This window comes from Cervus elaphus, chromosome 5, assembly GCF_910594005.1.
Source record: "Cervus elaphus chromosome 5, mCerEla1.1, whole genome shotgun sequence".
Classification (NCBI taxonomy): Eukaryota; Metazoa; Chordata; class Mammalia; order Artiodactyla; family Cervidae; genus Cervus; species Cervus elaphus.
Genome location: NC_057819.1, coordinates 128604832 through 128882539, shown reverse-complemented (window position 1 = coordinate 128882539; position 277708 = coordinate 128604832). Strand labels below are relative to the sequence as shown.

The window sequence follows — 277708 nt, the reverse complement described above, 5'->3', positions numbered from 1 at the left end:
TCGTAGCTCAGAGGATTCCAAGATAGCTCGCAGAATGAAAGGAAAGACTGCAGGAGCCGGGAGGTCTCCTGCAATATGACCGTCTACACCTGTATCTCCATCTTTGCCTGCATCTCTCTCTTCTCCCACCAACCTCCACTGGATTTCCATCTTTGCTATCTCAGCGGCAGGTGGGCTCTCTCCAACAAGGCACTGAAGACAGCCACCATACAGGGCACATTTATGACTTCTCACCAGAGTGTCCTGAGCAAGAAACGTTGCCTTTGCTCTGGATCCCTGGACCAGTTCCAAAGAAGGATTTTGATTGGTCGTGGCTTGGACCAATCACATTTGCCCAGGGGTGGCAGTCTCTGATTGGTCAGACATGGGTCATGTGACTGTCCACAGGGGTTCAAGAGCAGTGAGGTGCATTAATAGAAAGACTGTAGCAGGTCTGAGTTTATCTCTGGGAGGGTGGGGGAAGGTATGAAGAATTGGGGGTTGGGAGGGAGATAGAGGAGAAAGTGAAAGTCGCTCAGTCATGTCCGACTCTTTGCGACCCCAAGGTCTATACAGTCCATGGGATTCTCCAGGCCAGAACACTGGAGTGGGGTAGCCTTTCCCTTCTCCAGGGGATCTTCCTTACCCAGGGATCCAACCCAGGTCTCCTGCATTGCAGACGGATTCTTTACCAGCTGAGCCACAAAGGAAGCCCAGGAATACTGGAGTGGGTAGCCTACCCCTTCTCCAGGGTGTCTTCCCAATCCAGAAATCAAACCAGGGTCTCCTGCGTTACAGGCAGATTCTTTACCAGCTGAGCCACAAGGGAAGCCGGATAGAGGAAAAGCTTGAAGCAAAGAGGAGGGAAAGTCCCCGGAGGCTGATGGTCAGGGTGGTCTTCCCACCAGAAGGCCTAGTGGACGCACTGGCTGGTGGTTCTGCCTTAAACATACGGAAGGGTCAGTCCAGGGGGTACCGTCAGGGGTTGGGACCCAGGGAGATTCTCAGGGCTAGAGAAAGGCGGCTCAAGGTCTTCCCCGTACACGTACAGACACATACCCACACGTACTCTCACACACAGACACTTTCGCACTCACCCACTCTCGGGCTCCCTGAGAGTGTCCCCAGCCTCCGCAAGGGGCACAGGAGCACCCGGCTGGGGCCTGATCCTGTCTGGGAAGGGCTCATAGAGTGTTCTCGCCCCGTCCTGCAGGCAGGATCACCTTAGCCTGCCTGTCTCTCCCCGTGGCTAAGATTCTGTCCTGTTTCCAAGCTTCTGGGGGAAATTGCGATTTCCAGGGTCGCAACGGGGGAGAGAGAGGAGCAGGTGATCTCTGCGTTGTGCCGGCCGGCAGGAGCGGCACCCCTGATGAGCAAGAACGGGCTGAGGTGTCTGTGTTGCAGTGTCAGACCTGAGCCATGGGTCTTCACACCCACCCTGACGTCCCTTACCCGGGTGGGGGAGGCCTGGGAAACCCAGTCACCAAGCCCGTCTGCATCGTGGCGTTTTCTCCCTCCGCTCAGCTCTTCATCCAGCCCGAGCCCCCTGCAGGGTCCTCGCCACCCTCACTCTGAGGCAGACCCCCATGCCTTTGCCCACACTGACCCTTCACACCCTTCCTCTCTGTTCACTCAACAAAACCGTCTCTCCAGTTGCCGCTTAAGGAGGTCTCCTGCAAACTCCAGTCCTTAACCACATCCCCTGTGCACACCCTCATCTGCCCCGTGGTACCCTGTCTGCTCAGCCAGACCCGCATCCTCAAGGGCACCAGCTGTGTGCACCACACCCCTGCACACAGTAGGGGGTCACAACACTGGCCAATTATGTGACCTGTTCCCATGTCTCCGCCGGGACTGTCAGCTCTTGGTCTCCCTCCAAAATACCCACTTCTCCTCCCAGGAGGCCACCCCTCTTCTGTTAGTTGATATTTATGGATAATAAGCCAAGCACATCAAAACCCAAGGTGAAATGCCTCTTAAAATAAATACGCTCCTCAAGAAGTCCAGCCAGCCAGCCAGCCAGCACGGGCTTTGCTGGCACCCAGGGAAGTGCAGGGGCCCTGGTGGGAGAGGGAGGAGAGGGTGCCCCCCTCCCTGGGGCCCTGAGGGAGGGGCGTGGAGTGCATCACTCCATCTGGGGGGCCGTCAGGGAGAGGAGAAGTGGAGCCCATCACTTCTGGGCCTCGCGGACGCCGACTGCAGCCGGGAAGAAGCAGGTCATGTTGAAGGCTGGCTCTCAGTGGCAGAGACGACAGAGCAGAGCGGACGTTCCTCCAAAGTGGGGAGGGTGAGGAATCAAGGCCACGGAAGTCAGCAAAGCTTCCTTCTTCGTGGCTCCGGCTGGGATGCCCCTGGGAAATGAGAGAGGCCAGTGCTGGAACACAGGAGGCCCCAGGACACGGACGGGGCCCTCTCTGTGAGCGAGGGCTCAACAGGTCATAAGGTCCAGCCCCCTGTCTCTTCACTGACCCGTCACTCAACCCATCCTCGGGGTACAGCAACCTCTCCAGGTCTGTTCTGGGGGTGGGGTGAGGAGGCAGTGTGGTGTCACCGGATCCCAAACCTGAGGAATGGAAAATAACCCTGGTTCCAACATCCACTCCCTCCTGTGAGGATTTCAGCCAATGTCTACATCCACAGTTGAGTCCTCCTCTTGTTGGGGGATTCACATGGGCCAGGCCACGCAGATCACGTCCCCTGCACACGCTCTCAGGCCTGGAGGAGGTACAGGTACCCTTGAACTCACAACACACGTGCACACACACTCGAACCGCTCCTTTGGACCCAAAGTTTTCCACGCTCATGGCCGCTCAGAGGCACAAAACTCCCCCATGCTCATTCATACCTGTAGCTTTCAGGGAAAGCTGGGAGTATGTTTCAGATGCTGCAACAGGACTGAGAAGAGAGGGCGGGGCCTGGGCATCTTGTTTTGTAAAAGTTCCCCAGGTGATTCCAGGGTGCAGCCCCATCTGAGAACCCTGATGGGCACCCATGGGCCTAGGACCCAGGGAATCTGGGACTGCCAAGGCCTTCCCCAAAATCCATCTCAGGATACAGAAGGAAGCCTTTAGCCAAAGAGGTCAGAGCAGCGTCTCCCTTTGACCTCCCTGCTTCAAAGGGTCAGAGAGGAGCCCCCTGGGCCAGCCCAGCAGGGGAGGTGATGGCTGGGGAAAGGGATGGACAGGGGAGAAGAAGTAGCCAGGCTAGAGGACAGGTGGCCTCTAAATCAGGAGCACCAGGCCACAAAATACAGTCAGGGCCACTTATGCCCTATCTCCAGCCACTCCACCGCTGGGGATTGAGAGACTCTCAGAAGGATGCTCAAGCTGCATCAGCATCAGCTCCTTGCACGTCTGCTACCTGAACACACGTTCCCGTTAGGCTGCATCCCAGCTGGGCTGGGGCAGCCAGGTGCCAGGATCTGGGTTTTCATCTCTTTTCTGAAGATGAGGTTCTTGGCTCAGCCAGCAGCCCGCAGGCCCCCGTCTCATCTCCTGTGGTCACCTAGCCAGTGAGGCAGAAACGAGAGAGGGGAGGCAAGGCTGCGGTCCATGGGAGGCATGCCGGGAAGATGGACAACCTTAGAGCAACCAAAGCTGAGCTCTCTCCAGACTGGAAAAAAATAAAGCCGATATGGGTGAGTGACCACGGAGGGAAGAACAAATGTCTCCTTCTCCATTCAAGGTCAAGGCTGCATGAGACATTTTGCTGATTTCATCCTTCCAGCTGGAACAGTGGTTCTCAAATGGGGCTGCACCCTTGGATCACTTGGGGAGCTTTTACAAAACACAGATGCCCAGGCCCCACCCCCAGAGATGCTATTTTAATTGGTCTGGGGCACAGCCTGGGCTTACGATGGTTTAAAAGCTCCCCGGGTAAATGTAATGTACAGCCAAGATAGAGGCCGCTGAGCTGCAAAGAGCCTTGAGAAATCATCTAGGCCAGTGCTTCTCAAACTGCAATATACATTCCAATCATCCTGTTAAAAGGCACATTTTGATTAGACCCGAGGTGAGGCCCAAGAGTCCGAATCTCTAACAAACTCCCAGGCGATGCTGATACTACTGGTCCCAGGCCCACACTTTGAGGAGCAAGGATTTAGGCCAGTGGTTCTCAAAGTGTGGAACCCAAGACCACAACATCAGTGTCACCTGGGAACTTGTTAGAGATGCTTGGGTCTCATCCCAGATCTACTAAATCAGAAACTCTGGGGGTGGGGCCCAAAGGCATGCTTTTTCTTTTTTAAAATTTATCTATTTGTTTTTATTTCTGGTTGTGCTGGATCTTCGTTGTTGTGAACAGGCTTTTTCTAGTTGCGGTGAGTGGGGGTCTACACTCTTGTTGAAGAGCATGGGCTCTAGGGCGCCCAGGTTTCAATATTTGTGGCCCAGGGGCTCAGTTGCCCCTTGGTATGCGAGATCTTCCTGGACCAGGGATCAAACCAGCGTCCCCTGCATTGCAAGGCGAATTCTTAACCACTGGACCACCAGGGAAGCCCTGAAGGCATGTTTAAGTGTAGAAACCATCAGTCACTGATAGGGGCCAGTCCCCTGTCTCCAGGACACTCCTGTTCCCGGGTCTACATAATTCCTTCAGAAGAGCCATCTTGGACACAGCTCCCCTCCTGGTTCAGCCAAGTGAGTGTTTAGGGTTGAGAACGAGTGTGGAGGAATTAATGAGTCCATATGTCAATTTCTGGCAGCGAATAAATGCACTGGGTAAACGCACAAATGTCTAGTTTTTAGACCCCAGGGGAGAAGGAAAAAAAAAAAACCACCTGAAAACACACCAGAGATGGAGAGATGAAATTCAATTCCAAACTAAAAATACACATTATTTATCATTATCTAGAAGGAGATTGGGAGGAGGCCATTAGCAAGTATTTTTCTGGCAGGTGCTGCTCTCAGCAGCAGGAGCAGTGAGCCAGAAGGGCTGTTGTCCTACATTCCCTTTTGTTGCAGTTATGAGGCAACAACTCCGGTGCACAGAAGGCCCCTCGCTGCTTCCTCCCACCAGAAATGATTTCCCATTATCTGATGCCTAGTGGGGAGGGCATCAGGACTCAAGGAGTGCCAGCTTCCTAAGGGGCAAGGGCATCTCTGTCTCCCGAGAGAACTGAAAACCCGTTGTAAAAACAAACACAAAATCAAAGACAGGCATCCCCCAGGGTGGGTGTCTGGGATTAGGGACAGAGTGCCCTGTTGGTACTTTTCTAAATAAGCCTGGCATCGTGCATGTGCCCAGGCAGCTCCAGGGGCTTGGCCTTGGCAGGAAGGAGGCAGGGTCTCTGGGAGTAACTGGGCCGTGAATGCCCACGCCCGTCCCCTTCCTGGGATTCAGGGAAGCCTTGCAGAAGAATGTGGGCAAGTTGCCCTGGAGCCCACGGGGCCAGGAAGATGTGAATCTGATTAACCCTGAAAAGCAGGGGAAGGACCCAGAAGGGAGGCAGCCAGTTTTATGCACAGAAGAATAAAGTTGAACTGTGGGACTTCCCTGGTGGTCCAGTGGTTAAGACTTTGCCTTCCAATGCAGGGGGTGTGGGTTTGATCCCCAGTCAGGGAGCTAAGCTCCCACATGCCTCACAGCCAAAAAACAGAAAGTAGAAGCAATATTGTAACTAATTCAACAAAGACCTTTTAAAAATGGTCCACATCAAAAAAAAAAAAACTTTAAAAAGTAATAAAGGAAGTCAACCCTGAATATTCATTGGAAAGACTGATGCTGAAGCTGAAGCTCCAATACTTTGGCCACCTGATGCGAAGAGCCAGCTCACTGGAAAAGGCCCTGATGCTGGGAAAGATTGAGGGCAGGAGAACGGGACGACAGAGGACAAGATGGTTGGAGGGCATCACTGACTCAATGGACATGAGTTTGAGCAAACTCTGGGAGATTGTGAAGGACAGAGAAGCCTGGCGTGCTGTGGTCCATGGGGTCACAAAGAGTTGAACAGAACTTAGCAACTGAACAACAGCAATAATATTTTTTTTTAAATGCTGAACAGTAATAGGGCAAGACTGAGTGATAAAAGGAAGGGACGACAAGGGGCCAAATGACATGGGTGCCCAGCAGTCAACAAAGGCTGCTTCTGCTCCTAGAAAAATCAATATTGAAAAGCAAATGCTGTCTGACTCTTTGCGACCCTGTGAAGTGCAGCCCACCAGGCTCCTCTGTCCCTGGGGATTCTCCAGGCAAGAAAGAGTGGGTTGCCATGCCCTCTTCCAGGGGATCCTACCAACCCGGGGATCGAACCCAGGGCTCCTGCCTTGCAGGCGGATTCTTTACCGACTGAGCCATCAGGGAAGCCGGTAAAGCAAATATCCTCCAAATGAAAAAAAAAAAAAAAATCCGTAAAAAAAAAAGTATTGACACTAAAAAATATTAAAAAAAAAAAAATCAAACCATATCTGCCATCAGGGAAACAGTCCATCTGGGAAAAGAAAGAGCACAAATTCTCTACAGAACCTGAGTAGGAGGCCAGCGATCCAAGTTCCCCGTCCCTGGGCCCACCACTGAGAAGGTCAGAGGCAACCGCTTGGCTCCCCAGCAAAGAATAAGAGGGGGTTGCAAGTGGGAACATTTGGTCAAACAGGAGCTTGAGTCTGACTGCTCACTCACCACCCCGTGCCTCATTTTCCTACCAGGGAAATGGGGGAGATAACAGGACTTCCACACGGGGTGTGTCAGGCCCTGCGGAGGGAGCATCTCACCCGGGAGGCGGGGCTGAGCCTGCGCGAGCCCCTCCCACCCCCACGGCCCCGCCCTCTCCGGAGCCTCAGGGCTGCCTGTGGCGGGGCCTCCTCTGGCCCTCTGTCCTTGCAGAGGGGGAGAGACATGGTCAAGAGACGGGAGAAGCAGGGCAGGAGGAAGGCGAGGGTGCAGGCAGGAGGGCCGGCCGCAGACAGAGGCCCCGGGAAGGCTGGGCACAGCCCCCAAAGGCCATGACCCCCGCCCGCCTCGGGCTTGGCCCCAGGTCACTGCGTGCATCCCCCCTCCTGCCTTTCCTCCCTGCGGAAGTGTCTGTGCTAGAACTCTCTCCCAGGTCCCGGCAGCAAAACCCTTGGGCAATGAGGAAGTCCAGCCCCGGCTGGGCTGATGCAGATTCGCTGGGCAGGGAACTACCTGAAGTGAGAGGACGCTAAGCCTTAAATTCCAGTTCAAGGACTTCCCTGGTGATGCAGAGGTTAAGACTCCACACTTCCAATGCAGGGGTTGCCTTGGTCCCTGATCAGGGAACTAAGATCCCACATGCCTTGAGGCATGGACAAAAAAAATGGAAATAAACAAAATAACCATAAGTATAATAGCATAACTTTTTAAAATAAATTGTAGCATCTTTTTTAAAATTTCCTGTCCAGCTGTGCAAACCACTTCCTTGCTTATCCTCGCCTTCACCCAGCATCCTTAAGCACCCACCGTGTGCCGGGCGCTGGGGACACACTCTGAGAAGGAGAGAGGATTTCTGTCCCTGCGTGCAGCCTGCTGATCTGCTGTGGATGGGCAGGTTCACTCTTTAGTAGGGACCAGGAGCATCCCAGCCGTTGAGAGGTGAGGACACCCGGCTCCCGGAGCTGCCACAACCTGGAAGGACCCCCCTCCGAGCCCCCACCACGCAGGATCTGTTTCTCCTCCACTTCTTTCTGTGACGTCTGACAGTCTGGCTGTTCCTGGGCCCTGCGGGGTCTCTGCTTTCCTATTGCTGTGTCCATCCATAAACACCATTACGTGAAATAGCCCAAGTGAGTCTCTGGGCCTGACATCCTCAAGAACCTCTTATGGGCTGCAGGTCAATTCCTTAAAACGCCGTTATAAAGACAAAATGAAAACCAGTCAAGAAAAACTGAAGAGTTGAAGGCAGCAAGTAAATCCAGCAAATGGACCGTTTGGCATCCTGGCTGGAGAGTGAATTGGATTTCAGGCAATTGGGCTGCCCTCTCCCCTCCGGCCCCACCTGAGCCCCCGGGTTGCCCCTGGGATGCCCTGGGCAAAGTCGGGAGCTGGTGCCAGCCCTCTGGAGGCCATGGGTGTCCTCCTGTCCCAGCATGACCCTGCAGCCCAGTGGCTCCTACCGGGTTCCTAACTGGTTCCCCAGCAACTTCTTCATCCCGGCTGTAGATTACACCCAACGTTAAGGTCACCGGAGTGGCTCAGAAGAGAGGCTGGTGCTTCCCAGAGGGGAGAGGAGGAGGAGCTCCCTGAGAGGGAGCCTGCTGTACTGTCCCCTGGCGGGGGTAGCACCACCTCTGCCCAGCAACGCCCCTGGGAAAACGCCAGCCCATCACCAGCTCTCCCTTACTGCTGGCGCACACAGGGCTGCCAGGGGTGCTGGCCGGAGCTAACAAGCTAAGATGCACGTCTGGTCCAACCTCAGGTCCAGAGCTCTTTCTACGTGATGACAGTCACTGTTCTGTGAATTATGTTGTTCTTTTAAAAGGACACTTGGAAGACTTCCCTGGTGATCCAGTGGTGAGGAAGCTGCCTGCTGGTGCATGGGACATGGTTCTATATCTGGCCCAGGAAGATTCCACGAGCTGCGGGGCAACTAAGCCGGAGTACCGCAACTGAAGAGTCCAAGCACTGCATTGGAAGATTCCGCTTGATGCAACAAGGATCCCACATGCCGCAACTAAGACCCAAGGCAGCCGAATAAGTCAACCGACAAATAAATCAATATTTAAAATAGCACATTGATACCTACTATTCTTCCTCACTATTAATCCTGGGGCTCCCTAGATGCCAGCCAGCTGGTGTCACCAATAATTGGCAAATATTGTTCAGTTGCTAAGTCATGTCTGAGTCTTTGCGACCCCATGGACGGCAGCACACCAGGCTTCCCTGTCCATCAGCGTCTCCTGGAGCTTGCTCAAACTCATGTCCATTGAGTCGGTGATGCTATCTAACCATCTCATCCTCTGTCATCCCCTTCTCCTGCCTTCAATCTTTCCCAGGCTCGGGGTCTTTTCCAATGAGTCGGCTCTTTGCATCAGATGGCCAAAGTATTGGAGCTTCAGCTTTAGCATCAGTCCTTCCAATGAATATTCAGGGTTGATTTCCTTGGACACCAGTAATTCATTTCTGCCTTCCTGAGCTCCAACTCTGAAGGGCAGGAGGGACACAGAGCCCTAGGACGGCCCAGACCGCTGAGAACCAGAAGGTTGACCCCCACCTACCAGTGTCCCACTTCCACCTCGCCATTAGACCTCCTTTTACTGAGGGTGAAGCTAGCTGCCTTGCTGCTGAGCGTAATGGAAATTTTCAGCTCTTCAGATCTTGTTCAGCTTCTCTTAAGGGAGGTGGATGCTGTCAGCTCTCTTGACAGTCTCTCTGTGATGGTTCATTTCATGTGCCAGCTTGATGGGGTGAAGGGGTACCCCAGTAGCTGGTGAAACATTATTTCTGGGTGTGTCTGTGTGGATATTTCTCGAAGAGATTAACATTTGGTTCAGCAGACTGAGTAAAGCGATCTGCCTTTCCCAGTATGGACAGGTATCATCGAGGCTTTGGGGACCCAAATGGACCAAAGTGAAGGAAGGGTGGGTTCCCTCTCTCTGTTCCGGAGCTGGGCTATCCTTCTTCCCTCCCTCCCCTCCCACCCTGCCCCCTGGCCCCAGCAACCCTGGACATGACAGCTTTCAATTCTTAGACTTTTGATCTGGGACTGACTGAATTATACCAGCCTGCAGATGGCATATCAGGTCATGAAACTTCTCATCTTCCATAACCTCAGAAGCCAATGCCTACAAATCTCTTCTCTTTTTTTGGCCACACCACTGAACTTGCAGGTTTCTCTGAAAAGGAATCAAACCTGTGCCCCCTGTAGTGGAAACTCAGAGTCTTAACCACTGGGCCACCAGAGAAGCCCTTAAGTCTCCTGTCACATATATCTGTGTGTGTCCTATTCTGTTTTTCCAGAGAGTCCTGAGTAATACATCTAATACCGTCTCCTTTCCTTCATCGTATCTTCCACGTACTCCTGTTTTATTACCCTTGTGACTTTTCCTTCCTAGCTGCCTTTAAAAAAAATAAAACTTTATTGAGCTATGATTTAAATATCACAAAATTCCCCAAGTGACTTGCTTGATCCAGACCTCCCGCCTGAGTTCCAGGGACCTCACTCATCAAACTGGCTCCTCCTCTGCATTGCCTCCCACAGTGAATAGCATCGTCACTCACCCAGTGCCCCAGCCAGGGTCCTCCAAGGGGTGACAGGCCTGAAATCCAGACCCAGCTCTCGGGCTCCACGTGGTAAGGCCACCACCATCACTCTGAGCTGGTTCCTGCATCATCTCCTCCTGGTCTTCCTTCCTGCCGTCCTGGCCACCCCGTACCCCATGTGGCCATCGACAGCGTCTAGAACACACGTCTGATCACACCACCCCCTGCTGAAAATCCTTCAGTGTCCGCACTCATCAGAGGTAAAGCCTGTCCCCTTCTTGGGCTTTCATGAGGCACTGACATCAGCTGCTTTGCTGAGCTTCCTTCAGTTCAGTTCAGTCGCTCAGTCGTGTCCGACTCTGCAGTCCCAGGGACTGCAGCACGCCAGGCCTCCCTGTGCCATCCAATGATCTCATCCTCCATCGTCCCCTTCTCCTCCTGCCTTCAATCTTTCCCAGCATCAGGGTCTTTTCCAATGACCCTGAGGTCCTTGAAATGCAATGAATATGGGTGGTTCCGGCCCCTGTCCCAAGCATACCAGCCCAGACCCTTAGTTAGAAAGGGGAAAACTCAGAAAGGATTCAGAGCAGCCATCAGTTCTCTTTCGTATTATCCCAGTTGTCCCCTGGGGTCTATTTCTGAACTGAATGGGCGGATGAGTAGTTTGGGCCTTGACTCATCCCAGGCTTCAAAGACAAACGGAACAAGCCTCTGGGACCATCATCTCCTGCATCACTTACTGCATCCACACGTTTGGACAGACGGGTATCTCACCATCGCCTCTCCAATGGGTTAAAAACGAAAAAGATGATTCTGTCTATTTACAAAATAGGATTGTGGTTTTGCAGAATCCTCCTGGGGATTTCCCCTCCTGGGGAAACGTTCATTTTGTTTCATCCTTCTCAGAGCCTTCTGCTCTCCCTGCCTCCGTCCCAGCTAACCTTGTGCAAGCAGGAGCTCTCCTTTCCCAGATCCTGGGGAAGTGACATCCATGGTCCTCGCTCACTCAGACTCCTGGCTAGGAGGCCCTTATCGTTGGTCCAAAAAGTGTCCCTCCCCCCATCCTCACCCTCATCCCCCCTACCCCGAGACCTACAACTTAGGAAGTCTTGATCTCTCTGTTTGTCAGTAGGAGAAGGAAGCAAACAGAAGAAAAGCAAGGGCAAGGGACTCAGTGGTGCTTGGGCTCCCATAATAATAAACTCTCTGGGCCTATTACAGTGTCACTGCGGAATATCTCATCCTGATGCAAAGCCTTTCTTCCCCGCACCAGAGAGGGGGGGACAGCCGTGCTGAACAGGAGGGGGTAGAAATCAATTCCTAATGCACTTTGTTCATTGAATGAGAGAATCTCAGTCCAAGTCCGTCCTTTGCTGTCTCCCATTAACTTTGTCAATTCCTCCCTCCAGCCCCCTCCTGTGAGTGGCTGGCTTTGGCTGGTGAGCTGGGGTCAAGGTCTGGGAGGTGAGCGGAGGAGGCAGACAGCCCTGGGGCTGGGTCGTGACTTTCTAACCCTGTTATGCTGGTGTGGGCAGCTGGAACTGTTTTTGAAACTTCCCTGGGCATCCTGTGTTTTCATTTGCTTAATCTGGCTGTTCTAGGGGTTTGGTGACTTCCCTGAGTGGGGCTGTCACAGCTGGGAGTGGGGCACGGGACGCTTCAGACCCTCCCAGCTCCCCCGCACAGCGCCAGGGACCAGCCTCGGAGCTCAGGAGCCAGGGAGACGCCAAGCGCCTGAGCCATGGCCTGGGTGAGCCCCCAAACTGACGGCAAAGGAACTGTCCCTGGTCATGGAGAGATTTGCCATCGGAAGAGCATTCCTCCCCCACCCCATGGTAGATGTGATTAGCTCCCAGCACATCTCTCTGGATTTGTTTCAGGGACAACGAGGCCCCCCATTCCGTCCGTCTCCCCCCTTCTCCCCGCCAGTGGTCCCCCAGAGATTTAGATGCAGGAGGTGATCTTGCCTCTCACTTCCATTACTTTAGCGCCTGCATTACGAAGCCATTATCCCTTGACGAGTTCTTCATTCGACCTCAGGCAGCAAAACCCAAGTTGTTTCAGAATCGGTTTCTGTCTGCGGCAACTGTGTCTCGGCAGTTCCGACCCTGGACCTGGGAGGTGCGGGTGGGGGCAAGTGGTCTCCCATTCACTGAGCTCTTTATGGCCCGACTCTGCAGAGAATGGCTAAACGACCTTGGACGAGACCTCGACCTCTCTGAAATTTCTTTTCCTAATCTCTAAAATAAGGTGGTTCAAATAGAGGCTCTCTAAAGCCCCTTACAGGTTTCCCAGGTGGTGCAGTGGTTAAAAAAAAAAAAAAAATCCAGCTGCCAATGCAGGAGGCATAAGAGATGTGGGCTCAATCCCTGGGTTGGGAAGATCCCCTGGAGGAGGAAATGGCAACCCACTCTAGTATTCTTGCCTGGGAAATTCCATGGACAGAGGAGCCTGGTGGGCTACAGTCCATGGTTGCAAAGAGTCAGACACAGTTGAGTGACTGCGGACACCCAGACACAGACAGAGTCCCTTACATTCTGCAGTTTCTTTCAGTCAACCCAGACACCTGGCCACGCTTCTAATTGGAGTTCCAAGCAGGCACCTGGGCACGTAACTGGCCCCTAAGACAGTTCTACTTCTTCCAGGGGAAGTTCCATCTCAGCGTCAATCTGGCTGGCTCAGTGTGTTTCCTCAGTCTCCCCAAGTCCCTCCTGACTGCAGAAGGAGGCCACCAGAAGAGGGGCTCTCAAGAGTGGGTTGACAGCTTCACCCCAGGAGGGCTTCCTGACGGAAGCAGGCTTTGAGGAAGGGAGAAGAGGGCGGATTTTCATAACACCACAGAGCTCTAGCATGCTCTCTGTTTAAAAGCTGGGGAACAGGGTTTTCCTGGTGGCTCAGTGGTAAAGAAATCACCTGCCAACGCAGGAGACACGGGTTCAACGTCAGATCTGGAGATATCCTACATGCCGCATTCCTCCGAGCGACTAAGCCCACGTGCCACAACTATTGAGCGTGTGCTCTGGAGTCCAGGAGCCACAGCCGGTGAAGCCCGCTCGCCCCAGAGAGTGTGCTCTGCAACAAGAGACGCCATCACAATGAGAAGTCCACGATCCACAGCTAGAGCGGCCCCTGCTCGCTGCAACTGGAGGGAGGATCAAACAACTAGCACTGACATTAGAGTGACAAATGGCCTATTAAACAGGGCATAAGGTTTGGGCTCTGCGGCCAACTTCCTAGTCAAGCTCAGACAAGACACCTGAATTTTCTGAGACTCAATTTTATACATTTTTTTCAAACTTTAAACTTTTTATTTTGTATTGGGGTATAGCTGATTAACAATGTTGTGGTAATTTCAGGTGAAAAGTGAAGGGACTCAGCCACATGTATACAAATATCCATGGAGACTTGGCTTTCTTATTCCTGAAACAGGAGCTGGTAGCAGGCCTGCCCAGGCCACAGGTTGTTTAGAGAATCACATGGGATGGTGGAAATAAAAAACATCTTTAAACAGTAAACTACTACTCACTGAACCATTGGGCGAGTATTTCCTGTGTTTGGGTGAATGTGGGGAATCAAAGTTGTAGCCAAATTATCATTTCCAGAGCATTTCCTATGAGCCAGGCACAGGATCAGGTGCTTTGCATGATATAGGAACTAATGTTCCTATTTTGCCAATGAGGAGACTGTGACTCAGAGAGGTTAAGTGGCAAACCCAAAGTCACACAGCCAATAAATATATGGTTGCTGTTGTGTCCAGCTCTTGGCAACCCCATGGACCACAACACACCAGGCTTCCCTGTCCTTCACCATCTCCCGGAATTTGCTCAGACTCATGTCCATTGAGTCAGTGATGTCATCCAACCATCTCATCCTCTGCCATCTCCTTCTCCTCCTGCCTTCAATCTTTCCTAGCAGCAGCATCTTTTCCAGGCAAGAATACTGAAGTGGGTAGCCATTATCTTCTCCAAGGGATCTTCCCAACCCAGGGACCAAACCCAGGTCCCCTGCATTGCAGGCAGATTCTTTCCTGTCTGAGCCACCAGGTAGCTCTTCAAATACATGGTGAAGTTTGAATGTGAACCCAGGTCGTTCGACCTTGCAGGCCTTGCTCTTCATCACTGTTGTACTATACAAACAAAAAGCTTTCATTAATAGTAATAATAATAATATTACTATCATCATTATCAAAAAAGTCGCCTGGGGACTTCTCTTGGTGGTCCAGTGGTTAAGATGCCATTTGTCCAATGCAGGGGGCACAGGTTCAATCCCTAGTCAGGGAACTAGATCCCACATGCTTGCAGCATGGCTAAAAAATTTTTTAATTAAAAATTTTTTTAAAGCCATCTAAACTCTAATGATAGGGGTATAGTAAATGACTATGTCAAGCTTTAGCATCAAGTTTGTGAAGTTTAGAGAGAAGATCTGAAAATGCTTTTCAAGAAGAATGGACCATTTTCATTCCAGAAGGAGCATAGACGTGCAGATCTGAGGCTGTGGCTCCAAGACAAAGAGGGAGAGACACGGGGCTTAGCATTCTGATCTGCAGTTTCCATGTGGGCACTGCTGTGTCTCATTTCCCCATGTCCTCTCGGAAGAATTAGCTTTCTCCGTTAGAGGGCTCGTCACACCATCCATTAGCTGGACCCACGGAGCTCTGGGCTCAGAGCGCTCCGAGTCCAGGAGAGGAGGGCAGCCCCCCATCCACCCAAACACATACCCACCCCCACTGCCACTTCACCAGGGGGAGGAAAAATGGCTCGTAATGCCTGTACATTAAGGAGAGTGCGATTATGCATAATAAAAAGACGCCGGCCCTTGTGTCTATAAACACAGCTTTGACTGAGTACAGTTTCACAAACAGCCCTCCGGCTCACAACACAGCCATCAAGCACTCTGAGCAGGCGGCTGCGATCCAGGCCTCCGGGCAGGTCTGGGATGCAGGGGAGCGGGGGAGGCGGGGCAGAATGCGGGCAACGGCGGGATGCCAGGGAAGGGGGCTGAGCCAAGAGCCGCGAGCTGGGGAAGGACTTCAACAGTCAGGACGTAATCTGGAAGGCTGATCAAAGCCCACCACTCCGAGGCTGGCTTGCCTTGTAAGTGTCCTGCTGAAAGGTCATGGAGTAGCTTACTCCCTCCCCCCGGCAGGGGGCTTGACCTGGGCGTTAATGCCTCTCCTTCTCTGTCTGCACCTGCCAGGGTGCTCCTCCTTCCCCGGTCAGAGATGGGGACCCAGAGCACAGATGGTGATGGAGATGCTAACAATGAACTGCAGGGAGAACGAGTAACTTTAAGAAACTTCCAGAGTGTAGGCCCCGAGGGTGGGACGAGCCACTCCCTTCTCTGCCTCAGCTTAACCTCCCTGTGAATCTCAGCTCTTCCTCTGGATGTGGGGTCATGCTGGGTGATGGCAGAATGTTCAGACCCCCCTTGTGATGCAGGAATGATTCCCTAGAGCTCAATCCACAAGTAGGATCTGTCAGGCAGAGACACCAGCAGAGCAGGGCAGCCCCAAGGGCTCGGCCGGGGAGAGCAGAGTCAAGGGCTGGGGCAGGAGCTGCAACTCTGCCATAGAGGTGCCGGGCTAAGGAGTCAGTACTTTATTTTCTGGCGATCACAGGTGGGCGGGGACACCACACAGGTGAGGCCAGGAGGCTGACAGTCTGTGGCTCGGGGGAGGAAGACTGTAGGTCACAGGTGGGTAACCCTTATGAAGGAGGGGTACCTCGTTCATCACCCCATGGAGCCCTATGCCAAGGCCAGAGGTGTGGAGCCCTGTACCGAGGTAACAGGACAAAAATCTCCAGAACTGACCAAGCCCCATAGCAACAGTTGCCATGAGCCCCCGAACCTAAACCAGCCCCATCCCCTGACTCCATGCTAGATAAAATATCCACCCGTAGCACCCTAACCAATGCCAGACTTCCAGCAGGAATTCTCTTTGTCTTGAGGCTATAAAAATTGCCTACTAGCCCACGAAAGGCATCGACTCTCCCTTGAGATGGCCCACTGTTCTAACAGCGTCTCCCACTCCAATAAACTCTATTCTGAAATACTCTGTGTCTGGAAATTCTTTTCCAACCCACCACAGACCCCGACACCCCCTCCCCTCTTCCCACCCCCACCAGTGCAGACACACCCTCTGTGCAGTGACCGTAAGAGAGAATTACAACTGTGGGAGTCAGTGAATGTTTCTAAGGGCTGAAATGATCAGCTTCTGTTTTAGAAAAGTCGGAATTAAGGCAAGAGTAGCTGGGGGAGAGAGAGAGGGTGTCAGTGGTTCTCGATCAGGGCGGCAGCACCCCCACCCCTCTTGCAGGGTGCTTGAGACCCAGGAGGCATTTTCCTTTCTTTTTTAAATATAACTTTATGTGTTTACTTATTTTGGCTGTGCTGGGTCTTCGTTGCTGCCCGCAGGCTTTTCTCTGTTGCGGTGCTCGGGCTTCTCATCGTGGTGTCTTCTCTTGTTGCAGAGCATGCGCCCTAGAGCTCAGGCGTCCTCAGGAGTTGCAGCTCCGGGTTCTAGAGCACACACTCACTAGTTGTGGTGCACAGGGCTGAGTCGCTCCATGACACGTGGGATCTTTCTGGACCAGGAATCAAACCAGTGTCTCCTGCACTGGCAGGCGAACACCCAGGGAAGCCCAGCGTTTTCCCTTCTTGCGCTGAGTGGGCAGGAGCCAAGCATCCCACGGTGCCCAGGACCGTTTCCCCACCCAGATGCTGCAGCACCCCAGCCAAGAGGCCCCCAAAGAGACCCTGGGAGCAGCCAAGTGGTACCGAGGGGTGGAGGGACCTATCCAGCCTTTAGGGAAAGAGGACACTGTCCCCCCTCCGCCGAGTTTCCGGGTTGCGTGCCCAGCCCACTGAGCCTTCAGGGATGTGAGTGGAGATATCAGGTTAGAGGTACCCAGGTGGCAGGGCGATGCAGTGAGTGAGGGGTTAGGATGGAGACAGTCTTGCTGTGCCTTTGTCAGGAGACCCGTGATGGCGCTAGCCCGAGGGAATACCGCCAGGCTGCCCTGAGTCTACACAGATCCTGAAAACGAAAACGAAAGAACAGAACACTTTGCTCCTTGCAGGCCCCTCTGGCTTCCCTGGTGACTCAGTGGTAAAGAATCCGCCTGCCAATGCAGGAGACCTGGGTTTGACCCCTGGGTTGGGAAGATCCCCTGGAGAAGGACATGGCAACCCACTCCAGTATTCCTGCCTGGAGAATTCCACGGACATAGGCGCCTGGCGGGCTACAGTCCAGGGAATCACAAAAGAGTCAGACACAATCAAAGCTACTAGACACCAACTGGTCCACTGCGTCCCCAGCCATGCAGGGACTCTGGAAGGAAGGGCAGACAGGTGGGCAGCACAGAAAGAGGGGCTGGGAGAGAAGGGGACCCCCCGCTTGTGTTTCTGTCTTCTGCCTTCAGCTCCCCGTTGTAAAGACACCACATTTTCAAGTACCCGATAGCCAGAGGGAGACTGGAGATGCTAATTTCATTTCATTAGATCCCAGCAGCCTTCGATTACAGCAGGCAGGAGGGAGGAAGCTGAGCTGATGCGTTTTAAAAAGCCGCAGTTTTGCGCTGTTTTTAATTTAATGCTGCCGGTAAAAGATGCTGCCTAATGATTCTCGCGAATTATTTTGGTTGATTTATACACCCCTCCGACTTTAAATAACGAGGGAGGAAGGAGAGCGGGTCCGCCGTGGAGCTGCAAACGGGCAGCTGGAAGATGAGGCTGAGAGGCAGGCACCGGGGTGCTTTCCTTTGAATTGTGCTTCCGGGGCACCGGGCATCTCCAGCTTCCCACCTCCCCACGCCCAGTCTCTGCGTGTTTATAAACTGAGTGCAAACTTGGGACACATTTCCCCTCCCTGAGCCATTTCCCAGCCCAAAGAACTATTGCAGTTCTTGTATATTTGGAGTCTTGTGTATTTGGAGTCTTGTGTATTTGGAGCCAGATCTGGGGCGAGGCACTTTATCTATACAGACTCTGAGGCTCACATCTATGCTGAGGACTGGATTGACTTTCCCTGTGCCCCCGAGAAGCTCTGGGAACTGGTGCAAGTTCATCCAGCTGGGAGGCGGTAGAGTCCGTGTACAAGTGTTCAAGCAGGACCCGTCTTACTGGACTCAGCATCACAGTTGCAAGAAATGGATGAGCAAATAAACTTGCCTCCTCGGATTCCAGACTCAGTGTCCCTCCTCTTTACCTCCATGGTCCAGGTGGGCTCCAAGGCACCGAGGCTGGATGAAATGGCCTGGACCAAAGACAGAATGTGAAATTCCCCCTTGCCCCGACGCCAGCATCTAAGGGGTATCTGATTAGCAGCAGAACCAAGGGGCCTGCCTCTGCAACTTGCCCCAGGCCCCCCAGGCAGGGATTCACCTGCCAAGAAAACGGAGTTTGGTGGTCTGATGAGGACCTGAAAGCAGCCTCCATTTATCTTGACTCGCTGCTTGTCTCCATCAGAGGAAATGTCTCCGGTCTACCAGTACTCCCATTTCTCCTTCATCCCTTCGAAATAAAATTAGAGAGAAAAAAAAAAAAAATTAGAGGCAGCCGGCAAGAGCATTCAGCCCCTTCCAAATTTCTACTGCTCATCTGTCATGTCAGGGCCAGAGCTCCCGGCCAGAGCTCCCGGCCACAGCCCAGGAGTGAGGGTCTCTGTGCTTGGAGCAGTGGGGGGTGGGCAGGGGCTGGGAGTGAGCCCGGCTCAGAGCACAGGGGAGCTGGTCTGTCCATCACCGGGAGGTCAGGGCAGCTGCATTAGAGATTCAGCTCAGCTGGGCGGCTTTGAACCTGGCTGGGCCACGACAATCAGAAAAACAGCCCAAATTATGAGCAGAGAGATAGAGACCCCGGGAAGCCTCATGACTTTCCCATCAAAGGAGGAACAATCAGTGTATATGCAAAATACGGCAGATTTCCACGGCAGGCAAGTCTTCTGGGCTCCTGGAGCTGGAAAGAGCATGGGCTTCGGAGGCAGAGGTCCTGGGTTCAAATCCCAGCTCGGCCACTTAGTAGCCGTGTGGCCTCAGGCAAGTTATTGAACTTCCTTCCCACTGTGTTTGCTTGATGTAGAGTGGACCTGGTGCTCCCCAGCTGACCGGGAGAGCGTAATGGAGAGGCCAGAAGCGTCCATTTGCGGACAAGGCGTGAAAGGAAAGTGAGAGCCCCTTGTTCAAAAAGAATGAAGAATTTCAAGGTGATGACAGTGGAACATCCAACCAAGGGTGGGGCCCTTCTCAGCCCATGGAGACTGCACAGAGCATCTGTCCGTGAAGATGGAAGGGACGTTTTACCCAGATGGGGGCAAGGTTACAGAAACCCCAAGGGCAGGGACGGTTCTGGAGCCGCAGCAGGCATGTGCAGCCTGCCACCCCGCCGGGGGAGAGGACCTGCGCACAGGGGCGGGGTCTTGGAGAGAGGACCCACCTGTGACGGGGAGAGGGCGGGGGCCACCCCTCCGCTCTCTCCCCGTCACAGCCCCAGACTTCCGCAACACCTGTCCAGCGGCCTGAGTCAAGTGAGCTGATGCAATTGTCTCCCGGGCTCAGAGCAGATGGAGGGAGATGGAGAGTGGATCCAGAGAGCGAGTATCTTTCAGCATCTTTGAGCATCACTGAGCTTCCCAGGTGGCTCAGTGGTAAAGAATCTGCCTACCGACGCAGGAGACACAGGTTCAATTCCTGGGTGGGAAGATCCCCTGGAGAAGGAAATGGCAACCCGCTACGGTATCCTCGACTGGAAGATCCCATGGACAGAGGAGCCTGGCGGGCTACAGTCCACAGGGTCGCAGAGAGTCCGACACGACTTAGCACACACGCACAGCGTTGTGGGACAGTTGGATGTTAGCAGCCACATAGCCCAGAGGAGGCCCTTGGAAGAGTTATTCCGCTTCCACGAGAGGCACCCCTATCCCGGGGCTCATTCTAGATGCTCTTACTTTCTCTCTCGACGGTAGGTTCCCTGTGGAATCTCCCCGCCTGGCACACAGCAGGCGCTCAGAATTGCCAGTTGTTGAATAAATCTGGTTGCAAGCAGGAGTCACTCATTTACAGTAAATCCCGCTGTTGCCTCTGAAATATGCCTTCAATTGGGGAGACAGGGTGGGGATGGGAGGGAAACCTCAAGCAGGCCGGTCCCCAAGAGGCTCTGGGCTGCCCAGGCCCGGCCAGGCAGAGGCTGCAGCCCTCAGGAAGCAGCGAGAAGACACAGGGAGGTGAGAGAGACCGGGGTCAAAGCGGGGAAAATAAAGGCTCAGAGCTGAAGAGGCTCTGGGCGGAAATCAGGGGACCTGGGCTCCAGGACCCAGGAACCAGCCAGCACCTGGAGGCCGTTGCTGTCTGGCCCCGTCCGGCCAGCCTCAGGGAAGGCTGCCTCAAAGGGAGCAGATGCTCTCAGCTCTAGGCAATCCTGCGTTCACACCCGCCAACCCGTTAGCAAAGTGTCAGCCTGCCTGGGAAAAGCATCCTTGTGAGCAGAAAGCTTTCTGCGCCTCCCGGCGGAACCAGCTGCAGGCCGAGTGCCCTGCCGGGATGGCCAGCATCGCCCAGGACCCTGTCCCCTTTCAAGAATGAAAGAGACCTTGCTGAGGTCAGAGCTGCAGAGCCCCCTTCAGAGGCCACCCCTCCGTGTGGCTCAGCAGTCCTCCAAAACTAGACCAGCGTGTTGTTATTTAGTTGCTAAATTGTGTCCGACTCTTTCACAACCCCAGGCTCCTCTGTCCATGGGATTCTCCAGGCAAGAATACTGGAATGGGTTGCCATGCCCTCCTCCAGGGATCTTCCCAGCCCAGGATCAAACCGAGTCTCCTTGATCAGCAGGTGGATTCTTTACACTGAGCCACCTGGGAAGCCCTGGGGCCACTTTGGAAGGCCCCTGTCTCCTCTGCTGGTGGGTCAAGTTCATGCTCTAGAGTCTCAGCTCCCAGGGGTCACCTGTGTGCACTGCGGAGTCCTGCCTCGGGCCGTTTCCTGGGCTGGGGACCACTTTACCTCACCATCTCCCCAAATTCTGCTCCTTGAGAGCTGGTCTGTTCCCCCGAGCAGCAGGCCCCAAGAGGGTTTGCAAAGTACTAGGGACCCCAGTCGGGGAATGGAGAAGTGAGCCAGGGAAGGGAAGGCAGCCACAAAGGACTGTTACTAACCAGCTACTGAAGAAGGCAACTGGGCTTCATCTCCCAGGAAAACTCTAAGAAACAATGTAAAATGCAGAATTTGGAATGATCCACCCCCAGGCCCCCCGAAAGGCATGAGCTGATTCACCTTAATTGTTGCAATGGCCTCCTAAGTAGGCTCCCTAACTCCATGTTTGAACTCCCAGAGTTATGGTGATCCTGTTAAAATGTGTTACTCCTCTGCTCAGAACAGCATATAAAGGACTTCCTTGGTGGTCTGTTGGTCAAGACTCTACACTCCCAGTGCAGGGGGCTCTGGGTTCAATCCCGGGTCAGGGAACTAGATCCCACATGCCGCAACTAAGTTTGCATGCTGCAACTAAAAATCCAAAGGGCTGCAACTAAGACCCAGTGCAGGCAAAAAAATAAATAAATATTAAAAAAAAAAAAAACCACCCATGAGAGAATTTGCTGTATGCCTCAGGGAACTCAGACTGGGGCTCTGGGACAGCCTAGAAGAGCGGGATGGGGTGGGAGGTGGGAGGGAGGCTCATGAGGGAGGGGACACATGTGTACTTATGACTGATTCACGTCGACGTGTGGCAGACACCAACACAATATTGTAAAGCAAGCACCTTCCAATTAAAAATAAATATATCAATAAGATTAATGAACTGATTAAAATTATTCAATAATAAATTATTAATTAACTAAAACCACCCGCGAGGGTTAGCATCCTACACCACGCAGCCCATTACCACCCGGACCTCATATCCTGCTACTTACTCCACCGCCCACCCTGGATATTCCTTCCCCCTCCCCAGGGCCTTTGCACGTCCTCTGCCTGGAAAGCTCTCTCACCAGGCCAGCTCCCCCATGTCCTTCGAGGCTTTAAACAATGCCACCTGCTCAGCGAGGCCTTCCGCCCCGCTACCCCGACGTATAAAACCGTACCCTCAGCCCGATTTCAAAGCCTTCTCTGTTTTACCCCACCACCATTCCGTAGGTTTGATTTTATTTTTCTTGCTTGTCTGTCTCCCTCATTGGAACATAAGCCCCACGAGGGTGAAATTCTTGTTCATTTTCCTCCGTGCTCTATCCGTAGCATCTGGAGTTGTGGCTGACTCATGACAGGTGCTAGAAAACGCTTGTTGAATGGCTAGATGCAGGAAAGAGGAAGGACGCTGTTTCCGTTATCTATTGCTTTGTAACGAGCTACCCTAAACGCAGAGGCTTGCAACAACAGCGATCATTCATTCGGCAGTTGGGGCGGGGCTTGGGAAGACAGCTCATTTCTGCTCCGTGTGGCTCAAAGACGGGGCTGACTCAGCAGCAAAGGGCTGGAATTGCCTGAAATCTCACACGTTTAGAGTATTAGCTACTGTCTGCATCCTGGGCTGCAACCTAGACTGTGGGCCGGAACGTCTCACCAGCCACCCCGTGTGGCTGTCTCTTCCCTCCCCGACAACACAGAGGCTGGAGAGTGAGAGGGACGGTCCCAAGAGGCAGGAAGTTGGAGCGGCCCATTTCATTTTTTCTTTTATCCTTTCTGAGAAAGGGGTGACAGAGAATGAGATGGTTAGAGAGCATTGCCGACTCAATGGACACGAGTTTGAGCAAACTCCGGAGATGGTGAAGGACAAGGAAGCCTGGCCTGCTGCGATCCATGGGGTCACAGAGAGTTGGACACAACTTAGCAACTGAACAACCACGACATAGTCAATTTACAATGTTGTGTTCGTTTCAGGTGTACAACAAGGCGATTCAGTTATACACACACACATACCCATTATTTTTCATATTCTTTTCCCATATAGGTTATTATAGAATCTCAAGTAGAGTTCTCTGTAGTCTACAGTAGGCCCTTGAGGATCATCTGTTTTATATGTAGTAGTGTGGATCTGCTAATCCCAAACTCCTAATTTATCCCTCCTCCCCTTCCCCCTTTGGTAACTAGGTTTGTTCTTAAAGTCTGTGAGCCTGTTTCTGTTTTGTAAATAAGTTCCCTTGTATGATTTGTTTTAGATTCCACATATAAGTGATATCATATGATATTTGTCTTTGTCTGACTTACTTCACTTAATGTGATAACCTCGAAGTCCAGCCATGTGGCTGTAAACAGCAGTATTTCACTCTATTTTGTGGCTGAGTAATCTGCCATTGTATACAGGTAATACATTTATCCATCTCTCTATTGAAGGACATCTAGGTTGCGTCCCTGTCTCGTCTGCAGTAAACAGTGCTTCAGTGAACATTGGGGTGCATGTGCCTTTTCAAATTATGGTTTTCCCCAGATACATGTCCAGGAGTGGGATTGCTGGATTATATGGTAATTCTGTTTTTAGCTTTTCAAGGAACCTCCATACTGTTTTCCATGGTGGCTGTACTAATTTACATTTCCCACCCACAATGTAGAAGCAGTTATTGTTTGTAAATGCTTATCATTATGACAGTGGCCCTTCTGACCAAGGTGAGGTGATACCTCATCGTAGTTTTCTCTTGGAGCTGTCTGTTTCTTAAGACCAGAGTCCAGACTCTGGTGGAGCATCGTTCTACCATATTCTATGCGCCAAGCAGACACAGAGCCCAGACACAAGGTGGGGGGACACGCACCCCACCTTCTGACGCAAGAAGCAGCAAAGATCTCAGGGCCGTGTTTTAAGAAAGAAAGAGGGGGGGTACCTGTGACCTGGTAAACTCATTCCAGCCTCAGCGTAGGGCCTTCCCATTCCTCCATGCGTGGGGAAGAACTTGCCACCACGCTGCACTGCAGGAAAGGGACTCACGTCTGGTACGTGTCCACCCCAGAACATGGCCTCTGCAGAGAAGAGAGAGAAAGACCTTCCTGGGTGGAGAGGAAGAAACCTAAATCTTGAGGCCAGGAGAGAGCATAGGAAATGCCCTCCCTCTGCAAAGACTGCCCCAGTCTGTCAGAGTCTTGGTCGCCTGCCTCTGCCCTGAGTTCCTGGTTCCTCCAGAGCAGGTTCGAGATTGTGCAGAAGATCCAGGCCGCCCTGGAGAGAGGTCTCTGCTGGTGGGGTGGGAGCCCATTACAGGCAGGGCACGTGAGCTGAGCTACTTCTGAATTCTCTGTAGGTTCTGGCCAAGGACTGGACGCCTGCCAGGGGCCGCATAAGCGTGGTGATCGATGGATGCACTGGCCTCGATGATCTAGCTTTCCCATTCTCAGATTCGAGGAATCCGAAAGCATTATTTCCCCAGAGGAGGGGATTCAGTCTCAGGCCAGGGTGTTTTTGAATCTTTTCCAAGAAGGCTTAGTTACACATGGACCAAAATGACTTGCTTTTAAATCAGTGCTGTGTCTCCAGGCCGGAGAAACAGTTGGACCGGTGTTTCCCAACGGGGCAGCATTAACACTGCGGGTCATGCTGCTAGCTGGTTTGGGGACTCTCCTGCACATTGTAGGATGCTAGGCAGCCCCCCGGCTCCTACCGTCTACATGCCTGCAGCAAACCCTTCCCCATCCCAGCTTGCTTGCTAAGTCGCTTCAGTCATGTCTGACTCTTTGCAACCCCATGAACTGTAGCTCACCAGGCTCTTCTGTCCATGGGATACTCCAGGCAAGAGTACTGGGGTGGGTTGCCATGCCGTCCTCCAGGGGATCTTTCTGTCCCCGGGATCAAACCCGAGTCTCTTGCATCTCCTGTATTGGCAGGCGGGTTCTTTACCACTAGCACCACCTGGGAGGGCCCCCTCCCCCGGCTATGACACCCTTCATGTCCCCAGACATTGCCAACCTTCCCCTTGGGGACAAAATTGCCCCCAGGTGAGACTCACTGGATTCGAGTGATGTTGAAGCAGGCTATTTGCAGTGTTTTCTCGGCTCAGAATCTGTTTGATGTTTTTTCCTCCAGTTCAGTTACAGCTGTGAGTGCTTTTCATCTTCTGGACACCGTGAACATGCATTTGCCTTTCGCTCTGGTTATTGCAAAACTTAGAACCAAACCCACTTCAGCGTATATTCCCCCAGGACGTGCCTCTGTAAGCTTACTTCTGTACCATTCTGCATCCTTTCTTTTTCCATCCAAACTTTTAATTGACATTGGTCTTTTTATATTTTATCCCTGGAGAAAGAAATGGCTACCCACTCGACTTTTCTTGCCTGAAGAATCCCACGGACAGAGAAGCCTGGCAGGTTACATTCCATGGGGTCACAAAGAGTCAGACAGGACTGAGCAACTAACACTTTTATATTTTATGCTTTTTTTTTTTTTTGGTCTGCTTTAAATCTTTTCTAGAGGAATGGAGGATTCAGAGAGCAAAAGAAATAACTGCTGTTCGGGTACCTATCCACAGGGATGATGTCATAGAGAAAACAGGCATTCATCTGGAAGGAAATAGGACAACCCACCACAAAGGGTCCAAGCCAGTCACAGGGCAAGACAGTGTGGAGTGGGGGGTCACCCAGATGACCTTCTCAGAGGGACGAATTGGCAGAGGCTGGGGTGGTCAAAATCTCTCCCTTGGAAAAGGGTCTGGGAGCCAGACAGAGGACATGGTATGTCAAAAGAATGAGAGGGACTCCCCTGGTGGTCCAGCGGCTAAGGCTCCATGCTCCCAAAGCAGGGGGCCTGGGTTCGATTCCTGGTCAGGGAACTGGACCCCTCCTGCCACAACTGAAAGATCCTGCATGCAGCAACTAAGACCTGGCTCAGCCAAGTAAATTTTTTTTTAAAGGGGGGAAAATAAAGAATGACTGAGAGATTTTGGAGCAGAGCTATGATTCCAGGAAAAGAGGAAGCAAAGTCTCAGAGCAGAGGGAGGGGTCAGTGGGGTGGGGATGACTGAGAGGCCAGCCAGGAGGCTGATCCGGACCTCTGCTGAGGACACGGGTGGTGAGGAGACTGGTCATGGACAGGTCAAGGTGCATAAAGAGGCGACCGGAAGAAAGTCACCACCAGCCTGGTGACCACTGTCTGCAGAGGACCCCCACAGGGGAAGGGTCCTCCTCCAGCCTGAAGGGTAAGGAGCCAGCCCACCAGCCGGCAGGCAGAGCCCTAGCAGAGGGCACGGTGTGAATTCCAGGCTCTGTCCCCACGTGCTCTGAGCTCTGCTGTGTCCCTGTCCGACCAAGCAGATCAATAGCAGCCATCAGGACCGGTGTACAAGACAGGGGACAAGGTTAGCTGTCCGCACAGAACGCCCTGAAAACCCAGCAGGGTGGGGCTACCGGGGTGACTTATTGTTTATTAATCATATGAGTATGTAAATCTTGCGAGGGCCATATTGATCCCAACACGCGAACCATCCATCATAAAGATGAGGGATGGAGTGTTGCAAATATCAGACAAGTCTGCAGCCTCTGAGACTTATCAATACAAGTGAGCTGAGGCTGGGATGCGCCCTGGGGTGGTTTCACTAATGAGAGCAACTCTCAGAGCCCACCCAGTATGTGTGGGTGGAGGTGGGGAGACGAGGGTGTCCCCGAGAGGGAAGGGAGGAGTATCAGTACACACACAGGGACCCTGGGGTGAAGTCCTCCCCTTTCCTCCTTCTCTGTGGCTGGGAAGAGCAGTCCTCAGAGCTTCTGAAACCACTCGCTGGGGTCTGTGTGTGTGTGTTGGGGGGGGGGGGGGTTGCTTAGTCGCTCAGTCGTGTCTGACTCTTTGCAGCCCAAGGACTGTAGCCTGCCAGGCTCCTCTGTCCATGGGGATTCTCCAGGCAAGAGTACTGGAGTGGGTTGCCATGCCCTCCTCCAGGGGATCTTCCCAACCCAGGGATCAAACCCAGGTCTCCCGCATTGCAGGGAGATTGTTTACCATCTGAGCCACCAGGGAAGACCAAGAATATTGGAGTGGGGAGCCTATCCTTTCTCCAGCAGATCTTCCCCACCCAGGAACTGAACCGGGGTCCATTGCATTGCAGGTGGATTCTTTACCAGCTGAGCTATCAGGGAAGCCCCACTCAAGGTCTACCAGCCTGGAAAAGCGCCCACCCAAGTGTGAGGCAGTCCCCACTTCCACTTATCCTGAGGCAACAAGAGCTCAGAGGGTAAGCATGTGGGCTTGGAATCAGGCCAACCTGGAGTCCAATCCTGCCCCTGCTGTTGACTAGCTTTGCAAACTTCCTAAGTGTACCTACTCTAAGCCCCAGTTGCATGCACGCCTACTCAGTCATGTCTGACTCTTGAGACCCTGTGGACTGTAGCCCATCAGGCTCCTCTGTCCCTGGGATGCTCCAGGCAAGAATACTGGAGCGGGTTGCCATTTCCCCCTCCAGGGGAACCCAGGACTCCCGTGTCTCCTGCATTAACAGGTGGATTCTTTACCACTGAGCTACCTGGAAAACCCAAGCCTCAGTTTACTCACCTGTAAAATGGGAATATTGACATCAACGTGCAAGGCTGCTGGGGGGACTAAAAAGGACAATGTCTACAAAGTAGACCTGTCTGTGGTTGTCGTCTCCATGGCAGTCACCAGGGGCTCCCAGGCCTATCAGAGCCCTCCCAGCATGAGGGACGTGAAAGTGCAAGTCACTCGGTCATGTCCGACTCTTTGCGACCCCATGGACTATACCATCCATGGGATTCTCCAGGCCGGAATACTGGAGTGGGCCATTCCCTTCTCCAGGGGATCTTCCCAACCCAGGGATTGAACCCAGGTCTCCCGCATTGCAGGCAGATTCTTTACCTGTATCTCTCCAGTCCTGGGCATCCCATCACCCCCAGAATGTTGCCCAGTGACGTGGGCAGGAGCGCGTCCAGCACGGAGGAGGGCCCGTCCTCCTGGCTGGTTCTGTCTGAATGCCCACTCGTGTCAAGGACACACAGGACGGGGGCTGGGGAGGTGGGCGATGCCGATGTGGCGTCTGCCTTTGGGGATTTCAAGCTGGAAATGGGGAGAAGGATGAGCACTTGACAAGTGCCTAAGAGGGGCTCAGCGCCCCGGGAGCCTAAAGGAGAGTGAGGTCACATCCAGTTGAGGGGGAGCCATGAGCGGCTCCCTGGAGATGAGCTAAGAACGGGCGCCCAGAAGGGAGGGAGGGCATGAGCTGGTCAGCCTGGGGCCCACGCGGAGCCAGAGTGGGCACAGAGGTGCCCGTTCCCTGGTGACCTCGTGGAAGGCCAGGCCCGTGGCTATAAGGAAGCTCATCCCCCCAGCCCGCACCCACCATGGGGGGAGCCAGGAGTGACCCCGCAGGAAAGGCCCAGCCTGACCCCCGAGTCCACGTCTGTCCATGAAGCACTTGCTGAGGTGTGAGGGTCCCTGAAGGCAGGGGCTGGGGGGGCCCTGACCCTGCTCAGCTCAGAGTCGGTCCCCAGATCCAGCCCCTCGGGGGACACGCTGGCAGAGACAGAAAAGGTTCAGCTCTCAGGGCTGGGATTCGGGTGCAGGCCAGTGAGATGAAGGTCAGATTCTGTCTTTATTTAAATTTTGGTATTTTGTTCATTGTGATTTTTTTTCATTCACTTAGCTCTTTCCAAAAAAACAATTGCACTAAAATATTGTTTTTCTTGATTACAGAGTCTGGGGCACACCTTTAAATTTTGTGATGCTTTACCCACCTCACCCTAATCCCTGCCTTGCTAGTAACTGCATTTTCACAGAATATCTGCCCTCCTCAGAGCCTTGCATTCATCTCATTTCCAGCCGATTCCAGCACAGCCCAGCTGTCTTCCTAGTCTTCCGTCTTTGATTTCATTTTCTAGAGCCTGACTCCATCTCTCCTCCCCACTCCTAGCCCCTGGGGTCTCCCCAGGACCCACCTGGCTCATGAACAACCTTTGTATCTGGTGGTGTAAGAATGGGGAGTGGACACACCCCCCGGTCTGGGCACCACCACGAGAGAAGGCCCACCATCGGCCCCAGGCCATGTGCTTCCACAGCATCATCCGACTTCTCCTTACCAGTTCCTGAGAGCTCGGCGTCATCTGTCTCATCTGACAAGTGGGGAGTCTGAGGCCCAGAGAGGTTATGAGAGGTACCCTAGGCCACACAGCTGATCAGTCAGTGACGGGTCTGGGATGTGATCACAGCTCAAGGACCCAAGCAAAGTGCCCTTTTCACCTGAACCCAGCTTTTCTCAAGGGCTTCCCTGGTGGCTCAGACGGTAAAGAATCTGTCTGCAATCCAGGAGACCAGGGTTCAATCTCTGGATCGAGAAGATCCCCTAGAGAAGGGAATGGTTGTCCACTCCAGTATTGTTGCCTGGAGAATTCCATTGACAGAGGAGCCTGTAGGGCTGTAATCCATGGGATTTCAAAGAGTCGGACATGACTTAGTAGCTAACACTTTCAACATTTCCCAAAGTGTCGTACCCAGAACCCACTTGCCATGGGCCACGAATCTATGAGACTTGAAAGAATGGTCTTCCAGGTCCCCAAAGTTTACCCTGCTGGGGTGCAAGGAGACAGGGACCTCAGCATATTCAGGGTTCGGGGAAGTCCTGTAGTCAGAATGACAAGTGCCTAAGAGGGGCTCAGCACCCTCTTTAGCTCAGCACCTTTTGTTTAGCTCAGAGTTTTCCAAGCTTACTGGCCAAAAAGCTTTTTTTTTAATTTTTTTCACGGAGCATCTCCCTGGGCCAGTGTTCCACCTTGCACCCTTCAGGAAACGCTGACCAACTTTGAGCTGGAGAGTTTCCAAGCCAGATCCAAACAAGTCCTGCCAGGATGGATGCCTGAGCCTGCATCCCCGTCCTTCACTCCCACTTCCAACTTCGTCTGTCTGCGGGCAGAGGAAGAAGAGGAGAAGGCAAGAGTGGGCTTTCCTGTTTCCCGCTAAACGTTTCTGGGTTGTCTGAAACAATCACACTGGGCGTGAACTTTGGTGAGAAGGAAGCAAGGGAGGGAAGAAAGGTTCCTAGCTCCTCCTGCCCACCGTCCTCAACGAAAGCAAACTGCGAACCCCCGGAAGAAGGCGAGATCCTGAAGACACGCACATGCCTTCTTCCCTCTTCCCCACTCACTCTTCGCCTCCCCCATCCCAGAGCCCCAACCCCCAGCCACCCAGGAGGTACACACAAAGCCACCTCCCACCTTCAGTCCAAGGCCTCAGGGACTTTCAGATCCAGCCATCTCTTTTTTTCACTTCCCCTGTTTCCCCAGAAAGAGAAGGGGCAGGGTCCTGTGAGCCCCGCCCCCCTCCCAGGCCCCCACTTCACATTCAGCATCTTCCTGGTAATGGGCCCTCTTCATGCCGGTTTGATTTTATTATTATGCCAACACACTTGCTTAATTCTCTGCTGTCTTTCTTCTGCACTGTTGATTTACACCGTTAGTGTTTTAATTATACAATTCAGCACTCCTTAAAACATGAAAAACTGCTCAACTTTTCAAGCAATTAAAAGGCAGCAGAGTACATCAGCAGATCCGAGACGAGATAAGTAAATCAAGCAATTAAAAAACTCATCTGGTGAAAATGTAGCAACCCACCGAAAATGAGCGAGGCTTCCTGGGCCCTTGAGACGAGAACTTCAAAGACCCCTCGGTCTCATCTCCCTTCTCTGGGCTCCCAAGGCCCTCCTGCTCACTCTTGGATCTCCTCTCCATCTCCCAGTGTTACACGAGCTGCTTTTGGGGCTTCAACCCATCCAAGGAGCCCGGCACTGAGCAGAGGGGAGTGGAAGGAGCCCAGAAATAAGGCCACGAGCCAAAGAGAGGAGGCCAGCCTGGCTACTGAGCGGCTCTTAAACCTGGCCGTGTCAGCCCGAGTTTTCCCATCTGCATTCCTGAGCTGGTGTTTTGTTTCTGTTTTGACTTTGGCCAAATGCACGCGGGATGAAATTTACCACCCTGACCATTTTTAAGCACGCAGTTCAGCGGTATTAAGCATACGCACATTGTCATCGCCACCATCGTCATCCATCTCCGGAACTCTTAACTTGCAAACTGGAACCTCTATACCTGTGAAACAGTAAGTCCCCTTTCCCCGCTTCCTGCATCGCTGGTTTCTAAACTGGCCTCTGAGGACACCCAGGAGTTCATTACAACTCCTCCAGGCTGCCTGGGAAGGAGCAGGCAGAGGGAAGGATGAGCAAGCAGGAGGCTCTAATGTGATATATTGCAGCTACTGGGTTGGGTTTCTTTTGAGTGGAAGACTCTGCAGATTTTTTTGAAATTTATTTTTATTTATTATTTATTTTGGGGGCACGCCCCATGACATGCAGGATCTTCATTCCCCAACCAGAGATCAAACCCACGCCCCCTGCAGCAGAAGCTCAGACTCTTAACCACTGGACCGCCAGGGAAGTCCGTACAGATTATTTTTTGAAGTCTCAAAACAACTGCACAAGGTGACCTTTTTTCAAATTCTTATTTAAGTATTTATGTATCTCGGGCTGTGCTCCATCTTCGTCGCTGTGTGAGCTTTCTCTAGTTTCAGAGAGCGGGGACTACTGTCGAGTTGCGGAATTCGGGCTTCTCCTTGCAGTGGCTTCTCTTGCTGTGGGGCACAGTCTCCAGGGTGCATGGGCTTCCATAGTTGCAGCAAATGGCCTCAACAGTGGCGGTTCCCGGGCTCTAGGGCACAGGCTCAATAGCCGTGGCGCAGGGGCTTAATTGCTCCACAGCATGTGGGATCTTCCTGGACCAGGGATTGAACCTGTGTTTCCTGCATCAGCAAGCAGATTCTTCACCACGGAGTTACCAGTGCAGCCGTGGGCAAGGTGACCGTAAAGCCTTCTTGGATTGGAAGAAACTAGCCTAAGGGGTGTGAGTTTCTCTAAAGGAAAGCTCTGTCCGCCAGCAAAAAGGATAAGGGACCGGCTTCTCTGGGTCCAGAGCAGGGCAGAATGAGCTCCCCGGAACGGACGTGGGTACCCTGAGAATCCAGCCACGCCCACGGCCTCGACCTCTTTCCTTCACCATGCACACTTGGCATCAGAACTCCAGGCTCTGTGAGACCCATGGAACCCGTGACTTTCCACTGCACTCTGAAAGTGAGGGTGGGGTGATGTGGGGGGAGGACAGGAGGTACGCAGTCCAGCATCCATCCCTCCAGGACCCAGGAGGTTGGAGGTGGCGCCTGTTCACCAGCCAGGCTGTCTGCGGTGAGGATATTGACCTGACCGAGGAGGGTTGAGAAGGTGATGGGTGCCCCGGGGCCGGCGCTGAAGGAGATGGAGAGGCGGGGAAGGCAGCCTCCATCAGCAGCATCTGTTCAAGGCAGGACCTCCCTGGGTGGACGTGGCTCCCCATCCTTCATCCGCCAGCTGACAGGATTATAAATGCCAAGAGGCAGTGCCCGGCATCTCAGCCGTGTTGGTCTCGGCAGGAAGAGGCAAGGCCAGCGATCTGAGCATTTGGCTCTGTGACCGGGGCTCTGGTCTCCTACCAGAAAGCAGGCCCGTCCCAGACATGCGTCTGGATGCAGCTCTCCCCCAGATCCTCCTGTTAGAGGGGGACGTATGGGACACCCCAGCCTTCCCTCCTATAAGGAAACAGAGGGCTTCGCCACCATTTTCTTTTCAACCTGAGCCACTTCCCCTGAAGGACGCCCACAGGGGTCAGGGCTCTGAAAACGGTACCCTTTCAGCAGCAGCTCTCTGTTGGAGATGCGTCTCCTCTCTGGGTCTCGTCCAGGACAGCTGGGTCCCCAGCTGCTGAATCAGGCTTTGCGGACTACAGCAGGCTGAAGGCATGGGGCAACCATCATACTCGGGGGGAGTGGGGACAGGTGCACACAGGTCCAGCTTTTAGGATCAGCTCCAGCCCCCCAGCTCTGGTGGCACAGTGGTAAAGAATCCACCCACCAATGCAGGAGATGCAGGAGACTCGGATTGAACCCTCGGGTCAGGAAGGTCTCCTAGAGATGCTAACAGCAACCCACTGCAGTATTCTTGCCTGGGAAATTCCATGGACAGGAGAGCCTGGCGGGCTTCAGTCCATGGGGTCTCAAAGTGTCAGACACGACTGAGTGACTGGGCACACACCAGCCCCTCTGGCTCCAGCCCTGTCCAGGCACGGAGCCAGAACACCCTGGGTCACCTTCCTCCGGGTCAAAGCCCGCTCCTGTTCCGGACAGCATCTCCGCTCACCAGCTCTCAAGCCCCCACTCCTTCCTTGGGTCCCGTCCACAAAATGTCCCCGACCCGGACCCACGCTCTCCACAAGGTTATTCCCCCTGAGCAAGTCCTGTTCCAAACAGTTTCTACTGGTTGCTCTTTGTAATTCCAGAACCTCCATTAATCATTCTTAAGCTCTTTGAATGCAGTATTTTCTCTAAGAACCGAAATTCCTTCCCCACTCGGCACCCTCCTGCCATCTCCAATTACCCACTCTCATCAGTCATTAACATAAAGCATTAGCATATCTATAACTTTCCTATACCTTGATTAATCTGACTTGGAGTTTTCTCCCAATTGCCCCTCATTGGCTGTGGAGTGACTGGGATGGCAAGGTGGAAGAGCGGGAGGTACACCTCACCCAGTCTCAGGCTTAAAAGGTTAGAGCAGAAATAGAGTCCTGATGTGATTAAATCCAACTCTCTTTATGCAGATGAGGAAACTGAAGCTGGAAGAGATGAAGTTTGTCTCCTCCTACAACCACCCCAGGAAGCACTCTAGTTTCCGGAAATGCTCTGCAAAAAGTAAAGGCAATAAAGAGGTCAGAAGGTGCATAGAGCCCAGCGGACCTGCAGTCAAATCAGTTTTGGGAAAGCCAAAATATCACGTCACCCTCTTGGATATTTGGGCTTCCCAGGTCTCTCAGCGGTGAAGAATCTACCTGCCAGCACAGGGGACACAGGAGATGCAGGTTCGATCCCTGGGCCTGGAAGATCCCCTGGAGGAGGAAATGGCAACCCACTCCAGTACCCTTGCCTGGGAAATCCCCTGGACAGAGGAGCCTGGGGGGGCTGCTTGACTTCTGGGATCTTAGTCTCCAGACCAGGAGTAGAACCTGTGCCCCCTGCAGTGGGAGCGCGGGATCGTAACCACTGGACCGCAGTTTCAGGTTTGCAGAAAAATTGATCGAAAAGTACAGAGCGTTTCCAGACACCGGTTCTGTCCACCCCCACGGTCTCCCTTATTATTTCTATTTTGTGCTAGTGTTGTACATTTGTTTCGAGTGATGAACCAATATCGATACGTTATTATCGACTGACATCCATAGTTTACACTAGGGTTCACTCTTTGCAATGAATGCATAATGACATGCATCTCTCATGACTGCATAACACAGAACAGCTTCACTGCCCTAGAAATCCTCTACGCTTCACCTACTCATCCTTCTCTCTCTCTCTCTCTCCCACACCCCTGGCTATCAGAGATCTTTTTACTGTCTCCATTGTTTTGTCTCTTCCAGAATGTCACATAGTTGAAATCATACAGTACTGCCATTGTTTTGATCGCTGTGGCCTGGCACTTCAGATGTGCCGCCAACATGTGCCAAATACACAAACGGATGGATGAAAGGACTAAGTGATTCCCACATTCCATGGGGCTTTGAATCAAGGAGGAGGGAGCCTTTTCCTTATTTGGGATGAGAAACCTTCACTTCATTCCCTTTTTTGCCCTCCCCTCCCCCAGCCTGACTCGGGTTCCCTATTCTCTTTAAATTATACAGGAATTTCCTCCTATGAAAGCTAATTTAGGCACCATAACAGGGACTATATTTAATGTAAATGGAAGAAGTAGTAGCAGAAGGATTTATGGTAATAATAACCTGCTTGTAATAACACAGAGTGGGTCACCTGCCTTAGAAACAGTGGATTAAAGAGAAAGGAAATTCACCTCCCCAAAGAACGTGGTGTCACCAGAAATCTGCCATCGCGCCAAGGCTTGGATGATCTTATTAAATCCCATAGATCTTGTGCTTTCCTATGGGAAGAGGGCCACTGCATTCTCTGGCTTGTAAGAATGGCCTCAGTGAGACCCGAAGCGGAAATGAGGCAGGAGGGCAGAGGGCAGTGCTCCAGAGGTCAGCGCTGTTGGGCTGGGGACCCCTGTCTGTACAGAGTCCTCCTCGGGGCCACATGCTGCTGGGGAGTCCTGAGGGAGGGAGGGGGATTCTTGGCACAAGGAGTAGAGCGGGAAGCAGGAAGCTGTCTGCTTGGGATGGGAGGCTCCCACGCCACTGATCTGACCCTTGTCTGGCATGGGTACCAAGGGAAGCCGCCAGCAATCTTTCAGAAGGCTGGGATGCAACAAAAGCAACAGTCAGCGGTGGCAGGAGGCTCTGATGAACTGGGGGGCTTTGCACATTTAGAGAGTTGTTGCCTGTTCTTTTTTAGTCACTATGTCATGTCCGACCCTTTGTGAACTCATGAACTGTAGCCCGCCAGGCTCCTCCGTCCATGCAATTTTCCAGGCAAGAATACTAGAGTGGGTTGCCATTTCCTTCTCCAGGGGATCTGCTCAGCCCAGGGATCCAAACTGCAGGGCCTGCATTGCAGACGGATTCTTCCCCACTGGGCCACCTGGGGAACCCGTATTTAGAGACTTGGGTTCAAATCCCAGCCCCACTCCTCACAACCCACATGATATCAAGCAAATTGTAAAAGCTGACTTCATGCATGGAGAAGCACTGGGTTGATTCTCAGTCTGAGTTGATTCCCTTTAGGAGACTGGGCCCAGGATCCAAGTCACCCTAGCGGAGAGGAGGAAAGCTTTCAAGCGGTTGGCCAGATTCAGAGCCTGCATGTTCTCCTGTGATGGAAGGGCCGGTAAACCCCCTCCTTGCCTTTTCCAGAGAGGCCCGCCCCCCAGCCGCTGCCTCCATGCCACCTGGGGGAAGCGGGGAGGATGCAGAACCCTGCCTGCAGTTAGCTTGAGCTCTGCAGTGGCTGGCCCCATCCTCAACCCCGCTCCCTCCTCTTTCCTTCTTCACCGCCCCACCTCCTCTCTGTGTTAATGGTTTGTTAGGAAATGGGTAATCTGGAGAGGATCATTAATGCAGTGAACAGAGATATTGCACGAAAGGATTCCGGCAGCTTCTTTAGTGCACTGCGGCTTTTTTTTAATGTGTTTGCTTGAAATCACCCCATTATGAAAATGTCCTCATGGAGGGAGACAGGAGGAAGGGGCACCATGCCAGGGGATGAAGGCAAAGCCAGGTGTGCTGAGGGAAAGGGGTGTCTTCCAAGAGTCCCCAAGAGTCCAGCCTGGAACCCCTTAAATGACCGTGTCTGCTTGGAGGTCTCGAACCAAGGTGGATGCTGTGACATCCTGGACGAGAGACTAGTCATGTCACTGCAGGAGACGAATCGGGCCTTGAGTTCCTTTCCCAGGGCCTGGGCTTGGGACTGTAAGGTTTCATTTGCCAGGAGAAAAACAGAGAAAGGACAGGCCAGCCCCAGACCTTCACAGCAAGTCATGACTCATCTCTACCAAATCTTGGCTCATTTCTCATCTTCCAGTCGGTCCTCCCCTGACGACCTTATTTAATCTGCAAGCTACTTACCCCCCATCCCACCCAACCATCCTGTCCCTCTTAAGTTTCCACTCTTTCTTTTTCTTAATAGCACTTACGGCCTTCTGACATACCACAAAACTCACTAAGTTATTAGAATCCTCACTAAGTTCAGGTCCCCGCTGGAATGTAACCCCACCGGGGCAATGACAGCTGTCTGTTCTGTTCATTGATGTATCCCAATGACTAGAGTGGTTTCAGATAGTAGATGCTCAATACATGCTTCTTGAATGAAGGCACAAATTTTGGCCTCAAAGGAAAGAGCTGGGCTTTGTCCCCCCACCCCGAGGGTGACTGTGAGCCCCCCCGAACTCAGAGGCCCTCTCAGGATCTCTGCGGTTCTGGGGTGACCCTGCAGACAACCCCGCCCTGGCTCCATCGTTCCGCTGACTGAGGCCCAGTTCCTCTGCCTGCGGTTTTCTCATCATCCCTGATATCTTTGCACTTCTTAATTAACATTAGCCTTGGAAGATCTCCTTTTCATTAGGGCCTCCTAATGAAGCCATTGTTCTCAGCAACGCGCACTCCCACCCCCACCCCATCCCGCTCTCACGCCGCCCGCCCTGCGCTGTGGGAATTGATTTCTATCTGGGCTCCGGGGCTGTGATGGGGTTCTCACTGGAGCCGGAGAAAATGATACAGAGCTCCAACATTGAAGTCATGTGGACAGGACTTCATGCATCCCCACGCTTGTTCAAGCCGGAGCCCAGCCCTCCTCCAAAGCCTTGCCTTGTCCAGCCTCAGGTTATCAGGGCACGGGTCACCCTCTGTCACCCCTGAGCCCAGAGGTCCGGAGGCTCAGGTCACCACCACATCCTCTCTGCCTCCTCCCAACCCAAAGTAGAAAGGGCAGGCAAGGTCACCCTGCAGGCCTTTCATCTCCCGCTTGCCCCGTTGCCCTCTGGGAGTATCCCAGTCAGGACTGAGACCTGACCCGGGACCTCAAAACCTTATTTTGATGTTCCTCTTGGAGGCTCCTCTGAAACATGGGCGTCTTAGCCTGGAGCCTTCCCAAAGTAGAGCCGGAGAGGAAGACATGTATGTGGGGGTTTTATTTGATAGGTGACCCCAAGGGAATAGGAATGAAAGAAGGGGAAGGATAGCCAGGGAACAGAAGAAAGCCAACACAAGGCAGGCTCTTGAGAAGGCCACTGCGAACCTGTTGCCATAAAAAGGAAAAAATGAGGAATGAGGTTTTTTTCTTTCCCTTTCCAGAGAACAAAGAAGATAAAGAGGACAGTGAGCAGGCCTGAACATTCCTAGATTTTTTTAACTTTACGTGCCCCAGACTCTGCATGTCTGTAACTAAGTTTGCTTTTCTGCCCTCTAACTCTGCAAGAGCTGTGCTCCACACCTATTTTCCTTTGATTCTATGCTAAACACAGCCCTTCTCTGGTGTTTACCCTTACAACACCCTTCCCCTTGTAGTTACATATCAGAAAGCAGGCCACAGAGCCTCAGAACCGCCAGACTCAATTACTGGGTTACTGACGCTGGTCTGTGACTGTCTTTGAAACAACTAAAGGGGAAGAAGTCAAGAGCCTAACACCTTTGCTCCTCATGACCGACTCCTGACCGTGAGCTCTCATCTTCTGTACGCCCCTAGACTCCTCGTGAAGGCAGGGCTCAGCTCTTGAGTCATGAGCCTACTCTCACCGGCTGAGAATTAGGCACCTTTCCATTTCTTCCAAACTCTGTCTCCGTAGCTTTTATTTGGCTTCTGTGCTTGATCCCTGAGTCGGGAAGATCCCCTGGAAGAGGAAATGGCAACCCACTCCAGTATTCATGCCTGGAAAAGTCCACGGGCAGAGGAGCCTGGCAGGGGGAGAGCAGCTACGGTCCATGGGGTCGCAGAGCCAGACACGACTGAGCAGCACAGGCTGGCTGGGCAGAAAAAGCCAAGGTTTTTGGCCAGCAGCAAACCTGGGGACCCCTTTCCTCCAGAACCTTCTGGGAATTGTGAAGAACTGCTTCCTGGGATGGCACCCTGGCAGGACGGGGACCCCAAGCCTGACCACCACCCCAGCATCCCCCCTGAAGCTGGCAGCCGGAACCCGGCACCTGCAGAGCCCTGGTGGTACCCACCACGGCGGAGAGGAGCAGCGGTGGAGGAGTGAGGATGCTTCATGCCCTTGCTTGAGGCACCACCGCGTGAAACACGGCGGAAGCCTGCAGCGAACTGTCTCAGGCCGGCCCGGATCAAAGGTGGAAGAGTCAATGTGGGTCAGGGACCAGACTGGCTGCTCAGCAGATAAATCTTCCTGCCGACCTTTGAGGAATGACTCATCACTCATGCCCAGGTGGGGAGTTTGTCTTCTCCGTCCAAGCCTAAGTAAAGAAAGAAAGACAGGGTGGTTCGAGTCTGAGGCTTTTTATACCGTTTCCCCGGGTTACCAGTCCGGCGGCCAGTGGGCCTGCGTAGGGACAAAGCAGGAGAGCAATCAGGAGACCATGGGCAGCTTCAGAGCGGGCTGGAGCAGAGAGCTCAGCCGCAGGGGTGGCGGGGAGGAGACAGCCAGTGCCGAAGTCCCCCCACGCCTCTGCCTGTCTTCCTGACCCTAAAAACCCGTACAGGCTGTCTGTCCCCAGCCTGGAATTAGCCTGGGCTCCAGAAGTGCTTTGAAAAAGTCTACTGTTTGTACCGGAGAGCGAGCGGGAAGCTGTCATATAGCACAGGGGCCTCAGCTCGGGGCTCTGTGATGGCCTGGAGGAGTGGGATGGGGGGAGAGGAGGGAGGCTCCAGACGGAGGGGCTGTGTGTACACATAGCTGATTCACATTGATGTACAGCAGGACCGAACACAACACTGAAAAGCAATTACACTCCAGTTTTTTAAAAAAAGAAATTTCTACAAGTCTGCTGTTTGGAGTTGGAGCGCTGGGGGCACATCTTCTTATTGAAGCAATACTGTGCATGCCTCCGCCGGTCCCAGCTCAGCCCACGGGGAAGCTCAAGGAGGGCGTCGAGGGGTCAGTGCGACAGTGTTCCTGAGAAAGCACAGTGGAGGCAGGAAGCCGCCTCCTCCCACCCCGTCACCCACTGGGCGGCGGAAGCAGGTGACTCCTAGAGCCAGAGCAACGGCTTTAGCAAAGGGGAGCATGGGGGTGGGACAAGGGCGAGGGCAACAGTGAGGCTGTGGGGACTTCCCTGGTGGTCCAGCGGTTGAGAGTCTGCCTCCCAATGCAGGGGACAGGGGTTCGATCCCTGGCTGGGGAACTAAGATCCCACATGCCTCAGGGCAGCTAAGCTCATGTGCCACAAGGAAAGAAAGCCCGTGCATCACAGCAAAGACCTAACACAGTCGAAAGGAAACAACGCTGTGGCTGTGGGCTGGGTTGATGGAAGAAGCCCTGCCCCGAGGATCGGAGGTCATCACAGAACGAGACGGCGCTAGTGGTAAAGAGCCCGCCTGCCGGTGCAGGAGACAGAAAAGACTCGAGTTTGATCCCTGGGTCGGGAAGATCCCTGGAGGAGGGCATGGCAACCCACTCCAGTATTCTTGCCTGGAGAATCCCATGGACAGAGGAGCCTGGTGGGCTACAGTCCGTGGGGTCACAGAGTCAGACACAGTTGAAGCGACTGAGCACAGCAGAGTCAGTAGCTCCTTGAGGCCAGTGCTGATTCCCGAACCTTCTGGATTCTCCATCTTGTTTGCTCAGCTCTTGGTTCCTAAATGCTCCTCTTTTGAGGACCTTGTGCCCCACTGGGATTCCATCCCTGCCCCCCTTACCTGCCCAAGTCCCCAGCACAGCCTCTATTTATCAGATGTGCGCCCTGAGGGTCAGAATCCGCCAGCAAGTCAATGGCAAAATCTAAACCGGGACACAGAGCTCTGAACTCCCAGCCCACCCACCTACTCGCCAAGGAGCCGGGAAGGGAACCCCGCAGTTAGGGGTAATGAAGGCTGCTGAGCCCGGGGGCCTCGGGAGGGGAGGCTGCAGCGCGACTTGGGGGAAATTACAGGTATCACTTTATTTTCCAGGGGCAAAAATAACCGTGGAGAACGTCTGCAATTACAGCTCATCACCGCTGACTGTGTAACTGCAGTCTAAATACCTGGTAATCAGAAGACCGGAGACAATGAGATCTGAGCTTTATTTAGCACCTTTCCACTCCCCTGCCTCAAGCCTTGCTGGGCGAAGTGATGGTGGGAGCCGGGTTCGCAGACACTCAAGGCAGCCTCTTCCCAGTCGTTCTGCACAAAGATCAGGCCACTGACCCTTGGCAGTCCACAGACATATCGACTTCTTTATTTTTTTTTTCCCCTCAGAGTGTCATTGGGCCAGCTTCTCAGCCCCTTGATCTTTTTTTTTTTTTTTTCAGACACTCTGCTAAGCACTTTATTTTTTAACTTTTTATTTTATATTGGAGTACATCTGATTAACAATGTTGGGACTCAGCCATACACATACCTGTATCCACTCTCCCCCGACTGCCCTCCCATCCAGGCTGCCACATAACATGGAGCAGAGTTCCCCGTGCTGTCCAGCGCGTCCTTGCTGGTTCTCGTTTTAAATATAGCAGTGTGTACATGTCCATCCCCAACTCCCTAACTATCCTTTCCCCCATTCTTCCCCCCGGCAACCATAAATTGTTTCTCTAAATCTGTAAGTCTGATTCTGTTTTATAAATAAGTTCATTCATATCATTTCTTTTTTTCAATTTATTTTTATTTATTTATCTGGCAGAGCCAGATTTTAGTTATGCCATGTGGGATCTAGTTCCCTGACCAGGGATCAAACCCAGGCCCCCTGCACTGGGAACACATAGTCTTGGCCACTGGGCCACCAGAGACATCCTTGTATCATTTCCTTTTAGATTCTTCATATAAAGGGTGCCATACCTTTATACATTCTCCTTCTCTATCTGACTTACTTCACTCAGTATGATAATCTCTAGGTGCACTCATGTTGCTGCACATGGCATTATTTCATTCTCTTTTAATGACTGAGTAATATTCTATTGTATATATGCACCATATCTTCTTTATCCATTCTTCTGTCCGTGGACATCCCTCTGTCTTTTCCATTAATCTTTTACTAAACATCTATTGAGTGTCCCCCATGTGTTAGTCATGGAGAGAGGAGCAGGGTACCCAGCAGTGGGCAAGCCAGCCAAGGCCCTGTCTTCATAAAGATTATCTTCAAGTCTGGGAGACAGACAACAAATAAAGCAACATATGAATGAAAGAACAATGGCATGATGCAAGAGTAAGAAGTGAGAAGGCAGAAGCCCTGCGAGGACACTTTAGGGTGGTCCATGAAGGCAGCTCTGAAGAGGCGAAAGATTATGATTTAATACATAGACTGTGACTACGAAGGATACAAAGAAGCTGATTATGATTTAAAACTGAGGGAGCAGCAGGTGCAAAGGCCCTGGGGTGAGAAAGATTCTGCCTGCTGGCTCTAAGGAGTGTGGAAAGGCCAGTAAGTACCTGAAACTCAGTGAGAAATAAAAAAGAAAAGGGTAAAAATAGGCTTGAAAAGGTAGCTGAGAACAGACCATGTTGGGCAAAGGAGCTTGGATTCGAAGACCTGGATGGGTTTTTACCAAAGGAATGACAAGATCTGATTTACATTTGCAAAATATCACTGTGGCCACCGGGTGGGGAACAGATGGGGAAAGGACGAGCATGGAGGCAGGGGGACCAGCTGGGCGCTGCTGCAGTGACCCTGTGGTGACCAAGGAAAGGCCAAATGACAAGAAGGGTGTTTGTGCAAATATAATCTGAGGTAGAGCTCTTGGGAACCACTGATGAAGTAGACTTGGGGGTGGAAAAGATGTCTCCCAGGTTTCTGGCCGAGCAGCTGGGTGGCTGAGAAGGCAGTTTACTGAGACAGGCACACTGGCCAAAGGCACACATGGATAGGCAGGACTGGTCTGCAGTCGCGGAACCATCGCTCATCCTTCCCTTGACCTTCTCTGCATCACAGGACATCTGACCCCAGGAGACCCCAGAGTCTGGGTCAGCTGGGTTCAGCCAATGGGAGACACGCTGGGAGGAGGCTGGAGGGTGGGAAGAAGCAAGGAGCTAGGACAGGTCTCTCCCTCTCTCTGGGCCTTGGGCAGAGTCTCAAGGAAGTTGAGGAGGCCGCTACATCTTCTCTGAGGCTCCAGTTCCCACCGGGCAGCCCTCCAAGGCTGCAGCTTTCACTAGGTCATCCCGGCCCTGGGTTAACCCCGCCTCTCCCCCTGGGCCCTCCATCCCACCAACAGTCACAGCTTCCTGCTTAGCTGATCCCCGGGTTGCCTTGCCATCCCTTATGCAACTTCTCAGTTCCTCCATGGCCTGGGTAACCAAAGTCCTGTCAAATATTCCCTTTGTATTAAAGATTTAGAGTGGTTTCTGTGCTCTACTCAAAGCTATGGTTTTTCCAGTGGTCCTGTATGGATGTGAGAGTTGGACTATAAAGAAAGCTGAGCACCAAAGAATTGATGCTTTTGAACTATGGTGTTGGAGAAGACTCTTGAGAGTCCCTTGGACTGCAAGGAGATCCAACCAGTCCATCCTAAAGGAAATCAGCCCTGAATATTCATTGGAAGGACTGATGCTAAAGCTGAAAGTCTAATACTTTGGCCACCTGATGCAAAGAACTAACTCATTTGAAAAGACCCCAATGCTGGGAAGGATTGAAGGTGAGAGGAGAAGGGGATGACAGAGGATGAGATGGTTGGATGGCATCACCGACTCAATGGACATGAGTTTGAGCAAACTATGGGAGTTGGTGATAGACAGGGAGGCCTGGCGTGCTGCAGCCCATGGGGTCGCAAAGAGTTGGACACAACTAGCAACTGAACTGAACTGTGCTCTTGATTGGACCCTGACTGGTACATGAAATGTCTGGCTGAGGTGGGAGGTGCAGCACTGGTCTGTGTCAAGTTTAAATTTTTGTTCTTGTATGGATTCTGTTCCCTATGGTTTCAGCCTCAAATAAGCAGAGTTAACCACAACTCCCTTTGGAACATAAAACCACAGAATCTAAAGGCTCAAAGACACCTTAGAGATATCCTAGCCCTAACAGCTGCTTAATGCTGGAATCGCCTTTATAATGTGCAACCAAATGGTCTTAAGCCCAGGCTGATTGCCTTCAGTGATGATGTATGAGTTAGCTATTAGAGCAATAATGCTGTGTAACAAACCATCCCCAGACCTCAGTGGCTCAAAAATAACAGGCTTTTATTTTTGGATTGTTCTGCTTCAGGCTAAGGGTTGGCTAAACTTGGCTCCAATTGGATTCAAGTCTGCTGATTATGTCTATAGTCTCCTCGGGCCAGAATCTACCCTGAGCATTCTTCTAAGAGCAGACCAAGGGAGCTCGGGAGGGCCAACCAGACCAAACAAGCATACAGGAGGCCTCAGTTTAGATCACGTCTGCCAAAGTTCCATTGGCCAAAGCAAGTCAGATGGCTAACAGCAGCAGCGATAGGGCAGGAAAATGTACTCCGTGAGATCACTCAACAACAGGAGGGCATGAAGACCTGAAAGCAGGGAGGTCCAGGGGTCCAGTGCTAAGACTACCATGTCCGGTGGTCTTCCGTGGCGGTCCAGTGGAAAGAATCTGCCTCGCAATGCAAAGGACGCAAGTTCGATCCCTGGTCAGGGAACTAAGATGCCAGCTGCTGCAGAGAAACTAAGCCTATGTGCCACAACTAGGAGTGTGCCTTGCAACAAAGATCCCATGGGACGCAACCGGTATCCTGCATGCTGCAACTCAGATCTAAGTGAGAGCAATAATCCAGTCCACTATACACAGGAAGCTTACTCTTGACTCTTTTGAGCTGAAATCTGCCTGTGTAGGCTGGGCCGAGGTTTCTAGTTAGAGACACAAGAAATATATCTCCTTTCCTCCACATGATAGATAACCTTCCAAGTGTCTACAGCTAACTAGCCCCTTTGGGTTCTTCCTTCACATGAGCCTGATTCCTCCAAAGACTTGATTTTCACTCCCTTCATCATGGTTACTTCCCTCTGAACATGGTCCAGTTGCATCTTTATTACACCTCGTGGCTAATGTCTATAACCGCCCGTAGGACTTCCCTGGCCATTCAGGGGTTAAGACGTTGCCTTCCAACAGCAGGGGTGCAGCTTTGATCCCTGGTAGGGGAGCTAAGATCCCCTCAGGGCCACAAATGCAAAACACAAAACAGAAGCAACATTGTAACAAATTCAATAAAGATTTTTTTAAATGGTCCACGATCTTACAAAATAATAACATAACAGCCCTTGATGTTTTCTCAACACAGCTAAGTGGATTCCTCCCCACTGTGACAGGAAATCACACCAGTGGACACTCAGCCCACGTAAGCGAGAGAAAACCAGTCTCCTCCAACTCAGAAGGTTTTTCCAGGTTCATGTGCATGCATGCTCAGTCGTGCCTGACTCTGCAACCCCACGGACTGTAGCCTGCCATGCTCCTCTGTCCATGGGATTTCCATGGACATTCTTGGCAAGAATACTGGAGTGGGTTGCCATGCCCTCCTCCAGGGGGTCTTCCCAACCCAGGGATCGAACCCACATCTGCTGCTTGGCAGGTGGATTCTTCACTACTGAGCCACCAGGGAAGCTCTTTTCTAGGTTTATATCACCCACACAAATGGTTCCCCTCTTACCCTGAACCCCTCAGTCCTCATGTACCCTCCAGGCCTGTGTTTGCTGACAAATTGATTCTGGTCCCCAGCTTTTGGTCCCCAGATGGAGGTCACATCTCTATCTGGACCAGGAGAACCCAGAAAACCATGAGGAGTGTCTGCCATCTCTGCGTTTGGAATCTTTCCAGGGATCACAGGACCGGGGCCAGGTTCTGGGGGCCCCTCCACCCACAGCAGGGTGTAGCTCAGGGGTTCAGGCAGCTATGGCCACAGACACTCAGTCAATTTTAAGGGGATGAAGGCTGAGCTTTCCCTAAAACAGCCCCCACCTGCTCACAAACCTGGGCGAGGGACACCAGCACCAGCGTGAGACTGCAGAATATGTTAGCAGGGGCTGTCCGCACTCACTGTCCGCACTCATGTGGGCTGTCCAGGGAGAGGGCATTGCACGCACACACACACACACACACACACACACACACACACACGTTGGCAGGGACAGTACACACACACACACACACACACACACACACACACACACACACACACACACACACACACACACACACACACACACACACACACAGATAAGAACACTCCAGGATTTCCAGAGTCTTAAGGATAGCAGACAGCTGATCTGCAGTCTCCTGCCTCTGAGCTGCGGATCCTCACATCCAGGCAGGAACGAGGCAGCGGTGGCTGGGAACAGCATGAGGAGGGTTTAATCAAGAGAAGGGTGGCACAAGGACTTCCCTGGTGTCCAGTGGGTGGACAGGTCTGAGACACACACCCTGCTGCCCGTGACGGAGCCCCAGCGTCCTGCGGCTGTGACCACCTGCTCCTATTGGTCCCCCTACTTCCCTGTTTGACTCCTTCTCCATTGTTCCTGCTCCCAAGGGTAGCTTCCCCAAGTAAATAACCTGCTTGCAAGCCCTGGTCTTGGGACCTGCTGGGAGGAGGATGAAAGAAGAGGGAAGAATATCCAGACAGAAGGAACAGAGACCCAAGGATGGGCGGGGCTTGGTGTCTCTGAAGACTCACAGAAGGACTGGAATCTTAAAGAAGGTGGAGAAGTGGCGGGACCGGCAGGACCTTCTGGGCAAGGCCTGAGAGTTGGGGCTTCAGCCCAAGGAAGGCAGGACACCATCCAAGGGAGGAGTCAGGCGAATTCACATCACCAGATTTGCCTTTGGGTTGAGATCAAAGGGAAGACCGTGGCCTGCGTTCCTTCAGTTGAGTCTCTGCATCATTCCCTTCTTGTCTTCTTTCCTCCTTTTTTTTTTTAAGGCATCATTTTTTCTGTTTCCGGAGTCAGAATCCATTGTGTTTCTTTTTATCGTTTTATTTTTTAATAAATGTATTAATTCATGTTTGGCTGCACTGGGTCTTTGTTGCAGCACATGGGCTTCTCGTGGGACGGCTTCTCTTGTTGCAGGCAGGGGCTCCAGGACGCAGGCGCAGTAGTCATGGCTCCCGGGCTCCAGGGCGCAGGCGCAGTAGTCATGGCTCCCGGGCTCCAGGGCGCAGGCGCAGTAGTCATGGCTCCCGGGCTCCAGGGCGCAGGCGCAGTAGTCATGGCTCCCGGGCTCCAGGGCGCAGGCGCAGTAGCTGTGGAGCGCAGGCTTAGCTGCTCCATGGCACGTGGAATCTTCTCAGACCCGGGATCGGACCCGTGTCCCCTCCATTGGCAGGCAGATTCCTAACCACTGTGTCACCAGGGAAGCCCTCTTCCTTCTTTCTTTCTTAACTTGGCTCCCCCCTCTCCCGCCTTCTTTTCTCTTCCCTCCCATGAAGCTCCCACCTCTCAGTCTGCCTCCCCTGCTTCCCCCTTAGTCAACGAGACAGTGAGGAGTGGAGCAAAAATTCGAGACGGTGGAGCGATAGCGTCTGGAGCTTCTGAGCTCCTTCAGGGCAAAGGTCTGAGAAATTCAAGTGTGCTGGCGGGGTGATGGGGCAACATTTGAAACTGGGGCTGTGGGGAGAGTTCTGAGATGAATGTTGGCCGTGATTGCGCCATGAATCCAGATTGCAAAAGTCCAGCAAAGAAGAAATCCCTATCTCTGGATGTGGGGAGAAGGATTCGGGGAGAAGCAACGGGGAGAGGCTGAGCTTTGCCGCCAGCACACCTGGCTTCTCTCTGACCTCCCCTCCAAGTGACCACAGGCAAGTTACTCAGCGTCTCTCAAACTCAGACCCCTCGTTTAGAAAAATGGGACAATGATACAAAACTCACGTGACCGAGGACTCTTGGCTGCAAGTAACAGAAACGCACACAAACTAGTTGACAACACAGAGGGAAATCGACTCTCCTAGAACCCAAGGAGGGAGGTTTGGTAGTTTCCAGAAAGAATAGACTAGGGGCCTTTGCACCAACTGTTTCCCGTGCCTGGACCACTCCCCTCCCACCCCGCCCTGCACCATACCCTCCAAACTTGACTCAAGTGACTGGCTCCTCCTGTCTTTCAACTCATAGCTGAAAAGTCACCTTCTCTAGGACAATCCACCCACTGCTCTATCTAAAGAAGCTCTTCAGTTGCTTCGTACCCATCACTTACTTATTTTTCTGCAGAGAACTTATTAGAATTAGTACTTTTTAAATTTGGTTACTTGTTTATAGTCTGGTGCTCACCAAAATTTAACCAACTCTACGCCCAACCAAACTACCCATGGAGGAAAAATAACACTCGGGGCATCCGAAAATTCAGAAAATCTACCTCCCTTTCTAAAGAAATGTCTACAGGAGGTCCTCTAACACAACGAACAGGATACTGAGGAAGAGAGAAAAAGCGAAACTCCTAGTAAAGGAAACCCCCAAATTCTGGCGGTGGACGTCACACACAAGATCTTTAAGAAGAGCTCAATGTTGTCTAAGCAATTGAGAGACTCAATAAGAAACCAAAAGATACCTGTGAAATGATGAGGAAGGTAACTTTTCTCCCCGAAAGAACTTATAATGTATACTTAAATACTCCAAAAACTAAATTGTGTTAATACCAAACAATCATGACCTCAATCTAAGCATGATTTTGAAGAATTGATGGAGAATACAAAAAAGATACCCTATTTGATTTCTTGCATTTGCTTTATTTGTTATTTATTTATTTGGGCTGCGCTGGGTCTTAGCCGTGGTTCTCGGGATCTTCACTGCAGCATACGGTCTTCTTAGTTGTGGCTCTAGTCCCCTCCCCAGGGCTCAAACCCAGGCCCCTTGCATTGAGAGCTTGGAGTCAGCTACTGGACCACCAGGGAAGTCCCCAATCTATTTGATTTCAACGTGCGCTTCCTTTAAGTTTTTGTACATGAGTTATGATATACGAGGGAGAGAAAAGAAAACATAACCCCTCTGTATTTCCTAGTTCACTGGGGAGAACAATATTTACATCATCACCAACACATAAAGGCTGTTGATTGGATTCCAACTTTGAAGACGAATCTATAGCTAAAACCAGGCTGACAGATGTGGTTAAAGAACAGAATGTAAATGTCATCAGTTTTGACAACATAAAAGTAAAGATAAAGCTGGCAGAAGTTGGGACGTTAAAAGGAGTGGGGAGGAAAGGAGATAGGAAGGATAGGAAACAAAATAATATCCTCACCTGGGGCTTCCCCGGTAGTCCAGCGGTCAAGACTCTGAGCTTCCAGTGCAGGGGGCACAGGTTCGATCCCTAGTCCGGGAACTAAGATCCCACATGCTGCACGTGACCAAAAAGTAAAATATGAAATAAATAAATAATATGTTCATCTTACAGAGTAAGCACTCAAGAATTACTGTCTCATATTAGGGGAATAAGAACTGGGTATTTTAAGTGTATAATTTAAAATTGTGAAGGTAAATAGTATAAGAAATAAATATAATTACCAAAAATAAGAGGAAATGGATAGAAGGAGAAAACTACTATATCTTTCACAGTAGGGAATCAGTACAGGTTTGAAATTAAAAAAAAAAAAAGAAATATTACAATATTAGAGATTGATGAAGACAACAAAAAACAAAACAAAAATATAGTGGTTGTCTTTGAAGGATAAAACTACGCATGTGGATTCCTAGGAAGTTCTTTATGACCAGTTGACTGAAAAGAAAAGAAATCAGATCTGCTTACAGCTGGTTCTGCGTGATACACGGGCACCAACCAGAAGTGGGCACGGCAGCCCCGACTGACAGTGACCCTGCAAGGGGCTTCCCTGGTGGCCCAGCGGCTGAGACGCCAAGCTCTCAATGCAGGCCTTCCAGGTTCAACCCCCGGTCAGGGAACTGGACCCCACACACTGCAACTGAGGGTTCACATGACCCAGCTAAAGATCCCGCGTGCCACAAGATCAAAGGTCTCGTCCCAGTGGGCGTGCAGCATCTAGTTCCCTGAAGCGTGAAGTGAAAGTCGCTTAGTCGTGTCTGACTCTTTGCGACCCTAGGACCATTCAGTCCATGGAATTCTCCAGGCCAGAATACTGGAGTGGATAGCTGTTCTCTGCTCCAGGGGATCTTCCCGACCCAGGGATCAAACCGAGGTCTCTCTCATTGCAGGCAGACTCTTTACCAGCTGAGCCGCCAGGGAAGCCCAAGAATACTGGAGTGGGCAGCCTATCCCTTCTCCAGGGGATCTTCCCGACCCAGGAACTGAACCGGGGACTACTGCATTGCAGGCAGATCCTTCACCAGCTGAGACGCCAAGGAAGTTCCCTGACCGGGGATGAAACCCGGGCCGCAAGCCTTGGGAGCGCAGAGTCTCAGCCACTGGACCACAGGGCAAGTGAGGGGAAGTCCCTCCCCTCACTATTAGAGCTCACAACTCTCATGGAACTTTTACCTCCTGTCCGCTCAACTTCAGACTCCACAGATTCCAAGGCCTTTGGATCCACGAAAGAAATGTTCCCATGAGAACGGAATAAAGATTCCTGTGAATTAGAAGTTGAGACTGACACAAAATCATTCTCTTCTGAATAAACAAAAAAAGAAGAGTCTCTCTCTCTCTCTCCCTCCCTCCCTCCCTCCCTCCCTCTCTCTCTCTCTCTCTCTCTTCATTCTTTTTCAACTCTCTCTCTCTCTGTCTCTCTCTCTCTCCGTTCTTTTTCAAGCAGGGTGGCTCAGCTGGTAAACAATCTACCTTGTACTTCCATGTCCAAGAGAAGTACCATGAATACGGAACAGGCAGTGGGAAACAGAGGTTACAAATGTCAACTACGGCCTCACAAAAACAAGAACTGTAGAAACCAGGAATCTCTTCTGCCTTGATTGTTATCTATGTACCTGTTACATATTTGTGAATATTAACTAATTGCTTTTCTCTCTCCTTCCTCTTTGATTTTCTAAGAAAGATGGTGATTCACTTTTCATGCGGTCTTTTTTAAAATTATATTTTCTTGAAGTATAGTTGTATTACAAGGTTGTGTTAATTACTGTTATACAGCAAAGTGACTCAGGCATACATACATATTCATTCTTTTTCATATTCTTTTCCATTATGGTTCATCACAGGATATTGAATATAGTTCCCTGTGCTATTCAGTAGGACCTTGTTGTTTATCCACGCTATATATGATTTCTGTATCTGAAAATCCCAAGCTCCCAATCCAGCCTTCTCCCATCTCCCTCCCCCTTGCCAATTATCGGTCTCTATGTCCCTGATTCTGTTCCTGTTTCATAGGCTCATTTCTGTCTTATTTGGTCTTTAAGGTACAGAATATTTAGGCAGGGTTTCGACCATATTTGAAGGGTAATCAACCTCACTCAGAAATGATACCATGACTGTCACCCAAAGATGGATATAATGGCTGTTAGGATTTTGTGTCTCCTCTTTTTGAGAACAGGCTTCCCAGGTGGTTCAGTGGTAAAGAATCTGCCTGCCAATGCCGGAGACACAGGAGATGCAGGTTTGATCCCCGGGTCAGAAAGATCCCCTGGAGTAGGAAATGGCAACCCACTCCAGCATTTTCTCCTGAAAAATCCCAAGGACAGAGGAGCCTGGTGGGCGACAGTCCATGGGGTCACAGAGTTGCACCCAAATGAGCAACTGAGCAGGTTTTTGAGAACAAGTTGAGGGTCTTTGTAGAAAGATAGCTGCACCTGGCAAGGAAAAAGCACAAATCTCGTGTTGTTATTGTTCAGTGGAGTTCAGATGTGTGTGGAAGGATGTCTATGGATGCTATGTAGCCAAAGGGATGGACTGCATAGGCCATTAAGCTATTGTCTCTCAACTCCAAGTTCACCCTTCTAGACTCGGTTTTGTGATGGGACTCAGGCTGGGACTTCGCATAGGCTCCGCCAGCTGACTCCCTGTGAGTTTCCACCAATAACAGAACCAGAGAGAAGGTGGAAGGCTGGCACGGGGAGAATGGACTCACTCTGCCTATCTGCTCGCTCTTCTTGTCCGCATCCCTCCATCAACAGATCTCCACCCCAGCAGGAGCATTTCACGCCAATTATCCAGTTTTTTATGCCATGAGCCTCATCAAAGGGCCCCTCAAACACATCAGTACCAGTCAGCCAGCGCCCCTCAGCAGAAGTCTGAGCCCAGCTCCATGCAACATCTTCTTCAAGCTTCTGGGGTCAGATAAGCCCAGCCTCCCGCCTATGTTCTGCCAGCTGTAGGACCGACGGCTTCTTTCTGCAATTACTATATCCATGTTTTCCTTTTATCTTTTCAGTCTTACAATTCATGTGGAGTTAATTCTCTGTATTAAATTATCTCTGTTAAAATAACTAAGGAGGTTTCCATTTTCCTGATCAGACCTTGACTGGTAGGGGCAGACATCTGGAACTTTTGATTATAAGCCTCCTCCACAACCAGAATTTTTTTCTAACTCCGAACAGGCACTACTTCTGACTAATCTGTTAAATTCAGGGCTATAACTGTTACGAGAATGTAGCAGCCGAGAGCCGAGAGCCGCAAGATCATCTGAAAGGAAAACCACCTCAGCCTCAGGTGGGTTATGGAGGACTCCCTGGAGGAAGTGACATCCAAGCTGAATTTAAATAATGAATTGGGATTAACCAGATAGAGTGTGGGATAGTGAATCAGGCGTAGAGAACAAAAGGCAAGTTCAAAGGGAGGATGCAATAAAGTCCTCATTTTACCTTCATGGAAGAATTTGGCTGAAGTTTCTAGGATGACAAGACCACAGAAAGGCAAATATCATTTATATGTGAAATCTAAAAAAGTTATACAACTGAACTTTACAAAAGAGAAACAGACTCACATATATAGAAGACAAACTTATGGCTTTTCCTTATGGAAAAGCGGGTAGGAAGGGATAAATTAGGAGTTTGGGATTAACATATACACACAACTATATATAAAAATAGATAACCCACGAGGTCTCACTGTATAGCACAGGGAACTATCTTCAATATCTTGTAATAAACTATAGTGGAAAATAATCTGAAAAAGAATAGATGTGTGTGTGTGTGTGTGTGTGTGTGTGAGATCACTGTGCTATACACCTGAAGTTAACACAATGTGGCAAATTAATGATACGTCAATTTTAAATAAATAAATAAAGGTTCTAAGAAAATAGAATGTCAAGACCTGGGGCTGGAAGGGTGAGAGGGGGCCCAATCAGGAGGGTCTCTATCCCCCTGGTGATGAATTGGGACATTTTCCTGAGGACCAGGGAGAGCACTAAGGAGCTGTCAGCAGAGGAGGGGCACGATCACATCTGTGGGCCACAGGCACCCCCAGCGTCCTTGTGCTGACCTTGAGCCACTGGCCCTTGCTCTCAGCCAAGTCACAGCCGGGCTCAGGGCTGAGCTCCTGACCTCCCTGTCTCCTCAGGCAGGACCTCAGAACACATCTGCGCTGGGCCTCTGCTCCTGATAAACCTTGTAAGGGCACTAGTTAGCGCAATAAACTAATTCACAGTGAAGTGTTAGCAAACGCAACTGGTTTATCCCTCCTCGGGGATATTTCCATTTTAATGGAGGCTCAGTTGACAAATATTTACTGAATGGTCTATTACAAGCAAGAAACCATGGGAAGCTCCTAGGGGGAGTCAGGGCTTGACCTAAATAAATCAGTCTCTAATGATAAAACTTGAGTTCATAGGAAACACACTGGAGGCAGCAGATAACCTTCCTTATCTCCAGTTGAACCACAGCGGCACCCATCTTGGTCTGCCCCAAAATGCCCCAGTCACCCTAACCCCAACCCCTTCTTCCACTGGAGAGGGGGCAGAGGTTGTTTAACTATCACCACCCTAAGTGGGGCTCATAATCCAAACCCTGCTTTATATTCTGGGATCCCCAGGTCTCCCGGAGTACTAGGATCCAGCCCCCTCCTCTACTGCTCAGTCTCTGCAAACCTCTCCCAGCCCCACCCCGCCCCTCCTTGGGCACTCAGATGGAGGGCATCCTGGGTTCCCAGTGCTACACCAGGGCTGCAGGACAGGGAACCAGGGGGTGTGGAAGGATGAACCCCAAAGAGGGCTGACACGCAGTCTGCGCTTCAGTTCAGGGTCAGAAGGGCCTCCTTTGAGAAGTGGAGCCTCTCTGCCTGCCCCTCCTCCGCTGACTTCTCGGACAGCAGAAATCAGAAAGGAGGATGAGAAACCGGCTGAGAGGAGGCATGCCAGGAAGGGTGAACGGGCCTGTCCCAGCTGCGGCCCCTCCTCGTCCTCTCTCTCACCCCCGCTCATGGTCCGGCCGCCCTCATGCCTTCCAGGGTTGATTCTCCTGTACCTGCCCCGCTCCCCAACCCCACACCTTCACGCTCACCTGTCTGCAGCTCTTGTCCTGGGGACACCAGGGAATTGGGAGTCAGGACCCCGGGGGTCTTTCAACCAGTTCACTGCGTCTCCCCCAGTGGAATCCCTGCCTAAGCCTTGGCTCTGTTCTCTGGCGTCTTCGGCCCTGTCTCTAAAACAGGCACAATCCAGGCACCTTAATCCTGGCTCCATCACCCCAGCTCGAGACCCCTGTTTCCATCCATTAAGAAACACTGACATCTAGTGGTCATAGAAGGAACCTGCAGCACAGACTCACCCTCCGAGGAGAGGGATGGTAGAAGTATCTAGAAGCAGAAAGACCACCACCCCCACCCCACTCCATCCCACGTTTCCCGCTGCAGTTTCCCTCCCTCTCCCCCGGACATGCTCAGGTTGCCAAGACAGCCTGAGAATCAAGAACCTGCGCTGAAATGACCCCGGGGTGCGAGGTTCTTGCTAGAGATGACCCGGAAGCATCCTGGGTGGCAAGGGGAGAGAGACCTTGGATAAAACACACCGTGGATCATCCACACAGTGAGTCAGAGGAGCTGGGTACAAGCCAGATTCCAGGAGCCAGTCATGCACCACCCCCCACTGCCACATCGGGGAGGGCCCCGACAGCAAGGTGGATGGAGGCAGCTTTCTGCCAATCATTCACCTGCCAGCCACTCCACCCTGTGGACCACAGATGCTTACTCAGCTCTCCCAGGTGCCCGGCGTCATACCTGGCAACTGACTCTGTGTGTGCGTGTTTGTGTGTGTGTGTGTGTGTGCACGCGTGGGCTGGAGGGCAGGTATGCAAACGAAGGAGAGGATGTACACAGCATGAATCACCGACAGACACAAACAGGTGAACCACCAAATGATCCAAACCCCTTTATTCAACAGACGCTTCCTGAATACCTGCAGTGCATAAACCCCCAGGACCGCAGGGGGCGCCCCCGCCGACCACCCAGCAGCTACGGAGCCTCGCTGTCCCCTCACTCCCAACCTCTAACTGAGGCAGCCCCTCCGCTTGGTCAATGCAAGACAACTTCACCACTGTCCTTCACCTCTGTGCCCGCAGTGGCACACAGGAGGTGCCTAATACGTGCTTAACACTCACCCAGTCCAAGCCCCTGCCCGAAGCCGGTTGTTGTTTAGTCGCTAAGGTTAAGACTCTTTTGCAACCCCATGGACTGTAGCCCGCCAGACTCCTCTGTCCATGGGGTTTCCCAGGCAAGAATACTGGAGTGGACTGCCATTTCCTCCTCCAGGGGATCTTCCCGACCCAGGGATCGAATCAGCGTCTCCTGCGTTGGCCGGCAGTTTCTGTACCACTGAGCCACGTGGGAAGCCGCCCAGAACAGAACTCCGTCCTAACAGTGCCACTGATGGTTGCTCGCTCAGCCCTCCTCAGCACCTCTGCTGATGGTTATTCACCCTTTCATGGGCTGTTGCGTTAGGGCTCCGTGGCAGGTGGCAGAAACGCAGCTCAGACTCACTTGAGCAGAGATGGGGTGGGGGTGGGGCCTGGCCCTGTCCTTCTGCAGCTAAGCTTGCTCCACGCAGCAGGGGGGAGATGGCCAAGGCCCTTCCACACACGTGTGTTCCTAGCTCAGGGACTCCATCTCCCTCTCCCTCTCCTGCTGATGCTGAGGAACATCTGAATCTCTGGGATGACTGGCAGCTCAGATCCTCTTGTCCCTGGATCCATTCCCAGAGCCCGAGAGACAGGAGTGATTTCCCCGGGGGTTCAGGTCTGCCTCTGGGGCCAGGCAGACGGGAAGGACACTATCACTGAACCGTGAGCAGGGGGAGGGGATGACAGGAGAGTTTCCCAAACAGAGGAGGGTGTGTTACCAGGGAAAGGAGGCGGGAGGGGCTGCAGGGGTGCGGTTTATTGAACAGTGTCTCCCAAAACCTTTGGTTCCACCCAGAATCTCAGAATGTGACCTCGTTTGGAAATAGAATCTTTGCAGATGTAGCGATAGTGAGGACTTGAGATGGTCCTGGCTTAGGGTGGGGCCTGAGTCCCACGAGACCGTCCTGTAAGAGACAGAAAAGGACCCCCACGGACACAGAGAGACGAGGCCACAGGAAGACAGAGGCAGAGACTGGAGTCACGCGGCCACAAGCCAAGGAACGCCAGAGCCCCCAGAAGCCAGAAGAGGTAGCGGAAGATTCTGCCCCAGGGTCTTCAGTGGGAGCTGGACTCTGGCCTCTGCAGGAGAAGCTACTTCTGTTGTTCTAAGCTGCCCCGTTTGTGGTCATTTGTTAGTGCAGCTCTAGGAAATAATACGGGCTTCCCCGGTGGCACTGGTGGTAAAGAACCTGCTGGCCAAGGCAGGAAGAAACACAGGTTTGATCCCTGAGTCGGGAAGAGCCCCTGGAGGAGGGCATGGCAACCCACTCCAGTGTTCTTGCCTGGAGAATCCCATGGACAGAGGAGCCTGGCGGGCTACAGTCCAAGGGGTCACAAAGAGTCAAATATGACTGAAGTGACTTAGCATGCAGGAAATAATACAGGAAGAGAGGCCAAGAGGTGCCCATCGCCAGCCACTGGGGAGGGGGTGGAGCAGAGCCCAGATCCCTTCCCAAATCCACAGCCGCTGATTACGGTTCTGCTGCGGGAGCCGCAGGTCATGTGACCCCATCCTCAGGGGTGTGTCCAGGGTGAGGACACACGTGGCCACACAGAGGCTCCTCGAGGTAATGCCCCCATCACCACCCCTCCTGGACGTGTAAACAGACCCAAGATGCTGAGCAAGCCTGCCCGTTTGGATTGCTTAAAGCAGGGGTCCCCAACCTTCTGCATATAATGCCTGATGATCCAAAGTGGAGCTGATGTACTAATAACAGAAATAGGGACTTCACTGGAAGGACTGGTGCTGAAGCTGAACCTCCAATACTTTGGCCATCTGATTCGAAGGGCCTATTCATTGGAAAAGAAAGATTGAGGGCAATAGGAGACAGAGGCAACAGAAGATGAGATGGTTGGATGGTATCACTGACTCAATGGACATGAGTTTCAGCAAACTCTGGGAAATAGTGAAGGACAAGGAAGCCTAGCATGCTGTAGTCCATGGGGTCACAAAGAGTCGGACACGACCTAGTGACTGAATAACACCAATGACTTCCCTGGCGGCCAGTGGTTGGGACTTCGCCTTCCGATGCAGGTGAAGGTTCAGTTCCTGATGGGAGAGCTAGATCCCGCCTGCCTCGTGGCGAAAAAAACAGAACACAAAACAGAAGCAATATTGGAATGCATAAGACTTTAAAAATGGTCCACATTAAAAATACTTTTTAAAAAATAACAGAAATAAGCTGCACAATAAAAGTAATGAGCTTGAATCATCCTAAAACCACCCCCCGCCACCCCATTCCTAGTCTGTGGAAAAACTGTCTTCAGTGAAACCAATCAGTTATTTCAGTTCAGTCGATGAGTTGTGTCCGACTCTTTGCGACCCCATGGACTGCAGCACGCCAGGCCTCCCTGTCTATCACCAACTCCCATAGTTTGTTCAAACTCATGTCCATTGAGTCGGTGATGCCATCCAACCATCTCATCCTCTGTCATCCCCTTCTCCTCTCGCCTTCAATCTTTCCCAGAATTGGGGTCTTTTCAAATGAGTTAGTTCTTTGCATCAGGTGGCCAAAGTATTAGACTTTCAGCTTTAGCATCAGTCCTTCCAATGAATATTCAGGGCTGATTTCCTTTAGGATGGACTGGTTGGATCTCCTTGCAGTCCAAGGGACTCTCAAGAGTCTTCTCCAACACCATAGTTCAAAAGCATCAATTCTTCAGCCCTCAGCATTCATTATAGTCCAACTCTCACATCCATACATGACTACTGGAAAAACCATTGCTGTGACTAGATGGACCTTTGTTGGCAAAGTAATGTCTCTGCTTTTTAACATGCTGTCTAGGTTGGTCATAACTTTTCTTTCAAGGAGCAAGCATCTTTTAATTTCATGGCTGCAGTTACCATCTGCAGTGATTTTGGAGCCCGAAAATTAAAGCCTCTCACTGTTTCCGTTGTTTCCCCATATATTTGCCATGAGGTGATGGGTCCAGATGCCATGATCTTAGTTTCTGAATGCTGAGTTTTAAGCCAACTTTTTCACTCTCCTCTTTCATTTTCATCAAGAAGTTTAGTTCTTCTTTGCTTTCTGCTGTAAGGGTGGTGTCATCTGCATATCTGAAGTTATTGATATTTCTCCTGGCAATCTTGATTCCAGCTTATGCTTCATCCAGCCCAGCATTTCACATAATTTACTCTGCATATAAGTTAAATAAGCAGGGTGACAACATACAGCCTTGACGTACTCCTTTCCCGATTTGGAACCAGTCTGTTGTTCCATGTCCAGTTTAACTGTTGCTTCCTGACCTGCATACAGATTTCTCAAGAGGCAGGTCAGGTGGTCTGGTATTCCCATCTCTTTCAGAATTTTCCACAGTTTATTGTGATCCACACAGTCGAAGGCTTTGGCATAGTCAATAAAGCAGAAATAGATGTTTTTCTGAACTCTCTTGCTTTTTCAAAGATCCAGCAGATGTTGACAATTCGATATCTGGTTCCTCTGCCTTTTCTAAAACCAGCTTCAACATCTGGAAGTTCACGGTTCATGTACTGTTGAAGCCTGGCTTGGAGAATTTTGAGCATTACTTTACTAGCTTGTGAGATGAGTGCAATTGGGCGGTAATTTGAGCATTCTTTGGCATTGCCTTTCTTTGGGACTGGAATGAAACCAATCCTTGGCGCCAAGCAGTTTGGGGACTCCTGGTTTACAGGATTTCCGAATAAGGGGAGGATCCTTCAGTACAACTGATACATGATCTACCTCTTTTTTTTTTAATAAACAATCTGATTAGGAAAACCTGGACCTTCAGTAGTTATCGCCGAGAACACTGGAATTATCTGGAAATTGAATGATTCCAGGTACATGCAAAGCCGTGGAGACAGAGCTGTCAGGGTTTCAGCCTAAAATTCTGACAGGGTGGAGAGGATGTAAAACCCCTACAAGGCCCGTTCACCCTCCTCCTTGGTTAATTGTCTGGAAGTTAGAAAACTCAGTCACCCTCCGGCTTTTCCTTCTCCAGCCTGAAATGTCCATTCCTTGAAACATCTTTCTTTCCCTGCTAAGATTTCCGGAACCTCCAAAGGCTAGTTGGCAATCTGCTCACCCACCCTGTGGGCGGCAGGGCAGGGGAAGGGGTGTGCTGGGTCAGACCCTTCCTCCACCTTCTCCAGCAGCCCCCAGCCGCGGGAGCTGGCGCGACGGTTGCTCAGGCAAGCCCAGCCTCAGCTCTCAAGACTCTACAGCCTCCTCCCAGCCCTCCCAGCGTCCTGCTGGATAGAAATTCAAAACCACCGGTGGGAGCGGTTTGATGCAGGACCTGTGATCCGCGCCAAGGTCCTCCTTCCTGGGACTTTGATGTGCGGACTCCTGGCCCCCACCTGGGAAGCTGGGAGGAGGGGGGCCCCGCGGAGCCGTCCCCTGTCCTTGTTCTCAGCCTTGGCAGAGTCCAGTCTGCTTCTCAGATGATTCGGGGGCCTCCCCGGCAAACACTTTGAAGCCTCTTCAAAGGCGGCGGCATTGTGTCCAGTCACCGAGCGGCAGAAAGGCCTTGCACCCGGGGCCATGTCCAATTACCGAGCCCCACGAAGGAGCGGCCGCCGTTCTCCCCGCACTAACCCAGGTTAGAGGGGTCGGTCCCTCGGGAGCGGAGCCAGGGCTGGGAGGCCTCAGTCTCTGGAAAGCACATCGACGCCCCCTTCTGCGCCCAAGCTCCCCATCGCCCCCCGCCCACCCCCACCCCTACCCCTCCACCGCAGGAGGAAGGGAGAGGCCGGCCGGGTGCCGGGAACGTCTTCCAAATAACAAGGAGCTTCAGAAGGATCGGGTCCGGAGGAGTTCCCGTCCGGAGCTCGGGGCCAAGCAAACCGAGGCGGCGGGTCTGATATTTATGAAGCGCAGGCGGTGACCACGTGCTGCCCGAGCCGGCACTGCCCGGGATGCGAACGTGCCAAGCACAACTTCCGCTCTCCCAGCTTCTCTCCTCTACGCTGCAGGCTCCGGGCCCCTGCGCCCCCTCCCCCGGCGCCCCCCGGGTTCGGCGGCCTGGGGGAGGGGCAAACTCCTCGCTTCCCCCGCAGCCTCGCTCAGCTCTCTCCCCGCCCTGCCTCCTGTCTCCGCTTCATTCCCCCAGATCCTTAGTTAAAAAGCTGCTAATGCTTTTTCTCCGATCATTTCAACTTCTCCCATCATTTCAACAGATGCCTGCAGGGCAAAGGCCCCCAAGCCTCCCTCCCCTCGTCTTCCCCGCCCCCCTCCCCGCGACTACCCGGCAGGTCTTATTCTGCCTCCCACCCCACTGCCCACCTGTGACAGCAAAGGCTGGGGTGAGGCTACTGGGCCAGCGAGAAGCCCTGGAGCGATCGTTGGCCCACCCACACCCTTAAGAACCCGAGACCCCTTCCCCACTTTACAGCCTGGTGACTTCAGACCAGGGGCTGAATCTCATCAACAAGAAATTTGAAGCCATTAAAATACAATAAAAGAGAAATTAAATATAATCGCTCTGTAAATTATAACTAATTGAAACATCAATTGTAATTTTTATGATCTGCATTCCGAGTGAGTGATGCCTGGAGTTACAAAATGAAAGTTAAATGACGGTGATGGTAGAGGTGTCCTGGAATGTCCCCAACCCCCCAGCCTCCATCCCCTCCATCAGCCTACTTCCTTCCCTTCTCTGCCAGGCTCCACCCCAAACTGCTATCTTCTAGAAGCTTCCCCCAGGGAGCCTGGAGATCTCCCATCCATGGAGGTCTCAGCTTGCTCTTGTTGGCAGTGTTTGCTTTATACGGCTTCTGTATGCTCTTTTGTTTCCCTGAAACCCCAAGATGACCTGGGTCTCCTTCATCTTTCCTGCTCCCCCATGGTTGGACCAAGATGTCAGGGCCTCCAAACGCACATCCAGCAGTCAGATCTCAAGCATGGAAACACCCGGAGAGAGTGCCGGAAAGCCCAGATTCTGTGAAGCTCCCAGACCTTCCTTGTGTCAGCCACACTATGTTAGACTCACCTTGTCCATTCCCCGGCCTCTCTATAAGCTGGCACTGGGGTTCCACAGCACCAGAGCCAGCTTTCCAACCGCTGATCTACCCCAGCAGTGCTGTAATGGGGAAAATCACACCAGCGAGGGGGCCCTGCTACATCCGGTGTCCCCTCCCGCCTCCCTCTTTGCCTCTACAGGGTCATTCCTCTCCGTCTGCTGCTCCATCCACTCCATCCAGGCACCTGGAGGGCAGAGGGGCGCAGGGTGAAGACAAGCAGATCTGCATTCAAAGCTCCTCCACAAAGTAGCAAGGAGGCCGTGGACAAACCACTTAGCTTCTCTCAAAGACTCCTTTTGTTCAATAGTAACTTCAAGACAGTAACAGCACCCACAAGAGAGGTCTGGGGGGACTTCCGAGGTGGTCCAGTGGCCAAGACTCCAAGCTCCCAGTGCTGGGGGCCCAAGTTCCATCCCTGGTCAGGGAACTAGATCCCACATGATGCAGCTAAGAGTTCATGTGTTGCAGCTAAAGATCCCGAACACCACAATGAAGATCGAAGATCCGGAGTGCGGAAACTAAGACCCACAGCAGCCAAGTAAATACATGTGTGTGCGTGCGTGCTTAGTCGCATCAGTCGTGTCCGACTCTCTGTGACCCTATGGACCATGGCCCGCCAGGCTCCTCTGTCCACGGGATTCTCCAGGCAAGAATACTGGAGTGGGTTGCCTTTTCCTTCTCCAGGAAGTAAATACATAAGAAAAGCTAAAAACAAGCTAGGTTTGGGAACATCTGGCGACTGCATTTGCAAAGCTCTTAGCATAGAACCAAGCATGAAAGAGATGCCAGTTAAAAGCAGTGATCCTGTCCTGGTGGTCAGAATGCCGCCTGACTCAGGCAGTTTCTGCTTTGCTCACGGCCCGGCAGGCCAGGTACGGATCCAGCAGGTGGCCCTGGCTGCCCACACGTGCTCATGGCTGCAGACCCCCCTCGGTTTTTGCAGAGTCAATGGAATTGGGGATTTTGCTAGAATCGGGGCAAGGAAAACAAGTCGCCTTTCTCCTCTTCTGCTGGTGGAGGCAGGTGGGCCCCGGATGCCAGCAGAGCAGCACATCTTCTGCCCGACAGAGGGGACCTGGTCTCTGGGGTGACCAACTTCCAGCTGAAGTGGGAGGAGAGAGAGACAAGGTCGAGAAGGCCAGTCCATTCTCACTGTCTTCCAGAAAAACTCTTTTCCTGTAGAAATTTTGCTTTGAGGTATTGGGGGACCAAGGTGTCAGGTGCCCCATTTCTCATGACCTGCCCGATGTCCAGAGTTGCCCTTCACAGAGAGTAACAGGTGCTTGGGTGACTGTCCTAACGGTGAGCTCACTGGCCCGCTTGGGGACCTGGGCTCCCTGCTGTGACGCCCAGGGGGATGAATCTGGGCCCCCCTTGCCCTTGACTGGAACTCAGTCCCCGTGTCTGAAAAGATTCTCAGTGGTTCTCGGCTACCTGCAGTGCTGTATGTGTGTGCTCACTCAGTCCTGTCCGGCTCTTCATGACCCCATGGACTGCAGCCCCCCAGGCTCCCCTGTCCTTGGGGCTCTCCAGGCAAGAATACCGGAGCGGGTGGCCACGCCCTCCTCCAGGGGATCTTCCCGACCCAGGGATACAGCCTGAATCTCCTGCAGTGGCAGGCACGTTCTTCACCACTGTGCCCCCTGGGAAGTCATATATCGTTGTTGCTGCTGTTCAGTCGCCCAGTCGTGTCTGACTCTTTATGACCCCATGGACTGCAGCACGCCAGACCTCTCTGCCCCTCACCATCTCCTGAAGTTTGCCCATGTTCATGTCGATTGCATACAGGAAGCCATATATGTGTATATATCCAGAATTGCTGGGTCATATGGTAACTTTAAACATAGGGGCCACATGTTTAATTTTGTTTTTAATTTTTTGGCCTAGCCACACAGCATGCAAGATCTTAGTTCCTTGACCAGGGATCGAACCCATGCCTCCTACAGTGAAAGCGTAGAGTCTTAACCACTGGACCACCTGGGAGGTCCTGACGTTTAACTTTTTTAGAAACTGCCAACCTCTTTTCTCAAATGGCTGCACCATTAACACTCTGGAAGAGTAATATAAAGAGGAATTATTAGAAAAATGAAATTTAAATAACTTACCAAAAGAAATCTAATTTCTATTACTATTAAATCATCAGCCATAAAATGTCTTTGTCAACTGCTGTGAAAGTTTCTACACGCATCCTCTCAAGGTCTGCACTTACTTGCTGGTGGACAAGTAAGGGAATGTTCTCAAACCTGCACCAGCCACAGATGACCCTTGTCTCGTGGCCACACTGTCCCCAGGTGTCCTCACGGCCCCCTCCCATGTAACTGAAGGTCCTAAGCCAGAACGTCTCTTGGCATGAAAAGAAGAGCCTTTAATTATCATGCCAGGAGACGAGGCATCCACCTGGCCAGTGAGGATGTGTGGTCCCTCAAACAAAGGACCTCAGCCACAGGGAGGCTCTACAGAAAGGACACGAGAAGACAGACAGACAAGAAGATGACGAGCACTAGATCATCATCTAGGTCCGAGCAATGGGCCCCCTCCCTGGGGACCGGCTGCTCCTCTCCTGGCCCTCAGCCTGTCACCCTCCGGGGAAGCCTCACTGCTGCCATTTTCTCTAAGGGGAGAAGGCGTCACCCTGCAGAGTCACCTCCTGGGCAGGTGGCCTTCCTCAAGTCTCATCTATACCGCTGTTTGTCTGGGATGTTGGCCCCAACGGGTTTCAACAGCTGTGGCCAAGTTTTCAGGACCATGGACAACACAATGCCAGCGAAGAGGTGCTCCCTGGAGGCCCCTCACTTCAGATGGGGACAGGATTGGACCATGTCCTTTAAGAGTCCTGCAGACTCTCTACCCGAACTGAGTTACTCTCTGTACCCTCAGCGCCCAGCCTGGCAAACACTCCATGAGCCAAAGCGTCGTGGCTTCTCGGGGGCTGGCGGGAGCCAGGAAGGCAGCCAGGGAGTCATCTTTCCCTGATAAAAACTGGAGAAAGGAGCCATGAGAAGCAACAACTGTAAAGCCAGTGGCTCCCCGTGTTCCTGGGCTACAGAGCGGCAGGGTCGCTCTGGGACTGGGATTTGTGATTCCTGGTTGAATGCCAGGTTTAACGGGCATGCTAGGGGAAAATGTTTTTTCGTGAGCGGTATATGTCTCCCTGGTGTCTGCAGTGGTAATTTCTTCCGTGGGACAATCTCTCCCTTACATGCTCCTGGCCAATAGTGGGAGGGGCTCTGGACAGGGGTCTGATAAGTAGATAGACTGCCACAAGTTATTTTAGGGTAAGGGTCCAACAGGCATCTTGCATTTCTTGCATCAGGTCAAAAGGTCAGACTCCAGCCAGGCTGAGACATGCATAAGTCACACTTCCTGCACGGCCTCCACGATCCATTTCAGAGAGCTCTCTTAGCAATGCTGACTCCATATTTATTTTTCCTTTCCCAGCATCCGCACTATTTACTGACATTTGGGGCCAGATCACCCGGAGTCCATCCTGTGCCCTGGAGGGTGTGGAACAGCACCCCCAGTCCCTACTCACTCTCCTCCCAGGTTGTGACCCCCAAGATGTCTCCAGTCACTGCCCAGGATCCCTGGGGGTGGGGAGAACAGATCCTCCCACCTCGAGAATCAGTGGGTTAGCCAGCTGATAAGGAGTACTGCCCCGTGGCCAACAAGGCAGAGAATGGAGGATTCAGTGTGCTGGCCCAGGGGTCCTGGCAGAGATGCTTAAATCGTACCAGAGGCAGGGGGATAACATGTAGCTCAGGAGACCCCAGCAGCTGTCAGCATCTCCCAGGGTTAAACAGGAACTCAGGAATTCACAGGAGGTCAGCCTCAGGAAGCTGATGGCCCTGAGTGACCTCAAACCTAAGGCAGAATTCACCCTTTGACCCATGGAGGTAAGAGGAAGACACCACTTGCTGGAGTCTTCCTATGGCTGGGATCGGATTTCAATTAAAGTGATTAGCACTGTTTGTTTAGACTCCACAGCTGCCTACAACCCACCTGGCCTTACTGTGAGTTCAGAGAAATCAAGGAGGGGCGTGGGGGAGGGGAGGCAATTCAGCCCAAATTGAAAATGTCCTCCTGTAATTACGAGATTGGAGAATATCCACTGAGGGGATCAATAATGGGAAATCTAAGTACCACTGTGCACCGAGATTACAGTTTTCCAATCGCTCCATCTTGGATTTTAATTTTCTCTCCCATCATCACGTCGCCATAAGTGGAGATCACACACAGTCTAACATCCCAGCTTGAGAGAGGTGGGCCGGGAGGCAGGACCAAAGCAGTGTTAGTCCAGACATGCTGGACTGTCTGCATGAAATCTTTATGGCCGCATAGCAAATTACTCCAAATGTAGTGGCTTTGAACAAAACATGTTTATGACACTAAAGTTTCTGTGGGTCAGGAGTCTGATCACAGTCTAGCTGGGGCCTCTGCTGGGGTCTCACCAGGCTGCACTCTAGGTGTGGCTGGGACTGGGGTCTCCTCGGAGGCTTGGAGTCCCCTGGCAAACACACATGGTTCTTTGTAGGATCCATTTTTCCTGACAGCAATAGAATTCCTGGCAGCTTGCTTCTTCAAAATCCAGCAGGAAAGAGGAGGGGGGGGTGCGCCTCTGATTTCTGGTCCCTCTCCCTGATTAAATCAGGACCACCAGGATAATCTCCATTGTGATTAACTCAACCGTTAACTGTTTAGGGACCTTAATGACATCTGCAAAACTCCTTTGCCTTTGCCATATACTCTGGGTGAGAAGCAAGTTAGAGGCCCCACCCGCACTCAAGGGAGGGGAATTTTGAAGGCTGTGGGTCACTGGAGGTCATCTGAGAATCCTGCCCCTCATACCTCCCCTTGGCATGCCTCGCCAAGCTCTCCTCCCCCAAAGGCACAGAATCAGGCCGTGGGAGAGTGACACAGCCTGGTGGAGCCAGCAGCCAGCCATGACTGAGAGCCTCCCCACTTGGGGGAGGAAATGGAGAAAGCAATCACAGATCTGACACAATCTGGCTCTGGCGCTTGTCTCCCGGTCTCTGGTCTTCTCGGCGTCCCAAGCCCCTGCCAGGATTCCTGGCTGCCCTGACCTGGGAGCCCTGACTAGCTACCTTCCTTCTTCCAGGCTGCTGAATACAGGAAGAGATGCAGGGAGCTCCTCCAGGCTGGATGAGGACAGGGACCCGGGATTTGGGAACCCAGTCAGCATTCTAACAATTCCCTCACATTACTGCTCCTCACACACCTCCTCCATCCTTCAGCACCCAGGGTGAATCTCGGACAACCCTGCTCAGTGCCAGCCTCCATAATTTGCATCGTACTGATCTGCCCTTGATTCTTATGTTGGAGTCTCTCTTTCATGGTGGTGCATATATTACTTAGGGTTAGTTTCAGCTAAGCACTGAAGCCTAAAATAACAGGATCAAATGTTAGAGATTCATTTCTCTCTCCCACTGCAATCTAGATGTTAGCAACCCAGGACTGGACCAGAAGATCTGTTCTACAGAGTCCTCAAAAGACTCAGTCTATCCTGTTGCTCCAAACTGGCTGGCTTCAAAGTCTTAGACGGCTTCTCCAGCTCCAGCCATCAGCCCCACAGTTCAGCCAATAGGAAGGAGGAAGGGGAGGAGAAGGGCACGCCCCCTCCCCTTACACTATTTCTCCTTACACCCTGTTGGCTATAAATTAGTCACATGGCCACAGATAACTGTATGGAATGCTGAAATGTGTTGTTTTTATCTGAATAGCTCTGTATCAAGGAAGAATGGTGAAGGGATGGATAAGAAGATTTCTGGAAATCTCTGTTCTAACGTCCCTGTCCCTCTTGTGCAGTCTACAGTATGGGATGTTTCTTTTTGTATCTGCATCTTTACCCACCCCTTCAATAGCCAAGCCGGGATTCTATACCCATTGATTCTTTCATTGAACACATTGTCCATCTACGCATTTATTCACCGGTTCATTCATTCATTCCCCAACAAATTCTCTCCCTGAGTGCTGGGCGCGTGGTCAGGACTCAGGAATATGGAGAGGGTAACACACACCCTGCGTTCAAGGTGGTTTACAAATGAGTAGGGAAAACAGCCAAGGAAATGAAGCATTTTAACACCCTGTCATAGGTGCTATGAGATTGTGCAAAGATTGCCCTGCAGACACCATCTGGGGCTGCACTCAAGATTTCCAGAGGGGGATGACACCCCATCTGAGGCTTAGGAAAAACAAACTTTATCAGGGAGCAGAAGGAGCTGGCGTGCCAGACCAAGGGAAGGCAGAACGAAGCTGTGCCCTGTCCGTGGTGCTGACCCCCGGCCCAGCCAGGAGCCCCCGAAGTGAGGCAAGCGGGGCCTGCTTCCCACGTCTCAGTCACTCTGGGCGGGCAGGTGGGTGGCAGTGGCGTGCCACTTAGCTGCGCACTTCATTTTCGTAACGACCTTCCCGTCTCCCCTCTCAGTCTCGCTTGTCAGCCTGTGACCATTAAAATCCTCATTAGCAAACGAGATTTGGATGGACTCATTAAGATGAGGGATGGGCCCGCGGCACAGCTGGCTGGGGGAGCCAGAGCACGCCTTCTCCCTCTCTGTTGGGAAAGTGCACCTCGCATGCTATGCACCCCTCCCCAGGTCCAGTACCAGGCTCGAACAGACCCCCCTTGGGTTGTTTGGGGGACCAGCCTAAGGGGAGGCCAGGCCGCAGTAGACCACAAAGAGCCTAGAGCTGCTGACTCACCCGCCCGCCCAAAGCACCCAATCAAGCCTGGGCTTCTGCCAGTTCAGACTGAAGCTCAACCTCCCGAACATGACATTCAAAACCCCTCCCAGGGACTTCCCTGGTGGTTAAGAATCCGCCTGCCAATGCAGGGGACACAGGCTCTATACCTGGTCCGGGAAGATCCCAAAAGCTTCAGGGCAGCTAAGTCCGTGTACCACAATTACTGAAGCCTGTGGGTCCTGGAGTCCTTGCTCTGCAAAAAGAGAAGGCACCGCAGTGAGAAGCCCGCATACCGCAGTGGGAAGCCTGAGAAAGCCCAGGCACAGCAACGAAGACCCAGCGCAGCCAAAAAATAAAAATAGGAAAAACATTTAAAAACCCTCCCAACCCCACCTTGCTCCTCTTCTCCTGTCCTCTCCACATGGCTCCTGCATTTAGGTGATGACCTGCTGACCTCATGGGTGGTCTCCTCGAATTGGCTCCGACCAGTTCACGGGAACCGGAACTGTTCGCTCCACATTCAAATGCTGACATCACGTCAGCAGCCTGAAATGACCATGGTGGGAGGACTAACACCGTGGGAATGAGCACATGCTACAGATGAATGGCTGACTTCTAATTTAGGTCAGGAAGCCAGACTTTAATCACTTGCCAGCACGCCCCTGTAGGAAGGCCCCAGGGCGTGTCGGCCACTTGCACATCCGCCCATCTCTGCGTGGGCTGTTCCCTCTGCCAGGCTGCCCCCACTCCCTGGGATGCCCCTTCTGTCTCTCTTCTCTGCCTGGTGAGACCCCAGGAAGATCCCAACCCCCTCCCCCGTGCCTCTCCAGTGCAGGGATCCTGTGCCCAACCTGGATTTCTCACCTTGTCTTCTATCCTAGGGGTCCTTTGGGTCCCAAAGTGCAAACCAATTCAAAGCAGCTTCAAGAAAAGGTAGAAATACGTGTGTGGGGAGAGGTGAACGTCACAGGACCTGGGGGAGAAAGTTAAGCTGCTGTCACAGCCGCGAGGAAGGTGTCCACCAGCTCCTCTTTCTCTAAAGCTCCAGTCCTGACTCCAGCGTTCATGCACCCATCTTGGCTTCTCCAGACGAGGCTCCTCAGACCCCTGGTTTGCGTGAAACCCCAGATGATCAGCCACAAAACAAATCAGAGGCTCTAAGCTCTGGCTCCAAACCCAGGATTGTCCCAGCTTGGCCCGATCCTCCGAAGGCCATGGGGCAGGGTCACATTGCCATGGGGAAGGGGGAGCAACGTGGCTGCTGTCTCTTTAGCCAGGAGCTGTGGGGCCAACTCAGAGCCAAGAAACTGGCCCACCTCACAGACTAGAGGTCAAGCCCATGAGGACAGAAAATGTGTTTACTCATTTTGAGACGCCCCCAGTCCCAGCACAGAGCAGGCGCCCAATACATATTTGTAAATTCAAGCAATCACCTCATTCTGAATCCTTCTCTCAGCAACCTGTGACCCACTTGGTCCCTGGAGAGGGAGGCGAAGGGCTTTGAGGAATTCAATGGGAAAATGCTCCAAGCTCAAGTAACGAGGCATCCTTTTCCTTCAGTTTCTGGCTGCGTGACCTTGAGCAAGTGGCTTAACATCTCTGGGCTTCAAGGACCTCACTCACAACACAAGGACTGTGATCCCGCCTAATGCAGGATTGTGGTGAGGACGGTGGGACATGGAGGTCCCACAGCAGCTGGCGTGGCACCTGAAACTGCATGTGTCTGTGTGTGTCTGTGTGAGTGTGTGTGTTAGCCACTCAGTCGTGTCTGCCTCTTGGTAGCCCCCTGGACTGTAGCCCGCCAGGCTCCTCTGTCCATGGGATTCTCCAGGCAAGAACCTGGAGGGGGCTGCCATGCCCTCCTCCAGGGGATCTTCCCGACCCAGGGGTAGAACCCGGTCTCCTGCACCGAAGGCAGAGTCTTTACCACCGAGCCACCAGGAAGCCCCTGGAGCTTCTGTCCTGATCTACTCTGAACCCACAGAACAGCGTCCCCCACCGCTCTCCCATTAGGCTTCCTCTCCAGGTCTGACGTGACTCCAGCCAGCCGCACACAGCGCCTCTTCCAACCCCACCGGGGCCCTGCTCCCAGAGAGGTAAGTCCGTGTGGACACCCAAGCGCAGCCACTCCTGTCTACTCCCGCCCCTGCCCCCAGGTATCCCCCCAAGACCTCACCTGCCGTCCTTCACAAGCCAGCTACAGCTGTCCTCCTCCACCAACAGGACAGCAGTCTGCCCCGCAAGGGCTGAGGGGGAATTCTGAACAGGAAAGAAGGAAGCAGAATTGGGGAGACCCAACTGCCCTTCGGCCTTCCCCCCCGCTTTCTATCACTCTCCGTCTGGGAGGCGAACTTTCCAGAGACCATAGACTACCTCTCGGGGAGGGATGTGTCCTGCTCAGTCATGTCTGACTCATGGCAGCCCCGCCCCATGGACTGCAGCCCACCAGGCTCCTCTCTCCATGGAGTTCTCCAGGCAAGACTACCGGAGTGAGTAGCCTTGTCCAGGGGATCTTCCCCACCCAGGGATCGAACCTGCATCTCCTGAGTCTCCTGCATTGGCGGGCGGATTCTTTACCCAGGTAGAACCACCTGGGAAGCCCAGGGGGAGGATGAGAGCAGAGCCCATGTTACCTTACAGGTGATCCAGAGAGCAGGTGGAAGGAAGGCGGGGCGGGCAGGGTTGTTCCTTGGAGTTGGAGAACGTGGGGAGCAGCCAGAGCCGCCCTTTCCCGAGCCTCAGCCAGGAAGGAGGCTGGTCGGGGCCACTTCTGACTCCATCCTTCCGGCTCCAAAGGTGCTGCGACTTTCGCCACGTGGGAGGCCTCCAGCGGCTCACCAGCCTTTGTGAGGAAGTCAAGGAGACCGTGGCAAAGGTTTCTCACCAGGGAGACCCGGGACAGTTCGCTCCTTCTCGCTCCCAAGCAGGCAGCGCGCCTCCCTGACCCCTGGGATGGAGCCGAGATTCGCACAAATCTTTTTTCCAAACTGGCACACACCAGAGAAGGAGACGGGAAGGACAGGGGCTCAGAGACCCAGCTGTGGCTCTGAAGTCTGGGGCTGAGGGCCTCCCCGGCCGTGTCCAGCTTCCTCTTCTCCCAACTCCGGCTTCCTCCGCGGGACCCTCTCCGCTGGCGCACGCGCGCTCGGGGGCAGGGAGCCGCACAGCCTGGCGTCCCTGCGGTCCCCTGACCCCTCGGTCCCCTGACCCCTTGGGGCCCTGCTTCCAGCCGCACCGCGGCCTCGAGCACCCTCCTTAATCGCCTCGCCTTGGGAGGCAGTGCAGCTCTCCGTAATTGCTTCTGGAAACGCGGTCACCAGTTTAATTGGTAGAACGTGTCCTGGGCGATGCTACCCGGGGAAGCAGCCTCGGGCCTACCTGTTTTTCGGGTGGGCGGGAGGCTCACCGGCCAGGGCGCGTCTGCGCCTGTGGATGCCAGCCTGAACCTGCAGACGTGGCGGGGCTTCCGGGGACCAGGGAGTGCGGCGGATGCTGGGATGAGGGGCGGGACAGACGGGAGCAGGCTGAGCCCAGGGAATCCTCTGCCTCTGAACCACGGAGGAGCCAGACGGCGAGGCGATCACACCGGGTCATGGGGCCCCCGGAGGGCTGCCGTCCACGGGCTCCCGGCGCCGTGAGGACAGGCCGGCTGGCCCCTCCAGGTCGGAACTCCACCCTGCTCCGGGTCCCGTAGACCATGACCCTGTGGGAGTCGGCCAGTGGGGTGCTCTGGGGGGAGATGGGAGGGAGGAGAAGAGGGAGACGTGGAGAGAAGGCAGGATGGGGGGGAGAGACCGCGAGCCTCCCCGAGAGGCTGCAGAGGGTTGAGCGCGTCCTTCGGCGGGAGGTGCCGCCCTGTCAGTGGGGCGCCCGCCCCGACCACAGACTGTCCGCGGTCAGCTGGGGCGCCCCTGCCACACTCTGGGCCAGGGGCCGGTCTCCCTCTCGGTTCCCTGCGCCTGCTGCCCACACCTGCTTAAAACCAGCCCCGAGGTGAAAACGACCCTCCAGTCATTGCTGTGCTGTTTCCAGTCAGGGTCTGGAAGCATCCAGAGGGCAGTGGGGGCCAACTGTTGGTGAGAAGTGACCCCGTCCTGGAGGCAGCACCATCCTGCCCCCTCCCCGCACGTCGATGTGGGGTCGGCTCTGGTTTTCTTCTCAGCTGGCCCACCCTGGGCAGGTGAACCCTTCAGGGAGGGTGGGTGCACCGGGCTTCCTGCAGGAGGGGAGGGGGGGCCCTTCACACACACACACACACACACACACCCCATGCACACGTCTTCCCCAGGGCTCCTAAGTCCTGAGCCAGCTAGTTCTGGGAAGGACATACAGACCACCCAGGCTCCCCGACGGGGGTCACCTCCAAGGAGGGGGTGATGCAGGCAGCCCTTGGGGCTCCTGTAAGGAGGGGGTAGGAGGCCAGAGACTCTGAGGTTGAGGGGAAAGCAGGCACCCAGCGGGCAGGTCCATGGAGCTCCCCACCAACCCAAAGACCCCCACACCCCCCGAGGCTCAAAGGTTATCATTCACTGCATCTGGCTTCCCCCACCCCCACCCCCCAGTCTAGCCCAGCCTCCACCACCCGCTCATACTAGAGGCCCCCACGCTCTCCCCTCTCCCCCACCATGAAGCCCGCCTGGCAGAGGGGGCCAAGGCCCGGCCACCCCGATGATAAGGGTCTCCAGTCAGTCACACCCAGGATGCTCTCCCAGTCTGGTGATTAATGGACTTTAATTTTCCCAGCACCTCAGTCATGCCCCCTCTTTCCCTCTGGTTTGTCAGGGCGTTTGTCTCCCACCCCTGCAGTCCTTCTCTCCCTCCCCCCTTCTTTTAATTTGAAGCATCTGTCTGGAGCATCCTGAGATGGGGCTGTCTGCAATACTGAATGCATTACATTGCTGACAGCTCTATTGATTTTCTCTCTCCCGCTGCATAATGCAAGATATATACAAGCCGATAGGCCGGGCCCCCGTCCCTTACTCTGAAGGGCCTGTGCCCTTTTTTCTTCCTCTCTCTCATGCGCCCCTCATCCTTGGCATCCCTTACGCTCAGGATGGATCCTCCTCTGCCCTGATATTATTTTCCTCGCTGCTGGTGGACGCTGTCTAATCCATCGTTTTTACGGTAGCAGGTTGGACACCATGGAAGCTGTTCACGGTGTAAAGCGGGGGGTGGAGGCAGGGGAATTGAGGAAGTGGCATCTGTCACACTGGCTGGGTCCCCTCTGGGCACCAAGCGGGTTTCCCCAGGGGTCCTGCCTCACCCAGGTCCGGGGCCACCCCAGCGCACCCCCTCTTCTCCGGGTTGTAGTGCTCCAGATCCACTGGCAACTCTTACTTTCTTGGCTATGCTGGGTCTTCCTTGCTGTGGGGGCTTTCCTCGAGTTGAGGCTCGCAGGCTTCTCATTGCGGTGGCTTCTCTGGTTTCAGAGCACGGGCTCTAGGGCATTTGGGCGTCAATAGCTGTGGCTTGTGGACTCCGTAGTTGTGGCTCCTGGGCTCCAGGACACAGGCTCAGTAGTTGTGGCACACGAGCTTGGTAGCTCCGTGGCATGTGGGATCTTCCCAGACCAGGGATCGAACCCATGTCTTCTGCTTTGGCAGGCAGATTCTTTCCCACTGAGCCACCCAGGAGGCCCCACTGGCAACTCTTGGCTTACACTCAGTTCACAGCCCCAGAGCCAGCTGCTAGGCTAAGAACTTGCTATTGTGGTCTCCGCTGCCGACAGTTGTGTGGACTCCACCTGCTCAGCACAGGGACTGGGAAGTCTTAGAAGGATTCACATCCCTCCTCAACAGAGACTGAGGCTCAGAGATGCCAGGAGACTGGTTCAAGGTCTCTCAGTCAGACATAGGATTTCAATCCAAGACTCTCCATCTCCAGGGACAGTTTTCCTCAAATACTATCGCAGCACTTCCTCCAGGAAGACCTCCTGGATTGAGGCCACCCAGTCTCATTGCTTCTTTTGCTATTATTGCTCATTGCTGTTCTTGTCCCCCCCTGGAACATATTTGCGGTGAAGGTTTGCTCTTGCTGGCAGGCTGCTGAGCGTGTTGGGTGGGTTCTCTCAGCTGTGAATGGGCATCATCGTAACTTCCTCCTGGAGGGTTTCCCTGAGCCCAGCCCATCCCCAGCCTGGATTAGGCTCCCACGGTCCCCATCTGGTCCCCCCGTGAACGAGAAGCACTTACTGCCTTATCTGTGCCTCTCCTGCTAGTCTGTGAGTTTCTGGAGATGGAGACAGAGACGCAGACCGGATCTTATTTCTGTGTCTTCACCACCTGCCTGAAGGAGCTGACAGAAGGAGCTCTCTAAAAATGGGTTGAATCCATTTAATCAGTCAATGAGCTGTCTGGGCAGGTGGGCGTCTGCTCCCTTAAAGGCCCCTTAACAACAAGCTCCCCGGGAGCCTTTTCTGCCTCCTGCCTCCACCCCTCCCTCACCAGACCCCATACTCAGACAAGGACCCCCACTGGAAATGGTCCTCCCGCTGCTGAAGAAGAGAGCACCATTCCTAAGGGCCAGGGCTCCTGGCCGATGGGCCTGCACGTGCTCCTGTGACTGACTACCTGCCCACACCCGTCCTTGCCGGCCGGCCAGAGACCCACACAGAAGCAGCAGAGGAAGATGCTGGGCCTTTGAACATCCCAGGGCAAGGGCCAGGTACCAATGAGCAATGGCCACTGGGTGCAAAGACAGTGGCCTGAGCACAGGGGTACCTGGCCACAGGTGCAGGACAGGCATCACTATAGTAAAGAATGTCCTCTTGGTTTCTGGTCCAGTGGCTCTCAATATGGAGCGATTTTTTGCTCCCCAGGGACACATGGCCATGTCTGGAGATGCACTTGTCTGTCACAGGGGTGAGGGTCCGGCATCTGGCAGGTAGAGGCCAGGGAGAACCGAACATGCTACGTGTTCAGAACTGCTCCCCACCCGCACCCCACCCGCAAAGAAAGGAGAATGACCTGGTCCAAAAGTCAGCAGTCTGAGTTTGAGAAACCCTGTTCCAGTCTGACCAGCCATGCCTTATGACTTTTAGCACACCAGCTGGGAGAATATTAAACCTCCATCTCCGGGGCCGGGGGGGGGGGGTTGGGGGTGGGAGGACCTGAGGTTACTCTTTGAGGGTGGAGGAGGGGAGAACCCTGCATCCCTTTAGCCACCTCTGGTCCACGCCCCCCCCCCCATAAAAGCACCAGCCCCGTGCCCACACCCTGCCTCTTTCCCTCCCTCCGCGTCCTTTCCCCAAGTAACCAAATTCAGCCAGAGGCACCCTACCCTCTCCCCTCGGGGCTGAAAACCTTTAAGGTTTAATAAACAACCCCCAGCCAGGATGGTTTAAAGGCCAGCCCTGCCGGCAGCTGACGGCGTGGGCCTCTTGGGGGCCTCTTAGAAATTATATGAGATGGTAGATATGAGAGCACCCCGTCAGGTATGAAATACCATACAAATATTACCTCTAATTTATGTACGTGTTCTCAGTCGGAGGTTTTAGGATTCAAGGCAGACAACGGCCGGTTCCGTCCCTTCCTATTTCCAGTCACAGCCTCAGCACCCTCGTGTGGCCACTGGTGGGAACTACACCCAGGGCTGGGCGGCGATTTTCCGACCCTGGGGGAGGCAGGCAAGATGGTTCTGATTCTCACTGTCCCATTGGGGCGTCACAGCAGCCCCGTGAGAGAGGAGAGGGAGGTAGTGATCCCACACACACACACACTCCCTGCTTTAGAACAAGCGAAGGAGACGGGACTGCAAGTAGGCACGGGTTTTTGCAGAGTGATGTCCGCCGTGGACAAGCCCAGCCTTGCAGAGCAGCGTCGAGTTGGAACGGCCATTGAGGGATGCCCCCCTCTTCCCCGCCCCGCTCCTCCTGCCTCCCGGCTCCAACAGAAACCATGAACTCCCCCACGGGCACCCCCAGGAGGACCGTCGTGCCTGCGGGCACAGCCCTTACTGTTCGGGACTCGGGTTGGGTGAAACACCAAATCCCACCAAGCCTGGTTATTCCAGTCCAGGGCCTGGCACAGAAAAAGAGTTCGCGCATGCGTGCTCAGTTGCTCAGGCGTGTCCAACTCTTTGAGACCCCACGGGCGGTAGTCCTCCGCAGGCTCCTCTGTCCGTGGGATTTCCCAGGCAAGAATACTGGAGTGGGTTGTCATTCCCTTGTCCGAGGGATCTTCCCGACCCAGGGATCGAACCCATGCCTCCTGCGGCTCCTGCATTGACAGGCAGATTCTTTATCACTGAGCCACCGGGGAAGACCCATTAAACATAGTTTGAATGAATGGAGTGAATTGGAGGAGAGAAAATATAGAGGCCGAGGAAGGTCTTTCAGGCCCTCGGGCCACGCCCTGTGTCATAAGCGCCCTCCGCCCACCGTGAGGTCTCTGCTGATTTCTTGGCCAGTCCAGGTCTCCTTCCGATGTGCCCTGGAAGCTGGAGGCTGGAAGCATCTAAATTGGGCAGCCCTCAGGGGTGGCTGGGGCCGGCAGGATGACTGGAGAGGGGGGAAGGGCGTGGGGATGCCGGGGGGAGGGGGGCAAGGAGAGAAGATGAAGGCTTCCTGCAGCTCTGGACGCGCCCTCTGCCCACCTTCAGCCTTCCGACCAAACAGCCGCCCCCCACCCCTCCGCTGAGACCCTCCTCCCTGGCCGTCGGATACTGACAGTAGCCCTCCTCATTGCCACGGCCACCGTCTTGGACCTTCCAACCCATCCTCCATGCTTCATAGCCAGAGTGACTCAGTAACGGCAACCTGGGCCAGGCTCTAAAATCCAGGGGCCTTCACCTCCTCCGAGGTCCTCCCTGGGCCCCTCTTAGAGTATCGGCATCACCAGGGAGGTGTCTGTTGAATGCAGCATCCCGGCTCCACCCAGAGCCGCAGGCCGTCTCCCAGGACCAGGGCTTTGGCTCCTGTTCCCACTGTTTCCTGTGGGGCTGACCTTCCCATGAAGGAGGGAAGCCTTCCCTCCAGGCTCCTAGCTTCACCTTTCAGTGGCTGCAGCTGATTTTACTACTTGTCCCCCTTGGGAAGCTGGGAAACACCTTCGGTACTTGAATACAGATCTTTGTGTTACTGGACTGTTAATGGTCTCTTCTTAGGCAATTCAAGAGGGTGAACGTCTGTCTCTGGGGTTGCTGCCAACAGGAAGGTCCAGGAACTTCCCTGGTGGTCCAGTGGTTAAGAACCCGCCTGCCAGTGCAGGGGACACGGTCCGGGCAGATCCCACATGCCGCGGGGCAACTCAGTCCGAGGGCCTCGACCACTGAGCCCACCCACGCTCTAGACCTTGTGCTCCACAGCAGAGAAGCCGCCCTGTGAGAAGCCTGAGCATGGCAGCTAGAGAAAAGCCCTGGCAGCAACGAACACCCAACGCGGCCAAAAATAGAATTAGTTAATTAAATATAACTTTAAAAAGACCATGGGTGCAAGTCCCAATCTGAATTGCAGTTTCACTGGGATATTTTTAAGTGTGAGGGTGGGGTGGGGGGTTCAGCTTCTCTCCCTGCCCCCATGCCTGTCCTGCAGGTCCTGTGAAGGAGAGAAGCACCAGGCATTCACTCAACAAATATTCTGTGGACCTACTATGTGCTGGGCTTTTCTTTGTCCACATTGATCCTCCCTTCCATCCTCCCTTTTCCCCTCCCCTTGCTCTCCATCCCTTTCTCCCTCCCTCCATCCCTCCCTCCCTCCATCCCTTCATTCATTCATCCAACCACCCCTCCATCAATCCATCCACCCTTCATATAGTGAGTGATCTAGATGGATGCTGCATCCGTCTGAAGGATCCTCCATGGCAGCTCTGAGAGACTGTGTAGCTTTATGAGCACTGCATTTGGAGAGTTATCAGCAGAATGCAGAACCTCATTCTTGCCTTTATTAAAAATTTTTGAAAATTGGTGCAGATGTATGAAAAGTTTAGCGCTGCCGCACAGTCTATGGAGAGGCGCGTGGGCGTCACTACCGCATGAGTGACAGGAGGCAGAGATGCAGGGTCCTCCCCGGAGGAGAGGGGAGAGCTGAGCACTGAGGATGAGCAGGCAGACGCCTGGACTCGGGAATTGCCCGTGGGAAACCCGCTGGCTGGGCTGAAAAGGCCGGTGCTTCTGCCCGAGCAGTAGGAGAGAAAAGGCCAGAAGGGCAGCAGTGTGAGACGGAGGGGCCGTCAGGTCAGCCTGGTGGGTCTGACCGTGTCTTCCTCGGGTCCCTGGTGGCTCAGACAGTAAAGAATCTGCCTGATCCCTGGGTCAGGAAGATCCCCTGGAGGAGGAAATGGCAACCCACTCCAGTATTCTTGCCTGGAGAATCCCATGGACGGAGGAGCCTGGCGGGCTACAGTTCACGGGGTTGAAAAGAGGCAGACATGACACTGAGCAACTAACAGTTTCACCTTCTCAGTGCAGAGCTGAGGCATCCTGACCTTCAGATAATCTCAAATTAAGCCCCTACCAATTAGCCTTTCTCATGGTTAACACCCAGATGCATCTGTAGTCACAGGAATACAGTCTGACTTCTTTTAAAAGGCTCTCCAGCACAATTAGAGGATCTCACGATCTCCCAGGGGCAATGACTGCAGGTTTATCTTTCCCTCTATCTCCAGCATCTCTAGGAAGATGCTCAACCTGGGGCTCGTCTAATGGGAGGAAAGCGAGGAGGGAGGGAGGTGAGTTCAAAGTGAGGTTCATGGTAAAGGACTCCTTCTCTTTCAGGTGGGCTGCTCTGTAATAAGGCCCACAGGGCAATTACATTCTGATGTGCGGTTATTAAATGGGAGGGGAGAAACAAATATAATAAAATGTAGACATTTGTAAGGAGGTTAAAAATAAAATGAAAGTGGAGGATAAAAATAAAATCAATAACCTCAGGCTTCCCGGAGCCTGCCAGTTCTCTAAGAGCTGAGGGTAAATTTGTGCCGAGAAAATAAAATGCCAAGGATGGGATGGAGGCTTCGAGGGAGCAAAGGGGCAAAGAGAATGCTGCCTTCCCAGAGCTGCCAGCGTGTTGCAAGTCCACACACAGCCTCAGGAGGAAGTGGTCAGGAGTCTGGGAGCGTGTGTTCGAGTCCTGATGTCACCTCTCCCAGCAACTGACAAGCCTTCATTCTCCCCTGGGTGAGACGGGGGTAAATGACCAGGCCACCACTCACCAGCACACCTGAGGATCACAGAGGCCCTGTGGGTGACATGCTTAATGTAGGGGCTGCCCGATGAGTATTCCACAGAGGTCAGCTATTCCAGGCTTTAACTTGCTTTTGTGGCACCAGTTATTTATTTATTGCCGCACTACCAGCAAGTGGAATCTGAGTTCCTTGACCAGGGGGTCTCACCCACATCCCCTGCAGTGGAAATGCAGTCTTAACCACTAGACCACCAGGGAGTTCCCAATGGTACCAGTTCTTAAATAGACTTCCCAGGTGGCTCAGTGGTAAAGAACCGGCCTGCCGATGCAGGAGCTGGAGCTGCAAGTTTAATCCCTAGGCAGGGAAGATCCCCTGGAGAAGGATCCACTCCAGTATTCTTGCCTGGGAAATCCCATGGACAGAGGAGCCTGGTAAGCTGCAGTCCATGGGGTCGCTAAGAGTGGGACACGACTGAGCAATTTCACTTTCACTTTTCACTTTCATGCATTGGAGAAGGAAATGGCAACTCACTCCAGTGTTCCTGCCTGGAGAATCCCAGGGACGGGGGAGCCTGGTGGGCTGCCATCTATGGGGTCGCACAGAGTCAGACACGACTGAAGTGACTTAGCAGCAGCAGTAGCAGCTGGGAGATAGTGGAGGACAGAGGAGCCTGGTGTGCATGTTCATGGAGTTGCAAAGAGTCGGACATGACTTAGGAGAACAACAACCCTTCATTTAAATGAAAAAAAATCTCTGCCTAGGTGCCCAACACAGAGGTCTAATGAAAGTAGTTGATAATAAGTCCTAACACAGGTCTTCAAACTGGGTCTGAAATAAAACCTAGCAAAGGTAAGGTGGGATTTGTGCGAAGGAATAGAGGCGGTCAAGAGTGAGGGCAGGGAGACGGCCCGCTGCGTTCAGGGAGCTGCACTGTTAATCTAGGCCAGAAGAGGGCAGAGAGGCAGCCGTGGGAAGGACAAACGCCTGTGTGGTTGCTTGACCCTCTGCAGACACCGTACCCAGCTTCCTCTGGGGCCTGGTTTAATTGCCCGGAAGCGGAAGTCTCTTCCTTTTCCGCTCTCTTCGCTTCTCGCCCCTTGACGTGAGTCTCTGGTGCCGTACGTGGGGAATGGGCTAGTAATCCGTGGTCATCCGCGCCGGGTGCTATCTGAGGACCCCAGTCCTGGGTTGAAGGTGTTGCGGGGGGAGGGTGGGGTGCGATGGGGCCCGCATTCCGGGGGCGCGGGGCGGGGAGGCAGGGCCGCCGCCAGAGCCCGCGCCCCCGTTGACGCCGCCAACGCTTTTCTTCCCTGCAGGTTCCGGCCGCGCGCCCCGCGCCTCGTCGCTATGGTGAGTACGACCCCCTACCTGGGACTCCCCTCGGGACGGGGGGCGAAGGCAGGGCGGCCTCTGCGAGGGTCTTCGGGGGCCCGAAAGGGGCTGCCGGGGCTGGAATCCCCAGCACATGCGTCTCATCGGCTGATTGCCTTCGCTCTGTGTTGCAGCCTCGCAAAATTGAGGAAATCAAGGACTTCTTGCTCACGGCCCGGCGCAAGGACGCCAAGTGTAAGTGGGTTCCCTAGACGGGAGGCGGCGATCGCGGGCGCCGGGATGCCCCCCGGAACGGCGGGCCGGCGCCGGGCGGCCACTTCTGCCCTCGTCTGCTGTCGGGGTTCGGGGGTCTCAGTCTGTTTCCCCTAAGACAAGACGCTTGGTCCGGGGTGTGTTCTCTTCCTTAAGGAGGGTCCCCAGGGGTGTTTTTGTTTGGTGTGTGGCGGGTGCTGTGAACGGATGTGAAGCGCTGACTCGTTGGAAAAGATCCCGATGCTGGGAAAGACTGAAGGCAAAAGGCGAAGGAGCTGGCAGAGGATGAGATGGTTAGATAGCATCCCCGACTCGATAAACATGAAACTCAAGTTCCCGCAAACTCCGGGAGATAGTGGAGGTTCCTGCTGGGGGAACGTCTGGAAACGCAAGTTTCACAAACTCGGAGTCAGTGCTGCGTGTTGGGTTCTGGGCGGGAGACAGAGGACAGGTTCTGTTAACAACGAACTGCGTCATTTTTCTTCTCCGTGTATTGGTGTCCTGGGCTGTAAACGAAGCGGAAGGGTCACTGATAGGAGACACATAAAGCAGCAAGTCTTTGATGGACATGTGCCAGCCCCAGCTGCCTTTGTGTGCGCGCGCTCTCTTTTCCCTGAATGTGAGAGGGAGTCCTCTCGTCTCTTTGTTGAAGAAGGTTTGGGGAGCTCGTGGTCAGCACTGGGTTTGGACTCAGACGTTGTGTAGCTTTAACACCTTTTTTGGGCTGCTACTTGCAGTTTCCCTCCCCTCCCAGATAACGTCCTAAAGGGAAAGTTGGGTAACTTGTGAAAGTAGGGTACTCTTGGCCAGACGGGTTAAGGTGGGCTAAGGTACTGAGGTCTCTGATGTCCGGTCTTAGTGGTGGGGTGAAGCGGTGGCTCGGGGGAGAGCCTTTTGGGGATTTTGGGGGGCGGGGAGAATCGTAGTTGTATCCCTGTTACCTGAAACAGTCTGGTGCCTTCGAGCCTCTGGTACTGTGGGAACCGCAGGTGACCACGTGCTCATATTTTTTTATTTACAGTTACACACGAAGAGAAGCTTCATCAGTCAGGTTTAGTCCAGACCAGGGAATTTGCTGTCACTTCCTGGGCTCAAAGGCCAGCTCTACCAGTCGGTGACCATGGGGTCCATGACTCCACCGTTGCCTCTGTAGAAAAGGGTGGTGATCATACCTGCCTCTCCGGATTGGTGCCAGGATCAGACCAGATGACCCAGTAGAGAATTTTAGCACGGTGAAGAGATGACACCAGATCCATCAGACTGCTTTGCACTGCTGTTCTGTTTGGGAGCTTGATGTTAAACTGTGACCTGTGAAAGCAGGGGTCATGTTCCCCTGGATATGATAAGGGTGCCCAGGAAGTCTTTTTTAGATAAAATTGTCTTCATAGTTGTAAGTGCAAAATAAATAACATAAAACTCACCGTTTTTAGGCGTGCAGTGTGTGCTGTGTTTGCATATGTTCACGTTGTGGTGCAGACATGCTTTCTGAGAAATTGTCATCTTGTAAAACTAACCATTAACCAAGAGTCCCCAGCCATTTTACACCAGGGACCAGTTCTTCCACGGGCTTGGGGAGATGGCTTTGGGTTTCACGCATCGCCCACCTCCTCCCGGGCAGCCTGGTTCCTAACGGGTCTTGGGCCAGTGCTGGTCTCTGACTCTCCCTCCAGCCCCTGGCGACCACCATTCTTCTGTCTGTGGTACCCTGACCACTGTCAGGACCTCATGTAAGTGGAATCATGCCGTATCTGTCCTTTCATGACCAACTTCGTTCATTTAGCATAACGTGGACATTTGGGTGGTTTCTGCCTTTGGCTCTTGTGAGTGATGTTGCTGTGAGTTTTGATGTAAAATATCTCTTGTCCCTCCTTTCAGTTCTCTTGAGTATATTCCTTCTGTCCCTGGGATTCTCCAGGCGAGAATACTGGAGTGGGTTGCCATTGCCTTCTCCACATACGTTGTTGAGTAAACATTTTTTCAGAGATGCTCACATCTGACCTTGTGAGAGTTCCGTTTACAGGTGTACGGCAGCTGCTAGGAGCAACACAGTATATTTGGCTTTGAGAGGAATGTTAAGATAGCAGAATAGATTGGTTTGAGTAAATATCCACGGCCCTGATGTATTAGAATGTAGTGAGCCAAGGCAGCCGGTGTCTTGGGCAGGTTCGGCCACAGTTTCTGCTTCCTGTGACATGCCCTGCCCCTTCAGCAGTTACTGGCAGAGATGGAGTTGCGTATCGTGTGGCCAGGTCAGCCTGCGCTATGGGAGTCAGAACGAGCAATTTGAAGGGTTCCAGACAAGAGTAACCTGGAAGAGGCTGTCTTCCGCTTCCAGAATAGCTGCTGGCCTCATAGTAAATGCATTGACGGTTGTACATAATCAGATTGTTCGCTAAATTTCAAACCGCACGCTGTTGAGTTTGGGGCACACTTGGGGCTCTTTATTGTCCAAGCTGTGGTCCTGATACAGAATTTTAAAGCCATATAAGATGGATACTGGGTGGTTTGGAGTGTATTCACTGTACCAGATCCCACTTGTGTTACAAATACAGAGCTTAACTCAGGTTCTAGAGTGTTGATCCAAGGGAAATGTAGATTTCTGACACTGAGGTCAGAAGGGGATGGGGGGTGGGTCTTATTTTTTGTTTCATCAGAGGGACAGCGAGGGAGGTGAGCACAGCGGTCCCGGGTGCTTGTGCAGAAGACTCAAGCAGCAGGTGGACTGGGACGTCTCTCCTGTGACACAGTCTTATTACTAACTCTGGTCTCTCTGGTAGCTGTCAAGATCAAGAAAAACAAGGATAATGTGAAGTTTAAAGTTCGGTGCAGCAGATACCTCTACACCTTGGTCATCACAGACAAAGAGAAGGCAGAGAAGCTGAAGCAGTCCCTGCCCCCAGGTGAGTAGCCGGAGGCCGTGGTGGGGGGTGCGGACAGCCTGCGACGTGGGAGGGGCCTGTGTCACCAGCTCGTTTCCCGGCTTGGCTCCAGAATTAGGAGAGCCCGTTGTGGTTTGTCTAAGTGTCTGCTCCTGCCGTTGGTGTCACGTGGGCAGTGCTCAGAGGTTAGATCCAGAGGGAACCATGCCTTTCTAATACAGCATCTTACCCGCTGGCGCTGACTCCCTGGGTCACTCATTTCATCCTCACCATGGCCCTGCAGGGTGGGGAGGTGCTGGTATAGGTGGCCCCCATTTTCACTGGTTGAGAAATTTACTGAACACAGCAGGCGATGCGGGTGGATTAAGCAGAGGGGCCATCCTGGTGGCGGAAGGCTCAGCAGAGCAGCTGGGAGCTCGGAGCCCAGCCAGGGTTCCCCAGGCCACGTCTTCACAGCACAAGTCAGCCAGCACTGCTTCCTGTGTGAACATTGACTGGACCACCTTGAGAAGGGCCAGCGGGAGCGTGTTTATCATCAAGCACTAACTTAGCGTTTGAAGCAGACCTCCCTGGTGGGCTTAATTTCTGAGCTTTGTGAGCCCTCTTTAGCCTGAGTGCCAAATCCAGATGAGTCGAGTCTTCTGATTGGCTCACATTTGTGTGTCTTTGCCTCTAGGTTTGGCCGTGAAGGAACTGAAATGAACCACGCACGCTGCTTTGAACTGTATTAAAATTTTTAAAATTCTCAAAATGGCCTTTGTCTCTGAGAACGGGGGTGGGTGGGTGCTAACTTGGTGATGGCTTCTGGCGGGAATAGCGCAGGGTCCTGGCTTCTGCCTTATTTCCCCCCTAATCTTGGGCTGTGGTCCCAGTGGACAGATAAGCCGTCTCTTTTTTAAGTCTAATTTTGAAAGTAAATAGAAATAGGCAGCTAAAGGAATCAGATACTGATGGAAATAAAGCCAGTCTCCACCCCTGAGATTTTAAAAGTCACTTAGGTAAAATGAGCTCCCTGGTAATGAAAATGATAGTTGGAAGGAGGAGTTGATCAGTGTTCTCAGAAGTGGCAGTAAATGAAGCCGGCTTTTCCTCAATCCTCAGGATGGGTGGCTTTTGTTGGCTGCCAGTAGGCCCTTCCCTTAAACTGATGGGAGCTGAGGCGGGTGCTGGGAAGGCAGGCTGGCACCGCCAGTCAGCAGCCTGAGACGGGGCCTGTGGCGGGGTACCTCTGCCAAGGGCTGAGGCGTCCACAGGACCCGTGCGGGCACCTGCGCAATCGTATCGGGCTCAGCGTTTTCTCTGCTTAAAACGTGCCTGAAGCACGTGGCCCTCCTCCTCTGGGGAAAGGATGGGGGTCCTCTCACTGAGGCAGGAGAGGGTGTGGAGGCAAAGTGCCCTGCCAGCTGGCAGACACCACCAACCACATGCACAGGTGGGGGTGTGGATTTTTTTTTTTTCCTCCAGATCTAGGTTCTCAGGCACAGAAAAGAAAATACTCCTGTGTGTTTACTAAGTAGAGCTCAGGAGTGGTACCAGCTGTTCACCAGATGAACACAGCTGGAAGGACAGTTTAGATGAGAGTTTCCAAGAAGGAGCTAAGAGTGGAGGTGGGTGGGTGTCAGCCCAGCGACAGAAGCCCTGGGAGCCAAAAGACCGATGTGAAATCCAGATGATTTAAGGGGAGGAGCCAGAAGTCTGACCCCGACCCCAGGCAGTGGAGGAGTGGAACGTGCCTGCTGGCTCAGGCGTGGGCAGGTCCAAATAAAGGGGTGGGACCGCTGAGGTCCCAGCAGGCCTGGCTCCTGGGGGCTCAGTGCTGCTTCCTCTCCCCGCTGGCTTGCTGGTCTTGATCGCTCATGTGCTTTTCCCGTGTGCGGTAAGTTGCTTCAGTTGTGTCCAACTCTGCAACCATATGGACTGTAGCCTGCTGATGGTCGTCCCATCCTTGTCAAACTTTGATTATCTATGCGAAGGTTTCTTTCTGAATTCTGTCACTGCCCCACCTCACCTGCACAGTTGCCAGTCCCTGGGAGGGCTCCATACCTGTCTGCTGCCTTTGGTGTCAGAGTCGCCAGGGGAACAGTCAAGCACAAATGGGACACGGAGGCAAGATTGCCTTCAGCAGGGGCTGTGGATCCCCTGTGGTTGGTTGGTGGGTATCTGCCAGTTGGCACGGCAGTTCGCCTCCACACCCCCTCCTGCCTCAGTGAGAGGACCCCCATCCTTTCCCCACAGAGGAGGAGGGCCACGTGCTTCAGGCACACTAAAGCAGAGAAAATACTGAGCCCCATAGGATTGCACAGGTGCCCGCACGGGTCCTGTGGATGCCTCAGCCATTGGCAAGGAGGTATTCCCGCCACAGGCCCCGTCTCGGGCTGCTGAGTGGTGGTTGCCAGCCTGCTTTTCCCAGCACTCTGTCTCAGTTCCCATCAGTTTATGGCAAGTACTTGCCCATTCTCCAGTGGTTTTAAGAGTCCTGAGCTAAGAAGAAAACTGAGGGGCCTTCTTGGCGCGTCGTTCCGGGCAGACCACAAGGTGGCGCCAGAGTCCGGCAAGTGAGGGCAGGAGCCCCGCGAAGGTCTGGACCTGGTTTACATTGATAACATCTATGGAGCCGAGTGCTCGAGATGTCTGGCGGTTTCTCTCCCAGGAATTCTACAGCATGTGAGGTAGTGAAGCACGTGTTTTGTTTTCTTCTGGGAGAAGTGCCCTCGGGGGCTCTGGCTGTGACCAGACCCAGATGGGGCGCCTTCAGCAGCTCCCAGTCTTGCCCGCCCTTTCACCATCCCAGCTTCCCAGGAAGAGGGCGGGTTTACCACTTGGGCTCCCTTTGTCCCGGCGCATTGTGCAGAGACCAGCCCCAGCTCCTAGGATACGAGCCCTGCCGACTTTGTCTAGAGAAGGCATCCTTTCACGCTGTGGGTCTCAGCCCTGGCCTCTGCCTCCCAGCCACTTGGGGTCCTCTGTAAAAATTCACACCGTGGTGTCCAGGGCTGAATCCAGAGATTCCGTGTAAGTTGGCCTGAGGCATCGCTGTGTGGTGGGGCCCTCAGGCTCCCAGGGCCCACCACTGCCTTGCTGAGGTCAGCAAGGTGAGCTTGGGTGAGCTGGCTCTGGCCGCGCCAGGTAAACGGGGAGTGGTGCGTGCAGGAGGGCTGGTCAACCCAGGAACGCGTCCCCGGGAGGGCTCGCGGTTCGGTTCTGCTGCGCCGCTTCTCTGGAGACCTCTGGGGAAGCGGCTAGAATGGTCGCTGCCAGCTGGGTGCAGACTGGCCCAGCAGGTTTGCTGTCAGGATGCACCCCGAGGCCGTGAGGATGGCCCGAGGGTCAGCTTCTGCTGTCAGCATCAAGTGTGGGGTGCCGGCCCCCCTTCCCCCGCCCGCCCCCGCTCGGGACAGGTGGGCTCACTCCCTGCCACTCAGGGAGGCAGACCCCTCCCCCCTCCTCTCCCCTGCGGCACTTGCAGTTCACAGTTGTGACTCTAATCTTCTAGAGGAACGGCAAATCCTCCTAACTTCCGGGTCAGGGAGGCCAGGATCAGCAGCTGCAGCCCCGGGGGCGGGATGGGAGGGGGGACCGTGTCTGTGGCACCAGGCAGAGCCTACCCCGGAGGTCCCGGGCAGTGAGGTCACACTGGTGAGTGCCACCGAGGGCCCTCCAAAATCGCTTCAGGTGTCCGCCTTGCTCAGCGACCAGCACGGCTGGTTAAAACCAAATCCCTTGCCAGGGTCCATGGCAAGGACCATTCCATGGCCCACCTTGCCAGCTTCTTTCTCTTTTTTAAAAAAACTATAAAGCAAGGCTAGTTGAGAGGCAGCCTACAGTGAAATTCACCCTCCCTGGTATCCAGTTCTCTGTGCCGCTGTGGAACCGCCACTGCAGTCCAGAGAGAAGAGTCTCGTCCCCTCACCCCCAGTTCCCTCCTGCACCCCAGCCCTTGGCAGCAGCCACGGGAGTTTTCCAGCGCCTCCTTGTCACTCCCCTGGCTGAGTTTGGACTCACTGGTTCCCCTCTGTGCCCTGCGGGCCTTGGGCCCTGATCTCACTGTGTTCTGTCTCCCTGCTCAGAATCCAGCCTTCCCAGGATGCCCTGAGTTAACTTCTTCGCATCCTTCAGCTCTCACCCCGTGTCATTTTTCAGGAAATGTCCCCGCACCCCAGACTCAGTCCCATTTCACAACCCGATGGAAGGTCCTTGGGTGTGGGGTGGGGTCTGTGACCAATGACCGCGTGGGATGAAGGCCGCCCCCCCTCGCCTTTACACTGCAGGCCCCTGCCGGCAGGGATGTGTGCTTTGCTCAACAGTGGGTCCCATAGAGCCGAGAAGGTGCTCCCAGTTCGTTGGATTAATGAAAGGAAATCCCAATGACAGGAACGGTGCTCCCCAGTGACGAAGATGGGTGGCTGTGGTTCCGGGAACCTTGACCCGGACTGTGACCTCCTGGAGGAGAGAGAAGTCTCAACTACTAAACAGGGCTCCATCTGCCAGTCCTGGATCTCTAGTAAGGGAAGGGGTGTCTGTACGCTGTACTCCCCTAGTAGTCAACGCGTTTCACCCATGGAGTTTCACCTTCATCCACCCGGTTCCCCCAGCCAGAAACCTAGAGGTCTCCCTACCTCACACACCTCACCCCCACCCTGCACTACCACTGATCAGACTGCCCACGACTCAGGCCTGAGCTTCTCAGGACCCCATCACCCCCTACTCCTCCGTCACCGACCTCAGACGGCCCTTTACCCAGCCTTGGACCCTGTCCCAAGACTTACCCTCTCCTTCTGGCCCTGTGCCTCCCACAATCACGGAACGCTGTTGGGTTGTGGGACCGCAGCCCTTTTCTGCCCGCGAGGCTCTGTTGGACCTGGGACTGCACTCCCCAACCCCCAGCCCCACCCCGGCATACTGCTCTGCTTTCCTCCAGAGCATAGCTAGCACCTGTCCTCATGAGTACCCCTACCACCTGCCGCTAAACCACAATCCCCGCCCAGCCAGACTTTCTGTCAGCTTTTGTCCACAGACAGAACGTCTGGCACCTAGTAGGCCCTCGATTAATTTGTGTTCTCGAAGGCTCTGACTCCCTGGGAGGTCTAGCCCTCCCAGGCTCCAGGGTCTCTCCCCCGGGAGGTGGGGACCTTCCAACCAGCTGCTTCTTTCCAGGTGGGACCCATTAGTTGTTTGGGCAGATGACCTGGGCGCTCCCAGGGCAGGACCATGTTTACAGAGTGGATGCTCAATCCCAGATGAGAGTGAATTTAGAACTAGTGACCCAGGGACTGGGTCCCTTTGGTCTGCAATCTGTCAGTTCATGCTAAGTCACTTCAGTCGTGTCTGACTCTTTGGGACCCACTTGTCCTGTGTCTCCTGCATTGGCAGACGGGTTCTTTACCACTAGCGCCACCTCTACCCTCTAACAGCGCTAGGAATGGCAACCTCGCCTTTCTCATGCCATGATTGCCATGAGTCTTCTCCAGCACCACAGTTCAAAAGCATCAATTCTTTGGCGCTCAGCTTTCTTTATAGTCCAACTCTCACATCCATACATGACTCCTGGAAAAATTGTAGCTTTGACTAGACAGACCTTTGTTGGCAAAGTAATGTCTCCGCTTTTTAATATGTTGTCTAGGTTGGTCATAGCTTTTCTTCCAAGGAGCAAGTGGGGACCCAGAGACTGTTGTTAAAACGAGACAGATTCAGGAGGCTTCTGGGGACTGTTTTCCCTTCTTCCACCTCTTTCGCCTGGACTTGGGCCAGGACAGATTCCTGATCAAAGAAAAGCTTCAGGTTCTAGGGCGTGACCTCCGGTGGCCCGAGGGTGAGCCCGGGCGAGTGGCCGCCCTGGAAGGGGCGAGGCGGGCCCGCGCTCAGGGGGGCGGGGCCTGGTCCCCGGCTGGGCGGGGCCGGGGCGGGGCCGGGCGGACGGGCGCGCGTCCCGGGCCGAGCGCCGGGCGGGCGGGCACACTCGGGCTGAGCCATGCCGGCGGCGCGCGTGGAGTACATCGCGCCCTGGTGGGTGGTGTGGCTGCACAGCGTCCCACACCTCGGCCTGCGCTTGCAGCCAGTGGACAGCACCTTCAGGCCCCGCGATGAGAGTTACCAGGAGGTGAGTCCGCGACCCGGCGCCCCAAGTCCCCGCACCGCCCCTTCCCGCCTCCCAGCCCGCCGCGCTCCGCGCGCCTCCAGACCCCACACCCCACCCACCCCACACTCTCCCCGCAGCCTCTTCCCGCTTCGTCCTTTCCCCCGCGAGTCCTTGGCCCACGTCCCTCCCGTCTGGGAACCTCACGGGCCTGGAAAACTGGAAAGATGGGAGTTAAGCCGGCCAACGGCACGGGGGGAAGGGCGCTTCCTGCGGGGCGGGGGTGGGGGCTGAGCGCCCTGGGAGAGGGCAGTGCCGCTCAGGGGTCGGAGCTGGGGGGGCATTGGTGCCTGAACCCGGTGATTCCCGCGCGCCAGCTGCGGGGGCCAGGGGCGCGGGACGGCGAGGCGCTCCCCGGGGTTTCCCTCCTCTGCGGGGAACCAGACGCGCTCTCGCTTTCCGGGTCTGTGCGGCCTGGGAGAAGTTTGGGCAGAAACGGACTGGAGTCTCCGGGTTTGTCTCCGCGGCACCCCTCGTCCCCAGCCCCTGCCAGCCCCTCCGCCTGGGCCCCTACTGGACGACGACAGAGCCAGAGGAGAGGGGTGTGGACCCGCGGCCTCATGTGGATATGTGGGGGAAAGAAAGTGCCCCCCCACACCCCCAACCCCTCCTCTGTACAGACACACCTTCTGAGCCCCGGATTTCTGGGTCTGGGTGGCTTGGCCAGCCTCTTCCCCCATCCCCGCAGTTCTGCCCTCGTCCCGCTCCGCTGGCCCTTCCCTCCCCGGTTTCTGCACCCCTAGGGGGAAGGGGTGCTCCCCTAGGCTTCCCCGCCCAGACCGAGTGCAGAGTCTCCCGCCTGGTCAGGTCTGGCCCAGGCCAGTTCAGCCCCCGAGGCCAGGCTGAGTCAGTTTTCTGTCTGGTTAAAGATTCCGCGGTTGGGAAACCCAAGATGGGGCCCATTTGTTTAGACCTGTGCGCCAATCTGGGGACTTTGACCCCCAGCGGGCAGGTTCTCCAGATCTCCGCGTGTGGGGCGGGCCTGGGCGGAGCCGGGCGAGGAGGTCAAGCTGGCAGTCAGCTGTTCGCCTCTCCCCAGCCAAAAGACTTTCTCCTGCAGGGTCCCGGGGGTCCTGATGTAGCGGGGCGTGCAGGGCGCTGCTGACGGGGGAGTCTAATAATAACCCCCAGTGTCCTTGTCACCCGCGGGCCCCAGGCAGATGGTGCCTGCCCTTCCAGAAGCGGGAGAGGACCGGGCCCTTTCCTGCTGCCGGGCAGGGAGCAGTCAGCCAGTTTGGCTTCCGCAGCTTGCACCCTTCCCGGTCTGCACGCCCTCTCCCACCCCCTCCCTGAGCCCTGCCTGGGGAAGGCTGCTGGCTCCCTGAGAACGCGACCACCTGGGGAGAACTCCAGGGAATCTTCCTCTCCCAGTGAATGCAAGAAAAGAGGCGGATATGATTTCAGAGACAGCTGTGTTGCTTGCAGATTGTGTGTGTGTGTGTGTGTGTGTCTGACCCCACATCTGCTTGTCCCAAACCCTGCTCCCCAGATCCTGTCCTGCGGTCTCCCACCGTAGCTTTCTCCTTTCCCCTGGAGGAAAAGTAAGCTCCCTACTGGCTGGAGACGACCTTCGGGTGTGGGGAGGGGGCTGGACGGGACAGACAGCTGCTGTCTGGCAGTCCTGGTGGGTCTGAGCCTGCCCCACCCTGCTTGGTCCCCTGGAGAGGTGACAGCCAAGCCAGAGGGACCGACTCACAGTCCCTGTCCCTCTCCGCCCCATGTCAGACCCTGGCACTCCAAGGGGCATCCCCTCTCCCTGGCCTCACCCCCACCCTGCTCGCCCTCTCAGGCAGCCCAAGGGCCCTGCCTGGGATCCGAGTGCGGTAGGGCTGGACAGGACTGGACGGGAAGTCTGGCTCGGGGTGTTTATTTTAGGTGGCTCCTGTTCTGGTGAGTTCCCCTGGTGTCTGACCACGGGTCTCTTCTGGAAGTCCCCTTCCTCCCGAGCAGCAGTCACCGCCCACGTCAGTTAACACCATCGACTGGGCACTTTCTGCTGTCATCTCAGCGCTCGGCAGACTCCTGACTGGGGGGAAGCCCTGTGCCAGACGTGGGGTCACGTGCTGACCGTGCCGCCAAGGCCTTCGGGGCTCAGCTGCTGAGTGGCTGGGAGGGGGCTGTGCTTTGGAATCCACAGTTTTGTCACTTAACCGTGTGACCATGGCAGGTGTCTGTACCTCCGAACCTCTCTTCCCTCCCCTGCAAGTAGTGAATGAGCTGTCCCTTGAAACGAGCTTAGTACCTCGAGGGCCCCCTCGCACGTGGTGGGCCCAGTGATGCAAATGATTACGCAGACCGGCCTTGATGTTCAACAGCGTGTCCAAGTCCAGTGACGCATGGAGGATGCAGACGAAGGATCCACCGCTGTCATGGTCGGGAAGGACTGAGAGACACGTGCCGAGGGGGCTGCAGCTCATGCCCCTGGGGGCCAAGTGAACTGTGCCGGCTTGTGGTGCGGCGTGTGTGTGTGTGTGTGTGTGTGTGTGTGTGTGCACGCGGACCCACATGCGTGTGTACACCCCAGAGATCAAGTGGAGCTGGGAACAGGCAGTCAAGCTGAAGGACAGCTCGGGGAGGGGGCGGGCTGTGCCGGGGATCCGGAAGGTACAAGGAAGCCTGAGGGACGAGCAGGTGGCCTGGTGACGACCCAGACGTCCTGTGCAAAGTCAGCCCCAGAACTCCCTTGAGGAAGCAGGCACCCCTACCCCACTCACTTTCTGGGGTCTTGGGAGCCGCCGTGGAAGCCCACTGGTGGGTCAGTCTTTCCAGCCCTCTCTGCCAGTGAACTGGACCCTGAGTCCTTGCCCAGATCACCTGGGCCCGGTCCACCAGGCTCCTGGGGAGGTGGCAAGCCCCAGGCCCAAGGGGCGCCCCCGCCCGGCTGGGCCCCCAGCTCCAGGTGGGGAAGCTGCGGAGACCCTCCTCACTTGTGAGATGGGGTGGGGGTGGAGCAGATCCTGGCGTCAAAGAGCTAGTGAAGGGACCCCATCGTCGTTCAGTGGGTATAAAGCATGTGGCCAGTGCTGGGCGCTTCGTAAGTCGCCACAAGCCCCACTTGGCACGGAGGAGGCCCCCACCGGCCAGGTGTCGCATGGGCAGAGTTGGGAAAAGGGCCCTGACACTGCCCCCAGCTGTGTCTCCCCAAACCAGCCACCCCGGTTCCCCCTTCAGCGGCCCCGTCACCATCCATCCCAGAGAGCTGGGAGAGCAGAGCAGACGCTGAGGACCCGGTGCCTTTGCGAGGCTGGGGGCTCCAGACGTTGCTGCGCGGAGGTTCACTGCCTCTGCCGCCCTGCCTTCTCCCTCTCCCGCTTCCACTGGCTGGCCATTGTCTTGGGACGTGCGTGAGGAAGCAGAGGAAACATTCTTCACTTTTTACACGTATCTCCATGTGCTAACTCTGGGTAATCCTGTTTGTAGGCTCCACAGAGTCTCACACACTCCCAGGGGAGGGTTGGATCCAGAGCTGTGGGGCTCCCCCAACTTGGGGGCGTTTATCAGGAGGAAAGACCACGCGGGGATCCCTCCCTGCCCCCCACCCCCCGCAGGATTTGAGAAGAGCCAAAGGATGAGGAAGCCCCATTCATCCAGCGTGAACCTTGAGTCATGGTCAGCAGACACTCACGCTGCCCCCCACCCCCGCCCCCTTTTCCAGGAGGTGGGGGAGCTTAACCCTTTCCAATCAGGGCCTCCCCCTGCAGCTCCTTGCCCTCTGGCCTCACCCCTGGGCCGGCACAGTCTTCCTCTCCTGGGGTCTCGGGGTGAGGGGTGCTCAGGATGTTGCCCCCTCCCTCCCCCGCCCAAGTGCAGAAGCCCCTGTGGGCTCAGCTGCCACCTCGGCATTCCCAGAAGACCCGTCGGTCACTGCTGCCCCCAGCTGGGGTCCTGGGTTCATGCTGTTGTTTCTCGTTACAAAGTGAGAAGCCAGAATGAGTGGAAGTTGCTTGGATGAGGGGCGAGGCCTGAGCCCTGCTGCGGGGGCCGTGGGCTGGCTGTTGAGTGGCCCAGGGAGGTGGTGGTGGCCACAGGGGCTGGGAACCTATCCTTTCTCGGCTCCGTCAGCGCAGGAGGGCGTGTGAGTCGACTTCCTGGCTTCCTGCAGACAGGACATCCTCCCTGTAACACCCGGAGGTGTGTAACGGAGACCTGCAGAGTCCGTTGGGAGCAGAACTGTTGCCTGTCAGAGGGTGGCAGGGTGACGCGGGGAGAAGGTTCTGCAGGCTTCTCGTCCCTCCCTCCTTCAGCCCCTCCTGCCTCCAACCTTACCCCTAACCCTGGGCTTCCCAGGTGTCTCAGCAGCAAAGAACCGGCCTGCCAGTGCAGAAGACTCGGGTTTGATCCCCGGGACAGGAAGATCCCCTGGAGAAGGAAATGGCAGCCCACTCCAGTATTCTTGCCTGGGAAACCCCATGGACAGAAAAGCCTGGCGGGCCACTAGTCCATGGGGTCGCAGAGTCGGGCATGACTTAGTCACTAAACAACCCAAACCCTGATCTTAGCTCCTCTTCCCCTGTCGTCATGCTCCCAGTGCCGGGAGAAAGTTCTGGAAGAGAACTGCTAACAAAAGGGCCTTCGAGTTTGGATTTCGCAGGCATGGCCTCCCCGGGCCAGGCCAAAGCAGGAATAAAGGAATTGAGACCAGACGCCCGGCTTGGAAGAGGCCCCTCGGCCTGAGACTCCCAGGGCCCTGCCCGCAGTGCTGGGCTTCCAAGAGGTCAGGGGGCCCGAGTGTGTCGTGAGGGGCTCCAGGGGTGGGGACGGGCTGTGGTTTGGAGAGACTCAGGTGGCACCACCCCAAGTTGTGATCACTTCCCGGAGGTCCTGCCGTGCCGGATGGGGGCCCGTGGTAGAGTCCGTGGGTTTTCCTGTTTGGGGGGAGATCGAGAGTGAGATTTTCTAGGGAAGCTGGGAGGAGGTCTGACTGTCAGCCCGTCTCTGATCTATGCAAAAGGTTTATCCGGGTTTTGTTTTGTTTTGTTTTCGTTAGGACTAACTTATAGGGAAGTGCGCTTTCCTAAGTGTACACCTCAGTGTGTGTGTGTGTGTGTGTGTGTGAGAGTGTGTGTATGAGACACCACCCAGGCAACGTATATCCCTGATCGCCCAGCAGGCTCCATCTCACCTGACTCCCCCCCGGGGGTGGCTGCATCTCGGGCCCCTGTCACGGCAGATGAGTCCCCGACTGTGCATCTCACATCAGTTAAACCGCACAGCCCGTGCTGTTTCATCTCCCTTGTTTCTTCCCAAGTCGCGTCTGTAACACTCACCCGGATCGCTGGCTGTCGCTGCCGCTGACTTTTCACGGCCGCACAGTGTTCCATTCTGTGGCTCTAGCACCTGTTACATGTCAGAGCTCTTGTTGGTGAACTTGGGGTGCTTCCGGCGCTTGGCTCTCACTGCAGTATTAGGCTGCGGTGAACAGTTGTGGGCGGCAGCGGGGACACAAGCCCTCCTTTCTGCCAGGGGAAGGAGGGGGTTGCCGGCTCGAGGGGTTTGCACGCTGCACAGTGGTCTGCATCTTGTGAAGGGGATCCTGGGCTCTAGCAGAGGTGCCTCGGGCCTGCGAGGGCGTGGCCAGGACAAAGCCTGGCATTTACATCCACCCCTCGTCAGGGGGCGCTCTGTATAAGTCAGGGGGTGCTCTGCTAAGCGAGTCTGAAGGAAAGGCTCCGCTGCTGCAAATAGTTTGAGAAAGTCTGTGGACACTACTCAGTGCTTCCTAGACTTCAACGGGACACAGCCCTGCCGGTCATCTCTTGGCGCACTCCTGATTCACTAGGTCCGGGGTGGAGCTGGAGATGGTGCATTCTGCATCTCAGAAGAGGTCAGTGCTGCAGTGTTGGTGAACTCCACTTTGAACAGCAAGGCTCTGAACCCCTGTATTTTCTTGGGCTCCAAAATCACTGCAGATGGTGACTGCAACCATGAAATTAAAAGACGCTTGTTCCTTGGAACAAAAGCTATGACCGACCTAGACAGCATATTAAAAAGCAGAGACATTACTTTGCCAACAAAGGTCCATCTAGTCAAAGCTATGGTTTTTCCAGTGGTCATGTATGGATGTGAAAATTCGACTATAAAGAAAGCCGAGCACCGAAGAATTGATGCTTTTAAACTGTGGTGTTGGAGAAGACTCCTGAGAGTCCCTTGGACTGCAAGGAGATCCAACCAGTCCATCCTAAAGGAAATCAGTCCTGAATATTCATTGGAAGGACTGATGCTGAAGCTGAAACTCCAATCCTTTGGCCACCTGATGTGAAGAGCTGACTCATTGGAAAAGACCCTGATGCTGGGAAAGATTGAAGATGGGAGGAGAAGAGGATGACAGAGGATGAGATGGTTGAATGGCATCACCGACTCAATGGACACGAGTCTGAGTAAACTCCGGGAGTTGGTGATGGACAGGGAGGCCTGGCGTGCTGCAGTCCATGGGTCACAAAGAGTCAGACACGACTGAGCGACTGAACTGACCTGAAACCCCTATCTGTCCTTGACCTTCTTCCCCATGGCCGGGGGCTGCAGGGCCTCCAGGGAGCAAGCGGCTTGCCCTGGGGGTTTGTGCTGGGGGCCGGCAGTGTTAGTTGCCAGTCGCATCCAGTTCTTTTGCTACTTCGTGGACTGTAGCCCACCAGGCTCCTCTGTCCGTGGGATTCTCCAGGCAAGAAGACTGGAGTGTGTAGCCATTTCCTCCTCCGGGGGATCCTCCCGACCCTGAGATCGAGCCCCGTCTCCTGCATTGCAGGCGGGTTCTTTCTGGTCTGAGCCACCAGGGGGCCGACAGGGACGGCTCCTTCCCGCGGTCTCCCCAGGCCAGCCTCCTGGCTCTGTCCATGGGACAAGCCTAGTGGTCCAGGCTCAGGGGCCCCCGCCCCTGCCACCCCAAGAGGACTTCCACAGGGGGGTGTGTGTGTTCATGTCCACTGGGCCTTCCCAACCGCCTGGAGGAGGGGGGCTCGCGCTCCATGCCGCTGAGTCGGGAGGGTGGCAGGGCAGGTTCCTGGCAGCGTCTGTGACGCATTTCTGCCAGGTGGAGGCGAGAGCCACGCTTCGTCACAGCCGCCAATCCCACACCCAGTGGGCCGTCTCCCCTGTCCACTTCCGGGCTGTCCCCATCACTCTGGCCATTTGTCCGTGAGGCTCGGGAGCCTGTCGGTCCAGGTGCCCAGCAGAGCAGCTGCCCCCTCCCCCCTGTGAGGCCCCGCCCCTTCCTGCCAAGATGACCTCAGGCCTCGAGACTGCAGGCCTCAGCCTCCAGGTGTGCGCACGCTCCGGCCTGAGACTTGTGTCCTCCTTAGACCGGGAGGATCCCGGTGTCCCCCCCAGTCTGCCCGTCTTCCCGCCGCGACGGCCCAGGCTGGAGGGCTGGAGGTTCCCAGCTGGGAACGACTCGGGGGCACGTGTGCAGCAGGGCGAAGCGGTCGGCTCAGGAGCCTGACTTAGAGCCAGGTCCTGCCCCGGGGCCATCTGGTGGCCATCTGGCTGAGTCAGGAGACTGGAGGGCAAGGAGTAGGGGGCTCCGGGCCTCCCGGCCGACAGCAGCCCCCTTTGTAGGACCCTGCGGTGCTCGATGGGCCTGAGTCGACATCTCCTCCCTTTCAGAATTCCGGGCTTGACTGCCACCCTTGGCATCTCGGGGCGGCCGTCCCTTTCAGGGTGTGGTGGAAGGAACCTCCGCAGGTGCATCTCCTGACATCCCCCACTCCCCCCGCACGGAGTTGGTCTCTGGTTGGGAAGGGACCCCAACTCCTAAAGCGAGCCTCAGAGGGGGCCGATACACCAGGACGTCTGCCCCAGGCCCCCGCTCAGCTTCTGAGACACCCCGCCCAAGCCCTGCCTCCTCAGGGAGGCCTCGGGTGCTCTGATCATGGGGCCGCCCCTCTCCTCGTCTCCCTCGGTCACACCAAGCATCGCCCACAGATCTCACGGTCCAGGGACAGTTCCTGCTTGTCTCTTGAGTGACTCGGAGGATCCATTAGGCAGGGTGTGGTCCTCACCTTCATCCAGGTGTGTTCGCCCCAGATGAGGAACCAGCCTTGAGCCATGCCCCCTGCCTCCTCTCGTCTCGGTCCTCTGCCCCCTCCCACACCTGAGCTCCATCTCCCCCCACTGCTGGTGCCGGAGGGCAGGGCGCTTTGTACAGAGCAGGAGCGTCAGTCCTGGGAGGAGGGCATCGGACGTAGCAGCCCCGCTGAGCTCGGGGCCCTTCCCCGCACCCCCCGGGACCCAGCGCTGACCCCGGTCCTCTCCCTCCTCAGTCGCTGCTGCTCCTGGGGCTGGTGGCCGCCGTCGGCCTGGGCCTGAACCTCGTCTTCCTCGCGGCCTACCTGGTCTGTTCGTGCTGCTGCCGGCAGGACGATGAGGCGCAGACCAAGCGCCCCCGCTCCTGTTGCGTCACCTGGACGGCCGTGGTGGCCGCGCTCATCTGCTGGTGAGTGTCCGTCTGCGCTGGGCCCGGCGGGGGCGGGGAGGTCGCAGCGCAGAGGTGTGAGAAGGACACAGCGGACGAAAAGCGGTCCTGACCATCTGGGTCTCGCCCGTGGTCAGCCCCTTGACCAGGACACCCCTTTCTCACCTTCCACCTCCAGCCCCACCCCATCAATAACCCACCCCAGGTGGCTCATCAGTTGTCTGCCCACGTGGTCGTGCCTGAGCTCCAGGAACCTGGGTGGGAGAGCCTGTCTCAGGGGTGCATGCGGTCCCCTTTCTCGCCAGGTGGTAGGAATCAAGATGTCCCGGGTGGTTATGGGAAGCTCCCTAGCATCCTGGGCCGCCACCCCCGGTGTGAGCCTCTCCAGCCCGGCAAGGAGCTCCCTGGGCAGTTGATGGGTGACAACTCTGCCCTCTGTGTCCCATCCCCTCCCAGCTGCCGCCCTGGGTCTGCAATCAGAGTCTGACTCCAGCCCAGATCAATTCCATCTTCTACAAGATCAATAGCTCTTAGCGCCCTCGGCCAGCTCTTCTCTGCTCCAATAGTGAGAATCTCTAACTTCGTGTCAGAGCCGAGCTATTGCTCAAGAAGTGTCCACACACATGGGCCTTGTTTTCTCAAGAGCTGTATTTTTCTTGTTTTCTTTCTTTCTTTCTTTTTTAAATATTCACTTATTTATTTGGCTGCACGAGGTTTTAGTTGAGGCATGCAGGGTCTCATTCCCTGACCAGGGATTGAACCTGGGCCTCCTGCATTGGGAGCACAGAGTCTTAGCTACCGGACCACCAGGGAAGTCCCTGGAGTTGTTTTTCCGTGTTTTTGTATCTACAAAGGTTTTCCCAAAAGCCTCAGGCCAGCCTGAAACACTCTAGGAGATGCTCCTGCTGGATTTGACCCACTGTCTCCGGATGGGACAGGCAGACAGGGTCCAGTGAGCCTGGGCCCTGAGGATGCCCGGGGACTCGTCCCCTGCGGCCCACAGCGCCACCCCAAGGCCTTCTTTTCTCCATTAGATCATGTTCACCATCTGTCCTGCCTGCCATGTGGGGCTGCAGGGTGGAGGGATCTGGGGTGAGTGCAATGGAGGTCAGCAGTTACGGTCGCTGGAGTCGAGCTCAGATCAGAGCTGAGTTGAGGGAGGGAGGCAGGGACAGGAGTCAACGAAAGCAGGAGGAGGAGAGATCCAGAGTGAGGCTGGGGGGATGAGGAGGGAGCAGTCTCGCGGAGCTCTGATGCCGGGCTGGTGCCGTTAAGGGGGTTCAAAGCTGGGTGACTAGTTCTGGGTGAATGCAAAGGGTATTGATTTACGTGTTGGTTCACCAAAATGTAGCTGAAGCACGCGCGTGCACGCGTGTGTCAGACCCACGAAGCAGACGGGAACCTTGTTTCAAAATGCACGTTTTCAGACCACCCTGATAACAATGGGTGCAGCGTGGGCCGCCCCCCGTACCTGCACTTGTAACGGGTCTTCCAGGTGATGTGTCCTGCGGTCCATGGACCATTTCCCGAGACACAATGAATGAGGGGTCAAGGGCGCCCTGGAAGGAGGATTCTGTAACAGCCTCCCAGGGGATTCCATAGCAGGTCCTGTCCCTGTCAAAGAAAAAAGATAAGTGTAAACACATGTAGCTTCACCCCAACCCCCAAAACCAGTGTTTGGGACGAAAACTCGAGGAGGCTGTTCGATGACTCTTCGGAGGACCCCCAGTGGTGTGAGTCAGATAAAATACAATCAATGACAGAAGCAAGATTCGAGATGATTTGCTCGGGCTGGAATGTTGGACCAAAACCAACCAGATGAAATTTCACGGAGATGGATTTAGAGTTCTGCTTTTGGTTAAAACAAAACAAAAGTCAGCACAGCACTAGAGGAAGGAGGAGCACCTGGGCTTCGCGGCGGTCCTTGGGGCGAAACCAGGCGTGTTTGTGGACCACAGGTTCAGTGGTGGAGAGGGAGGACCCCAGGGCATTAGCCCCAAGCTCGGAGCTGGAGGGACCGCCTGGGCTTGGGAGCGTCACTCAGAGCACTGACCGACCCCAGAGAGTGGAACCAGATGTAGACCAGGGTCTGGAGGACACGCTTGACTGGAAGCGTGATAAGGAGGGTGATACGGAGCCCCCTTCAGATGTCCAGCAGGTCATCTTGCAGAATTGGAGGCTTGTTCCAGGCTGGCCCTGAGGACAGCCAGAAACCAGTGGGTATGTGGTTTAAGGAGGTAGGCTTCAGCTCAACATAAGAAGGGACTTTATGGACTTTCCTGGTATTCCAGTGGTGAAGAATCTGCCCGCCGATGCCGGGGACATGGGTTTGATCCCTGGTCCAGGGAGATCCCACCTGCTGCAGGGAAGCTAAGCCTGTGTGCCACGGGAAAGACAGGCCCACACGTCACAATAAAGAGAAGGACTTTCTGGGAGCCAGAACTTTTCAGTAGGATGGGCAGCGTGGGGGGGTGGGGGAAGGATAGAGAACAGAGGGAAGTCCCCAACACTACAAGGATTTCACGAGACTTCAGTGGTCCCCAAGCCCACATGTGTCAAGGGTCCCCTGGGGAGCCCGAAAGATACGGGTTCCTGGGCCCCTCCCTGACTTACTGCCAGCATCAGAATCCCTGGGGCCCAGCCAGCAAGATCTTCCACCCTTCGAAGCCCCGGGACTAGAGAACAGGAATGTTTTCCTGTGGGCTAAACAAAACGTGCTGTAGAACTAGTTGGTCAGGCCAGGGCCTGCTGGCCCAGAGCCATCCCCTCATTGCCTGGCCAACACACTTGCGAGAACTTTAGACCACCCCCTCTCCCCTACCGCCAGGAAAGAGTCCCTCAGCTGAAGTCAAACACCGGCTCTAATGGATGCTTAGAGCCTCTTGCATCATAACTGCTAAGATTTAGTGATGCTGGGAATGACTGAGATCAGGAGGAGAAGAGGGTGGCAGAGGATGAGATGGGTGGATGGCATCAATGGACATGAATCTGAGCAAACCGTGGGAGATAGTGAAGGACGGGGAAGCCTGGCGTGCTGCAGTCCAAGGGGTCGCAAAAAGTTAGACATGACTTGGCGACTGAGCAACAACAATAGTAGAAGCAACCAAGATGCCCTTCGGGAGGTGAACAGCTAAATTGTTTTTATTCAAACAATGGGATATTATTCAGCTCTCAAAGAAAAATGAGCTATCAAGCCACGAAAGGACATGGAGGAGTCTTAAATGCACATGAAAAGGCTACGTACTGTATGATTCCAACCATATGACATTTGGAAAAGGCAAAACTATGGAAACAGTGAACATATGAATGGTTGCCAGGGTTTGCGGAGCGGGGAGGGGTGGCAAGGTAGAGCACAAAGGATCTTAAGGGCCGTGGAAGTGCGTGTGATACTACAATGGCAGACACATGTCCTTATACTTCAAGAGTGACCCTACCGTAAACTGTGGACTTCGGGTGATAATGGTATGTCCTCATAGGTTCATCAGTTGTAACAGTCGTTCCACTCTGGTGGGGGCTGTGGATGATGGGAGAGTCTGTGTGAGTGAGGGGCTAGACCACGGGGACTTTCATATACTCTCCATTCAAGTTCATCCTGCAGTTAAAACGGCACTCAAAAATAGCATGCTGAAAAAAACCGTCTCCTCCGGGTGTCACCTCTAACTTTGGGGTCTTGCCCACAGCGCTGCGGTGGGCGCGGGTTTCTATGGAAACAGCGAGGCCAACGACGGGGTGTACCAGCTGCTCTACGCCCTGGACAACGCCAACCACACCTTCTCCGGGATTGATGTGCTGGTAAGGTCCCGGGCAGCCAGGCGCAGGCCACGAGGTCAACCTGGTCCCCACAGATGCCCCGGTCAGATCCCGGCCCGCTCGGCTCCAAGGGGGTTGGTCCCGCAAGGAGCAGACAGGCCATGTCTGCTCCCCAGGCAGGGGTGGGAGTATAGACCCAAGGAGAAAGGTGGATGGGGCCTGGGGTGGGGGAGGGCAGGACGGCCGTGCGATCGAATCCTACCCACCTTTAGGAGCACTGTGCCCAAGAGGTTCTTGAATGTGGAAGATCAGGCCCCACCACCGCCACCCCCCGCCTCCACCGACACACACAGGTTTTTTACTGGTTTATTTGTTTTTGGCTGCACTGGGTCTTTGTTGCTGCAGGGCTTTCTTCCAGCTGCAGTGAGTGGGTTGCTCTCTTGCGCTGTCTTCTCTTGTTGCAGAGCACAGACTCCAGGGCCCACGGGCTTCCGTAGCTGCAGCTCCCGGGCCCTGGAGGGCCAGCGCAGTAGTTGTGACACTCCGGCTCAGTTGCTCTGCAGCACGTGGGATCTTCCCGACCCAGGGATCAAACCTGCGTCCCCTGCGTCGGCAGGCGGCTCCTTTCCCACTGAGCCACCAGGGAAGCCCCTCCCAGTGTTTTCTGTGTTCACTCTCAGCGCTGAGTACAGAGTGGCGTGGGTCGGGTCTAGGAGATGTCAGGGGAAAACTTCAGAATCAAGTGGAGAGCCCCGAAGCCAGCACGGTGTGCTTCGGGCCCTGCTTTCCAGGCGCCGTGGCTCCAGCTGGGGGCTCAGGGTGAAGGACATGCGGAGGAGAGGCGGGATTTTTAGCCCACGGCAGTGGTCCACTTGCTGAGCCTCGAGGGCGGGGAGGCAGGGTCTTCGAAAACAGAGCCCTTGCCCCCACCTGCTCCTCACGTTCACGCGCCAGGTCTTTCCAGCTGATTTCCCAGCAGCCCCAGTGCCCCGGGAGCCAGGCTCCAGGGCAGTTTTCAGAAACGCCAGCTGCTGGGCGTCCACCCTGGGCCAGGTCCCCAGCAGAGGGGTGACCTCAACCAACGGCCGATTGTGTCCGGCGGCCTCAGCCACTCAATCCGGCCCCAACCGGAGCGTGTGGACTTCATCCCGGTGCTGCTGGAAGAGGATTCTGGAGGAGGACTCGACCCCATCACACCCCCCCTCCCTTAAGCTCCTCTAAGGCCTTAATCCCCCAGCTCTCCGGGGACCAGCTCCCTTAAAGAGACAGCTGTGCTGGTCTTCGGGTGGGGTGGCCGGGTGCTGGCCGCCCTGGCTCTGGCCTCAGATAAAGTCCTTCTGGGAAGCCAAGGGTCACAGGCCAGACGAGGGGCCCCGCTCTCCTGCTGAGTTCATCCGTCCACCCTTTGTGCCTGCTGGGGCCCATCCCTGGGGACCAGGAGCTAGCTGTCCGGACCTTGGCTGGGGCAGCTGTGATGGGGCAAGTGTGCGGCAGCAGGTGGAGAAGCTGGGGGACCAGCACAGGGGGCCCTGGGCACGCCCTGGCCTGGGGCGGGGCTCACTCCCTGGGGACCCCTACCCTCACTTCTGCTCTGATGTGGAAGGGGCCCCACCCTCCAGCCCCAGACCCCCTGGGGGAAGAACTCACTCTCCAAAGGAGAATCTCTGGGGAAGCCCGGGAGCCATGCCCTTCACTGGCTGACCTGTGACCATTATCAGAATGACCTGTGGCTCCCCCAGGGACCGAGGAAGAAAGTCCGCCAGCCATCCTGATGGGAAAACAAATTCTTCATGTCTTTATCGTCCAGAGATGAGCTGGGACTGGGACCCCCAGGCTGGGCCCCTCGCCCCATGCTGAGAGTGCCCCAGGGCCAGGGCCACTGCCTGGAGAGGCAGGCCCTGTGCTGGGCCTCCAGGGCTGGTTTTGACCTTGGGGTGGGCTCCCAGGACCCCTAGTCACAAGGGCTCCCAGGAGGCAGCAGATCTTAGAGGGCCCCCAGATCTGCGGGGTGAAGGCCAAATATCAGATGAGTGATGGCCAATGAGATGGTGCCTGTGAAAGTGCCTGGTAATCTACAAAGAACTCTCCAAATGGTGGGGGAGCTATGCTAATGGTGCCATTATTATAATTACTATAGTAATACATATTACTGTTATTACCACGGAAGAGTGGAAGCTTTGATTGGGGGCGGGGGCGGGGAAATCAGACCTGGGCCAGAGCAAGGTGGGCCCTCCCAGGCTCCCCTCCTGGACCAGGAGGCCCAGGTGTGCGCCCTCCCGGCCTGGGGGAGCCCTGAGCCACGGTTGGCAGCAGGGTGCTGAGGCAGCTGATTTGGGGGGTCAGAAAGGGTCACTTGGGAGTGCCGTGGGTGGATCCTTTCCCTGGATCCAGTGACCCCACCTGGACCTCACTCAGGGCGCCTCTAACCCATTGGTGCTCGGTCGCTTCAGCCATGCCCGACTCTGTGACCCCCCGGACTGCAGCCCGCCAGGCTCCTCTGTCCATGGGATTCTCCAGGCAAGAACCCTGGAGTGGGTTGCCATGCCCTCCTCCGGGGGCTCTTCCTGACCCAGGGATCGAACCCTCATCTCCCGTGTATCCTGCATAGCACTTCTTTACCACTGAGACTGAGCCATCAGGGAAGCCCGTTGGAGTCTCGGCTTGAAACCACGGCCTGGGACTCTACACCTCTGGGAGCTCGGCTGGCTCGGGTGTGAGCTGGCAGCCGGCCTGTGGGCATGCCTTTGGGTGAAAGAACTGGTGTGGCTGCCCCAAGGTGGGGAGTTGGTACCTTTCAGAACTCAGTACTAGAACCCAGGGGTCTGGTCTCAGCCCTTCCCCTCCAGGCTCTGAGATGCGGGGCCTCTCCCCAGCCTGCCTAGGCTCCACCCCTTCACCTCCTGCCTGTCTAGAAAACCCCATTCCCTCCCTCTCTGAGAAGGAGCTTCCTCCCGGTCAGAGATTTTCAAACTTGAGCTTGCATCAGAATCCCCTGGGGGGCTTGACAGACGCAGATGGCGGCCCCTCCCCCGTCCCCAGACTCTCCGCTTCAGCGTTGAGAATTTGTTCCCAGCTGATGATGCGAGGCCGCTGGTCCAGGGGCCGCAGCTGGAGAATGCCTGCTCCATCCTCCGGGGTAACAGCTTCCTCCACCTGCTAGCTTGCCCCTGACTTCGCCCCAACTTGGGGAGCTGAGCCAGCCCTCTTGATCCGAAGAGTTTCTCTTCCCCATGGGAGAGCCTATTCCATCTCTGAGTGTCCCCCCCTCCCTGTCTCCCTTTGGGGAGCTCTGTGCGGAGCCTCTAAGGGCTGGGGGCCGAATGGGGAAGGGGCAGGTATAAGTGGGTCAGCGCTGTAATTTTAATTTTTTTCTGTTTTGTTTGGTTTCCTATGGGAAGACATCAGGAGGAAAAGAAGGCCTGGCAGATGTTTGCTGGCTTGTGTGTGTGTATGCGCTGCTTTTTTAAATTTTTTTCCAAGGAGGAATTTAAGAAATAGAGAAGTGAAACATTTTAGAGCTACGGAAGGGGAAAGAAGTGATCTTATAGGAGAAGTTTGCAGAGCATTTTTAACATCCTTGTGGTCTAAAGTGAGTTAGGTTTCATACAGGAATACGGAAACATCACACAGAGCGGGTTCTGCTGCCAGCGTTGACGTTTATGAACACTGCCTTTGGATCAGTGGCTGCAAAGCGCTTGTCCGGTGACCTTACTAAATTGAAGAGGAGCGTTTGTCCGGGTGAGGGTTAGTTGTTGAATTTACCAGCGTGTGTGCCCAGCGTCTCTGCACTTTGGTATCTCTTCGTCGTTAACCAGCTTGTAAGAACCAGGAACAAGCCAGAAAAGGGAACAAGCCGCTGACGCTGGAAAAAATCAAATGCAACAAAGGGGGCCATTCTCTTTTGTGGAGCCAGGAACTCACAGCACAGCACAGATGTGAAAGGCTGTGGAGTTGCTATCAAGCCCCTCTAACTCGCAGAAATAGCATTTGCTGCCAGGAGTGGGGTCTAATCATCTCTCCGTGGAGCTCTCACCCTGGGAAGTTTCTAAACATTCTTCTGGGTCTTTGTGTTTGGTTTTTGTTTTTGTTTTGTTTGTTTGTTTTTGGCCACACCGCAAAGCTTGCAGGATCTTAGTTCCCCAACCAGGGATTAAGCCCATGCCCTCGGCAGTGAAAGTGCAGAGCGCCGACCACGGGACCTCCAGGGAATTCCCGCTCTGGGTCATTTTTCTCTTCCCTGCAGACCTGGGGAGCTGAAGCCTGCCTGAACGATTAGCACACGCTCCCCGATTCCAGCCAGTTGTGTCTGTTGGTGAAACGTGACCGTTTCAGAGCAACCAAGCCCTTCCTCCCCTCTTGCCGGCACCCAGGCTCAGAGCAGGACTGGGGGGACGGTGCTTGGAATTCTTGGGCTGGGTCTCAGGGCCCTGCCAGGACCCTACATCTGGGCTGTTGAGAAGCATCTTTCCAATCCTTACGGTCCTTGTTTGCAAGCCCAGGACAGTCACCGCCGTTGACCTCCTCTCTACTTGTGAGCGGAGAGATGCTTCCTTCAAGGTCTGCTCAACTCCACACGGGGCAGACGTGGGGGCCCAGGAGGGTGGTGAGCACAGAGAAGGCACCGGTTTCCTCCTCCCGTCACGTGCGTGTCCGGGCGGCATCGGATCTGCCTGTATCATTTCAAAGTCCCATTGTTCTGGACTCGGGTTCAGGACGCTGTGAGCCGCCGCTCGCTCCGCAACAAAGCCTTTCTCTTGTGAGATGCTGAGAAAGCCTATTGTGGGAACCAAAGGTCAGGTAGCAGCGGAGGGATTCTTTGGTTTAAACGTTTTATTCCTCACCCTCAACAAGAACTCACCGTCCAAAGTGTTTAAACTTGGGAGAGAATCTTCAAGGAAGGAAGAAAAATGGCTTCTCTTGTTTGTTTCCCCATCTGGCTCTGTCTTCCTAGGAAGGCACTGGGTCTTGGAGGCCGGGTCCTGGTTAGGACTAGATGGGGCCTGTCCCCCGGATAGAGGGACCCTCAGGCTGGGTAGGTAGGGGGAGGCTCTGCCATCCATTCTCCACCCAGACCACAGCCTCATGACTTCAGGGCTGGAGGCGCCCGTGGAGCACTCCCTCAAGGCCAAGTTCTTGCCCTCCAGTTTGAATCAGACGGTGTACCCCCTCCGGCTTCCTCCCCTGCCAAGGTCAGACTCACAAGCCCCCCCCCTCCGCAGGTGTCAGGAACCACCCAGAAGATGCAGGTGGACCTGGAACAGCACCTCGCCCGGCTGGGTGAGATCTTCGCCGCCCGGGGCGATTACCTCCAGACGCTGAAGTTCTTGCATCAGACGGCGGGCAGCATCATTGTCCAGATGGCAGGGGTGCCCACGTGGACAGAGGTCACTGAGGAGCTGACCGAACTGGCCAACCAGACCAGCTACGTGGAGTACTACAGGTGAGGGCTCCCGGGAGAGCCAAGTTCTTGGTCAGGGGGAGGGGGCCACCCTAGCTTCCTTCAGCAGAGCCAACATCTTGGGCTCCAGCAGGGAAGTGCCACCAGAAGGTCTCACTAAGCCATTGTCTGAAATCAGAGGGCACGAGAGCTCATGGGGGCCTAGTGGAGGCAGCGAGTGCAAGCAGCTTGTACACGCAGGCACTGAGCCCCCAGGAGGGGCAGTGACGAGCCAAGATCTCAGGCTGCACCTGGCCGCCCACCCAGCACACAGCAGGGGGCTCTTCTGAGACCAGCATCCTCAGGGCTGAGTGAAGTGCAGGCGGTTTACGCGTTCCTCTCCTTCTCGGATTGAGGGGCCAGGGCTCCTTGCACCTGCAGACCCAGCCCCAGAGGAGCAAGGGGTTGGGGAGATGGCAGCCCCTTTGGCAGCACAGAGCTTCCCCTGGTGGCAACTGCTTAGCAAGCTCAGAGATGCCCCCCAGCCTCAGAGATGCCCAAAACCGGAGTGATGAGGGCTGCAGGGCACCACCCCACCTTTGCCATAATCAGGTATGCAGACTCACTCCTGCGTCCTTGGACCTCTGGGGTTTCGTTTATGTCTCCCCTGCCTCCCCATCACCCAAACCCCATCCTAGGTGACGGCGGTGGGCACAGGCCAGCTGACCGGGGATCGGCTGCCCTCAGTTCACGTGGAGGGTCTGGTGAGGGTCAGGTGAAGGTCACTCCGGGAACAACCAAGAAAGGAGGCGGCGGTCCAGATTTGGGGGGCTCCCAGCAGAAGGGTGACGTGCACTCACGGCTTACATGTCCCAGTACACTCAGGGCAGAGCGCCTGGCTCAGAGGGGGCGCGGGGGATGCAGGAGCCCTGGGAGCAAGCATCTATCCTCTGGATGCCCCTTGCCCTCCCGAGTTTCTTGCCTCTGCTTCAAGCCACCGGCAAAGGTCACAGTCTCCACCACAACGTTGCACAATTTACTCTGGATTCATTTCCGCTTTATGAGAAAGCCACACTCCAGGCTGAGCTAATACTGACCTCAAGAAGATGCTCCTGGTGGCCTCTGGACCTCCCCATCCAGGCCTCTCCATTCCCTGGGGTAAGAGATGGACAGGCCCCGAGGACAGCAGAGGAAGCTCGGGAGGCCCCCAGTTCTGGACAGTGCTCTGCGTTCCTCCCCTGCCTGCCCATCCAGCCCCTGCCCTCCCAGACACGTCACCCAGATTTTTCTTGTCTTTTTTTTTTTTTGCCCACATGTCCCAAGTAACCAAAAGGAAACTGCCAACTCTAGGGACTAGCTGTGACCTGTGACCCAAAACTGGCATCTGATTAGTCCCGTGACATGGGGGACAGTCACTGTCTCAGCCTCTGAAACCTTTTTTGTCACGGGAAGCGGTGTCCACTTCGACCCTGCCGCTCTCCGAGTGGCCCTCGCCTGGGACCGTGTCTGAGCACTACATTGCGTGTGTGCCGTCGTGTCTGGCTCGTCGCCACCCCATGGCCTGTAGCCCGCCAGGCTCCCCTCTCCATGGAATTTTTCTCAGGCAAGAATCCTGGAGTGGGGTGCCATTTCCTTCTCCAGGGAACCTTCCCGGCCCAGAGATCGAAGCCGGGTCTCCCGCTTGGCAGGCAGATTCTTTACCACTGAGCCACCAGAGCTCTGAAAGGAACCAGGCTCCCTTGGGAAAGTGTCTGATTCCAGGTTTGGGTAGGGACTATACCCGATGAGTCTGGACCAAGCTCAGAAAGACAAGCATGTCATCCAGAAGGGGCTCACGTAGGCTCTTGCATCTCCTGCATTGGTAGGTAGGTTCTTCATCACTGAGGCACCTGGGAAGCCATGTATACCGAAGGGCTTAATGTGGGCATTTTGAGAATGACTTTGGTGAAATAAATCAGAATGTAAACATCAAAGGGGCTTATTTTTTAAGATGATTTTATAAAAACTGGGGGTAAGGGTGGCGACAACTGCACGCATCTATTTCAGTGAGGGTGATGGAGAGGGTCTCCTGGAACCCCATCCCCAAATTCCTCCCCTTGTCCAAGTCTGCTTCAAGGTGGACACCTGTGGCTCTGGAACGCTGCTGACGTTCTGCCCCTTCCCCTCATCTGCCCTTTGTTCCCTGCTCTCGAATGAGCCGCCCTGGCACAAAAGCCTCATTTTATTCTTCATGAGCTCCCCAGCCCCAGGGGCCGGGTCTCCTTGGGACCAGCCTCCCCACCTTTGCTTTCCGGATGGTGCTGGAGCCCAGCCACCCAGCTGAGAAAGTTCTTCTTAGTACTTTTACACAAGGCCCGGCTACGTATTAGAGGCAATTAAAAGCCCAGAGACTGCTCTCCAGAGGCTTCCGAAGGGCGTTAAGGAGCCAGCGCGTCCACGCCGGATGTGGGAGGAGCTGGGGCCCCGGGGGCGTGGCTCCTGGGAGAGCCGAGTTCTTGGTCAGATGCTCATCCCCAGGTCATCAGCCAGCTCCTTTGGGGAAGCGCATCCGCCTCTCAGAGCTGTTTCCAGGAAACTTTTATAAGGCGAGGAGGCGGGGATGCAGAGAGAGCAGGCTGAAACATAATCTTAGAGCTGCATGATCGTGGAGCTTCGACTCGGTCCTACCTCGATTTCCTGCCAATGTGCCGAGTAGGGGAGAGAAGGGTAACAAGAAACCATTGGGTGTGAAATGGGAAACCAGGATTTTGAGGGGCTCCAGGCAGCTGGCCCTGTCTGTTGCAGGAAGGCTCGGAGCGTCTGGAATTCCTGGGCCAGCCTCTTTTCCCCCTGGCCTTGGTTTTCCAATCTGTAGAATGGGATTCCAGCGCTCGATGGTCCCAAGGTTCTATTTAATTTTTGGCTGCACTGGGTATTCCTTACTGGGCTTGGACTTTCTCCCGTTGTGAGGAACGGGAGCTGCTCTTCGTGGCACTGCACCATCGTTAAAGATGCAGGCCTCTTAGGAGCTTTCTTAGGTCCGTGGCTATGATCCATCACAGCTATGATCCGTGGCATAGCTCCGTCAGACCTCGCCTGGTCTGACACTGTGTGTGCCTTCTAGAAGCAACGGGAACCAGGGTCCAAATACATGACTCCCAGGAGGCTGCCAAGAGATGGTTTAGACCTGCTATGTCCATGGCGTGGCCACTGGTCACGTGTGGCTGTTGGAACGAAGGCTGTGAGGGACTTCCCTGGTGGTCCAGTGGTTCGGACTCTGCACTTTTGTTGCAGGGGGTGCGGGATCAATCCCTGGTTGAGGAAGATCCCGCAGGGCCCACAGCCAAAAAAAAACAGTAACTGAAAGGGTGGGCTGTACACCAGAGACTATCACATTATTAGAAATCAGCTATACTCCAATATAAAGTAAAAATAAATTTAAAAACGAAACAAGATAAGAGATATATATTATACAACATGAGTATAGCCAATATTTTATAGTAACTATAGATGGAGTATAACCTTTAAAAATTGTGAGTCATTTATTACACACCTGTAACTTACATAATATTATATAGTAACTACAGTTCTAAAGAGAGAAAGTAAAAGAAAGGAGAAGTTCATTTCCTCAGTTGTATCAGCCGCATTTCACGTTCTCAGCCACACGTAGGTAGCGGCAGGGAGTGGTCAGTGCGTAGGTGGTCCGTGTCCGTCGCTGCAGAAAGTTCTAGGAGACAGTCCTGGTTCAGACACTCAGCCGGGGGAGGGAGGGTGACTCCTTTGTCCAGGCACAGGCCGGGGTGCAGCCCCCGGAGCCCCAAGGGCTGTCCGCCGAGCACACTGGTTCTTGCTCTCCGGGGCAGGGCTGGCCCTGGTCTCATCAGCTTAGCCGCCAGCTGTGGGCAGTTTGTCCCACGAACAGTCCAGCAGGCCCGGGGCCCCGGGTGGCAGTTCTTCCCTGACCGCCCCTCCCCCTCCGCCCAGGTGGCTGTCCTACCTCCTCCTCTTCATCCTGGACCTGGTCCTCTGCCTCCTCGCCTGCCTGGGTCTGGCCAAGCGCTCCAGGTGCCTCCTGGCCTCGTGAGTAGCCTGCCTCTGGGTCTGGGGGAAGAGCCGGCCAAGCGTGGGGATGACGGTGCCGCCATCCAGAGGGATGGGGGCCCGGGGGGCCGGGGCACGTGGGCGGCAGGGGCAGCCTGACGCTGCCTCCCTCGCCCTCCTCAGCACCTGCCCCGGGGGGAGGCGGGGGGCGGGGGCAGGACACCAAGCCAGGGGGGGCTTCCCCCCTCCCCACCCCTGCCTCCTGGGCCTGACTGTCCAGCGGCTGAGTCGTTAGAGCCGCTTGCCTCGCGCCTCTGCTGCTGTCTCTTCCCTCGGGGACCTGTGCCCCGGGCATCGGTCCGTATCCCTCTGCCAGCAGTCCAGGACTCAGGCTGGGGCTGCCCTCGGGGCCACCGAGGGAGTCTGGAGGACCAGGGGGGACAAGGTCGTAGCCGAGAGGAAGGGCCCCGGAGGCTGGGGGGCGGGCAGCCACCATGGGGCCCCCAGCTGCCGGGACCCCACCAGCGGCTGCCTCTCCTCTAGGATGCTCTGCTGCGGGGTGCTGGCCCTGCTCCTCAGCTGGACGTCCCTGGCTGCTGACGCTGCCGTGGCCGTGGTGAGTTGGGGGCCATGGGGGTGCCGGGTGGTCCGCTCAGGGGGTCTTCGGTCTGGTGGTGCGTCAGTGTGTGCCGCCCAGCGTCCCCAGAGCAGGGCCAGCTTCTGGTCTCAGTCCCTAACCAAGAATCCGAGAGTCTGGGAACTAAAGGGGCTTGGCTCATCCCTTTTGATGGGGACACAGGCCCCGGGAAAGGAAGAGGTTTGCCCCGGGGTCACGAGGCATTTGGGGGCAGAGCCCAGATAAGAGGCCTGAAGCCTGATCCTTTTCCCACCTGCCATGGCCTATGCGGCCAGGTGCGGGGGACCAGGGGCCTTCTCTGGGTGTGAAGAGCTGAGCCCAGGTGGTGGGGCTGGGCAGGGCTGGAAGCGCCCTCGGGCTTCAGCGCGCACTCCCGGGACTTCCTCCCCAGCATCAGGGTGGAAGGTGGCCTTTCGATTGCCTCCCGCCCGTTGCCCTTGGACTCACACACACTGTCAGAATCACAGTGGTGTGTGATTCCAGTTGTGGTGCCTGGAAATATTAAAAAACAACAACAACAGACATACACACAGTGTCAGGAGTGTGGGGGGGGACGCTCCCTGGGCAGGCAACGCTTGCTCTTTAGACCAGACGCTCCAGGGGAGCTGTGTGCGTGGCGTTCATTCATTCATTCATTCATTCCACGTTAGGCTGCATGGCTCTCGGGGGCGTGGGTGCCTGGAGCTGCAGGAACCCAAAGAGAGGGACGTTTGCTCTTACGTTTCAGCTCCCAAACGTGGGCAGGTCATCACAACCCCAGGTGAATCGACACAGTGGTGGCACAGGCTGCGTGTCTGTGTGTGTGAGTGTTTGTGTCAGAGGGGCAGATTTACGGGGATTTCAGAGAACCCCTTAGCTGACTTAAGGGCCACAGAGCAAACCTGTGACCTGCATCCATTCTGCCCTTTTCCGGGAGGAAAAAAAGGCGGGGTCTCACACAGGAACCCCCTACCCAAACGCGCGCCTGGCCCAGTGATGGGGCCGGCTGGTGACCCTGGCCTTGGCCGGTGGGCCTCCACGACGCCCCCAGAACGCCTGGACCCTGGTGCTTGTCTGAGTAGCTCTGGGCAGAGCTTGTCCGGAGGGGGAGGAGGTGGGCCTCTGCTGCTTTGTCCCACCTCCCCACATCACACAGTGTCCACTTTGGACCACAGGGGGAGCCCCGGGCAGGCAGGAGGCCACGTCCCCAGGGCCGGGCCCCCCCCAGATACAGGAAAGAGCAGAGTAGGAGGGCCCGAGTGAAAGTCGCTCAGTCGTGTCGACTTTTTGCAGCCCCGTGGACGGTAGCCCGCCAGGCTCCTCTGTCCATGGGATTCTCCAGGCCAGAATACTGGAGTTGGTTGCCATTCCCTTCTCCAGGGGCTCTTCCCAACCAGGGGTCGAACCCAGGTCTCCCGCGTGGCGGGCAGATTCTTTACTGTCTGAGCCACCGGGAGAGCCCAGGTCACGGTCAAACGCGTCCTGACGTCATCTGGAGCGAGGCGGGCTGAACGGCGTCCAGGGAGGGTGGCTGCTGGCCGAGGCCACACGCACAGCTGCCTGGCAGAGAGCCGCTTCTCTGGGGACAGGAGTGGGCACAGGGAAGCTTGCGCACGGCGGGCCCTCCCCCGGGCGCCTCCAGCTGGCCACCGAGGGCGCCCCTTCGGGAGACGGCTCCTTCCCAGCAGGGTCTCCTTCCTCTCACCAGGCTTCTGTGTTCACGGCGACCAGAGGCAACTCCAGCTCCCAGCCGAGGGCCCCCCGGGCGGCCAGGGAGCTGCAGAGAAAGGCCATCTCCCTAATTCGATTAATCAGGCCCTTGTGTGAGAGAGGGCGAGGGTGAGGCAGTGAATGGGCCTTTGATGGGGCTGCAGCTCCTGCTGCATTTTAATAGGAAGTGGGGCAGAAGGAGCCAGGCCCTCCGAGGCTGTTGTGGGGAGCTTTTGTGCGGCCACTGCCCCTGCCCGCCCAGCCTGTTTTTCTGGGGCTGCTCTTGTTTTTGTGCTTGAGAGCTGTGGGGCAGAGCGCCAACACTGTGGCCTCACCCCCTCCCTCCCCTGTCCCCCCAGAAAGGGTCTCCAGGAAGGACCACTGCCCCCCAAGAACGTGCCGGAGGACTTCCCTGGTGGTCCAGTGGCTGAGACTCCGAGCTCCCAGCGCAGGGGACCTGGGTTCGATCCCTGGTCAGGGAACTAGAACCCACACACCGCAACTTAGAGTTCCCGAGCCCCAACTAAAGATGCCGCAAGCCGCACCTGAGACCCTGCTCAGTCAAATGAATATTTTTTTTAAAAAGAACATGATGAGAAGGCAGATGGGAGCCGGAGAACTGAGCCCTGCCTGCCTAACCACCCCGCTGCACAGTCCGGAGTGGGAGGCAGGGGTAAAGGGCAGAGAGGAGAGACAGCGCCCAAGGAGAAGGAGCAGGGAGATGTGGCCTCTGGGAGAGGATGGAGGAGAGGGTCACCTGGCTGCTCTGCTCCCCAGCGGGGGACCCCGGGAACGTTCCTGAAGTTCCCCAGGCCTCATTTCCTCCTGTGTAGGATGGGCAGAAGAGCGGCACTTCCCTCGAAGGCTTGTTGATGGGGGCGAGATGGGTGGGTGGACCCCAGAAGGCGTGTGGTCAGTGTCCATCGGTTTGTTGTTCAGTCGCTCAGTCGTGTCCGACTCTTTGCGGCCCCATGGACTGCCTGCAGCACGCCAGGCCTCCCTGTCCCTCACCATCTCCCAGAGTTTGCCCAAGTTCACGTCCATTGAGTCACTGATGCCAGCCAACCGTCCCACCCTCTGTCGCCCTCTTCTTCTTTTGCCTTCAGCCTTTCCCACTGGCCCATTGGCTTCCTGCACATTTATTCCCTTTCTAGGAGGGTCACTGGGGCAGGCTTCATAGATGGACACCCCTCCCCCAGAGCCGGGGGCTGACTTGGTAACAGCAAGACAAGGAATAAAATAGAGACAGGAGAACAAGGCCGTGGTGCAGATAACTCTCCAAAATGCTTCCTGTAGCATCCCCTTGCCTCACCCGGGTCCCTCCCAGGAGAGGCATTCAGAAATCAAAGGTAGCAGCACAGAGTGCCTGCTATCTGTCTGCCCGTCACTCTTCTGAGTATGCTGCGTGGATTGATTCATTAGGAGAAGAGCATCTCTCTCTCCTGTGTGATTGATGAAGACGCTGAGACCCAGGCTAAGCCCTTGTCTCTAAAGTTAAGAGAGTCAGGCAGGGGCAAAGCCAGGACCCAGCCCAGGGAAGCTGGCCGCTGACGGTTCTTGCCCAGCCAGCTCTGAGCCGCGGGGTCCCCGTGCCTGAGCTCCTGGGAGTGTGTGACTTTCCTCCACCCCTCCCATTTCTCCCCGGCTCAGGGCACCAGCGACTTCTGCGTGGCTCCGGACACCTTCATCCTGAACGTCACAGAGGGCCAAGTCCACCCCGGTAAGGATCTCGGCTGCTGTTGTCAGGGCCATCTGGGATGCTCGGTCCAGGCCCGCGGTCAGCCAGACTGCGCCCCCAAGAAAAACTGAAAGCGTCAGTCTCTCAGTCATGTCCGACTCCTTGGGACCCCGCGGCCTGTAGCCCTCCAGACTCCGCTGTCCATGGGATTCTCCAGGCAGGAATACTGGAGTGGGTAGCCCTTCCCTTCTCTGGGGCATCTTCCCGACCGACGGGTTTCCCACATTGCAGGCAGATTCTCTGCCGTCTGAGCCACCAGGGAGACCCCAGACTGTGCCCTGCTTACCTTTCAGCCCCGTAATTGCGCAGAGCCGCCCCATCACCCAGAGTCCTTCAGGTCCAGCTGAACCCACGGGCCGGGTCTTAGAAGCTGCCTCCTTCGGGAGCTCAAGGACGGGCCTGGCCACAGAGCATGGATGAGCGCGGGTCGCGTGTGCTGTGAGCGCCGTGTGATGAGCGCCCTGTGATGAGCGCCGGGCCACGTGTGCTGTGAGCGCCGTGTGATGAGCGCCGCGTCACTCCTGCCTGACCCCAGTATCTTTGCCCTTCTGCAGAGGTGACCCGATACTACCTGTACTGCAGTCAGAGCGCTAGCAGCCCCTTCCAGCAGGTATGCCCCGCCCAGTCCAGCCCTCACCCCGCCCCCAGCGCCCCCCAGTGGTCAGCCGCAGCACTGACCGTAAGATGGAGGTGCCTGGCTGTTTGCTTCTTTGGGGTCCCCTGCAAGGGGGCTCTTGGTCAGCTTGCATGGCCATCCATCACCCTGGATGCTGGTGTCCATGCAGAGGTTGTGCTTAAGGCTGGGGCGGGCCCCAGGTTCTACATTTCTCACAAGCTCCCGGACAAGGCTGTCCCAGCAGGACACTTGGAGTAGCAGGAAGCAGGTGGACGGAGCGGCCCGGCCCTCGGGAGGGCTGAGGGCTGAGGGGAAGACCTCCTGCCAGCAGGAAGGGCCGTCCCCGATCAGGGATGTAACTGCAGCTGCAGACGATCAGGGGGCCCCGAAGGGGACGCAGGCAGGTGGGGGCTCCTGGGAGTAAACCTCACGCGGGGCTGCTGTCTCTCCCGGCGCAGGCCCTGACCGTCTTCCAGCGCTCGCTGACCGCCATGCAGATCCAGGTAGCGGGACTGCTGCAGTTCGCCGCGCCCCGCTTCCCCGCAGCAGAGGTGAGGCGGCCGGCCCTGCCCTCGGCCCCGGCTGGGGAAGGAAAGCGCGTCCCCTCCCTGTGCAGTCTAGCCCCTTCCTGTGGCCTTAAAGGCCTCTCTCCCGAAGCTGCCGTCTGCGGTTTTATCCACAAGCCCTCCCCGCCTCGTTCACTCTGCCTTCTTGGTCTGTCCGCATGTCCGCCTCTTCCTGCTTCAGAAAGATCTGCTTGGAATCCAGCTCCTGCTGAACTCGTCCGAGTCCAGCCTCCACCAGCTGACCGCCTTGTTGGACTGCCGGGGGCTGCACAAGGTGCGGGGTGGCCCTGGGGGGCAGGCGGGGGGGAGGGGGCACCCCAGCAGGCCACATCGTCCCAGGGAGAAGCCAGCAGAGGCTGGGAGAGTGATTGCCTGACTCGGGGAGCAGGGTGGAAGAGTGCCTGGCTTCTAGATTCTCTCCAGTAGCTGAGACGGGGAGATGCAGAGAAAGGTCCCAGGGGGTTGGGGTACGGAGAGCTGGATCTGTTTCGGGGCACCCTGAGCTATATGAGGAAGGCTGTTCCCAGTGCCCAGACCCCACAGCCATCTGGTCAACCCATCCAGTTCCTGAGTTGCAAGTGGACACCCGGCTCTCATTGCCAGGGTCGTCTCTAGGAATCTGCAATGTTAGACATCCATGCAGGGAACACGCTGGGTGCATATGAGCCCCTCCTCTCCTCCAAAGCAGGAAGCCGGTGTATGTTGACAAGCTTTCACATCCCACGTGGATTTCGAGCGAATAGTCATGATAATGATCACGGCTGCGATTTACTGAGTCCCTGTGTTCCACCTTGTTCTGTGCGCTGTGTATCTGATATATCGTTTAGTCCTCACTGTTAAACAGTGAAATACATACTTCACGAAAAATGTTATAGATAGCAATCTGTCTGTGACTATAGATGGATGGATAGATAGACAGATGTATATATCTTTTTATCTATAAAGCAGCTTAACGAAGATTCCAGAGCTATCGAGTCAAGGCCTTGGGTTTCCAACCCCGGCAGCCTGACTTGAGAGCTGAGAACGGGATGGCCCTGGTACCCTTCCTTCCTCCCCAGCCTCCACACTCCATCCCTCAGCGAGTGCTCGCCACTGTACCCTCAGATCTACCCTGCCCCATCCTCTTCTGTCCCCCCCACGGCCCCCACTTTGGTCCAGGCACCACCCTGCTCCCCCGGGTGACAGCTGTAGCCCCCTAACTAGTCCCCACTTTCTCCCACCCGCTTACCTTTCATCCACGGCAGCCAGAGCAGCCTTCTAAAAACCGAATTGGATCACAGCCTTCCGTCCCCAAACCCACCCGTGTCTTCCCATCACCTTGCGTTACATTCAGGCTCCTCCTCGCCTGCCCCACGAGGTCCAGCATGAACTGGCGCCGTCTCGCGTGTCCTCAGCTGACCTCCCTCCCTCCTGAACACGCCAAGCCTGGCCCCTTTGCCTCAGAGGCTGCAGGCTCGCTCCGCTTCCCTGCTGTCCTGGCCTCAGATTAAATGCCCTCTGCCCTCTGGCTCCCCCACCCGCAAGCTCGGCATCTGTCCTGTTCCGAGTCCAGCACACACACAGTCGGTATTTTCAGTAAATGCGTGGAGAGAGAATCCAAGAAGCGCCCCGTCGTGTCGGGGTCGCGAACGTGGACCCTTCGTGGGTGAACACTGTGCCTGGGATTGGGGAGGGGAGGCTGGGGGAGAGGGGCTTCCAGAGACCCGCTGGGACCCCCGGCAGTGTCCCTCTCCCCCTGCAGCTGCGTGTCCCTCTTCCTCCTCCAGGACTACCTGGATGCCCTCGCCGGCATCTGCTACGACGGCCTCGAGGGCCTGCTGTACCTCGGCCTCTTCTCCCTCCTGGCCGCGCTGGCCTTTTCCATCATGACCTGCCTGGGGCCGGGGGCGTGGAAGCACTGTGCCAGGAGGTGGGCTTCCTGGGGGAGGAGGTGGGAGGCTCTGCTCTCTGGCAGAGCTGAGAACTGATAATCTGGGATGCAGAGGGGCAGTCGGGGGCCGGCATTCAGCCCCAACAGGCTGGCTGGATTTCTGCTGCAGCGTCCCTGAAAGTCCAGACAGGACCCCAGAAGGAGGTTGGAGGGGGCCAGAGCAGGGCCAAGGATGATGAGGGCATCGTGCCACAGCCTGGCCTCCTTAGCTTGTCCCCGCTTCCTCTGCAGGACTTTGTGGGGTGATGCTGCTGCAGGGAGGGGTGCCCCCAGAATACCAGAAGGAACAGATTGTAGCACTGTTACCAGGGCACCTGTAGTCTCATGGAGGAGGCAGAGACGAGATAGCATTTCAGTATCTCGAGAGTAATCAGAAAAGGAAGCAGGGGAGGGAGGGTCGATGTGCAGGTGGTCAGCAGGGTGGCCTGCCTGGAGGAGGTGGGTGTGCAGTTGGGAATGGAGCAGAGTAATATGTGTCAGGCGGGGCTGAAGACCACATTTTCAGAGAACCTCAAGGAGACACCTGCGGCCAGGGGGGTGCCGACCTGGGAGGAAAGATTGGAAAGTGGGCCGGGACCCCACTGCCTGGTGTCACCCCCTCACCCGTCACGGCCGCATCCTGCGTGTCATCCTAGGGACAGGGACTATGACGACATCGATGACGACGACCCCTTCAACCCCCAGGCCCGGCGCATCGCCGCCCACAACCCACCTCGGGGGCAGCTTCGCAGCTTCTGTAGCTACAGCAGCGGCCTGGGCAGCCAGGGCAGCCTGCACCCCACCCAGACCATCTCCAACGCCCCCGTCTCAGAGTACATGTATGGCGGGGCATCCCCCAACACTCCGGGCTGGGGCAGTGTTGCTTGTCCTGGCCTTCGGGGAGCTGGATCTGCGGGCGAGGGCATGCTTGGGTCCAGGGGGCCAGGGCGGGGGAGGAAGGCGTCCGAGGCCAGCTGGGCCCCTGGCTGCAGTTGGGATGCCTGAGTGTGGGCCCCCCACCCAGAGCATCTCCTGCTGGAGGAAGAGCCGCTGCAGGTGTCAGGCCCTTTGCCTCCAGCCTGCAGGGCAGGTCGAAGGCCCGAGAAGCTGCGTTTCCCCTGGCCCATCACCCGCTCCCTGCTCCTCCCTCCCCTCTGTCTGTGGTCCATGTCCATGTCCCGTATGCACACCCCCGGGACCCTCCTGCAGAAGTCCGGGCACACACCTGTGTCCCCGCCCTGAGTGCTCCTCACCCCTCTCGACCCCGCAGGAACCAAGCCGCGCTGTTCGGCGGGAACCCACGCTATGAGAACGTGCCGCTCATCGGAAGAGGGTCCCCTCCGCCCACGGTAAGCTGGGCTCCCCAGGCAAACGCACAAACCCTGCTGGGGAGGGGGGTGCAGTTAAAGAGAAAACCTCCCGGGGACCCAGTGAATCCCTCCCACAGAAATAGAAAAGAATGAAACAGTTTTGTTATTGGATAAGCATTAAACCAGACGGCCAGGACGTCCCTGGAGGTCCGGGGATTAAGACTCTGAGCTCCCATTGCAGAGGGTGCAGGTTCGATCCCTGGTGAGGGAATTAAGATCCTGATGCCGCGTGGTGCAGCCGAAAAAGAAAGAGAAAGCAAACAAAAATCAGCCTGGCATTTGTAAGAAAGAAGGGGGTCTGAGATGAGGTTGGATGTCTGCATCCTTGAGCCAGGTGTCTGTCGGGGAAGGCGCCGTCGCCTTCACTGGGCTGGGCGAGGTGTTTCACCGCCCCATCCCAGTAGTTTGGAAGAAGCCATTCAGATGGTGAACCTGGAGCCCTGGCGCCCCAAGGACACGAGACCCAGGACATAGACTTGGCTTTGAGAACCAGCTCAGGGCGTCCAATGAGTGTTCCTCGTGAAAAGCACAGTGCTGGACCCGGAAAAGAGAGCCGGGTACCCAGCCCGTCTTCAGGAAACGGGGTAATCCACAGGGGGGTGACTCAGAAAGCTGCTGTAATAAGTACCGCATGGTGCAATGGGCCCTGGGAGGGGGGAACTGTTCTTCGGGGTCTGAGAAGGTGACCTTTCCACCTTACCGTGGAGCACTGGGTCTCCCCCAGGGACACTTGAGTTTGTCTCAAGGCATCTTTAGGCTTCCCCCATGCCTCAGGTGGCAAAGATCCCTCCTGCCAAGGCAGGAGACGTCAGAGACCCAAGTTCGATCCCTGGGTGGGGAAGATCCCCTGGAGAAAGAAATGGCAACCCACTCCAGTATTCTTGCCTGGATAACCCCACGGACAGAGGAGCCTGGTTGGCTACAGTCTATGGGGTCCCAAAGATTCGGACACGACTGAGCAGCTGACCTTTTCACTTTACACTTAAAGGCATCTTTGGTCGTCACGCCTGGCAGGGGGTGCTGGCTGCTCCCAGCCTCTAGCGGGTGGAGGCCGGGGCGCTGCTGGGCACAGGCCAGCCCCCCACACGCAGGACGATCGACCCCAGGTGTCCGCAGCGTCCTGCTTGAGCCGACCGTCCGGCTCTCCTTGCCCAGCCCCGCCTTGCTGCTGTTTTGCCCAGAGCGCCTCCCTGCTGCCCTTTACAGACCGCCCTCGACCCGGGCCTTGCTCTCGCTCCTGGGGGCCACAGGCAGCGGCAGCGGCCCGTCCAGGCCTACTTCCAGAGTTGGCACCTTTGAAATCCCAAGCTGGCTTCTCTGTAAACCAGAAGAAGCCTCTCGGGTTCTTGCTTCCTCCCGCCAGCTGCTGTGGCCCCAGGAATGCAGGTTGATTTTCATATTAATCTCAGTACAACATAATTAGGAGAAATCCGATGCTGTGACACATGAATTACTCAAGGCCCTGGAATGCCAACAGTAAATGAATTTCGGATTGCCTTCTGTTTTGAAAGATCCAGGACACTCTCCCTGCCTTCAGCAGAGATAATCAGAAAACTGACTTTATTTGCAAGGCTCAAGGGCAGAATAAACCTTCCCCCAGGAAAGACTGAAGGCAAAAGAAGAAGAGGCAGAGGATGAGATGATTAGATAGCATCACCAGCTCAATGGACATGAATCTGAGCAAAGTCCAGGAGATGGTGAAGACTAGGGAACCTGGCGTGCTGCAATCCACGGGGTCAAAACGAGTGGGACACGACTTAACAACTGAAGAACAACTATACGTGCCTCTAGGTGTCCCTGGAAGGGCAAAATTGAGACCCAGTTAATTTTAAGGGGTTAAGGAGTCTCAGGCCCCCACCCCTCGCCCAGCTGGAAGCCTTTGTCCGGCTCTGGTGTGAGTGGTTCAGACCTGAACCCCTGGGGCCAGAGGACAGTCAGGGTCCTGTGGATCATTGCTCCTTAGTCAGAAGACCAACAGCACCTGGAGCTTGTGGGATGTGCAGACTCTGAGGTCATATATTTGACGGGAGATGCGATAATGTAAGAAGCCACATCCTTAACTTCTGAGCAATAGCTGGCTAACATCTGCTGCAGACACTCAAACTTTGTGTTTCTCTGACTTGGCTGCACTGGGAAGAACTTATAAAAATATTAGAGGCGGCGCTTTGAAACAGCTTATTTATTTATTTATTTATTCATTTATGGCCACGCTGGGTCTGCAGTGCTGCGTGCAGACTCCTCTTCGTTGTGGTGTGTGGGCCTCTCATTGCAGGGGCTTCTCTTACTGTGGAGCACCGTCGCTAGGGCGCACAGGCTTAGTTGCTCTGTGGCATGTGGGATCTTCCCAGACCAGGGATCAAACCCCTGTTCCCTCTATTGGCTGGTGGATTCTTAACCACTGGACCCCCAGGGAAGTCCCAAAAGGCTTAATTTTATATGTATTTTATCTCATAAAAAAATACTGGTGGGTACGGCCTGGGTATCAGGATGTTTTCAGAACCCTCCCCAGCCCCACCCTGCAGTGTCTCTAATGCACAGCCAGGTTTGAGAAGCCCTGGGTTAGGGACCTTTCTGCTTTATATTAGTCCATCCTTTCAATGTAAGAGCTGAGTCCTCTTAGGTCCATTGTGCAGATGGGGAGACTGAGGCTGGAGCAATTGGAGAACCTCCTCCAAGGTCATAGGATGAGTAAGGTGCATGGCTGGGATTTGAACCTGGCTCTCGGAGTCAGTGGGCCTGTGCCGTCAGCCTGCTCGCTCAGCGGGCTCCTTAGCGCCCGGGTGCATTAGGGAGGCTGGTCGGGTGTGCAGCTTGAGTTTGGGAAGCAGATGTCCTGATGGCCCCAGGGTTGGAAGCATCAGCAGACACGAAGCCTGCCCAGGCCACCCCCACTGTCCTCCAACAACCCCCACGAGGCCTTGACATTGAGACTCGGTGCCCAGCTGCCGTGGCAGGCCCAGCACCCCCAGAAGCGCTGGCGCTTCTGCGAGCACGGTGTCCGGTGTGACGGGCGACGTGTGAGCCCGTCCTGACCGCCCCCTCCCCTCTCTCCCACAGTACTCGCCCAGCATGCGGGCCACCTACCTGTCCGTGGCGGACGAACATCTGCGGCACTACGGGAACGAGTTTCCAGCCTAACACGCTTTCCGGAGTTCCTGCCTCCTTGCTCCGTTTTGGTTTTTAACTAAGGCAAATGCAAGTGTGTTTCTTTAACAGAAACCAAAGGCATATAGAGACTGCAGGATCAGAAGGCTCCGGCTGGTGCCAGGGAGCGACTGAAGATTCAGGGAGAGTCAGCCTGGGGTTGGCTGACATTCCCGGGCAGACAGAAGCCCCGTGAGCTGGCCCATCCCTCTCCCTCCGCTGACTCCCTCTCCACACCGGAAACGCCCCCAGGTGCTTGGCCGTCCCTAAGCTAGGAGCCTGGTTCAGTTCGCCCCTGACTCCCCGCCTCGCCAGGTGGGGAAGGGCAGTGACGAGGGGCTGGGTCGGGCTGCAGGGTCCCCTTGCCAGGACTCTGCCTCCTGCAGGCACAGCCGGAAACCCAGGTAACCATTCTCGGGGTCAGCTCTCCTCCTGGCTGCTCAGATGGGTACCATCTACCCACAGGTAAAGGCAGACGGGCTGAGCAGGAGATGCTTTTTAAGGTGACATCCCTGATGAGACCAGACACTGTCCAGCTCAGCCTCCCGGGGCCGGGTAGACTCTCCCTAGGCCACGGAGGGAAGGTCTTGGCAGGTTCTGCCTATGAGGCCAGGAGCTCCAGGGCCTTGAGCCTGGTGGCCTTCCAGGTGGCCGTGATGGACCTCTCTTCTCTGCAACCTTTGGTCACCTCACCTCCATTCCAGAATCTCTGCTGTGAGTTTGCTCATGGCAGTAGGGGTGGTCTCAGGTATTCACAGACACTTTGAAAAAGCGACTCTTTCTTGCCAGTGTTCTAAAGGTTCTTGATTGTCCAAAGAATTGAAACTCACCCCACAAGCCAGTTTTTACAGCAGATGTGGGGCTGATCCTTCCCACCTAATTTGTCAACCAAAAGAGAGGTCAGTGAGACACCCTGTCCCCAGATGCTGGTTGGTGGGGATGTGTGTTCATCCCACCTGGACGGACGCATCTTGAGAGAATAAAGTCTCTAGGAGGGAAGTCTGAACGTGAATAGAGTCTGGTCCCGGAGACCAGCTACACGGCCACATAAACTCTCCCTGCTTCTGTCTCCAAGTTGGTCCTAAAGCTTTTAGCAAAATGGATGTCCTGATGTACAGACGGGCATCTTCCCTACCTCTCCCTCCATCCTGTCCCCGCCCCTGACCGGTACCTGCTGGGTGAGGAGGAGCCTGGGGACCAGGAGGAAGTAATGACCCACCACCCTCTCCGCTGAGGAGCCAGCGTTAGCGTCTTTGGTGCTTCCAACCTCCTGCCCAGCCAGAGTGCACGGCCCGGGAGGCCCACAGCCTCCCACACCGAAGCAGGGGCGTAGGGTAGCGTGGCTGTGAACCGGGGCACCGCTTCTGGCCAAAACTGAACAGCAGAGTGGTTCTCAGGCTCCAGCCAAGCCTCCCCAACCACAGGACCACCGGGCCGCCGGGACTCTCTCCCCCGTTCCCCTGTACATACGTGTACCATGACCCCACCCTCATGAGGCCGTGTCGTGTGCAGACAGGACTCTGCAACGTCGAGGTGGTGCTTCTTAACGTTCCTCGTTGGCCACTAGAGTTGTTTTTAATGCATGTAAACTAAACTAGAATCCCCTGCGTGGTTCCTGGAGGAGCCAGGTGGGCACGCCTCTGCTTAATACAGGTGCGCCCTCACCTGGGGAAGAAATAAACCACTGGTACTAAAATGCATGCTGTGTCCAACTTCCTCCGCTTTGGGAATGATGAAGGTAGCTGATAGCACCTACTGGCTGGATTATACTCGAGGAGGGGTTCAGAGTGGGTTTCGGTGTTGAGGATTTAAAGACAGGGCTGTTGAAAAACAACAGAAAAATAGAGACAGGGCCTCACCTTGCTGCTCTTCAGGATCAAAATCAGGCCTCCTTTCTGCCCGAGTCTCCAAAGCTCCTCTTGGAGGTGATTGCTTCTAGGGTTGCTGATAACAAGTGGCATTTATTGAGTAACCTCCAAAGTGCGAGGCACTGTCCCAAGTCATTTTGTAAATAAAAAAATGCCAGAGGTGTAAAGAGAAAGGACTTAGTTGGAGCACGTGTCAGAGTCAGGAGCGTAACCCACGACCCAGGTGGGCACCCAGGTGGGCACCTCGGCAATGATACGGGCTTGGGCCGGGGTCACAGGGCGGGCCACCTCTCCTAGCTTGGCGGCAGGTCCTTGCTGCCTCCTCTTCCGAAACTCTCCACCCCCACGGGTTTCCTGTCTGTGCCCGGGCTCCCGCGACTCACGGAGCCCTTCAGTCCTTGCAGCATCTCGTGTGTCCGAGCCAGCCTGGGAGGGCTTGGCAGGCCGACTCCAGCTCCCCACCTGAGGCTGTCGTTCACGCTGATTCTTCTGGAGTAGCTGACGGAATGGACCCTAGCACGCCATTGGGATGAGGGATGGTACGGCTGCTTCAGATGGAGTTTCTTCAAAAAAATTAAAAATAAATTCTATTAAGTAAATAGAATTGCCGAATGATCCAGCAATTCCACTTCCCAAAAGAGTTGGAAGAATGGTCTCAATATTTGTACCCCCATGTTTATAGTACCGTTAGTTACAATAGGAAAAAGTGGAAGCAACCGTAGTGTCCATTAATACATGAATGGGTAAGTAAAATGTGCTCGTCCACAATGGAATATTACGGTCTTAAAAAGGGAGGAGGGCCTGACACCTGCAACATGAATGAACCTAGAAAACACTCTGCCAAATGAAATAAGTTACCAACAAAAAAAACTGATTCCACTTCTGCTGCCGCTCATCACTTCAGTCTCATCTTTCTCTCTGTGACCTCATGGGCTGCAGCCCGTCAGGCTCCTCTGTCCATGGGATCCTCCAGGCAAGACTACTGGAGTGGGCTACCATGCCCTCCTCCAGGGGATCTTCCCAACTCAGGGATTGAACCAGCATCTCTTACGTCTCCTGCGTTGGCAGGTGGGTTCTTTACCACTAGCACTGCCTGGGAAGCCCCATGATTCCACTTCTACAAGGTACTTAAAGTAGTCGGAATCATAGAGACAGAAAGTAGAATTGTGCTTGTTAGGAATTCGGGGAGCAGGGAGTGGGGCCTTACTGTTTAACAGGAATAGAGTTTCAGATTTGCAAAATGAAAAGAGCTCTGGAGATAGATGGTGGTGATGGTTGTCTAACAGTATGACGGTTCTCAGCACCACTGAACTGAGCAGTTAAAAATGGTTAAGGTAGTAGATTTTTTGTGTACTTTATCACGATGAAAATGGATAAAGAGGCTGGCGGGACAATATTGCAATGGACTGTTCACTGGCCTTGGGGATGTCCAGGGCTAGGGGCTGCTCTCAGCAGAGAGCTTCAGTTGCTGGGGCTTCACTGGTGGTCCAGTGGTTAGGAGTCCGAGCTCCCAATGCAGGGGGCCCGTGTTCGATCCCAGGTCAGGGAACTAGATCCCACATGCTGCAACTGAAGATCCCACCTGCCACAATAAGGACGCAGCACACCCAAATAAAGAAACTGGATGGTGATTAAAGTCACTGGGTCATTTAACAACAAAAATTAAAAGCTGCCAGGTCTGCTGTGAGTGGAAATCTGGAAGACGCTGCAGTTTTTTAAAATTGGACCCTTGTACTTACTTCTAATTACATGCTCTATTGCTGGCTTCCCAGGGTGACTGAGACGGGCCCGCCCATGGGTGCTGCCTGTTTTTCCAGTGAGCGGAGCTGCCCGCTGGCGATTGGCAGCAAGCAGGCTTTCTGCGTGAGGGTGGGTGAGAAGCCTGTGATAAGTCATTGCAATGATACAGGAAGGAAGGCTGCAGTTTTCCTCACGACTTTTCTACTTCTCTCCACCCACTCCCCCTCACCTCCCTGCGTGCAGGGAGCCTCAGCGTCCCAGAGCGGGGGGAGGGGTGAGGAGGGCATCTGCGATCGCAGCCCCAGCCAGCCAGCGCCCCAGGGTGGAGCCGGTCCACTTCTTCCGGATGCTTTGTGTCTGAGTTGCCCCTGACCACACAAAGCCGGGTCAGTGGGGGCTTTCATACGCTCCTGCGCCCAGCCCCCATCACTTTGAGGGATTCCTCGGCTCAGAGAAACTGGCAGCGGGAGTCCAGGGGGCAGCTAATGGCAACAGTCACTATGGGCTTGCCATTGGTTGGTGCCGTTGGGCAAAGCGCCATCTCAAGGGGAATTCTGTTGCACCGGCCAGGTAGTGATGAAACATTTATGGAGAAGTCAGGGAGCCTGAGGGAGGATGTTTGCTTTTCCCTATCCTTTCACAGAATCCCCAGAAGCTGGCCAGGAGCCTGCATTGCCTCTCAGATCCCCAGATGACTTCTGTAAACTCCTCTCTCACTGGCCCCCAGCAGGGACCCCCCCAAAATGCCTTTCTTCCATGACAACTGCCTCTCCCTGGCTCACATTACTGCCCTCCCCTTCGATCTGGAATCATCTCCCCTCTCCTTCCCCCCCCCTGCAGCTCATAACCATTTGTCAAGGCTCCATTCCAACCCCAAATCCCACTTCTTGGATGACACGTGGTCCGCCCAGGTCCAGATCTCCAACAGCCATCTCTGAACTCAGGTTAGATCCCCGGCCGTGGGAGGCACAGAGCCGGCCTCCAGTGCAGGTTCTGTGGTCAGCTCCAGCCTGGGCACACCGCCACGTCAGCTCAGCCGGTCCTCCTAGTTATCCTGAGTACTGGCACTGCCCCCTCCCTTGGCCAGTGAGGATTGTTGAGTCTGGTGGCTCAGACAGTAAAGAGTCCACCAGCAATGCAGGAGACCCTGGGTCAGGAAGATCCTGGGTCGGGAAGATCCCCTGGAGAAGGGAATGGCTACCCACTCCACTATTGTTGCCTGGAGAATCCCAAGGACAGAGGAGCCTGGTGGGCTATCGTACATGGGGTCGCAGAGCCAGAGATGACTAAGCAACTAAGCGGGGCTTCTCTGGTGACATCGGTAAAGAATAGGCCTGCAATGCAGACGACTTGGGTTCCATCCCTGGGTCAGGAAGATCCCCCGGTCCTCCAAGGCATGGCATGTCCTCCTAGGCATGGCAACCCACCCCAATATTCTTGCCTGGAGAATTCCACGGACAGAGGAGCCTGGCGGGCTACAGTCCATGGGATCACAGAGTCGGACACGACCAAGCGACTAACACACACACACACACAAGTGACTAGGCACGAGTCAGGAAAGGCAAACAACTTGCCCAACGTCACTCAGTTGGTAAACAGTCCAGTGAGTGAGTGAAAGCCGCTCAGCCGTGTCCGACTCTTTGCGACACCATGGACTCCCCACCAGACTCCTCTGTCCGTGGGATTTTCCAGGCCAGAATACTGGAGTGGTTTGCCATTCCCTTCTCCAGGGGATCTTCCTGTCTCGGGAATCGAACCCAAGTCTCCTTCACTGTAGGCAGATTCTTTACCATCTGAGCCACCTGGCTGGGATTCAAACCCATGTTTTCTAGCCCCACATCCGGTTCTTTTAGTTTACATTATTTCACCTTATTGTCTTAACTAATGAGAAATTTCATTTTATTCATTCATTCACCAGCAACCAGGAGCTAGGCAGCGGAAACACCCAGCCCCTGCCTTATAGGAGTTTCCTTCCTGGTGGAGTGGTTCAGACTTAAGCTTGCTGTTCAATGTGCAGGGGCTTTGGTAACAGAGAGGAAGCTGGGGTTATAGTTCCCATTTAGCAGACAAGGAAACTGAAGGAAGGGGTGGAATTGACCTTCTGGATCATGAACAAATCAATAACAGAGCCTCACCCAGGGCTCAGGACTCCGAGGCTCACTGAGTACATTTTGCATTTTCTGAGAATCTTGCCAAATGCATACTTGTGGACTTGGATAAGCGCCTTGGCAGCGATCCTACATACGTTTGTCGTTACCGGCGCTTGACTAATTTAGGAGGGACCAGAGACGCTTCCAACGTGGCTTAACCGGTCACGTGCTCCAGGTTTCCTTCCTTCCGCGCGGCCCCGGTTGTGGGCGCCCCCCCCCCGCCCGCTTCCCGGCCAGGGTTGCTAGGCAACGAGTAAACTCCGGAGCCGTTTGAGAAGCGCTGAAGCCAGCGCTGCGACTCGGGGGCTTCCCCAGCGGCAGCAGGAACCGACCGAGGTTAAGGGGCGGACGCGGGGAGGATGTCCGCGGCTGAAGAGAAGACTGGAGAGTGAACGGGAGCCCCAGAGGGTGAGAAACACCGCTAGCGCAAGAAACTCCTCGTGGGGCGTCCTTCCGGGCTAGCTCTGCCGGATGATGGACCCCGGGGACCAGCGCTCCTAGGGTCCCCCGCCCATCAGGCCTCGCTGCCCTCGATGTTCCCGGAGTCCCGGGACCCAGCAAGTTCCAGACACCCTGCCTCCTGCACCCCTTGCGGCCAGTCGGGTCCTGATGACGGACCGCATCAGACGGTCCATCTCCTGGTGGGGGGATGGGAGACCTTCTAAAGGGTCCCCTTGATAGAAAATACAGCCTGGGGCTGGGGTGGTGGGCGGCCCAGCCGAGAGAAGAGGAGAGCCTTCTGCTTAGAATGGAGGGAAGGGCGTTAGAGTTACTGAGCTCGTCTGCAGGGGCGGGTCCTCTCAAACATTTCACCTATTCCTCAACGCGGAGTGGGTATCCGGATGCCCTTAGGGTATCGCAGTTCCTTCTTCCTGCAACAAGTTCACAGTTTATCACAGTCTCTTGAACCACATTCTTCTCCCAGCTTTCAGACCCAGTGTCTTCCTCCTACATCATTGCTGGACTTTTTCTCATCAGAAGAGGAGGAGTAGGGAAAAGACCTCTAGGGGAGCATCCTGGCGGATTGGGGTCACACTGCACGTTTAGCATGTGTCAGAGGGAGGAGGGGGCCCCCTGTGCCAGGCACTGGGGACGGGAGTGAACAGAAGACCACAGTCTTCTAATTAGGAATCATTACTCTCAGGGACTGTCATTATTAACGAAGATTCATTGTTGTTGTTGTTTAGTCACTAAATTGTGTCTGACTCTTTTGTGACCTCATGGACTGTAGCCCGCCAGACTCCTCTGTCCATGAGATTTTCCAGGCAAGAATACCGTAGTTGCCATTTCCTTCTCCAGGGAATTTTCCTCACCCAGGGATCAAACCCACATCCCTTGCATTGGCAGGTGGATTTTTTACCACTGAGTCTCTAGGAAGCCCAATGACTATTAGTACCACATCAAAAAAAAAAAAAAGAAAGAAAAGACCATAGTCTTGGCTCAAGGGGACAGCGCTGTAGTGGGCAGAGCAGGGAAACACAGGCCCACATCACCCTCCAGGTCTGGGGACCTCCTCCCACCTCTGGCTGTCTTCATCCTCCACCTCTTGGAGCTCATCCCAGGTTGACCCCAGTGTGGAGCAGAGGAAGGAATTCCCAGGGAGATCAGCCACTTTTGAAGGCGAGTGAGTCCCTTATGACCGCAAGTTCCAGAAGGTGCATAGACAGAAGAAAGAGGGCAGGAAGTCCCTCCCCCTACAGTCCTTTGTCCAGCCAGACGCAGCACAAAGACTGGAGACTGCCCCAGGGACAAGAAGGAGAGACCTTGTCACCTTTGTAACTCCAGGGAGTCCAGTGGTGGGGGAAGGTGGCCGCCCTCCACTTGCCTGCCGGTGAAGCTCCTACATTGAACTTCTCAGCCACCTCCCACCAGTCCCTCATCTCTTCGTTTCTCTGAAGCCGAAGGAGGTTCTTTCCAGGAATCACTTCGCTCGTTATCATTGCACAAGCAGAGTCTTGTTTTTCTGTTTGGTGAAGGTTCTGATCTGACTGCCCCGGGATGTCGGAGGCGGTTGCATATTTGGCATTCAGATCAGCCTGTCTCTAATTCCACGTGGTCTTGTGTTTGAGATGCTTGTGGGGCTGAGGTTCCCACGGGTGGCATCTCCTCCCCCCAAAGTCCCAGAGGGCAGCGAGGCGGCTCCTGCCTCCCCTGGAAGCCCCCTTTGCAGACAGCCTTACTCAGGCGCTGCTTGGAGCAGCCCAGCCTTTGAGACTTGTCTCACCAGGGTGGGGCGAGATCTCCTGAGACCACCCCCCCACCAGCTCTGACCTCACCATTCATCTTCATCCTCCACCAGCTTGTGAGAAAGAGCCCACTTTGGGTCCTTGAATGAGCTGTCTTCCCATCACCCAGCCAGCCTTTAAATGTCCCCTCTGTCTGCCTCCAGATAGAAAACAATGCCTCTGTTCTCGCTCCTGGCTTGGCCTTGGGAAGCACCAAGAAGGAAAGCAAAGCTGTTAAAAATATGATCTGGGCTCAAGAGGCTATTTTTGTCTTCCTAGGCTTTCCTTGTGCTCTTAAGACCCCTTGTGTCCCCTAGGAGCTGGCTGTCTCCTGGCAGTTGTCTCTTTTTAACAGAGGGAGAGATGAGCAGCCTGTAGTTACAGAGTCTGGCAGTCCTTGGGGGACGAGGGTTGGGACGTGGAGGGGTGGGGGGCACAGGTGCAGCCCTGTTGTAGTTCAGCGATGTGCTGGAGGCCAGGGAGATGCTCACTGGGTGTGCATCCTTTTCCACGAGGCTCTGTCTTGTCCATGAAAAATAAACCACTAGGGCAACCTGCTGTCCTTTGTGCTTCTGTCCCCATCCTCTGTTCTCCAAGCCATTGCTCCTACCCTTCCTGGGTAGAAAAGTTTCCAAACCACAAGAAAGAGCGGAAAATACTGCTCCCCATGAGTCTGATGCAGGATGAGCTGTTCTGGGGCTGAGAAGTAGGCGGTTGGGAGGGTAGTACTCTCTTCAACAAACAACGCCTGTGGATGCAAAGTGGCCTAGTGGTTAACCCTCATCACCCTCACCCCCTGTCCCCGCTGTTCCAGGGCCTGAGGCCACCCAGGCACATGCTTCTAGGCTGCCGCAGAGCTCTTGGCCCTATATCTCGGGACAGCAGCCTGGACCCACCCGTCTCGTTCCTTGCAGCCCTGGAGTTTGGGGAGGAAGGACAGACACGTATCTGGTCTTAATAGTCATCTGGGGTGACTGTACAAATGTCTAAGCCTCATCTCAGACGTGTAGATCAGTGTTTACAGGAAGGGGGCTGGGAATTTCTGTGTTTTGAAGGGACATTCCAAATTTGAGAAACGTTGGTTCTGAGATTAAGAGCCCTCACTTTAAATCGGTGGTTCTCATCCTCAGCTACATGCTGAGAGATTATGATTTAGTTACTTTGCAGTTCAACCCGAGCATCGTGGTTTTTTCCAGAGTCCTCCAGGTGTTCCTAAGTGTGTAGCCAAGGTTGAGAATCACTACTGTATTTTTGTTTGTTTGTTTTGGCTGTGGGATCTCAGATCAGAGATTGAACCTGCATCCTCCGCCGTGATCCATTTTGAGTCATCTTTTCGTATGGCGTGAGGTAGGAACCTGGGGTCATTCTTTTGCCTGTGAAGGTACAGCATCGCCAACATCATTTGTTTAAAAGACCATCCTCTCCCCACTGCGTTGTCTTAGCACCTTCATTGAAAATCAACTGACCATAGATATAAAGGTTTATTTCTGAGCGCTCAATTCCATTCCATTGATCTAAGTGTCTGTCCTTATGCTAGCGTATCACTCTGTCTTGACTATTCAGTTGTTGTTTTTTTAAATGTGGACCATTTTTTAAAGTCTTTATTGAATGTGTCACACCATTGCTTGTTTTATGTTTTGGGTTGTTGGCCTGTGGGATATTACTTCCCGACCAGGGATCAAACCCACACCCCCTGCACTGGAAGGCAAAGTCTTAACCACTGGTCCACCAAGGAAGTTCCTATTCATGGTTTTAACAAATGTTTTCTGACAAAGTAAGTGAAATCATTGTCAGGTCCAGCAAGTGGCAGGGAATTTAGTTCAACATAATCACCATCAATATTTCTTCCTTGCCTCTGGATAATCATATCAGCTCAGCAAAAACTGTATCAATTGTTGAGTTAGAGCTTTGGAGTCGGGTAGACCAGCAGCACCCCTTGTTGGCTGTGTGGTCCTGGGCAAGGCGTTCTGGGTCCCTGTGAATATCAGGTTCCTCCAAAGTGGATTGGTGATCTTCTTGTCCATTTTAGAGGGCAACTGTAAGAACCAAACAAGATCACACTTAGCCTGTAGTCATCACTCCAGAAATTATTTTTTCAAATGCAGCTCAGCTTCTGGACGAATCCCTTAGGAGCCTTCCCCCCACACCCAGAGAGGAAACACAGAGGCGCCCGCAGTGCTGGGGCTCTTGGAGACCAGGAGGTAGCCAGCTGGGGGTCCTCACCACACACCCTCCCCCGTCCCTGCCACAGCCGGTACCATGGAGATTGTGTACGTGTACGTGAAGAAGCGCAGCGAGTTTGGGAAGCAATGCAACTTCTCCGACCGCCAGGCAGAGCTGAACATCGACATCCCGCCCAACCCCGAGCTGGCCGAGCAGTTCGTAGAGCGGAACCCAGTGGACACGGGCATCCAGTGTTCCACCAGCATGTCAGAACATGAGGTGGGTCGCTGAGCCAAGGGCCGGGCCAGTGGAGGTGTGGTCTGGCAGGGTGGCAGGTCAGGGCTGGTAAGTGCGACCGCGTGACTCCATCCCCCTGGGAAGCCAGTTAGAGTGGACCAGTGCGGATGCTGGATGTGTGAGGGCAGAATCGCCCCCAGTCCCAGCTTGGTGCCCAGGGTCAGGACAAGCCCCAGCACCAACCACCCCCTGGGCCGGGCAAATGCAAATCAAGATGCTCTTTCTCTCTGGCCTCCCCTCTAAGACTCTTGCTAGAGTTGTTTTAGGCGCAGCTTTTGAACTGTGGTGCTGGAAAAGACTCCTGAAAGTGCCTTGGACGGCAAGGGGATCAAACCAGTCAATCTTAAGGGAGATCAAACCTGAATATTCACCGGAGGGACTGTTGCTGAAGCTGAAGCTCCAGTATTTTGGTCAACTGATATGAACAGACAACTCACTGGAAAAGTCCCTGATGCTGGGAAAGACTGAGGGCAGGAGAACAGGGCGTCAGAGGATAAAACGGCTGGACGGCATCACCGATGCAGTGAATATGGCCCTGGGCAAACTCTGGGAGATGGTGAGGGACGGGGAGGCCTGGCGTGCTGCGGTCCACAGGGTTTCAGAGCGTCAGACACAACTGAGTGACTGCACAGTAACAGCTGGGAGAGGTATCGGAGGGGCCCAGGGGTTCACACCTGCAGGACCTGCCCAGCTTGTGAGAGAGAAACGGCCCCATAGAAAGTTCTGGTCAGAGGTGCCTCTAAGATAAGAGAACTGAGGGTCGTGTTGCTGTTCAAAATCCCAGATTTCTCCCAGTCTGTCTGAAGCAGGTGGTCAGCTCCCGATTATGTCAACAACTGCTGGGAGAAGATTAGATGGAGGGGATAACCCTGTTGTCGCGTTCCTAAATCAGCGGCGTGAAAACCACACTGATTTGGCCAAAACACATTATGAGTGTTTCCAGTAACTTCCAGTTCAAACACATTGACTCTCTTGCTTCCCAGGGTGCGTTGATGTCCCTGGGACCAGAGCAGTCCTGTGCATGGCAGCCCCCAAACACGAGGGCAGCCACGAAGGCCGAGCCACACTGGCATCTCCAACGCCAGCGGCTCCGCCCTGTTGAGACTTCCAGCTTCTGTGAGAAATGGCTTATAAAGGAAGTGAGATTGAGAGCTCAGTGAGTGTGGAGGCCCCATTTGGGGAGATGAGAAAGTTCCGGAACTAGACAGGGCTCATGATTGCCCGACATCGTGAATGTTCCTAATGCCACTAAGTTGAGCATTTTTTTTAATGGTCAGAATGGTAGATTTTATTTTTAAAAATGTTTGTGTGTTAACTTGGCTGCACCGGGTCTTTGTTGTGGCATGCAGGATCTCGTTCTCTGACCAGGGATTGAACCCAGGCCCCCTGCCTGCACTGGGGCTTCGGAGTCTTAGCCACTGGGCCACCAGGAAAGCCCCAAAATGGTACACGTGATGTTACGTGTATTTTGTGAAAGTGTTAGTCGCTCAGTCGTGTCCGGCTCTGCAACCCCATGGACTGGGGCCCTCCAGGCTCCTCTGTCCATGGAATTCTCCAGGCAAGAATACTGGAGTGGGTAGCCATTCCCTTCTCCAGGGGATCTTCCTGACCCAGGAATCGAACCTGGGTCTCCTGCGTTGGTAGGCGGACTCTTTACCGTCTGAGCCACTAGGGAAGCACATGTGTGTTTTATCACAATTGAAGAGATGCAGGGTGAGGGGACTGAAAATGAGGCAGAGAGGTAAGTTTAAAGAGGGTAAAACTGCATCTCTAACATCCTCGCTGCAACAGAGATTGAGCAAAGCGAATCCAAACTCTTAGGTGTTTTTATGTTTCAATTCCCGTCTCACTGTAAATGGTAGGATTCGTCACTTTGTCCTTTGGGGTCTCACAGAGCAGATGGGTGGGTGGGCTCCTCTGGGTTTTTAGGGTTGCGGTCAGGTCAGAACTGGATTTCTCCCAGCCACCGGCATCAACTGCAAAGTGGCTGTTACTAACTCCACAGGCTGGCACGTTCATGACTGCCTGTGACCCTCTGAGGACCAGAAAGTTTCTTGCTGGTACCTGAAGACGTTGTGGCTCCAGTCAAGGGTACCTCATGAGTCCCTCCCTGAGTTCTCAGAGCCCGGGGACCCGAGAGCCCCAGGACTCTGGTTTGCAGAAGTGGCCACATGCTTCCACCAGGGCCGGGCGTCTTCTCACCTGTGACTCTCTGTTTAGGCCAACACAGAGCGCTTTGAGATGGAGACCCGGGGGGTTAACCACATCGAGGGCGGCTGGCCCAAGGATGTGAACCCCCTGGAGCTGGAGCAGACGATCCGCTTCCGGAAGAAGGTGGAGAAGGACGAGAACTACATCAATGCCATCATGCAGCTGGGCTCGGTAAGGCTTCCTTCGGCTCGATCAGGGTCTTAGCCATCACTGCTTCCCCAACTGCATGTCAGGCTCAGCAGTTATAGCTCTTTGAGGCTGGACACTGGGTACCATATGGAACCTTCGGTCTGGGAGCAGGTAGGCAGGTCCACACAGCAGACCCAAGGGTAAGGCAGGGAGGTCCAGTGACTGAACAGGCTTTAGGAGGAATCAGGAAAGTGGGAAACCCTCTGGGCAAAGAGACCCCCAAGGGACCCCAGCCAGCAGCTACATGCCAATAGGGGTCATTCATTCATTCAGCACATTTGGATGGAGCTTCTAGCCTTTGCCAGGTGCAGTAGAGATTGCAAAAATGAAATTCACATATATCCCACCCTGAAGAGTTTGTGAGCCACCGGAGGCCAAAGACAAAAACAGAGATATCACAGTATTAACAGGGGCTTCCCAGGCAGCTCAGCAGGTAAAGAATCTACCTCCAGCGCAGAGACACAGGAGATGCAGGTTCAATCCCTGGGACAGGAAGATCCCCTGGAGAAAGAAATGGCAACCCCCTCCAGTATTCTTGCCTGAAAAGATCCCATGGGCAGAGGAGCCTGGTGGGCTACAGTCCATGGGGTCTCAAAGAGTGGGGCACAACTGAGCATGCATGTACCACACAATCTAACATTGAAAGGAAGGCTGTAAGAGCAGAAATGCTTTGCTATTTGCCCCATAAGGAGGGAGAGTTGATTTCCTGCTGAAGGTATCAGGGGAGACTTCCTGGAGGAGGAGGCCCTTGAGCTTGGGTTTTTCCTTGTTGGACATTTGGGATAATGGGGGAGGGCCTTCCGGATGGAGGAAACAGGAGATGGATGCCATATACAGGGTGGCTCCTAATTCTGTTTGGCTGGAACTGTGTTTCTTCACCTTTTTTTTTTCATTGCTGTCTCTCAACAAGCCTTTTTAGACATTCCCCCACCCCAGTGAAAATGTAATACCAAAGGTGTACTATATATTTATGTACTATATGTGTATCTGTGAGGCCTGGCGTGCTGCAGAGAGTCAGACACGACTTAGCAACTGAACAACCACCACAAAATGTATGTCTGTGCTTTGTACAAAAAAAAAAAAAAAGTGATATTATTTTACCCCCATGAAGCAATTTGAAAACAATTGGAACCAATTTCCACCCTTGTGCGGGGTAGATGTTGCCCCCATTGGAAATTCGTGGCCTGGAAGGATGGGAAAAGACTACGGGATATTTCTCATCCCTCCCAGACTCCATCTCAGCTGCAAGGACCTCCCTTTACCACTAAGGACTCTCCCGCTGTGTCCCCCGCAGATCATGGAGCACTGTATCAAGCAGAATAACGCCATCGACATCTACCAGGAGTATTTTGACGACGAGGATGCGGTGGAGGTGACGGACGAGGCCCCCTCAGCTAAAACCATCAATGTTTTCAGGTACCTTTGTAGCCAAGCAGGTGCCTGGCTGACCTCTGTCTCCTCTGTGGATGGGTGCTTCCAAAGGGGACCCCTTACCCATCACTCCATGCCATGGGGATAATGCCCTCTGTGCTCTGAGCTAAATAAAGGGCAGAGTGATAAAATGCCCAGTAGATAAGTGGTCCCTACCCTGGAGGCAGGCCTGGTGGGTGGACAGGGAGGAGAGAGTCAGTCTCAGGAAAGACTAAAGCAAATTTGCAATGCTGAGTACACGTGTGGTCGATTCATACTGTGTGGAGAAGGTCCAAAGCACCAGACATCCGTGATCTGGCTGCACTGTGAGCAAAAAAGACCCTTGTTCCAAGCACTCGGGAGTCTGCCTGGAATAACCTCCAAGGACAGCAGTGTGACAGAAGCTTAGCCCGTAGACACGTGTGTGAGATCACTGGATATTCACTGCAGCAGGGTGTGCACTAGACAGAGATTGGGAGCACAATAAACCCATCAGCAGGGTCTGGTTCCAGCAATTCTGCTATGCCCGCACGCTGACTACCGCTCAGCCGTCTGAACGAATGAGGCAGCTCCTTAGGCGGGAGCTTCCGAGATTGCCGTGCGAAGCCAAACCAAATCAAGACACCGAACAGTGTGTGGAAGGCACTACCTTTTGTTTAAAATACACCTGGGTAAAACAAGCTAAATGTCCAATGACAGATGAATGGACAAAGACGATGCGGTACATATATACAATGGCTACTACTTAACCACTAAAAAGAGCGAAATACGGTCATTGTGTAGAGACGTGGATGGGCCCAGAGTCTGTCATACAGAGTGAAGTAAATCAGAAAGAGAAAAACAAATTTCGTACGTGGAATCTAGAAAAATGGCACAGATGAACCTCTTTGCAGGGCAGGGGCAGAGCTGCAGATGCCGAGAGCGGACCTGTGAGCACAGTGGGGGAGGGCAGGGTGGGTGAATCGGGAGACTAGGACTGACGCGTGTCCACTCTCGTGTGTGAGGCACGGGGAGCTCGGCTCGGTGCTCTGTGATGGCCTCGAGGGGTGGGAGGGAAGTCCAAAAGGGAGCGGATGTCTGTATTCATGCCGCTGATCGGTTCATTATACAGTGGAAACCAACACAACAGTGGACAGGCAATTATGCACCAAAAAAGAAAATCAAATATACCTATCTATATGTGCATGTGTGCATGTATATATCCGTATATGTATACATATGTTTATATGTGCAAGTGTGTGTTCTCGAACATGCAGAGAAAACCTGTGATTTTGGAAGCCACGAGCATCAAAGGCCAACTCTAGGGGATTCATTCTGCCACCTGGAAAGTGTTTGACCCAGTCCGAGCATGAGCAGCCAGGACTCTTCTGATCCAGGGCTGAGTCATGGCAGGCACTGCAGACTTCTAGCAATGGGCATGCAAGAGAGGGGCCGGAGGGGGGGGCGGGGGCCCTCTGCTCTGCTGCCCCAGCCCTGCTGGAGTCTGACCTTACGTATGGATACCCGAGAGGGCTGATGCATCAGGAATCATCACATCCAACCTCCACGTTTGACAGATGAGGAAACCGGCCCCAGGGAGGAGACGTGCTCAGGGCTCTCAGTGGGTGGGTGACCCAACCGAGGATGGGACTCAACCTTCTGCTTTAGCGGTGCCCCCGGGGAGGAGTGAAGTGGATGAGTCACACGACCAGAAGCTTATTTCATTTCCCCCTTGTGTTCATTTCTTCCGATGGCTTCCATGACAAAGTGTCAGCTTGGGACTGTGAAGTCTTTCTTTTTTTAACTTAATTTTTAAACATTGGAGTATAATTGCTTTAGCATGTTGTGTTAGTTTGCTGTGCAATGAAGTGACTCGGCCATGTGTAAGCATAGATCCCCTCCTCCTTGGAGCTCTCTGTGCCCCCAGCAGCCCCTCCCCTCTAGGTCATCACCGAGCCCCAAGCTGAGCTCCCACTAGCTGTCTCTTTTATACACGGGAGTCAAGGCGTGTGTACGTCAATGCTGTTCGCTCAGTTCTCCCCACCTTCCCCCTCTGTGTCCACATGGCGGGCCGTTACCTCTTTAATCCTTTTTTCACTGTTACACATCGTCTCTCCCCTTTCATTTTTTGGAAGTGAAAGTGAAGTTGCTCAGTCGTGTCCGACTCTTTGCGACCCCATGGACTGTAACCCACCAGGCTCCTCTGTCCATGGGATTTTCCAGGCAAGAGTACTGGAGTGGGTTGCCATTCCCTTCTCCAGGAGATCTTCCTGACCCAAGGATCGAACCCAGGTCTCCCGCATTGTAGGCAGACGCTTTACCATCTGAGCCACCAAATTGAGCTAATTTTTTTTGAGCAGTTGTTTTTTTTTTTCCCCAAAGAAAGAAAGAATGATTACTTGCAACAAGTAAGGAGGATACCTTGGATCTTTCCCAAAGCAGTCTCTCAAGCAGTTTTAGTTCCCAGCAAAACTGATCAGAAAGTACAGAGAATTCCCACACACCCATCCTACCCCCACCCACACGGCCTCTCCCGCCGTCAGCATCTCCTGCCGCCCCCGCCCCATAGGTGGGACATTTGTCATAGTCAGAGAGCCACGCTGACATCGTTCTACCCTGTCCTGAGTCTGCTCAGGCTGCCGTCTCAAAATACCATCACTTGGGTGGCTTACAAACAGCTGAAATGCATTCCTCACCTCTCCGGAGGATCAAAGTCTGAGCCCAGGGTGCCAGCAAGGTCAGATTCTGTGTCTGGTGAGGACTCTTTCTTTTTGTTTTGACTGCTTCTCGAAACTTGTGGGATCTTAGTTCCCTGATCTGGGATTGAACCCAGGCCCCCAGCAGAGAGAACACCAAGTCCTAACCACTGGATGTTTCAAAATTGTCACTGCTCGGTTTTTATTAATAATTCAGAGACACCCACCTTCTTGCTGAGAACTCACAAAGCAGAAGGGGTGAGGGGTCTCTCTGGACCCCCTTTTGTAAGGACACTAATCCCATTCATAAGGGCTCCACCCTCACCACCTAATCACCTCCCAAAGGCCGCACTTCTAGATTCCAGCACACTGGAGATTAGGCTTCAACATACGAGGTTTGGGGGGATGCACTCAGCCTACAGCACACCCGGAGTCTATAGTTCACATTAGGATTCCCTCTGGGTGTCACAGATCCCAATATACAGAATAGTTTCATTGCCCTGAAAGTCCCCTGTGTTGACATAGAAAACAAACGGTTAACAAAAGGGAAAAGGGGAAGGATAAATCAGAAGTTTGGGATTAAAAGATCTACACTACTATATGTAAAATAAATAAATAGCAAGGACATTCAGTACAGCACAGGGAATTATATTCAGTATCTTGTGTGCTCAGCTGTGTCCAACTCTCTGTGACCCCGTGGACTGTAGCCCATCAGGCTCCTCCATCCATGGGATTTCCCAGGCAGGAATACTGGAGTGGGTTGCCATTTCCTCCTCCGGGGAATCTTCCTGACCCAGGACTGAACCCATGTCTCCTTCATCTCCCGCATTAGCAGGTAGATCCTTTATCACCGAGCCACCTGGGAAGCCCCTTAATATCTTGTAACAACCTAAATGGGAATGAATCTGAAAAAATATGTGTATATATATTATATATATATATATATTTCCTTTGCTGCACGCCTGAAACTCACACAACACTGTAAATCAACATATTTCATTTGGAAAAGAATCCTCTGTGGTCCAGTGGCTAAGACTCCAAACACCCAGTGCAGGGGGCCCAGTTTCAATCCCCGGTCAGGGAACTAGATCCCTTGTACCACGACTTAGACCCAGTGCAGCCAAATAAACAAAAATACACTTTTGAAGTCCCCTGTATTTTACCTATTTAACCCTCCCTGCCCCTAAACGCTTGGCAACAACTGATCTTTTTCCTGGCCCCGTGGTTGTGCCTTTTCCAGAATGTCATTTAGTTGGAACCATACAGCATGTAGCCTTTTCAGATGGGTTTCTTTCTCCTAACAGAGTGCATTGAGTTTCCAGCATGTCTTTTCATTGCTTGATAGCTCATTGCTTTTTAATGCTGAGTAACAACAATGTTTGGATGTACCACAATTTATCCACTTGCCTACTGAAGGACATCTTGGTTCCAAGTTTTGGCAGTTGTGAGCACCACTGCTGTAAACCTCTGCATGCAGCCTTTTGTGTGGGCAGAAGTTTTCGATTCAGTTGGGCAGATACCAAGGAGCCGGATTCTTCATCTTCCTTCATCATTTAATATTGATGAGAGATCAAGCCTCAGGCTCAGAACTTTCAGCAAATGAAGACATCAGACCGAAATTTAAAATTTTATTTCCATTCTCTCTTTATTAGTTTCTCTTTGTGGTTGTGAGATCAGTTTTCCAATTAAGGGAGCCCTGGAGGCTTTGTTTTTAAAAGTGAATTTCTCCTAGTGAATATTTAAAGACATTTGAATTCTTTTAAGAAAAAAAAATGAGCAAATATGAATAGGAAGTCTGGGGAGCCTGGCACTCCGGTCTTCTGCCCTCTTGCCCTCCTCTAAAGGGACCCCCAGGAAATTAAGCGGCCAGCCACACATGTCTCCTGGCATCCCGATGGCAACAGGAAGTTGGCAGTGGCGTATTCTTGCTTGAACTTTCAACGGGCACCCGAAGGCATGAGCAGCGAATCGTACATCTGGGACCTGGGTGAGGCGCAGAGGGGACAGGTGACCCGGGAAGGAGCGGGAGGCGGGCAGAGGCCAGCGAACACATGGGGGGAGGTGGAAGCAGCTGGTCCCGCGCTGGGATCCCAGGCCCTGGAGGAAGCCAGCGGCTCATCCTTTCCCTGCCCGGGTTCAGGTGCAGTCAAGCGAAGCCACAGCAGAAGCAGGAACTCCCTTCATTTCTGGATCCTGAATCAGGGCATTCAAGACCAGACCCCTGGAGTCCCAGCTCTGGGTCTCTGAAGAGCCTATCGGAGAGTCCCCAGCAGACTAAGAAAGGGACCCGGGGGGAGGGAAGGGGACCCCCCCCGTCCCGCCTGTCTGGGCACTTGTCCCTAATTCCTGGCCGGTAGGTTAGTGTGTCCACCCGGGAGCAGGGACCACAGCTGACAGAGGGGCTCACTGCGCAGCAGAGCCGGGCAGGTGGCAGGTGATGGGGGCGCCACTGATAACTCTCATCACTGTCACTGTGAAAATGAGCGTTAGCTCTTAGGAGCAGGTGCGGGCGCCCAGCAGGGAGCTGAGCACTTCCCACTCTCGAGCAGCTCAGCCAACTCTTACTGCCGCCCCGTGGGCGGACGCTATTGTCCCTCCATCATCCTCCGTCTACAGACAGGGCGACCGGTTCACACAAATCAGGGGAGAGTTAGCGCTTTGTAAAAGCCTTAGGGTCCAAACCTCACTTTATACCTTCCTGGGAGATGGATTAGAATGACAGTCTCTCTCACGCGCGCGCGCGCGCACACACACACACACACACACACACGATTCCCAAAAAATAACATCTGTAGAAGAGCCTCTAGGGCTAGAGGCTGGTCACTGAGGACCAGCGTTGCAGCCTGGAGAAGGGCTTCCTAGCGTTGCCCCACCGCCCCCGCCCTGGACAAGCGGTTGAATTGTTTGACTGTGTCCTTTTCTTTCCAGGTCTGGTAGTATACATGTTTTTTGTTCCACCTTATAGAAAACCCCAACAGGCCAGAGATCACTCTCAAGCCGTCCTCTCCTCTTGTCACCTTGGAGTATAACCCCAAAGATTCCCACGTGCTCCTGGCAGGCTGCTACAATGGGCAGATCGGTAAGGAAGGGCTTCCCCCACCACCACCTGGGTGCTTAACTAGGTGCCAGCCCAGCCGCCCCCCGGGCTCTGAGGCAGCCAGGCTCCACTGCGGTCCAGCCAGGGTCCACCTGCCAGGCCAGGCTTGCCGTGGAGGACAAAGTCAGGGGGTACTTCCTGCAGCTTTCAGGCGTCAGGGTGAAACAAGTTTTGCTGCTGCCTCATCAGTGTCTTCAGGTGTAAAAGTTCAAGTGAGTCTGAAGTTAGTTCAAAATTAAAAGTTAAGAAAAATATAGGTCAAGTAAAGTCAAGGAATGCTTACTGTGTACCCACCCTGAAGCAGAGCTTCCCTGGTGGCCCAGACGGTAAAGAATCCACCTGCAATGGAGAGATGTGGGTTCGCTCCCTGGGTTGGGAAGATCCCCTGGAGGAGGATGTGGAAACCCACTCCAGTACTCTTGCCTGAAGAAGTCCACGGACAGAGGAGGCTGGCGGGCTGCGGTCCATGGGGCAGCAAAGAGTCAGACACGACTGAGCGGCCAAGCACACAGCATGCTCTGAGCCAGGCTGAGGTGACTAGAGGCAAAGCGGTGGTGAGATCACTGGGGAGCTCCATCTCCGGAGAGGCGGTCAGGAGACGCATGACGAGGTGCGTGATGCGTGCTAAGTCGCTCAGTCCTGTCCGAATCTGCGACCTTATGGCCTACAGCTCTCTAGGCTCCTCTGTCCACGGGATTCTCCAGGCAAGAATACTGGAGCGGATTGCCATTTCCTTCTCCAGGGGATCTTCCCAGCCCAGGGTTAGAACTCACATCTCTTATGTCTCCTGCATTGGCAGGCGGGTTCTTCACCACTAACACCACCTGGGAAGCCCTTATATATGGTAATGGGTGTGAGCAACACCAGCCAGACTGAGTGGTGAAGTGGTTCTTCCTCTTTTTTTTGGAAAGCCTTTGTGAAGAATTTATATTCATTGTTCCTTAAATATTTGGTAGAATTCACCAGATGGTTGGTCCGAGGATTTTCCTTATTGGTGGTTTTAAAATAGAAAATTCAACCTCTTTATGTGTTACAGGTCTTCTCATGTTTTCCGTTTCTTCTTGGATCAGTTTTGATAGCTTGCGTTTTTCTAGAATTTTTGTGTTTCGTCCAGGTAATCTTATTTGTTGACCTATAATTGTTCATTCTCTTCCAGTCATTTCATTTCTGTAAGGTTGACAGTAGTGTCTCCTACTTCTTTCCTGATCTTAGTAATTTGATCTTTCTTTTTCACTTGGTCAGTCTAGATAGGGGTTGGTCAAGTTTGTTTCCTTTTCAAAGAACCAACTTTATATTTTATCTTATTAATGTTTCTAAGTTGGTTTTCATTCTCCATTTCATTCATTTCCACCCTAATCTTTATTATTTCCTTCCTTCTGCTTACTTTGGGTTTAACTTGTTCTTCTTTTTCTAAATTTCTTAAAGTAGAAGGTTAGATTATTGATTTGTATTTTTAAAAATACAGATGTTTAAAGTTATAATTTCCCTCTAAGCACTGTTTTAGCTACACTAAGTTTTCGTATGTTGGGTTTCCATAGTCATGCATTTTGTATTTTCTAATTGCCCTTTGATCACTCCTTAGACCCATGGGTTATTTAGGAGTATGTTGTTTGCTTTCTATGTTTTTGTAAACTTTCTACTTTTCCTTCAGTTACTGGTGTTTCTAGTTGTATTCTATTATGGTAAGAAAAGATACCTTTAGTGATTTCAGTCTTTAAAAATCTACTGAGACTTGTTTTATGGGATCTATCCTGGAGAATATTCCATGTGCACTTGAGATGAATGTTTCCTGCTTGTTGCCATCTACAGCCAAAAAATTCCGCAGACTTTCCTGGAGGCCTCTGTGCGCATTTGAGCATACTTTCAGCACAGAGCCAGACGGTTGTCAGCTCTGCCTTAGCCGCTGCCCCGAGCCTACGGGTCAGCCAGAGGTGAGAGCTGAGGGCCTTCTCAGTTTTTTCCAGTACTTGGGCCACCTGGTGTGAACATCCGACTCCTCGGCAAAGACCCTGATGCTGGGAAAGATTGAGGGCAGGAGGAGAAGGGGCCGACAGAGGATGAGATGGTTGGATGGCATGGTGATGCCAATGCCAAACTCAATGGACATGAGTTTAAGCAAACTCTGGGAAACAGTGAAGGACAGCGAAGCCTGGTGTGCTGCAGTTCACGGGGTCACAAAGAGTCAGACGTGACTGAATGACAGCAACAGCAAAAGTGTCCACACAGCCCTGGGACCTTCTAGTTTCCCGGGGATGCATCAGAGCTTTTCTAGACCCCCATGGGCATCTCACTCTCCAGCTTTTCCTCTGAAGCTTTTTGGTTAGCGTATTGTTTGCCCCACCTGTTATCCACCACTTCCGGACACCGCAAAGTTAATCAGTTGCCTGCAATTTTAATTATTTTCAAGATAGACTTGTTAAAAAGACCCCTTTCCCTGGGGAAGCTCTGAGTCAAGCCGAATACAGACAACTTTGCAAACAAGGAGGGGGTCTTCCAGGGAACCACTAGATAGGTCGAACAGTGACAACTCTTTGAATAGGAGACTTTCAAAGCGCTCCAGCTCCCTTCTGCTCCATCCTGTGGCTGCCAAGATACTGGGTTTTTAACAGGAAGGCAGAGTGTTATTTTTCAAGGCTATCATAGAACTGGAGATTATAGCGTCTTAACTGGGGCAAGCCAAAATGCAACAAAACTTACTATTCTTATCAAGATTCAGCTATTTTTCTTGAATAAGCACTCTGATTTGCTGCCAGCCTTTGACTAATTTCCAGAGTTCTGGAAAAGTTGACTCTGACCATCGATTTTGCCAACATTCTCATGGACTTTATGGAACAGAGAATTCTCAGAGGTCCCTGCTCTGCCATTTTTGCTGATGGGACACCCAGAAAACTGATGTTTAGATCCCATGTGAGCTCAGAAGAAACCTGTCCCTGTGGCCCTGAAGTTTCCCGCCTACCGGCCGCCCCTGGCCTTAAAGTAGCCAAACACTTAATCCTGGCCTCCTGAGACCTCTGACCTCCCTCTTAGACCTGCTGCCCCCCCTCCAGGGAGCCCCTCTGTGATGAAATGGAAGTGGACTCCCATCGAGTCAAAGTGTTAGTCGCTCAGGCATGTCCGACTCTTGTGACTCCCTAGGCTGTAGCCCGCCAGGCTCCTCTGTCCATGGGATTCTCCAGGCAAGAATACTGGAGCGGGTTGCCATGCCCTCCTCCAGGGGATCTTCCCGACCCAGGAATCAAACCCGAATCTCTTATTTGTCCTGCGCTGGCAGGCTGATTCTTTAACCACTAGCGCCACCAGGGAAGCCCATAAATCTCCCTGCAGCTTTATCTGGGTGCTAGCCCTCTGAAAGACTGAAGCAGAGTCACTTGGCCATGGTTATTCAGGAGCCCTGCCTCGCTCATCACTCATAACCCCTTTCAGTGGTTTTCCCTGCCAGCCCAGACCAGCCCAGGCTCTGGGGCTCTGCTGTCTATGAGAAAGACACAGTGGGACCGGCCCTCGAGCACTGCTTTGCCGGAGCAGAGCAAGCTGAGCTAAGAAAACCCATTTCTGGGCCAGACTGGTGCAGGGCCAAATACCTTAGACTTGGATTCCATAAATCGAGATTTATGGATCATGGACGTCTGTTGTTGTATTACAAAACACGCTTTCCTTAGAAACAGGTCTGAGTAACAGGGTGGGTCCTCACCATATATTCGTGGGAAAATGCAGAATCCATCAGGATAAAAAAAATATATATAGATAAGCTTTGAGTCTTTCTTGGTAAAGCAGAAGAGATGAAGTCCTAATAATGAATCCAAAGAAAGGATAAATCTCCCTCTTGAGTTTCTTTTCCGATCATCAGCAGCAGAGGTACAGAGGCAAAAAGGGAATGAATGGATGCAACAGGAGAGATTTCTCCAGGATGGAGGTGCTCCTCTGTCTTTCCCTGCCTCACTCCATCCTGAAGCACCTCCTCAATCTTAGTTCTTCCTCACTTCCTCCAGGAAGCCTTCCCTGACTGCCTCCCTGTGTCTCCCCCTGGAGCAATCACAGCACGGGCTGTAACTTGGCAGATTTCCCTTCCGGTCTCCTAAGGACTGTGCCTGTCTAAGTCCCAGTGGCTTCCCCAGGGCCCAGCGTGATGCTCACCACATATTAAGGGCCCCGATGGAATGAATGAAGTGAGCTTCAGGGGCTGGTAGGAAACTCAGGCTGATTTGAACTTAGCTCTTTCTTAAGAAAACCGCGTACCTGTCAAAGCAACCCAAACAGCACCCCCGACCCCGTGCTCCCTGCGCTGAGACAGGAAGCCTGCGCCCCCAGCACCCACCCCCTCATCTCCTTCCCCGCCAGCCTGCTGGGACACACGGAAGGGCAGCCTCGTGGCAGAGCTGTCCACCATCGAGTTCAGCCACCGAGACCCCGTGTACGGCACCATCTGGCTGCAGTCGAAGACGGGCACGGAGTGTTTCTCGGCGTCCACGGACGGGCAGGTATGAGCAGCCAGGCGCTGGAGGCCAGGGAGTGGGGAGCAGCAGCGGTCACACGTCCCCCGTGGGGATCACCTAAGAGTGTTACCTTTTACATTTCATTGTAAAATCAAGCAATAGGTAATAGATGCCTGTGGAACACGAGCCTAAAGGTACAGGAGGGCAGGAAGTGAAGCCGTCCCCCCACCTCTGCCCTCAGCCTCCCAGGCCCCGTCCCTGTGGCGCCCACTTACACCAGCCTCTCCGCCTGCCTCCAGGCTCAGCATCCGCATGCAGAGCAGACGTGTACGTCTTTGCACTCTTCCTGTGCACCTTGCACGTTGATTTGCACTTGATGTTTTTCATTCGGCAGGTCTCAAAGATGATTTTACATTTCATAAAGTGCTGCCTGCCCCCATGCCTGTTAAGGACTTAATAAATTATGGATATACCGTAATTTATTTAAGTGGATTTTAATAGTTTGTAGTTACCAAAAATGTAGCAAAGAGTGTGCTGGAGAGGTTGAATTTTTTTGTTGGAGTATTGTTGCTTTACAATGCTATGTTAGCTTCTGCTGAACAACAGAGTGAGTCAGCCATGTGGATACATATTCCCCCTCCCTCTGGAGCCTCCCTCCGGCTCACCCAGCTAAGTCATCACAGCACCAAGCCGAGCTTCCTGTGCCATCTGGCAGGTTCCCACTAGCTACCTAGTTTACCCATGGCAGCGTATTTATGTCAATCCTACTATCCCAGTTCGTCCCATCCTCCCCTTCCCTGCCAGTGCCCACACGTTGCTTCTCTATGCCTGCATCTCTAGTCCTGCCCTTCAAATAGGCTCATCTGTACCATTTGTTTCTAGATTCCATATATATGCATTAATATATGATACTTGTTTTTCTGCACAGAGTGTATTTGCACATAGATTACTGCATACGCATGAAGCGTACACATACACACAGCATACACATATGTTCCTGGCAGTGGAATTTCTGGGTCAAAGCATATGTGCATTTTGAATGTTGCTATATATTGCCTTATTGTGAGAGGTCTTTAAGGATACAGACTCCAGGGCCCACACCTGGCAGTTTTCACTCAGTAGGTCTGTGGTGAGGCCGCCTGCTTCCGGATTTTAGGGAGCTTGCCCAGGACTCTGATGATCAGCCAGGACTATGGACCAGAGGAGCGATTCTCAAAGCACGCCTGTTCCCTCGGTTGCTGGGTGTCCGACACCCCCAGGAAGGTGGGGGGGGGGTAAGAACTGCGGGACTCCAGCCCTCAAAGTGGCCCCTCTCCCACCAGGTCATGTGGTGGGACATCCGGAAGTTGAGCGAGCCCACGGAGGTCGTCGTCATGGACATCACCAAAAAGGAACAGCTGGAACACGCCTTGGGGGCCATCTCCCTGGAGTTCGAGTCCACTCTGGTGGGTGTCCCCTGCTCCCCCTTCCCCACCTTCCGTGGCCGGGGCAGCCAGAGCCGAGGGCAGGCCCGTGGCTGCCATATCAGGGGCTCTTGGGCCCCAGGTTACTTCTCACCTCATGCTCTGGACCGTCCTCTGTGGTCCCCCCAGACCTGTGTGGTCTTTGCAACCTCTTTCCAGCAGGGGGCAGCAGAGTAGAGGCAGAAAGCCCCTTTAATTCGCTGAGTTACCATTTGGCGAGTGTCCGGGCTGATCAGAAGGCGAGCTTTCTAACTGCACCGGATTCGGTGCACCACAGACGCCCCATTCTATAGGAAGAGCCCTGTCTAGGATTAGCATTCAGACGCCAGGCTCTGCCTCCGTCCCCGCCTCATGTCCTCATGTGGGACCCTGGGCTGGCAGCTCACCCCCCGAGGGGAAAGAAGAGGTGTTGGAGAGGAAAATGCGATCAGAGCAAACCCGATCTGGGGTTTGCTCTGGGCAAACCCGATCACAGACCTATGATGGCATTTAGTAACTGAGAAGGAGCAGTAAAGAGACTGCAAAGCGCAGGGCTTCCCTGGTGATCCAGTGGTTAAGAATCCCCCTTCCAATGCAGGAGACGCAGGTTTGATCCCTGGTCCATGAACTAAGATCCAATATGCCACAAGGCAACTAAGCCCACAAGCCATAGCTACTGAGCCGAAGGGCTGCACCTAAGATCCAACACAGCCAAATGAATAATCTAAAAAAAGAGAAGAAAGATAAATAAGAAATAGTGGCTTCCCTGGTGGCTCAGTGGTAAAGAATCCGCCTGCCAATGCAGGAGACTCAGTTTCAATCCCTGATCTGGGAAGATCCCACGTGCCGCAGAGCAGCTAAGCCCGGGGGCCACGATTATTGGGCCTGTGCTCCAGAGCCCGGGAGCTGCTACCGCTGAGCCCAGCTGCTGCAGCTGCTGAAGCCTGCGTGCCCTGGAGCCCATGAGCCACCACAAGAGACGCCACTGCAGTGAGATGCCCACGCACCACAATGAAGACTAGGCCGAGATCACCACAACCAGAGAAAAACCCGAGTCACAGTGAAGACTCAGCACAGCCAAAAATAAAAAATAAATTTTTTTTTAGAAGAAGAAATAGCAAAGCAGTCATGTGGATGTGTCCAAGGAGGGAGGCTTCTAGAAGCTCAAATGAAGAGTCCCTCCAAAGCAATAAAATGACCTTCCTAGATGGCTCCTGGCCTGACCCCCTCCTGGGTTCGTCACTGGTTTGCCTCCAGGCCGACATCATTCCCAGGCCGACATCATTCCCAGGCCCTTAGGAGGTGGACAGCTCTGTCCCCACCCTTGCCCTGGGAGTACCTCCCCCACCCCAAGCTGGGGGATGAATGTGGTGGGGGAGGTGGACGACAACTTTACTGAACACCCCTCACCCCTCAAGCCCCAGGCACTGTGGGGAGGATGCAGAAAAAGGTTCTGTGCTGGAATCAGAGATTTCTAGGCCAAGTGCTGGATGCAGTGACCACACCATCGCTGGTCCCCACTTGCCCCCGACCTTGTCTCTGAGTGGACACCGTGTGCTAGCCCCTTGTAACTAACTGCCTGATGCGACGAGCTTGTGTAATCACCCATGACCGTCTTGTAAGCTAATGGGATTATCATTATCCCAACTTTGCAGATAAACAAAATGAGTCTTAGTAGGGAGGTGAGTCACGTGCTCCAGAGCAGGGAGCAGCCGGGGCTCAAGCCCAGGGCTCTGACTCCAGGGCGGGGCTTTCCACCCTCGCCCCACCGAGGGGTCTGAGGCGTGAGGGCTCATCCCCCTTCCTACTTGCGGAGGCCCTGGAGCCGCCTTTACTCCTTACTTTTCTGGGCCTCTCAAGCTCTCTCTTCACTTTCCTTTAATGCCCCCCCCCCCCCCCATTTATAGGACTTCCCCGATGGCTCAGCAGATAAAGAATCCTCCAGCAATGCAGGGGACACAGTAGATGTGGGTTTGATCCCTGGGTGGGGAAGATCCCCTGGAGGAGGAGATGACAACCCACTCTAGTATTCTTGCCTGGAGAATCGCAAGGACCGAGGAGTCTGACGAGTACAGTCCATGGGGTCGCAAAGAGTCCAACACGACTGAGCAACTAAGCAAGCAAGCCCTCCATTTGTAGCCTAGCCGTTCTTTTTAATTGTGGTTAAAAAAAAGAAATTTAAAAAACACATCATGTAAAATGTACCACCTTAACCATTCTTTATTAAAGAAATGTTTATTTGTTTGGCTGTGTCAGCCCTTAGTTGTGGCACGCAGGACCTCCGTTGCTTCGAGTGGGATCTTTCATTGCAGCGCATCGACTCTCTAGTTGTGGTTCATGAGCTTAATTGCTCCACGGCATGTGGGATCCTAGTTCCCTGACCAGGGATTGAACCCCTGTCCCCTGCACTCCAGGTGAATTCTTAACCCCTGGACCACCAGGGACGTCTCCACCTTAACCATTCTTAAGTGGACAATTCAGTAGTGTGAAGTATATTTGCACTGTGGCCTCTCCAGAACTAGAACTTTTTCATCTTGCAAAACAAGCTCTGTATCTTTTAATCAACAAACTCCCCACTTTCCCCTTCCCTCAGTCCCTTCGACTTTCTATCTCTATGAAATTGGTTCCTCCGGGTACCGCATGCATTTTAGTGAATTCTTACTGTGTTTGTCTTTTTGTGACGAGCTTTTTTCACTTAGGACAACACTCTCAAGCTTTATCCACAGTGTGGCACATGGAAGAATTTTCCTCTTTTTTTTTTTTTTTTTGAGGCCAAATAATATCTCATTGTATGAATAGACTGGGGTTCCCTGATGGCTCAGATGGTAAAGACTCTGCCTACAGTGCAGCAGACCCGGGTTCGATCCCTGAGTCAGGAAAACCCCCTGGATAAGGGAATGGCAACCCACACCAGTCTTCTTGCCTGGAGAATTCCACGGACAGAGGAACCTGGCTGGTACAGTCCGTGGGATCACAAAGAGTCAGACACGCGACTGACACACACACGTGAACGGACCACATTTTGTTTTTCCATTCATGTGGACACTGGGTGGCTCTTACCTCTTAGCTCTTGTGAGTCAAGATGCTATGGAGGGGCCTCCCTGGGGGTGCAGTGACTAAGACTCTGAACTGCCAATGCAGAGGCCCAGGCTCAATCCATGATCAGGGAACTAGATGCCGCATGCCACAGCTAAGACCCAGCACAGCCAAATACATTTTAAAAAACAAAGCAAAAAGCAAAGAACCAAAAAACTCCAGCAACAATCATGGGACATGGGTATGCAATGAAGCCAAGTTTGCAGTGAGTAGTAGCTGGGGGCTGGAGGGGGGCTCTTCTAGACTCATGGGTCACATGATTCATTCAGTCATTTACTTTGTGTGTAGACGGACATTCAGGATCTTTTTTTGGCAAAATGCTTAGTGCGCACATGATGCTGCATGAAGGGCTGGTGATGTAGCTCTAGGGAACAGATGGCTGGGGGGCTTCATCACTCGTGGGGCCCTTGAGCAGGTGCTGAAGAAGGGTGAGATCTGCTCAAGCTGATCAAGAGTGGGGGCAGCCCCCCAAAGGGAGCGGGGCACAGCTCAAGCAGAGGTTTAAACCGAAGGCAGTTTCAGCACCTTTGGGCCCCCACCCCGCTGGTCCCACCACTCTGATCCCGGAAAGCCACTCTCCTTGCCAGCTTAACCCTGAGCTGAGGTTTCATGGAGCCTTCCACTCATGCACCCCCTCCACAGCCGACCAAGTTCATGGTGGGCACCGAGCAAGGCGTCGTCATCTCCTGCAACCGCAAGGGCAAGACGCCGGCCGAGAAGATCGTGTGTACTTTCTCAGGCCACCACGGCCCCATCTACGCCCTGCAGAGAAACCCATTCTACCCAAAGAACTTCCTGACCGTCGGCGACTGGACTGCCCGCATCTGGTCAGAGGACAGCCGAGAGTCGTCCATCATGTGGACCAAGTGAGGGGAAGATTGGGGCGGGAGAGGGGAGCTGGGGCCGGGCGGGACCAGGGGGCCCAGCCCAGCCCAGGGGGACCCTGAGCCTCTGTGCATCCACCCATAAAAACGGAGAAAACGGTTCCTCTCCAAACATCTGAGCTTATGCTAGGAAATAGCTTGATTCAGCGACTTCAGAAAGGAATCCGCTTCACACTGCCCATTCATCTATTGATGGACACTGGGGTTGTTTCTGTATCCTGACAATTGTGAATAATGCTGCAATGAACATGGAAGGGGGGTAGGTGTCTCTTAAAGATCCTGACTTCAATTCCTTTGGATAGAGACCCAGAAACGGGGGGCTTCCCTGACAGTCCAGGGGTTAAGACTCCGGGGTTTCAGTGCAGAGGATGTGGGTTTGATCCCTGGTCAGGGAACTAAGATCCCACATGCTTCGCAGCCAAAAACAAAAAAGAAAAAAAGTCCCAGAAACAGGACTGAGGACCTTCCACACTGTTTTCCATGGTGGTTGCACCAGTTTGCATTCCCACCAACAGTGCACAAGGGTTCTTGTTTCTCCACATCCTCACCCACACTCATCTTTGGGTTTTCTAATAATTTATCCATCCTCACAGGTGTGAGGTGATATCTCATTGTGGTTTTGGTTTCCTTCCTCTGATGACTAATGATGTCGAGCATCTTTTCACATACCTGTTAGCCATTTGTTTGTCATCTTTGAAGAAATGTCTGTCCATGTCCTTTGCCCGCCTTTTTAATTGGGTTATTTGTTTTCCTTTTGTTTTGTTGTGCCATTGAGTTGTATGAGTTCCTTATATATTTGGGGTGTTAAACCTTTATCAGATATCTGTTTTGCAAATATTTTCCCCCATTCCTTAGGTTGCCTTTTCGTTCTGTTGACTATTTCCTTTGCTCTGATCCTTTTTAAGTAGATACAATCCCACGTACTTATTTTTGCTCTTGTTGCTTATGCTTATGCTTTTGGTGCCAAATCCAAAAATTCATTGCCAAGGCCACTGTCAAGGAATTTTTCCTCTGTGTTTTCTTCTGGAAGCTTTATGGTTTCAGATGATATGTTTAAGTCTTTAGTTCATTGAGAGTTCAGTTTTGTCTATAACATAAGGGTCCAGTTTCATTTTTTGCTGTAGAAATCTTTGAAAATCGAGGTTAAATCAAGTAGGCAGAATAGCCCTCTCTTCATCTGAATAGTGTGAATGTTTCTGGGCAGATTTTCCTTTCTCCAACTCCTTTTCAAGTGAGTCTCATGGCCGGGGGACCAAGCCCAGGCCTGTGCCCTTGAGTTAGGTATAGAGAAACACCAGAGCCCTTTACAGTGCAAACTGTGAACCGTGGGAGGTGAGGCTGGCGCGGCTAGAAGTCAGACACCAGGAAGAACTTCCTGGCCAGGCTGAGACCCAGGAGCTGGGGAGGGGCTGGATGAGCAGGACCTCAGCTCAGCAGGCTCTCCCTGCGTCCCAATCCCCCCGTGGTCCCTGACCGGAGGGCCTGGCCCCCTACAGGTACCACATGGCTTATCTCACGGATGGCGCCTGGAGCCCCGTGAGGCCGGCGGTGTTCTTCACCACCAAGATGGACGGGACCTTGGACATCTGGGACTTTGTGTTCAAGCAGTGCGACCCCGCCCTCAGCCTGAAGGTCATGTGCATCCCCTCCCGGTGCATCCAAGCCCTCAGAGGCCTGGCCTCTCCTCTCACCAGGCCTGTTCCTTCCAAAGCCTGGGAGGGAGCTCCGGGTAGCTGAGCCTCCCAGCTGAGCCAGCCTTATCTTATCAGCAGAGGTGGGGCCGTGGGAAAGAGCGGGGCTGGGGGAACTGCAGCATGAAAGGGGCGCTGGAGGGACTTCCCTGGCAGTCCAGTGGTTAAGGCTCTGCCCTCCAATGCAGGGGGCATGGGTTCGATCCCTGGTCAGAGAACTAGGATCCACATGCCTATCTGTGTGGCCATTAAAAAAAAAAAGGAAAGAAAGTGAGGCTGGACTGAAGGAGTGGGTGTGGTGGGCGGGGTACGGTGGGAGATGAGGCTGGAGGGAAGGGTCTTGCAGCCGACCTTAGGGTGTGGACGCCCTCCTGTGGGTTGAGGCTGGGGTCCCCCTCGGTCGGGGAAGTCCCCAGTGGTGTTTGAATGGGGCTGCTGGCCTAAGCCTCCCCAAGAACCAGATGAGCGGAGGGTGACGTGGCTCTGCCTGGCCCTCCAACAGGTCTGTGACGAAGCCCTCTTCTGCCTCCGGGTGCAAGACAACGGGTGCTTCATCGCCTGCGGCTCCCAGCTGGGGACGACTACGCTGCTGGAGGTCTCGAACGGGCTGTGCACCCTCCAGAGAAATGAGAAGAACACAGCCTCCGCGGTAGGTGCGGGCCCCCGGCGAGGCGGGCACACTGGCTCCGGTCCTGGCCTGGCCCCCTGGCCGAGCGGGTTGGTCAGAGAAGGGCAGGCGTGCTCCCACTGCCTCCTGGGAAGCGGGTGGACATTCGGGAGGGGGGTGGTCAGGGAACGGGCCTGAGAAATGGGTGTTGGTCGTGTCTGAGCCCGCCCAGGCTTCACTGCTTGTAGCTGAGCGACCCTGGGCAAGTCTCTTGACTTCTCCAGGCTTTGATTTTCTTCAGCTGCAGGTCCAAGCAGTATGACTCAGTCGTTTTGTCTAGTTGTAAACAGTCTATGTTTGGGGCAGCCAAGCCTCTCTGAGGAAGGCTTGAAAGAAAGTGAAAGTGAAGTTGCTCAGTCATGGCTGACTCTGCGATACCATGGACTGTAGCCTATCAGGCTTCTCCATCCATGGGATTCTCCAAGCAAGAGTACTGGAGTGGGTTGCCATTTCCTTTTACAGTGGATCTTCCTGACCCAGGGATCAAACCCAGGTCTCCTGCATTGCAGGCAGACACTTTACCCTCTGAGCCACCAGGGAAGCCCCTAAAGAAGGCTTAGCTGATGCCAATAGAGAAGCAGCTGGAAGGGACTGCTCTGGGAAAGGGGGTGCTGGGGGGCTGAGATCCGTCACCCTGGCCGGGAGCCCTGGAAACACCTCCCTAGAGCCATGGGGCACCCAGAAGGGTTGAAACGCCCTGATGCTGAGATCCTGGCAGGCCCTCCTGGCTCCGCCTGAGCGTGCAGTCCCCCCACTGAGCTGGGCCTCCGGGGGTCCCAGGGACACCACCTAGAACACCCCCAGAGGGCATGCTTCACACCGGCATCAGGGTCTTGGAACTCCTTGGAACTGCATGACTTGGCATCCCTGCTCCCCCCTGCGAGCCCCAGTATTTAGCCCCTGCTTTCTTGCCATCGGCCTGGAGCGGGGCTCCGGGGGGCTGCCTTGAGCAGAGTGAGGGGAGCCCGCTGGCCCCCGCACTGGGAGCCGGGGCTGCCCGCCCGCCCCTACCGCGGCCTCCCTGTCTCTCTGCCCCAGATATTCGAGCGCGAGACGCGGCGGGAGAAGATCCTGGAGGCCAGGCATCGGGAGATGCGCCTGAAGGAGAAGGGCAAGGCCGAGGGCCGGGACGACGAGCTGAGGGAAGAGCTGCCCATCTTGAACCTGGAGGAGCTGGTCACCAAGGCCGAGGAGGAGTTCTTCGACATCATCTTCACGGAGCTGAAGAGGAAGGAGGTGGAAGCCATGAAGAAGAAGCCCAAACCTGTAGGCGCCTCGCACGGGGGCTCAGGGTGGGGTGGGCGGGAGGGAGCCATGGGGCCCCGGCCACCTGCCTGCTGACCTCCTGGGCGGCCCCAGCAAGTGGCCCCACCAGGCGGACCTTCCTTTGTCCATCTGGCAAATGGGGAGAGTGACTCCCTTCCTCCTGGGGAATTCTAAGTCTCCTAACAGGCTTCCGGCTCCCTGAGCTTCTCGGAATCCTCTGCCCACACCCCAGAGGGCACCTTGAACTTCATGCGCATGACCAACTGGATGAGGACCCAGGGCTACCCGAGCCATGAGAGGAGAGGGGGCCTGGAGGCCTGGGGGCCAGAGAGGGGGCTGTGAGGTCCGCGGTGACCCCGCCTGGCGTGAGGGGCTGACACCGGTCCTGAGCTCGGCCATCCACGCCAAAGAGTCGGTCCAACTCGGAGCCGACTAGACAGCAGCATCCAGCCATGGCCCTATGCCAGAGCACTTTCTAGCCGTGTTGCCTGGGCTGGTCACTCCACTTGTTAATTCCTTCATTTCTATCTGGAATAGGAGGAGGCTGAGTGATGAAGGTGGTGTCTGGTCACCTTCCAGATCCTCCTGGGTACCAGGGGACAGAGGAAGGAAAAGATGTGGTCTGCCTGGACCATTACTTTCAGGGGCCCAGGGATAAGATGCTAAGATGTGAAAGAGTAAAAGCCCAGCGTGCCAGGGAGAAGAAGAAGTGAGCGTGGAACAGCGTCTGCCCTTGTCGGCAAGACTTAGGGGAGGAAGGAAAACTCACAGAGCAGTTCAAGGGACTTGCCCGGCGGTCCAGTGGTTAAGACTGCATGCTTCCACTGCAGGGGGTGCAGGTTCTGTCCCTGGTCAGGGTACTAAGATCCGGCATGCCACTCAGCCAAAAAAAAAAAAAAAAAAGGGATTGAGAAGTTCGAGGCTGATAACAGAGTGCTGAAGCAGGGGTGAGACCATCACCGGCCCACGAAGCCAGCCCGCAGCGGCAAGAGGGGCTGCGTGGCCAGTCCTCAGGCAGCAAGGGAGTGGCCAGGTAGGAAGGTGGGTGAGCACTCGGAGGAGCTGACTGGTTCCATCTCGTGACTGCTCCCCGCGTCGTCTCCCTGTCCCTGGGTCTTGAGACAGGCGGTGACTTCTGTGGGCGCGTTTTGCACCTGGACGCAGTCGGATCTGAGTGGTCTTACTCTCTCACCATCCGGTGGTCGGGGGTGGGGGCGCCAAGGCGAGGCTGGAGTCCCGGCTTTCTGACCCTGTGGCCTGGGAACCCCCTCAACCGTCCACACTGGGCCCTCCAGAAGGTCTGCAGGCAAAGTGCGATGCGGCCACTGACTCCATGCCTGCCGCACCCTGAATGTGCTCCCCGCGGCGGCTGGAGCACCCTGGATGGAGACAGTGACTCTCAGAAGGGGTTAGGCTTCACAGAGCCTGGCCCCCTCCCTCTGCCGCCCACCACAGGCTTCCTGCGCGTCTCTGCGTCCCTGCACTTGGCCAGACGTGCTGGAGACAATCCTCTGCTGCGTCCTCCCCTGAATTATTTCGAATCCCAGCCACTGCCCTGAAGGAATCACGCTGGGCGTTAGGGCAGGGGACCTAGGGGGATTCTCAGGGGAGCTAGCTCGCGGCCGCCCAGGCAGCAAGCGGCAGGTGCCCGCCGTCCACGCCTGCCGGAGCTGAGTACCCTCTCAGCCCCTGAGGCCGTGGTGCTGGCTGCATGGTCTTCTGGGCGCCTGGCATTCCCGGGCTCAGGGGTTAACGTCCCGGTGCCAGGAAGGCCTGCCCCCTACCAACAAGTCTCTGCTGTCTTTCCGTAGCTGAAACAGTCAAGCCAGGAGACAGATGAGGAGGTGCAGGGAGAGGAAGAAGCGGAGGAGGAGAGAGGCGATGGTGAAGGGGAGGAAGGAGGCAGTGAAGAGAGTCCAGCGCTGGGAGGTCAGCCCTGACCGGAGCCCAGCCCTCACGCGCCTGTATCCCCTCTCTGGGCACCGCCCTGGTGTTACAAGTGGGAGCTGACCGCCTTCCTTAAAGGGGATGGGTGGCGCAAAGGGACTCTGACCCAGCCCTCCTCGCCCTACAGATCCCCAGTCCCCACCGACTCCCCGAGACCTCTCGGAGGGAGTGAAGGGGCACAGGTCCATCCCCGAGCTGGTCCCCAGCCAAGCTCAGACTGCTCCCCTAACCCCACGGTCCCCGTGGATTCAGCTTCCCAAGGGCTGTCCTGATGAGCATCTCCCTTCACAAGCCTGCAGAGCCTCCTCCGGGCTTGCCATGGCCACCATCGGGCCTCGGGAAGGCCTGTGGGTGGGGAAGGGGGGTCCTCTCATTCTCCTTTACTGAACGTCCCCACCCACATTTGGCTGGGGAACACAAAGCCTGTCCACTTCTAAGATGTCTGTCCAAGCAACTTCTCTGGGAGATGTTTACCTCCGAAAGGGTGAGAGACGACGGATGAGACGAGCCTGGTGAACACAGCGAGCTTTCTGCTATCTTCGTGCTCGTAAAGTTAAATTATTAATAATAATAATGACTACCAAAGGTCAGTGCTTACTATGCCTCCTGTACTCAGAGCTTTTCAAGTTATCTCTGTCGTTCTTTTGATAAAGTCGCCGGAAGGTTTCTGCTCTGACTGTTCCTCCTCAGCAGAGGGAGAAGCGGGTTCTGGGAGACAGGTGGGCACGTGCCGGTGACAGGGCTCACAGGGGTTGGTGCGGGGACGGGAGCCCAGGCAGCTCCCCGGAGCCTGCGCGGCAGGTGACCACAGGCTGGGTGCTAGGCAAGGTCCTCTGGGGCTGCAGCGTGGGCGGCGGGCTGCCCTGAAACCACCGCAAAGCAGGGCGTCCAGCGACCAGAAACGGTAGGACCAGAGAGCAACCCAGAAGCCGGCATGCGCCAGGAGAAGTCCCGGATCACCCGCAGGTCCCCAGGGTGACCAGAAGTGCCCTTTCAAAGACCACCTATGTTAAGAGTCTCACTGGGGAAGGACCCAGGGCCAGCCGCCCCTTGTGCCCAAAGAGGAAAAAAAATCCAGTTGCCATGATAAAACAGTCAGCAAGGGGCACATGGATTGAGCACTTGATCTTTGCGATAGCCCCAGAAAGGGTGATATTCCCACCTTCAATCCCTGAGTCTCTACGTGCCTGCCAAGCAAGACCCCGAGGGATGGGGCTGCCCGAGTCTCGTGGGAGCAAGTGGCATAGCGGAGACCCCAGAGCTTATGCCCTTACGCACCCCATTCCTCGGTCTCCCAGGAGGAGGAAGGGGCCGGCCCGCCTGCATCCAGGGAGGGGCCGCTGGCGCATCCCACATCCTGCTTTATGGGGTCTCCTGTGATGGGCCCCTCACTGCGGGAGGATGCAGGGAGCCCCAGAACTGCCCGATGAAGGTCAGCAGTTTCAATGGAGGGGCAAGGGGGTGATTTTGCCGTCAGTGGGACACTTGGCCATGTCTGGGGACATTTTGACTTTTTTAATTGATTAATTTATTTTTGGCCACTCTGGGTCTTCGTGGCTGCGCACAGGCTTTCTCCAGTTGCCGAGGGCAGGGGCTACTCTCTAGCGGCAGTGCTGAGGCTTCTCATTGCAGCGGGGTCTCTCGTCGAGGAGCACGGCCTCTGGGCCCTTGGGCTCAGCGGTCAGGGGCGCACGGGCTCAGTTGCCCTGCAGCATGCGAAATCTTCCTGGGACAGGGGTCAGACCTCTGCACCGGCAGACGGATTCATAACCCCGGGACCACCAGGGAAGTCCTGGGGACATTTCAGATTGACATAACCAGTCGGAGGGCGCTACTGGCGTCCCATGGATAGAAGCCACAGATGCTGCTAAATATCCAAGGGTGCATAAGACAGTCGACACCACAGTGAATCATCCCACCCAAGATGTCAACAGCGTGGAGGTCAAGAAACCCTGACTTACGGAAGACAGCCTATCCAAATGAAATCTCCTGGAGAAAGTCAGAGCTCCCTGCATTGGCCCTGCACACTGACTGACCGCTGAGTGAGACGTTCGGCCTGTGAACTCCCAGAGAGAATATTCTCTTGCTGTACCATAATCTGGGCCTTTGGCTGGTGCTGGCCAGGGTGGGCCACCTCTGGAGTCTCAAGCCCTTCACTGTGGTGCAGACGTGCTGTGGTGCTGGATGGCATTTGAGGAACGGGTGTGGGAGCGGAGAGGAGGTCCCCGCGGACACCGCAGGGCAAAGGCTGTCATGGGCTCTGAGCATGCGACACCCATCACCGCCCATCTTCACCAATGACCACCTGCCTTCTCATTCATCAGCCTCGTCTGGAGCCTGTTGCCTGGTCTTCCCCGACGGGGAGCAAGACAAAACCATGATGCATCACAAGGGACCCAGACACCGCTGGAAAGACCTGGCACGTGGGCATGGAATGTGGATGACAGGCCCTGGGTGTGGGGACCCATCCAAGCAGGACGGGAGAGTGGCAGAAGCAGTGGCTGGACTGGTGTGTCCATGGCAGTTAAGGGCCCCACACCCCGGGGTCCATGCACACCCGGGGGAGAGTCTGCTCCCTCCCGGACCCGTGTTCCTCTCTGCCGACCTGATCGATTACGATGCCGCTGACCAATGACACGCAGCTGCCACTGTGGCAGCCCTGGGTGCTACGGGGGAGTCACGGCCCCACGTACCCTTCTCCGGGGCAACTGGGTTCTGTGGGCCCCAGGGCAGGACTCTGAAGAAGGATCTCCTTGCCCTTTGTTAGAAACCAAGTGCTCCCCCAGGGTCCAGAGGCCCCTGAGATGGCATTGGCCCAGGGGAGGCCAAGGGGGGCTGCTAGGAACCCACGTGGGCCTGTTCTCTGTCAGCTTTGCAAAGTGGGGGAGAGAGCAGGCAGGGGGCCCAGGAGGCCGTGATGCCGTCCAGGTGAGAAGAGGTAAAAGCTGGAGCCCAGGCCGTGTGGCCAGGAGATGGCGAGGAGGAGACGCACTTGCCGAAGCAGAACCGCCAGGATCAGAGTACAGTTTGGGTTAGGCTTTGGTGCTTCCACTGCCAAGGGCCCAGGCTTGATTCCTGGTCAGGGGACTAAGATCCCGCATGCCACATGGTGTAGTTGAAAGAGAAGAGGACTTCCCTGGTTGTACAGTGGATAAGAATCTGCCTGCCAATGCAGGGGACACGGGTTCTATCCCTGGTCCGGGAAGATCCCACATGCTGTGGAGCAACTAAGCCCAGGCATCACAGCTACTGAGCTGGTGTCTAGAGCCCACGAACCGCGACCACCAAGCCCATGGGCCGCAACGACTGGAGCCTCTGTGCCTGGCGTCTGTGCCCCTTGACAAGAGAAGAAACCTGAGCACTGCAACGAAGGATGTCCCCCGCTTGAAGCAACTAAAGAAAGCCCGCGCAAAGCAATGAAGACCAAGCACAGCCAAAAATAAATGCATTTTAAAATACATATTTACGTAAAGAAAGAAAACGAATGGAGAGGATGAGAGGAAAGGGGAAATCAAAGATGACTCAGAGGTGCAGGGCTCTCAGGGACAGCAGTGTCGCTGACAGAAACACCAGAGTCAAGCCGGGAATGTCTGGGAATAGAGAGGACTTTGTGATGAGTCAGGATGCAAGTAAGACGGGCTGGGACTGCCTGCTTAGAAGCTCCTCTTATTTTGACCAGCATGGGCCATCCTGGGTGGGATTTATGCATGAGGAGGAACAGAAAAGAGAGAAAAATTGCTATAGTGTAATTAATTAGAGGCCTCTTGTACTGATCCAAACAGATAAGACTTAGGAGTCTGAAATGCAAGCCTAGAGTGTTGTTTTTTTTTTCTCTTTCAACACATTTTGGATCTTCCTTTTGTTTTTTTTACCCTTGCCACACTCTTTGTTCCCCAACCGGGGATTGAACCTGGCCCTCAGCAATGAACAGAGTCTGCTATGGACCAACAGGGAATTCCCTGGAAAGTGTTTTTGATCCAGATGATCCATCTTCAAACGTACCTGCTTCTCAGCGCCGCTCGCCCACTTGCAAACCAGCCAACTTCTGTGCGCAGTCCCGGGAGCAGCCTGGGCCAGAGAACGGGACGAAACCCTGGGAGCCCCTGCAGGAGTGTTTGGTTTCCACCAGGCTACCCTTGGTTTATCTATTTATCAACTCCAAGGCCACGGGCAGGCTCCTGACACTGTCTATTAATAACTGCAGCTAACACAAGCTCCTCGGGGGCAGCCAGGGAAGCCAGCCCCAGAGCACAGGCTGGCGTCATGCTCTGGGTGTGCGCCAGGCCGTCTGAGACAGTCCCGGGGGGTGAGTGGCTCTTCCTAACCCAGCTCCTTAAAGGGGGAATGAACCTCGCTGGACGCCCCTCGCCCAGTCTTTGTGGTAGGGGGTGGGGGGTGGCTGCCAGGCTCAACTCCAGGAGACAAGAGGAAAGAGGGGGGCTTCTTCCATCAGACGTGGGTGGAGCTCCACCCTTACCCAGGAAACTAAGGCCCAGAGGGGACAGGAACCCTTGGCTCCAGCTGGTTCAGCAGGTTGGATGTGAGGTGGGACCAGAATCCTGTTTTCCCGGGGCCTCCTGAGGCCAGGAGTCTTTCCACTGTGCTCCCTGCAGGTAATCGCCGTTGTTCCCACCGAGGATGGGGACGACAGCGTTCAACCTGCACTTTCTTGCGCAGAATGGTGTCTCGGGCTTCCCTGGTGGCTCAGGGGTAAAGAATCCGCCTGCAATGCAGGAGATGCCAGTGGACACAGGTTCGATCCCTGGGCCGGGAAGATCTCCTGGAGAAGGGACTGGCAACCCACTCCAGTACTTTTGCTTGAAAAATTTCAGGGACAGAGGAGCCTGGCGGGCTACAGTCCATGGGGTTGCAAAACAGTCCGACAGGACTTAGCGACTCATCAGCAACACTGGGGGTCTTAGAGCAGGCAGGGAGCCAGAAGGCACACAGACCCACCACCCATCTTGGCCTAGACGCTGGGTTTACCCATCAGGGCCTGTTAACTGGACACAACGCAAGTGATACAGGCATTCCCCTGCACGTGCGCGGGCGGGCAGCCCAGGCATTCTCCTCACTCGCTGTCACTGGACATTCGGTGGGGACACCGCGCCAGTGACACGAGCCTCAGCCACGGTGCCCGCAGCGCCCATGGAAACATGATGCTGCCCGCTGCCGCCCGGGAGACGCTGAGAGTCGGACGGACGGACAGGCGGACGGGGCAGCGGATGCGCGTGGCTCGAGCAGGCGGAAGGCAGGGAGCGCGGGCGCCCACGGGGCGGACGCAGAGCCGCGCCGAGGGCCCGGGGGTCGCCCAGGGCGACGCTCCCCGAGAAAGGGGCGGAGGCGGCCACCTCCCGTTCGCAGCCCGAGGGGGGCGGGTCGCCGTCCGGGCCCGCCCCTGCCCGCCCCCTGGCCCCGCCCGGCCCGGTCCGCGCCCTCGGCCGCGCGCGCCTTGTTGGTTTCGGGTTGTCAGGCAGCGGCCGCGCGGGCCCGGCGGCGGTGGGCGTGCGGCTCGGCCATGCCCGCGATCTCGGCCTGAGCCCTTCCGCCCGCCGCAGGCATGAAGGACAGCGGGGACTCCAAGGACCAGCAACTCATGGTGAGACCTGGTCAGCCTCCTCCTCCTCCTCGACCCATCCCCGGCCCCCAGAACCCAGACCCTGCCGGCGGCAGGGGTGTTTCCACTAAGAGGACACTTAAGACCAGGAACTGCGACGGTCCAGAGCAACTTTGCCAAGTCGTGGATATCAAGAAGGAAGGCATCCTGGCCACCCTGCTAAGACCTGAGAAGTTGGCCAGGCTTCAGTCCCACCCCACTTTACACCTTCCCACCAGGGGACACCCTCCCGCCAGACTGCTCTCTGATCCAGAAGAGACAGGGGCAGGGGGCACCTGACCCATCTTCCTGGAGAAGGAAAGTGGAGGTTTCCCGGTGAACCAGGGTACCCAGGACTGGTGGGGTCAAGAGGTTAGAGGATTTGGGGGACCATAGGTGGGCAAGAGTCCCCACGTGTCAGAGGAGTGGGCACAGGATTGAGGGGGGTGGTTATTGAGTGGCTGTCCATGTCAGGACTCTAAATATTCCAGAGAAGTGCTGGAAGCCACCAAGACGGCCCCCCAGGCCCTGGGGACTGGGGCAGAGGAGGGGGTGTGAATGGGGGTCCAAGAAGCAGCTAAGAGACAAAGACAGATTTGATTATCAACAGGGCCAGGTCAGAGTGATGGGGGTGGGGGAGACTCAGTGACCCCAAGGCAGATGCGCCCTCCCAGCCCCTAACTTCTGAGATCTGGGGAAGCCCCTCCACCACCAGCAGGTAGGTGGTGAGGTAACCGGAGGATAAGGCAACCCCAGAGATTCCTGCCTGTCTAGGTAGGGCGGGCTCGCTGCTTCGAAGATGCACCTCCGCCTCAGGCCCCCCAGCAAGCCCAGGGCTCTGGAACATCCTGTCTGGCAGTTTAGAATTGCCTCTTTGCAAATGGCTTGCCTTGGCAGGTGTGGATGCAGGGGCCGCCCCTCCCATCCGTGGAGTTTGACTGAGGAGGCAGGAGGGCACTCTGACCCTGCAGTGCCTCTGAGAGTGAAGGGTTCTTACCGGGCCTGAGGGTGGCTAGTTATACCCACCTGCCCAACAGGTGTTTCCCCTTTATCAGAAGAATAAACAGCTCCCCCTTCTTTTGGGGGGACCCACGCCCAGGATGGGGACCCACCATCTCTCTCTGGCCGGAGGACCGAGCGAGGAGGGAGCCCTTGATGGTGCCGTCCTCGGGTAGGGATGGAGTCAGTACGAGGAGGGGAGGTTCCCTGGGCCTCCATCCCACCACCCAGCCGCCACGTGCAGCGCGTCACTCACAGACGCACAGACAGGCTGCCCTGGTGCCAAGGGCTCCAAGTTCAAAGCCCAGGGGAGCTGCAGGTGCTTAATTCGGGCGTGTGACTGATGCAGCCGGGAGGAACAGAGAGCTGTCTCCTCTGGGCTCTCCTCTGGGGCACAGGCTCCTAGGAAATTCGCAGACACAGACACAGCCCGCGTGCTGTGGACCTGGGGCCCTCATCCTGGATGGTCGCCTTGAACCACCGAGTTTTCCTTAAGATGAGCCGGGCTTTGGCTGATCAAAGAGGAACCCACAGGGCTTATCCGAGGAAAGGATCCTGGGGTCCTCTCATCCTTCTCTCGGGGTCAGGCACAGCCCTCTGCATCTAATCCCGGGGGTCTGACCTTCCCTCCCAGGTGGCGCTCCGGGTCCGGCCCATCAGCGTGGCGGAGCTGGAAGAAGGAGCCACCCTCATCGCCCACAAAGTGGATGAGCAGGTACGTGGGGGCTGTGGCCGGGAGCTGCAGAGCGGGGCAGGGGTCTGCTCTCACCCACTGGGGGCAGGCACGTACTCAGCTGGTGGAGGCAGGAAGGACCCCTCCTCTACCCTCCCAACTCCTGGCTGTACTATTGATTGCATCATCAAGGAAACCACCATCCTTCTTCCAGGAAGCCTCCCTAGAATGATCTAGGGAGCTAAAGCTTTAGCTAAAGCTAAAGCTAAAGAGAGCTAAAAGCTTCCCTGGTCCAGGGGGAAGTGAGCTGAGCCCTCCATTCCAGCCCTGAAAAAATTCACACACCTTCCATGTACTCATGACTTAACTTCCCCACCTTAATGGATCTGCTACCCATAGAGCGTGTGTTCCTAGGGTCACCAGACTGTTCATGGCTTGCAGAGTCTTCGGATGTCTGTTTGCTCTCTTGGTCTTCCTGTCATTATTATGAGCTGGGCAGGGCAAGCTCCACCTCCATTTACACAAGAGACAATAAATATTTATCAAGTACCCACAACACACCGGGGTAGTACTAGCAGCCAGGAAACCACGGTGAGCAGAAAAGACCCTGCCCTCCTTTCATGGCTTTCTTGTAATGAAACACATGAGTTTGTGGCCAGCAAGGGCTGCAAAGAAATGCGTGGTGCTATGGGAGTAAGAGGGAACTTGAGCTTGTCCCGGAGTCAGGGAGGACTTCCCTGAGAAAGGATGCTTGAGCTGAAACATGAGGGATGAAGGGGAGTTCTTTACGAGTGTGCTGAAGGGAGAAACTTCAGCCAGAGGGACTTGTGTGTGCAAAGGCCCTGTGGTGAGAGGGGGTGGTGATGCGCCTGGGTAACTTAGAAAAGGCCAGCGTGGCTCAGGCTGGAGGGAGAAAGGGGTGAGAGGAGGGGGAGGAGGCTGGAGGTGCGGGCAGGAGCCACACTGTCCCCTGTAGCCAGGGTGGTTTTTGTTTGTTTGTTTGTTTAAAGGAAGGTTTTATTTTTGACATTTCAATCCTTAATCAGTTTTTTAAAAAAAAATTTTTTTTATTTTTGGCTGCATCGGGTCTTAGTTGTGTGTGGGATCGTCACTGTAGAGCGCGGACTTCTCTCTGGGCGTGGCCCCAGGGCTCAGCAGGTGTACCGCGCGGGCTGAGTTGTTGTAAAGCCCGTGGGATCTTAGTTCCCCAGCCAGGGATCAAACCTGTGTCCCCTGCATTGCAAGGCAGACTTTTAACCACTGGACCAGCAAGAAAGTTCCAGCCAGGATGCTTTTGGGGTAGGCAGTTGAGGATCCAAGCATGGGCTGGGGGTGGGCACCGTGGTGAGGGCAGCAAGGGCAGTCTTGGTGCCTGGGTAGAAGCATCATGCTGCTCTAGCCTATGGGGACCCTGAAAGTGGCCACTTGCCTCCGCTCTGTGGCTGCTGCTGCTGGCCTCTCCCGAGCGCCAGGGCTCATCAAGGCAGCAGAGTGTGCTGGGGGAGCGGTCAGAGGAATCAGGGAGGCCCCGCGTGGTGCAGAGAGAGACGCAAAGTGAGCACTTGCTGCCCTTGACTCTGGAATCCTGACCTCAGGAAGCCTGACGGCCATGATAAGACCACAGGCGGGCAACACAGCATGAGCTGCCGGCCTGCCTCTGGGGTTCCAGGAGGCAGGTGCCCGCCGCAGCTGCTTCCTTCAGCCCTGACGAGCTGTGGGCGTGGCAGAACTGGGTGGCTCCGGCCTCCTGATTTCTCTTTCTCTCTTCCCCCTTGGAAAAGGGTAGCCTTCCTCAAAGACCTCAGGGAAAGCAGGGGGAGGCTGGGAAGACCCCACCTAAAAGCCCAGCGGGGGCAGGATGTGCGCACACAACAGTCAAGCAGGGTAGGTTCTGCCACTTACCAGCTGTGTGGCCTTGGCCAGGATGCTTCCAGAAGCCTCAGTTGCCTCCTCTGTAACTGAGGACAGTAACCACAATGCCTTCTCTAAAGAGTCTTTGGGAGCTAATATGTGCGCAGTGCTTCCCCAGGTGCTGGTATGCAGTGGGCATTTAATAGCTGTGAATTATCATCTGCAGGGCTTCCCTGATGGCTCAGATGATAAAGGATCTGCCTGCAATGCAGGAGAGACCCGGGGTTCGGTCCCTGAGTTGGGAAGATCCCCTGGAGAAGGGAATGGCTACCCACTCCAGTATTCTTGCCTGGAACATTCCATGGAGAGAGGAGCCTGATGGGCTACTAGTCCATGGGATTGCAAAGAGTTGGACACGATTGAGCAACTAACACACACATCATCTACTATAAGTTCCCTCCCTACTAAGGAGTTCCATCCGAGAGCACGTTCGTAAGTCCACTTTGTGCGTAAGTCCGACAAAGTTAGCCTCAGTTCAGTTCAGTTCAGTCGCTCAGTCGTGTCCAACTCTTTGCGACCCCATGAATCGCAGCATGCCAGGCCTCCTGTCCATCACCAACTCCCGGAGTTTACTCAAACTCATGCGCATTGAGTCTGTGATGCCATCCAGCCATCTCATCCTCTGTCGTCCCCTTCTCCTCCTGCCCCCAATCCTTCCCAGCATCAGGGTCTTTTCCAATGAGTCAACTCTTCCCATGAGGTGGCCAAAGTATTGGAGTTTCAGCTTCAGCATCAGTCCGTCCAATGAACACCCAGGACTGATCTCCTTTAGGATGAACTGGTTGGATCTCCTTGCAGTCCAAGGGACTCTCCAGAGCCTTCTCCAATACCACAGTTCAAAAGCATCAATTTTTAGGCGCTTAGCTATCTTCACAGTCCAACTCTCACATCCATACATGACCACTGGAAAAACTATAGCCTAGACGGACCTTTGTTGGCAAAGTAATGTCTGTGCTTTTTAATATGCTATCTAGGTTGGTCATAACTTTCCTTCCAAGGAGTAAGCCTCTTTTAATTTCATGGCTGCAATCACCATCTGCAGTGATTTTGGAGCCCAAAAAAATAAAGTCTGACACTGCTTCTACTGTTTCCCCATCTATTTCCCATGAGGTGATGGGACCAGATGCCATGATCTTAGTTTTCTGAATGTTGAGCTTTAAGCCAACTTTTTCACTCTCCTCTTTCACTTTCATCAAGAGGCGTTTTAGTTGTTCTTCACTTTCTGCCAGAAAGGTGGTATCTGAGGTTATTTATATTTCTCCCGGCAATCTTGATTCCAGCTTGTGCTTCTTCCAGCCCAGCGTTTCTCATGATGTACTCTGCATATAAGTTAAATAAGCAGGGTGACAATATACAGCCTTGACGTACTCCTTTTCCTATTTGGAACCAGTCTGTTGTTCCATGTCCAGTTCTAACTGTTGCTTCCTGACCTGCATATAGGTTTCTCAAGAGGCAGGTCAAGCGGTCTGGTATGCCCATCTCTCAGAATTTTCCACAGTTTATTGTGATCCACACAGTCAAAAGGTTTGGCATAGTCAGTAAAGCAGAAATAGATGTTTTTCTGGAACTCTTGCTTTTTTGATGATCCAGCAGTTGTTGGCAATTTGATCTCTGGTTCCTCTACCTTTTCTAAAACCAGCTTGAACATCTGGAAGTTCACGGTTAGGTACCCAGTTAACACCATTGGCTAGGTAGTACTGCACTGTAATAGGTTTATAATGCTTTTCACCCAAATAATATATTTAAAAACAAACACAAAAAATAAAGAAAGCATTTTTCATTTTACATGGTACAGAACCTTGAAAAGGACAGTAGTGCAGGACAGCCGTTGGCACAGGGGCTGGCGAGGCGTGAACAAGCAAGAGGAGTTACTGGCCGGAGGGGGCGAGGAGGCGGGAGACGCTGGAGCTGAGGGGTCGTCAGCAGAAGGAGGCGGAGGGCAGGCTGCGGCGTCTTGCACGCCTGACGCTGATGGAACAGGCTCCAGTTCCTTGCCGGAACCAGGTGCGCCTTAGCATCTTTGAATGTTCGCACCTTGAAGGTTCAGTGTAGGGGACTTACTGCATCAGTCAGAGAAAGTGCCCAGGGTTGCTCGACTGGCTGATGAGAGGGGCTGTCCGTGAAGGGCCAGGGAACTCCAGAAGAGACCCCTCCTTCCTGGCAAGGCCACTCCCTGTTTGTCCCGCTTGTCCCCCGGGCTATCCGGGACAAAGATGCTATCTCTCTGCACTGCTCCTGGCTCCCAGCCGGAGTGGGGGCTGAGAGATATTAACCGATGCTGATGGAAACGCTCTGGTCCAGGGCACAGCCCATTGTGTGCCCACACACGGCAAACACTGGCTCCTTTCTGTCCCTGCCAGTGGAGAGGGAGGCTGGGCTGCGCCTATGAGAAGGTCCTGGGCTGGGCAGCGCCGACGGGCCCACTCCTTTGTTGGCTTAGACGTACAGAGGGTGGTCTGAGCAGCGTGGGCCCAGGGCTCTCAACACGGACTCCGGGCCCTGCAGGAGAAGAAGGCTAGGCTTCTGCCCCCAGCATCTTCTCTCCCCTCCGGGTTCAAAGGTGCACTGCCTGCAACTTCCCTGATGGGCCGGTGGTTAAGACACCACACTTCCCCTGCGTGGGAGTTTGACCTCTGGTCAGGGAACTGAGATAAAACAAGGATGCACTTGCCTGGCCTGCAGTTTGGGAGAAGTCACAGCACATGGCAGGCTGGCGCCTCTCAAACACCGGCCACCGCTCAAGTGCTCTGTTCCTCCGACCAGTAAGACCCTGGCCGGCAGGAGGTGAAGACACACGAGTCCAAGAAGCAAAATGGGGGACTTCTCTGGCGGTCCAGGGGTTAAGACTTTACCTTCCAATGCAAGGGGCGTGAGTTCAATCCCTGGTTGGGGAAGTAAGACCCCACATGCCTCGAGGCCAAAATTTAAGAAAAGGGCAACCTCCCAGTCTGGCCAGGCGCTGCACCCTGGACTCCGTCGCTCTCTGCTGACCCCTAGGGCCCGTCTATGGCCCTGGCCCCCCAGGCCTGCATGACTGACCCCGAGAGGGCTCCACACTGCAGGCTCCACCAGCCTCACTGATGGGCCAGCTGCTCAGCTCCTCCTTCCTGAGGTCTGGAGCCCGGTGACTGGCAGGATGAGCGTGGGAGCAACCCCAGCACAACATGGCCATGGAGTTGCTTCCCAGCAAAGGTGCCGCTGGCCCCGGGCAGCCTGCACAATGCCCCGCGTCCGCTACAGAGACTTCTGCCCGGGAAGCAGACCCGCCCTTTACCCAGCGGCTTCCATTGCCCCCTTGCTTATGGCCCTTGCTCACAACCCAGCCCCACAGCGGGGCTCCCAGCCTGGTCTGTCCTGGGCTTCTGGGCTTCTGGGCTCTTTCTCCCCCCTGTGATGGAGGAGTTACTTGCCCCCTTGCTCGGGCCGGGGGGTGGGAAGCAACCCCGAGGTCACTACTGAAGCCCGGCCCTTGGTGGTCAGCAGGGAGGTGGTGCTGTCAAAGCCCGCCAGTCGGTGGTCCTAGCGGGGAGAGGTGGACCGAGGCGTCTGTCACCCGCTGGCGTGAGGGGGTCCCAGGACAGCCTTGCTTGGAACTGGGGGTCATTCTGCTGGGGCTGAGGGAGTCCGTGTTCCCCTGGCTTTGCAGAGGTGGACACGGACAGGGCAGGGTGTCCGCTGCGGACCAGAGGCCGGTGCCTGCATTCTGAGGAAGCTGGAGCAGGGTTTGGATCGGTAAAGAGGAGGTTCGGATGCCTGTGGTCTTACCTGCCCCACCCCCGACCCCCGGTTGATTCAGGACCGTCCTCATAGTGCTGTCAATATAATGCCTTCTTAGATGTCTCCAGGGCTTCCCAGGTGCGCTAGTGGTAAAGAACTCGCCTGCCAAAGCAGGAGATGTAAGAGACGCAGGTTCGAGCCCTGGGTCGGGAAGATCCCCTGGAAGAGGGCTTGGCAACCCACTCCAATATTCTTATCTAGCATCCCATGGTCAGAGGAGCCTGGCAGGCAACAGTCTGTAGGTTCGCAAAGAGTCTGAGACAACCGAAGCGATTTAGTATGCATACGTGGACATCTCCGTGGGTTCCTGGACGCCCAGTGCTTACCCAGTGCCTGGCGCACGGTCAGGGTTTAAGAGATGTTAGTTTATCTCAAGGGCTGACAGTCAGGATGGTTTCAAGCCCTGGAGATAGGTGAGACCCTGGCCCGCCTCCTGCCCACCCGCTTCTGGCTTCAGGCCTTTCTCTCTGGTGGTCCCGAGTTGGTCACTGCCACACATATATGTTCATGGGAGAGTCCAGTAGGCGCTCAGTCTCCTAGCATCTGGGGCTGGGACTAGACCCCATGCCAGACCCTTCAGGGAGCGCCCCTGATGACTGTAAAGTAGGGGCAGGCAGCCGGACCCGGTGGGACCCAGGAGTCCTGAGGCTGGGAAAAGAAGCTCTAGAACAAAGAGCTTCCTTCTCCCCACCCCACCCCCACCGCCCCACAAGCCCACAGCCTGCTGCCCCTCCCTCCAGCCTCCCAGACCTGTTTATCTGCAGGATTTAAGTCACCTGCCCGTGTGCATAATCCCGTAATTAGCCTTGGCTGCTCAAAGCCCAACTGTCAACCCCCTGGTGCCCCTGGGGGTCCTATCTCAGGGGATGGGGGCTTCCTGGCCTCTGTTTTCCCATCAGAAGGCAGGATGTTAATAACCTGCTCTGCTGTTGAGAGGATTAGAGCGATCCTGTGAGGGTGAGGCTATTGTGAAAGATAAATAAAGGATAAGGTGACAGATGCTGAGCCCAGAATGGTGGGTGTTGTTCGGGAGCCAGGGCGTCTTCAGTCTGCTCCCTGCCCCAGGGGCAGAGGCTCCCTGCACACCGACCGCCTGGGTGCTTCCGGCTTTGTGGTCCTGGAGGGCTGAGCCTGGTGGAGGGTGACCTGGGAGGGGATTCGGGGAGCCTTTCCCTCTGCCCTTAGCCACACCGCCTCACATCTCCCCAGCCCCCTCCCGGCCGCAGACAACCACCTTCCATCTCTATAGATTGTCCTGCTCTGGACAGTTCATGGAAACGGGATCCTGCAATCTGTGGTCCTTCGTGTCAGACTTGTTTCACTGAGCATAATGTTTTCAGGGTTCATCCATGTTGTTGCCTGGGTCAGAGTGTCATTCCTTTCCGTGGCTGGATGGTGTTCCCTGCTACTCCACACTCCTCTGGGTTCCATTGACCACTTCTCGGTTGATGGACATTTGGGTCGTTTCCTACCTTTTGACTGTTACGAATAATGCCGCCAGGAAGCAAGAATGTTTACGCTTAGCGCCTGACTGGGTACACGGCAAGTTGTGCATTGTATTGTTGTGTTCAGCCATCTCTGACTCTTTGGGACACCGTGGATTGTAGCCTGCCAGGCTCCTCTGTCCATGGGATTCTCCAGGCAAGGATACTGGAATGGGTTACCATGTCCTTCTCCAGGGGATCTTCCCAACCCAGGGATTGAACTCACATCTCCTGCATTGGCAGGCGGCTTCTTTACTGCTGAGTCACAAGGGCGATGGTTAAAAAGGCCGATCTGTGGGCCCCGTTCCCTGGAGATTCTTGTTCAGTGATTCTGGGCAGTGCTGGGAATCTGCATTTCAGAGGCTCCCAGGAAGACGATGAAGGGACCTGCAGACCCATGAGAAAGGCAGCCTTGGACCATGTCAGTCACGCGTCTGCTTACCCGGGTCCTCAGAGTCTTGCAGGAAGGTGGGGACCTGGCTAGGATACCAGCCAGATGTGGCTCTGTTCTAAGCAGTTGGCTGGACCTCGGTGGCTTTATGAGCTCAGCATTCTGATCTTTTTTCATCTAGCCTCAGGGCTGCCAGGGCCCTGTAACACCCTTCCTGGGACCAAAATCTCCTTCCTTGAGTACCCACAGGATGGTACAGCTAGAAATTTGACCAGCCACAAATTTTCCTTCTTAAAGAAAAAACAAACACAAATCCAGAAGCAATCTTACAGAGGTGACATCCAGCAGGAATCCGGCTTTTGCTTTGCTGTCTCTGGTTTATAACCCGAGAATAAAGGAGCGGTGAGCTGAGCCACCTGGATGGAAAATGACGTCTCCTGAGCTGGGCGCCCCCCCCACATTCCTGTTCTCTGCTGGGGCTTCCCGAGCAGGCGAGGGGTGAGGGCATGATTTCTTCTCTCAAGGCGACGGCCCTGTGGGTCCTCCCTGACTTCCGGCCGGGGTGAATGTGAGGCCCAGAGAGGTGGTGCAGTCTTCCCGGGGTCACCCAGCATCTGGAGCCTGAACCCAAATTGCACATCCTTCCCTCCCTCAGAGAACTTCGCTGCCCGTTTGGTGGCTTGAGGGGGAACGACGGTTTCCAAGCGGGGGTGATTTTGCTCCCAAGGGGACATGGAACACTGTCACCGCGGGAGGAGGCAGTACTGTGGCCTCCAATGCCAGAGGGCTGCTGCCAACCATCCTACAAGGCCCGGGACAACTCCCGCTCCAAATGGTCCAGCCCAAAGCGTCAGTAGCACCAAGACTGCAAAACCCTGAGCCATCCAGAGGCCAGAAAGACGCGGTTAGAGCTGCTCAGCTGCTCAAAGCCCCACAGCTTAGCGCTGCTCAGCAGGAAGAAGTCCCCACACACTTTGCTCCTGGTATTTCTCACCTGGGAGATGCTGGGGAGGAGCCTGGTCCCTTCTGTGGCCCCATCTACCGATGACAACCCCCTCCCCTGAGTCTCAGGCCCCCCTAGCTCCCCAGTGGATCTTGGGTTCCCTGGCCCAAATCTAGAACTGTGCAAAGATCACATCTGGCTTTGACTCAAGAACAGGTCTGGATGTGGGGCGTTGAGGGCAGGAAGAAGGCAAGCCAGGGCCTCTGCGGAGTCAGGGGGCCGGGATGAGCGGAGACAGGGCCCTGCCCCAGCCGCGCCTCCCACCCGACCCCCTGCCAGTGTGGGGTGGGGGGGAGCCTGTGCATCTTGTGTGGTCAACATCCCCCTTGAAACCTCCCAGAGCAGGTATCCAGCTTGCTACAGGTTGAACATGGACACTTAAGACTCAGAGATTTTGTGAAAGGACACTCCCAGGCTGGGCTGGCCACCTCCGGGATGAGGGAGGGCCCTGCCTTGGGGCAGGGGGGCGGGGGAGTGATGTATCCATTTCCAAGGCTGCTGGACCGAAATACCACTGAGTTGTTCAGTCACTCAGTCGTGTCCAACTCTTTGTGACCCCTTGGACTGCAGCACGCCAGGCCTCCCTGTCCATCACCAACTCCCGGAGTTCCCGCAAGCTCATATCCATTGAGTCGGTGATGCCATCCAGCCATCTCATCCTCTGCCGTCCCCTTCTCCTCCTGCCTTCAATCTTTCCCAGCATCAGCATCTTTTCTAAGGAGTTAGCTCTTTGTATCAGGTGGGCAAACTATTGGAGTTTCAACTTCAGCATCAGTCCTTCCAATGAATATTCAGGACTGATTTCCTTTGAGGTGGACTGGTTGGATCTCCTTCCTTCCACATGTGTCTGTGTCCTAATATCCCCCTTTTATTATTTTTTTTCTCTTTTTTTTGGATTAGCCCCCTTTTATAAGGACACCACCACCTTATAAAAGGACCACATCCTCACTCAACTGATTACATCTGCAACAACTTTATTTCCAAATAAGGTCACATTGGGAGGGGCTGGGGAGTTGGACTTCAACATTTAAATCTGGTCGGGGGGAGGAGCATAGCTCAACCAAACAGAGGAGCATCCCCCCAGCCAAGCCGCTGCTGGTCCAGAGGCGGGGACGGGAGGTCTGGTTAGGAGCCTGGGTTCTGGAACCCAGTAGCTTTGAATCCAGCGAGCTCTGTACTTGGCAGTGCGGCCTTGGGTACCAATCTGACTCCTCATTACAATCCTGCGATAATGAGGGCCCGCTCTAAGTTGTCGGAGAAAAGGAGACAGTGTGCAAAGCATTTAGCACTGCACATGGCCCCAATGCAGCTTTCTTTAGAAAGTATTCCCTGGGGGCTTCCCGGGTGGTCTAGTGATTAGGGCTCTTGTGTTTCCACTGCAGAGGGGCATGGGTTCAATCCCTGGGAGGGGAAGTTCCAGATGCCACGAGGTGTGTGTGGCCAGAAAACAGAAAACGTTCCCTGGGCCGATGCCCGGTGCCAGTCTGGGTGACTTTTAGGATGTACAGGAGCTGCTTTGGGGGGCAACGTGCTCACAGAGGGGCCCCCACGTCTCCTTCTGTGGCCATCTTGGGTCTGTGCTCGCGGGATTCCTGGCAGTGAGAAGAGGAGGGAAAGTTCCTGAGCTCTCGTCCCAACCCTGCCTTTCTCACGAGAGCTGCTGGTGATTCTGAGCTGAGGCCACCGGCCCACAGCCTGCCTCTCACATCACGGTCTTGCTGGTGATGTCCCCTTGTTTGCTTTCCCACCTCCCATTCCTCCGCCAGTTCTTACTCGTCCTTTAAGACCTGGTGCTGGAACTTCCCTGGTGGTCCAGTGGTTAAGACTCTGCCCTTCCAGTGAGGGGGGCACAGGTTCGATCCCTGACTGGGGGACTGAGATCCTGCTTGCTTCATGGCATGCCAGAAATTTTTAAAAAATAAAGTAGATATGCAACAAGGGCTTCCTGGTGGCTCAGTCAGTAAAGAATCTGCCTGCAATGCTGGAGACCCGAGTTCGATCCCTGGGTTGGGAAGAGTCCCTGGAGAAGGGAATGGTAACCCACTCCAGTATCCTTGCCTGGAGAATTCCATGGACAGAGGAGCCTGGTGGGCTCCAGTCCATGGGGTTGCAAGAGTTGAACACAACTTAGCAACTAAACCACCAAGCAACAGGGATTTACTGTATATTAGCATAGGGAACTATATTAAATATCTTATTTAAAAACAAAACAACACAGTGCTGGTACCTCCTCTTCCAGGAAGCCCTCCTGTAGTGGAAAAGCTGGATCACGTGCCCCTTCTCTACACTCTGCCTACCTCCTGGAGCCCAGCGCTTGTTATTAAAATGGTCTGTTCCCCACTGTACTCCGAATGTCAGGCAGGAAATCACATCTCTCTCTGACCCAGGGGTATCACTTAATGACTGGGTTACGTGCGAGGTGCCCAGCAGTTGTGGTCACTCAGCCTGAACTCCCCGTACTGCCTCGGTGGCAGCCCCGAGCACCGGCCCTCACCCCAGCCCTCCGCAGCTCAGCTCCGGTTCACCTGGCCGAGGGGCACAAGGGCTCCATTGTGTGCCCGAGTGGACAGGGAAGGGGGTGATGATGCTCTGGAGAGTGGGGTGAGGGCTGGGGTCCAGACAGATGGAGCCCCAGACAAAGCCCTCTTTTAAGAGGGGCTCATGGCAGCCGTGCTGACAATGTCCTGACTCAGGAGGCTGGATGTCAAAGGAAGCAAGGGCCCACGGTGCCCGTGAACTTGGCGGTGCCCAGAGGTCATCTGAAGGTGATCAGTGGATGATGGGCATCGGTGCAGGCTGCTCACCCTCCCCTGCACTGAAGGCCCCGGAGGGTGCCCCTCGGGCCGCTGGTGCTGCCGCTGTGCCCAGGAGCCCTGACACCAAGGGTGAGGGTCGTGTAGCTGGTCGGGTTCCCTTGCATGCCTCTGGGGCCCACACCCGCGGACTTGTGGGCAGGTATTTCTTCATTTGGGTCTGACACTTGATCAGGGCTCCTGCTGCTGGCATTAGGGCCCGAGCCAGGAACTGGATCCTGGGAGAGGCTTGCACGGCCCTGGGGCTGAAGCCCGGAGGAGGTGGCCAGAGACATCTGTGCTCCCCAGGTACACTGCAGGCCCCAGCGCCCTGCACTCAGCTCACTGTGGCTGCCCAGCCTTTAGCAGGCTGTGAGGGGGCCCGGGGCAGTGGCCTCCTCCTTTCCATGCACAGAGCCCCAGCCCAGCCTGTCTGGGGCGTCCCCTCTCGTGGCTCCCCTGGAATCCCACCTGACTGGTTAAGACCTCTGCGGGAGGGTCCCGGGCTCCGGCCTCCTAGGAAGCTGTCTTACCTCTTCCTTCCTCCCTCCACTGAAGATTTCAGAGGAGGGCCCTGCTGGGACCTGGGGGAAGGGAGTGGTCTTAGACCAGTTTAGGTGCAGTGAGCACTGGTGTCTACCTACTGGGAGGAGCCTGGTGGGAGCCCCAAAGCTGCGGTCCTCCCAGCACTGGGGGCTCCTGCATCCTGGTGCTGGATGGGAGTGCACCCAGAGGGACCCCTATACATCTCCTGAGTCCAGGATGCTGGACCGGGCTCCCAAGTCAGCCGCCTCTGTCTGCTCCCCCGGTGGCCGCCCTCACGCCTTGTCCCCTCTCAGGCTCTCTTCGGGCCGTCACTAGCCCTGACTTCCCTGCTGACCCCGGAAGGGAGCTCTGAGACCGTGGGGTGGTCCCAGGGTAGCCCGTCCGCTCAGCGTCTTGTCCTCTGTTGGGACTCGGTTGACCTTGACCCTGGCGCTCCCGGACACCGAGTCTCATTCGGCCCCTCCCACTCCTTCCCATGGCCTGAGTCGGGGTGAGGTCAGTGGTCATTGTGGACATCGGGGTGGGCCTGGGGCTCCCGGGTGACTGCTGGCCTCCCCTCGGGACCTTTGCAGATGGTGGTTCTTATGGATCCAATGGAGGATCCTGATGACATCCTACGGGCGCACCGCTCCCGGGAGAAGTCCTACCTGTTCGACGTGGCCTTTGACTTCACTGCCACCCAGGTGAGGGGGCACCTGGGCCTGGGGACACACAGAATCCCTTCTCTGCCCTCTGACCAACCTGGGAGGGAGCCCTTAGGAGACCCCGGGACCAAGCCCCAGGCGTCCCTCCATCACTCACTGTCTCCCTGCTGCATCCCCACATGCACACGTGTGTGTGAGCCTGCATAGTACATACAGAGCCTTCTGCGTGGACACCCCGCGGTCAGCACACAAATGCCACCCTCCACGGGGACCCACACAGCAGTCCCCACAGGTGGCCCCAGGGGAGCCGCAGGAAGGTGCCCGAAGCCCTTCTGGTGCTGGGAGGGGTGGCTCGGGGAAGCTGACACCCTCTCAGGGACCCCCCGTCTCACCCATCTGCGGACGCTCCAAGGAGCAGGTGTGAGGCGTCCTCTGGGCTGGGGCCCGGGAGCCAGCTGTTGGTGGGGAGGGTCTCAGGTGTCCTGAGCACTCTTGCAGGCTGGCATCCCCCCCCACCCGCCATGGGGGCAAAGCAGAGACATCCATCCCCCTCCCCACCCCCACTTCTCTGGGCCCAAGTGCCCCAGGGAAGACACTGCCTCTGTGGAGGGTCAGGGTGAGCCCGTGTGCTCTGCCCTGGCTGTGCCCAGAGTCCTGATGGGTCTCCTCTTCCCTGCAGGAGATGGTGTATCAGGCCACCACCAAGAGCCTCATCGAAGGCGTCATCTCAGGCTACAATGCCACCGTCTTTGCCTATGGCCCCACAGGTGAGGGCGAGTGCCCCCGAGGATCAAGCCCCTCACCCTCCACCTCGGTGCTTGTCTGGCCCAGGCCGGAGCAGGAATCAAGGACGTGGCGGATTGAAACTGCCCTCTCCCAGAGCCCTTTGGACCTAGAGCCCCACCCCCAGCCAAGGATGCCATCTTCTCCCCCTGCCCCCACCTCCCGGCCACCGGGGAGGCTCCAGCCTTGAGGACAGACCCAGGTTTGCCAGGGGCCCCCGCGCTCCCGGTCCCTGTCCTGCTCGCCCACCCCCCTGCTCTGCCCCAGGCTGCGGGAAGACCCACACCATGCTGGGCACAGACCACGAGCCCGGCATCTACGTCCGGACCCTCAACGACCTCTTCCGAGCCATCGAGGAGACCAGCGACGACATGGAATACGAGGTGTCCATGTCCTACTTGGAGGTGAGCCCTCGGTGCACCCCGTCCTGTGGGCGTGGGCCAGGAGGTCCACGGGACCGGGCTGGTTTACCGCCCTGGGGTCAGGTCAGGGGGCAGTCTCCTGGGGGTGCTCATCACTGCTTCTCGCCCATGTGCCTGTGGTCGGCTTCACCTTATAAAAACTCGGAGAGGCTCAGAGAGGTTAGGCAACTAGACAGAGGTCACACAGTAAGTGAGGGAACAGGAATTCAGACTCAGGACCCTGCAGCTTTAAAGCCGAGCCTTGCCCACTTGGCTGCTCGAGTAACCAGGTCACTGAGCACAGACCTCAGCCACCCTCCCAGAGGCCATCCTCTGGACCCACTCCTGGGCTTCCCCGGTGGCTCAGATGGTAAAGAATCTGCCTGCAGTGCAGGAGACCCAGGTTCGATCCCGGGGTTGGGAAGATGCCCTGGAGAAGGAAATGGCAACCCACTCCAGTATTCTTGCCTGGAGACTCCCATGGACAGAGTACAGTCCATGGGGTCGCAGAGTCGGACACGACTGAGCTGACCCTGTTTGCTTTGCCGGGCCACCGGCAGGCACTCTGTGTATGTAGGTGCAGGTAAGAATGTTACATACGCGGACAGGCTTAGACCTGCCCGTCTTCTCCACCTTGACACAGCCCCCGATGCCCACCTGTGGGAGTGCTATCACTGGGCAATAGCAGATCGGCAGGGGTGGGAGCCCACAGAGGCCAGAAGCGGCGGGAGAGCCACTAGGCTAGGCTCCATCTGGCTCCTGGCCTCCCCAGCTCCCTCTGGAAGCTGATAATCTCCTGGGTGACAGCTCAGGAGGGGCAGCGAGGCATTGCTGCCAGCACCTGCTCCAGCCAGCATGGTGTTGACTTAGCCAGCAAGATGCACTTCGGGGGCCACGGTTGGGGAGGCTGGCTGAAGATACCATAAGGGTTGCCTAGCAACCGCCAGGGCTTGGCCATGGGTTAGGTCCCATCCTCTGCTCGGTGCCCGGCTGGCCTGCAGAGAGAGGGTACCTTCTGTACTGTTGGCTCTGGCAGCCCAGTGTTTCCCCCCTGGATGCTGAAGCCCCCTTACGCCCACCCCATAGGAAGGAAGGGGTCCGTCTCCTTAACCCGGGGTTTTTTTCCCTGAGAGGAGCCCGGAGCTCTCGGGAGGGATGGAAAGCCGGGCTGTTGCCTGAACCTCCTGCTCTTGGTCTCCCATTAACGTCTGTCCCCTGCCCCTCCCGACCGGGTCCCATCAGATCTACAATGAGATGATCCGGGACCTGCTGAACCCTGCCCTGGGGTACCTGGAGCTGAGGGAAGACTCCAAGGGGGTGATCCAGGTGGCCGGAATCACCGAGGTCTCCACCATCAACGCCAAAGAGGCGAGTCTCGTGCAGCCAGTCGGGCAGTGGAGAAGGACACTAACCCACGCATGTGTGTGTTTGGGGGGTGCCCAGAGGTGTCAGGGCTCTGCAACCAGGGAGCCGCTGCGGCTCAGCTGGGCCGGAGCTGGGGCAGACACCGAGGACCCTGGACGACACGCCCCCGGCCACGCTGACCCTGGGGACCGGACAGGCATCCCGCCTCCTAGTTGACAGACAGGCCCTGACCTTTCAGCCCCCACAGCACACGGGGGGTTGACCCAGCCCTGCCTTGGGCCCCCTCCCACCCTCGCAGAGGCAGGACTGGGGAGTGTCCCCACAGGCCCCCAGGAGTGGCCTCCCTGCTCTGCCCCGCCCACCCAGATCATGCAGCTGCTGATGAGGGGGAACCGGCAGAGGACCCAGGAGCCCACGGCCGCCAACCAGACGTCCTCGCGCTCCCACGCCGTGCTCCAGGTGGCCGTGCGCCAGCGCAGCCGGGTCAGGGACGTCCTGCAGGAGGTGCGGCAGGGCCGCCTCTTCATGATCGACCTGGCCGGCTCTGAGCGGGCCTCCCAGGTGAGGCCGGCTCCCCTGGGGCTGGGCGCAGAGCTTGGGGGTGGGGAGCAGGGCAGGGAGGCTGGCCCACCCCGCTCCCCGAGGGGTGGAGTGGGGACTGTTTCAGGGAGGATGGGGATGGGGGGGTGCTCTGGAGGGGAGGACACTGAGGGATGTCACAGAAAGGATGGGCTGGGCTGGGGGACCCCAGGGAGACCCCCCCCCCAAGGGGCTATTTGTGGGAAGGGGCCTGGGAGTGTGAGAGTCTCTCCAGGGAAGGAGACAGAGCGTGTCCCAGAGGACATGGGGAAACAGCCAGGAGAATGAACGGGCCCGGTGAGGAGCTGGGGCCCCAGGGAGACGATGTCCGGGGTGGGGGACCCTGGACAGAGCCTGGGAGGGGACCCTTCCCACCACATCAGGGACAGAAAAGGGCCCACCACCCACTTCTCAATATTCATCTCCCCCCCACCCCCACAGCCATTTGCCCGGCCCTGCCACCCAGGCCTGGGCCCAGGCCCCCTCTTGTGGGCAAATTCAGAAGTTTCGTGGTCGCCTGAATCCATGGGCATCTCACCATTAGCACTGAGGCAAACTCAAGCACAAGGGAGAAGTAACAAGGGCCTCGTGTTTGAACATGTGGGGTTGGTTTTAACAGGGTGGAGTAGGAGAAACATTCTTTCCCTAAAGGCCTGAGGGCTTCCTGGAGGAAGGGGGTGGGGAGCAGCCAGCGGGGAGAGGGTGTGCCCCGCAGCCACTGGGTCCCAGGCTGGGCAGAGACATCTCCCGAGGGCAGCTGTGGGCAGGGCCTCCTGGGACTTGGCCCTGTCCTAATCTCACATCCATTCACACACACCTTCATGCGTTTCCTAGCGCACAGGCTTCCTTTTTTTTCTTTTAATATTTACTTATTATTTATGTGTTGGCTGCTTCGGGTCTTAGTTGTGGCACATGGAATCTTTAATTGCAGCATTCAAACTCTCAGCTGTGGCATGTGGGACCTGGTGCCCTGACCAGGGATGGAACGCAGGCCCCCTGCATTGGGAGCGCGGAGTCTTAGCCCCTGGACCGCCAGGGGGTTCCTCACACCTTCTTATACACACATTACACACTGTCACATGTACACATGCAATTCACACACGCTCACACGCCCTTCCCCGCAAACACACAAACTTCTGTCTGTCCCCTCTGGAGCCTGGCTCTCTCTTTAGAGCCGAGAGCCCACGGCCGTGCCGGCTCCCAGCTGAGCTGCCTGGGAAGTCAAGACCTCCCTCCATCTCGCCCTCGGCCCTGCCCTTAACTGTGCCAGCAGGTCAGTGCCCAGGGAGATGAAGAGCCAGGCTCTCAGCATCCTCGGGAGCCTCCTGCCCCCGCTCTTGTCCAGCGTGCATGCTCAGTAACTTCAGTCCTGTCCAACTCTGTGACCCCACCGAGTGTAGCGCGCCAGGCTCCTCTGTCCATGAGATCCTCCAGGCAAGAGTACTGGAGTGGGCTGCTTTGCCCGCCTCCAGAGGATCTTCTAGACCCAGGGATCGAACTGGCTTTTCCTGTGTCTCCTGCATTGCCAGGCAGGCTCTTTACCACTAGCGCCCACCTAGGAAGCCCCACGCTTGTCCAGAGACCTTCTCATTCTCTGACCTTCGGGAATGCCCTCCGTGATCCCTGGAGAGAGGGCAGACCAGGTCCTCAGTGTCTCTTCCTTGCAGAGCCCTGGGGGAAGGGGAGGGGTTTACAACCCAGGATGGCCTGGGGCGGGGATTCACAGCTGCTGCTCACCCCCCCAGACACAGAACCGTGGGCAGCGCATGAAAGAGGGGGCCCACATCAACCGCTCGCTGCTGGCCCTGGGCAACTGCATCAATGCGCTGAGTGACAAGGGCACCAACAAGTACATCAACTATCGTGACAGCAAGCTCACCCGCCTCCTGAAGGTACCAGCTGCCACCAGGCCCGGGCCCTGGGCATCCGGGGCGGGGCTGCCAGCTTCGCAGAGGAAAATACAGGATGCCCAGCTGCATGTGAATAAATAACTGATAAATAACGAAATCCGGTTTGGGTATCAGTATGTATGTCCCATGCCATCTTTGGGACATACTTATAAAGCTCACTCATTTATCCAAATTTCAGATCTAAACTGGGTGTCTTATATGTTAGGGCTTCCCAGGTGGCTCAGTGGGTTAAAAAAATCTGCCTGCAATGCAGGAGATGCAGGAGACGTGGGTTTGATTTCTGGGTTGGGAAGGTCCCCTGGAGGAGGGCATGGCAATCCATCCCAGTAGTCTTGCCTGGAGAATCCCATGGACAGGGGAGCCAGTCCGCGGGGTCGAGAAGAGTCAGACATGGCTGAAGCAATTGAGTATGCACTCGCAGGCCTCCGTTTGTGAACAGCAGGGAGGAAAAGAGGTTGCATCTGAGCATCTGACCGCCCCCTCCTCACCAGCCCCAGGGCTGTGGGTCTGAAGGAACTGGGAGTCATCTGCATTTGGGGGTTCAGATGGACAGTCTCGTGGCTCCCAGAGGCTGCTGTTGCCGGGGGGCTGGGGAGGGGGTTTGCACTTCTGACTGGGCTCCGAATGCAGTGCTTCACCCCGCCACACCCAGTTCCTTTTTGGAGAGGAGGGAGCCATTCTGCATGACTTGTGGGATCTTAATTTCCCCACCAGGGATTGAACCCTGGGCCCTCAGCAGTGAAAGCATGGAGTCCTAACCGCTGGATGGCCAGGGAATTCTCCGCAGTTCCTTTTATCGGGTCAGCGTATCTGAGTTTAGGGGGTCATTATTTCCATTTGCAGATGAGGAAACTGAGACACTGAGAAGCTAAGTAACATCCCCAGGGGCTCACGCTAGTAAGTGCTGGACGTAGGACCCCAGCAGAGGTCTGGCTGGCTGATGGCGGAGCTGCAGGTGACCTAACGCTGGGCATCAGCCCGCCAGCATCACTGCACCTACAGGCTGGGGGTACGAGAGCCGGCTCCTGCCACCTAGCAACCCGAGGGAGCTGAGGGTTAGAGAGGTGAAGGAGCTAGTCACTGCCGCGCCCGAGGGCTTTGCCCCCAGGCCACTGTAGCCCCGCGCGCAATCTCTCCATTGGAGAGGGCAGGGCAAGCCCAGGGCACGGGAGGCGGTGGTCACAGGCCCAGTTCACCCCATCACCAGCCTCACTTCAGCCAAGACAATGGCGCCTTCCGCCGTCAGCAAAGGGGGCAACCTGGGAGGCCCAAGGAGATGGTGGAGAAGCCCAGGACCCCTCACAGCTCTTGCTGCTCTGGTCCCAACCAACCAGGGGGCGGCCTTTGCTCATCCTCATGTGTGAAGAGGGGGAGGGGGAGAGCTGGGAGACCCTGACTCAGACGCTGGAAATTTTCAAATGTGACCTTTGGAGCAGAAACCGGGAGAGGGAAGAAGTGGGGAGACGGCGGAGGGGGCGGGGAGGGTCCACAGCACCAGCACGTGGGAGAGAGGCATCGTGAGTGGGAGCAGGGTCCAGGGAGGCGGCCGCCTGCTGACCGCCGCCCGCCCCCGCCCGTCCAGGACTCCCTGGGGGGAAACAGCCGCACCGTGATGATCGCCCACATCAGCCCAGCGAGCAGCGCCTTCGAGGAGTCCCGGAACACCCTGACCTACGCCGGCCGGGCCAAGAACATCAAGACCCGGGTGAGGGGGCCCCTGCTCTGTGCCTCCCGGACTCACCTTTCTGGGCCAAGACTCAAGCCCCCTGGACTGATTCCAGGTCCTGCCACCCCCCAGCCTCCCCCGAACACACACGCTGGACCGAGCCACCACTGCTCTGGCCCACCGTTACTTGCCAGGAAGCCCTCAGCTTCTGAGGGTCCCCTTCTCTTTTCTAATTTATTTGGCCGTGGTTAGTTGCTGTCGTCCTGTGCGGGCTTTCTCTGGTTGTGGTGACTGTGGTGGATTCTCTTGTTGTGCGATACGGGCTCTGGGGCGTGTGGGCTCAGTAAGGGTGGCTTACGGGCTTAGTGGCCCCGCGGCATGTGAGATCTTCCCAGACCAGACACCAAACCCACGTGCCCTGCATTGGCAGGCAGACTTAACCATCAGACCACCAGGGAAGTCCCTGTCCTCCTCTTGTTCAAAGTCTGTGCTCATCCCCAAGGTCTGTGCCCCCAGCCCCACCACCCCCTTCCAGTCTCCTGTTTTCATCTTAAAAGACGCTCATTCAGACGTTTACGCCTCCAAAGGCCCTAACCCCGACAGTTACAGAAGTGTTGACTGTCACTGGGTACTTTTACTGGGCCCTTTATCAGTTCATCTCATGTGGTCCTCCGACGAGGCAGGTGCTATCTCTGTCCTCATTTTATAGTTGAGGAAAGGGAGGCTGAAGGGAGCTAAGTGGCTTCCCGGGTGGGCAGGAGTAGTGCTGAGACCAGCACTGGGTCCTCCCAGTTTCCAAGGTTTCCTTACCTTTTCTGGTCAGTGCCTTAGAATCCTGGCTCTCTATGAGGTCATCTGGGCCCACCCGTGTGAAGAGTCTAAGAACCGAACGAACATTCTAACCCTGCAGTTTTCCAGCTGCTGTTTCAGGAGCTGGATGCTTTATCTCTGCTCTCTCCATTAAGGAACTTAATGGTGGGAAGAGACCCTTAAAAGAGCGAATTGACAGTTCAGAATATTATCAACAGCAGGCAATCACACCAACAGCAGGGAGGCCAGTGGGATCCCACCGACCTCTTTAGAGACGGTGAGAGGGAATCTGAAGGATGGAGAGGAGATTCCAGAAGGGAGAGAGCAGCAAGGATAGAGGCTCCTGAGGCAGGGAGGAGGTGGTGTCCGCGGCGGAGGTGGGGGGAGGAGAATGGTTCCTCCGATGAAGATGGAGCAGTGAGCCAAATGAAACTCTAAAGAGAGCAGTGGGCCTTCAACACCAGATGAAGGAATCAGGGCATTCTTCCAGCAGTAGGGAGCCAAAGAAGGTTGAGTGGCTCAGAGGCCGGGGGTGGGGGATGGGGTGCACAATTTTAGGAGTATGCCTCTGGTGGAGGGACGTAGTTTGATAGGTTGTAGGGTCAGAGGCAGGGCTTCCTGGGTAGCTCAAGTGGTAAAGAGTTCGCCTGCAATGCAGGAGACCTGGGTTCAATCCCTGGGTCAGGAAGATCCCCTGGAGGAGGGCATGGCAACCCACTCCAGTATTCTTGCCTGGAGAATTCCCATGGACAGAGGAGCCTGGCGGGCTATGCCCCATGGGGTCGCAAAGAGTCAGACACGGCTGAGCGACGAAGCACAGCACAGGGTCGGAGGCGGGGAAGTCATTACTGTCATCCAGGAGGAAGAGAGGATCCCCGAGGGCAGGCCCTGGCCTCCAGGTGACTGTACCCCGCCCCCTCCCCAGGTGAAGCAGAACCTGCTCAGTGTCTCCTACCACATCGCCCAGTACACGAACATCATCGCTGACCTCCGGGGCGAGATCCAGAGGCTCAAGCGCAAGATCGAGGAGCGGGGCGGGCGGAGCCCGGACCGAGCCCAGCTGGGGCGGAGCGACATCCGCCACATCCAGGGTGCGTGCGTGGGTCTCCGTGAGCCAGAGCCCGTCTCCTGAAGCCTCTCCAGGCTGCCTCAGGGTGCTCTGCGGTCAGACAGCACCGGCTTCAAAGCCGGATTTGGGCTCTCTCTGGCTGAGTAGCCTTTAAGCCTTCCGTCCTTTGGCTGTCAAACAGAATCGCGATCTCTGCCTCAGAGACCTGACCCGAGGATTCGGTGGTATCAGCGTGAGAGTCTGGGCATTTAGCTGTGTGGGGGCTTCACTCTGGGGACTGCAGTGAGGGCTGTGAGGCTGAGCCTGGCATCACCAGAAGGGATACGGTTCCCTTACAGATTTTCTGTACTTGCTTTGATGATTTTCCAGCACGTGGCAGTAAAGTGTCTAAGGGGTGCCTTTTACTACTTGACAGAAAGGTGCTCTAAAGGCTGGTGGAAGCCCAGTTCATACAGGGAGGCTGGGAGTCACCTTTGGGTCACCGCCTGAAGACAGTGTAGAAGTGGGATGTGGGAGGGGGGTAGTCTAGGAGGTCTTCCTGGAGGAGGTGGTTGCACAGAAGTCTTTTGGGGAGAAAGAGAGGGGAGGGCCCAGGCGGACCCAGACTTTCCTGGCCTGACTGTTCCTCCTCCGCTGACCTCTCCCACCTCCCATTCAACCGGCAGCCGAGGTGCAGCAGCACAGTGGGCAGGGCGAACAGGCCGCGATGGAGCACCTTCGTGAGCAGCTGATCAGCACCTTCCAGGAGCAGATGGACGTGCGGAGACGCCTGCTGGAGCTGGAGAACCGCGGCACGGAGCTGCAGATGGACACCTCCCGCCACCTGCTCACCATCGCCAGGTAAGCACCGCTGGCCTGGGCCGGGGGCCGGCGGGGGAGCTGGAGCCGCCCCTTGTGCTCCCCCTCCGCCCCCCGCCACCATCCCCATGGCCTGAATCCCCCGTCTCCTGTGGGGTTGGGGCTGCGGCAGCTGGAAGCACGAGAAGTCACGCCGGGCACTCAAGTGGCGAGAGGAGCGTCGGAAGGAGTCCTTCACTAAGGACGACCCCGGGAAGGACTTGGACACGGGTGATGGCCAGCCAGACATCGAGGAGCCCGCCGAGGTGGTGTCCGCCCACGAAAGCATCGCTGCCTTGATGACCAAGCAGAAGAAGCTGCGAAAGCAGAAGGTGCCTGGGGCTCGGGGACTGGGCAAGGGGGGTTGGGAGACTCAGCAGGAAGGGGCTGGGGGAGGTTTGTTGAGGAGTGAAACCTGGGCGCTCAGGCCACAAATCCCCTGCGACTTTGAGTCTTTCTCATCTGCGGGCTTGCCTGGTGGCTCAGATGGTAAAGAATCCATCTGCAATGCGGGAGACGCTGGTTCAATCCCTTGGTTGGGAAGATCCCCTGGAGTAGGAAATGGCAACCTGCTCCAGTATTCTTGCCTGGAGAATCCCCATGGACGGAGGAGGCTGGTGGGTCACAGAGTCGGACACAACTGGGGGACTAATGTTTGTGTGTGTACTCAGTTCCTCGGCCAGGTCTGACTCTTTGCAGCCCCTTGGACTAGCCCGCCAGGCTCCTCTGTCCATGGGGATTCTCCAGGCAAGAACTCATCTTTAAAATAGGAGTGGTCAGCCCTAGTGGGGTTGATGGGAAGATTAAATAAATCCTTTCACATATTAAAACTGGTAGCCAACATTCTAAGTAGGATTTTCCAGATCTCCCTTCTCTGTTCTGGAGCAGAGCCATACCAGGGGGCTTCAGGGTCCACGAGTCCTGACGGCATCAGATGGGCTGGGGTTGAGCTGGTCCACGGAGCTCATTTCACTGGATTCTCTGGTGGCTCAGACGGTAAAGGGTCTGCCTGCCAACGCAGGAGACTGAGGTCCAATCCCTGGGTCGGGAAGATCCCTTGGAGAAGGAAATGGCAACCCACTCCAGGATTCTTGCCTGGAGAATCCCATGGATGAAGGAGCCTGGCAGGCTACGGTCCATGGAATCGCAGAGTTGGACAGGACTGAGAGAATTCATTGCACAGAGCTTGTTCAAGGGATGGGTTGCAAGAAGGTAGGCACAGAGGGGTCACTCAGGAGCAGTCCCCGGTTGCAGAGTTCGAGACACAGCTTCGAAAAGTGGGCCTCGGAGTGGGGCTGCAGCCTGGCGCCCAGCGTCCAGGGGCTTGGACGGGCGAGGACCCCGCTCAGCAGCGGGTGCGGGCGGCCCCTCGCCGGCCACCTGGTGCTGACCGCCCGCCCGGCTCCCCAGCTGGCGCTGGAGCAGCGGTGCCGAGAGCTGCGCGCGCGGGGCCGCCGCCTGGAGGAGACGCTGCCGCGGCGCGTCAGCTCGGAGGAGCAGCGCGAGGCGCTCGGCCTGCTCTGCCGCGTGCACGAGCTGGAGCTGGAGAACGCCGAGATGCAGTCGCACGCCCTGCTCCGCGACGGCGCGCTCCGCCACCGCCGCGAGGCCCTGCGCCGCCTGGAGCAGCGCCGCAGCCTCTGCGAGGAGATCATCCGCGCCCAGCGGCAGCTCATCCAGGGTAGGGCCCCCGCCCCGCGCGTCCGACCCTCCCTCCGAGGGCCCGAGAGCGCGCGCTGAGCCCTGCCTCTCCGCTCCCCCACCGCAGACTGCAACCTGGCCGTCCCGCAGCACCTGGAGGAGCTGTATGAAGTGTACCTGCGGGAGCAGGAGGAGGGCAACCTGGAGCGCGCCACCATGATGGACCGCCTGGCCTCTCGGGCCTTGCAGGTGGGCGCCCGGGCTGGACCATGCGCACGTGAGCTAAGGGCGGGGCTGATGCCCAAGGCGGCGCCTGCCAGGAGCTAGGGTGGCCTCGGACCGGGCTAGCTGGTCCCCAGAAAGCTGACTCTTCCTCCTACTTATCCGACCCAAAGCCTTGCCAACACCCCTCCCGTGGTGTTCTCCGGCACGTGTCCCCATCCAGGGTCTGAGGATCAGGGCTGGCGATCTGAGATATCACTAAGGGCCCTGGATACCCTCCCAGGAGACCAGGCCACCAGGCGGTGCCACTGGGAATGCCCAGCAGACCACAGCTGGCCCCTGGGGACTCAGAACACAAGCCCCCCTCCCTTCTGGGGCTCCCAGCCCAGATTACAGCCCCAGATTGTGTGCCTGTCATCCAGGCTGTTTACTCAGTCTGAGACCAAGTCTTCCGAGTCCCCTCTCCCTCCTTTCCCCTCCCCAGGACAGCGCCTTGCCCAAGATTAGCCCCCCAGGAACCGTGCCGACCCCGGAGGAGTCTGACCTAGAGAACGTCAAGATGCCGAACTCCGAGTCCCCGCACCGGCACAGGAGCTTCCTCCCTCTGCTCAGCACTGAGAGGTGAGCCCGAGGGCCACTTCCTGCCATCCAGCCCGCCCGAGCCACCAGGCCGTCTCAGAGATGCCAGCCCAGACCTGGCTTCCCAGGGAGGATGGAGCAGGAATGGAAAGGGGGGAGGGGGCACAGGTCTGGAGCCAGGACTTTGGGTCCTCGTTCCCATAATGCAGCAGTTCTCAGGAGGGGTAGGGGTGGGACCCCGTGGTCCCAGCCTGGTCAACAGCTGCCCATCCTCCTCTGTTGACCTCAGTGAAGCCAACCACGTGTTCAAGGCTAGCTCCCGGGCTTGGCAAGCGAAGGGCTCCTCTGTGCCCACCCCACCCCCTATCCCGGCTGGCAACCTGGTGACACAGGAGGTGAGCAGTGGGCCCCACGGGCCCCCCGGGCTCCCCTGATGTGGGTGGGAGTACAGGGCAGGGGGGGACACCCAGTGGTTGGGATGCAACTTTTCCAAAACAGCCCTCTGAGGACGTAGGGCCCCTGCTGGGTCCAATGGCTTCTCTTCCCAACCCATTCATCTCACAGGCCGCCACTCAGGTTGGTCTGAACGGCCAGATCAACTCCTCCCCTGAAAGCATCGAGAATGTGTCGGAGATCCCCTTGTCCCGCAAAGGTGTGTCTCCTGTCTCCCCCCAGCCCCCATCAGCCTGAGCCTGGCATCATCTCAACAGCTCAGAGCACCCAGCCCGAAGCCCCCTCCTTCCCTCTCTGCTGCTGAACACACCCAGGCATCATTCTAGAGAGGCACCAGTGCCCAGAGAAGAGTAACCACCTGCTCTGTGTGGACAGAGCAGGGGACACAATCGGAAACCAGAATGGGGAACACAGGGCCCTTGGGATCACGCCCCCCCTTCCCACTCGGAAATAATTGTAATAGCAAATAGAGTCCGAATCCTCCCTACCCTGTGGCCATAGGCAACCCCCATTATCTCAGCTAATCCATCCTCAGAACCTGGGACCTCCCTGGCAGTCCAGTGGTTAAGACTCAGCACTTCCACTGCAGCGGGTGAAGGTTAGATCCCCAGTCAGGGAACTGAGATCCCACATGCCGTGTGTCACGGTCAAAAAAAAATCTTCACAACGCATTGGGGTTAGTTTTACCATCGTCAGTTTACAGATGAAAAGAAGGCTGAGAAACTTTGGCCCAAAGTTTCTCAAACAGCAAGCAAGTCGGGGTGAGCTGCGGCAGAGAAGCCGTGTTGGAGGTGCAGGAGGGGGAGGAAAATGTGGCCTTGATCCCGGGCTGGGTGCCCCTCTGTCCCACCGCAGGGAGGAAGGAGATCGTGAGCGACACCAAGAGCATCTCCTTGAAGGCTGCCCGGCGCCGCTCGCAGGCCCTGGGGGCCGAGGGGCGCCAGCTGCTCACACCCACCATGAAGCATAGCAGCCTGTCTCTGCACTCGCTGGGCGAGACTGATGACGTGCGGATGCCCGGACCGCTGGCCTGCAAGCGGCCGCCCAGCCCCACCCTCCAGCACGCTGCCAGCGAGGACAGCCTGTCCAGCAGCACGGGCGAGTCGCCATCCCAGGCGGTCGAACGTCACGGCGATGGCCCCTGTCCCACGCTGCAAGACCAGAAGAAAAGCCTAAGCAAGAAACGAGAGAAGTCTCTGGAGGCAAAGAGGAAGCGGAAGTCTCAGTCTTTTGAAGTCACGGGACAAGGGGTAAACCTAGGGGGACAGGAGCTGGGGGTGTCTGGGCCCCCTCCTTGCTGGGTTCTGAAGGCTAGATTCCTCCAGAGGCCCCACGGTACCCCTAACTCTGCACCACCCTCCATGGCGTGTCCCCCAAGTGAACCTAACATCTCCTTGTATCAGATCCCCACGCAGCTCCCAGCTCATCTGGCTCTCCAGCCAACGCAGCTGTCCCGCCCCAAGACGCAAATCGCTGGGCCCCATCCCGTGGAGAGTAACATCTCAGACCAGAGGATGCCAGTGGTTGGGCACCTAACCCCTAGCATCCGGCACCTGGGAAAGGCCACGCTGCCTATGGCCAAGGTCAAACTCCCTCCGTGCCAGAACTTGGGTGAGTACCAGCAAGTGTGTGTGTGTGTGGGGGGGGGGGGGAATAGCAAGGGGGAGAAGGGAGCCCTTGGCCAGGCCAGGGAGGAGGCTGGTTGAGCTCCCTGCCCCTATGGCTGCCCCTTGCCGGAAACTGGGTTCCTGAAGACTGTTAGTGGGACTGGCTTCTTGGGGTAGTGCCCCTAGGGAGTTCAGAGCCACTGTGGGTGACGAGAGGGGCATGGAGAGGCATGCCTTAAAGCACAGCTCCTGGCCTTTCCCCACCGCAGGCCCTGAGGACGTCTCCCCCCTTGCTGCCCCCTCCAACCCAGGGGATGTTCCCGGACGGGTTACTCGGGTGCCCCGCCTGCCCCATGACACAAGCATCCAAGGCAAAGATGGACGCTTGCGGCACAACTGAGGGGCCCTGCCTGCCCACCAAGGCTTGATGGGGCATGGCAGGAAAGGGAGACGGAGGCTGGGCAGATGGGGATGACCTGGCATCAGAAGCTCGGGATCTCAGAAGGCTGGGGCGCCTGGGGCCCAGGAATCGTGGGGGTGCCTGCCCCCCACAGTTCCAAGGCTTCAGTGCCACTGGGAAGGGGAGCCGAGCCCAGGAGGCATGGCCTGGATGGCAGGGCTCCCTGGCCAGAGACTCCTGTTGCTGAAACTCTGTTCTAAGATCTGCAACCAGACTTGGCCTGAGGAATGGGGGGCGGGGGTGAAGCAGGGAGGGACTGTTAGAGGGATAGGGCTCCTGGGCCCACATCTGGGGCAAGGGCAAGCTGGATGGTTGGGGAAGGGCCCGATGGGCATTTCACTTACTGTGGCTAGGGGGTGGGAAGGAATCTAGTTTTGTTACTTAGCAGTCGCTTCTGCCTTCCCCCGTCCCCCCACTCTTTTTTAACAATAAAAATCCCGTTTGAGTTTTGTGGGTTGTTCCGGAAACTAGACCTTGTCTGAAAGGTGGGGTGGTCCTGACAGACTGGCTTCCCTTCCCGGGTGGTGCTCATGGTAAAGATCCTGCCTGCAATGCAGGAGATGCAAGAGATGTGGGTTCGATCCCTGGGTCAGGAAGATCCCCTGGAGGAATAAATGGCAACCCACTCCAGGATTCTTGCCTGAAGAATCCCGTGGGTAAAGGACTGGCGGGCTGCAGTCCATGGGGCCGCAAAGAGCCAGACACGACTGAGCGACTGAGCACATCCCTGATTAAGATTCAACCCAAGTCCTCACCTCCCAACACACCCTCTTCCTCTCCGGCTGGTTGTAGAGCACCCATCAACAAACTCCTGGGGGAAAGTGGTTTTCCTCCGGACCCTGAGGTCTCTCCCCAGGAAGGGCGGGGCTCTAAGGCCCATTCGTGTCCTCTCCCACCAGTACACACCTCTGCCCAGACCCCCTCCCAGGAGAGGTCAGAGACTTAGGCTTGTGCTTACCCCTCCCACCCTGGGAAGTCAGGGCTCAGAAACTGCTGAGCTGAGCCCCTCAGTTTCAGGTGAGGAAGCTCCCCCAATGTGCACCTGACCATCTCAATGCTTTTACCTGCCCTGTGCCCTGTGGGGATGGGGGCCCTTGGGGAAAAGCTAATGAATGATGGGGAGTCCCTGACCTGTGGAGCCCTCCTTGGACTGCTTTTACCCCCAGAACTATGTGGTTTAATCATCCCCTTGCCGCTCAGAGCACTGGTTTATTCTACCAAGAGCATTGGCTTCCCATGTGGTGCTGGTGATAAAGAATCCACTTGCTAATGCAGGAGATGCAAGAGACATGGGCTCGATTCCTGGGTTGGGAAGATCCCCTGCAGGAGGAAATGACATCCCCCTCCAGTATCCTTGCCTGAAAAATTCCATGGGCAGAGGAGCCTGCTGGGCTACAGTCCATGAGATGGCAAAGAGTGGAACGGAACTGAGCATATATACACACAATACCAAGAACCTCACTTTAAAGTCAATGTGAAAGCAGCTCCTGAAACCAGGCATCTGGTCTACCACCCATGGCCTGGCTTCCACCCAACTCTAAGGCCGCCAGCGCCTGGTCACCCAGCAGGCCGGGTTAGACACCTCCACTGGTCATGCCACTCCCAGTCCCTCTGCGCCATCTCTACTGGGCCTTTATTTTCCTGATCCAGAGGCGTCAGGGATGCTGAGCTCCCCGACCCGGGCCCGCCTGGCTACTTGGGGGTCCGGATGAGGGTGTGATAGACGGGCTTGACAATGAGGTGGAGATGCAGGGCGTTCTCCACCAGGTACTCGGAGTTGCGCCGCTGCAGGTCGGCGTGCGCCAGGAAGTCGCCGGCCTCCTCGCTGCTCTGGTGGAAGCTGTAGGCGTGGCGGACCAGCAGGCGGCCGTGGTGGCGCGCCCCCACCAGCACGGTTTTCTGGAAGCTCACGCCTGCCGCGTCGCCGCCGCTGCTGGCCGGCGTGACCACCAGCCGCGGCCGTCCGTCCTCGGGGCGTGCGAGGGGCAGCGCGGTGCCCGCGGCGTCCGCGTAGACGGGCCGCAGGCTGACCGGCAGCCAGCGCGGCGAGAAAAGCACGTTCCAGGTGACCCGGCGGCCCGAGTCGTGGCCGCTCGGGCCCAGCTGCGTCTGGAAGCTGGTACTGCGGTCGTCGCGGGCCGGGTTGTTGATGACCCACGGGGCGCCCCAGGCGGGCGCGAGGTAGTTGCGGGGCAGGAAGGCGCTGCCGTTGACGTCGAAGAACTTGGCGTAGTGCAGCGGCGAGGCGGCGTGGAACTGGTAGGCCTGCAGCAGCAGGTCGGCCACCGCCGGGCCGTGGCGCGCCAGGGCGGCCGAGCGCGCCTGCAGCTGGAACAGCTGCGCCGGAGGGATCATGGGGTAGCGGATGGCGCGCAGCGCGCGCTCGGCCACGGCCGGCGGCGGCCGCGCGCGGCCCAGCCACGCCTCCAGCGCCTGGAACAGCTCCAGCTCGTCCTGCAGCACGAGGTCCGAGCGCGGCAGCAGCTGCGCCAGCAGCTCAGGGCTCACGGCGCCCCACTCGGCACTCCCCGCCACGGCCGACAGGTTCCAGGCCAGGAACTGCAGGCAGCTCTGGCGCAGGGCCTCGTCTCCGGTGCTCACCGCGTAGTGGTACCAGCCCACCGCCGGGCCCGCGCCGCCCGCCAGGTGCGCGCGCATGTAGTCGGCCACGCCCCGCTGCAAGGAGGCCACGCGGTACTTGGTGGCCAGCTGGTGCAGGGGGATGGCCTGCGCCAGCAGCACGGTCAGCTCGCCGCAGTAGAGGTACCTGCCGGAGAGGTGCAGAGATGGAGCGCGGTCAGGGCGGGCCCACGGTTACCCTACCCCGCGCCGCCTCCTGAGTCCCGAGGGTACCGGGCCTTGGGCAGGCAGCATCGTCCTTAAGGGAACCAACAGAAGGACCTTCCCGCGCGCATCCTACTTCACCGCCTCTTCCTTCCGGTTTCTCGTGGGGTGTGGAAATAAGCATGCATTTATTGAGCACAGGTGGCTCGGTGGTGAAGCATCCGCCTGCCAATGCAGGAGACGCAGGTTCTGTCCCTGGGTCAGGAAGATCCCCCGGAGCAGGAAATGGCAACCCCCTCCAGTATTCTTGCCTGGGAAATCCCGTGGACACATGAGCCTGGTGGGCTGCAGTCCATGGGGTTGCAGAGTCGGAAGGGACTGAGCTGACTGAGCACCCACTAAGGGGCTGAGTTCTGTGCTAGAACAAGAAAGATGCAGCTCCTACCTCTGCAGGTTTACAGTGTGGGTTCGGATTCATGTTCTGCCAGTTACTTGCTGTGAGAATGGGCAAGCCATTTAACTCTGCTGTTTGCCTCTGGAAACAAAAGATGTTTCCCAGGATCCCTTATAGTGAGTGTGGTCATGTGACTAAATTCTAGCCAATGAGATACCTGCAAAGGCAGGGACTGGGATTGGGGGAAGGCTGGTTGAATAGAACTGACTAGGGTAGAGGTCATTCTTGTTCAGTCTCTCTGTCCTGTCGGGCTCTTTGCGACCCCATAGACTGCAGCACGCCAGGCTTCCCTGTCCTTCATCATCTCCTGGAGCTTGTTCAAACTCTTATCCGTTGAGTCGGTGATGCCATTCAACTATCTCATCCTCTGTCGTCCCCTTCTCCTCCTGCCTTCAGTCCTTCCCAGTTAGGGGGTAGAGGAAAGATGCTTTTGTCCTTCTGTGCTATCCCTCTTCCTGTTGCCTCGAAGTTGGAAGAAATGACCGATATTCTGCAGCCTCTTGTCTAAGCTATTAAAGCAGGGTCACTTTCTCAGACTAGAGTGTGGACAGTGTCCCTGTGCAGCATGCTAGCAGGAAGCAGCCCCCTAGCCCTGTGGTTCAAAACCTGGACAGACAGCAAAACCACACAGAGACATTAATATAAGAAACAACAGTTCGGCCCAGCCCTAGATATGAAGCTCGGGATACAGGGTGGGGTCCAGAAGTCTATAGTTTTTAGAAGCTCTCAAGGCCAGGTTTGGAAACAGCTTTGAGAATATTTGGTAACTAACTTCAAACCACCCAGAGCTTTCAGGCAGGGGAGTCATGCTGCATTTTGCAAGAAGCTGGTGGGAGGAGGGAAGCGGGAGGTGGTTGCATGGTCATCCTAATGCCATTCAGGGAAGGCGCAGGGCTAAGAGCCAGGGCTTCCGTCACCCTGTGAGTGGAGAAGCCAGGGACGTGGAAAGGGATGACGTCTTCCCCTGATCCTTCCCCACCTGATAAACTTGTCGAAGACGGCAGCACAGTCCCGGGGCTCCTGCAGCACCACCTCGCTCTGGTTGCTCAGCAGCTCCCGGAACTGCTCACTGTGCAGTCCCAGCAGCAGGCGGTGGGCGTGGAAAACTCGGACCTCGTCGGTGCCCGCAGCCTGCACCCGCAGCACCACATCGCTGGCGTTGCCCTGCCGCAGCAGTTCCTGCAGGCGCTGGAGCAGCATCTGGGAGTGGTTGATGGAGGTGCCCGCTGACTCCCCGCCGACATCAGCTTTCTGGGCTGCAGCCGGAAGGAACACAGAGCAGCCTGAGAGGGCAGCCTTCTGGGGTGGCCGACAGACCAGCTGGAGATGCCTGTGGTTGGATGTGGGGAAGCCTGGGGAGGCTGTGTGCTCCCCTGTTTGTGCCTGTGAAGTGCGTGGATGCACGAGCACATCCTGGACGGGGAAATTCGTGAACCTGACCCTGAGCAGACCCGGAGAAGATGCCCTTGGAAGGGGCAGAAGGCGGATGGATTCCCAGCAGGGAGAGGTCATGAATCAGGATGGGACAAAATGTCCAGAGCTGGACTTGCCCGGTAGTAAAAATCCTGCCACCCATGCAGGAGACACAGGTTTGATCCCTGACCTGGGAAGATCCCACGTGCTGCAGAGCAACTAAGCCTGTGCTCCACAACGATTGAGTCTGTGCTCTAGAGCTGGGGAGCTGAAACTACCAAGCCCGAGGTCTGCAGCCAGAGAAGCCACTGCAGTGAGAAGCCCGCGCACCTCGACGAAGAGAAGCCCCTGCTTGCGGCAAGTAGAAAAAAGCCCACACAGCAACAGAGACCCAACACGTCCAAAAATAAAAAAAGTTTCATGTCTAGAGCTGATCTCCATGATGCCAGACCCCTAGGCCAGGGTTGAGGAACCTCTTGGCCCCTCACCTCCTGAAGAACTGCCCACCTTACCCCTCGGAAGAGAAAAGTTGGCTCAAAGCAGTGCTGCTGCTGCTGCTGCTAAGTCGCTTCAGTCGTGTCCGACTCTGTGCGACCCCATAGACGGCAGCCCACCAGGCTCCCCTGTCCCTGGGATTCTCCAGGCAAGAACACTGGAGTGGGTTGCCATTTCCTTCTCCAATGCATGAAAGTGAAAAGTGAAAGTGAAGTTGCTCAGTCGTGTCCGACTGTTCGAGACCCCATGGACCGCAGCCTACCAGGCTCCTCTGTCCATGGGATTTTCCAGGCAAGAGTACTAGAGTGGGTTGCCATTGCCTTCTCCGCAAAGCAGTGCATTCCCCAGCAAATAATCTATTGAGCACTTACAATAAGCCAGACACTCCCCTGGGAGCTCAGACAGTGAACAAAACAAACCAGCTCCTTACACTTATAAAAGCACAACTTAGCTTCTTAGGCAATAAATACAAATAAGCAACAAATAAGCGCTCTGGTTTTAGGCTGTGACCAGTAAGGGAGGTGATGGTAGTGGGGTGTCGGCTCCTGTAGGTGCAGGAATCTGAGACAGGCTCCCTGAGGAAGTGATAAGGGGCCCGCCTGAGGCCCCGGGAGAGGCTGGGCTTGGTGCTGGGAAAGCGGAGAGGATCTGCCCAAGTTCTGAATGGGAGGTGAGGGGCAGAGCAGGGGAGGGGGCTGCAGCTTAGGGGTGGGGGGGCCCAGGCCCAGCCGCCCTCCTGGATCCTGATCTGGGAGGCAGGGGTCTACGCTGGCCTCCTGGGGGACCCGAGAAAGCACAGAGCCAGCGGGTCCCGGACAGGACTCTTGGGCACCTGCGCCTTGGGACTGGCATCCTCCTGCTTCCGGGCGAGCCACACCGGACCCTCCTCTCCTGTTTCCAGGGACACCCTGAGGGTCAGACGGGGACATGTGCTCACGGATGGAAAACTGAGTGACAGAAAGCACTGCCAGCAGCTTCCCCAAGTGGAGCACGGACTGAGGCGTCGAGGGGAGCAAAGGGGTACCCCCATACCTCCACCCCCCATGCGTGTATGGGTGCACGCGCATACACACACACAGTCCCAGGGTCCACGTGGACTCTTGAGGAGGCTCTCAGGAAAGCAGAGCCTCTGTGTATGAGTGAGAGAGAGACCGAGGGCGTGAGAAAGGGTGAGAGAGGAGCTCTGGTTATTTTCCAGCCCCGCCATCCCCCAAGCTGTCACCGTGAAGGCTCCAAACGCTGATGGATCTCACTCTCCCCAGCCTGGACCCAGCTGCCGGGGACACTGGACAGTAGAAGGGTCTTCCTGTGGTTAAGCCCCCTGCCCGCCCGCCCGCCTGCCCAGCCCTCCTGCCCTCGGAGGCCGGCTACCCTCCTCCACGGAGCTGCATGATCAAATCGACTCTATGCCCAGCCCGGCTGGCTGGACACCGCCCCCTCCTGGCCATGGGCAGTTGGAGCCTGAAGGTCCTGCCCCTTCTCTCTGCCCACTGCCCACTCACCTGCACGAGTGACCATCCCCACCAAGGTCAGCATGGCCCAGAAGCTGGCCCAGGACCTGGGCTTGGCAGAGCCCAGCCTGCGCATCTCTGTATCCTGCCCCCAAGCCCACGGGAGGAATAGCAGAGCCCAGACCGCTCCGCACACATCCCTCCTCCTTATATAGGATCCAGCCCGAGGGGATGGCCCCCCTTTCCCGGCTGGCTTCCCTCCCGCCACCCAGCCTCTGCCTTGGATTGGTGGAAACTGGCCCCAGCTGTTACCCAGGCAACCAGTTGAGCCGGAGAGCGGGCGCCCCAGGCACTATTGTGCTGCCCTCGGGCCCCTGAGGGGACCAGATCCGGCGGCCTCCCCACATCTCTCACCACCCGGCATAGCTAGTCACTCCTCTCCTGGGAAGCCGAAGGCTCCCCAAAGGGCAGGCAAAGGGCTCCAGAACCAGAGGCAGCCACCAGCCCAGAGGGTCCCCAGCCCCCTCCCCTGACCCCCGGCCCTGGCACAGAGTACGCTTGGCAACATCCTGGCTGGAGCACCGTGGTGAGCCAAGGAGTGCGAAGGAAGGGCCTGGAACAGGAGGAGGCAGCAGCCCAGGCCCCGCCCGCCCCCTCCCGATTTGGGGTGGGCTAGCACCCCAGAAAAGAGGACAGGGCTCTAAGGAGGGGCCGTGGGGTAGCTGATGTCACTTTGATGTCCTGCGTTGAAGAATGTTCCTGGCGTGCTCTGAGGAGGGTGATGGGCCTTAGGGACATGGGGACTGTGGCCATCACACCCGCCCCCGCCAGGTCAAGGTGAGCTAGGATGGCAGGGCCGGGCATAGAGCAGCTGCACCCCAGCCTTTGCACCCCTGCCCCGGAGCACCCCCACCCAGAACCGGGCTGGCTGCCTCACTTGAGGCTGGTCCCCCGCAGGCATCCCACCCGCTGTCTGACCAGGAGCTGCCCTGGCACCTTCCTCTAATTCACCTTCTCAAGTGGCCTCAGGTCTCTTGGTTCACCTCCGTGGAAGCTTTCTCTTACCAGCTTCAGTCCAGCTTCCTACGGTAATTTTTCACATCTCAAAGTTCCAAGGAGGGGGCTTCCCTGGTGGTCCAGTGCTTAAGACTCCGTGCTCCCAAGGCAGGGGGGCTGGGTTCCATCTCTGATCAGGCAACTAAGATCTGGCTTGCTGCGACTAAGACCTGGTGCGGTCAAATAATAATAATAATAAAAGCTGCAAGGAGACACACACAGAGCCCGGATCCACCCTGGCAGTCGGAGACGCCGAGGCAGACAGCTAGGGGACAGTGTCGGCTGGGTTAGTTCAGGGGAGAGCTCCTCTAAGGACAAAGGAATGGAGAGAAGGTGGGGTCTGGAGCCCAGGGGGGTGGGTGGGCGGCACTGGTGGGGCCTTACCTTTTCCAGGAGCAGGTAGGGCCTGGCCCAGATCCTCACTGGAGGGAGTGCTTCCAAGTTGATAAACTGAAATGGTGTGTGTGTGTGGTGGGTGTTGGGGGGGGTGGGCGGTGCTCCAGGGAGATCCAGCTTAGCGTTTCTCCCGAGGCCGGGTCCTTCACTAGGACTGGGTCAGAGCCCGCCCTCCCTTGCTCTCTGAATCCCAGGGACCGGCTCAATGGATTGATCTCTGCCCCGGGCTGGCACAGAGAAACCCAACAGCTCCACCCCCCACCCCTCTCTGGAGCCACAGAGAGAGCTGGAATTGGGTCTGGCACCTGCTTCGTCCGGGTTGGCAGAGGCGCAGCTGTGCGGCCCAGCGGAAACCCCTCCCGGCTGTCCTGACCTTCACGCCTGGCTCCCTTCATCCAGATTCGCCACCCCCTGCCCACTGGCGGCGCGCCTGCCCTTCCTGGGGGCCGTGCCACCTCCCTGACCCAATCCAACAAGACGGAGCCTCAGTGTGAAGGCGGCGGGGTGGGGGGTCAGAGCCAGTGCTGTTCAATAGGATGTTATTGATGATTTTTTACAAAGATGATGCTGAGAAAACCCACTAGTCAGAAAATGGTCTTTCAGTAAGAAAGTCTCCTTGAGGCTCAGAAGTGTGACCCACTGCGCTGGAATCTCCCACCCTCCACGTAGAAGCCAGGGCACCTGTGTCCTGTTAGTATCTTGACGATGGTTGTGTACACCCCCCAGCTAAGCTCCACCCGCTAGACTTAGATGGACGGCATTTCAAGTGTGCAGGAACTGGGGAGGGCCCAGGTTACCCAGAAGACCCAAGAGAGTCCCCTCTGACTCCCCATCTCTGAGAGGCCTTGCCTCTTCTAGCTCTAACTTGTCATCCCTGAAACTCCTCTACTAATTTAAAAACTGACTTTTCAGGCCACTGCCCTGCTGATCCAGTGGCCAAGACTCCAAGCTCCCAGTGAAGAGAGCCTGGGTGCGATCCCTGGTCAGGGAATTAGATCCCATATGCTGCAACTGAGAGTTTGCATGCCGAAACTAAAGAGCTTGCATGCCGCAACTAAGATCCAGTTCAGCCAAATAAATTTTTAAAAACAAACAAAAAAACCTGGCTTTCCAGGAATATGCATTCTCTGTTTTCGTTTTCTTAGTCTGAGGATTTCTGGAGTGTATGCGTGCATGTGTGTGTGTGCTGTGCATGTGTGTCCTCATATGTACGTATGTTTGGTCTGTAAGTATGTATGCATGTGTTTGTAGGTGTGTGTGTGTGTGTGTGGTGTGTGTGAGAGTCTTGGAGCTGGAGAGAGGAAGCGGGGTGTCCGCCCTGACCAATCTTGCAAATGGAAGGTCAGAGACAATCCATTTTATCTTGCCCTGTGCATCTGGAAGCTCCGTAATTCCTCGAGAGCAAGTCTGAGCTAGAACAATTCCCGGAGACCAGTGTAACTTCCCACCTGAGACAAGAGCATCCATGACCCAAGGGGCTTGTCTGAGGTCTCCTGGCCCAGAAGGGGCCGAGCCTGGATTCAGGTGTCATTTTTCTGCTTTTCTTTCCGCGCCTCCATACTGTCTCTTCTGAGAAGCTATTTCAGCAGCCACACGCGAGGCAAGGAATCGCTAGTGGTGGTAGAGCCTCTTGGGGCAGGATGCAGAGTGAATCTGCGGCAAGGGTGAGCAGACACGGGAGAATGGAGGGGTGGGCTTCCAGCACCGCCCCCCCCCCCCGGCTGCAGCCTCCCTTGTACCTGTGATGTCTCACTTCCTGAGCTAGGGTGCCCCAGAACACTTAGACTGGGGACCAAGGAATAGAGTCTAGGTTCCAGGCCACTCGGGGTTGGGGGGGTAGGCACAACAGTGATAAACAGGAAAGAATCGCTCTTCAAAGTAACTGGCGTGACATGGAAAGCTTCGCCTGAAGCCAGGCTGACCCGCGGTGGCACCGACCTTCCAGCCTCAGCACCCTGCATCATGCTGCCCACCCACCCCCAGCTGGAGGGCCTTGTGCATCCGAGGGGTGAGTCTACCTGACCCACTTCCCCTCCCGGTAAAGCCTGCGCTCATGGGGGACTTGCGCTACCTGAGCGCCTGCTCTTCCAGTGGGAGGGAGTGGCCAGTAACGGCTCTGGAGGAGGGACAAGGCCAAGTTCAAATTCCACCTGCCGCCACTGACATGCTCTGTGGCCTTAGCCTACTTGCTGGACTTCTCTGAGCTTCGGTCCCCTCTCGCGTGAAATTGAGGTGTCCCATGTTAGCTTGCAGGGCTGCAGGGAGGGCCACCCGTGCGGATGGGGTGGGTCCTCAGGAGATGTCAGCAGGGACATTTACGCCTGGCTCTAAGTGGCCCCCTGCTCACCCACAGCCTCCTGGTGCCGGGAGTTGGTGGCCTGGGGACTTATCTCTGCCACTTGCACCCTCTGTTGCTGGAGTCCCGGACACTCTGCCTGGGGACCTGAGTGCCTACTGTGCCACCCACGGGACCTGGCCAAAGCCAGTGGACTCTTGGAGGCATGCAGTGCCGGACCTGGCCACCAGGGAGCAGCAAGGCTTCTGTGAGTTCCGCGGCTGGGTGTGAAGGTGAGGCTGGGGGTGGGCATCTTGGTACTTCCAGGCCCAGAGTGGGATTTAATTTTGTTGTTGTTCAGTCACTAAGTTGTGTCCGACTCTTTGCAACCCCACCAACTGCAGCACACCAGTCTTCCCTTTTGCTCAAACTCATGTCCATTGAGTCGGTGATGCCATCCAACCATCTCATCCTCCGTCGTCCCCTTCTCTTCTTGCCCTCAATCTTTCCCAGCATCGGTGTCTTTTCCAACGAGTCAGCTCTTCCCATCAGGTGGCCGAAGTTTTGGAGCTTCAGCATCAGTCCTTCAGTGAATGTTCAGGGTTGATTTCTTTAGGATGGACTGGTTTGATCTCCTTGCAGTCCAAGGGGCTCAGGTCTAACTCAGGGAGCCCAGAGACAGGCTCTTCAGCATTCCCAGAGGGTGAGCGTGGGAGGCAATTCCAGGCTGGGCCTCAGCTCGCCCCTGACTCAATCCGCACGTGTCCCAGGAGCCCACTACGGGCTGCACTGGTGACTGTTCCCCACGTGGGATGGGAGAGCTGGCCAGGCTCAAATTCCAGTCTCTCCAGACTGCAAGCCACGCCGGATGGTGTTTATTTGCTAGTGACTGCTTGAAGGATGGTTCATTTCACCAGGGCTAGGAAAACAAGGGCTTGCGGGGTGCCGCTGGGTCTGGGTTTCCCAGAGCTGCTGGCAACTGGGTTCGGCTCCTCCTGTGGTCCCCGGCCAGCCCTGGGCATGGCTTCCTGCCATCCTTCCAGGCCAGCAGCCCCCCACCCCACCCCGGGGTAGCCTTCTTCTCAGTCCAACACCCGCAGCCACTGCACGACCGATTCCTTCCAGCCTGGCCCGGGGGCTCCTCTCCAGATCCGTGTCCGGCCCCGGGCAGCCTCAGCGCTCCCTCCCCAGCGCAGGTTGCCCCCCACTCCTCTCTGAGTCAGCTCCTGGGACCCTTCTGCCTTTCTTCAGAATCCTCGCCCCCACGGTTTCTGACAGCCAGACTGAGCCCAGGCCGGTTCCCAGTGCCCTTGGAGCATGGGGCAGGCCATCTAGAGTGCCAGTGCTGCCCTCCAGCCTCGCCCCTTCCCTTCCCAGGCTCCCTCGTAATCTTGCTTTGCTCCAGACGGTATCACTGCTCAGGCTCATCCTCCTGGGCCTCCAGTCTCCCCCTCCCCCTCCTCCCCCTCCCTCCTCCCACCACCCGCTGCCTCACAGCACGTACTGATCTCAGGCTCAGTGCTGCTGGAAGAATCGTCAGGCAAACAACTAAGAGGGAGCTGCAGGCACCCCCGGAAAAAGCCACACGGTGACCCAGGACCCAGGAGCATGCAGCTGGCAGGAGGAGAGACAGGTAAGGCGCCTCAGACCCAGGGTGGGCAGGGAGAGTGAGGTGGCAAGGCCAGCAAGGAATCCGGAGGTGCGGTGGGAATGGGGAGCTTGAAGGGGCAAAAATCAAAAGCTGGAAGGTGAGACCTAACATCCGAAAGTGTAGACTAGGCGGGGAGCGACCAGAGCATGTGTGTGGTCCTCATCCCAGACTGGCCACCAGCCAGATGTGTATGACGGCAGGCAGGTCACACCTGAGCCCTCTGGACCCAGTCTCCCCATCTGAAAACCAGGGCCTTTCCAGCTCCAGTGGTACTAGGAGACAGAGAGAGAGAGATGCTCTTTGGAGTAGAAAGGAGAGAACTTGGTCGCATCTCTCCTTGAAGAGGAGGCAGCTGTTTGCTACAGCAGCGGGGTTGCCGTGAGTCACGGTGGGTCCAGGCCCGTCACCCAGGATGCCTTAAGGACACAGCGCTCAAGCCCCAGTTCAGACGGTCTGACTCAGGCTGCCTGGGAACAAGGTGATTCAGACATGATCACTAAGATGGTGAGAAAGGCCACCGAGTACTTCTTCCCATTGATAGGGGAGCCAGGCCCCTGAGCGGGTGGGCTGGGGTGGAGCAGACGTGGCCATCGGGCCACGTTTGGCTGGACCTGACTAGGGGCTCTGTACGGAGCCAAAATGAGTAAAGACCTCAGGGCCAAGGTCAGGGTGGGCCTGCTCCAGGCCAGGCTGGAAAGAGACCAACAGTTCTAACCTGCCATTCCATACTTCCTAGCTGGCCAGCTACAGGTGACCCTGCTGCCCACACCCAACGGCAGTGGGCTGAGCCAGGAGTTTGAAGGCCGTTGGCCCGAGAGCCCCGCGATGTCCCCATGTGTGGCTGGGGTCATCCCTGTCATCTACTACAGCGTCCTCCTGGGCCTGGGGCTGCCTGGTGAGTGGGGAGTGGGGTCTGGGGTCCAGGGCTGGGCCAGAAATTGGGGTGCTCCTTCGATGGGTGCCAATCCTCTGTGCTGACCCCTGAGACCCAGGGTCATAGATTCCTTCCCCTTGCCTTGTGGGGGTGCTCTGGACCACTGCAGAGCCAAGCATAGTGGGGAGTAAAAGTGAGGGTGCTCAGTGGCCCACCAAGCTCCTCTGTCCATGAGATCTTCCAGGAAAGAATCCTGGAGTGGGTTGCCATTTCCTCCTCCAGGGGATCTTCCCGACCAAGGAATCGAACACACAACTCCTGGATCTCCGGCATTAAAAGCAGATTCTTTACCGCTGAGCCATTGCAGAAGCTTGGCGTGCTCAAGAGCTAAACCCGAGTTTTCACTAGAGCAGACAGCCCCCTTCTTTCCCCAGAAATGGGCATCTCCTAGAATAAGTTCATGCAGAACGGCCCAGAGCCTCACACTGAGAGCTTCTTGCACCATGCGCTGCCTTCAGAGAGCAGAGCAGGGGTGTGGTGGGATGCAGGAGACGACGGGTGGGATTAGAGAATGGCTCCTCCCTGCCTGTCGTCTGGTAAGGCAGTGGCCTGTGGTGCCATGGCTGGACAAGGCAAGGCTGATCTGGTTAACCTTCCCAACAAAGCGAGCTTTAAGAAGGTTCCGGAAAGAGGAAAAGAGAAGCAAGAAGCAGCAGGTGGGGAGGGATGATGAGAAAGCAAATCCAGGCAGCCCTTCTAACCTCTGACCTCTCCCCTCCCTGACCTCGGTGACCATCAGTCAATCTCCTGACCACAGTGGCCCTGGCCCGCCTCGCCGCCAGGACCCGGAAGCCCTCCTACTACTACCTTCTGGCGCTCACGGCCTCGGACATCGTCACGCAGGTGGTCATCGTGTTCGTGGGCTTCCTGCTGCAGGGAGCCGTGCTAGCCCGCCAGGTCCCCCAGGCCGTGGTACGCACAGCTAACGTCCTGGAGTTCGCTGCCAACCACGCCTCGGTCTGGATCGCCGTGCTGCTCACGGTGGACAGGTACAGCGCCCTGTGCCACCCCCTGCGCCACCGGGCCACCTCGTCCCCAGGCCGGGCCCGCCGGGCCGTCGCCGCTGTCCTTGGAGCTGCCCTGCTCACTGGCATCCCCTTCTACTGGTGGCTGGAAGTGTGGAGGGATGCGGACCCGCCCAGCACGCTGGACGAGGTGCTCAAGTGGGCTCACTGCCTCATTGTCTATTTCATCCCCTGTGGCGTTTTCCTGGTGGCCAACCTGGCCATCGTCCGCCGGCTGCAGCGGAGGGGCCGGAGCGGGCCGCGGCCCCAGGTGGGCAAGAGCACCGCCATCCTCCTGGGCGTGACCACGCTCTTCGCCCTCCTCTGGGCACCCCGCACCTTCGTCATGCTCTATCACCTGTATGTGGCCCCCGTCTATCACGACTGGAGGGTCCACCTGGCCCTGGACGTGGCCAACATGGTGGCCATGCTCAACACTGCCGTCAACTTCGGCCTCTACTGTTTCGTCAGCAAGACGTTCCGGGCCACTGTCCGAGAGGTCTTCCGGGACGCCCACCTGCCCTGGCCCCTGGGGTCACAGTCGACGGGCATGGTGGCAGAGCCTATGCTGAAGCCTCCGGGACGCCCCAGGGGGGCAGGGTTGTAAAAAGGAGCACACGCAGGGAGCTTGGGATGGCTCACGCTCGGATTACCGGGGTCTCTGTGGTTGTGCCCACAAACCTTATCGACACCCTCCATGGCAACCTGCGGGTGAGGAGAGAGAGTTCTTGCTTCAGGCGTGGCTCCCCAGGAAGCCAAATTAATGCTGGTGGGCTGAATGAATGAATAGATGGATGAATGGATGAATATGAACTGTTCTATCCTGCCCCTTCCTGGAGCCCACCTCTCATTCTCTGCGTCAATTGCTTCTCTGGCTTCTGCTGGCAATACCAGGGAGACAGAGATGTCCCCAGGATTCCAGGCCTTTCCTGGGCTGGGGGAACCATGTGGGGGGCTGAACAATGAGAGAGAGCTGTCTGGGAAAGTGGTCTTAAGCAGACTCAATGTCCCAGCTCTGGGGCGACATAAAGACCTTGGGGTCTTGAGTGTCCTGGACTGATTTTGATTGACTCCCTGCCCTGGAGCCAGAACAGGTTCAGGGGCCCCAGACAGCCCGCGGCTGCAGTCTTCATGGTTGCCGAGGAACAGGACTAAGCAACAAAAGGCCCTCTGAGCGCAGAGGCCAGGAGAGGGGAGAGGCGGCCCCCGCCACGCTGCTGACCTCTGCACTTGGGGAAGAAGATTCTTTCTCCACCAAGGGGAGGAAGGGAGATGGCTCCGCTGACGTGAGGCCCAGGGGTCTCTGCCCGGCCCGCCCAGACTCTCTCCTTTCGGTGGTGCCAGCCTGGAAAGGCAGCTGGGAGAGACAGCAGACGGACCTCCCACCTGCTCCAGGCATCGGGTAAACACATTAGCAGTCTGCTTTCTGCTTCTTGATCAGGCTGAACTGACCTTTCCCCTGAACGGGAGGTCCAGGCAGGCCCTCACCAGCACCCAACCCTTAGTGGGATCACAGAAGTGAAGAAGGCAGATGTGCACGGGGCAAACAGTCAGTACAAAATAAATGCACTTGGCCTTCTCCCTTCCCGCCCTACTTCCCTCCCCACAGCAGGAATGTCCAGGAAGGCACTTTCAGCTGCACCCATAAGGAAGAAAAGACAGGTCCCCAATCCGTTATCCACAGTTCTCAATTCCAAAAAGCTCTGAAAACCAAGACCATGACCTGAGTTTGCCACAAACACATCGAGTGACGAAACCTGACCGGAACAGGTGCAGGTTCAGGTATGTCTTGGTGCCGGGAGCTGCAGAGACTGCATTTCAGACTCAGCGGGTTTAGTTCTGGGCGGACGCCCCACACCCTGCTAGACTGGAGATCTGTTACTTTGTCTAAGCCACACATTACCTTCCTCTATTCTGAAAAATTCTGAGACACCTCTGGTCCCAAGAGTTGAGAGAGAGGACGGAGGACCTCTCAGCAAAGTCTCAGCCTGCCCTGAGTCGGTCGGGGGCATGGCGGATTCCCCCATCATTACTGAACCAAACGCGGGTCCCCTCTCCCCAGCACAGTATAGCCAATCCACTGACTCCGTTGTGGTGAAGGAAAGCGTGGTGTTTATTGCAGGTGCCAAGACAGGAGTCCAGGCAGCTAATGCTCAGAAGGCTGCAACCCCTGATGGCTTTTAGGGAAAGTGTTTTGCTTTTTTTTAACATAATCTTATTTATTTATTTATTTATTTTTGGCGTGCTGGGTCTCTGGCTGTTGATGCGTGGGTTTTTTTCTCCAGTTGCAGGGAGCGGGAGCTACTCTCTAGTTGCAGTACGTGGGCTTCTCATTGCGGGGGCTTCTCTTGTTGTGGAGTACAGTTTCTAGCACAGGTTCAATAGTTGTGGGGTACGGGCTTAGTTGCTCCACGGCATATGGGATGTTTCTGGACCAAGGGTCGAACCTGTGTCTCCTCCCATGGCAGGCAGATTCTTTGCTACTGAGCCACCAGGGAAGCCCTGGGGAAAGGCTTTTAGACAGAGTGAGGGAGACGGTTGCAGGGTGAGTGATCAGCTCATGGACACTCTTCTGATTGGTGGGTAGTGAGGTAATCAGGAGTCAACATCATCAACCTTCCTGTTTGCAACCCATCTGGTGTCTACGTGCCCGCCGACCGCACACAGTTAACGTGTTCCACCTGGCGGGGGGTTTCAGTAGCTGCAGAAATAGCTCAAAGGACTTTGCACAGAATATTACCTATAGCTCTTGAAGAGGAATTGAAGTCTTTGACTTGGTTTAATGACTAAACTATTATGATTTTATCTTGTTTGACTGTTTTCCTTTCGTCCAACAAATGTATTTCCATGTAATTTAACATACCAAATGAGGAGTTCGGGCTTTTAGAGCACTAGGTGCCTGGACTTGTCGCTTGGCACCCTGCAATAAACGCTGCCCTTTCCTTCACCACGACCTGGTGTCAGTAGATTGGCTTTGCGTGCAGGCGAACAGGACCCAGTTCTTGTTCATTCACACTGTATGCACAAAGATGCGTCCGTGGGAAGAGCTGATGAACCAGAGCTTCATTCCTTGCTTAAGGAGGAAGGGGGTGCAAGTGCAGATTCCCCAAGAAGGGACACAAAACGTGATGCCTCCTCCAGCCCATCCCAGGGGCCAAGTCCACCCTACAGAGCAAAGTGCTGGGAAGGGCATCTTTTGATGCAGAATCAAATGAAACATTGTGAGGGAGAGACCCCCCCCTTCCCACTTTATAGGGAACCTGCAGGGTCCTGCAGGAGAGCTGTCCAGTATCAGGGGAGACCCTGGCCATAGAAGGCAGCTGCAGTGGGGTAAGAGAAGAAGCCTCTTTCAACTGGCTGGTGGGCTGTCCTCAAGGAGACAGAAAAGGACTTCGCTGATGGTCCAGTGGTTAAGAATTCATCTGCCAATGCAAGGGACATGGGTTTGATCCCTGGTCTGGGAACTGAGGGGCTTCCCTGGGGGCTCAGACTGTAAAGAATCTGCCTGCAGTATGGGAAACCTGGGTTCAATCTCTGAATTGGGAAGATCCCCTGGACAAGGGAACTGCTACCCATTCCAGTATTCTTACTTAGGAGAACTCCACGGACAGAGGAGCCAGGCAGGCTACAGTCCCTGGGGTCACAAGGAGTTGGACATGACAGAGACTAACTTACCACCACCATCATATTTGCCTACAAAGCTTTAGGTAGCAGTTCCTTTTTGATATCTTTATACCCTTTAATGACAGCAAGAGATCATCACTGTAATAAACAAGTCACTGAAATGGGAATGAAAAGTATTCTTAAAGTTGCTCATGTTTCCTTTGTGAATTTTTGTCATTAAACTGTCAATGGCTTCTGCAGAACTACACTTCCTTCTGGGGTGTGGGTTGCCCTGCTCATTTCCACCCCACCTGCTGAAATACCTTGGCAGATGGAAATCCTTTTTGAAATTCCAAGCTTTTCCCTTACAGGTTCCCCCCATCCCACCCCACATTTTCCATCTTATCAGTTGATCTTATCTCCTATCTTTAACCCTTTGTTAATACCTGAGGACAGTTGTTTTTCATGTATTTCCCAGTCTCTCTATATATATATGATTTCTGCTAGTCTGGAAGTTGGTCAACAACTTGTTTTCTGATCTCTGTGTCCAAGTGTATTCATTCCCTAGATCTGCCATAACAAAATACCATAGTCTGGGAGGCTTAAGCAACAGAAATTAATTTTCTTAAGGTTCCGAGAGCTGAAGTCCAAGATTAAGGTGTCGGGCAAGTTGGTTGCTTCCGAGGCCTTAGCCTTTGGCTGCAGATGGCTCTCCTCTTTGTCTTCCAAAGCTCTTTCCTCTTTGCGGGCACATCCCTAGTGTCTCTATGTGTGTCCTAATCTTTTTTTCTTTAAGATTTTTTGATGTGGACCATTTTTATGGTCTTTATTGAATTTGTTATATTACTTCTGTTTTATGTTTTGGCTTTTTGGTTGCAAGGCACGTGGGATCTTAGTTCCCTGACCAAGGACCGAACCTGCACCCCCTGCATTGAATGGCAAAGTCTTAACCACTTGGTCCTCCGGGAGAAGTCCTCTAATCTCTTCTTAAAAGGACACCAGTCATATTAGATGTGTGGCCACCCTAATGGCCTCATTTTAACTCAATCATCTCTTTAAATTCACATTCTGATGTACAGGGGGGTTAAGGCTTCAATCTACCAATTTAGGGAGACACAATTTGGCCCATAGCACTGTGGTTATTTCAAAAAGAAATGTTCGTTTGGCTGCATGTCCAGTTTTTGATGAGAAGAATTTTTCCCTTAGCTCTTCAGGGAATGTCCCCCCACCTTTTTTTCTGGTTGGTGTAGCAGGATTTAACATCAGTCTTGAATCCTTAAATGTGACCTCCCCTTTCTTCCTGGATTCTTAGAAGATCTTGATGTTTTGGTTAAACCGTAATGAAGAAAGATGTGAGGGCAAGTGTCTTCCCTCAAGAAGTTTCCAGAAGTCGGCTATAGAGCTCTGAAATTCCACACTGAGAATATCTCCTTCTCGTTCAGAAGAATTCTCTACATTTTCTTAATTGTGACGGAGTTGCTGGCCCCCTTTTCCAGCTGCCGCTCTGATTTGTTCTCAGACAGGAGAATAAATTCGTTGTTTGCCATGTTTCCTGGGTTCCCTTTAATGCTCTCACCTCCAACAGCATTTTTTGGTTTTTGTTTTTTCCCATTCTGCAACGGGCTTAAAGTTTGCACAGGCTTCCCTTGTGGCTCAGCTGGTAAAGAATCCACCTGCAATGTGGCAGACCTGGGTTCAATCCCTAGGTTGGGAAGATCCCCTGGAGAAGGGAAAGGCTACCCACTCTAGTATTCTGGCCTGGAGAATTCCATGGACTATATAGTCCATGGGGTTACAAAGAGTTGGACACGACTGAGCGCCTTTCACTGAAGTTTGCACGGCTTCCCAATGCTGCCAAAGGTTCCCTCTTACCTGCATTCACTGCCTCTGCTCCCTCGCGTGGTTGTCAGTGGTCCCAGGGGCTTCTGCGGCGACCTCACTCCCCTAATCCCGCCATTGCCTCCTCCACCTCCCAGCTCCCACATCCACCCCCAGTCCCCCAGCCTCCACCCCATTCATGTCCATTGGGTAAAGGGCCCCACGGCTGTCCACGTGCTCCTGGGATGAGGAAGGGTGGGAGGGGGCATGCTGGAGACAAGGAACCAGCCTTCTAGAGGGTCTGCTATTTTCAGCAACCATGCCCAGGGGAGGGGGTCGCCTCCTGAGAGCAAAACTTTACTTATTTACCGGATTAAATGTTGAGCCCCTTGGTCTGCCAGGTTATAGATCTGTAGGCAGGGACAATGGGATGGTCTTTGGCATGAGGGTATGTTGGGGATCTTGGCGTCCCCCGCCCCCCACCATCCCCATCAAGGCCCTGATTCCTTTGTGAGCCATGAAGCTTGGGTTCCCTTAGAGGGTCTTGCAACCCAACTTCCCGCTTTGTCCCGTCACCATGGGCTCAGACAGCAGGGGGCGCTGCAGGATAGGCCGGAGGCGCAGACTGGCCTGGTAGCCAGGGGGCGGGCCTTTAAAGTAGATTTCCAGGCAGATCTAAGTTATTGCCAAGAAACTGCGCCTGCCCACCTCCACCCCCACCCCCCACCCCTCCACCCCAATCCACGCCCCCATCCCCATCACGTCCACCGCCAGCAGGGAGCAGTTGGGCAGCAGGGCTCAGCCGGTGCCCTAGTCACTCTTCTCCACGCTGAGGCCACGGAGTCACGACCTTCCTCCAAGCCGGGAGGTGGCGGAGACGGGCGGGTGTCACTGTCGCGGCGGTTTCCCCAGGTCCTCCTGGCGGCTGGGAAGGCTTGCTGCGCGGGGCAGTGTGCGAAGGGCCCGGTCCTCACCCTCGTCCCTCCCGCCTGGTCCGGGCAGCCCCTCCCGCTGATCCCACACTGGCTGCCTGCCCTCCCCGCGGTGGGCACCGGCCTACCCCCGCTCCGCAGCCGCAGGGCCTCGGTCAGTGCCTCTAGGGTCCCAGGCTCCCCCAACAGCTCCTGCCCAGGGCACGGTGCCCACTCAGGGAGTGTGAGCCTCGGCTTCAGCCCCACACCGCCAGGATGAAGGGAGGGGGCAGGAAGGCAGGCCTGGCTGAGGGGTGCCCGCAGGGGAGGGAAGAAGGGAAGGGGGGTGGGGGGCTCGTCCAGAGCCTCCTCCTGTCTGATCACATCTCCCCTCAAGGAGCCGGAAAGGGGACGCCCCCGGGGAGCTGGACCGCCACCTGGCCCTCCCTCACCTTTTCCTGGAAAGGGAGCTCAGGCCACTGTCTAGGTGCCCCTGGAGAAAGCGGGCGGGCCTGACTCTGCCTTGTGGCCGTCAGGGGGTTTCCCGCCCAGGGCCCCCACCTGCCCTCCACCTTGGGGTCCTCTGGGCGGGGGCAGGGAGGGGGTGATGAGGACACTGTTGGTCCCCTTCCCACGATCACCCCTGACCTCTGACCCCAGGTCCCATCCCCCTGGCCAGGCCTGAGGGATCGGCTGGGGCCTCCCACCCCTCCATCTGAGCCTGGGCAAGGGGTCCTCCGGTCTTGGGCATCCCTTCCACCAGTTTGCCGACCTGGCCCTGCTTCGCCCTGCGCGCCCCCCACCCCCCACCAACTCTCTCCATGGCTGCTGGAAGTGAAAGAGTTAACAAGATCTGTGGCGTTTCCCTCCCAGACTCCTCCTAGATGTATATTTAGCAGACAGGGCAAAGCCAGGGAGAGGAATGCCCAGCTGCCCTGGCACTGGGGCTCCTGATGGCCACACCACTCCCGGGAAGGTGGGGGCGGCTCTAAATGGAAGACTGTGGTCTCAGGCAGGACTTGGAGGCCCCTGTGGAGGAGGGCAGGGCATTGCTTATTTTCCAGGGAGAAGGACTGAGTGACTGAGTCTCCCAGGGCCAGAGGAAGCGGGACTGTGGGAAGGGGGCTGACATCAGAGGGCTCACTGTCGAGGGGCCCTGGGGCAGGGCTGGCTGGGAGGGTTCCTTTCACCTGCTGAGCCCGATGCTGGCCTGGGCCAGGGACCATGGGAACTGAGGGTCTCAGGCGGGGTGCCCCAACTGGTTCAGGTGCCCACCTGGCTGGCTGGACGTGTCTGGAGGGGATACGGCTGGGGAGCCCTGTGCCAGCAGTCACCTGTCCACTTTGGGACAGCGGGCATGGCCAGCAGACATCACGTGGGGTGGGCTAGAGCAGGAGTTTTTCTAAGTTCTCCATTGAGAGCGCTTCCAGGGGCCTGACTGCTGAGAAGTGACTGACAGGTGGGGTGATGGCACAGTAGTTTGGCTTTAATGGTGGGGAGGGGCTGGCACCAGGGCACCTGGGTTCTGGAACTTTCTCTGACACCAAAGCACTGCATGACCTTAGGAGAGTCATTTCCGGCCCCAGGGGTCTCAGTTAGCTCCCCTGTAAGACGTGGAGGTTGGACAAGACGGGACCTATGGTCAAGTCCGTTGGCAAACTCCCGAGTCCTGGATGAACCTCAGTTCAGAGTAGAAGGGTGAGACACAACCTGTTGGTTGGGAGGCATCTCACAGAATAAGCAGCAGCTTCTGAGAGTCTACCATGGACCAGTGTGTGTGTGTGTGTGTGTGTGTGTGCCCCTCCTGGCCTTCTGAGACCTCTGACCTCCCTCTTAGACCTGCTGTCTCCCCTCCAGGGATCTCCTCTGTGATGAAATAAAAGTGGACTCCCATCGAGTGAAAGCGTTAGTCGCTCAGTCGTGTCCGACTCTTTGCGACCCCATGGACTGTAGACTGCCAGGCTCCTCTGTCCATGGAATTTTCCAGGCAAGAATACTAGAGTGGGTTATCATTTCCTTCTCCAGGGGATCTTCCTGACCCAGGAATCAAACCCGCATCTGCATCTCCTGCATTGGCAGGCAGATCCTTTACCTCTGAGCCACCTGGGAAGCCGCAGGACCAGACACTAGACTTAATATTTTGTTTGCTCCATGTCAGAGACTCTTCACAATAACCCTCAGGAGGTAAGAATTATTGCCGTTGTTCTTCTAGATGGACATGAAAAAAAATGGAAGAGTTAGTTGCTCAGTCATGTCTGACTCTTTGCCGCCCCGTGGACCTTCCCGACGGAGGAATCGAAACAGGGTGTGGATGAACCTTAGTCTTGATGAACGTTAGTCTTGTTGAACCATGCATTGCCGGCAGATTCTTTACCATCTGAGCCACCAGGGAAGCCCAGAGATGGACATACACTGAGGGTCAAAGAGTTAAAGCAATTGGCCTGCGAAACATACCTAGTTGGTGGTGAGGCAGGACTCGGTCTGTCCATGCCTGGGTCCAGTGCATCTCACACTTGCGCACGGCTCAGGGGGGTGCTTGAGTGAGCGTGGAGCCCAGATCCGGGAGGGACGCAGAGAGCACACGTCGCTTTGCTTTCTTCTCGCTCTTGGAGTCAGGGGAGAGCAGAGAGCACTTTGCTGAAGCCTGGTGGGTGGGGCGGGAGCCGACGCCCGCGGGAAATGAATGAAGGCGGTCAGGTGGGCGGTGCCGGCTTGGAGGCCTCTCTTGGAGGCTGAGTTTCTTCCGATGGTTCTTAAGATCACGTTCCGGAAGGATCCCTCCAACTGCATTATAGACGAGGGGTTGATGAGGCTGGAGACCCCTTAGGAGACCATTGGGAGGGTCCAAGCATCATAGAAAAGGTGAGTCCAGGAAGGAGGGCCCAGATGCCCCTGCAGGGTATGCTGAGTTTGGAGGAGACCCGGGGACAGAGAGAGGGAAGGCTCACCCTCTCTGTGGCCCCTGGAGCCCTTCCGGAGGGAAGGGAGGTTTCGGAAGAGGCTGCACATGGAGACAGAGGAGGATGTTTGCCTGTGTTGTGACATAATTCCAGATAGGAACATCCCAGGACTTCACTGGCGATCCAGTGACTAAGACTCTGCGCTCCTGATGCAGGGGGCCCAGGTTCAACTCCTGGTCAGGAAACGAAGATCCTGTAAACCCCACGGTGTAGCAAAAAAAAAAAAACTATTTATTAATATTGTTTAAATCAGTGTATAGTAATAAATATTAATATATTTAACAATATTAATGATTAGCATTAATAAAGTGAAAACAATAATAGAAGTAGAGTGTGGGCTTCCATGGTGGTCCAGTGGGTTAAGACTCTGAGCTTCCAAGGCAGGGGGCACAGCTTCGATTCCTAGTTAGAGAACTAAGATCCCACATGTCACATGACATGGCCAAGAATAAATAAATTAATGTTTTTTAAAAAGTAGAGTGTCCTATGTGAGAGGTTAGAAGTGCATACCTGGTTTTCTCTGATTGGTCCTAAGCTGGAAGCAGGGATGCGAGCTAAGGCAACTGTCAATCATTAATCAAGCCCTGCCCACATGGGATGATTGCTGCAGGGGTTACTGTTTGGCTTTCTGGACCACTTGTTCAGGATAGCGGTCTTATTTCCTACAAGTCTGACTTACGGCAAGCAGGCCAGCTTCCTGGCATGGTTGCCGCAGATTGCGGGTCAGAGATCTATTTTTATAGATGCCCTGGCCATGATCCATCTGTATATTTAGTGTCTCAACAACAACCCATGAGTATCACCCGTTTTTCAGGCAAGCAAATGAGGAATTGAAAAGGCTAACTACTTGCCGAAGTCATAGGGCCAGTACATTTCAGAACCTGGACAGGAAGCCACTGGTTTTGAGCTTATATTTCTTTTCATTTCAGTCTTCCGAAGGCAAGGGTCCTGACCCCTAGCCTCCAGCCCCTGTGCCAGTACATTGAGCTTGCTCTCAATAAATATTTATTAAAGTTAAGGTGTAGTAAAGTTTGAGGGAACCAGGTAGAAATGCAAAAAGAAAGTGTGTGTGGTGGGGTTGGGTAGTTCCCTGGTGGCCCAGTGGTTATGATTCTGGGCTTTCACTGCAGTGGCCCAGGTTCAATACCTCGTCAGGAAACTGAGATCCCACAGGCCACGTGACATGGCCAAATAAAATAACAGAATAGAATGAGATGCTGGGGGATCCTGGCCGGAAAGTCACCTGCAGTTAGAGCTGTCAAGCGTTTGACCATCTTCCCTCTCGGAATCCCACTGGCATCCCACGGGCGTCTCCACACTCCGGGCTTGGAAGCCAAAACCACAGGCTGAGACATGCAGGTCTGGGCCAGCTGGGTGGGAGGGAACTTGCCTCTGGGAGACAAAAGCCGTCCGCCCACCCGCCTGTCCACCACCCTGTTGTAATCGATGTATTGGGAGATCTGGTCCAACCTCGCTGAGTAATTAGGAGCAGTCAAGAGCTGAGAAGGACACTTCCTCCCAGGAGCTGGCCTGGGGGTCAGGTCAGGTGAGGGGGACGGGAGCCTCCAGCCCTGTTGAAGGTGGAATTCTCAGGTGGCCACGTGATCTCTGTCCTTGGGAGTTAACCGTGATTATATTATGTTACACAGTAAACGAGATTTCCAAAGGAGAGAACCACACTGCAGGGGAGGGCAGTGACCTGAGGTCAGGTGATGGGGTGGTCAGACAACCCCCACCCCGGGGTGGAGGCGGGGGCGTCAGGTGATCTGGCTGCCAGCGTGTTCTGTATTCGCCCTGAGATTCCACAAGCCCTAGTTTGTGTATCTCTGAAGGGAGCGGTTGGCCTGAGCAATCTAACGCTGCCAACTGTGATCTGGATTCCTCTGAGGCCAAGAGAGGCCAGGACGGAGGCCAGCTCCCCTGGGTGATGCTGGTCCGGGGGATGTCAGTGGCTGCTCGGTCCTGGGAGAAACCACATCCGGATGTGGGTGCAGTGTCCCTGAACCCTTGGGGTTCCCGCCCCGCCCCCTGCAGCCTCAGTTCCTCTACGACCTCAGGTCGGAAGGGCTGCACCTAGAAGAACCAAAAAGCGTGGCTGTTGATCTTTCCCAGTCCTCAGTTCTGCTTTCTCCCCGGGGCCTTACAGGAGGGTGTGGTCACAACTGATAAAGACCTGAGCGTCCAGCCAGCCGGCTCAGTACACACAAAGGTTGGGCATCGGGAGCCTGAGCCAGGGCTGGGGAGGGGACTGGCCCCTCGCCACCGCCACTCACGGCCCTTCTGACTCTGCGTGGACGAAACTCACTGCAGGAGAAAGGCAGTGGGCAGGGAGTGCACGCCGCTGTGAGGCGCTTCAGTGGCTCTGCCTCCGTCAGCCTCTCTCTTTCTTCTTTTCCCCAGAAAGGCATCCACCAGAGGGCTTGGTTCCCTGAAAAACTCAGGGACGAGAAAAGCAACTAGGGATGATCACACCAAGGGAAGTAAGTCAGAAAGACAAACACCATATGATATCACTCACATGTGGAATCTGAAATATGACACAGATGAGCTTATCTTCAAAGCGGAAACAGACTCACAGACGCAGAGCCCAGACTTGTGGTTGCCAAGGGGGAGGCAGGTAGGGGAGGGATGGAGAGGGAGGTTGGGATTGGGAGATGCAAATTATGACATATAGAGTGGTTAAAGAACAGGGTCCTAGTGTATATTCAGTGTCCTGGGATAAGCCATAAAGAATGGATGCATGCTCAGTCACATCAGTCGTGCCTGACTCTGACACTATGGACTGTAAACCACCAGGCTCCTCTGTCCATGGGATTCTCCAGGCAAGAATACTGGAGTGAACTGCCATGGCCTTCTCCAGGGGATGTTTCAGACCCAGGGATGGAACCCATGTCTCTTACGTCTCCTGCACTGGCAGGTGGGTTCTTTACCACTAGTGCCACCCGGGAAGCCCACACAAAGCCCTCTGGTGGCTTCCTATTGCCTCGGGTAGGATCCCGCCCTTTGAGGTACCAGCTCCCAGGCTCTCAGCCTGTCTCTGCCCATGTCCCCCTCCCAACCATGCTCCAGCCAAGCTTTCAGATTCTCGGCACCTACTCAGTGCCTGACAAATGGATGTTATTCTCCATTAAATTGGTACCAAGTGCCTGAGTGATAACAGGCAGTCTGGCCAATCAGAGAGTTTCCTTTTAGCTTTGAAGTTCTGAGCGGAGCCGCCGGCACCTGCGTGCACACCAGTCTCAGCTCCCTTGCTATGCAGTGCTGTCCAGCGGCTCTGCAGAGAGATTCTGGGTCCCCTTGAACTGGGGGGACAACCTGGGCCTTTATCGTCCCCACCCCTTGCTGCCTGCCTGCCACTGGCTGCCCTCCGTGGGGCTCCAGGGGAAAGGAAGGGCTGCAGGCGGGGCAGAGGGCCCCTGGCGGGGGCTCTGGATCAAACTGTTTTGCCAGCAGCACAGGGGCCCCTTCCAGTCCTCCAGGCCCTGAAACTCACCCACAGGAGGGGAGAGCAAGGTCGAAGCTGAGGTGGGGCTGAGATGCCAGCTCCTGGGCGAGGAGGAGGAGGAATCTGCACAAAGGGTCCTTCTGCATCGAGGGGCCCCAGTGGGCAGGCCTGCAGCTAAGAAAACATCTTTAGTGGTTTTTACTGCAGGCACCTACATTCCTGAATAGCTGAAGGGGAGAAGGCCCCAGAAGGGGGTGGAGGGAGGCTCCCCACCTGGCCTTGCTACAAGGAACAAGCATTGAAGGGAGCTGGAAATGTGGTACATAAAGTTCTGGGAGCTTGTTAAGGGCAGACCCTCAAGGAAGCCAGGAGCCAACCAACAGACAAGGCCTGGCTTTCTTTCTCTCGGGGCCAGAGTGCTCAGTGCAGTGTTGAGCTTCTCAGGGGAGTCCTGTGTCCATGAGGCTTTCAGAGAAAGGAGTTTTCTCCGAGGGAGAGGAATGCCTGTTTTTCCTCTATTTGTAGATCTCCAGAGTGTATCTGGTAAGAGTTGGGGCCAGGGCTGCTGGTCACCCACCCACACGGGGTGGAACCAAGTGGGACAACTCTTCGGCCAGAAGACAAAAGAGTCTCTTTAGCTCCAAAGGACACCACTCTGGGTCTCAGACTCACAGTCCCAGGCACTGGGAAAGGCAGAATTCTAAGTGCGCCCTGAGAATTGCTCCTGTGATTGCGTGCTTAGTCGCTCAGTCGTGTCTGACTCTGAGACCTCATGGACTGTAGCCCGCTTGTCTCCTCTGTCCATGGGATTCTCAGGCAGGAATACTGGAGTGCGTTGCTGCTTCCTTCTCCAGGGGATCTTCCCGACCCAGGAATCAAACCCACGTCTCCTACATTGACAAGTGGATTCTTTACCACTGCACCACCTGAAAAGCCCCTAAGATTATTTTTTCATTAAATGGCAAAAGGGATTCACAATGGAATAAATTTACTAATCAGCAGACCTTCAAATAGAGTGGTTCTCTGGATGGGCCTGACCTAAACTGAAAGAGCCCTTTAAAAGCAGAGTTTCTCTGATGGCAAAAGGAGAGTCAGCGACTCCAAGCACAAGAAGGATTTGATGCACCATCAGTGGCTTTGAAGGAGGGGGCAGGGACGCCAGGGGGTGGGGGCTGCAGGGAAAGGATTTGAGAGCTGCCTCCAAATGGCAACCCACTCCAGTATGCTTTTGCCTGGAGAATCCCATGGATGGATGAGCCTGGTAGGCTACAGTCCATGGGGTCGCCAAGAGTCAGACACGACTGAGCGACTTCAATTTCCCTCACTTCACTTCCAGGAACGGAGACCAGCCAGCAGCCAGCAAGAACACAGAGGCCTCAGTCCTACAGCCGCGGGGAACTGGTTCTGCCGACAACCTAAATAAACTTGGGGGCAAATTCTCCCCCAGAACCTTCGGTAAGAGCTCAGCCTGGCCACCGCCTTGATTTTGGCCTCCAGTTCTTAAGCAGGGACCCAGTCAAGCCCATCCCAGACCTCTGACCTACAAAGCAGGGAGCTAATAGATCAGGCTTGTTAAGCCTCTAAGCTTGTGGTGACTTGTTACTTGGCAGCAGGGAACTATTGTGCCTACACAGTGAAGGGTTCTGGTCATCATGCATGTTGACCCAAGTGAGAAGGAAAAGGCATGATTCTGACTCACCCACAACCTGGAGGTGACAGGCTCCTCCTACCCTCTGTTTATGTCCCTCCTCCACACCGTAGCATCCAAATCTTTGTCCATTAGCCTCTGCCAGAAGCCCCAGGCTTCCCAGCTGATGCAGTGGGTAAAGAATCCACCGGCAGTGCAGGAGACACAGGAGACCCGGGTTTGATCCCTGGGTCGGGAAGATCCCCTGGAGAAGGGAATGGCAACCCACTCCAGTAATTCTGTCTGGAGAACCCCATAGACAAAGGAGCCTGGTGGGCTACAGTCCATGGGGTCGCAAAGAGTCCGACAGGACTAAAGCAACTAAGCGCGCAAGCACTCAGAGGCTCCAAGCTCCAATCACCCGACTAGGAAGTTTGGGCACAAACCACTTATCAATAGACTAACTGCAGGTGAATAGTATGGCTTCTTAGGCCTAATTACCCATGTTTCTTATATGGTCGCTTCTCTGTTAACTTTTCCTGTATTTCTGCCGAAACTATTGGATCACTCAGTCCTTGACAAAAGCTAAATCCCTTCTGGCAAGTTATCTAGGACTCCCTGATCCAGGACCCAGACTGTTCTTCCAGAGAGTTCCTTAAAGCTCAGAATGGATTGCTTTCTCTGTTGGTCCCATGATCTACGTGACTTGATTTCATTCTTTGGCACAGACGGTGAGCTGTTCATCAAAATCCCTGCTCCCCTTTCACAGCATAGCGCCGTCGCTGAGGAGCTGAGACTACATTTCCCAGCTGCCCTTGCAACAAGGTGTGGTCATGTGACTAGTTCCCACCAATAGTATGCGAGCCAAAGAGATACGTACCAATGCCTTAGGAGGCAGGGAAAGAAGCAGGTGTGCCTCCCCCATCCATCTTCTCTCCGGCCAGCCGGATGGAGGTGACAGAACAGCGGAGCCTTGAGATGGAGAGAGCCTGGGTCCCTGGATCACCGTATGGAGAAAACCCACTGGCCAATCAAGAATCCCGGCCTTGGTGTGTTAAGAGAGTAAGAAATAAATTTCTAAGATATTTAGACCATTATGCTTTTGGGGTGTATTTGTTGCTGCTTTTTAGCCCCCTTTTTATGATATGGATCCCTCTACTTGGCCCTCGGCCTGAATCAGATTGCTCAAGGTGCTGACTAAACTCCTGGTATGAAAACCTCCAAACATTCCCTGCATTTCACTGCCCTTGGCTGGCTCCAGTCCTCATCCTGGTTTATGCTGTCTGCTTGCTCCAGAGTCTGGCTGACTCAGCTGGCCTGGGCCACCATCCATCCGCTGTCGATGAGTGCCTGGCTCACAGAAAAATGCACGTTTATTCCTCCAAAACATAGGGCTCTTTTTTTTCAGCAAAGGTGGTGCAGCAATATATTTGGAGAAGAGAGCACCCAGGCCTCTGGTACCCTGGGACACAGCCAGGAACACACGTCTTCAGGCTCAGCAATCTGAGCCAGAGCTGCCAGCGCTGGGAGCAGAGGCGGCCCAGGCTGATGGGGGGAAGGGAGGAGACCAGAAGGAGGTGACAACTCTCTCGGAAAGCAATTAAGCGCTTCTTGGTGGCCTCAGGGACAACCTCAACTTTTTTGGACTTTCCCCCCTGGGACGGCTGAGGCATGGGGGAGGAGAGCCTCTATAACTGCAGTTCTTGAAGGCTCTGCTTAGTGATGTGGCGTGCAGAAGACTCCGAGGAGTCTTGGCAGAAAGGCAGCCCCGCCCTGCCCGCCTGCCGGGGGTGGCCTCTCCTGCGCCCGTGGCGGTCTCTGGTGTAAAGAACCCATCCTCTTGTCTGAAGCAGCCACGTGGGGAGCCTGGGAAGGGACTGGCGTAGGCACCAGGATCGAGAGCCCCAACCAGCTGTCCACACCTGGAGTACAGCTCCGGGTCTGCAGCCTCAGCAGAGAGAGGACAGGCTTGATTATGGATGGTCAAGCCACCTAGAACAGGTCCAGCAGGCCCAGGGCAGGCCCCGGTGGTGGCTCATGAATACCACAGCCCAGCTCCGGCTGGAATCAGGATGCCCTGGAGGGCATAGACTTAACACGGCAGTCCCTTGTTCAGACGGCTCCAGGAAGATGCCTCTGCCTCAGCAATTTCCAGGGCAAATTTGCTTTTGATTGAAGCCTGGAAGAAATAGTGGCAGACTCCCCAGGGCCCAGCAATCTAGCCACTGGCTCCTGCTGGTTTTTCCAGTCTGTGAGCGAAAAATCCAACCAAATGCATAGGCTGTCTTGGAGGTTGCTTGGTCGCTCAGTCGTTTCCGACTCTTTGTGACCCCACGGACTGCAGCCCACCAGGCTCCTCTGTCCGTGGGGATTCTCCAGGCCAGAATACTGGAGTGGGTAGCCTATCCCTTCTCCAGGGGATCTTCCCAACCCAGGAATCGAACCCAGAATTCTCCTGCATTGCAGGAGGATTCTTTACTAGCTGAGCTAATGACAACAAGCTGACCTGGGCTGTCCCACAGATGCCCAGAACCCACTCAGAGAGGGTCAGGAAAGGTCTCTGGGCCTCCCCACACGTATAGGTGGCCACACAAGAGCCCTGAATCCTCCATGTGTAGCCAAGGGGGCACCCCCACTTCCCATCGGGGCAGATCTCAGCACTAACCCTGCAGTGGTGATGAGCTGAGGAACCGGTGGTGAGTGCATCTCGTTCAGGATGCATCTATAGAGATTTCATTCCTTTTTTTTTTTTTCATTCTTGGCCACACAGCATGCAAAATCTCAGTTCCTCGACCAGTGATCGAACCTGCACTCCCTGACGTGGAAGCCTGGAGTCTTAACCACTGGACCACCAGGGAGGTCCCCATTTAGAGATTTCAAGTGAGAATCTTTTCCCAACATCCGCCCAATTCCTTCACCGTGGCTCACCACCCTTTCTGCCCCAAATCCTTTCCAACAGCTTAAGTCCTTCCCTCTGTACACCTAGCGTGGTTCCTCTCATTCCGCCACTTGTAACTTAGGACTTCGCTCTCATTACCTCCTTCCAGACGTCCCCTTTCTGAATCTAGCTGGGTCCTCTGCATGCCCACTTGGCACGCACATCTGACCTGATCCCCACCTACAAACCCCATCTCTCCCAGGGGATCCAGAGGTCTGCAGTTTGCCAGATGCAATAATCCAGTGCGTGGTGCTGGGCACCCACAGTAATACCAGAGCCTGAGGTCCTCCCAGGACTGGCGGCTCAGATGGCCCCCAGAGCAGAATAACCTGAGCCGGCTGCCCTTTCCTTCTCGTGAGTGACTCAGCGGGAAGCTGGCCGACAGAAAACAAACCAAGTCCTGGATCTTGCAGAAGGGATAGCGAGCAAGGCCAAGGCCTTAGGCTGCGCGGGGCGAGCTACTGAGGCTAGCAGCAGAGCTGGACGCCGAAAAGATGCTCACCCTCACTTAGAACAAGAGTCGCATGAAAACTGTACCCAGGTCCCATGTTCCACCAAGCTGACTGGCAAACATCAAAGGTTTGATCACGCACTGAGTTGGCAAGGGTGGAGAAAGGCTTTTTCATGCTTTGCTAGCAGGATTGTAAACCCACACAATGTCTCTGGAGAGTAATTTGGCACTGTCTACTAAATGCACAAATTCCTTGACCCAGCAATTCCACTTCTGGACATACAGCTTCTAGTTATGCCTGCACATCGGTGAAGCGACAGGTGGCATTGCTTACAAGAAGGACGAGACTTGGAGGTGTTCTCCGTAGGTCCCCCCTCATGGTATGCCCAGGTGATGGAATACAGCAGCCAAAGAATCAGAACCATGGATGGACATGGAAACACAGCTCAGACACATGGTAACGTGGGAAGACACAAGAAAAGCAAAGCAGAAGAGCAGGTTATGGGGCTCACTGGTTTCCAGTCTCGATGAATGAATGAAACGGCATGCTACCATTTGGGTGAAAAGGGTGAGAAAAAACCATATATCTGCTTGTCTGGTTGAATGTGCTGAAGAATCTCTCTGGATGGATACCCAAAGAAACTGGTTTCATTGGTTTTGTTTTTTTTTAGGAACAAGCATTTTCATTATAGACCCTGTTTTATAACTTTAACCTTGTGAATTGTGTGAATATATTACATATAGAGAAAGAAAATATAGTGTTTAGAATATGTGCTCCCCACCTCCATAATGGAAAGGAATAACTCCCAGTGCTTGAGAGGCAAGCACTAGCTCCTGGATAACATGAGGTGATGGAGGTCTTACGTTCACATGGTGTGTTAGCTTCTAGTTTTTTAAAAAATCTTTTGTCCATGCTGCCGGGCCTGTGGAATCTTAAGTCCCCTGGCCAGGGAACAAATCCACACCCCCCACAGTGAAAGCACAGAGTCTCACCCACTGGAGCGCCCAGGAAGTCCTGTATTCATTCACTCTCTGACAGCAAAATGATCACAGCACTTCTGACTTACCCCACATAGTATTACCCCTTGCAAACATGTTTTTCATCAAGGTCAAATAACCTTTGATGAAAGGTCATATCTTTTCTTCTAAAGGTGGAGAGGGAACCTGTGTGGTCTTGTTCTGTGATTGTCAAGTCTGCATACACTGCCCTCCAATGCCCTGGTTTCTAGAACAGACAAAGCTGTGACTCAACACGGAAGCTAAGAGCAGAGTTGATGTGGGAGTGGATTCCCCCGGCTCCCGCTGGTCCCTCCAGAGCCTGGAGTGGGGACCACCCTCTCCCCACAGCCTACCTGGGACCGGAGACCGTCCTGGGACTGGGGACCTCACTGTCCTTCAGCCTCATCCACTCCCAGGTCCTCTGCTCTTGATGCCAGACCTGGGGCCCCCACGTTGCTCCCCTGTAAACTGGCGACTTCGCTCTCAGACCTGCCCATCTCGTGGAATTGTGGCGAGGCTCCAACGAGCAAGCACAGAAAACATCTGGACAGATACAACCCAGACTGGCTTCTGTGGGGAGTGGCATGGGGACAGCGGAGAAGAGGGGTCGGAGCACATGTCTTATCTTCAGCCAACTCTGATCTTACTTTGAATGTTTTAACAAGTATGAATTCCTTTGTGTGATTGGAAAAAAAAAAAGTTTGTAAAGGTTCACAGTAACTAAATATGGTAATGCAATAATTTCAGCCCTGATAAGCTCTCCTATGCCTATGTGTGGGTCGCTTGGCCCAGCTATGGATGCTTTTAGTTCAAGGATGCCAATGAAATCAGCTGGGATGGAGACCTGGGTTCCAGGGGAGGTGGGAGACAGAGGCATGGCTCCAGGTGGCTGGCCGGCTCCTCCCTTCCCCCTCTGAGCCCCCACGTATGAGACATATGCTTCTCCCTTGCTCTCTGGCCAGACCAGCTTGCAGGAAGGAGCCCTGGTTCCAGAGAGAGGGATGCTACGGAAAGAGTGGAGTCAGCACAGAGCACATTTTCAAAAAATCAATCGCCAGGGCAGCAGCCCACCAGAGTAAGAGGGCTGGGCGCCGGGGCCATCGTCCCAAGAAGCCAGCTTGCAGCTGGGGGTTCTGGGCATTCTGATAGCTCAGCAGACACTGGGGCCAGCCTTGGCCAACTGTATTCAGTGCCCAAGGGCACAGCGCGGGCCGGCACACCTTTACCAGGCGGCGAGGAGGAATGGGGCTGTGCGCATTTGTACTTGTTTATTTGCTGTTTGGAGCTCCTTGCACGTGGGTGGGGGTGCACACGTCCCCATGGGGTTGGAGTCTGCCCAGGACAAACCCTCCCTTGCTCACAGCCCCTCCCAGGTCTGGGAAAGCAGCTGGGGGCACAGTCCATGGAGGAGAACCCAGGAGACCTCAGGAGCAAGAAAAGGGACCAAATAAGGAGACCGCTGTTGTTCCTAACAGGGGGTCTCCACACCCACTGTTTTCCCATGATAGGAGGGCGGGTCCCCAGGATGACTGAAGAAGGGGGAGATGGGATGGCGGAGATCCGGAGCTCCTGAGTGCACCAGGTCACAGCTGAGCTCACATTTCAGTGCCTCTCACCCTTCTGGAATTTACCTCCTGCCCCCAGGCTCCGGCCGCAGTTATTCTGGGGCAAGGGGCCGGAAATTCTTGGTGTGCTGGGAACAAGTTCTGTCTTTTCCTCCTGAGCTGCCCAGGCCCTGGTGGACCAAGGGAACCGGTGGTTCTCTGCTGGGGTCTGCAGCTGCCCAGTGGCCAATGACAGCCTGAGGGCAGGAGTGAAAAATGACCCGGGGCCTGAGTCAGCACGGCTGAGACCGCTACCCACTCTCACCCTGAACAAGTCCAGCCCATCAGATTGGAGAGACACCCACACGCCACCTCCGACAGACAGCCTCCTACTCAAAACCTGAATCTCCTCTATCAGCCCAAACAGAGATCATCATGCAGAGGGCAGGGAGAGGCCTTCCCTAATTCAGAGGCCAATGGGTTTTTTTTGGTAAAGGGCCAAAGAGCACAGATTTTTGACTTAAAAAAAATTATGTATTTTAATTGGCTGTGCCGGGTCTTAGATTCAGCACTCAGGATCTATAGTTGCAGCATGTGAACTCTTAGTTGCAGCATATGGGATCTAGTTCCTGACCAGGGATCGAACCCAGGCCCATTGGGAGCTCAGAGTCTTAGCCTCTGGACCCCCAGGGAAGTCCCAAAGGTTTCTGACTTTTTGGCTACGTGGTCTCCATCACTGCCATTGCAGCATGAACACAGACAGACAATAATACATCAACACATGGGCGCAGCTGTGTTCCAATAAAACTGTATTTATAAAAACAGGCAGAGGGCCAGCCTTTGGCCTGTATGGTTTACTGACCCCTGTTGTAACTCACCAGACTCCTGCCCAGGCAGTTCAGAGCAGCCTTTAGGGCTAGCCGTCCTTCCTAAACCCTGGACCTGCTGTGGCTATCTTGAGTTCCCCAAGGGCCTGACTGTCCATCATTGCAGAGAGGACAGTTTTTGGTTTTTTTTTTTCAACACTTATTTACTTGACTGTGCCCAGTCTGAGTTGAAGCATGCAGGACCTTTAGTCGTGGCACGCAAACTCTTGGTTGCAGCGTGTGGGATCTAGTCCCCTGACTAGAGATCGAACCCAGGCCCCCTGCACTGTGTGCCGAGTCCTAGCCCCTGGACTACGAGGGACGTCCCGAGGAAAGTGTGTTAGCGGGGAGAGGAAGCAGATTTTTGCTGAACTGAGCCCCCCACGCTGACCCTGGGAAATCACTTCCCCTTTGCTCAGTTTAATTCGACCTGATCAGATGCCTCCCCTGTGAACACGTGTTTGTGGCTCCATAAATCTCCAAGGTAGGCCACTGAAAAAGATGAACACGGAGTGACCCATCTTCAGGGGCATGTGAGTCTAGAGAAAAAGCGGGAAGCCTGGGGAGAGGCCATGGGGCTTAGGATCAGCCTGCTGTGGGGAAAAAATGGGTTCAAGTCTCCGAGCTGCCGTCACTTACTAACCGAATGACCTTGGGCAAGTTACTTAATCTCTCTAAGCTTTATAGTTTCTTTGCTTTATAAAATAGAGATAAAAATAGTCCTTGGTTCCTGGAGCCCTGAGGTTTAGATCAGATTACCCATGTAAAGCATTTAACACCTAGTATGTTTGGGGGGCAGGGCTGCGACTGTGGCTATGACTGTTAGCTTACTTCTTCCATGTATCAGACCTGTGCTAGAGACCGCCAGGTTAAATCTTTTCTTTTTTTTTTTTTTGGCTGCTCCAGGTCTCTGTTGCAGCATGCAGGCTTTCCTTGTTACAGAGCACAGGCTGTGGAGCACAAGGGTTTAGCTGCCCCGAGGCGTGAGGGATGCCAGTTCCCCGACCAGGGATCAAACCTGCGTCTCCTGCATTGGAAGGTGGATTCTTAACCTACTTATGGGACCATCAGGGAAGCCCCTCTATGAGATAGCTCTTATTATTTCTGCGTTACAGGTGAGGAAACTGGGGGTTGAGAGAAGCAATGACTCCCCCAGGGCGTACAGAGTTAGTTACAGTCAAAAGGGAAGGGTGAAAAAAAATCTGAAAAAATAAAGGTATATATGTAGAATAACTGAATCACTGGGCTGAACACCTGAAAGCTAACACAACGTTGTAAACAAACTATCTTTTTCTGTGTGTGCTCAGTGGCTCAGTCGTGTCTGACTCTTTGCGACCCCATGGACTGTAGCCCGCCAGGCTCCCCTGTCCATGGGATTCTCCAGGCAAGAATACTGGAATGGGTTGCCATTTCCTTCTCCAGGGGATCGTCCCGACCCAGGAAACGAACCTGTGTCTGCTACATTGGTAGGCAGATTCTTTACCAGTGAGCCCCAGGGAAGCCCCAAGACCTTCATTACTCTGAACCTCACCATTTACCCTAAGACCATGAGACCCAGGCTATGTAAAGTCTCTCGGTTCCCCTAGGAGTGGAGCGCACAGTTCTTGAGGTGGTAGCCTATTCTGTTCTACCCTCTCCTGGCAGAGGATTAAAGCCTCTTCCTCTTTCTTCCAAACTCTGTCTCCGTATTTTTTATTCGCTGGGCAGAGAAAGCGGAGATTTTGGTGGCAACCAAAGGACCCAGGATGGGAGAAATCCGCTGGTGGACGAGCGTGGGTTGGGAAAGCTGGGGGATGTCATAGAGTTTAACACGAGCCACCGTGAGGACCAGGAATAGGGGTGGAGTCAGGAAATAAACAAGAGGAGAGGCTGGCCGAGCAGGGCTCCATTGCCTGAGAAGTGCACATACACGATGCCTGGTGACAAACTTTTTATTTAAGAGAGACAGGCCACTCGATGACGCATGGTTTGGTCGGCTTCTCCCTTCCACTTCAAGCTGCCCTCCCCGCCCCCACGCAGGAGCTTTGCCCGCACGGCTGTCCAGCGGACAAGCAGAAGCCACCCCAAGAAGCCATTCAACAGCTAGGTCAGGGCTGTGGTCAGACAAGGGCGTGCGGCCAGGCTGGATGGTGGCCTCGTACAGGCCTCCGAACTGTGGCCCTGACCTTGCTGCCCCAGGGCCGAGCTCTACAGGATTCCCGTGGCCCAGGGCAAGCCAGCAGCACCCGGGGGGCAGGTGCAGGGGCCTAAGGCTCCCCAGTAGGTTCTCCATTGAGGGGTTTCCCCCTGCCCCCCGACACTCCTCCAAAGGAGGAGTTGTCATAGCAACAGCCGATCGAAGCCAGGCAGCTCAGGAGTCTGAGTCGTGAGGACTGCCCCTTATTCTGGGTAGTAGCTTGTGTCAGAGACGGTGGCTGTCAATTCCCGCCCTCCTTATAGGTACACACCGCTCCCCTCTCAAGAGCTAGAGTCCATTTCTCCACGGGCTTGTGGCCACACTGCCTTGTGGCTGCTTTGACTGACAGGATATGGCACAAGCGATGCTGAGCCAACTCTCGAGAGGACTGGCCATTTCTTTTTTCTTTAAAAAAAAAAAATTATTTATCTGCCACACCTGGTTTTAACTTCGAGGTCTTCAATCTCTGTTGTGGCATGCTGGATCTTTAGTTGTGGGCATGTAGGATCTACTTCTCAGATCAAGGATGGGACCTGGGCCCCCTGTGTTGGGAGCATAGAGTCTTAGCCACTGGAACAGCATGGAAGTTCCAAGACTGGGTATTTCCACCTGCTTTTGGAGTTGTGAAAGTGAAGTGAAAAGTGTTAGTCACTCAGTTGTGTCTGACTTTGCAGCCCCATGGCCTATAGCCCCCCAGGCTCCTTTATCCATCGGAGTCTCCAGGCAAGAATACTGGAGTGGGTTGCCATGCCCTTCTCCAGGGGATCTTCCCACTCCGGGGATCGAACCTGGGTCTCCTGCTTTGCAGGCCGAGTCTTTACTGTCTGAGCCGCCAGGGAAGCCCCTTGGAGCTGTGAGCTGCCACTTAAGAAGCTGGGCCGTCCCCCTGGACAGAGAGGCTACGTGGGGGTGGGCCCTGACCACCCGACATCCCGTCCAGGGGGGCCTTCAGACGACCGCGGCCCCAGCTGCTCCCTCATTACAGCTGCACAGAGGCCCCCACCCCATGGTCGAGTGAGAATGGGCCAGCGGAACCCTGTCAAGCCGCACAACGTTGAGAGATCAAAAGACTGCTTTAAAGCTACTACATTTGGGGGTAGCTTGTTTACAAAGCTCTCAGTGGTAGGAATACCCTGAAAGAGTCACCCAGTCTTATTCACTGGCTACTTCAGGGCAAAAGAAAGCCCCTCCAAAACACCCAGACTCCAAGCCCACGGTCCCTCACTGATGATTCCACCCACCCAATGGGCTCCCTTGGTGGTAACTGGCCTTGGGAACAGGGCTGAGTTGATGGGAGGTGCTGCTCTTTCTAGGGTTGGTAGGAAACCTTTACATTAAAATCAACAAATATTTGTCAAGCAGCTAGGAGGTTCATGGCACTCTGAAGAGCTCAGAGAGACATACGACACTGCTTATTTGAAGAGCATTAAACAGCTTAGCGAGCAAGCTACCTTATTGAACCTCATTTCACCCGTGACGACGGTGAAAGGAGAGAGGCTGGCATGATTCATTCTGTTATTGAACAAGAAAACACACACAAGACCACACAGATAGAAGTGGCAGGGCCAGGGCTGGGAGCCAGGGCACCTGACTGCCCATCCCCAGGCCGCCTTTGCACAGCACGTTATTGTCTGTGAACCTTTTGGATAGCGGTCTGGGGTGGGTCAGGCCCTTCTCAGGTCAAAAGAACAAAACACTGGAGAAGAGAAAGTGACCCCAGGTTCCCTGTTCATGTTATGATTACAGACCCTGAAGTCACTTTCCTGGGTTCTGCCCTTGGACTGCCCAGGTGGCGCTGGTGGTAAAGAACCCACCTGCCAAATACAGGAGACATAAGAGATGCGGGCTGCATCCCTGGGTCAGGTAGATCCCCTGAAGAAGGGAATGGCAGCCCACTCTGGTATTCTTGCCTGGAGAATCCCATGGACAGAGGAGCCTGGTTTGCTACAGTCCATGGGTTCGCAAAGAGTCAGACAGGACTGAAGCTGACTTAGCCTGCTCGCACATCCTTGGTTGTAACAATGTGGCAGTTGCTTACCTTGCTCAGCCTATCTCTCTGTGAAGGGGAATGCTCTCTCTCTTCTGCAGAGAGCTGCTGTGACCCCGGGGAGAGGGCGAGCATTTGTGAATGGCAGAGCAGGAGGAAGCGGCCCCTGTAATGCTGGAAACTAAGTTACAAACCACAAGCTCTCTGCCTCACTCTGCATGAATGCACTGACCTCCCCCGGCAGCCATGCTGTGAGGAAGCCCAAACCAGCCCACAGAGGGGGAACTGCCCAGACAAGCCCTTCCTGAATTCCTAACCCAGAAGAAACACAGGAGATGCTTGTTGCTTGAAGTCACTATATTTAGGGGTTATTTGCTGCATAGCAACAGATAACCAGAACCGGTGGGGTTGGGGCTGGGGGAGTTAGTGGGTTGAATGGCATTTATCTCTCCCCTTCTCCTCTACTGGAAAAAAAAAAATAGATACGTCCATTTGGAACTTTTGGAATAAGGATCTTTGCAGATTTAATTAAGATAAACATCTTGAGGGAGTCCCCTAGAGGTCCAGTGGTTCCGACTTGGTGCTTTCACTCTGCCGTGACCAGAGTTCAATCCCTGGTTGGGTAACTGAGACCTCGGAAGCCCTACCGAATGGGCAGGAAAAAAAAGATAAAGATCTTGAAACGAGATCATCCTGAATTGGGATAGGCCCTCCATCCAGTGACAAGTGTCCTTCTAAGAGACAGAAAAGAAGACACAGAGAGTCAGGTCATGTGAAGCCAGAGTCAGAGACTAGAATGAGGCTGTCACCAGCCAAGGAGTGCCTGGAGCCCCCCGGAGCTATAAAAGGAAAGGGAAGAAAGAAAAATAAATAAAAATAAGAGTCAAGGAGGGATCCTCTCCCAGGAGCCGTCAGCGGGTGCCTGAGCCACAAGGGGTTACTTGTTGCTTTCTGAACCCACCAAGACCCCACAGCCTCCAGGTCTCCTCTCATGCTTGGAATTCCTTTCCATCCTGCCCTTGCATTCCTTTCATTGTTCCCAGTCCAGCTCAGATCTCACCTCTTCTCTTACTCTCTCCTGGATTCCCGCACCCTCGTCCCCAGCATCCGTGGAGTCCCCTGGCTTCATCCCCAAGGTCCTGGTGCACTTCTGTGACTATCACCCCGCATCTCAGTGACTGTTGTCATTGATCTCATTGATTAGATTATGCGTGTCTGAAGGCAGAGACTGACTCGGTTTCCTTTACACCCTGCCTCTTGCACACACTTATCCAGCGTGTATCTGAAGACACGTGCCTGAGGAATCAGGAGGCTAGGGCAGAAAGGGTCCTGAAGGGATTTGCTGGAGGAGACTAATCAGAGGCAGGGCTGTGACGGGAAAGCCCTTCCCTCCTGGCGTTTTTCTTGCACGTTGACCAGCGGTGGGTTTGGCTTCAGAGTCGGTGAGCCCAGGAATGAGGGACTGAGCTGTGTTTCTTGAGGGGCGCCGGGACTCTGCCAGGAGACAATTTTTAGAGACACAGTGGCTTCAGAAACAGAGGGAGGAGACGTGGGCTGCGGAGATGTGTGGGGAAGTCAGGAGAGAAGGTTCTGGAGTAGAAGCAGCCTCTGGGAAACGTTAGACACAAAGTCTGTGGCCAGAATCTAGAATCCACTGGAATCCATGAGGAAGTTCCAATGATAGGACCTGGGAAAATGGCCAAGACATCAGGGACTTTTAAAGTGACCTTGAGACTTCCCTGGTAATACAGTGGTTAAAAATCTGAGCTACCAATGCAGGAGATGTGAGTTTGATCCCTGCTCAGGGAACTAAGATCCCACATGCCATGCGATGCAGCCAAAAAAGTAAAATAAAATAAAAAATAAAGTGCCCTAAAGAATTGTCCCTGTGCTGACATCACAATGCTGACTAGGCTGGCCATTCTAACCACTGGCTCCCATCACTGTTACTCCCACCAGCACCACTGTGATCTAAGACGATGCTTATTCCTATGTACAGGGTTTTACACATTACATAGCATGTGCCGGGGGTTGAATTAAGCCCCTCCACACCCCAAAAAGAGATATAGTGAAGTCCTAATACCTGGCAGCTGTCAAGGTGACCCTCTTTGGAAACAGAATTTTGCAGATGTTATCAAGTTAAGATGAAGTTATATTGGATGAGATTCCATCCAATCTGGGCTTCCCTGATGGCTCAGTCAGTAAAGAATCCTCCTGCAATGCAGGAGATCCGGATTTGATCTCTGGGTCGGGAGGATCTCCTGGAGAAGGAAATGGCAACCCACTCGAGTATTCTTGCCTGGGAAATCTCATGGACAGAGGAGCCTGGCAAGCTATAGTCCACGTGGTCGCAAAGAGTCAGACATGACTGAAGTAACTAGATCACTACCACGTGTCAATCCAGTGTGACAATGTCCTTATAAGAAAACCATGTGGGGACTTTCCTGGTGGTCTAATGGGTACAACTCCATGTTCTCAATGCAGGGGTACAGGTTTGATCCCTGGTGGGGCATGGCATGCCCCAGCATGCCATGGGGCAGCCAAAACAAAAAAAAAAACTTCCAAAGATTGCCAGCGACCACCAGTTGCTGGAAGAGACACGGACGACTCTGTCCCGGGAGCCACAGAGAGCCCAGGGCTCACCTGACTTTGGACTTCCAGCCCCAGGACTGTGAGAAGACACACTCCTGTGTGTGAAGCCACTGTCTCTGTGATTCAGCAGCCCTGGGAAACTCACTCCGCACGTTGACATCAGTCTCTTAATTTGATCCTCCCAACCACCCAGTTCCTTCCTATATGTTACTATCTGTGATAGCCAGCCTCCAAGATGGCCCCAGTGGTCCTGCTGCAGCAGAGGGAACTCTTTCCAGGGCCTGAGAGTGGGCTCTGGTCTACCACTTGGAAATGAATTGTCTAAGGAGACACATGAGCTGACAAGAAAGAGACTTTATTGGGAAGGGGCCTGGGGCAGAGAGCAGCAGGGTAAAGGAACCCAGGAGAACTGCTCTGCCTCGTGGCTCACAGTCGTGGGTTTTATGGTGATGGGATTCGTTTCTGGGTTTTCTTTGGCCAATCATTCTGACTTAGAGTCCTTCCTGGTGGTGCATGCATTGCTCAACCAGATGGATACCATCGAGAGGGACTCTGGGAGGTGGCAGGACATGTGGCAGATAGGTCAGATGTAAAGAATGCCTGAAATGCGGGAGACCTGGGTTCGATCCCTGAGTTGGAAAGATCCCCTGGAAGAGGGGATGGCAACCCACTCCCGTATTCTTGCCTGGGAAATCCCATGGACAGAGGAGCCTGGTGGGCTACAGTCCGTGGGGAGGCAAAGAGTCGGACAGGACTGCGACTAACACACAGGACATGTATTATCTCCTGACCTTTCCTGAACTCTTCTGGTTGTTGGTGACTTATTAGTTCTGTGGTCCTTATCAGGACCTCAGGCAGTAAAATAACTCATGCAAATGATTACTCTGGTGCCTGGCCAGGGTAAGCAGTTTCAGTGACTGTGTTTCCCCAAACAGTCCCACCCCCTGACAGTCACCTGTCTGGGTAGTTCCCTTCCACACTGAATAAGGCTGACCTGCATACCTGTAAGCAGATAGTGTTAGGGTCCCTGGAGAAAGAGAACCAGGCCCAGCTTTCTCGATGGAAGTCTTTTTTTTTTTTTCTTGGCTGGGCCGCCTGATATGGGATGTGGGATCTTAATTCCCTGACCAGGGATTGAACCAAACCTGTGTCCCCTGCAGTGGAAACGTGGAATCTTAACCACTGGACCACCAGGGAAATCCCAAAAAGTCATTTTTGGCCTAACCCATTTTGTGATCTACGCCTGGTCACAGTCCTTGCCTCTGAGCAGGTCTCAGTAATTAATGGTCTTCAGGGAACAAAGGAAAGCAGAAACAAAGGACTATTTTCAAGCAAGAGAATTAATAATAACAAAGATAATGCATCAGTTGTAAAGACTCCCAGTTCTCTTTCAATGGTAAAGATTAGTCTGAAGTATTCACAGATCAAGGGCCCTGAACTGAACTGAAGGGGCGACAATGACTTTTTTCTGACTGTCGTGACTTCAATCAACTAAAGCCTGGACTCTGTCCTCTGCTGCCCAAGCCCCTTCATGAATATGCATGTTCAGTTCAGTCACTCGGTCACGTCCCACTCTTTGCGACCCCATGAACCGCAGCCCGCCAGGCCTCCCTGTCCATCACCAACTCCCAGAGTCCACCCAAACCCATGTCAGTCGAGTCGGTGATGCCATCCAACCGTCTCATCCTCTGTTGTCCCCTTCTCCTCCTGCCCTCAATCTTTCCCAGCATCAGGGTCTTTTCCAATGAGTCAGCTCTTTGCATCAGGTGGCCAAAGTATTGGAGTTTCAGCTTCAACATCAGTCCTTCCAATGAACACCCAGGACTGATTTCCTTGAGGATTGACAGATTGGATCTCCTTGCAGTCCAAGGGACTCTCAAGAGTCTTCTCCAACACCACAGTTCAAAAGCATCAATTCTTCTGCGTTCATGTACCCTTAGCTTAAAAAAAAAAAAAAAAAACCCTGTCACTAAGTCCTGTCTGACTCTTTGTGATCCCATGGACTGTAGCCTGCCAGGCTCCTCTGTCCATGGGATTTCCCGGGCAAGAATACTGGAGTGTGTTGCCATTTCCTTCTCCAGGTGATCTTACCTGGCCTAGTGATAGAACCCCTGTCTCCTATGTCTCCTGCATTGCAGGCAGATTCTTTACCCACTGAGCCATCACGGGAAGCCCACTTAGCTTAAAACTTCTACAGATTTGTTGTTCAGAGAGACACTGCTTTGGGAAAGATCCCAGGTGTTCTCTTTACCTGCTGCAAGTAATAAATTCTTTCTTCTTTGGCTTGGTTGTGTCTTTTGGCTCAAACACCCACCAAGAGGCGAACTCAGTTTTTGGATAACATAACCAATAAGATCTTGCAGAAATAACAGTGCATGCCTTCTCTGGATCAGTCACTGGGTTCAGTTTCTGCCTTGCTCTCTCTTGGAACGCTGGCACTGGGAAAAGCCCAGAGCCCAAGGCCACTCGGTCTGTGGCGAGTTCATGTGATAAGGAACTGAGACCTCCAGCCAACAATCAGCCCCACATGAGGGCACTGTCGTGGGAGCAGATCCCGCAGCCCCAGTCCTGCTGTGATGAAATAGGAAGGAAGGGGGCAGGGCACAACCTTTGAAAGAATGACAGAGCCCGAGGACACAACACAATACAGACTGTACACTGTCACCCTGCTTATTTAACTTGTGTGTAGAGCACATCACGAGAAATGTCGGGCTGGATGAAGCACAGCTGGAATCAAGTTTGCTGGGAGAAGTATCAATCACCTCAGATACCCAGATGACACCACCCTCATGGCAGAAAGCAAAGAGGAACTGAGGAGCCTCTTGACAAAAGTGAAAGAGGAGGGAGGAAAAGCCGGCTTAAAACTCAACATTCAAAAAGCTAAGATCATGGCATCCAGTCCCATCACTTCATGCAAATAGATGGGGACAGAATGGAAACAGTGACAGACTTTATTTTCTTAGGCTCCAAAATCACTGCAGATGGTGACTGCAGCCCTGAAGTTAAAAGACACTTGCTCCTTGGAGGAAAAGCTGAAACTGTTTACCGCAGATTGGGACTCGAACCCATGTGCTAGGATTGAACCTAGCCAAAACCCTGCTTGGGACTCAAACCCAGACAAAACCCACAGTACCTGGTTTCAGAACCTAATGAAGCTCAGGTACTTGATGTCTCATCATAGAAGGAATTTAGTGGGAGACAAAGTGATAGGGAAGAAATGGATTTATTCAGATACAGCGAGAAACACACTCCACAGACAGAGTGTGGGCCATCGCAGAGGGCGAATGTGGCCGTGAAATTTGCCGTGGTTAGTTTTTATAGGCTGGGAAAGATTGAAGGCAGGAGGAGAAGGGGACGACAGAGGATGAGATGGTTGGATGGCATCACCGACTCAATGAGTTTGAGTAAGCTCCAGGAGTTGGTGATGGACCGGGAGGCCTGGAGTGCTGCAGTCCATGGGATTGCGAAGAGTCAGACACGACTGAGTGACTGAACTGAACTGAATTTCATATGCTAATGAGCGGGCATGTGCCCCGACCAGTAACGCTGAAGAAGCTGACGTTGAATGGTTCTATGAAGACCTACAAGACCTTTTAGAACTAACACCCAAAAAAGATGTCCTTTTCATTACAGGGGACTGGAATGCAAAAGTAGGAAGTCAAGAGACACCTGGAAGAACAGGCAGATTTGGCCTTGGAGTATGGAATGAAGCAGGGCAAAGGCTAATAGAGTTTTACCAAGAGAACACACTGGTCATAGCAAACACCCTCTTCCAACAACAGAAGAGAAGACTCTACACATGGACATCACCAGATGGTCAACACCAAAATCAGAGTGATTATATTCTTTGCAGCCAAAGATGGAGAAGCTCTATACAGTCAGCAAAAACAAGACCGGGAGCTGACTGTGGCTCAGATCATGAACTCCTTATTGCCAAATTCGGACTTAAATTGGAGAAAGTAGGGAAAACCACTAGACCATTCAGGTAGACCCAAATCGAATCCCTTATGACTATACAGTGGAAGTGAGAAATAGATTTAAGGGACTAAATCTGATAGAGTGCCTGATGAACTATGGACGGAGGTTCATGACACTGTACAGGCGACAGGGATCAAGACCATCCCCATGGAAAAGAAATGCAAAAAAGCAAAATGGCTGTCTGAGGAGGCCTTACAAATAGCTGTGAAAAGAAAGGAAGCAAAAAGCAAAGGAGAAAAGGAAAGATATTCCCATTTGAATGCTGAGTTCCAAAGAAGAGCAAGGAGAGATAAGAAAGCCTTCCTCAGCGATCAATGCAAAGAAATAGAGGAAAACAACAGAATGGGAAAGACTAAAGATCTCTTCAAGAAAATTAGAGATACCAAGGGAACATTTCCTGCAAAGATGAGCTCGATAAAGGACAGAAATGGTATGGACCTAACAGAAACAGAAGATATTAAGAAGAGATGGCAAGAATACACAGAAGAACTGTACAAAAAAGATCTTCACGATCCAGATAATCATGATGGTGTGATCACTCTCCTAGAGTCAGACATCCTGGAATGTGAAGTCAAGTGGGCCTTAGAAAGCATCACTACGAACAAAGCTAGTGGAGGTGATGGAATTCCAGTTGAGCTATTTCAAATCCTGAAAGATGATGCTGTGAAAGTGCTGCACTGAATATGCCAGCAAATTTGGAAAACTCAGCAGTGGCCACTGGACTGGAAAAGGTCAGTGTTCATTCCAATCCCAAAGAATGATCAAACTATTGCAAAATTGCACTCATCTCACACGCTAGTAAAGTAATGCTCAAAATTCTCCAAGTCAGGCTTCAACAATACGTGAACTGTGAACTTCCAGATGTTCAAGCTCATTTTAGAAAAGGCAGAGGAACCAGAGATCAAATTGCCAACATCTGCTGGATCATCGAAAAAGCAAGAGAGTTTCAGAAAAACATCTATTTTTGCGTTATTGACTATGCCAAAGCCGTTGACTGTGTGGATCACAATAAACTGTGGAAAATTCTGAAAGAGATGGGAATACCAGACCACCTGATCTGCCTCTTGAGAAACCTATATGCAGGTCAGGAAGCAACAGTTAGAAATGGACATGGAACAACAGACTGGTTCCAAATAGGAAAAGGAGTATGTCAAGGCTGTATATTGTCTCGCTGCTTATTTAACTTATACGCAGAGTACATCATGAGAAATGCTGGGCTGGAAGAAGCACAAGCTGGAATCAAGATCGCCGAGAGAAATATAAATAACCTCAGATATGCAGATGACACCACCCTTATGGCAGAAAATGAAGAGGAACTAAAAAGCCTCTTGATGAAAGTGTAAGAGGAGAGTGAAAAAGTTGGCTTAAAGCTCAACGTTCAGAAAACAAAGATCATGGCATCTGGTCCCATCACTTCATGGGAAATAGATGGGGAAACAGTGGAAACAGTGTCAGACTTTATTTTTCTGGGCTCCAAAATCACTGCAGATGGTGATTGCAGCCATGAAATTAAAAGATGCTTACTCCTTGGAAGGAAAGTTATGACCAACCTCGATAGCATATTAAAAAGCAGAGATATTACTTTGTCAACAAAGGTCTGTCCAGTCAAAGCTATGGTTTTTCCAGCGGTCATGTATGGATGTGAGAGTTGGACTGTGAAGAAAGCTAAGTACCAAAGAATACTCTTTGAGAGTCCCCTGGACTGCAAGGAGATCCAACCAGTCCATCCTAAAGGAGATCAGCCCTGGGTGTTCATTGGAAGGACTGATGCTGAAGCTGCAGCTCCAATACTTTGGCCATCTGATGGGAAGAACTGACTCACTGGAAAAGACCCTGATGCTGGGAAAGACTGAAGGCAGGAGGAGAAGGGGACAACAGAGGATGAAACGGTGGGATGGCATCACCAAGCCAATGGACATGAGTTGGAGCAAACTCCGGGAGCTGGTGATCGACAGGGAAGCTTGGCATGCTGCAGTCCACGGGGTGGCAAAGAGTTGGACACGACTGAGCAACTGAACTGAACTGACCCGAGGGCACAACAGAAACTGATTAGAATCATATGAGTCCCAAGATGGCAGACAAGTCAACTTCAACTAGACCTCGATCCTCAATATATGCTCATCATAATGCATCAGCAAGCCAAATGACACACCCAAAGTCGCTTTGATAGTTCCAAGGCCAGCCATCAAAGACCAAAAGGTGGGCGGCGGCGCAATTCCCTGGAAATCTCCACCCCTTCCCTAAAATAGTTGGAATAATCCTCCCACTCATTAGCTTATGAGATTACCCAGACCATAACAGCTAACCACACCACATTTCAAGGCCACACTAACTCTCTGCAATGGCCCACACTCTGGCTGCTTCTCACTAAATAAATCCACTTCTTACCTATCACTCTGTCTCTTACTGAATTCTTTCTGCGATGAGATATCAAGAATCTGAGCTTCATTAGGTACCAAAATGTGGTCTGTGATCTCAGTCAGAAGACTGTAGGTTCTGGCTGGGTTCAAGTACCAGCCTCATGGGTTTGAGTCCCAAACCAGGTTTTGGCTGAGATCGAGACCCAGCATGTGGGTTCAAGCCTTAATCTGCGGTGAACGATTTCAACCAGATGAATCTGCCGCCCCAGCCAACATCTTGGCTGCAGTCTCATGAGAAACTCCAGACCAGATCTCCTAGGTAATCCATTCCTTGATCCCTGACTCCTGGATACAGAGCCATAACAAATACTTATTGCTTTTAAGCCACTAGATTTCACAGGACAGCAAATACGCCAGGCTCCTCTATCCATGGGATTTCCCAGGCAAGAATACTGGAGTGGATTGTCATTTCCTTCTCCAGGGGATCTTCTGGACCCAGAGATCCAACCCGCAGCTCCTTCGTTGGCAGGCAGGTTCTTTACCACAGAGCAGCCAGAGTAAGCATTAGCTATTGTTATTATCGAGTCTTCATGGCTGTACCACCAGCTACTCAGTGATCAGGCTGAGTCCTGGACCCGGGTTTCCTGACTCCCTGCCTAGCGCTCATAGTTTAACTGAAGGGCTGGGGAAGTCAGATGCTCTGTGAGTCTGTAATTTCTATCCCTCTCTCCCCCAGCAGCCGGTTGTTTCAGCTGCAAGCACCATCAACAGCTGGCTGCACACGTTGTGCGAGGGGTGGGAGACAGCCCGTGGGGGCCAGGCTGTAGCTCTTGTCCGGGGCCCTGGGGAGACCCCCTCAGTCTTTGCAGGAGAAGCATCAGAAACGCAGCGGCAGACTGGGCCCCCCTCTGAGGGGCTGTTCGAGGCCACATTTCACTGCCAGGGTGGGTCTAAGAACTGGAACGAGTCTTTGTTTTCAGCCCTGGTTAGGAATGGCCCGAGAGCGAGCAGGACAACTGTTTTGAAATGCAATACAGTATTAGGGCGAAAGGGCTGTCGGGAGGAAATCTCGGTGCCGGCTGCTTTCGTTCAAGCAGATCAAAATGACCTTGGACGAGCAGAGGTCCGGGAACCACGGGCTCCCTCTAGGAGAAGTCCCCACTCCCCTTCTTCCCCCTTAAGTTAGTGGCTCCTACCTCCACCTGAGAGCAGCAAACAGCAAATGCTTGTAGTGAAATGAGGCAATGGGGGAAAAAAAAGAAATAAGAAAAAGCAGTGGCATTTGAAATTTCCTTCTGAATGAGCAGTATCATCTATGAAAATTGGATGCAAAGAATCTGCAGGTGTGCCTCCTCATGGCAAGTGGAGCCCTCTGGGAAACATCAAGGGAGGTTACTGGGCGTGGTTTCCCCAAGAATTTCACTAAAGAGTGGTAGAATATACCCCAAAATACGCCTCTCAGGCACAGGGACTATTCTGAGAAACAGCACACGCAGGAGAAACTCTGAAGGCAGAGCCACAATTACCCTTTGGCAAGGGAAATTCCTATTTATGAAAGAAATCGCCATTTGCAGAGGCGTCTTCCTCTCCCTGCCAGGAAGAAGATGGCAACTCTAAATCCTGACAGTCTTATCAATGGAGGAGGTGTTGACAGAAAACTGCGTAACCTTCCTCTTGTGGATCCTGCCTTTCTTGGTTACGTCCCCCTAAGCAGTCTCCCTCACACCTCTCTTTTGTCTTAAGCGGAAGACAGCAAGTCAGAATTCTGAGCTACCTCTTTGAGTTACTCACTTTCCCCTCTGGTTATGCCCACATGTGTGAGCTTCCCCGATGGCTCAGTAGGTAAAGAATTGGCCTGCAAAGCAGGAGATTTAGGAGAAGACGCAGGAGACCAAGGTTTGATTCCTGGGTTGGGAAGCTCCCCTGGAGAAGGAAACGGAAACCCACTCTAGGATTCTTGCCTGGAGAAATCCTATGGACAGAGGAGTCTGGTGGGCGACAGTCCATGCGGGTCCCAAAGAGTGGGACACCACTGAGCATGGACACATCCCCCGTGTGGACACAAGCTGTGCTGCTGCTGCTGCTAAGTCGCTTCAAAGTCGTGTCTGACTCTTAGCGACCCCATGGACCGCAGCTTACCAGGCTCCTCCGTCCGTGGGATTCTCCAGGCAAGAGTACTGGAGTGGGTTGCCATTGCCTTCTCCAGTACACAAGGTGTACATGTTAATAAATGTGTCCCGTGTGTGTGTCTTTCGTTACAGAGTTTACAGCAGAACTTAGGAGAGCGGAGGGAAACTTACTCTTTCCTCCTCTCTTTCACTTTGACCTAAGATGTCCCATGACAGCATCCAAGGCCTTCACTTGAGCTGCTTGCTTTTTCTCTGAAGCTCTACCAGGTCCAAAAGGAGGAGTCTAGGTGAGAATGTTACTGAATCCAAGCTCAGGGCAGGAGATGAGGTGTTGAGGCAAGAAATAGCGAATCCATTCGACTTTATTCAGAAAGCCAGGCATCCGAGAAGATGGCAGATTCGTGTCCTAGAGTACCATCTTATCGGAGTCTTTGATGCCAGTTTCTTTTATAAAACAGAGAGGGGGAGGAGATGAGGAAGTAAACAGGCTGTAAGTCTTGCAGAATATCTGCTGGCTTGGTCAGCATCGGGGACAGGATGTGTTAATTTCTTCTTTTCTGCAGTCATTCACAGGTGGGCAGGGCTCCCCAGGCAGGCCATTATGTATGGTGACAGCTATAGACAGCATCCTATCTAACAAAAGCCATCGAGAGCAAAAGTAAAGTGAAAGAAATGGATCCAACACGAAGTCAGATTCCATTCTCCCCTGTTTACAAGAAGGGGCAAGACCAGACACCAACAGAAAATAATTCAACCATAACTGCCTCTGATCTCCAGGGAAAGGAAGCCCTGAAAAGTATTTCTTTGGGGGCTGGCTCACATTTTCTTGCCTTCTGCTCCCTTCCCACCTCTGGGATCCTCATCTTTCAACAGGCAAGAGTCCAGGGGCTTCAGTTTATGGGTCAGGCCAATGCCCGTCATGACAACATCATCCCCCCAAGGGCTCCACGCCTTAACGCACTCTCCTCACTTCACTCCCCAAGAAAACTCAGCTCCCAGGAGGGCGTGCATTTAATCAGGCAGCTCTGCGATCATTTACTCTCCAGTCATCTGCTTCTCCACTCCTGAGCCCCAGTTCTGCTCATCGCTTATGTTCCTGGGAAGTATTTGCTTGTCTCCAAGACAGATTTGTATTTCAGTGGCTCTCAAATTCTATTAGACACAACAATCACTTGGAGAACTTCCTAAAATCAGAGTCTGAAAAAAAAAAAACACACAGAAAAATAAAATACAGAGTCTGAAAAAGAAAATACAGAGCCTGGGTAGATTCATAAGACCTACCTTTTTTTTTTTTTTATATTAGAATATAGTTGATTAATGTTGTGATAGTTTCAACGGCAGAGCAAAGTGATCCTATACAAATACAAGTATCCATTCTTTTTCAAATTCTTTTCTCATTTGTTTAGTTGTTAAGTCCCACCCGACCCTCTGCGACCCTATGAACCACAGCACTCCTGGCTCCTCCGCCCTCCGCTATCTCCCGGAGTTTGCTCAAATTCTTGTCCATTGAGTCAGTGATGCTATCTAACCCTTACAGAATGTTAAGCGGAGTTCCCCGTGTTATAGAAAATGTATAGTCTTGATAGTACGCCTCAGGCTATGATCAACTCCAGGATAACTTTAGGTTATCTTAAACGCAGGAACCATGCCTCTAATTGGAATGATCTCAGACCTGGCTGGAAAATATTCGGGACAGGAGCACCAAACAAAGCGAGAGAAGCCCAGCAGTGACTTCCGGACCCTCGGTCACGCCTTCAGCACAGGAGAGCCAAAGCGTGGACGCGCCACAGCGGGACAGGAAGCTGCACCACTCTCCTTTTCTGGAACGCATCCCTCCTGGATGCCCTCTGCGCTTCCCACTCTGGCCCCAGCCTCCTGTTGCAGGAGGGGGACTCCTTCCAGAGCTGGGCTCCTGTCTATAATACTTGGAAATGACTTGCCCGAGCAGACCACACGCTGACAAAGCAAGAGACGTTACTGGGAAGGGGCGCCTGGGTGGAGAGCTGGCGGGTCAGGGAACCCCGAAGAACTGCTCTGCTCTTGGAGTCTTGGGTTTTATGGTGATGGGATTAGTTTGGGGGTTGTCTCAGGCCAATCACTCTGACACAGGCGCCTTCCTGGTGGCGTGTGCCCCGCTCAGCCAAGACGGACCCCATCCAGAAGGGTTCGGGGAGGTCGGTAGGACATATGGACTGGTGTCTCTTCTCTCCTTTTGACCTTTCCCGAATTCTTCCAGTGGTAGCTTGTGAGTTCCGCATTGCTTACCAGGACCTCCTGTTTTAAGGTAACTCATGCAAAGTGATTCTATCTTGCCTGGCCAGCGTGAGTGGTGTCGGTCAGTGGTTCCTCTAACGCTTATGCTCATCTTCCAATGACCCTCATCCCCTGAAAGCAGGGAACCTGCCCCCCTGGCTGTGGCAACACAGAAGCCTCCACGGACCATCTGTGCTGTTTGCGTTTGGCCTCTATTCCACTTTCCTCTCCTCATAGCTGACTTGAACAATTCTTGACTTAACCTTGGTTCTCAAAGGCAGTGTGCATCATTAATCATATTTGGGGGTGGGGAGCAGAGATTTTTTAAAAACAGGCATTTAGTCTTCTTCTTGGTTAGAGACCAAAATTCCAGAGTTCAGAATGGGGCCCAGAAATCTGCTTTTTAAACAAACACAACAAACTCTGAAGCTGCGCGCTTAAGTTTGGGAAAGCCTAAAGAGCTTTGCCTCCATTTTCATGAGCTGCTTTCTCCTTACACAGACGGGCAGAGGAGGGAGATGAGCCTGGGACAGGAAGGTCCCAAATCACCGGACCCTCTGGCCAGGGGTGCTTAAATCTGTGGTTTCCTGTCATCTCTACAGCAAAGAGCAGGGGAGTAGGGGCAGGAATTGTGACCCCATTTTACATATGAGCAAGTTCTTGCTCTTTGGACAACTCTGATGGGAAAAATCTCCCTGCAAGGCGGGAGACTCAGGTTCAATCTCTGGGTCGGGAAGATTTGGAGAAGGGAATGACAACCCATTCCAGTATTTTTGCCTGGAGAATCCCATGGGCAGAGGAACCTGGTGGGCTACAGTCCACAGGGTCACAAAGAGTCAGACACGACCAAGTGATTAACACACACACTCATACATACTGCTCCTTCCAGCTCTAAAACTCTATGATCCCATGGCAGGAAGTCAGAGCGCCAAGCTTAAGCTGTATGTCCCTCACTTGTGACCTTAGGGAGGCTCCCCCAGCCTGGCCTCCAGTTCCCACACGGAGGCTGGGCATTGTTTCAGGAGGCTTCTCGGAGGGCTCTCCCCAGACAGGTTAATCACGGGGGCTTAACTTTGTGGTAAATTGGTTTCGATTATGACTCTAATCTGTTGTCAGCCAAACTCAGTCTTCATACTTGATTGTTTTACACTATATAAGCAAGTCTTCCAGGGTCAACTCAAGAAAGAAGGAAGGAAGGAGGAGGAAGGGAGGGCAGGAGGGAAGGAAGGAAGGCGGCTTTCAGAGGAGACCTACCACTGGGTTTAATCTGAGCCACTGCATCAGAATGCAGGGATGGGTTAACGTCGCGGGGTGGGTGGTTACATCGCGGACAAACCAAAACTAACGGAAAACGACCACGGGTCGTGGGTGTGAGTGACAGCAAGAATGAAGGCCGTCGTCTCGGAGGGCTGAAGAATAGATCGTGCACGCCAGGCCCCACTTTAGCAAAACCACAGCTGCTATTAAGACCCTCAAATGCACCATCAGTGGTTCTGAACTTGGCGTCCTGACCGAACTCTGCCTTGTCATCAGAGGGGAGGCCAAGAGCGCCCAGACCAAAGGGGCTGAAATTCCAGCCGCTGCCAGGCGTCCCGGAGCTCCATCACCGTCCCAGAATAGCACAGCGCGGTTCCCAGAGGCCTCGGCGCACCGCGGCTGGGCTTCCGGCGAGCGAGCCGGAGTCAAGCCTCAAGCGGCGCCAGCAACAGCTGGGCCCAAGCTCCACCCAGATGCCAGCTGGCCGGCCCTGCCCTGGCAGCAGAGGCGCCGGCTCTGGTGAGTGCGGGCACATCTGGCTCTCCTGTGGCACTCTGGTTCTCTACCCCCACCCCGTCCCCTCAGGGTCCTGGCTGACTTTAAGAGTCAAGGGGCCCTCAAATCCCAGGCAAGGGGGTGCAGGCTGAGGCTGGGTCTTTGGAATGCTGGTAGGTGATCCAAGCTGGTGGCTGGGGAGGCTGGTGAACCTGGGCCCTGAAGGCGGGGCAGGCTGCAGCGCATGCAGAGAGGATGTGCCCACAGTGGGCCGGAGGCCACCGGAGAACAGGCCTGAAGAAGGGAGACGGGGCAGAGAGGCAGACCCAGCGCCCTGCTGCAGGCCGGGCACTTGCCTAGGGCAGTGCCCTTACGAGGCCGGCTTCTGAAGGTGACAGTTTTGTTGGGAGATGGGAGGATGGCTAAGAAGGGAGGCTGCAGGCTAGAGAGCAGGCCGGCTCTGTTGCCAGCGTCCCTCTTGTGATGGCCCATGCAGGTGCTTCGCTTCATCTGTTTATTCCCTCGCAAATACTGATCGAGGCCCTACAAGGGGCAAGGCACCAAGGGACGCAAGGAGGCTTGGGCACACATCTTTCAGGAGAACAGCTTACATTCTGGTGGAGGAAGGAAGACATATACGTAAATGAACGTTCAGAGCTCAGAAAATGAGCTACAGAGAGATACGGCGAAAGTGCTTTGGGGCACAGAACAGTGAAGAGCCAGTTCAGTGGAGTTAAAACCAGTGGATTCTAATCCAGGGCTAGTCACTTAGCCTATATGAACCTCAGTTTTAAATCTCTAATATGGAGATAATGTCTACCTTTTGAACTCCTAGGGTTGTTAAGATCAAATATATACAGAAGATTCTTGGGAAATTGTACAGTTGGAAGATCCCCTGGAGGAGGAAATGGCAACCCATTCCAGTATTGCCTGGGAAATCCCAAGGACAGAGGAGCCTGGTGGGCTACAGTCCATGGGGTCGCAAAGAGTTAAACATGACTTAGAGACTAAACAACAACAACACAGAAATAAACTATTATGGGTGTTGGGTTACCAGACCAGCTAGTGTTTGTCTGAGTATCTTGGCCTGGGATTCTGGGAGCCAGAGAGAGCCAGGGATCTGAGTGTGGGGCTCAGGGCAGCAGCAAGTCCAAGTCTAGACCCGGAGTCTGCCCCTTCCCCCGAGAGAAGGCCCCCAGCAACCCTCAGGTCTTGGCCAATCATTCCAATCATTCCACCCAATTTACTGTATGTACAGAGCCTTATTCCAGGGCTGCAGGGCAGCTAGGCATGAAATCCGTTCCCCACTGAGCCTATCACAGAATGAGGGAAGCCAGGTATCTATATATAAAACAATTAACCGTGCAAAGCAGGGCAGAATCGTTCAATTCGTGCTAGAGGGGAAGCTTTGGGAGAGCAGAGTGGGGTGGTCTATGCTATGGAGTGGGGTCACCGGCCAAAGTTTCTGGGAGAAGCAGGGGGCTTTAAAGGGGGATTGGTTCAGAGAGGACAGGCGTCAGTGTCCTGGATTGAGAGTGGGGGACAGCGTGAGTGAAGCCACAGGAAGGCCTGTCCCGTGGCCAGACTCAGAACTGACCTCAGGCTGGGATGGCTATTTCCTGTGGGGAATAGGAGGGATGGGACGTTGCAAGGGCCTTGAATGCCGCTGAGCAAAGGAGTTTGGTCTTAGTTTAGGGGCAGTGGGAGCCAGTGAAGTCTTTCCAGGTGGCCCGAGTGGTAAAGAACCCACCTGCCCGTGCAGGAGACATAAGAGACATAGGTTCGATCCCTGGGTCTCCCCTTGAGGAGGGCATGGCAACCCACTCCAGTATTCTTGCCTGGAGAATCCCATGGACAGAGGGGCCTGGCAGGCTACTGTCCATAGGGTCGCAAAGAGTCGGACACAACTGAAGCGACTTAGCACGCACGTCCGGGAGTCAGGGAGGGTTTGAGGAGCCAAGAACGCCAGGGAGACGTCAGTGACTGTCCCACAGCAGATGGGGGTTTGCAGGTGACTGGAGGTGTCAGGGAGTGGAAGGAAGGCTGCAAGCGGGGTGATCAGGTTGGGTGCATGTAACCCCAATGGGCGGGTTGCTCCCACCCTGAAATATTCTCACAACAGTGACGGGATTGGGGGGTGGAACGGGGGACGATGGGAGACTCTTTCTGAAGGAGGGAAGGGGGACAAAACACTGTGTACATTTCTTTTCTGTTTGGGGGACGAGTGGGGTGGGTTTGAGGGCTCTGAATGCCTGGACTCTTGGCCGCGACCCTGGTTCCTTGATTCACGCAGTCTCTCGGTGGGGGCTCTTCAGACCCGGGCAGCTCAGAAAACCTAGCTCTCTCTTTCCACCGGGAGCTGGTCAGTGGCCACTGAGCCGTGGGCAGGGAAGCGGGGAGAGCAGATTTCGCAGCCGCCGTGGATGGGCTCAGGACCACGTGATGTTCCAGCAGGTTCTGCCCAAGGCCCACTTCCAGGTCATCCACGGGCAGCGGGCTGTGGCAAACCCGTGTTTACCTGGCCTGTTCCCTGGCCCCCGGCTTCCTGCTTCTCAAAGGGCCATCTTGGTACGTGGGTCCTCTCAAAATAAAATACCAGGTGGTACCAGACTTTCCAAGCAGGCATTCTGAAGAGTTGGAGAGAAGAGGAAACTTGGCCAGACACAGCAGCTTGGGCAGTAACCGGTCAACGTGAGCCCGGGAGCAAGGAGGGGTCAAATGTAAAATCTGTTTGCCAGCCAGCTGCGGGCACTCGGTCTCCAAGCACAAGATTCCAGGCACCTGCCTGTCAGGGAGCCCAGGGCCCAACCCTCAGCTCAGTGGGGACCAGGGGATGTTGGAGAAGCAGCTTCTGCAGGAGTTTGAGTGAAACACTCTTGTACTGTGCTGTACTTAGTCGCTCGGCCGTGTCCAGCTCTGCAATCCCAAGGACTGTAGCCCGCCAGGCTCCTCTGCGCATGGGATTTCCCAGGCAAGAACAGTGGAGAGGATTGCCATGCCCTCCTCCAGGAGATCTTCCCAACCCGGGGATCGAACCCAGTCTCCCGCACTGCAGGTGGATTCTTTACCATCCAAGCCACCAGGGGAGCCCTGGGCCTCTTTTTTGTTGTTGTTGCAAAGCAAGACTTGTGGGATCTTAATTCCCCAACTAGGGTCGGATCCAGACCCTCGGCAGTGGAAGCACAGAGTCCTAATCAATGGACTGCTGGGGAATTTCCACTGCTAGGCTTCTTTAACCAGCAGGGCTGAGATTGAAAGAGGATGGACTAGGAATGGAGAGGCTGACCTCTGAGCACCTGTGAGTGCCCGGCTTGTGTGAGGAACATTCTAGACGTGGCTTTATCTGGATGTGACAGCAAGATGGGGGGTGGTATTATCATGCCCCCTTTCCAGTAAAGCGGGGCTCAGAGAGGGGAAGTGGCTTGTCCACGTCATACAATTGGCAGGTGGCAAAGCTGCACTCCATCCTGGGCCTTGTCAGTAGCTTAGACTCATATGGCTCAAAAAAGGAAGTACTCCAGTGAATAAAGGTAGTTTCAGTTGGCCAGCGGCCAGCAGGAATTCGTGAACCATACTAAGAGGGAGGGATTACAGACACCACCCAGACAACCCATTCATCCAAGATCTCTCGGAACAGCCAGTGGGTAGTATCCTTACGAGCTATTGTTGTTCAGTCGTCCAGTCGTGTCCGATTCTTTTCGACCCCATGGGCTGCAGCACACCTGGCCTCCCTGTCCCTCACCACCTCCCGGAGTTTGCCCAACTTCACGTTTATTGCATTGGTGATGTCATCCAGCCATCTCATCCTCTGATGCCCTCTGCTCCTTCTGCCCTCAATCTTTCCCAGCATCAGGGACTTTTCCAATGAGTTATCTGTTCGCATCAGATGACCAAAATACTAGATATATGGGACCACTTGTCAGAGTGTTATCTCTTGGTGAAGGCGGGTGTCCATAAAGGCTTACACGCCTGAAAGTGAAAGCGTTAGTCGCTCAGTTGTGTTGGACTCTCTTTTTTCTTAAATTTATTTATTTTCTGTCAGACTCTTTGCGACCCCATGGACTATAGTCTGCCAGGCTCCTCTGTCCATGGGATTCTCCAGACAAGAATACTGGAGTGGCTAGCCATCTCGTTCTCCAGGGGATCTTCCCGACCCAGGGAGCAAACCCAGGCCTCCTGCCTTCCAGGCAGATTCTCTCCTATCTGAGCCACCAGGGAAGCTGCTGTGGGTTGTTAAATTGAGTAAAGGGTATTTGGGGGCACTGATGGGCCTGTGGTCGGGGTCTCTGAGGCCACGGCACCTCCCGCAGAGGAATGTCTCTTCTGCTCACTGGCTGTGTCCAGCAGCGCCCACGTGGTCTGGCTCTCAGGGCCGGGGTGGAGTTCTCAGGATTTCCACTCCTGAGCTCTGCCCAGGGACAGGCCCTCAGGCCCTGGGGAACTAAAGCCAAGGGCATCAGGGACCCAGCAGCCTCAGAAGCCCCAGGACATCTGCCTCTGGGGCCTTGCTTTGTTCTGAAGGCAGATCCTGTTCCAGATGAGATGGGGTGGGAAGGACCTGAACAAACCGTTCTCAGAAACCGCCCCGCGTATCCACCACTGTGGCAGGCCCGGCTGAGGGCGGGGTTCAGCCGCTGAGGTGTCCAGCCAGTTTCCAGACCACCGTCAGCCGGTGGCCAGGCACCACCTACGCCAGCCTGACCCCTCCCTGTGCCCAGAGAGACCGAGGTAGACTTGCTTCATAGGAGAGGTCTCTGGAGGGTGAAGAGGTTCCCCAAATTCGGAAGCAATTGAGACGAATCTAGAATTCACCTGTGTCTCCCTGAAGTCACTTGTCTCCCAGCCTCCCTACTACTCCACCCCCACCCCTTTCCCAGACTCCTTAGACTGGCTTTTTAAAAAAATTTATTTTTTGGCTACCCCTCCCAGCATGCAGAATCTTATTCCCCCAATCAGGATCAAACCTGCTCTGCCTGCAACAGAAACACATGGATTCTTAAGCATTGGACCATCAGGGAAGCCCCAATAGTATATATATTATTTATATAAGACCCTGATGCTGGGAAAGATTGAAGGCAGGAGAAGGGGATGACAGAGGGTGAGATGGTTGGACGGCATCACTGACTCAATGGACATGAGTTTGAGCAAGCTCCCGGAGTTGGTGATGAACAGGGAGGCCTGGTGTGCTATGGGGTCGCAAACAGTAGGGCATGACTGAGGGACAGAACTGCACTATTTATATATACATATATGTATATGTAGTATGGCATATATTGGTGTTAATATAATGGTGTATGGTATATAATATATATATATATATACATATTTGACTGCACCATGTGACATTGGTACCTTTGTTCCTCCCCCAGGATTGAAATCTGTGCCCCCTGAATATTAAGAGCCAAATCTTAACCACTCAGCTGCCAGGGAAGTCCTGAACTGGCTTTGTTGTTCAGCTGTTCAGTTGTGTTGAACTCTTTGTGACCCCATGGACTGTAGCCAGACTCCTTGGTGCATGGGATTTTCTAGGCAAGAATACTGGAGTGGGTCGCCATTTCCTTCTCTGAACCGGCTTTAAACATATGCTAATGAGGGACCCCTCCCAGCAAACTGGTTTCAGCACTGGTAGCCTAGTTAATGAAAACTTGCCAGAGCAAAAGGAGGAGGGGACCACGGAGGAGGAGATGGTTAGATAGCATCGCCAACTCAATAGACAAGAATCTAAGCAAAGTCCAGGAGATAGTGAAGGACAGACAAGCCTGGTGGGCTACAGCACACAGGGTCACAGAGTCCAACTGAACAACAACAACAAGGTCGGAGGCCAGAGAGGGAGCTCTGACTTTCAGCTCCCCGTTTCAGGCTGGTCCCCACTGTCTGGCCCTTACAAGCGGCTGCACACCCTCACTTTTGGGGTCCCTGAAAGGTGGGGTGGGAGAGGGAGCTGGGGAAAGGAGACTTAAGTCACAACTCCGCAGCCCAAATCCCTCTTCCTCTTCATACTGGAAAGAACTGAAACAATTCAGTGTTCACCCCATTCCCCAGGTCGGCCAGCGAAGGCCAGGCACAGAAAGAGACAGAATTCTAGAAAACCGGGGCCCCAACGCCAGCCCAGGCGGCAGGGCAAACCTAGGCTTTATCGCTCGGGGTGTTTCAGGGAGTTTGACTTCTGGCTGTCATAGATTGAGGCAGGCAAACAAACAGCCCGGGAGGTACCTCCCTTCTCCCTGCGCCCTCCCCTATCTTGCTACCCCCTGGCCCGCGACCAGCCGCCTCCCCTTCCCTCCCCGCCCCCTTCCCAGGCGCTCCGGGCAGAACCCACACGCCCAGCCAACCGCCCTGCCACCGGCTGGCTCCGACCCCGCTCTGCTGGCGATCCTCCAGGCAACTCGGCGTCAGGAGAACTAGCACCCCGGAGACCCGGCGCCCAGCCTTGCCTCCGCGGTCCCCTGGGCTCCGGCCAGGCCCAACAACCACTCCCTTCTCGGTGCGCCGTGGCCCCTCTGGGCCTCCCGCGCTTGCCAACTGGGCCCCACTGCGGCAGCCCACCTCCCGTGCCGCCCGTAGCCCCAGCGGGAAGGCGGCCGGGAAATCTCTTGTTTACTGGGCCGTGGCGATCCCAGATTGGATTCGCTTCCCCGTTTCTACAGTTCCCTTTCGCCCGATCCCTGACGCCGGAGGGGAAAGGGTGGCCACCAGCTGATCGGTGGATTGGGAGTCGGGTGGGGTACGGGGAGGGGAGGTGCTCGAACTCTCGGAAAAGTCCCCGGGCGGCGGGAGGGGAAGGACTCCGCGGTCAGGCTGGCGTGTCCCGGAGCGCAGAGGCCGCGGGGGCCGGGTGAAACACTGTACCTTGGGGAACTGAGCCGTGACGGCTAATGGGGACAGGTTGGGACGGGAACCGGGACGCAGGGAGGGGAGCGCGCGCTAAGGTGGACCGTGTCCGGAACGATCCCAGGAGACCAGGGGCGCGGGGCACTCGGACCCAGGAATACTTCTGCCCGCTGTCCCCAGTGGTTCTAGGCCCGGCCCACCGCGCTTAGGGGCGCGCGGGGTGGAGCTCCCACGTACAGTAGGTGACCCAGGTGCGGGGGAAGGATCGCGCGTGCAAGACACTCGGTGTGTGTTGTGTCCACATGTGCAAGCTCGGATAGGGCAGGGGGCGCAGAAGGCGTGACAAAGACATCGACTTTGCGACTGAGTGTGCCCCTCGTTCTAGTCCGGGGCGGCGAAATGTGCCCCGCGCGCGTCTCCCGGGAGAGCCAGGAGGAAGGTGACAAAGGCTAGGTGTCCGCCCCAGAGAGACGCACCAAGGTGGCCCCCGCGCGTCGCTCGTGTGTGCGCGCGCTGGGACTCACGGAGACCGAGAGCCCTCGGGCGAACTGTGTGGGGCCGCTCCCCAAGCCGCTTTCCGGAGCGAAAGCCGAGTCTTCCAAGTGTGTGCGCGTGAGTGCGCGCGCGCCCGCGTGCGGGGGCGTGGCAGTAAACAGCAACAACCCACCCGCCAGCTGGGCCAGAAACTCCGATCTCGCTCCGGAGCCGGAAGGGGCGTCTAGTCGGAGCCCGGAGGTGAGTCGGGGATGGGCTGGGGGGAGGGCCGGCAGGGCTTTGTTACCCTGTGAGCGGACAGCCCGCACCTGGAGCCCCGCGGGCGCCCGATAAGCGCCTGAATGGAGGTGATGTCACGGCGATGCAGGCGTCGGCCCACCCCCGCCGAGAGAAAGGAGTCGAGCGCCCGGAGAGGCCAGCGCGAGAGCGAGCGCAGGAGCGCAGCCAGCGCCGGGTCCCGCTGAGGCAGGCCCTGCGCCCCGATCCCCCGCCGGGGCCCCGCCACCTCAGGCCAGGGTTGGGCCTGGCCCCGCGCCCTGCGCCGAGTCCCTCCCCGCCCGGCTCGCGCCCCGCCTGGAGTTGGCCCCAAACGCCGCGCCGGAGCTGGGCCGGCGGCGCGTCCCAGGTAAGGCTGCTGCCCGCTCGCTCCGCCCTCCCGCCCGCCGCTGGGAAGAGTAGGGTCGGGTCGGGCTGGTGGGGAGTGGGCTAGGGTAGAGGCCCGGGGTTGGGAGAACCGGGGGACGGAGGGCGCCGCTCCGACTCCACTTGATCGCAGAAACTTTCCAGACCCAGCCGGCTGGGGACTGGGGGGTGCGGGAAGCCCGGCCCCGCGGCTCCGAGTTGGCGGCGAGGGCGAACTCCACGGTCGGGGTCTCCCAGGACCGCCCCCTCCGCCCTCGCAGCCTCGCTGCGCGGGGCCGCGGCCAACAGTGACCTGCGGGCCGGCGTCCTCTCCGCTGCCCGCGACCGTGGATCGGGAGGGCAGGTTTCTGGGGACCGGAGGGAACGGGAGAGAGGCTGCACCCTGCTCTTTCGGTTCCGCCATCCCGGGGAGTGTGGGTGTAGACCCCGGGGCCGGGGAGGATCAGGGAGGGGAGCGCTCGGAATCTTCCTGCGCCAAGTTCGGGATTTCGGTCCGTCGTTAAACTCTCGCATTTTGGCATCGTGGCTTCTAGAACCTTTCCCTTCGCCCGCCCCTCCCCCACCCGGGGGCTCTTCTGCGCCCTTCCCCGCCGCGGAGGTGGAGTTGCGGCGCTCCTGCCCCGACCCACAGTTTTAAACCCCGCCAAACGCGATCATTTGAAAACTCCACGCTCTCGGTCCTAAAACTCAGGGACCGGCCTGTGTTCAAATTGGGTTTTGTGCTCCTGGAAGGTCCCTCCTGGAGCCTTTTTGTGTGGCTGGGGGAGGGCGTGCCGCTGGGGGTGGGGCGCATTCCGGAGTGGCTCTCTAGAGCGGACCCTTGGGTTGTGGACTCACGTGTTTCTGAACGCTCAGGCAGTTGGGGGCCAGATGCTCACCCTCGAGTGTGAGGGTGTAGGCTGGGGTTCCCGGAAGCCCTCTAACCCCCCCTCTTCACTCCCCGCAGCAACTTGGGCGCAGAGGTAGCTCCTTACAGGCCTCTCTGACTCCTCCTCCGATTGGTTGGTTTAAACGCCAGAGCCCCCAGAGCAGAGGAGGAAGATGGCAGGACCTAACCTGGAGCGGGGAGGCGGTGGGAGGCTGTCAGCGGGCCATCCGTCCCTCTCCCTGGGCTGCTCAGTGGCTCTCTGCGCGGGGCCTCTACCTGGCCATGGTACTCTTGAAGGTAACCGCTGGCTGTGGGTCTGTATCTTCCTCTGCCCCCTTGAGCGGGGGAGACAGACCAGGCCGGCAAGGTGAGAGGCTCCGGTGCCTCTTTTCAGGATGTTTCTCGGGCTTGCTTGTGGCTGGCTGCCTCATCCTTGCCCAGTGAAGCCCACTCGGGGCTGGCTGGGCCTCGGAGCCCACCAGTCTGCGGAGGGAAAGAGGGAGGAGGGGTTTCCGGAACCCGACTGGGCCAACTCAGACCCGAGATGGGGGCAGAGTGACTGAGCCTGGGGAAAGGCCGATTTCAGAGGTGATTAAAAATATTTGTACAACTGATTCCAGGGAGGTGAAGCAAAAGGGCTCCTTTGTCCTGAAAATAATCTGCAGCGTGACTGGGCTGCAGCCATGGTCTGGGGAGCACTCACGGGGTGGAAGGGGGTCCCCCTCCTTGGTCCTACTGAGAACCTTAGAGCAGAGGCAGTCACTCTAAGAGGAGGAGGCAGGGCTGGGATGGGGGAGAAATGAGCACCCACTGTGTTCAGTGAACGATTTTCCAATGCCTCCTATGTTCAGTGCAAGACTCGATGTTGCAGGGGATGCTAAGATAAACACATCTTGCTCACTCTGGTAGACCTTAAAGCCAGGTGAAGGAGACACCGCACACACACGATTCTAACCATAGAGGCTCAGAAGATGGGCTAGAAATGCAGGCTCTAGGGACCCGCAGGGTGGAGAGTCTGGAGACGGAGCTGGTTCGTTTCATCCAAATCCTTTCCCCCTTGCCACCATCTTCAAAAATGGCATCCCTTAACTGGCTTAATCTGCATTCCTGGATGTTGACGGACCCTGGGCCGAGCTCCTGAAGTCTCCCACTGGCCTCCAGGGGTCGCTGTCCCAGGCAGTGGACAAGAGCCAGGCCCAGCTGGCCCAGTCTTCCCACCTGAGCTGGTGCGAGCCTCTCTCCCCACTCACCCACATCCAGGTTCCCATGTTGCTGGGTCCAGCGGGCTTAAAGCATAAGATCGGGACCAACAACGAAGTGAGAAGGAAACTGGGGTGAGGGCTGTGAAGCTGCTCTGGCCCTGGCCCAAGTTCCTTTGAGGTGCTGGATTCTGGTGGGGTACCAGCAGGTATGGGCTCTAAGAGCAAGACAGACCGAGAAGAAGGGTTGACATAGGAGTCCCAGGACTAAATGGGAGCTGGCTTGGGTTTTGGTAATGAAATGACCGTTAGGAGATTTGAACTTGTAGCATGGGCTTAGTATCCTTTCCCCTGAATCCAACCAGGATTTAGATTTTTTTTTTAATCTTTATTTATTTATGTGGGTGCGTCGGGTCTTAGTTGCATGAGGGCTCTTCCATTGCGGTGCACGACTCTCGACTTACGGCTCACGGGCTCAGTAGTGGTGACGCCTGAGCACCAGAGTGCAGGCTTAGTTGCTCCGTGGCATATGGGATCTTAGTTCCCTGACCAGGGATCGAACCTGCACCCCTGCATTGCAAGGCGGAGTCTGAACCACTGGCTCACCAGCAAAGTCCCCAGGCCTTGGGTTTTATTTGGGTAAGAACCTCCATTAGGCCTTACCTTTGGCCTCTGTCTTTAACTAGGGATGAATGTGTCCTCAGCAAATGGATTGCCAATGCTTTTTTCCAGACTCAGATCTTAAAGCACAACCCTGGTAATGCCCTCACTGTGCAAAAAACAGCCTTCAGTGGCCCCCATTGCCTTTAGAGTCATGCCCCGAACTCCTAATCTGTTCCTAATTAGAGCGTCTCTAATCTGTCGCCAGCCAGCTGCAACCTCCCTTTACAAACTCGGTTCATACGTACAAATTGGTGAATTTGATTAGAATCTGAATAAAGTGCTGTTGAGAGGTGTCTCCACCCTGGATCCTCCTCTGTGTTCCTGTATCACTTTTCCCTCTCCGGAGGTCGATTCTTTTGTGTGGCTCTTTACCTGATTCTTCCTTGGGTGGTTTGCTTATGGACCTATCTTTTCTCTCTTTTCGATTTGAAATAACATTATGGCAGGGATTGTGTGTGTTCATCTTTGTATTTTTTCACTGTGCATCTCAGAGAACTACTGGGCTTGGTCCCCGCAAGACGCACAGTGAATTGCTGATTTGGAATAATTGTTGTAAACTGGAACCTGGAGGAGGGAGGTGGGATGAGCAGTTCTCGAAGATGCACAGATTGCTGGAGGCTAAGTCTGAGTGACCGTTCTCAGGGTTCAGTACCACAGCTTCACCCCAAGTTCTAGCTGCTTGGCTGTGAGACAGAAACACCCAAGATGGGCTTGAGTGCTTAGAATCCCTTAGCATGTTATCCATAAATTATCTCCTGGAATGGTTCAATACACCTTATCCATTAGCCCGCTCCGATTCCTTTCTTCTCTTCCGAGTCATTGTAAATAAAGTACAGTGTGTGCCTTATTGATTTACGATTACGCAAACTCCCCTACAGAAGCTTATTTAAGTCATGATGTAGGGAAAACATGCTTTTGTGTTGAAGTCGAGCGAAACTAGCTGCGTTATGGTACCATTTATTTAGGAAAACAATATGGTAAATTCACATAAGATTGTTAATTTATTAAAAATTAATGGTCAGGGTTGTTTGGGGAAAAGCAAGCTTTAATTGACAGATGAGGTGGGAGCCAGGAACACTGAGAGACCTAAACTATTTTCAAAGGGCATGTAGGATATCTTGAAGGACTTTGAAAGTTGATGATCTTTTTATTATATGAGTCTCAATTTGTGAGTTTTATTTTCCCTGACTTAGTAGCAGTGTCCTTCCCCTTATCAATTATGGAGAGTCAGTTTTCTCTGCCTGTTAGACATTAATCAGCCAGGAACAGTGGAAACATTAAAGGGTTTTGTTGTTGTTTAGTCAATAAGTCATGTCCGACTCCTTTGTGACCCTGTGGGCTGTAGCCTGCTAGGCTCCTCTGTCCATGGGATTTCCCAGGCAAGAACACTGGAGCAGGTTGCCATTTCCTTTTCCAAAGGGTTGTGGTGTGTTAGTTGCTCAGTCGTGTCCAATTCTTTGCAACCTTGCAGACTATAACCTGCCAGGCTCCTCTGTCCATGGGATTCTCCAGGCAAGAATACTGGAGTGGGTAGCCATTCTTCTCCAGGGGATCTTCCCAACCCAGGGTTCGAACCCAGGTCTCCTGCATTGCAGGCAGATTCTTTACCGTCTGAGCCACCAGGAAAACTCCAAAGGGTTACTGAGGTACAAACCTACCCTCCACCTTCAAAGCAGAAGAAAGGTAGGGAGTAGGATCATGCCATTCCCCTCCCAGCCACTAGTAGTCACTATAGCCCAGGAAAGCTTGGTTGCTGTCCTGGAAAGTTCCTGGGTTGAAGAGGCAGGTTTACCAACCATATACCTGAGTACAGTACAAATAAAAGACAGCCTTCTTGCCTTCTAGCTACAGGGTCTTGATGTCTTCCATTACAGATTAATTCCTTTGGTTTTTGCTTTGCCCTTGCGTTGTTCTTGCTTTTAAAATGTTAATGCCTCATAGGAGGATTTTTGCGTTAAGTCATTAACTCCCTAACTGGGAAATTTGTTAAATTTTATCCTTGAGACTCTTTAACAACTTGAGCTTCCAAGGAACTTGAATTCCGAAGAGAAGTGTTGAAGAGACGCATTGGAACTAAAAGTGGGAAAGTGAAGGGCAAAAAGGGTCAGTGGTAGGAAGACATCGGGGCAAAGTGTTGATACATACAACCTTTCAGTCATCTCTTCACTTTCTGGTAGCAGTTTGTACCTGTTCCTGGCGCTTGTTAAATACTCACTGAATGAATGAATGCATGGCTGCTTCTCTGTGGACTTGGGTATCACAGGGACAGGGTGGAGGGGCAAGTGGCTGGCCATCTGAACTCTGGAAGTCCCGGGGCAGAGAGGAGCTGAGTGCTTAGCGAACATGCTTATAAACCTCACCCCCATCCTAGCTGCAAGAGCTTAGGGAATATTTGGGTCCAGGTTACAATTGGTGGAGGGAGGTGAAAATTTAGTACAGTTTCCTCCTCTTCCATGCCTGGGAAGAGGAATGACAGCTGAGCTTCATCTCGTTTGTCTCTCTGGTTAGTTGACATGAGTCCTGGGAGTCGTGTGTTAAGAAGGATTCTGGGAACTTCTTGGTGGTCCAGTGGCTAAGATTCTGTGCTCCCAATGCACGGAGCCCAGGTTTGATCCCTCGTCCGGGAACTAGATCCCACACGCTGCAATTAAGTGCCACAGCAAAGATCGAAGACCCCCGCACGCCCCAACTGGTGCAGTCAAATGAATACGTACATAAATAAATAAGAATAAAATAAAGAAGGATTCCGGGAAGTTGCCCAGTGGTCCAGTGGTTAAGACTCCACACTTCCACTGCAGGGGCCTTGAGTTCGATCCTTAGCCAGGGAGCTAAGATTTCACGTGGCGCTTGGCACGGCCATAAAACAGAGAGAAAAAAAGGATTCGGCAGCTCAGAGGGACAGACCCAAGATCAATGCGCCCTGGTCCAGGACTGGGGGGGAGCAGCACCCTGTGTGTCGGGGTCTGGCCCCAGGGACTGATTTTGCCTTTTCTCCCCTCCGCCTCTAGGGACCCAGCTGGAGCCTGGCCTGGCATCCAGGATGGCCATCCACAGAGCGGTGCTGACGTGTCTGGGACTGCCCCTCTTCCTGCTCCCAGGGGCCCGGGCCCAGGAGCAGGCCCCGCCCGGCTGCAGCCCCGACCTCAACCCCCTCTATTACAACCTGTGTGACCGCTCTGAGGCTTGGGGCATCATCCTGGAAGCCGTGGCGGGGGCGGGCGTCGTCACCACCTTCGTCCTCACCATCATCCTCGTGGCCAGCCTCCCCTTCGTGCAGGACACCAAGAAGCGGAGCCTGCTGGGAACCCAGGTGTTCTTCCTGCTGGGGACCCTGGGCCTGTTCTGCCTCGTCTTCGCCTGCGTGGTGAAGCCCGACTTCTCCACCTGTGCCTCCCGGCGCTTCCTCTTCGGGGTCCTGTTCGCCATCTGCTTCTCCTGCCTGGTGGCCCACGTCTTGGCCCTCCACTTCCTGGTCCGGAAGAACCACGGGCCCCGGGGCTGGGTGATCTTCCTGGTGGCCCTGCTGCTGAGCCTTGTGGAGGTGATCATCAACACGGAGTGGCTAATCATCACACTGGTGCGGGGAGCCAGCACCGAGGGTGATGCCCCGGGCAACGGCAGCGCGGGCTGGGTGGCCGTCTCCCCCTGCGCCATCGCCAACGCGGACTTTGTCATGGCGCTCATCTACGTGATGCTGCTGCTGCTCTGCGCCTTCACGGGGGCCTGGTCGGCCCTGTGCGGCCGCTTCAAGCGCTGGCGGAAGCACGGGGTCTTTGTGCTGCTCACCACGACCACCTCCATCGCCATCTGGGTGGTGTGGATCGTCATGTACACCTACGGCAACCGGCAGCACAACAGCCCCACGTGGGATGACCCCACGCTGGCCATCGCCCTCGCCGCGAATGCCTGGGCCTTTGTCCTCTTCTACGTCATCCCTGAGGTCTCCCAGGTGACCAGGTCCAGCCCGGAGCAGAGCTACCAGGGGGATCTGTACCCCACCCGAGGCGTGGGCTACGAGACCATTCTGAAAGAGCAGAAGGGCCAGAGCATGTTTGTGGAAAACAAGGCCTTTTCCATGGATGAGCCAGCCTCAGGTGGGTCACGGGACACCCTCCTCGGGTCCCCTTTTGGTGGTGGCTTAGTCGCTCAGTTGTATTTGACTCTTGTGACCTTATGGACCGTAGCCCGCCAGGCTCCTCTGTCCGTGGGATTTCTCAGGCAAGAATATGGGAGTGGGTTGCCATTTCCTTCTCCAGGAAGCTTCCCTTTATTTCTCAAAAAAATCTTTTGAAGCTTTTTATTTTATATTGGGGGATATTCGATTAACAGTGTTGTGATACTAATGGTTTCAGGTGAAGCAAACGGACTCAACCATGCCTGTTGTTTTCATGATTATTTGGCCATGCCATGTGGCTTGTGGGTTCTTAGTTCCCCAACCAGGGATTGAACCCCAGGCCATGGTAGTGAAAGCCCAAGTCCTAACCCCTGGACTGCTGGGGAATCCCTGCCAGGTCCTCTTTTATTCCAGGTGACTTATTGCAGGACTGGGGACTAGTCTCCTGAGCAAAATGGGAGGTGCCTGAGAATATCCAGAGTTCTCTGCCATCAAGTTCCTAAATTCCATTTTTTAGAAGATTTTTTTCTCTATACTCATGTAATTCATCAGTGAATTTTCATTGTAAAATCTGACACATTAGGGATAAAATTACCCTCCACTGTCTCCCTAATTCTACCCTGTTCCTTCCTCTTCTGTCCACAGAACTGGTCACTATTAACTGATATTTTCACTAGGTGCCTCAGTTTCCTCATCTGTAAAATGGGGATAATAGTGCTTCCTGTTTCATAGGATTCTTTTGAGGATTCAGTTAATGCATCTTTTTTTTTTTTTGAGCCATGCTTCGTGGCATGGGAGATCTTAGTTCCCCAACCAAGCATCGAACCCTTGCCCCGTGCAGTGAAAACACAAAGTTCTAACCACTGGAACTCCAGGGGATTCCCCAACTACTACATCTTCCTGGCCCTTGGAAAATACTCCAGAAGTATCAGCCATCAGTTCTGTATTAGCTCTATCAACTTTGTGTATTACTGTTATTTTTCTGTCATTATTTTCCATCCAGAGCTTGTTCTTCTATTACATACATATCCATAGCCTTAGCTTCCTTTAAAAGCTTTTTCAGTTAAAAATTTTCCCTTTTTCATGAAAGTGTGTGTGCCACATGCTGACCTAAGCAGCACCCACTATTCCCATCACCAGCTTGTCCCCAAGCTCCTGCCCCGGCTCTTTGTTAATGGGATGGGGTTCTCCTCCAGAACCAGCACTCAGGGTGCCAGGCAGGAACAGAGCCTTGGGTTTTGGAGTTAAGGGCGCCCCGGAGGTGGAAGTGGGGGAGAGAAGCCCCTGCAGCCTGCGGCCAGGCCCGCCTCAGGAGCAGCCTGGGAGGCAAGAACAGTGGGTGGCCGTTCTCCGAGAGACGTGTCTGGACATGCTCCCCGCTCCCCGCAGAAGGAGCCTTCTGCGGTTCACCGTCAGGACCACTAGCGTTTACTGAGCACCAACCAAGCGCCAGGGCTGAGCCTTTACGGACGCGCCCTGTAGCCTGCGTCTTGTGTGCTTTCTTAGCCGGCTGGCTGCAGCCCCTTCATCCGCTGTGACCCGGAAAGCCTGGACTCTGACCCTGGCCTGTGCCGATCGAGGCGTTTGGGGGCTTCAGACTTGACCTGCCTGATTGGAGCACCGACCAGCTCTGGGGCTTCTGCCAGGGGTCAGAGGCCAGGGAGGTTGCAGAGTCAGAGCCCGCTGCCTTTTCTGTGCAAGCTGAGGTCCCTGTGATCCCAGCTTTGGGGAAAGGCTAGATCCTCACCCTGCCAAGCGCTGATCTTTGACCTGCCCGCCCCGGGGTGGCCCTGGCACATGCACAGTCTGGGGCCACGTCTGGGAGCGGGGCAGGGGGTGGTGGGTGAGGCTCACAGACCAGTGTTGGGAGGAGCCTTGGCCGCCCCCACCTCGCCTCCCGCCCGCTGCCTGCCTGTCAGGCCCAGGGTTCTCAGCCTTTGTCCTCAAGGTAAACACTTCTGGGGCTGTGAGAGGTTTTTTTCCTTTTATTTTTGTTTTTTTTTCCTAAATGGAAAAATCAATTGTGAGCCCGGCACTTAGGAGGCCCTATAGAACTGTGGTCCCTACGAGTCGCGGGGCCATCAGCTGGCCAGAGACTGGCAACCGCTGGCCCGGCCCCCAGGGCCCAGCCCGCTCCCCGGACCCCAGGAATGGTCAGCAGTTTTCCGCAGCTGCAGCGCCCAGGACAGGACAGATCGGGAAATCGACAGCCCCGATGGCACAGGGGAGTGTTTCTGAGGCTGGAAATAGTTCTGGAAACTTGCCAAGGGGCCACGGGGCTTGGATGTGCCTTCTGTCCCCTGGGGTGTGGGGGGCAGGCAGTGGCTCTGGGTCCTGGGTGGTCAGCACCCAGCTCTGCCCCATGGAGACTCTCGGGCGGTGGGGTCCCTGCTGTATTTACCCCGGTGCCTGGCAGCTGGCCCGCAGCGGGAGAGGCCAGAGCTGGAGGCTGGCCATCTTGGAAGGCCGCCGAAGGTCCATGTGCCCGTCTTGGCCTCTGGCCCCGGAGGGCAGACGGGGATGTGAAGGTTGCTGACGGAGCGTTTTTCGGTAGGAAGGGGTCTCACGCTACAGGAAAACCCAAGAGGAAGGCAAACATCATGCTCTCTGTGCATCGAAACAAAGGGATGCTGGGCTCCAGTGGCGGGGGGGGCCCACACCTATGGCCTCACCCCCAGGGCTGGCCCAGCCCTCTTGTCCCTCTTCCTGCTCCCTGGGGAGCCTCCCTTGAGAGCCGGAAAGGGAGCTGAGAGCCCAGCCCTGGAACAGCACCTATGTCTCCTTGCAGCTAAGAGACCGGTGTCACCATACAGCGGGTACAACGGGCAGCTGCTGACCAGCATGTACCAGCCCACTGAGATGACCCTGATGCACAAAACCCCGGTGAGTGGGGTCCCCGGGTCCCCCTGACCCTGCTGGAGCCGGGAGGCCAGTGCTGGCAGGGTGGGTGGAGGTGGTGGGGAGGAGGCTGACTCTGCGTCCGATGGGTCAGCCTTGGGGAACCCAGGGCCCCCGATGCCGTTTAACTGGGAGTGACAATCCCACTGCCTTCAGCCACACTGCGGCGGGGCCTACCTGCCCCGCATCATCAGGGTATCACACAACCCCCTGAGGCCAGATGCTCAGAGCGGTCTCTCTTCATGCTGGTGGGAGCCGCCCGCTGTCCCCCACGCAGGGACAAGGGGGCCTCAGCCAGGTATGTGCGTTCCTGGTGGACAGAGGCGCACACGGCGGGTCTGGGTGGATCCTGACTCCACAGCCACAGCTGTCCCAGGAGGGCCCCCCCGCTCCCCTTCCCCCACCAGCAGGCAGCCACTCGCAGCTTCACACCTCCCCTGGGTTCTGGAAGCCAGATGCTCCGTTAGCCAAGGGAGGGGGGTGGGAACAGGAAGCCGTTGGGTTAGAGTCTTACTCACTCCATTTGTGTTCCTCCTCCCGGCTGGCTGGCAGTCACTGTGCGCAGAGGTCAGTGACCCCCCTCTTGGCAGGAGGCTGGGAACAGGAAACAGGGAGGTCAGTGGGGTGGCGTCCTCATCCTCTCCCCGCCTGGAGCCCTGGGGGCTGGGTGCAGCCAGTGCACCCCACACTTCCAGGCCCGGGCCTGAACCTGTGGCCTGCAAGAGCGGGCTGTGGCCAGGAGCTGGGAGGGCAGAGGAATCTCAGAAGGGTGGGAGCAGGGTCTGCCAGCCCCCAGCCGCCCAGGGTCCCCCGCCTGGCCGCCCCACTCTACCCATGTGCATTGAGCACTGCTCCTTCAGGAAGGCTCTGGACGAACAGATGTTTTATCTAGCAGTGACTCCAAAACCATGGTCCCTCGGCCCCCACCACTCCCATCAGCTGTGTGTGTGCTCAGTTGGGTCCCCACTCTGCGACCCAATGAACTGTAACCCGCCAGGCTCCTGTACTGCACCTGGAACTTACTAAAAATACAAGGGCTGGTGGTGTGCTGGAGCCAATGGTTAGCATCGCTTCGGTGACGTCACCTTGATTACATGGAGTTATCCAAGTCACAGTGGGAGTGACCGACCATGGAAATCTGCTGACGTCACAGATCAGGGTCACTGAACAGCCACCAGCTCACCTGGGGTGGGGCTCAACAGTCCAGGTGATTGTGACCCACAGCCAGGCTTGAGAACCGAGGGTCTCGATTCTCTATTCCAGGAGCTACAAGGGAGGGGGGGGGCAGACAGTAAACGGGTGGGGGGACCCACCCCACACCCCACACCCCACACCCCAGGTTCTAGTACATGGAAGAGCTCCTGGCCCCCGAGCTACAGGGCTCTGGTGGCAGCTCTCTGCCTGGGGATGAGGCTGGTGGGGCTCAAGTTGCCCGCAGGGTGGGCCCTGGGACCAAAGCCTCAGCCTCACCCACCCAGAAACACCCACCCAGAACCACCGCAGCTCTGACCAGGATCCAGGCCACGAATTTGGGTTTTTACGTCTCCAAAACTTAAAACTCTCCAGCCCCAAACTATCTGGGTTCTAAGTCTCTAAATTAGACTGCTAAACACGTGACACCTGGGGCCAGAGAGAAGCGCATCCCGGGCCCTGCACACCAGCTGCGATGCCGTGGGGGATGTGGCCTCATTGGTGGGGCTCGGGAAAGACCCCCCAGAGGAACGGAGCCTGGGAGCAGAGCCGGACGGGTCACAGGAGCTCAGCCTGGCCCACCCTCCTTTGGGCCCCGCGGTCTAGGGAGCGAGATGGGGCTTGAGAGGAGGAGCCTCCCCCTGAGCGAAGCCCCCGACCTCATTTCCAAGCCCAGAGGCGTGGCGCGGCCCTCTGCAGGGTGAGATAAGGGGCTGGACGTCAGAGGGCAGCCCCTCCGGCTCCAGACTTAAGAGTCACCATCCCTGGCCCGGCTGGGGGTGGGGGCGGGCGGTGGTGGGGAGGGGCGGGGGAGCTGGCAGGCACAGCCCCGCAGGAAGCAGACTGTTTGCGCATCCGCCCCGGCGGAACCCGGCTGTGAGACCGCCTGTTCTTCCTTGCAGTCCGATGGAGCGTACGACGTCATCCTCCCGCGGGCCACCGCCAACAGCCAGGTGACGGGCAGTGCCAACTCCACCCTGCGGGCCGAGGACATCTACGCGGCCCAGAGCCGCCAGGAGGCCACGCTGCCCAAGGAAGGCAAAAACTCTCAGGTGTTTAGAAACCCCTACGTGTGGGACTGAGCCGGCCCGGAAGAGGCGGGCGGATGGGAGGACCTGGCCCCTGGAGAGGGTCTTCTCCCCCACCCCACCCGGAGCTGGCGCTCTCCCCATCCCCTCCCTCCTTGCTGGCCCTGGGCGGGGCGTGGGTCTCAGCCGGGAGACCCTCCCCGTCTGCCCGTGTTCGGATGGGCGTCCCGGCGCCCCCGCCGGCTCCTCGGTGTTTGCGGAGTCCAGGAGCCAGCTCCAGCTTCCTGCCAGGGTCACCTCCGGTGGCCACGCTCCAGCCAAATAGTGTTGTTCTTCTTGGGGTGGCGGCCGGCCAGCACCTACGTTCTCTGGAGTCTTCAGAGAGATTCCTGCAACCTCGAGAGACGTCGCAGGCGCTTCTGTCCTGCGCCGTGTTCCTCCGTGAGGAGCACGGATGCCTAATAAACACGTTTCTGCTTTGTTAACCCTTCCTCCGGGAATGTCGTGTCTGATCTGGGCTCACCGTCTCGGATGCCCCGCTCCTCTGCCCTGGCTAGTGGGTGTCCCCTCTTTCTCCTCCTCCCTCTGAGTCCAGGTCCCAGGAAAGCCACTGCCCATCTCTCCTGTCGAGGGGTGAAGGGGCTGACGCCTCCCTCCAGGGAATGGATCTTCAGCTGAGCCTGGGTCTGTGTCCTGGTGATCGGGATGGCTCTCGGCCCGGCTCCCGTCTTGGGTCTCATCCGGCATCTGGGCTTGTCTGAAACCAGGCCGCTTTCCTCTGGACCCTGTCTACTGGGATGGAGGCCAGGGAAGGCCGGCCCAGCAGCAGCCGGTTCTATGGAGTGTTATGTGTAGGGGAAGACGGGCGACTTCAGCCCTTCTTCGTGGAAACAGTGGTGAAGCTGTCAGGGGATAAGGTGGAGAACCACTGCTCCATCTCTCAGGTCACTAGGTGTGTGTGTGCTGGGGAGTGACTCAGAGGACCAGCCCTTGTTTAGGAAGGTGGAGGGGGCGGGCCAGGTTCTGGTTGGTTTCACTCCTGGGCGGGAATTTAAATCCCCATTTGCTCAGTCCTTTGCGGTAAAGCTTGTCCACAGCAGTGTGTTTTAATCCTTGGAGCTGACCCTGAGAGATGGGTAGGATGGTACTTTCCCTTTTCCACAGTCAAATCCCAGAACCAGACTATCTTACGGTTACACAGGGTCTTGGGCCTGAGTGACCAACGTAGCTCTCCCGCCCCCTCCCCCGACAGGTAAGCAGACTGGCCCAGAGAGACCGCAGAGCCTCTAGAAGCGGCCATGCCTTCAGCTCTCAGGACTTTTAGCGGGTCCCAGTGGCCTGGGTTCAGACAAGCAGCGGTGCCCTGACTCTTGGACACCAGTTCAAGGCTTTGCAAGGGGTCTGCTAAGCGAACCCCTCCTGGGCTTGGGAATATTTCTCCCCAACTCCCCAGAAACTATTTTCTGACACCGACTGTAGGGAAAAAAATGTTTCTGTTGGAAGGGGGAGAAAGGTTTCCAGAAGAAAAAATAAATCAGACTTCTTCAATGTCAGATTATACCATCCCCCTGGGGACGCGTTTTTTTTGTTGTTCTTTCTTTAGCTCAAACACGTGTTCTTTCTGGTCATTTTAGGCTCAGTCCCCGCAAAATAGCACGAGATGGTAGACGCCCTCTTCCCTGGACCGCACGGCGTTCAGAGGTCCTCTTCCCTGTGTGGGCTGGGCAGGGCCTTTCTCATTGGAGCTGGGAGGGCCCCGAGGTCACCCATCCGGAGTGGTGGAGTCGGGGGCCGTGTGAAGCTCTGAGGATGTGGCTGGGGCTCAGGGCACCCCCCCCCCCACCCCAATTCCGGCCTCTCCTGGTCTGGTCCCCGAGGGACTTGAGACGCAGGAGCAGTCTGCAGACACCCAGCCTGCCTCTGGACGCCCTCCCCCCACACACTGCTCCTGCGTCCCCCTGCTATGGCTCTCCAGATGACCATCCTGCAGGGCCACCTTTCTGTGTCCGTCCCGCTCTGCTCCAAGGTGAAGACAAACTACGGTGAAGCTGGCCCTGGCCTTTCTCACCAGAACCTCCTGCCACCTCCTGGCCCGCGGAAGGCCGTTGAGCTGGGCACAGCTCCCTCAAGGCCTGGACAGACTGTGCCTTTAAATGGCCTCTGAGCCCCTCAGCATCATCACCCCACACCTTCCACGAACTGGGTCCCGTCAAGACACAAGGTGGGGGTGGGGCTGCATTCTCAGGGATGAACTGGGGGCCCAGGACTCAGACTTGTGGGACTTGGGACAGTCCCTTAGATAAGTGACATCCACGACCGAAGATTGTGCCACTTCCCGATGAGCAGATGGCAGGGTGTCTACCTCACCTTGGGCACCTGGAAGGGCTGGTGCTACCGTCTTCACCTACAACTTGCTCCATCAGGGCCTGACGGCCACCGAGGGGAGTGGGAGCATCCTTGGGACCTGAAAGGGGCTGGCACCACCGACAAGGATGTGCACACAGCTTCAGACTCGGGGGAAGGAGATCTCCGTCGTGTCGTCTCTGTGGTTTCCTCCTGCCCTTGGGTACCGCCGCTGGCTCATCCAAGGAGCCCACGCCAGGTGTACCCGTGGAGCTCACCTCTGTGTGCGGAGATGGAGGGTGAGCCCGAGGCAGGTGCTGACTCCGAGGGCAGTCCCACAGCCCCCTGGTGCCACCCTCCTGCCCCCAGCATCTCTGCTTTCGTCACTGGGGTGTTTCTCAGGGCTAAGTTGGGTGAACAGACCCTGCAGAGAGCAGGTCTGTACCCCAAGTGTGACAACCCCCTCGCCATCCACTGATCCTTGCACTGGGCTTTCCGGTTCCACGAAGGGAGTATAACTTACTCTGATGAAAAGGAAGAGGGGAGCTCTGTGCACCTAACGCCTCGCGATCTAGGTTAGTGGCCCCAAAACCCCTCGCCATGAATAAAGGCTCTGTCTTGCATTTCGACCTGATAGCCTTATGTGTGAGTCCTGGCAGCGCTAAGCGACCATGGGGAGCCGCCGGCAGTGAATGTGGGTTTGTTCAGAGTCTGCGTCCCCTGGGGGCTGGCGGCGGGTGAGGCTTGAGCAGGGATGGGCTCCTGATGGATTCAGACCTGCCTGGATTCGAGAGTACCCCATGACCCTGCTTCTTCCAGTCTTGGGCCAGGTGATCCAGCTGCATCACACACAGACCTCCAATGGAAAAAACCAGCATCGGCCCAAACCAGGTGCAGGGGACACCTATGTAAATTGCACACCCATCTCTGTCAAACCGTGTGGAGCAGTTATGGCTTCATCACTGTTCAGGATTAAATGAACTTATTCTCCGTTTGGGGACCGAACCCAGGTCTCCCACATTGCAGGCAGATTCCTTACCAGCTGAGTTACCAGGGAAGCCCAATACTGCAGAATCCCTGTATGTTCATTGAGAGTTTTTCTGGGACTTCCCTGGCAGTTCAGTGGTTAGGACTCTGTGCTCGCATTGCAGGGGGCGTGGGTTCAAACCCAGTCAGGGAACTAGGATCCCACATGCCTTGAGGCGGGCCCCTCAAAAAATAATTTTTCTGGGATTTGTTAATATTTTGAATTCAACTCCTTGCCTTCTAGACTAACAAAGACAGCTTGATTCTAACTGAATTTTTTTCTTGGTTGGGGATTTATTCTAAGGAGAGACCGGGCCTCCCAAACCAGCCAGGCCCAAGATCACTCTCTCCCTGCTCTCCCCTTCTCCCCCTAAACACAACAGGCAAGGCCTGGCGATGCAAGGATAGGGCAAGAGAGGGGACCCACCTTTGTCTTAATTCCTGCTACTCCTTGATGAGCTGCGGGGAGGGGGAAGCACTGGGTGAAATTCTGGGCTCATGGAAAAACAAGCTGGAGCCGGGGACGATCAAAACCTCCCCTGAGCCAGGAGGACCTGCCAAGCCCGACCGCCCGCAGTTACACACGTGGTCCCCAAACTCTTTCAGGGCACCTCACAGTTTCTGTTCGAGAAAGGCACAGGTTAAGTGACTCGCCCGTGGTCACGCGGCCAGTAAGGGTCCATCGGCCCTCCAATCCATTCTCACCCAGCCTAGCACTTCCAGCCCCAGGGGGACCCGGATGCTCAGCCACAGATGAGAGTGACCAGACTGTTTCCTGCTTGCCGTCTGCACTCTGGGCCCTCCCGGAAGCTGCAGCCCCGCTCACAGCAGTGCATGAATTATTTAGCACCTGCATCAGCCCGGTAATGCTCTGACCTCATCCTCCCCAGGCTCAGGGCGGGGCTCTGACCTTGGTCTCCTTGAGGGAAGGCGGCTGATGGGCAGAGGCTGGGGCGGTGGGTCCCTCTGGGATGTGGGTGACAGACAGGGGCATCAGTACCCTCCGGGAAGGGGTGGGGGCCAGGGGCCAGTTGCTCACTTGTAGCAGGAGACAACTGCAGAGGAGAGAAGCGTCCCAGGAGATCAGACGGCCATGGGTTTAGATCCGGGATCTTGCTCGCTGTGTGACGCTGCAGCTCTCTTGACCCTCCCTCGGTTTCCTCATCTGTAAAATGGAAGCGTAAACTCTGAGTTCATATTTAGTGTTGAGCTCAAGTTCACTCCATGGAAGTCATGGCCATGTACGCTGGTCTAGTGTTCCCTGCCCAGACAGGCCGCTCTCTAGGCCAGATTTTGCCATCTTCTACCCTCAGGACGGTGCCTCTGCTGTCCCTCGTGGGCGCCCAGGGGGCGGGACAGCAGGCTGCTGAGAGTGGAGAGAGCCAGACCCGGGCAGGGCCCTGGGCACAGGAAGTCAAGAAGCCAGGTTGAAGAACTACGACTGAACAGCTTTCAGTCCGTAAGCAAATGCTTATTAAGCTCCTGAGGACCTCGAAAGATCTGGTCCCTGCCCGCTGGGGGCTCACAGCCTCACTCCTCTGTTCCCAGGTCAGACCCAGGGGCTGGCGTGGGCACGGGGAGGGTGGTTCCATCCTGGCTCCATGCTGGTCTTAGCCGGGGAGATTACACTTCCGCCAAGCAGCGCCCTCCTGCCAGCCCCCCAAGTAGGCGCCTCTGCGGTCAACGAGGCTCCTCCTGGGGTGGGATGGGTTCTTCCTAGCTCCCCAACCTCGGGCAGCTCCCCTGACCCTGGTTGGTTCCCCTCATTTGTAAAATAGACCCCGAGTCTCCAGCTCTGCCTAAGCCCTGGCTGAGGGGACCCCACCTGTTGAATTAGAGGACCCCGAAATCACAGGCTGCGCTGAAGGGGAGCCCTGGGACCTCGACTCAAGTCTGGAAACTGAAACCGAAGTCACTCCGTCGTATCCGCCTCTGCGACCCCGTGGACTGCGGCCCGCCAGGCTCCTCTGTCCATGGGGATTCTCAGGCAAGAACACTGGAGCGGGATGCCATGCCCTCCTCCAGGGGACCTTCCCGACCCAGGGATCGAACCTGGGTCTCCCGCATTGCAGGCAGCCGCTTTACCGTCTGAGCCACCAGGGAAGCCCTCAAGGTCTGGAGGACTGTTCAGATTCAGGGCCACCACTGCCTGGCCCTGCCTGGAGCGGAGGCCCTGGGTGCGGGGGCCGGGGGCGCTGTTGGAGGGTGCCCCTGGAATTCCAGCCGGCTCTCTGCCCCCTTGCCCCGCCTCTCCGGCCCTGCCCCCCTGGGGGAGGTACGGGGATAGGGGGGCGCAAGGAGGCCGGCCCCCTAATTCCGCAGACGCCCCTCTGTCTCCCACGCACCTGGGGAGGCTGGCGGAGGGGGTGGGGACGAGCCTCGGGCGTGCCGACGTCACTCTCCGTGTGGGCCCGCCCCCCGCCCCCAGCCAACCCGGGGCGCCTCCGGTTCCCCACCCCCAGCCCCGCCCCGACACCCCTGCAACGCGATCGCCGCCGCGGGGGCAGCAGGCCCGGACCTGCTGTCTCCACCGGTGTCGTCGGCTGGGCGGACAGCCCGCCCGTCCGGGGCCGGCGGGTCCTGCCCCCTCCCCGCCTTCAGGGCCCGGCCAAGATCCGGGCGTTCCACTCAGCCTCCCCCGCTGGGCACCTATTCTCCGTCCCCTCCCTGACTGCGAGCCCGTCACCCAGCCCGGCATCTGTGAGATACAGCGTTCATGCCTCTGTCTTTGGGCCCAGCGCGACGCGGGAACTTGTTCCCTAGAGAAGAAGTCGCCTTCCTGGGCTCAGGAAGCTCGGACGGGTGGGTGTGATGAGGCCCGGGGAGCCTCGCCTCGCGCCCGCCTTGCCTCTGGGGCAGGATTTCTCAGACTGCCAGGACTACCGTTTGGGCCAGGTCATTCTCCGCGGTGGGGGCAGTGCTATCCAGGGAGGACTCGGGGCGCATCCCTGGCCTCCGCGTCAAGACGCCCGCCCCTCACCCCCCACCCCTCCCTCACCCCCACCTCCCACCTCCGCTAATGTCTCCAGACATTGCCCAGTATCCCCTGGAGGCAGACTCCTGGGTGGAGAAGCGCTCCTCTGGGGTGCCGCAGTGGGCATCCAGCCAGGCTCCCGGGCACTGGCTTTGGAACTGGGGGTCTTCTCCTCCCCTCCCCCGCCCCCCAAGTCCAGGACTCTGTGAGTCTGCTGGGCTTCCCCTCCCCCATCTGGTTTACAGGCACTTCAGGCCAGCCCGGGGACCGGGACCCTCAGCTGACAGCGTTCAGGCAGCATGTGACCAGCCAGCTCTGCTTGCTCTGCGAGCCCTTCTCCGCTCCTCCCCTGAACGGGTGCTGAGCAGAGGGCGCTGGGACCCGGGGTGCGAGAGACCCAGATGTTTTTCGGTCACCGGCAGTCAGTGTAGTCAGGGCACCAGGAGACTTAGGGGGCACATCCATCGGGCAGCTTCTGGCTCAAGAGAGGAGCTGGGGAGGCTGAGCCCAGCTGTCCGGAGGGGGCGTCCCCGTTGACAGGGACTTTGCTGTGGACCCCAGTCTTTAGGGTCAACCAGACGTGGCCGGGCTCAGCCTCTGTTCTCCTTCCACGTGTGTGCGCGTGTGTACTCAATTGCTCAGTCGTGTCTGACTCTTGGCGACCTGTAGCCTGCCAGGCTCCTCTGTCCATGGAATTTTCCAGGCAGGTATACTGAAACAGGTTGCCATTTCCTCCTCCAGGGGATCTTCCCCACCCAGGGATCAAACCCGTGTCTCCTGCACCTCCTGAGTTGGCAGGCGGGTTCTTTCCCACTGTGCCACCTGGGGAGCCCCTCCCTCCACAGGCAAAAAATAGGGCAACCTCTTATGCACGCCTGTTGACACACACACATGCACACACGCACACGGACACATGTGGAGGTAGAGGGTTGAGGAAAGGGGTTTTCAGGGGACAAAAAGGGGTTCAGTCCCAGCTGGAGGAGACTCTATTGGGCCCCTTAAGCAGGCCCCTTTGGGGCTGGTCGCACAAACAGAGGAAGGACAGAGAAGGGCGGGGACGACGCTCCTGGCCCGTCTCCCCCCTTTCCTCCCCACCCCGCCCACATGCAAAGTAGAATTTTAAAAAGGCTCCAGCCCCAGGCTGCAGAGGGGAGTTTTATTGGTCCCCGGACTTCCCTGCTGGCTCAGCTGGTAAAGAACCGGCCTGCAATGCGGGAGACCTCTCTCTAGTATAGGCTACCCTCTCCAGGATTCTGGCCTGGAGAATTCCATGGACTTCTCCATGGGGTTGCAAAGAGTCGGACACGACTGAGCGACTTTCACTTTTTTTCTTTCCCTGTATCCATATTTTCCTGTATTTGCATAAAGAGACAAAAGACATCATAGCAGATTAAAGAGGAGGAGTTGGGTCCCTGGGACCCGGCAGACGAAGGACAGGAAGACTTTCAGTTTTCCTCTCTCTCCTCCCTGTCCTTCCTTTCCTCCTTTCCTCTCATTCTTTCCTTCCCCATGAAAATAAACTACATATTTTTATTTTTTAATTAAAATATTTATTATTTTATTTATTTGACTTCATGCAGCATGTGGGATCTTGTTCCCTGACCAGGGATCCAACCCGGGCCCCCTGCATTGGGAGCGCAGAGTCTTAGCCACCAGACCTCCAGGGAAGTTCTGAAAATAAATTGCATATTTTTAAAAAAATTGATCTGAAAGAAAGAAAAGATGTCCCAAAGTGAACTTCCCCTGCAGCAGTCTCTCTTCCCATGGGTCTGTGTGGTCCCTGCCCTGCCCTTCACGGAGGCCAGACTCTGCGATCCTTGGTTACACCCCAGAAAGATAAGCTTCTCTCACCCTGCTTACTTTTTCCATTACATTCTTCCCTGGGGAGTTTTTTTTTGAGGAGGCTGAGGCCCTGGGGAAGACTGCGTGTGTTCTTTGCATGTAGGGGCACGGGACCCCCGACGCCACCCACCCCTCCTTGCTAAATAATTGCAATTCTGAGAACTCAGGGTGAGAGATTCATGGCACAGTTGATGTGCTCCCGCCCTTTGCAGTTTCTCTGCGTGCAGCTAGCTCATCATTATAAAACATGCCGTGTCCAGAGGGGAGACAGTTCAGACTTGGGAACAACATTTAGCGGGTTCATTCATTCATTCATTTTTTTTCAAAAATATTTTTATTGATTTATTTGGCTGTTCCAGGTCTTAGCTGTGGCACGCAGGATTTTTAGTTGTGGCATGTGAACTCTTAGTTAGGGCACATGGGATCTGGTTCCCCGACCAAGGATCCAACCCAGGCCCCCTGCACTGGGAGTGTGGAGTCTTGTCACTGGACCACCAGGAAGTCCCTCATTCATTCTTCAGTTCTTCATCAGTATTTGTGAAAGGCCCTCCCCTGCCATCAGGCTCACTGCCATCACTTTCCAAACTGAACTCCATCGTGTACACGATCCTCCTAACACCCCAGACCTCTGAACTCCGTCTCCAGGTGTCACTTCGGCTCCGAATCAGATGTCTCTGGGAGTTAAGCTACTGCCCACCACCTGTGTGATTTCTACAGCCGCCTTACCGTTTCTATAAGGTGCTACCAAACTCTTGGGCTGCAAGGATGGTTACCCATAAGTGTGCAAGTGTCCGAGTACCTGTGTTGGGGGTGAGGGCTTCCCTGGGGGAGGTTGTCAGACCGGAAAGTGGAGCCCAGGGGACCAGCCTGGGTGGGGCGAGGGGGTCTCTTCCTTGGTCAGAATCACCAAGGCCTACAGGGGAGTTTGTGAGTCATCGGAAGGTCCCTCCTCCACAGGGACCAGTGACTAGCGAATCTGATATATTTGCTGCTTTGCCGTCTGCTAAAGTAGCACAGACTGGGCAACTTAACAGAAATGTAACATCTCATGGTTCTGGAGCCTGGAAGTCCAAAATCACAGTGACAAGGGGCGTCCCTGGTGGTCCAGCGGTTAAGACTTCGAGACGCTACTGCAGGGAGTGCAAGTTCCATCCCTGGCGGAGGAATTAAAATCCAACGTGCTGTGTGTGTGTGCGTGTATGCTAACTCGCTTCAGCTGTGTCCTACTCTTTGTGACCCCATGGACTGTACCCACCAGGCTCCTCTGCTCAGGGGATTGTCCCGGCAAGAACACTGGAGTGGGTAGCCATTCCCTTCTCCAGGGGATCTTCCCGACCCAGGGATCAAACCTGTGTCTCTGGCGGCTCCTGCATTGCAGACGGATTCTTTACCCCTGAGCCACCAGGGAAGGTGACGCTGTGCAGGGCAACCAGAGGAAAATGAAGGTCGTCAGGAGGCCGGGTCCCACCTGAAGCTGCGGGAAGGGCCTGTTCCAGGCTCCCCTTGGTGGGCCGGTGGCCATCTCCTCTCTGTCTCGTCACGTGTTCCCTCTGTGCGTGTCTGTGAGTCCGAATGTCCCTTCTTCAAGGGGGCGCCAGTCATACTGGGCCGGGGGTCACCCTCACGACTTCATGTCAACTTGATCGCTCCTGTAAGGAGCATCTCTCCAAATCATGTCTCCTCCTGAGCCATGAGGACTTCCTTCACCATATGGATCCGGGGGTGGGGAGATGCAATCCTTCCCATACCCTCCTGGACCAGTCTTGGGTGAGGTTGAGGAGGGTGGGCTGTACACTGGGGCGGCTTGACGAGAAGGACCCCAGAAAGGGCCTGGGTGCATAATGAAGCCTTTTTGGTTTCGGATTCTAGTATGTTTTATTTGTAATCAACCATATGCAAATCAGTTATCCATAAAATAATGCCTAACAGCTATTCTCTAATTCACAAATATAGCACGAAACCAAAATTCTTCCCAAGAAAACCTCTTCATAAACCAAGACATTACTACTATTTAGCTTTAGGCTTTAACTCAAAGGTTGGCAATGAAAATCAGAGAATGCGTCTTTTATGAGTCAGTGTGGTCTTGCAGACACGACTACTGTTCTGTTTCAAGCACCCCCGTGCGTACTTCGCTTGGTTCTCTCTGGGATGGGTACCCCTGCCTGGAGGTTGAGACTCCCTGGCACCACCCTGCTGAGATTTTTTTCCCTCCTCCAGGAAAGCAGATGGCATTAATAAATAAAGGAAGACAATTATCTCTCTTGTCCGTGAGCCAAGAATGTTGAGATCCGTGTGCCTCTTCCCAGATACGGGCTACAGATCTGGGTCAAGGGAGGGCAGGCACTGAACACATCACATGGAAAGTCTCTGTTTAGGAAGCTGCATCCTTGCCCTTCATGTGTCAATAAAAGAACAGGGAAGGGGCTGCCTACCCACACCCCCCAAAGCATCCCAAGTGAGGTAAGAGAGCTGTGATTGGATACACCAGTGATCCACTGTTGCCTACAAGGAAAGCCGTAAAAGCCACGGGCATCTCCCCATCCAGAGCCCAGAGAACCTCGGTCAAGTGTGTCCCTCCCACACCAGGAGGGAGCATCATCCACCGGGCTCAGCCCGAGACCACCGGGGCGGGTAGTTAAAGACCCCGTCCTCCAAGGAGGTGAAACGTGTACACAGGGTCGTATTCCAACCAGAGGCCACAAGGGACCATGGTCCTCTTGACCGATTTCGGGCTCATTGAGATTAGGAAGGAAGTTCCACCTTGCCTGGCAGGAGGGAGATCCCCCACCCTGGCATTTCCAGGGTGCAAGGCAGGGAGGAGGGGTCTTTTCGGACGAGATTGGGCGTGCTCAGGGTGGTATGGCTGTAGACAGGGGAGGGATCTTTTCAGATGACCATCCTGCCCCCAGTCTTCGCGGTGACCAGGGGAAGGTTTTCTGGCCACCCTTGGACCAGCAGGGAAGGGGGGCTCCAGGGACTGAATCAGGACCTCCTGGAGG

At 55.1% G+C, this 277708-nt stretch overlaps 7 protein-coding genes and 4 long non-coding RNA genes across 28 annotated transcripts; 7 read left to right on the top strand and 4 right to left on the bottom strand.

The window, feature by feature from the left end:
• Window positions 1-66928: 66928 nt before the first annotated feature.
• Window positions 66929-75256, bottom strand: LOC122695578. Of its 6 annotated transcripts, XR_006341417.1 has the most exons (8): window positions 73897-74843; window positions 71084-73776; window positions 70339-70547; window positions 69882-69964; window positions 68570-68678; window positions 68099-68251; window positions 67873-67958; window positions 66929-67462 (listed from the first exon to the last, which is right to left on the bottom strand). It is a non-coding gene; the product is annotated as an uncharacterized LOC122695578 (long non-coding RNA). The 6 variants fall into 6 exon arrangements; XR_006341418.1 differs by lacking the exons at window positions 68099-68251; window positions 71084-73776 and adding an exon at window positions 75163-75256 and having other exon boundaries at window positions 73897-74016; XR_006341419.1 differs by lacking the exons at window positions 68099-68251; window positions 71084-73776 and adding an exon at window positions 75163-75246 and having other exon boundaries at window positions 73897-73999.
• Window positions 75257-79879: 4623 nt separating this feature from the next.
• RPL38 (ribosomal protein L38) lies at window positions 79880-84039 on the top strand. 2 transcript variants are annotated; one of them, XM_043905639.1, is made up of 5 exons: window positions 79880-79927; window positions 80142-80175; window positions 80331-80391; window positions 83187-83309; window positions 83965-84039. In XM_043905639.1, the coding sequence occupies exons 2-5, from the start codon at window positions 80173-80175 to the stop codon at window positions 83988-83990; spliced, it is 213 nt and encodes a 70-aa protein (XP_043761574.1). In that variant the 5' UTR covers window positions 79880-79927; window positions 80142-80172; the 3' UTR covers window positions 83991-84039. The 2 variants fall into 2 exon arrangements, with proteins under 2 accessions (XP_043761574.1, XP_043761575.1); XM_043905640.1 differs by having other exon boundaries at window positions 79896-80019.
• A 5160-nt stretch (window positions 84040-89199) lies between these two features.
• On the top strand, window positions 89200-124344 carry TTYH2 (tweety family member 2). The gene is made up of 14 exons (XM_043905638.1): window positions 89200-89385; window positions 97677-97849; window positions 101509-101620; window positions 106798-107018; window positions 110919-111014; window positions 111519-111591; window positions 114952-115021; window positions 115594-115649; window positions 116114-116206; window positions 116403-116495; window positions 117988-118130; window positions 118787-118969; window positions 119401-119479; window positions 122558-124344. The coding sequence occupies exons 1-14, from the start codon at window positions 89257-89259 to the stop codon at window positions 122636-122638; spliced, it is 1602 nt and encodes a 533-aa protein (XP_043761573.1). The 5' UTR covers window positions 89200-89256; the 3' UTR covers window positions 122639-124344.
• Window positions 124345-128653: 4309 nt separating this feature from the next.
• DNAI2 (dynein axonemal intermediate chain 2) lies at window positions 128654-158744 on the top strand. Of its 2 annotated transcripts, XM_043905636.1 has the most exons (13): window positions 128654-128810; window positions 132879-133069; window positions 135308-135469; window positions 136782-136903; window positions 141417-141559; window positions 142538-142651; window positions 147008-147147; window positions 148425-148547; window positions 152283-152506; window positions 154021-154156; window positions 154718-154864; window positions 155921-156148; window positions 157960-158744. In XM_043905636.1, the coding sequence occupies exons 2-13, from the start codon at window positions 132887-132889 to the stop codon at window positions 158086-158088; spliced, it is 1851 nt and encodes a 616-aa protein (XP_043761571.1). In that variant the 5' UTR covers window positions 128654-128810; window positions 132879-132886; the 3' UTR covers window positions 158089-158744. The 2 variants fall into 2 exon arrangements, with proteins under 2 accessions (XP_043761571.1, XP_043761572.1); XM_043905637.1 differs by lacking the exon at window positions 128654-128810 and having other exon boundaries at window positions 132876-133069.
• Window positions 158745-163542: 4798 nt separating this feature from the next.
• KIF19 (kinesin family member 19) lies at window positions 163543-193321 on the top strand. 3 transcript variants are annotated; one of them, XM_043905634.1, is made up of 21 exons: window positions 163543-163694; window positions 165325-165405; window positions 177840-177950; window positions 178591-178678; window positions 178962-179098; window positions 180338-180463; window positions 180827-181021; window positions 182785-182931; window positions 184532-184730; window positions 185644-185702; window positions 186351-186516; window positions 187160-187334; window positions 187465-187663; window positions 188742-189012; window positions 189100-189221; window positions 189679-189815; window positions 190063-190168; window positions 190338-190425; window positions 191082-191476; window positions 191630-191837; window positions 192103-193321. In XM_043905634.1, exons 1-21 carry the CDS (start codon window positions 163656-163658, stop codon window positions 192231-192233), a joined length of 3180 nt encoding a protein of 1059 aa, XP_043761569.1. In that variant the 5' UTR covers window positions 163543-163655; the 3' UTR covers window positions 192234-193321. The 3 variants fall into 3 exon arrangements, with proteins under 3 accessions (XP_043761569.1, XP_043761567.1, XP_043761568.1); XM_043905632.1 differs by having other exon boundaries at window positions 191082-191837; XM_043905633.1 differs by lacking the exon at window positions 185644-185702 and having other exon boundaries at window positions 184532-184654; window positions 191082-191837.
• Window positions 193322-193469: 148 nt separating this feature from the next.
• On the bottom strand, window positions 193470-199075 carry BTBD17 (BTB domain containing 17). The gene is made up of 3 exons (XM_043905635.1): window positions 198942-199075; window positions 196511-196787; window positions 193470-195060 (listed from the first exon to the last, which is right to left on the bottom strand). The coding sequence occupies exons 1-3, from the start codon at window positions 199024-199026 to the stop codon at window positions 193986-193988; spliced, it is 1437 nt and encodes a 478-aa protein (XP_043761570.1). The 5' UTR covers window positions 199027-199075; the 3' UTR covers window positions 193470-193985.
• Window positions 199076-202395: 3320 nt separating this feature from the next.
• On the top strand, window positions 202396-206813 carry GPR142 (G protein-coupled receptor 142). Its single transcript, XM_043900810.1, has 5 exons — window positions 202396-202449; window positions 202696-202902; window positions 204115-204250; window positions 205005-205163; window positions 205942-206813. The coding sequence occupies exons 1-5, from the start codon at window positions 202396-202398 to the stop codon at window positions 206811-206813; spliced, it is 1428 nt and encodes a 475-aa protein (XP_043756745.1).
• Window positions 206814-214585: 7772 nt separating this feature from the next.
• LOC122695570 lies at window positions 214586-221511 on the top strand. Of its 2 annotated transcripts, none has more exons than XR_006341411.1 (3): window positions 214586-214722; window positions 220280-220398; window positions 221299-221511. It is a non-coding gene; the product is annotated as an uncharacterized LOC122695570 (long non-coding RNA). The 2 variants fall into 2 exon arrangements; XR_006341412.1 differs by lacking the exon at window positions 214586-214722 and adding an exon at window positions 215320-215400.
• Window positions 214721-254346, bottom strand: LOC122695569. 4 transcript variants are annotated; one of them, XR_006341408.1, is made up of 4 exons: window positions 254208-254346; window positions 242762-243787; window positions 221451-221615; window positions 214721-215691 (listed from the first exon to the last, which is right to left on the bottom strand). It is a non-coding gene; the product is annotated as an uncharacterized LOC122695569 (long non-coding RNA). The 4 variants fall into 4 exon arrangements; XR_006341409.1 differs by lacking the exons at window positions 214721-215691; window positions 221451-221615 and adding an exon at window positions 229201-230156; XR_006341407.1 differs by lacking the exons at window positions 214721-215691; window positions 221451-221615 and adding an exon at window positions 230287-233218.
• Window positions 246595-269496, top strand: GPRC5C (G protein-coupled receptor class C group 5 member C). Of its 5 annotated transcripts, none has more exons than XR_006341406.1 (5): window positions 246595-246619; window positions 260302-261387; window positions 264196-264290; window positions 266103-266196; window positions 266399-266532. XR_006341406.1 is itself a non-coding variant. In XM_043905627.1 (5 exons), the coding sequence occupies exons 2-5, from the start codon at window positions 260334-260336 to the stop codon at window positions 268189-268191; spliced, it is 1332 nt and encodes a 443-aa protein (XP_043761562.1). In that variant the 5' UTR covers window positions 246595-246619; window positions 260302-260333; the 3' UTR covers window positions 268192-269496. The 5 variants fall into 5 exon arrangements, 4 of the variants coding, with proteins under 4 accessions (XP_043761562.1, XP_043761564.1, XP_043761563.1 ...); XM_043905627.1 differs by lacking the exon at window positions 266103-266196 and adding an exon at window positions 268159-269496 and having other exon boundaries at window positions 266399-266548; XM_043905629.1 differs by lacking the exons at window positions 246595-246619; window positions 266103-266196 and adding exons at window positions 246745-246768; window positions 268159-269496 and having other exon boundaries at window positions 266399-266548.
• On the bottom strand, window positions 263868-265567 carry LOC122695571. Its single transcript, XR_006341413.1, has 3 exons — window positions 265329-265567; window positions 264824-264899; window positions 263868-263975 (listed from the first exon to the last, which is right to left on the bottom strand). It is a non-coding gene; the product is annotated as an uncharacterized LOC122695571 (long non-coding RNA).
• Window positions 269497-277708: the final 8212 nt, after the last annotated feature.

Coding starts and splice junctions, on each gene's coding strand:
- RPL38 (XM_043905639.1), top strand. Junction 80,392..83,186: donor CCGGCGCAAGGACGCCAAGT/GTAAGTGGGTTC, acceptor TCTCTCTGGTAG/CTGTCAAGATCAAGAAAAAC. Junction 83,310..83,964: donor GAAGCAGTCCCTGCCCCCAG/GTGAGTAGCCGG, acceptor CTTTGCCTCTAG/GTTTGGCCGTGAAGGAACTG.
- TTYH2 (XM_043905638.1), top strand. CDS start 89,257: ATGCCGGCGGCGCGCGTGGAGTACATCGCGCCCTGGTGGGTGGTGTGG. Junction 97,850..101,508: donor GTGGCCGCGCTCATCTGCTG/GTGAGTGTCCGT, acceptor TCTTGCCCACAG/CGCTGCGGTGGGCGCGGGTT. Junction 118,131..118,786: donor TGGAAGCACTGTGCCAGGAG/GTGGGCTTCCTG, acceptor GTGTCATCCTAG/GGACAGGGACTATGACGACA.
- DNAI2 (XM_043905636.1), top strand. CDS start 132,887: ATGGAGATTGTGTACGTGTACGTGAAGAAGCGCAGCGAGTTTGGGAAG. Junction 147,148..148,424: donor CGGCGTCCACGGACGGGCAG/GTATGAGCAGCC, acceptor CTCTCCCACCAG/GTCATGTGGTGGGACATCCG. Junction 152,507..154,020: donor TCGTCCATCATGTGGACCAA/GTGAGGGGAAGA, acceptor GGCCCCCTACAG/GTACCACATGGCTTATCTCA.
- KIF19 (XM_043905632.1), top strand. CDS start 163,656: ATGAAGGACAGCGGGGACTCCAAGGACCAGCAACTCATG. Junction 190,169..190,337: donor GCAACCTGGTGACACAGGAG/GTGAGCAGTGGG, acceptor TTCATCTCACAG/GCCGCCACTCAGGTTGGTCT. Junction 191,838..192,102: donor CCCTCCGTGCCAGAACTTGG/GTGAGTACCAGC, acceptor TCCCCACCGCAG/GCCCTGAGGACGTCTCCCCC.
- BTBD17 (XM_043905635.1), bottom strand. CDS start 199,026: ATGCGCAGGCTGGGCTCTGCCAAGCCCAGGTCCTGGGCCAGCTTCTGG. Junction 196,788..198,941: donor GGGGATGGTCACTCGTGCAG/GTGAGTGGGCAG, acceptor TTCCGGCTGCAG/CCCAGAAAGCTGATGTCGGC. Junction 195,061..196,510: donor GTCTTCGACAAGTTTATCAG/GTGGGGAAGGAT, acceptor CCTCTCCGGCAG/GTACCTCTACTGCGGCGAGC.
- GPR142 (XM_043900810.1), top strand. CDS start 202,396: ATGGGGGACTTGCGCTACCTGAGCGCCTGCTCTTCCAGTGGGAGGGAG. Junction 204,251..205,004: donor GCTGGCAGGAGGAGAGACAG/GTAAGGCGCCTC, acceptor CATACTTCCTAG/CTGGCCAGCTACAGGTGACC. Junction 205,164..205,941: donor CCTGGGCCTGGGGCTGCCTG/GTGAGTGGGGAG, acceptor GGTGACCATCAG/TCAATCTCCTGACCACAGTG.
- GPRC5C (XM_043905627.1), top strand. CDS start 260,334: ATGGCCATCCACAGAGCGGTGCTGACGTGTCTGGGACTGCCCCTCTTC. Junction 261,388..264,195: donor CATGGATGAGCCAGCCTCAG/GTGGGTCACGGG, acceptor GTCTCCTTGCAG/CTAAGAGACCGGTGTCACCA. Junction 264,291..266,398: donor CCCTGATGCACAAAACCCCG/GTGAGTGGGGTC, acceptor TCTTCCTTGCAG/TCCGATGGAGCGTACGACGT.